The 288358-nt window shown below is 43.4% G+C and overlaps 5 protein-coding genes, 2 long non-coding RNA genes and 1 other non-coding gene across 23 annotated transcripts in view; 5 read left to right on the top strand and 3 right to left on the bottom strand.

Annotated features, from left to right (window-relative positions):
• Positions 1 to 2980, top strand: part of FSD2 (fibronectin type III and SPRY domain containing 2) — a 36377-nt gene extending 33397 nt beyond the window's left edge. For all 3 annotated transcript variants that reach the window (XM_031440650.2, XM_010986809.3, XM_064480635.1), the window contains 2 exons: positions 1 to 34; positions 2045 to 2980. The exon at positions 1 to 34 is cut by the window's left edge and continues 143 nt beyond it. In XM_031440650.2, the coding sequence (XP_031296510.2) occupies positions 1 to 34; positions 2045 to 2297 (287 nt within the window). In that variant the 3' untranslated portion in view covers positions 2298 to 2980. The remainder of the gene's footprint in view (positions 35 to 2044) is intronic.
• Positions 1923 to 7892, bottom strand: LOC105094722 (uncharacterized). 3 transcript variants are annotated; one of them, XR_010378294.1, is made up of 4 exons: positions 7725 to 7892; positions 6785 to 6933; positions 4518 to 4553; positions 1923 to 3399 (listed from the first exon to the last, which is right to left on the bottom strand). It is a non-coding gene; the product is annotated as an uncharacterized LOC105094722 (long non-coding RNA). The 3 variants fall into 3 exon arrangements; XR_837694.3 differs by having other exon boundaries at positions 1923 to 3252; XR_010378293.1 differs by lacking the exon at positions 1923 to 3399 and having other exon boundaries at positions 4156 to 4553.
• Positions 5505 to 5632, bottom strand: LOC116149448 (small Cajal body-specific RNA 15). The gene has a single exon (XR_004133059.1). It is a non-coding gene; the product is annotated as a small Cajal body-specific RNA 15 (non-coding RNA).
• A 19773-nt stretch (positions 7893 to 27665) lies between the features above and the next one.
• Positions 27666 to 59221, top strand: AP3B2 (adaptor related protein complex 3 subunit beta 2). Of its 2 annotated transcripts, none has more exons than XM_031440644.2 (26): positions 27666 to 27986; positions 35788 to 35863; positions 36008 to 36082; positions 36365 to 36460; positions 40957 to 41117; positions 41364 to 41430; positions 41528 to 41710; positions 41804 to 42087; positions 42341 to 42395; positions 42752 to 42823; positions 44130 to 44192; positions 44532 to 44664; positions 44939 to 45048; positions 45687 to 45863; positions 51048 to 51234; positions 52473 to 52591; positions 53086 to 53194; positions 53559 to 53682; positions 54015 to 54195; positions 54337 to 54397; positions 54727 to 54833; positions 55036 to 55264; positions 55659 to 55743; positions 55970 to 56067; positions 58561 to 58699; positions 58793 to 59221. In XM_031440644.2, exons 1-26 carry the CDS (start codon positions 27874 to 27876, stop codon positions 58941 to 58943), a joined length of 3255 nt encoding a protein of 1084 aa, XP_031296504.2. In that variant the 5' UTR covers positions 27666 to 27873; the 3' UTR covers positions 58944 to 59221. The 2 variants fall into 2 exon arrangements, with proteins under 2 accessions (XP_031296504.2, XP_064336701.1); XM_064480631.1 differs by having other exon boundaries at positions 42302 to 42395.
• Positions 59222 to 68472: 9251 nt separating this feature from the next.
• CPEB1 (cytoplasmic polyadenylation element binding protein 1) lies at positions 68473 to 135776 on the top strand. Of its 7 annotated transcripts, none has more exons than XM_064480629.1 (12): positions 68473 to 68838; positions 83780 to 83954; positions 110872 to 111060; positions 123014 to 123240; positions 124968 to 125220; positions 127533 to 127646; positions 127971 to 128060; positions 128950 to 129086; positions 130618 to 130816; positions 132084 to 132178; positions 132780 to 132860; positions 134296 to 135776. In XM_064480629.1, the coding sequence occupies exons 3-12, from the start codon at positions 110907 to 110909 to the stop codon at positions 134404 to 134406; spliced, it is 1461 nt and encodes a 486-aa protein (XP_064336699.1). In that variant the 5' UTR covers positions 68473 to 68838; positions 83780 to 83954; positions 110872 to 110906; the 3' UTR covers positions 134407 to 135776. The 7 variants fall into 7 exon arrangements, with proteins under 7 accessions (XP_064336699.1, XP_064336697.1, XP_064336695.1 ...); XM_064480627.1 differs by lacking the exon at positions 68473 to 68838 and adding an exon at positions 68868 to 68994; XM_064480625.1 differs by lacking the exon at positions 68473 to 68838 and adding an exon at positions 69309 to 69377.
• Positions 135777 to 137420: 1644 nt separating this feature from the next.
• Positions 137421 to 140864, top strand: RPS17 (ribosomal protein S17). The gene is made up of 5 exons (XM_010986801.3): positions 137421 to 137606; positions 137890 to 138041; positions 138638 to 138743; positions 139238 to 139303; positions 140738 to 140864. The coding sequence occupies exons 1-5, from the start codon at positions 137436 to 137438 to the stop codon at positions 140816 to 140818; spliced, it is 576 nt and encodes a 191-aa protein (XP_010985103.2). The 5' UTR covers positions 137421 to 137435; the 3' UTR covers positions 140819 to 140864.
• A 23625-nt stretch (positions 140865 to 164489) lies between these two features.
• PDE8A (phosphodiesterase 8A) lies at positions 164490 to 281627 on the bottom strand. Of its 3 annotated transcripts, none has more exons than XM_010986799.3 (22): positions 281502 to 281627; positions 218266 to 218322; positions 216574 to 216764; positions 209199 to 209255; positions 208421 to 208475; positions 202863 to 202951; positions 199013 to 199091; positions 197331 to 197468; positions 194951 to 195039; positions 193305 to 193356; positions 193175 to 193217; positions 187667 to 187744; positions 183623 to 183693; positions 183208 to 183372; positions 182370 to 182418; positions 181995 to 182130; positions 180149 to 180347; positions 176744 to 176961; positions 175195 to 175327; positions 172535 to 172702; positions 166861 to 166990; positions 164490 to 165793 (listed from the first exon to the last, which is right to left on the bottom strand). In XM_010986799.3, the coding sequence occupies exons 2-22, from the start codon at positions 218290 to 218292 to the stop codon at positions 165663 to 165665; spliced, it is 2298 nt and encodes a 765-aa protein (XP_010985101.3). In that variant the 5' UTR covers positions 218293 to 218322; positions 281502 to 281627; the 3' UTR covers positions 164490 to 165662. The 3 variants fall into 3 exon arrangements, with proteins under 3 accessions (XP_010985101.3, XP_031296490.2, XP_031296491.2); XM_031440630.2 differs by lacking the exon at positions 281502 to 281627 and adding an exon at positions 279761 to 280057; XM_031440631.2 differs by lacking the exons at positions 187667 to 187744; positions 281502 to 281627 and adding an exon at positions 279761 to 280057.
• Positions 279279 to 283976, top strand: LOC105094714 (uncharacterized). 3 transcript variants are annotated; one of them, XR_837692.3, is made up of 5 exons: positions 279279 to 279554; positions 282167 to 282445; positions 282569 to 282671; positions 282888 to 283008; positions 283224 to 283976. It is a non-coding gene; the product is annotated as an uncharacterized LOC105094714 (long non-coding RNA). The 3 variants fall into 3 exon arrangements; XR_010378290.1 differs by having other exon boundaries at positions 283211 to 283976; XR_004132955.2 differs by having other exon boundaries at positions 282888 to 283976.
• The last annotated feature ends 4382 nt before the right edge of the window (positions 283977 to 288358 follow it).

The following is a 288358-nucleotide window of genomic DNA, read 5'->3' as shown; positions in this document are numbered from 1 at the left end:
CCTGGTGCATGAGGCACACATTTGCATCAGCAAGGTAAGGTGAAATCTGGACGCCCAGGATTTAAGATTAAAATGTGCTTTGGAAAGAATAGAGCCAGAGGCTTTCACTAGTAATAACTAAGGCCCACATTATGTTTCGTAAAACATGTTAAGGTATTTCAGGACTTCTTTTTAGCCCCTTTCCATAAAGTCCAGATGGAAAGAGAAAGAGCAGCTCTGGGTACTTTTCTCTGATAAAATAGCTAAAATTCATGGAGAGCATGTTATGTGCCAAGCACTGTTCTACCCTCTTACACATGCTATATCATTTACTTCTCACAGCTGTATCATCCCATTTTAAAAATAAGGAAGCTATGCCTTACAGCAGTTCAGTAATCCACCCCACACAGATTCAGAGCTTGGATTCAAACCCAGGCAGTCTGGCTCCAAAGACAGCATTCTTCACCACTAAGTGATTGGTTTTTATGCTCAACTTCAGTTTTAGTAAAGACACAGTGTGATTTGAAGCCCCAGTTCCACCTTTCTTAGTAGATGTGGGCGGAGGCTAGATGGTTACAGCTAACTCTGGTTTGCAGCTGCTGCTAAGCACCCTGTCCGCTAATGCAGTTCCATGAAGCAGGGGTAGTCCCACGAGGCCCAGACCAACAGACATTTCAGACTTAGAAGGCCATGGATTACAACCTCCCTTCATCTCAAAAATGGCAAAAAAATTTCACCACACCACTTTCCCTGCACCGCGTGTACTATGGGGCCTCCGACCCTCAACTTGCTGAATCCTCTTAATGTTTTATCCAATGTTCTGTGCCCATGAGCCTCCCTTGTGGTTAGCTGAATGTTGTCAGGCCCAAGCATAAGTGGGAAGACCAGCTTTCCCCCTGTAAGATATTTAGTCTGTAATGGACTCTGCTAAACCTCAGACCCAGTTTGGGGGATGCAAGAAATACTATGCACTGAGCCAAATGCTCTTTCTGGAGATTCTACCTGAAGTTAAAACTAAAAATCCAAGTCTCCTCTCCTAGAAAGGTTAAGAACAAGGGGCAGAGAAAAACTGGGGGAACATAAAGGAAGAGTAGGCGTCTGTGTGGAGTAGGAGGGGTGAGGCCAGAAGACAGAAGAGGGGTGGGAACATGAGATAGAGTGAAAAAGGAAGGGTGGAGAGCTGAACGCTAGAGCAGAAGTCTGCAGCCCCACCTTGGAAAGATGTCCAAGTGTCGGGGTGTGTCTGTGTGTGAACAGTGGAGGACTCGTGTTTTTTGGTTCAGTCTTAGACTCTGTTGGTGGTGGGAGGGTAAACAGGAAGGAAGGACTTGTTTAGCTCCTGGCAGCTCAGTTAAGAGAAGATAAAGTGGATTAGGGTGGAGACAGGCTGGCTTGCTCTGACACATTTGGGTCATATTCTCAGTGTTCATCCCAGCCGTGTGAACCAGCACGCTGGCAAACAGGGCCCTTCAAACGCCTGTAAGTAGCAGTTAGGAAACTCCTATGGCTGGCTTTGGTTTCAAGCGTTTTTCAAAGCACACAGAGGCAACCTCCCTTCCCAGTGAAAACCTCCCCAGCACGAGAGGGTGCTGGTGCTACCCAACACTGAGCGGTGACAGGCCCTGCAGTGCCCTGCTCAGCTGGTGAATTTAGGAAAGGGATGACTCAGAGTCCTTGTGCCAGGTTATACCAAAAGGCCATCTTATTACATGAAAGATCATGAGATGCCCTGTTTCAAATGCCTTTATTACAGGGGATTTATGTATCTGAACCTTGAAATCAAAATTTTTTAACATGTTATTTCTAGGGAAATTTTGATGCAATATGAGTTTATGATGCTGTATGTAAGTTTCTTAGGTTAAGTGGTTGTTCAGAAACAAACTTTTAAAATATAAGTTCCTTACGACACATTCTAGAAAAGAAATACTTTTAGAAATGGCCTGTTACTTTGATCGTCTTTTAATAAAAGAAAATAGTTGTAAGAGTACTTGAAAATTGAAATGTTCTGTAACTGGCCCATCTACACAATTTCTGAAGCTTTGTAATATCAACATTTAATCTTCAGGCATAAGTATGAATTTCTACACAACAAGACGACTCCAGATATAAGAATAACGGTTTCCCCGAGGAAGATTGGCATTCTATTAGACTATGAAAATTCAAAACTGTCATTTTTCAACGTGGACATTTCTCAGCATCTGTACACTTTCAGTTGTCAGCTTCGTCAATTTGTGCATCCCTGTTTTTCTCTGGAAAAGCCTGGGTGTCTCAAGATACACAACGGCATTTCAATGCCAAAGCATGTCACCTTCTATTAGACTGTTCTGATGCCCAGCTTCCCGTCTCTCCTGTACCCAGCCACTCACACCTCAGCCGTCTGAACCTGGCATTCAAGCCCCACGCACGCAGCATCATTTATGGCTCCTGTTGTGACCTGGCAGGCTGGGGTGCTGGCACTCAGGTCACCTGACCTGGATCCTGAGAACTACCACCCATGTGATGCTGGGTCAGTCAGTTCCAGGCCCGGCTGTAAAATGAAGACTCAGACTGAACAAACTCAAAGGTCTTTCAGGCTATCAGATTGTACTGGTCTATTTGTGTATATGCAACATATCTGAGTCTCCAAGGCCTATGGCACGTGGGGAAGAAGGAGGGAGGAGATGTGTAAGTGTTAGTGGCTCCAGCCACCCCAGCACACTCGTGACATTTCACTAGTCAGCCAAGAACAGACCTGAGGAGGCCAGAGGCCACCCACCAGGCAGTCATGTGGCCTCTCCTGTTTTCTCAATAGTCATGGCACTCTAGTAAGGTTTTGCCCACTGAACACTCTTTCCACCCACCCGTTCTCTCCTTCACAGTACTTACTCCCTCTAATTTTGAAATGACCTTGACAAATTCCACGAAGGTAGGACAGTGTCTGTCTTGTTCATCACTCAGTCCCCAAGGGCTAACATGTGCCCCAAGGGCACACTAAGTGTTGAATAAACGCACATCTTCCTCATCCCACCACTGCTCTTCGGCCTCTCACTGCTCTCTGTGTGAGGGGTGGCAGGGCTCTTTCAAACTATAGCAAAAGACCTATGGCCAGGAGATGGAAAAACTTGGAGGGGAGGAGTACAAAGGAACAGGAGGGCATCTGTGGCTTGATGGCAAGATTAGGAAAAATGCAACACAACCTATGACTGCGTGCTTCCTGGTGTCACCCAGCAGCCCACACGCAAAGAATAATAAGGTGCTTCCACTGTGTGCATGCTTGGTCGGGGGGGGACAGATCTGAGGAAAAAAAGAAAACATTAGTTGCAACTGATTCTAGGAACTGTCCTGTAATGTAAAGAGAACCAGACTGGAAATCAGAATACCTGGGATCAATTGTTATTTTGCCTTATGACCCCAGAATTTATCTCCCTGTGCTCTGTCTCCCTTTAAACAAAGAGAAAAATAATAATCGTCTTATTGGATGGGAGATTTAATGATAAGCATGAGAATGCATAACAGTATATGACATATAACAAATGCACAACAATCTTTTACGAGAAAACATTAGTCCACCAAGTGCAAAGCCCTGGTAGGAGAGGTGGGTCTCTAGCCAGTGGCTTTGGGGCCTCCTGCCTCACTGCTCTCATGCCATTTTGTGACCTGGATGCCCAGCCCCCTTAGTTGCATTTCTGGTTCTCCAGTTTGTTTCCAGCTGCCACTTAAAGCTCTGCACACACAGCACTTCAAGCTTATGAATCAAGATGCAGAGTAAATGACTCCATTTGTGAAGCAATTCTCAGAGACTATTTAGTATCATGCCCCTTGGATGCTTCTCCAAACAGATACACCCCTGATCTCATCACTTAGGGTTTCGTGTTAACTGAACAATCTTTCACTTTATACACTCAGAAGTCTGACACAGGAACTCCTCTTATCTCCCATCTCAAAACTCTGCCTGTTGGTTTAAATGGAAATTCAGATTCTTGAACTCATGACTCAACTTGACAGTCTTAAAGCTCGTTAGACATCCTTGTCCAGCCAACCCCGATTACTACCCGAAAATAAGGTACAACCAACGTAAGCACAGAGGTGGTTCCAGTCACAAACAACTAAAATACACACATATATCTTAAAAAATGTTCTTAGCTACTGAAAAAAGATACTACCAAGGAGAAAGTAGCACATTACAGACAAGGCAAATTTGAATTTAGGGATCTAATAGGCTTTACTTCACACGTAATATAAATGTGGATAAAATGGATAAAAACTAGGTATCTATAAGGTTTCAATAAAATTTTACTTGATCAAGAAAAAATGGTCTAGAATGAGCTTCAACATTTAAAACCCACTTAATTTAAACAAGGCAGATGACCAACTTTAACCATCACAATTATTCAGCATAAAGAATCTTTGTTTAAACATGTTTCTCATCTTCTACAAGGAAAAATAAGTCTAGAACAGAACCAAAACAAAACTTTTGTTTTTTTTGTAAAATAGTCTAATTCCTTAAAGCACCAAGAACAATCTGTTGAAACTAAATTTCAACAAGGGGCAGGATTTACCTCAAGGCCATGTTCACCTGCAACCTGTTGATAAATCTGTTAAAAAAAAAAATAGAAAGAAAAAGATTAAAAAAAAAATCAGACCACTGTAGCCATAGTCCCTCATACTGATCACTTAAAACAAAAGTTATCAAAATCTGTTCTTTTCTCAGCTTTACCTGTGTCACTTTAGAATTCCTGAGCAAGCTATTAACACAAGCTTTGGCTTCCCCACCTTAACAAAAGGGGAAAGAGAAGATGTAAAACAACCACAGAATCCTGGTGTAAACTAACACAGGTTTAGTGATTCCAAATGGTACGAATTTAAGGCACCTTTATTAGATGAGATTAGAAAGTTGGTTAAAAACTTGGGATATAATGGGGGGAATGTACAGCTCAGCGGTAGAGTATGTGCCTAGCATGCACGAGGTCCTGGGTACCGCTATTAAAGTAAATAAAGAAATAGACCTAATTACCTCCCCCCTCAACTCCACAAAACAAAAAACAAAAAACAAACTTGGGATATGAAGTGACACTGGTTTCTGATAAAATTTAGTTTGCTTTTATTTGGAAAACTGTTTAATAACTGACTTCCTGCTGGTTCAAACAACAATATGCAATCACTTGGACACATCCAATCAAATATTTCTGAAGCATGTACTTGGTCATCAGTTTGCCCTTCTCACCCTCCAAAATTTGTTAAAATCATAATCTTACATGGCTCACACACTGGCAGCCATCCCCAGCACAATTCACCATGATGTGGCATTCTGTAAATAAGAATATGTTGGTCCCTAGCCAAGGTTTAGCTACCAGAAAACTTCTTGGACCCTAAGAAGACTGCACTACAGGAAATGACCTCTCCTCCACTTTCCTAACCAGCTTCTCCAATTTCTAGTCACATTTTTATCAATTAGTAGAATAAGATTCTCACGAGTTCACTATGTCTTTCTCTACCCTTACTCATCCATAAAGTTACTACTCCTGTGACAATGGAAAGGGTGTAATTGCTGTTGGTAGATAAGTAGGTCTTGAATTTATTTTGCAAACAAGACCTGTTCTATCTACCTTTTCATTTAGGAGGCTAAAAGCAGAGTCAGCTTGACTTCAAGGACTCTATTTTCTTAAGTCTCCAGAGGAACATGACCAAGTCCAGCTTTTAAAGCACTGTCCTCTAGCATGCCAAGATATTAAGGGAATGATCATTTATTACTTTTATAACTTCGAGCTTTAAGAGATTTGAACTCTTACATATGCTTGCTTCACTGCAATCAATGGTTAATGAATCTAAATGCAAGATAAAAGTTTGTGACTTGGAAGGAAGACTCTAGCCAGGCAGAATCTTTTCTGTCAGTTAGAATGTCTCCTGGAAGGAACATAACAATGAGCTGGGGCACAACAATGCCCCAAGTTTGCAAAATACCCCAAGCATTTGAACAGGTACTAGTTCATGTCTCACTACTGTACAGCATGTTTTCTGCTATCCTGCAATCCCAGAAAAAAAATTAAGCCCAACTCACTAACTGATGGCTTTTTCTTCATTTTGTCACATTTGAAAGAATCGGTTTTTCTACTCTATTTCCACCTCACTCAGATCCTGGTGGAATTAAATTATCATTTATTTGAATTATGCAAATTCAACTGAACAGCTTGCAGCTGATTAAAACGTGCAGTCACTCAGACATAGGTAATATAAATGTTTTTGTGGTATGAACTTGGGTTCTAATCTTGCTGTCTCTCCTGTGCTCATTCCTAAGCCTAAATGTGGGTCTCTTCATTGAAAGCAGCTTAAGAAATGTCCTTCTATTCAAATAGACTGAATTGAGACAAGAATTTAATCCACTCACTGGGAAAGCATCCAACCAACAAAATTGAGTTTTCCCAGCTGTGCATTTTAACAAAGCAGGAAATGAGTTTTTACAGATGAATTTACTGAGTATATACATTACTTTTTGGGAAAGCCATCCTATTATTATGCCACTCAAAAAGATTTCTCCCTTCTGACTTCCTTTCATATCCCAAATACCTATCCAATTATGGGGGGGGGAGTGAAAGACAAGGAAAACAAGAGAAGCATTATCCAAAAATGAGGATAGAGCTCGGGAAAAGACACCTGATAGTGTCCTTTGTACAAATTATAGTTCATAAACCAGCCAGATTCCTGGGCACCAGGAATGGACCTCCCCTTCCTGTCCACCTAAGTAATGCCTATATAGCTAAAAGCTACTTCTTAGAAGCATTCCCTAATTCCCTCCTCTCCCAGGCTGAGTGAAGTGCCACACACTCACCTCCTTTAGAATATTTAAGTGGCTGCCACCATTGACCTGTGTCTACTCCACTTGACTAAGCAAATCAAAGGCAGGAATTGTGCCTTCATAATCTCTGAAAGATCAGAACATGGAAACAACAGCGTTCTGCTTTGAAAGAACTCATACACCTGAAAAGAAAAAAAAGAGTCATCAAATTATCTTCCAAATTAAAGGAAAAGTCTCTATTAGAAAGCAGCTTTCAAATTTGTGTGTTTTTGCAGGAGCAAGGGAAGTTAAAAACAGACAAGTGATTTTCAACCTTCTGTCCCAATGCACCTGAGGGATCTAACACATAATCCCATTAGTAATAGTTTTCCATGGTGACTTCTAATCTGGGAAGGATGAGAGGGGGCTTAGAAGAATCTAGGGGGTAGGTAAGATGTGGTTTAGAAAGCTCCACCTCCATCACTTCAAGAGACTTTGACACATTTAATATTATAGTATTGACTATTCTTAAAAGAGCCCAAAGATCTACAGCATGTATATTTGAAATGCTCTGAAATATAAATTCGGTTCATATGCTCTGGAAGTTACCCCCTTGGCCCTGAATTTGACATACAATTTGACATTACAGGTTGTTTCCTAGACCTCAGGCTTGCCCACTTTCCTACAAGACATTTCCATCTAATAATATAAGAAAGATGATAAAGATAATGCACAGTGCTTTTAAACAGTACAAGCACTAGTACAAGTACTAGTCTGTATAGACCTTCACGTTACATACCTTTCACCTAGTGAATTTTTTTCTTAAACTTTATTCTGAGTGTAGATTTCTCCCTGCCACCTCTATCCCCACAACAGCTCTGTGAGATACCAGCCTCGTTTTTCAGAAGAGGTCGAGGAAGCTAAGCACAATGAACTAGGAACAAGACCTAGGTCGCTGGTGGCGCTGACCCGGACAGATACACCGACCCCTCACCTCTACTACGGTTCCCCGCCACATCCACTGAAGCCCGACACTCCAGCCAGCCTGCCTACAAGGACGCTGCAGTCACCTGCCCGGCATGGTGGCCAGAGATCGGCCTTACTCTACGCAACAAAAACAGCGAGCCCTCCGGTGTCCGATCTCGGCCGCAACTCCTTCCTCCTTCCGGCGGAAAAGAGCTCTTTCTGGTTTCCGGGGCGTCGAGGGGAAGTCCCGCCCCCACGTAACAGCGTGAGGTCCTGGGCCGCGACGAGGCGCCGCTCGTAGGCGCGATTAGGGTTAGGCGGCCGACCGTTCCGTGGAGGGATGCCAACCGCCCGGTGGGGTCGGCCGAAGGAACACCTGGACTGGGGGTTGTCGTTTCTGGGTCCACGGCCGCGGTCAGAGGCCCCGGAGCCGTTCAGCGGGTCTTGGGAGGGCGGCTTGGAGACTCCATTTCCTCAGACAACAATCCCCTTCTCCCACGGATGTCCTCTGGGAAATTAAGGCTCCCTACCGCCAGCTGCCCTTGTTTTTTGCTTTGCTCCACCTGCCCCGTTCTGTATTTAGTTTCTTACTGTCTGTCGTTTACCTGTGTAGTCCCATATCTTGCCGTAATAATAGTTACCGTTTGCTGAGCATTGGCGGTACGTCTCACAGTAGTAACTCATAAGCGGCTGACTGCTAGGACTGTTGGAAGCTCTGTACTTCCCTTACCATGGTTGCGATTGAGCCCCTACGTAGTCTTGAGCTAGACTGTGGATGTGGCACTTTCGGGCCTGAGAAGATAGAATTAAAATTACTGTTGTCTTAGTGTCCTAGGGCTGCCATAACGAAGTAACAAATTGCATGGCTTGAAACAACGGATATTTAATCCCTCACAGTTCTGGAGGCTGGACGTCCGAAATAAAGGAGTCAGCAGGATCATGCTTCCTCTGAAACTCTAGGTAAAACCCCTTATTGCCTCTTCCTAGTTTCTGTGGTGCCCAGCGATCCTTGGCCTTTTTTGGCTTGTAGCTGCACCACGCCAGCCTCTTAACTCTGTTCTCATAGGGTGTTCTGTCTGTATCTCTTCTGTTGGAAGAATCCCAGTCATCTTAAAGGGCCCACCCTACTCCATTATGACCTGATCTTAACTACTTACATCTGCAGTGACACTATTTCCAGATGAAACACATTCTAATGTCGGGGAAGGACATGAGTGTGTGTATGTGTGAAACCCTCCAACGGGATAGCTATCAAAGAGCTTGAGAAGTAGGCAAGCCAAACACCACTGACAATAGTTTACCTTTTTTTAAAAAAAAATCTTTTTTGTTTTGTGGGGGAATAGTTTACACACACACACACTTTTTTTTTTTTTCTAAATAGAGGTACTAGAGATTGAACCCAGGACCTCATGTATGCTAAGCAGGCCCTCTACCACTGAGCTATACCCTCCCCCCCAAATATTGACCATGAATGGCTGTACTACAAGTGAATTCAAACATAGTTCAGTAGGATCTCAGAAGTTTTCATGGACATTTGGGTTATACCCCTGATAGGTGGGTAGGATTTAGATGTGCCATCATAGACAGCATGCTAGACAGACATCACACATCGGGAAGCACAGGTTGACATGTAAAATAAGTTAGGTTAAAGCAGGAGGGATCTTGAATGTAGGCTGAAGAGTTTGGTGTCTGCTCTTTATATAAAATGAGTAGACTGAAGTGTTTCACAGTGGGGTTGTGCTTTGAAGATTAATTAGAAACTTGAGCCAAACTTCCTTTGTGTTACTTATTCCAGTTTTCTTAAGAAAAGTCTTAAATCCTAACCTCTGAGCATATCCTGTGTTTTTTCATCCTGGGGTGTCTGCTCATGCTGTCTGTCCCTTAAACCTGGAATGCTGCTTTCAAGCTGCATAATTTTTACTTGTTGAATTTTTTTCTTGGAAAACTGTGCTATGATATGAGGTGGGGGAGGAGAGTTGTTCAAATTATTTTATACTATTAGCATTCCCCTAATAGCAAAACCTGACCAAAAAAATAGCACAAGGGAACAAAACAAAACAAAACGAAGATCAGGCTCATTTGGTAAGCTTGATGCTCTAAACACCCAGCTAGCTCCTTTTAGATACATCTCTAAAAGGAAAAGGAGACATCAAGAAAAGTCTCAAGTGGAACAGCCAAATGAAACAAGCGGAATTGCTAACCAGTCAGCACTTCCCTGTGACTCCAACAGCTGCACATGAGTGCCCTCCAGTGCCAGGGAAGTGAGCAGAACTGCAGGAGCATAGGTGCTGCTGATGAAGTGACCTGGTATCTTTTTCTTCCTCTTCTTGATTGGCTGTTGCCTGCTATTAGCTCCCATAGTAACTAGTCAGCCCCTTGCATTCCATTCCTTTCCAACTGTCCATATAGATGGACACACCTAGACTCACAGATGCTATGACCCCTGAAGATAAAAATCTGGCTTTTTTTTTTTTAACTCCATACCCTCCATATCACCTAGCTTTGAAAAAGCCATCACCCAGACATTGTTTCCACATTTGAAGGGACAGAGTGTTGTATGAGGAAAACTTGTTGAAAGTTCTGAAAAACAAAAAGGAAGGCTTACATGAAGGAAAGGTGCATCAAGACCTTGAACATGAGGATTCAGTACTATAAAGATGTGATTTCTCTTGAAGATAATGCAATATTTTTTTTCTAGCAATTACTCTCTGATTTTCCCGGAGAACATTTCACACTTCCTCTCTTTCTCCAGAACTCTCCCCGCCTCCTCAATTTCTTATTGATAAAATAGAAGCAATCAGGAGATAATCTCACACTCTCAGTCCTCCCCCTGCCCCCATCTGCCCACCTTCCTGAATCTGTCCCACATAATTTCCCTCCCATTAGCATGGGTCAGTCTGGGCTCTTATTTACACCCAGTCCCTCCATCTGTGAACTAGACTCCATCTCCTCTCAACCACTCAAGGACTATGATCCTGCCATTCTTCGTCTCTTTTCTGAATTGCCAATTTTTCCCTCTACTGGATGATTCCCTTTAGTTTACAGATAGATTTTAATAACTGCTGTCATTTACGAAAATATCCCTCCCTAATATTCTATTGCAGCCCCTACTCCATTTCTCTGCTTTCATTTACAGCAATACGCCTTGAAATTATAGATTCATTGTCTTTATTTTCTCATCTTCTACTGTCTTTAACCCACTCCAATCTGACTTTCATCCCCACCACAGCAAACCATTCTTGTTATGTCTCCTAGAATCCCTTGATGTTGAAAAACTGCCACAGACAGTCCATGGGCCTCATCCTATTCCTTCCCCGAACAGCATTTCAATCAGCTCATCTCTCCCTACTTGATATTCTCTTCATTTGTTTCCAGGACAGCACACTCTCCTGGTTTTTCTCCTACCTTGCTGGCTGCCCTTTCTCAGTTTTCTTTGCTGTCTTCTCCTTTTCCTCCCAAGCTCTTATGTTAGAAAACTCCAGGATATGACCCTCTTTCCTGTCTACACTGATGTTCTAGTTGGTTTCCTCTAGTACAGTGACTTTAATCATCTCTATTTTGATGCGCTACAAATTGTCTCTTTAGTCTTGACAGTTCCTCTGAACTCTACACTTACACTTCCAAACATTAACTTCATATCTCCAATTTGATGTATAATATGTATCTCAAACTTAACATGTCTAAAACTAAGCTCTTGACTTCTGCCACCCTCAAACCTGTTCTGCCCATAGTATTCCTCATCTTATTAGGGTACCAGCAGTCACCCAGTCGCTGAGATCAGAAATCTTGGAGTCATCTTTGATGCCTCTTTTTCAAAAATATTCTTTATCCAACCTATTAGCAAATGAGTTCTACCTTTAAAATATATACTGTATCTGATCACTTTTTTCCCCCAGTACAATTACTAACACGGTCCTAGCCATCAGCATCTTTGCCTGGATTGCTGGCTGAGCATCCTTACTGGACTCCTTCCCTTGTCCCTCTATTTCACACAGAAGCCAGAGTAATCCTCTTAAATCACCAGTCACTCTCCCATGACAAAGTGCTCAATGACTTTTCATCATACTTTGAAAGAAAATCCTAAATCCCGACCATGGTCTTGTGGGGCCCTATGAGATCTCTGCCCCAGATGGCCTTTCTAGTCCATCTCCTACCACTATGCCTCTTGCTCTCAACACTTGAGCCAGTCTCTGGCTTTCTTATTCCTCAAACATGTCAACTGTGTTCTTACCTCACAGCCTTTGTATTTGCTACTCTCTCTGGAACCATCATCCCTAAAATATATGCCTGACTTGACCCCTCACTTCATTCTGGGATAGGGTTACCAGATACAATACAGGATGCTCAGTTACATTTGAACTTCAAATAAATAATGCATAGTTGTTTAGTATGTACATCTCAAATATTTGCCATTTATCTGAAATTCAAATTTAACCGGGTGTCCTGTATTTTTATTTGCTAAATCTGCCAATCCTTTTCTGAAGTTTTTATTGTTTTAGTTCACGGAAGGGGCTGCCCTTTCCTGGCTCTTGCCTCAGTTTCAGCTTTCCTGCTGGCACAAGCCTGTGCCTCAGGTATTAAAATCCAGTCCCTACAGCAGGTATTTGGTTGCGTTACTTTGTGGATCATGGGGCTTCAAGTCCCATTGTTGCAGGCTTTTTATTTAGGACACCTGAATATTCTCTCTCTCTCTCTCAATATATATGTATAAAATAGAGGCGAATATATATATATATATATATATATATATATATATATATATATATATATATATATATATATGTAACTGAGCAGGGTTCTATGGGGCCTTCCCAGGACAGACCCCCACCCCCACCCTGCAGTATACACCACCTGCCTTTTTTTTGTAGAAAAACGTTAGCCTCCTATGCCTTTCCCAAGTTCCAAAGAATAAATTTAATCAGAGAAATTAGACCAGTGAGAAAATGTAGAAGCAAAGGAAAACAGTCAAGAAAGACAAAATAATAATAGTCTAGTCATTAAACAAAGTCTAGGACTTTTGGATTTTCCCTCAAGGGCTATAGAAAATATTCTGAGCCAAACCCTTCAAGCTGTTTTGCAGATACTGAAACCCCCACAAGATGGAAGAAATTAACTGTATGCTGTCCACAAGTATGTTGACCCCAGATGGGTTGGAACCAAAAGGTTGATGTTGACTCCCAATTACCTCACCGCCAACCAGCCAGTCAGAAGAATGTCCATGAGCTGATCCTTTACCACAGTCCAGTGTAGTAGACTGGCTTTACTGCATGCAGATAAGGGGACCCAAGTTTGGTTTGGTTATATATATATTAGAAGCAATCAGGATATATTTATAGAGAGAGAATCTGCTATATATATTATATGTATATATTTTTAAAATAAATTTAAAACCTGTTGCTTTCAGGCTCAACTATGAGTTTAGGTTTCTCTTAAAGTATTACAGGTAACATTTTAGTATGTTTGAAAAGGGAGACTTCATTTCCACGCGAATTCATCCTGCTGTCTTGTCCCATAGTTGACAATTTATTGATAATAAATTTCCTCACAGCCACTTGTTCCCTGTCTATTTCTATGTCTAAAGTACGTCCTTCAAAGTTCATTGAACTTTGATGTGTGTCTTCTACCTCTCTCTTCTGCATAACCTTGTTAAGATTACATCTCCTGGGGGGAGGGTATAGCTCAGTTGTAGAGTGCATGCCTAGCATGCACAAGGTCCTAGGTTTAATCCCCAGTACCTCCATTAAACAAACAAACAAACCTAATTACCTCCACCCTGGAAAACAAAAACAAACAAAACCCCAAAAAATTTGTTTAAAAAAGATTACATCTACTGATTCATGACACCAAGGTTTAAATGTACAGCCAGCCCCTCACATCATGTTTATGATTTGTTTACCTTGGTAAAAACAGTTTCGCTTATAGCTGGAATTTTATTCTAAGAAATCACAAGGCCCTTTGCATGGCATCATGGGTTTGACTTTCCACTGGTAAAGAGTATGTTCCTTAAATATTTCAAGTGTCCCGGGAAGGGACTTTGTAGTGATGAAATAAAATCTCTATTTTATGGCAAGATGAGAAAAATTTAAACATAAAATTTTTCTTTGCCTATTTGGGCATCCTCCCTCCCCTTTAGTGTGTGTTGTGCACCCGCATTAACCAGACTTCCTTAGACAAGAACCTATTTAAGATTGAGGTGATAGTGGCTATGTGCTCTCTGTACCTGAGTGAGACGTCATTTGGCTAAGATGATGGGACATGAATACTGATATTTTACTCTGAATGGAAGAATGCTGGGTATTTTCTGTGGGGGCAACAAATTTATTTAGAGAATAGCTTTTCAGTGTTTCATGCGTATGTACGTGTTGGGAAGTTCTGAGTGTTCTCCATTTCTCCATCACACCCTCACCCTGTGGTAGATACTTAGCTGTAAGGTATGCTAAATGCTGGTAGGGAGGGACAACTATTTCATGTGTGAATCCTGCCCTATATCGCTCTCCTATACTCAGTGGGCCATGGTATTTCCTGGTTCTGCATCCATCTAGTGTTCTGTAGAGTGAATTGGTTTCTTGCTTGGCTGTATCTTTCACCCTCCAGTTCCTCCTACTTTTCCTCATCATTTATTGTTCCTTCATCAACTTTCTATCTTCCAGAATTTTTTTGAAATCTCTGATCCACTGATGGTTCTTTTCCTATTCTTTTATTTAGATTTTTATGTCTCTTTTTTTTTCTTAAGTATTATTTTAACGAGGTCTAAAGAGGGTGAGATGAAAAAAATCAACTGTTTTTTCTATCTCCCAAATATAACAAAAGACAATTCTATATCACTGCTTTCCAATTCTCACCATTAAAAACAACTAAATGTCAATCAAAAGTTAATTGATTAAGCTGTGGTCTATTCATGCAAGAAATACTAGGCATTCATTAAAAATGATGTGAATCTGTATTTTTGTCATCAATAACTAGGCAAGACGAATATGGGGAAAAAAGCAGGTTACAAAGCAATGAGTTATAAAACTATAAATTAGATACATGCATACATATGACTGAGGGGAGAAGGGAGACCAGTTACAATAATGGTTAAATCTGAGAGGTAATATCCAAAGTCCTTTGTTTTTATTTCTTTAGACATCTCTGTGTCTTCTGAACTTTTTAACTGTTAGTACATTTTTATTAACTAGAATATATATAAATCTATTTTTGAGGTAATATAATGACTATCTATATACATAGAATTTTGTGTACATCTTGACTTCCTTAAGCTAAATTCTTATATTTAAATTATTTGTTCAAAAAGTTATTTGTTCAAGAGAGTACATTATTTGAAGTTTTAAATCCATATTTCCAAATTTCCTCTCCAGGAAGAGTGCCACTATATATTTACCAGCAGTATTTGACAGTGCTACTTCCCTAGACCCTTACTAGGGCCAAGGAATGGTAAGTCATCACTCATTTTTCCCTTGTTAGCCAGTTTGATAGGTCATCACTTCTGGTGCTTTCTACAAGGCGTGTCTCATCTGAATTGCACTCAAGGGGTTATTCCTTTCAAACTGGTATTTGTACACCTTCCAAAGTTTTTCTTTGCTTTCAGCTCTTTCTATGTCAACATTTTTTTTTGTCTGTCTGGTTAATTTTCTTATGAGTAGTTATCAAAAGAACTGCTTTAATATTTGGAGCCCTTCTCTACCTAGTCTGTAAAAATGTGACAACAAAAACAATAAATTCCTGAACTCATTTCATCAGATTTCAAAATGATTTTTCCTCTGGTTGAGGCAGTATAGGGAGGGAATTAGGAATGTGGGACTTACAGTCAGACTGCCTGAGCTCAAACCCTAACTCTGCAACAGCTTACCATCTGTAACCTTAGTCTCATTAATGAACTAGACTCGGTTCCCTTATCTATGTAATAAGGACTATGTGGAACTATCCATATAAGCACACGACACAGTGCTGGTACATAAAATCTCTTAAATTACACTTATTACTACTATCAGCTACTGTTATAAGAAGAGATACTCCAGAATAGGTACAATGCTATAGGCTGAATTGTGCCCCCCCCAATTTATATATGAAGCCATAACCCCCACTGTGATGGTATTTGGAGATAATGTTGGGAGATGATTGAGTTTGGATGGGATCATGAAAGTGGGGCCCTCATGATGGGATTAGTGCCCTTATAAGACAAGAAACTAAAGATTTCTGCCCTCTCCCCCCTAATGTTAGGAAACGGCAAGGAGACACTCATCTAAAAGCCAGGAGGAGGGCCCTGGCAGACCTCCACCACGCTGGCACGCTGATCTCAGGCTTCCAGCCTCGAACTGCAGGAAAGAAACTTCTGTTACTTAAGCCACCTAGTCTGTAGTGTTTTGTTGTAGCAGCCTGAGCTGATTAAGACATACAGGACCTGGATTATCATTCAGCATGAGACCTAAGAGACCTGGGGAGAAATAAAGGAGGGGTAATGACGACAGACCATGAGAAAGTTAGGTATGCACAAGGTACAGGGTATACAGTGCCTGACACCAATGCTTCTCGTGTGTCTGTCTTCACCCTCGAGGCTGCTTTTCTGTCATTGGAGAATAGCTGCTGTGATCTGGTCACTGTTTTCCCAAGCAACAAGAACTTGACCCACCTGAATGTGAGTGCCAATTTTGTGGAAGATTATGAAATGAAGCTTATTTATGAGGCTTTGAGTCATTCTGACCATAAAATTCAGAATGTGGACTATGTGTTCTGCAGCTTTACCTTTATATGGTATTTACTATGTAGGGAGTCTCTTTGGATGAGAAAGTTGGAATTTGAATCTGTTTAGAAGAAGCTGAGTTCTAAGTAACTGATTTTTCTAGTGGAGTTCTCAGTAAGTCTTTTGTCTTCCTTATCCTCAACATAATACAGGTTTTTTTCCTCATCTTCCTATGAAGCTCCACTTTTTCCTAGAGTTTTCTTTTTGTGTAAAATAATGCTCTTTTGTTACTAAGTTAGCATTAGGATATTAGAATAGGAATTAGAAATTTTCTACCCACAACTTCATTAAATTAAACGACTACTTTAAGGTTCACTTGTTCATTCTATATGTGAACAATTTTGTACACTTATTTATTCATTTAATACTACAGTTGATGCTTGAACACGTAGGGGTTAGTGACATTGACCCTCCACATAGTCAAAATTCCATGTATAACCTTACAGTTGGCCCTCCACATCTGGGGTTCCACATCCACAGATTCAACCAACTGTGGATTGTTCCTATTTATTGAAAAAAAAATCTGCATGAGTGGACCTCCACAGTTCAAACCCATTTTGTTCAAGGGTCAGCTGTATTTCATTATTGCTCTCCACTTATAATATTTACATAATACTTTATAGATCCCCATTATCTCCAGCAGGGAGTTGGTGATACACAATATGTGTGGCTCATGGATGTCAGTCTGCCCACTCAAACCAGGGCCCAAGAGAGGAGATGGTTTGTCCACCAAAGTGTAAGTTTTAGCCTCCAGCATTTTTAGGCCAATAAGCTCAAGGTTTATAATATTTAGAGGGGATTTTGTTTTGAGAAATTGATTTGAGTTTAGCAGTTTGTCAAGAGAGGCACAAAATTTCTAGAATATAAATGAATGTTAATAGAAGGGAGAGGAGATTTAGAATATCTGATTATTCTAATTAAGTCATTTTCCTCTGGAAGGAAAACTTATGTGGAACTTTGCATAACTAGATGATCATTCACTTATAAAACAGGGAGATAAATGATTTTTATCATAGAACATAAAACTGCAACATATAAGCATACCTGTTTCAAAGACTGTTGATCAGAAACTTCGCTTGAGGTACCATCTCCACTGCTGCCTGAAATGGTCACCAGGGTTTTTGTTTGGTTTTGTTTTTGTTTATAGTATAATTGACATTATATTAGTTTCAGCTGTACAACATAATGATATGATATTTGTATACACTGTGAAATGATCACCACAATAAGTCTAGTCAACATCCGTTACCATACATGGTTACAATTTTTTCCTTGTGATGAGGATTTTTAAGAACTACTCTCTTAGCAAATCTCAGATATGCAACACAGTATCATTAGTTCTAGTCACCATGTTGGACTGGCCATTCCATCCCCATGCTTTGTTTATAGCTGAAAGTTTGTAATTTTTGACCCTCTTCACCCATTTTGCTCCCCACGCCAATCCCAGCAACCACCAATTTGTCCTCTGTATCTATTAACTTAGTTTTTGTTGTTGTTTGTTTTGTTTTTTAGACTCCATATATAAGTGAGATTGTACAGAGTTTGTCTTTCTCTGTCTGACTTATTTCACTTGGCATAATACCCTCAAGGTTGATCCATCTTATTGCAAATGGCAAAATTTCATTCTTTTTATGGCTGAATAGTATTCATTGTTTATATCTATATCTATATCTATATCTATATCTATATCTATATCTATATCTATATCTATGTATCACATCTTTTTTATCCATTCATCTGTTGTGAAGATTTAGGTTGTTTCCATGTCTTAGCTATTGCATCATTGGGGTGTACGTATCTTTTCAAATTAGTGTTTTTGTTTCCTTTAAATAAATACCCAGAAGTGGAATTGCTGGATCATATGGTAGTTCTATTTTTAATTTTTTGAGGAATCTCCATACTGTTTTTCATAGTGGCTGCAGCAATTTACAATGCTACTGAAAGTGAAAAAGTGTTCCTTTTCTCCACAGCCTTGCCAACACTTGTCTCTTGTCTTTTTGATAACCATTCCAGTGAGGTGATATCTTACTGTGGTTTTGATTTGTATTTTCCTGATGATTAGGCATGTTGAACATCTTTTCATGTGTCTATTGGTCATCTGTATGTCTTCTTTGGAAAAATGTCTATTCAGATTCTCTGCTCAGTTTTTAATTGGATATTTTTGCTATTGAATTGTATGAGTTCTTTATATATTTTGGATATTAACCCTTTATCAGATATATGATTTGCAGATATCTTCTCCCATTCAGTAGGTTGTCTTTTCATTTTGTTGATGATTTATTTTGCTGTGTGGAAGTGTTTTAGTTTGATGTAGTCCTACCTATTTGTTTTGCTTTTGTTGCCTTTGCTTTTGTAGTCAAATCCAAAAAATTGTCACCAAGACCAACATCATGGAGATTTACTGCCTGTTGTTTTCTTCTAGGAATTTTATGGTTACAGGTCTTACATTCAGTGTTTATTCCATTTTGAGTTAATTTTTATATATACTGTAAAATAGTCTAGTTTCATTTTTTTGCATGTGGTTGTCCAGTTTTCCCAACACTATTTATTGAAGAGACTATCTTTTCCAGATTGTATATTTTCATTCCTTTACCATAAATTAATTGACCATAGGTTTACTTCTGGGTTCTCTATGCTGTTCCATTGAATGTCTGTTTGTATGCCAATACTATACTGTTTTAAATACTATAGTTTGGTAATATAGTTTTAAATCAGGGAGCATGATGCCTCCAGTTTTGTTCTTCTTTCTCAAGATTGCTTTGGCTATTCAGGGTCTTTTGTGATTCCATACAAGTTTTAGTATTGTTTGTTCTGTTTCTATGAAAAATACCATTGGAATCTTGATAGGGATTGCATTGAATTTGTAGGTGGCTTTGGACACTTTAACAATATAAATTCTTCCAGTCTATGAGTACAGTATATCTTTTCATTTATTTTGCCTTCTTCGAATTCTTTCATCAATGTCTTATAGTTTTCAGTGTAAAGGTCTTTCATCTTCTTGGTTAAATTTATTCCTACATATTTTATTCCTTCTGATGCAATTGTAAATAGTATTGTTTTCTTAATTTCTCTTTCTCATAGTTGGTTGTTAATTTGTAGAAATGCAACTTATATATATATATATCCTACAACTTTACTGAATTCATTTATTAGCTCTAGCAGTTTTTTGGTGGACTCATTAGTGTTTTCTATATATAATGTCATCTGCAAATAGTGACTGTTTTACTTCTTCCTTTCCAATTTGGATGCCTTGTATTTCTTTTTCTTGCCTAGTTGCTCTGGCTAAGACTTCCGATACTCTGTTGAATAAAAGTGGCAAGAGAGGATATACTTGTCTTGTTCCTGATCTTAGAGAGAATGCTTCCAGCTTTTTATCGTTGAGTATAATGTTAGCTCTGAGATTGTCATATATGGACTTTATTATGTTAAGGTACATTTCCTCTATATGCACTTTGTTGAGAGTTTTTATCATAAATGGATATTGAATTTTGTCAAATGCTTTTTCTGCATCTATTAAGATGATCATATGATTTTTATTCTCAGTTTGTTAAAGTGGTGTGTCACGTGTGGATGTTGAACCATCCTTGCATCCATGGAATAAATCCCACTTGATCATGGTGTATGATTTTTTAATGTATTGTTGAATTTTGTTTGCTAAAATTTGTTGAGGATTTTTGCATCAATGTTCATCAGGGATATTGGCCTGTAATTTTATTTTCTTGTGGTATCCTTGTCTGTTTTTGGTATCAGTGTAGTGCTGGCTTTATAAAATGAGTTTGGAAGCATTCCTTCTTTTATGTTTTGGAAGAGTTTGAGAAGAATTGGTATTCTTCTTTGAATGGTAGAATCCACCTGTGAAGCCGTCTGGTCCTGGACTTTTGTTTGTTGGGAGATTTTTGATTACTGATTCAGTCTCCTTATCTCCTTACTAGTAATCAATCCATTCAGATTTTCTTTTGCTTCATGATTAAGTCTTGGAAGGTTATATGCTTTTTAAGATTGTATCCATTTGTTCTGGATTGTCCAATTTGTTGATGTATAATTGTTCATGATAGTCTCTTATGATCCTTTGTATTTCTTTAGTATCAGTTTTAATGTCTCCTCTGTCATTTCTGATTTTAACTATTTCAGTCCTCTAAATAGCAGGCAAAGAAAAACAGTGGAGAACAATAATACTGGAGAACAATAATTTGAGTTTGACTTTTCACTGGAAACTATAAAGGTCAGATGATAGTGGGGGAAAATCTTTAAAGTACTGAAAGAAAGACTGTTAATACAAAATTATACACCCAATAGGATGAAGATGAAATAAAGTTATTTTCAGATAAAATAATTCATCTAAGAGAACTCATCACCAGCAGATCTGCACCACAAGAAATACTGAAGGAAATTCTTCAGGCTAAAGGGAAATGATACCAGGGAAAAACTTAGGCCTTCAAGAATGAATGAAGAGGATCAGAAATGGTAAATATCTGAGTAAATATAAACGAGTATTTTTTTCTTCCTACTTTCTTTAAAATACAGGATAGTTTAAAGCAAAAATATTATCTTGTGGAGTTTATAATGTGTGTAGATATGACACGTATAACAAATATAGCATAAAGGGTGGGGCCGGGATGGTAGTAAAAGGACCTATTTGGTTACAAGGCTTCTACATTTTATGTGAAGTTGTACAATATTATCCCTAAGTAGATTGTGAACACTTAAGTAGTTACATTGTAATACTAGAAAAACTGCTAAAATATATGACAGAGAGGTAGAGCTATCAGTAGATAAAATGAAATTCTTAAAAAAAAATTGATATTGCCAAAAGAAGACAGGAATGGAAGAACAAAGAAACAAAAATCAGAAGGGAAAAAACAAATAGCAGGTCAAACTCCAACCATATCAATGATTACATTAAACATCTATGGACTAAACAGTCCAATTTAAAGGCAGAGATTGCCAAAAAAAGGAAGAATCCACTATATTTTGCCTACAAGAGATGCACTTTACATATAAAGACACAGACAGATCAAAAGTAGATGGATGGTAAAAGATATACCTGCAAATAGTGAGCATAATATCGGATAAAATAGACTTCAAAGCAAAAAGTATTAGCAGAGATAAGGAGTGACATCCATAACCATAAAAGATCAATTCATCAGAAAAAAATAACAATAATAAAATCCTTATATATCTAATAATAGAATTTCAAAATCCACAAAGCAAAGTTTGTCATAATTAAAGACAGAAATGGACAACCTCACAATCCTAGTTGCAAGTTTTAATGTCCCTCTATTAATTGATAGGAAAACTACATTTTAAAAAATCAGTAAAGATATAGACGATCTGACCAACATTATCAACCACCTTGATCTGATATTTATAGAATACTACACCCTAAATGTGCAAAATATACATTTTCAAGTGCACATAGTATATTCATCAATATAGACATATGTTAGTTGATAAAACAAGTCTCAATAAATACAAAGGAATTGAAATCATACAGAATTTGTTCTCTGACCACAATAGGGTGGGTATGGGGCACTTGGGTACCCTGGAGTAAGGGGAGAAGAGTGGGTTCAGAGAGCAGGCCCAAGTGGCAGTGCCAGCACAAGCAGGGACGGGGTAGGGGCTGAACACCAGGAGGAGGGGAGAGAGGTGGGTGAGGACACCAGTTACCCACCCCAGACCCGAGCCTTACAGTCTCTGGCTGCCCCCAGAGCTGTCAGAGGCAGGGACTGCTGCCATCAGATTGGCCCAGGAGGTGATGTTCAGAACAGGGCCCAAAGGCGTCCTGCTTGGCTCCTGTGTCTGAGGGGCAGACAGCTAGTCCTCCCTGCTCTGGCCACAGAAGGAGAGAACCTAGCAAGGTACAGAGCATGACTATTGCAAGGTGAGCTACTTGGGCTGGGGGCTAGGATTCAGGTGGGATCACTCTGGGCCAAGAGAGGAGATGGTGACCAAAAGCTTTGTAAGGGAAGAAAGCGCCAGCCCAAGGTTTGCTGGGGGCTCAAAGGAAAGGCCTGCTCTGCCCCACTGGAGAGCCTAAACCTTGTTCTGGCTGGAGGTGGCTGGCTGGGAGCGGTGACCCCAAAACCTTGCTTCCCACAGAGGAATTCTTTGTCCAGAGTTAGACTGAAGGGAGTCAGAAGTGGGTGGGAATTTCAGGCCAGACAGCAGCCACAAAGCCAAGGCCCCACAATGGCGCCACAAGCCCTGTGCTCAGTGATAGGGCCCCACTGGGTTGAGGTCTTCCAGGAATCTTTGGGGGAAGACCAGAGCCTGGGGCTCCAAAGCGACTGCCTGTCACCCCCACACTCAGTTGCAGGACCACCCTCACCATTGTTCCCCTGAAAGCCTCGGTCAGGGTGAGAGGGGAGAGAGCTCATGTCCCCAGCAAGGAGGCCCAGTGGGGTGGACGGCACTGTCAGGCCAGGTGCCCAGAAAGTGGGATGCTCTGTCCCCTGAGCTCTTGCTCACAGCTCCAGGACCTTGTTCCTTTTTCTTTCTTACAAAGAAAATAGCCGCGTGGCTCAGTGAAAGCCAAGGGTAAGGTCAGGAATTCCTGCTGGGGGGCGTCTGGGGGAGGGGGAGCTCGTGTGCCAGCAGCATGAGAAACAGTACTGTACAGAGATTAAGGTCATGGGCATTAGGACCAGACCATCTGGGCCTAATCCTGGTTCCTCCACTTACTAGTCTGTAACCTTGGCAACCTCTCCAAACCTCAGTTCCCTCATCTGTAAAGTGGGGGAAGAAAACAACAGTATCTATTTCATGACATTATTGTTAGGGCTAAATGGGGCTTCAGCACAGTTTCTGGCAATAAATGTTACTATTATTTTGGAGGAACCCCATGTGTGGGTCTAGATCCCCTATCTAAAGGGGCATCTCCTCATCCAGATTGTGACTCAAAGTCCAGGGGCCCAGCTGGCGGTGGCCAAAGTGCCTCATTACCCCCATCACCACTCGGGAACCTTTCAGAGGGAGAGTCAGGGGTGGGGCCCTGCTCTCCAGGGCCTTTCCAGCTGTGTGATTTCCTGAGAGCTCTGGGGCAGGGGTCACAGGGAGGCAGCCAGTCTCTAAGGGTCCATTGTTTTTCTCCTTTGAGCTGAGAAAGACACATTCTCCTTTGATGCTCAGTTCTGCATGCTCAGGCACAGACTGAAGATAACAAATCCTGCCCCTCTCTCCTTGTCTTGCTCACAAAGAGCTCTCAGTGCTTCACAATGGTCCTGTGATGCCCAGCCTTCCACGCTTATTGTCCCCAGTTGACAGATGCGGAAGTTGAGGCCCAGAGGGAGGAAGTGGCTTATTTGATGTCGCATATAGAGAAGTGGCATAGTCAGGACTCTGTCTCCCAGTCCTGTATCCTGCACTGCAACACAAACTCATGGGCATAAAGACTGATAGCCCTTCAAGCAGAGTGCACAGACTGAGCGGGGAGAGGGGAGAGGGGCTGTGGCTTGGATCCTCACGCCTCAGGAGCCAAGGGGTAACAGCTGTGTTGTGGGTTTTTGTTTTGTTTTGTTCCTCCTTAGATGAGCTTCACATCCCAGGTAACTAAGAGCAGCCCTCAACTTGTCTTATCTTTTTCCAGGTGGGGTCCTTCTGCCCCAACAGGAGCCAGGAGAGTCCACCCTCTCCCACAGCTATAACCACTGCTTGGCCCAATGGGTATGTGGAGAGTGGGAAGCAAGAGAGGCTACTGGTAGGTTGCAGGAAAGCATGACCAAAGTCCACATGGCTGTTCACATGACTAGGTCCTCCTGTGGTCTCCTGAGGTAAAGAGAGAGATAGGAGACAGGAGGACTGAGCCTAAGGTGACCAGCCGTCCAAATTTTGCTGGGTTCCTGGGATGTGAGGTTTCCAGTTTTACAAACCTGGAAGGCCCCAGGAAGACTGGGATGAGTTGGTCCCCTGAGTCTTTCACAGCTCCCAGTTTGGGAAAATGTGACTCACCCAGTAATAGGTAGAGAATACTATGGACTGAGGCCAGGAGGGAAGGAGAGGGTCAGGGGACAGAGAGCCACACACAGTGGTTGGCACTCTGCAGTGTGGCTTGGGCATCCCTGCTCCTCATTTGTATGTGGGTCCTTCCCACCAAGTCATATCTGCTGGAGTCAATCCCCTCCCTTCCAAAATAGATAAGAGACCTGGAGAGGGGTGAGCAGTGAATGGGCCACTTCCTTCTCCCAGCTCCTCTGCCAGCTCAAGATGGCTCAGTGTTCAACGGGCCCTACTTTTACCCCCTTTCTCAGGCTTTCTCTGAGACCAAAGCTCAGGCACAGCCCAGGAGGCCATCCTCCCAAGTCTCCAAAGCCCTCTGTTCCCAGTAAAGATAGAAGAAATCTGAACTAAATGCATTTCTCATTACTTTATAGAGGAAAGGGAGATAAGAGAGGTGACTTATGTTTAGTACAAAGGGCACAAGAAACAGTCACACAGGCATAGATTAAGCTGTGTGTACTCTGGCAATGTATAACTTCTGTGAACCTTGGTTTCTTTATCCTGAAAATGGGGATAGTGTACCCATCTTGTCAGATCATATTAAGCATCAAATGAGCAGTTGCTCAATAGATGATGGCAGCTGAGGCTGTTGGAGGAGTCTTCTGTCACTCAGACTTGGGAAAAGAAGCCTGTCCTGGATCTAGATCTCACCCAGGTTTCTCTCTTTCTTTAGGACTTCTGCTAATCTTAGGTATAAGCAGTCCCCAGTGTTGCCTCCAGAGAATGGCAAGATGGGAGAAGACTGGGGAAGGGGGATTCTAGAGGATGGGGAGGGGAAGAGGATGGAGAGGCTGGAATTTGAGATGAGAAGAAAATGTTGGATGAGGAGGTCCCAACTGCTGGAAACTGAAGGGTGGCTCAGGGCAGGATTTATACATGATGTCCAGGCCTCTGAAGTTCCTCAGCACAAGGAGGCAGGTGTGGGATAGTGAAGACATTCACCTCAGGCTTAACCCCCAGTCAGCACTCCCTGAGGCCTAGGTGGCCCATCTAACCCAATGACCAGTGAAAGGAACTGGGTTCTCCTTCATCCTGGCCTGCAAAAACCCAGCGGTCTGGTCCATTCCTCCTTCCAGGCTCCAACTGGGGAAGTCAGCACCATTAAGTTCTTCCTATCTGAGGTTTTCCTGGGTCAGCTCTTCGAGGCTGTGGAGTTGGAGGGCAGCCAACCTGAGCTTGGAGACCTCTTCCTGTTGAGGCTGATGTCCCCCACTGGACGCTGGTGCGGAGCCCATGTGGGCGTGTATTGTGGCCAAGGAGAGATCATCCACTTCCAGGGTGAGTGTCTCTGGCTGAAACAGGGCCCTTGTCTTGGAACAGAGTCTTCCCATCAAGCCCCACTCCATCAATGGGTGGGGCTTCATGGGATGAAGACTGTGGATCAGGGCAGATGGTACAGGTCTCTGAAGACAGGTGCTTGGGGACCCAGCGCATGTGGCTCAGGGCTACGGGCTCCTGGGAGATGGGGGTGTGAGATCTTAGGGCTGGAGTCACATGACCTAAGCTCAGCTCTGATTCACACTTGTCTGGTGATCCCCATAGGCAAGAATCCTGGTGGCCACAAGCTGCACACATTTTTGGGCTACTGTGAAGGTATTGTATCTAAACAGAGGCAGCGCCTGGTGCTGTGTGCCCGGTGCTGCGCTCCCACTGGCTTTGGCACATGCTGCGTAAATGCAGGGGGATTGACCACTCTGTGCTAGAGCGCTGTGTACATAAAGCCATGGATGCTGACCCACCTTCCTATCACCCAATGTGGAGCAACGGTGTGCACTTTGCACTACATCTGCTCAGCTTGGACCCCCTACAAGAAGACCCGAGTCCCACTAGCCCGGTGAGCACAGCTCAGCTACCCACCCAGGACCTCACCCCACCTCCAGAGCCGGTTAACAAATGCAGCTAACCAATCTGCTGCTGCAAAATTCATACCCTCCCTCCCCACCCAAGGTCACCTTCCTCAAACTCAAGATCTACTTTACTCTGGTAGACCCAAAGCCCCCAGAAGCAAACTAGGCCTGCTAACTCGTTAAGATTCTACTCTGAAACCCTTTTGGGGCCACTGCAGAAAGATCCCAGCTCACAGGTCCTGGGCATATCTATTTACTTCAGCCTACTTCAGCCATGCGCTGCCATGGTCCTGGTCAACCCTCATTCCCATTCCCCAGTGGAACCCATGTACAGAACCAAAGCTCCACCTTTCCAGTCCTCACCCATCTCCACCCAGGCCCACCAATTCTGATTCTGGAGATCAAGACTCAGCCCTGTGGATCCTTTTGCTCTCTGAATCCAGTCTTCCTCACCTCCTCCCCCAAGCCCAGCCAAGAGACCCCACCCAGCTTTTCAACCTATTGCCCTTAATTCAACTAGATCCCACTCCTTTCTCCAGCCCACTCACAACTTTCCCTCTAGACCCAGGCCGTGTTTCCTTGGGGTGCCTTGGGCTTTGGGAGATGAACTGGGGGCCTCACATGATCCAAGAATTTTGGCAATCATACCAGACCCTAACTCAGCCTCTTCCCTTTTCCTTCCTTCCTAGGTGTCAGTGGATGTGGACTTGACTATGGACTAGCCATGACCTCAGGCATGCCAAGGTGGGCGTGGGGGCTTCGGGAATGGTCATTAAACTATTTTCCAAAGCTGAATTCAGGGTTCACCGCCCCCGCTATTCTCTCCCCATCTCTCCACATCTGCATTTACATCTACAGCAGCCTGCTGTATGTAAGCTCCTCAGCCTTCCTTAAATAACATCATCTCCAGGGAAGTCCCTGGCTTCCTGGTGAGAAAATAGGACGCTGTCAGAGGGGCCCAGATTTTGTAGGAAAAATGGAGTGGGGAGAGGGACCGACCTTGGTCTCTGACCCAGTCTCAGGGTGCAGTGCCTCCTTCCTGCTGTAGGACCCTCAGTCTCAGTCTTGTGGCACAGCTTTTCTCTTAACCCCCCACCCCACCCCACCTTTTCTTTCATTGCGTGGGTGAGTATCCGTGCTTGAGTCTGGAATGAGCGGAGCTTCCTAGAAGCCATACCACTGAGACCTGGTGTTCTGGAGTGGGTTCGGCATCCTGGAAGGCTGTCCCATCATCAGTCCAGGAACTTCCACCTACCCCCAGACCTTTAAAGGGTCAGGAACCTTCCTTACGGGGTTGAGGCGGGGGCTGATTTCCGAGGGATTGGGGCGGGGCTAGACCCTGCTGCACCTCCCCTCCCGCTCCCCCCACGGACACGCCTTCCGCTCCGCAGGCGCTGGTGCCTTTAAGAACCTCAACGCCCTCCGCCCTGATTGATAAATCCGCGCGCTGCCTCCACCACAGTAGATTGCTGCCTCTGCAGAGCGCGGGCCGCGCCGCCGACCTCGCCTTCCCGGACTGCGTTCCCTTCCTCGACCCCAGCCGCATCCGGGCCGCGCCAACTCCTCTCCAGCGAAGCTCTCTCCTCTGCTGCCTCATGTCGGCCGCCCCAGCCTACAGCGACGACAAGGGAGGCTCTGCGGGCCCCGGGGAGCCCGAGTACGGCCACGACCCGGCGAGTGGCGGCATCTTCTCCTCCGACTACAAGCGGTGAGGGAGCCCGCCGAGAGGGTGGCTAGACCCGGCGCCGCAGCGGGAGACGCGCTCCGGTACCACGGACAGCGCCTGGGCCCGTCCGCTGCGGCCCAGCCCATGCCCCGCCCCGGAACCGCGGACCGGAAGCCCCCTCCCGCAGCGGGCACTGACCCTGGCAACCCTCGTACCCACGCCAGCACCCTGCTCGGAGGGGCCGGCCTGGAACCCGGGAAGGGGATTGGAGGCTGGTGGGGGATGGGCTAGCCAGCTCCGTTTCTGGAGGACCAACCCCAGGATTTCTCCTGTTTGTAGGTTTGGATCACAGGGTCCTCGCCTTTTTCCGCGCGTGACGAATTGACCCTGAAAGAACGTAGGGGAGGGGCCAGAATCGGCGAGCTTGAGCCGCGGGCCTGTCCGGGAAGGACAGTCCTGGATACATACTCAGAACCTCCCAGGCCTGGCCCCTCCTACAGTCCATTTTCCCTCATTCTGGTCCCCGTGTTCTCATCCCCATCTACACTCTGGCGCCCACACTCCTGCTCCCCACTTTGCCCCTATGCTTACCACTCTTCCCTTTTACCTTTGGCTCATTCGTTCGTTAATTCGTTTATTCGTGAGTTCTGAATCAAGCATTTTTAAGGACCTTGTCCTTGTCCTAGTCACTAAATGCAGCCGTGAGCATGATTCAGTTCTTGAGAATGTCCTCTAGTTGTCTAGAGGGGAACACAGGGAAGATTCTGTCAGTGACGATTCAGTGTAGTGGGGGCAGTCAGAGGGATGAGGTGTTGTTCCCTGGGCCTGGAGAGAAGGGAGAGGGGGAGAGCGAGGTATGTTTCAGGCAGAGGAAGAGGTGAAGGAGAGCCTGGTCACAGGTTTTGTAGGTGTTAGTACAATGTGGCCAGAATCTCTGAGCAAGCCCCCAGGAGTGACCAGATATATAGGTGAGGAGATGCCAAGGTTGGAGGTGGCTGTGGCCACGGAAGAGTTTTAAACAGGCAATAGCAGATTAGCATTTTAGAAGGATGCCAGGCTGGATTGTGGAGAAGGAATGTGCTGGACTGAGCAGGAGACAAGTGAGGGGATGTTGAAATTGGAGGAGGGGGGACATGATGGTGGCCTAAGTTTAAAAGGGTTTTAGGGCTGTTGAAGTGGTAGAAGCCGCAGACCTGATGATTACTTGCGAGGGGAGGGGAGGTGAGAGGAAGGGGCCAGGAGAAGATAAGGATAATACTCCAGTTACTAGTTCTTGCAGCGGATACATGGTGGTACCATACAGTGTAACTAGAAATAAAGTCATTACAAGCAAAGTTGTGGGAAATAATGTTGAGCCCAGCTTTTGACATGCCGAGATTGTAAACTCTGAGGTACATTCAAGTCTAGTCCTAGGGTGTTAGGATTTGGATTCCAGGAGAGATTATTAGTGTGTATGTATATATATATATATATATATATATATATATATACATGTGTGTGTGTGTGTGTATATATATATATATATATATATATATATATATATACATACATATGTCAATCAAAGCCACAAAACGAAGTGAAGATAACTTAGAGAGCCTGCAGTAAAATAAGTTCACAGGGCACGGGTGTGAACCCTGAAGACATGGACATTAAGGGTGACCAGAGAGCAGGGAGAGTGTCTCAAGGCAACTGAGAAAAAGTAAGCCAAGGATAGGAGGAAAAATAAAATGTAGTTTCAAGGAGAAGCAAGATATAAGCAGTGTCAATGCCCGTTGAGTTCAACTCAAATAAGGGAAGAAATTGTGACCACTGGTTTGACAAAGTGCAGGGCAACCCCTCCCTGCTCCAACCCCCACCTCCTGCCCTGGGAGACCAGTTCTGGCAAAGTTAGAAGAGAAGCTAGATTCCACCCCCACCCCCCACCGCCCACATTCTACTATGAACAATTTTAAACATAATACAATGAACAATTTTAAACATAATGTAATGAATATATGTATACCCTCCACCTAGATTCAAACATTTACATTGTGCCATATTTGCTTTGTTTAACCATCTAGCTATAAATATTTTTGCCTGAACCATGTAAGTTGCAAACATGGCCCCTCAGCCCTAATTTCTAATCAGCATATGAAGCCAGATTGAAGTGAATAGAGGAGTGAATAGGAATAGGAATTAAAAAAATAAACACAGGGAATAGGAATTTTTCTTTCAAGAAGTGTGATTGTAGAGGGAAGAGAGGGAGAGAGTTGCCAGAGGAGAACTTCAGTTCAAGATTTATTTATTTTATTTTTGTTATTATTTTTCTTTGTTTATTATAGGATGGGAGAGACTAGAGCAAGTTTAACTGCTGATGGGAAGGAGCCAATAGTGTAGGGGAGGCTGAAAGGAACTGAAGGAGGCAGAGATCCCTGAGTGATGGGAGGGAAGGCTTAAAGAGCTGGGTCGGAGGACTGGCATGGTTTTGAGGAGGACCAGCTCTGCTCTGAGGGAGGAGGGCAGGAGGAGAGGAGAGCATAGATGCAGGTGTTTGGCAGCTGCGGGGGATTTGATCTAAGGTCTTTATTTTCTGTGAGAAGCAATTAGTGAAGCTTGCAAGGACAAGGCTAGGGGTGAGAATTTGAGGAGTGTGGAGTGGGTTTGAAATACAGCCAATAAAGGCAACAGCTCCTGGCAGGGTAGGGATCAGTTGGAGGGGTTGACATGGGGGGCCTAGGCCAGGTATGAAGGAAATAGGTATAAGAGAGTGCTGATAGGAAGGGAAAAATCAAGGAACTGGCTCTGGAAAGACAGGTGAGGATCAGGAGGGCTAGGGTCAGAGGGAGCACAGGGTGTATAAGATTTCTGAGGAAGAGCAGTTCTGGGAGGCAGAGGTCCAGTTGTGGCATGAGAGTGGAGGTGAGGGAAGCCTCACTTCTGTCTGGATCAGCTCCCTAACCCCTCCTAGTCCCCTGCCTGGATATTGGGGGTTGGCTTTGTCCCCAGTCCCTGCCCTCCTCCCCCTGGTGAGTCCCTGTCTCTGAGCAGCGAAGAGGAAACCAGATCCTCCCTCCCCGCCAGTGTCTGGTTTCTGAGTTTCGGGGCGGGCTGTCTGGTGACAGTGACAGGCATCCCTGGCTCCCTGGTCAGCTCAGTCCCATTTTGGAGCAAGACTTGGTGTCCAATGCAGCGATTCCTGCAGCTCCCGGGGACCGTGGTGAGGCCAGGGGGCAGAGGGGCCTGTGGGGCTGATCAGGAGGCTGCCAGCCCTGTGCTGGCCCCTGAAGGTGGGCCGCCACCCTGGTACCAGGCCCTGCAGCCAGAGGAGCTTCGGTGGCTACAGGCTCCAGAGGAAGACACGAGCCCAGAAACATCCCTGGAAGGATCTTGCCCAGAGACTGACCAAGGCCAGAACCAGAGCCAGCCACTGCGGTACAGAGGAGCCCCCAGGGACCCTCACACAGACAGCCGGGAAGTCAAGGGATGGGAAGCTGCCACTCTGAGCCCAGACCCCTTTAAGTCCCAGTCCTCAGCAGGAGGACTGGGCGGCACTTAAGGTCTATGAGGGAGGGGATTGTCAGGGGCACTGTGCGGGGACTGAGAATTTGAGTCGGGGGAGACGAGCTTATCTCCCTGTAACCTCTGAAGGGAAGAGGATACTAAAATATTCGAGGGTGGAGCAAAATATTTGACCTTTTCCATCCCCCAGATCTTGGCTAAAGTGGGTTCTGGGTGAAGTTTGGGCACAGGATAAACACAGGATAAAATACTTGGCCACCTTCTCCCATCTAATGGGACTTGGGTGGGGAGAGGAGTGAGGAAGGTGTTTATCAGGTGAAGTGAATGTGCCATGTTTATCCCCGGCTGGCTCCAGTCACCCCCGGAGAGCCCCTCAGGCCAGGCCAGGCCAGAGGTCAGGTCACAGTGAGTGCAGTGTAAGGGGATCTGACTACATGAGATGAATCTTTCATGACCTCAGAGTGTTGCTGTGTATCTCTCCCTTCCTCTCCCTCTTGGGAACATGAACTGGTGGGAGCAAAGATGAGGGACCCAGGGTAGAGGGATCTGCTGTTGTGTTAGTGGGCATCTGACAATTCTGCCTCTGCTTGTCTGCTGTGACAGCCCCTCCCCTCCCCTCCCTCGAGTCCCCTTTGCCCAGGGCCTTGGAGCCTTCAGGAGCCTGGAGTGTGTGCACTAGGTTAGCTGGGTGGGGGCAGTCTGGGTACCCCAGCATATGTCCTGGGTATGTGGAAGGCATTTGACATGGGCCCGTGGCATCTGTCATGGTGGTTGGGACAGCCGGGTGTGAGGAAGTCTGCTTTAGGGAACAGCCAGCTTTAAAGAGGCCTGGACAAACTCTGACTGGTCCCAGTGAAGTCACCCCACACTGACCAATGAGGACACCCACATGACTCCTCAAGAGGAAGTCAGAGGATCTGTGACACTAGATTTGTTTGATCTTAGAAGCCTATATTTATCATGAAGAATCTCAAATCGGAGTCCACAGGCCATCTTGGTGAATAAGACTGGAGTGACCCAGTTTTGTCGAAAACGTGTGTGTGTGTGGTGTATGTGTGGTGTGTGTATCTATGGAGGGACTGTATGTAGGGTATGTGCATTGTGTGGGCTGTGCATGTCTAGTTCAGGGTTTGGGGGGTATGGAGAGGGCTTGTGGTGGTATGTGTCTATGGGTGTCTGTAGGGATTTGTGGGTGAGGTGTGTGTGTCCACAGGTATGTGGGTTTATGTGTTGAGAGTGTTTTTGTGGGAAGTGTCTGTATGTGTCTATGACTGTGTGTGTTTCTGTGGGGATTGGGGGGGTGTGTCTGAAAGGTTTTTTGTGTGGTGGGGGTTTATGAGTGGATTATATGTGTCTGGAGGGATGTAGGTGTGCTTTGGGGGTATGGTTATGTCTGGGGGTGTAGGTATGTCTGTGGGGGAGATATGGGAGTTTATTGGTGGCACCAGCGTTCAGCGGGGGTCTTGGTGTGTGTAGGTATCTGTGGGGGTGAGTTGGCTGGGGCATGTGTGGAAGATCCTGGGGGGGTGCAGTGGTGTGCGTTTTTTTACCAGGGAAGGTGACATCCAGCTCTGTCATTCTTCCCACACCTTCAGTGCTGCCCAGGTCCAGCTGAGTGGTCTGTACCTCTGTCCACAGCCACATGTCCTGAGCTCAACACGCCTAGGAATTGACCATCTGGTTTGTGTTTAGGACAGTGACAAGGTGATTATCTTCTGACCTTGGCATGGCCATAGGGAGTAGAAAATGTCCTCTGGTTTGGGGGACATCCCAAGTTTAGAGCAACATGAGTGGGTCTGGACATCTTCTGCCCTCATCTGACTACCAGCAAGTCTTCTGTGTTCTGGAAGGCATCAAAACTTTATTTTGCTTTCCATAATAAATTCTTCAGGAAAGACACTTTTTAAATCCTTGAACATCAATTTCTTAGCACTCCTCCTGTCTTTTCTGATTTTATCTCTTAAGCATTCACAGGTTTCTATAAAATGCAGCCCTGTGACTAGGTGTGTGTTAGATTCTTCTCTTCCTGTTAGTATTTGTCACTCATCCTGCAGCATCAGCACTGGTCACACTTGCCTCTTTGTGACTATTATCATGCTCTTCCCTCTCCTAATATTGCTACCTCCAATTTCTGATTTTCTACAGCTTCTAAATGTTTCACTTCTGTAACTAACTGTATACACTGCTTTTTTAATTCATACCATTGGTGATACCTCTCTTGGCTGGGTTCTCATCCCTAGGTCAAAGCTGTGGGTTATCCGAATATCATCTGGGGATTAGAGAATGTGCAGGTCTCCATACAGAGCTGCTCATCACATTGTGAAGTTGTCTGGGCAACATATGAGTACATCAGTGGTCACACAGCTCTATCAGCTGTGTCCAGACACATTTTTTCATGGGGTTATTCACACTTCTCTGTTCACTTCTTTGACCACCAGCCCCTGGACCTCTGGGTATGGTTGGGCAGGTTGTTCACTGCACAAGGGTACATGGCCAGGGAATACCAGACCATGCTGCAATCACTGAATGGGGAACAACAGCTCAGAGCTATGTCTGCCTGGAGGGGCAAGTGGATGGTAGATGGGCTTGAAGCAGCCCTGACAATGAATATTGAATTTAGACCCTAAATTTACATCAATACTTTACCTCTTTTGAATATTAAACTTTTATTCACTATATCCCAAATATTTTCCTTTCTGTTGCTGTTATGGGCTGAACTGTGTCTCCCTCAAATTCATATGTTGAAGTCCTAACCCCTAGTATCTCAGAATGTGACTAAGTGAAGGTTGAGGAGCCTTTAAAGGGTTCCCCCCACCCAAATTTAGTTTAAGTTAAAAATAAAGTTAACATTAAACCTAGCCATCTTATTACTGATGACTTTATAACCTTGAAAATTAAAAGTTCCCCTTTTATATATAAAACTATATATATAATATAACTGTTAAATAAATGTGGACTTCATTTTGGTGTGAGATATGTAAACAAGTTAAATTATTTGCTACATGGCAGTTGTCCCAACAGCATTTATTTAAGGGAAGGACACAAAGGTTCTTTCTCTCATTGGTGAGTTTTTTGTTCCTAATGTATCAACTTAGATCCATTTGTGAAATTTCCGCCTATGACCTTTGACTTTATATTTTTAACTTGGTACCAGAGGGCTTTTATAATTGTCATGTTGTTTTGTGTTTTGAATTCCAGTAGGGTGAGTTGTCTGTCACTGTTCCGTTGTTCTCTTCTCTCCCTCCTCCCCAAATTCTTTGGAATTCTTACCTATTGATTTTGTTTCCAGATGAAATCTGCAGTCACTTCAGAAAGTTTGACAAAGGCCTCCATTGAAATTCAATTTGTATGTTGCCTTGGGGACTACCTTTATTCCCCTCTGCCATGTGAAAGGGGTTATTTATTCAAATTGTCATTTATTTCTCACATTAGGGTTTTATAACTTCCTTGAATGACTGTTGAATGTTGAATGACACATCTGGTGTTTGTTATAAGGCCATCTCAATAGACTCTGGAGCACCTAGGACCTGTCCAGTCCTTGAAATCAGCTCAATCTGTGGGGTCAGGGCCTGGGAGTACCCTCAGCCAGGGCACGGGTATCTGGCTCTTGTTTTGACACCCATCGGGTCCTTCTCATCTATCCAACTGGCCATTTCCTAGGCTGGGTTCCTAAATTTCCCACCCCAAACCCATCCTCTTATCTCCTGGCTACATTCGTTTTCCAGGGCTGCTGTAACCACAAACTTGGGGGCTTAGAACAACAGAAATTTATTGTCTCACAGTTCTGGAAGCTAGAAGTCCAAAATCAAGGTGTTAGCAGGATTCCCTGTAGGGGAATCCTGCCTCGCCCTTCCCAGCTTCTGGTAGTTTCCTGGCAATCTTTGGTGTTCATTGACTTGTAGATGTGTCACTCCAATCCTCTGCCTTCACAAGGCATTCTCCCTGAGGCCATGACTTTATATTTTCAACCTGGTACCATGGGCCATCTTCTTATAAGAACACCAGACATATTGGATCAGGGACTCACCTTACTCTAATGTTACCTCATCCTAACTAATTACAACTGAAACAATTCTATTTCCAAATAAGGTCACATTCTGGGGTACTCAGGGTTAGGACTTCAACATCTGTTTTGAGGGGGATACAATTCAGCCCATAACATTGGCTGGCCCACATGTTTCTCCTGACCCCAAGTTCCCTGATCTGTCCTTTACCACCTCCCCTTCTGGTTGGGTCCTGCCTGAACCTTCCATGCCCATGTCCCTTCTTTCTGCCTGGATCCTACTGATTGACAGCGCCCTCACCACCCTTGTGCCCTCAGCTGATCTCTTGTGCCTCCTGCCAGGCATGATGACCTGAAGGAGATGCTGGACACCAACAAGGATTCCCTCAAGCTGGAGGCCATGAAGAGGATTGTGGCGGTGAGGGCGGAAGGAGGGGTCCTTCCTTGGGGCGGGGGCCTGGGAATCAAAGAACATATGTCATTGGCTCCTTGTGGACCTTCCCCTAATGAGTGCTGGCCTCCTCCCTTTTCCTTCTCCCCCTACCTTGATCCTACCACCCAGATGATCGCCCGGGGAAAGAATGCCTCAGACCTGTTTCCTGCTGTGGTGAAGAACGTGGCCTGTAAGAACATAGAGGTGAGCGCTACCCAATGAGGGGTCTCTCATGCCCACCTCCACCAGGAATAAACTGGAGCTGATTGGGGGTGAGGAAGGGAACCCTCCAGCCCCTGGGGGCCTGATCTGCTCAAAAATGTCCTTGGTCCAGGAAAAGGCACGGTCTACATGTCCCTGAACTAGATGTGCATTAGAGTGAAGGAGCCAGGGTTCACCCAGGATGCTCTCCCCATGGCCAGCTGGGGTGATGACATCTCACGAGTGAGGGTACCAATCCCTTCTGAGAAACCCGCTCTTCCCCAGGTGAAGAAGCTTGTCTACGTGTACCTGGTGCGCTACGCTGAGGAGCAGCAAGACCTAGCCCTGCTCTCCATCTCCACCTTCCAGCGTGGCCTAAAGGTCAGAGGGCTCAGCTTGCCTCCCTGGGGTCTGGGCCCCGTTGATGTTGTATTGCAGGAGTGAGCCCAGGAAGAGGTCTGAGCATGGGGGGCAGGCTCTGGAGGCCCTTTCCTAGCTGCCTAAAGTTGAGAGAGTCAGAGTTAGAAGAGCCTGTGCTTTGAGGCTGCCTCAGATATGAACCACCTGAGCTCCTGGTAATTGGCCCTCATCTCCACTGGTGTAAAGGAGTTGTGACCCACAGCCAGGCAGAAGTCAACCTGCTTAAGATAGGGTTCTGTGAGGTGCTGACCTGGATTCCTCACCTCTGGGTGACAAAGCCTTGGCACTGGCAGGGTCCCCTAGTCTAGGTCTCTGTGGAGAACGATGGCTTTGGAACTTTTTCACCTGGAACTTGGCAAGGAGGACAGAAGGGCTTACTGAAAACAAATGAGCTCCACCGAGAGGAAAATCACAAAGTTTACCAAGCAGGAGAGCAACACTAGATGTGGAAGTTAGGTCTGAGGGTCAGCACAGAGAACATAAAGATAGAACCAGTCCATTTTCAAGAAGGTCAGTACAGCCGATTGTTCCTGGAGAATTGGAACAAATTGATTATTCTGTTTAGCACCAGAAGAAGTAGTTTACTTGCCTTAGATGCCCCAATGTATGCAAAATATTTGCCTTTAAAGACCTGGATCACATTTGTTGTGGTGAAATGCTCTTTGAGGCAGGCAGAACTTGACATCACCTAAGGGAAGAAACAGTATTCTAGAACAAAGATTCAAGTATTCTAGAATGGAGTGGAGGCTGAATCCCCCCACACTATATAAACTGAATATTCTCACCTCTTGTTTTGTATATTAAATGCATGCATGACCCCCTCCACTGGGTGCTTTTCTGGTTAGTATAAGATAATCTCCAGGGTACAGAAGCCAGCATTCCCACCACTCTGTTCTCTCTCCAAATCAGACTCTTCAGCGCGGATTACAGCCATTAACGCCCCCTAGTCTTCCCACACATTTAGTTCAAATTCTTATGAGAGAGATTCAGAAAGGTCCAGCTAATCTTTTCATGTTCAGCTGATTCTGTAGGTTGCTGAGCAGCCTGAGAGTTGACTGCCCAAACCCAGGGCTCACGCCTGGTTTAGTCTGCTGTGTCTGGCAGGAGGGGAAGACAAAGTCTGCTTCTCCAAGCTGGGGAAGAAAGCATGGGCATGTGCATACGCTGTTCTTTAATTCAGCAAATACTTGGATATCTCTGTGCCACTCATTGTGCTAGGTTATTTGTGAAAGTCAAAATCATAGGATCTATCTGTCTCAGATTGATTTGAATCGGGGTTAAATCATTTTATAAGAACCATTCTGGTATTTGTGTACAGATTTTTACACTGACCTGAAGTTCCTATAGTCTGCCCTTGTTCCCTTTTTAGAAAACCAGAGCTCATTCAGTCCAACTCAATGCAATGATTTCTCTAGAACAGTGGTCAGCAAACTTTTTCTGTATACTGCCAGGAGATGGTAATTTAGACTGTTCAGGCCATCCAGTCTCAACCTTGCAACTGCTCCCCTTTGCTCTTGTAGTGTGAAAGTGGCCATAAATGAGTGGGCATGGCCATGTTCTAATACATTCTTATTTATAAAAAGCAGAAGACATATTCGGCCGGAGGACTGTAGTGTGCCAACCTTTGCCCTAGAACAAAGGATCATCTAGAGCAAATGATCTCTGACAGGTCACCTCCAGCGATAGAGCCCTCACTCCATCTTAAATTACAACTGTTTTTTCTTTTTGTTTTGATTGAAGTATAGTTGACTTACAATGTTATATTTGTCTCAGGTGTACAACCTAGTGATCCCATATTTGTATAGTAGCTTATGCTCCTTAAAGTTATTATAAAATATTGGCTGTATTCCCTGTGCCTTACGTTACATCTTTGTATCTTATTTATTTTATACCTACTAGTTTGTACCTCTTAATCCCCTTCCCTTGTCTTATTCCTACCCTTACCCCCTTCCCACTGGTAACTACTAGTTCTCTGTATCTGTGAGTCTGTTTCTGTTCTGCTCTATTAATTTGTTTGTTTCATTTTTTAGATTCCACAAATAATGAAAACATAGTATTTGTCTTTCTCTGACTTATTTCTCTCATAATACCCTCTGGGTCCATCCATGTTGTTGCAAATGGTAAAATTTCATTCTTTTTATGACTGAGTAATATTCCATTGTGTGTGTGTGTGTGTGTGTGTGTGTGTGTGTGTATTACATCTTCTTTATCCACTCATCTGTTGATGAACACCTATGTTGCTTCCATATCTGAGCAATAATGCTGAGATAGCAATAACCATATCTTGTAAATAAGGCTACTATGAACACTGGGGTCACATTCCTTTTCAAATTAGTGTTTTCATTTTCTTTGCATATGTGTCCAGGAGTGGAATTGCTGGGTCATATGGAAGTTCTGTTTTTAATTTTTTGAGGAATCTCCACACTCTTTCCCATGGTGGCTACACCAATTTACATTCCCACCAACAGTGCAAGAGAGTTCCCTCTTCTCCACATCCTCTCCAACATTATTATTTGTTATCTTTTTGACCATAGCCATTCTCACAGGTGTGAGAGGATTACAACTTTTTAAAAAAAAAAAAATTATATCATTTTGAAACTTCCATAGCTGTAGTTTTTAAAAATTTATTTCAGACCTGCAAAAGGCATAAAGAATAATGTAATGAAATATATACCCAGCATAGGAAATGAAAGATTTATCGAATAGCCAGAGCCCCCTATGTTCCTTCCTCTGTTTTTCATTCATATGCACGTTTTATTGTTTTACTATTTATTTAGATATTCCTAAATAATATATAACATTGTTTTGTAAACAGTACCTTATATGTATTCCTCTAAAACTCATTTTCTCTTTGTTATTGTTACTGTCTGGGGGGCTCTCCTACACTTCAGACTCAGCCTTTTCCATCAGCCTAGGCTGAGGCTATGTTTGCTTTCTTAGCAGCCCACTTATGTTGTTGGCTCAATTCAGACAAACTTCCAGTTGGCAAGCAGATAATCCAGGTCTTCCTACATCCTGTCTATGCAATTGGTCCCTTGAATTCCCTGTGAAATTCTGCTATATTTCATTTTACAGGTTTAGCACAGGATCCAAGCCAGGGTGATTCTGAATCTGAATTTTGTCCTGATTTTGTGTCTTCCTCCAAAATGTTGATAAGCTATTCAGACAAAGGCAACAAACGATGAGTCCCGTATATCATGTTTCTAGGTTGACACCGATCTGTTAGTAAAACTTACCCCAGTTACTACATTTTACCAAACTGTTGATCCACCTCACTGTGCAGTCAGCCAGCATCATCCTATCTTGTTAGGAAAGATCTTATTCAACAGCAAAATAATTTCTCAGTATCTTTCATGTGCAAAGGGCTGTGGTTATTCAGAGATAAAGTAGACGTGAATTCTGCTCTTAAAATGCTTACATGTTAAGTGAGACAGAAGACTGGCATCAAAAATGGCAATCCAGGAAATGCTGTGAGAGACTCTTACAAATGCTTTTTTTGCTGAAATCAAGGTACATAGTGTTTATATCTATCAGCCTAATTACCCTGTCAAAAAGGAAAATGGATTTGGGGGTGGATTAACTTCCTGTGAGTCCATAATTATTTTCAAGGAAAATGTTTTAAAAAAGAGGATAATAGGTTTTAGCAGTGAATGTGATATGATTTGACCTTAAGAAAATAGACTTCTGCTTTTTAATTAGGTGCTTCTAAACCATCTACTTAAAACTCAATTCCAGAATTTTGTCAGGGATTACCATCATTTTCACTTGTAATTTTGTGGATCTTCTCTTTCTCCCTTTTAGAAAATCAGGGTAGCTTCTATCCTTTAGTGTTCCAGCACCTCTCCCACTGTCCACCATCCTCCAAGATTAACAGTAATTTACAGCTTCTGCTGTTGCTATGCCATCCCATGATTACAGTACACTGTCTGAGGCTCTTCTCAGGTGTCTGTAGGAAGCAATAGGAGCAAAGAGGCGGGGCCTACACACCTATTCTCTTTTCAATACTGTGGAGAATGAGGAAGAAGGGCAGCTTTTGAGGGGCTGCTGGGAGAGAGGGCTGTAAGGATGAACTCTTTGGAAGGGAGACCAGTTTGCATTTGCTGGCAGTCACCTCCAGTGGAAACACAAAGACGTCCTCCCCCTTCACACACACCCCTCAGGAACAGGAGGTGTGTTTCAAGAACTTTGGGTATTTGGAAATATTGTCACTCTTCCTGAAAGCGAAGCAGCCCAGTGCCACATCAGTTCAGGTATTGGATTTCTGTAGCGAGGCCAAGAGTCGGTGCCCTCAGGCAGTGCCCCCAGGTACCCAGCACTAGCACATCATCCAGGCTCAAGACAGCAGTCAGGGAAGTAAGAGCTGGTGTTAACTAGGAACAGTGAGTTCCATAGGTGTGGCCTCTCCCATCGGGCCACCTGCTGCCCTCCCATGGCTCTGCCTCCACCTCTGTCCTTAGGATCCCAACCAGCTGATTCGTGCCAGTGCCCTCCGCGTCCTCTCTAGCATCCGTGTGCCCATCATAGTGCCCATCATGATGCTGGCCATCAAGGAAGCTGCCTCAGATATGTCACCCTACGTGAGGAAAACAGCTGCCCATGCCATCCCTAAGCTCTACAGGTATACCTCAAGCCCCCGGCCCTCACCTGGCCTCTCCCAAGTCTTGCAGGCTGCCATCTTAAAAAAAACTCTTCAGATGGTTTGAGATAGTTTGGGGGAACTGACAGATGGAGGACACTGGAGGCAGTGGCTCATACCTCTTTGTGAATAGGGTTGGGGTGAGGGAGGTGAACACAACTTGGGCAGATATTGGGAAGGCTGGAGATGGGGGGAGGGGCAAATTCTTCTCAACAATTTCTCCCTCAGTTTGGATTCTGACCAGAAGGACCAGCTGATAGAGGTTATTGAGAAGCTTCTGGCTGACAAGACCACGGTGCGTATATAGGCGTACAGGGTTGCGTGGAGGAAAGGTGCCAGGCAGAGGCCTTTCTGTCCCCGTTCATGCTTTTTTGCCTTTATCGGTTCCCCAGCTGGTGGCAGGCAGTGTGGTGATGGCCTTCGAGGAGGTGTGCCCGGAGCGCATTGACCTGATCCACAAGAACTACCGGAAGCTCTGTAACCTGCTTATCGACGTGGAGGAGTGGGGCCAGGTGGTCATCATCAGCATGCTCACCCGCTACGCCCGCACGCAGTTCCTGAGCCCCACTCAGAACGTGAGTGGGCGGGACCCCCACCCTCGCCCGGCAGTGTGGGTAGGAGGGTCGCCTGGAGGAGGTGCCCAGTGCCCCACCTGTCTCCCTCTCCAGGAGTCTCTGCTGGAGGAGAACCCTGAGAAGGCCTTCTACGGCTCCGAGGAGGATGAAGCCAAGGGCCCGGGATCGGAGGAGGCGACCGCCACTGCTCTGCCCGCCCGAAAGCCCTACGTCATGGACCCCGACCACCGGCTGCTGCTGCGCAACACGAAGCCGCTGCTGCAGAGCCGCAGCGCCGCGGTGGTCATGGCGGTGGCGCAGCTCTACTTCCACTTGGCGCCCAAGGCGGAGGTGGGCGTCATCGCCAAGGCCCTCGTGCGCCTGCTGCGCAGCCACAGGTGGGCGCCCGCCCCTCCCACACCCGGGGGCTGGGCCCGGGCCTGCCCCGCTTCTCCCGCACCATAAACGCATCACACCACGGGCCCTAGCCCACCAGCTCCCGCGCTGACCCCAGCCCTGCCCTCCTCCCACCGGTGCCCTCCTCACACTGCTCCTCTCCTCCCTCCTATTTGGCTCTCCTCCCTTCTCTCCACCTGCTGCCCCTCACCCCAGCCGAGGGGCCCAGGTACCTCTGACCCCTCCTCTCCACAGTGAGGTGCAGTACGTGGTGCTCCAGAACGTGGCCACCATGTCCATCAAGCGCCGGGTGAGCAAGTGACCAAGGTCTGCCCTGGCAGTCCCGGGGCTGGCTCCTGCGAGGCTGAGGGCACGGGGGTGGGCGGAGGCAGAATGGGAGAGTGCTTTGGCTGTGCAGAGCATGGGGAGGGGAGACCCCAAAAGCAAGTGGAGAAGCAGAGCGTGGATCCCGGGGCCGCTGAGGGAGGAAAGCCCGGTGAAGGAAGACCGGGTCAGGTGTGAGGAGGAGGGAAGAATGGAGGAGTGAAGGACAGTTAGGGGAAGAAGGGTACTGGGCCCTGGGGCAGGAGAGGAGTGGGGTGCCCTGGAGGAGAAGCAGGTCTACGGCTGCGGTGGAGCTCCCTGGGGCTGCCTCTCTTGTGCCAGGGTATGTTCGAGCCGTACTTGAAGAGCTTCTACATCAGGTCCACCGACCCCACCCAGATCAAGATCCTAAAGGTAAGTGATGGACAGAAGTGGATGTGGCCTTTCTGCCTCCACCCCCACCGACCCACTCAAATATCCACTTGGCCACCTTGGTGCCTGCCTAATTCTGGCACTGCTGTTCCAGTCACAAATGTTTGCCCAGGAAGCCAAGTGAATGAAAGCAGGGGGACAGGGCCAAAGGAGCCGCCCTTTGCCTGATACATGTTGTACACCTGCCACTTGTCACATATGAAGTAATTTAACTTTCATGAGAACCTCAGGAGGTGTACATTCTCTCCACTTTATAAAAATGTAGACTCGGGGAGGTGAGATAACTAGCCAAGTTCAGGTCTGCTGACTCCGAAATTCATACTTTCCCATTATAGTCTGTCTCCCACCCACTGTGTTATCACTCCCACACGCCTACCCCCTTAGGCTGTTGTGCAAACATACACCCACAGGAAAAGTGGCAGGAGCCCATACTCACCTTCTATTCCTGCTCTCCTCATTTTTGAGTGACTTCATTCAGCAGCAGTTAATCCTCCTAACCCTTCTGAACACCTACTGTGTGTCTTATGGTTAGACTGAGGGGTACAACAGACAGCAAACTAGTCAGGCACCCCGCCTTGTGGAGCTTACAGTCTGGCTGGGGTGAGGAGGAGACATTGAGCAGCTAATCACAAAACATAGGTAAAAATCCACTTGCAAAATATATGAAGGGAAAGTGCAGAGAGCTATATAGGAGCAGAAAGAGGAGGGCCTGATCTAGTCTCATGTCAGGGAAGTTTTCCTTCATGAGATGAGGCTTGAGCTGAGACCTGAGAAATGAACAGGAAGTCTCCAGGTAAATGCAGGGACAGGAATGGGAAGACGTGCTCCACACAGAGGAAACAGCATCTGCAAAGGCCATGAGGCAGGAGAGGTCTGACTGACAGTCTGTCTGCCTGGGGCAGGGAGGGTAAGGAGGGGAATGGTGGGACATCAGAGGTGGACAGCGGTCAGACCATTTGGGGACTTACAGGCTGTGGTAAGGACTTTGGTCTTTATCCTAAAAGCAATAGGAGGCTTTGCCTTTTTCTTGGAGGTAGAGAGGTGACATGATCATACTATAAGCACATTCTATCAGGGAGTCCATTAAAGATGTAAACTGGTCATGCTACATTTTGGACAAGTTTCATGATTTATCAGTTTCCTCACCAGTCTAAGGATGATGCAGGGCTGTCCTGCCTGAGGATCGTTTTCTTGTGAAGTGTGTTTGGAAGAAGTGTGTTTGGAATGAAGGGTTGTGAAAGCACAGAAAACCCACTAGCCATGCTGCCCATTTTCTGCCTCCCTGCAGCTCGAAGTGTTGACCAACCTGGCCAATGAGACCAACATCCCTACTGTCCTACGGGAATTCCAGGTATGGGTCAGGGGTCAGCTCACGGCCAGAGGGGCCTGGGAGAGTTGCCCTACAGCTCCTTGTGCTCAGTGAGAAATTGTCCTGGTGGGTCAGACCTCTTAGGGGCCCAAAGTGGAGAAACTGCTATCTTAGCTCCCCTCCCAATGCCTTCTGCTGGCTTTGGGTTAGGGAATCACTGAGTAATGGGAGAGGATGTCACTCCTTTTCATGGAGTTTATTCTCTGGCATGATGAGTCATTGAATGAGGGGTAACAGCTTTCTGGAAGGTCACCCTCAGGCCTGCAGTCACTGCCGAGTTAGGCCTGAGGAATGAGGGGTCACTGTTGTGGTGTCCCACAGACCTACATTCGCAGCATGGACAAGGACTTTGTGGCAGCCACGATCCAGGCCATTGGACGCTGTGCAACTAACATAGGCCGAGTCCGTGACACCTGCCTCAACGGCCTGGTGCAGCTGCTATCCAACCGTGATGGTCAGTGTTTGTGTCTGAGTGTCCAGCTTTAATGACTAGTGGGTGTCTGCCTGCATGTCTGACTCTGATGGCCAGTGTCTGTACAGGCAGTGTGTGTTCACCAGTCTGTCTGCCTCACTTGGTGTGTAAGTGCTCCTACACCTCTGAGGGAACCCGCAGAAGTACAGGAGGTTGACGAAAAGAGTCAAGGGCCTGGGGACATCACAAGTGCGTCTGCCTACCTGTGTGTGATCGTCTGACTCTCCTCTCCACACGCTCATTTCCTGTTCCACAGAGCTCGTGGTTGCAGAGTCAGTGGTTGTCATTAAGAAGCTGCTGCAGATGCAGCCAGCACAGCACGGAGAGATCATCAAACACTTGGCAAAGCTCACAGACAACATCCAGGTGAGGGAGTAACCCCATATTTCCCTCCCCCACACCAATATCCTCCCCATGATTTTAAGACCCTATAGTTAAACACTGGCCTTAATAAAAATAAGCTTCCAGATCTTCCATACTGGCTCTGAAAGGTCTTCAGGTGGAAGAAGGGGATAGATGAGCCATGTGACCCTGATTCGCCTTCCCTTTGGGAATCCCTTGCTGAACTCCATCCACGGTCTGGACCACCGCTCATGTTTTCTCCAAAGCTCTGGCCCAGGGTGGCCGATTGACAAATCATGTGTTTTTCTGTTAGACTGCCAAGTTGAAACATTCAAACAAGGAGTTCCTGAAGATTCAGGAAGAATAACTTGGCAGTTAAGCATTAAGGGTACAATGGATCCAGAAAATCAATCTTCTATATCAAACCATGACTGAACTGGGGGCTTGAAGGCTCTGCTCATGCTAACGAACCCTAGGGATGAAGGGGATGCTGCCCAGGAAATGCTTGCTGTATAATCTCTCTCCCACCACCTCCCACCCCCATTTCCAGAGAATCCCATGATACAATAGGTCAGCACAGATGGGAGGAGTGCCGGTTCCCTGGCAGGCCCTCCAACATTCTCACATTTACCCCAGTCCTAACTCCTCTCCCACACCCACAGGTGCCCATGGCCCGAGCCAGCATCCTGTGGCTCATTGGTGAATACTGTGAGCATGTCCCCAGGATTGCACCTGACGTCCTGAGAAAAATGGCCAAGTCCTTCACAGCAGAGGAGGATATTGTTAAGCTGCAGGTCATCAACCTGGCAGCCAAGCTCTACCTGACCAACTCTAAGCAGGTAAAGATTGCAAGATGCTTCCTCAAACATTCTGGGCCCCAGAAGTGGGGGGCCCTCACCAGGTAGGCATGAACTCTAGCACCTCTTTCTGAAGAGGGAGCTCAGGGCAGGTGGCTGGTCTGCCCAGGTAGCCAGTGTTTTCCCAGTGTCCACAGCTCCTCTGGGGACCCAAGGGCCTGGTGGGCGTGGTGCAAGAGGCTCTCTTTTGGGGTTGTAACTTCCAGTCTATCAGTGGGAGTGTCCCTACCTGCTGCCTTTGGAACACTGTGGCCAAGGGGAGGGGCCGGCAGGGACAGGCACTGATGGGAGACTCTGTGTCCCAGGAGATGTGGTCTGTACTTCCTCTGGAAGCTTGGTGATGCTTAGCTAGTCTGTGCCAGGGGTAAGAGGGCAAATTTGTGCTCAGCCTTGGGTGGTATTGGCAGCCATTGTCATTCCCAAGGTGAAAGGTTATAAGAGGCACTGTAGCCAAGGACATGGCTCAACTGAGCTGAAATACCAGGATATTAAGTCTCTTGAGTGTCTGACATCCTCTGAGATGGTCCCAGGAGATTCTGCCAAGAAAAAAGTATAATGTGCAGAGCTTTCCAAGGTACTGGGGACACCAAGCACTATGACAGTTCCCACAGTCACTGCCCCACTCAGTTAGTCAAGACCAGGGTTGGCAAACTACCGTCCATGGGCCCAATCTGGCCTGCTGACTGTTTTCGTAAATAAAATTTTATTAGGACACAGCCATGTTCATTCATTTGTTTATTGTCTGTGGATGTTGTAGTTGCAGCAGAGTCCACGTGGCCTGCAAAGCCTAAAATAGTTACTCGGCCCCTTGATAGAAAGAGTTTGCCAACCCTTGGAGCAAAGCATCTGGGCCACACCCTGGAGACTGTGACATCCCTGCTGGCCTGAAGGTGGCCTCTTTGTCATTCTATGGGATGCTTTGGATGGTGGCACTAGTGCTTCATCAGCGGCTCCTTTGATCCATGGTGGCCAGAGTGGGTCAAGCTGGGAGGCAGGGCTGTCACGTGCTGGGACTCTTGTCAGGTGGTGGAAATGACAGCCTCTGTCTGGAAGCAATGAGGGGCTGGGTCTGTGGGTGTCACTACCGTGGGAGAAGCAGATTGGAGACAGAAAAGTTAGAGGGAGCACCACGGGGAAGCCTTCAGTCATCGAACAAATACTTGTGTGTCTCCTTTATTCAAATGGGAGGAAGAAGCAGGTGGGAGGAACATTTGAATAGATGAAGCAGCCTGAGTGGGTGGCTGCCCAAGTAGGTGGGCATCTGACAGGCTCAGGACTGAGCCAGAGTCCTGAGCCTGAGAATGGTGATGTGGGCATATTTTCATAAGCCTGGGTGTGCCCACGTGGCATTTCCCCCGAGTTGTCACTGTCAGCCGCATGTGCATTTATTCACTGATTTAATTAACATGCATTTCCTGAGCACCTACTATGCCTGGCACTGAGCTATGTCCTGGGATAATGACAGTGAGTAAGACATGTTTACTGGCCCCCAAACACTCATAGCCAAGTCGAGGAAACAGCACCATATGCAGAGCAATAAAGGGTGCGGTCAGGATTAGCACAGAGAGCTGTGGGTATATGGCTGAACCCCTTTCCTGGGCAGGACACAGGGGACCCAGCCCTATCAGGGCACGGATTAGGCTGTTTAGGCAAGTGGACACTGACCTCCAGGCACCCTTCACCTGAAGGTTGGTCCTTCCAGGCACAGGCCCCTTAGAATGGTTCTTTGACTCAATATAGAGAGCTTTCCTCTAACCTCCTACCCTCCTCTCTCTTCTCCCCTCCCAGCCTGTTCTGGGAGTAGTGGAGGAAGGGGAATTCTTGGCATACTAAGAGGGAGGTAGTTTGGATGTGCGCATGGCTATCTTTGCAAAAAAGCAGAGATACTTCCCCCATCACAGTACCATGGGTAACATTCTGGACCTGCCACAGGGCTTCAACAATCCCAGCCATCTCCCTCTCTTACTGACCCCCACTGCACACCAGATCCTGGCCCAGGCTGTGGTCAAGGAGAAGACCAAGGAGCTCTGCCCTTCTGTTCCTTAGCAGATAATCAGATACTAGGCCAGAGGCCACAAAGGCTCTAATAATAGATGCACTGAGAGAGTGCTGGGGGTGGCAGTGATAGTGAGGGTGGTTCTTGCAGCCACTTGGGGCAACTGTCTGGAATGCTTTTGGCAGGTGAGTTTGCTTTTGTATGCCTGGTGAGATATGTGGGAGGGGGGTCTGCTTAGGGCATGATAGGAACCGAAATCTGGCCTCTACAGTGGATGGAAGATTCTGATAAGTTCGGCAGTACTTTTTAAAAAGTTTGTAACTTTTTTTAATATGTCCTAAAACTAATGCATGCTCATCATAGAACATTTGGGAAATCCAGAAAAATATTAATTAAAGGTTTAAATTAGCCATAGATCTACTACTTAGAAAAGATCACCATTAATTTTATATTTCCTCAGCTTTAAAAAAAAAATTGATGCCTATATATAGTCATGCAGAAGTTGTACATTTGTGTCTTGTTCAATACATTAGTCTTTTCATTTCTGTTTCCTGCCAATACCTTGTATTAGAAAGTTGTTTCCCCATTCACATATGAATTAAAATTTTCATCCATTAATTTCCTCCAGATTTTTTTCTATTTTCATGTTTTTTAATCCACTGTATTAATTTTCTGTTGCTGTGTAGTAAGTTACCATAAACTTAGTAGCTCAAAACAACAAGTTTGTTTTCTATTTCTATGGGTCAAGAGTTCTAGATATGGTTTAGTTGGGTCTTATGTAAGACTACAGTTGAGGTGCTGGTCAAGTTGGGATTCTCAACTGGGGGCTCTGCTGGGCAAGGGTTCACATCCAGTTTCACATGGTTGGTGGCAGGATTCAGTTCCTTGCAGTGGCAGGACTGAGGCCCTTGCTTCTTGCTGGTTGGCAGGTGGAGACCACCCTCAGTTCCTTGCCACATGGGTTCTCCCAGCATAGCTGCTTATTTCTTCAAAGCTACAGGGAAAAAAGTCTCTGGAACCAGGCTGCTAGCAAGGCTGGAGTCTTATATAATGAAACATAATCATAGGATTACATTTCACTTCCCGGTCACTTTTGCCATATTCTATTGGTCAGGTCTTGCCCACACTCAAGGGGTGGGGATCAAGGCATGAGCATCAGGAGGCAAGGATTGCGGGAGAGGACCTAGGCATCTGTCTGCCTCATATCTGGAGCTAATTTTTATGCAGTGTGTCAGATGAGAATGTCTTTTAATTCATTTTATTTTTTTGAATAGCTAGTTTCCCCAGGATGATTTAATAGGTGTTTGCAAGGTAGCAGTTACATTAGCATAGGTTCTTGAAAAAGTATCAGTGTTCCCAACTTAAAATTCTCCCCGGCAGCTGGAGCCCACTGGTCAGTGGGAGACTTGTTCCATTCTTGGTCCAATGAAGCATGTTTCATAGGCCCTCTTGAGCAGCCTATAATTCCTGCACTCCTAGGCTGAGGTGGGAGGTGGAGGGGTGGGCCTGGGGTGCTGCAGACTGGTTGTCATAATCCCTGGGAAATGGGTCCTTAGGAGGGAGCAGGGTAATGAATTTGCTATAGGCAAATCCTGCAGTGTGGAGGAGGGTGGTCCAGTCCCTCCTTATGTTGGTTGTTGACAGATGGACAGATGGATCCAAGTCCTGAACACTTCTTTCCAGAACTAGGCAAGGATTTCGGGGGAGGGAGAAAGTCTGATCAGCCAGCTGGGAAGTCTGTGGAGGAAGATCAGCAGCATCTTACTAATGGACCACATTGATAAGGGCGCCCATTAGCCTTGGCTGGTGAGATGGTGTCTGGCCAAGGGAGAGGCAGGTCTGTGATGAAGTCCATTTTGATGGTGGCATCCTAGGGTAGTATGTGGTTCCGAGTACTTACCTATAATGGAGCAGCGTTGTAGATGGTACTATGCTGGAAGGGACTGAGCTGAACATGAAGTCCCCGTGGGTCATGCTGTATGTAGGAGTGGAACAGATGATTTTGGTTCAGCATCTTGGGGCTCTGTGCCTCATGGACATCTTTCTGATGCCCCTGCCAGATCACCTAGGTCATCCATGTCCAAGGCTAGATGTAACACTATGTAACCGTAAACCTCAGGAGTTGGTTTGCTGGTCCCCATTGCTCAGAATCTCCCCACGTACTCTGGCTGTGGTGACACAGGATGTATGTACTTGGTGGGTTTTGACTGTCTTGATCCTGAGGGATGGAGACCTGGATGAGGGCAGCCATGGATGGTGAGCAGTAGGGAGAAGCAGATAGAGTAGACTCTGGTGGGTCCAGGCCTGGATGCAGCATTGACTGGCTCCTTAACCTGGGAAAGTGACTTAATGAGTCTGCTTCTGTGTAGATGGGGCAATAGCACCCACCCCTCAGAAGGGTTGTGGAAATTACATTAGATAGTGAAACATTTAGCACAGTACTTGGCACTAGAGGATACTCCATAAATGATGGCCAGCACCCTCATTTTGTAAAGACAGGTTAGACTAGTCAGATCAGAGCAGAAGTTGAGGTTTGGGGTCCTGGAATATGGCTGCCTTGACTCCAGACTATGAACCCTATGTGACTTCAGCAAACCCATAGGCAGCTGCAGTTTGCTCTGATCTCGTTAGAATCTTCCAGGGGAGGATTATGGCCTCTGAGACCCCTGGGCTGCTCAGAATCTGCTCTGTGGATCAGTGGGGCCTTGCTGAGGGCATTCCTGTGTCCCCCTTTCTCTTCTTGTTGTATAATTTCCCCTGGGTGATGGAGCCTGGAAGCTGTGAGGTCCAGCAGAATTTTCCAGACCTTCACTCACTGTGGCACCCCAGCCCAGAGTAGAGGGGTTGGCCCAGCCTGGACTAGGTGGGGTAGGAACTGGGCCTGGGGCAGCAGGGACCACAAACCTGAGGAAGAATGGCATCCAGGGCCAAGAGGGAGGATTCCAAAAGGGCAGCCTCTTTTGCTGACTCATGGCAGTTATCAAAGCTGGGGTCAGGAGTCAGGGCCGGTGAGGTGAGAAAAGATGCAGGGTCTGACACAGTGGCAGGGTGGGAGGGAAAACTGGGTGGAGGCGGCACTGCTTGGAGCTGTTGGCTTAAAGAATCTGGCTCAGAGAGCTCTTGTGTCCCCACCTTCTGTGATGGCTGATGCCCCACCTCTTGTCCCCCAGACCAAGCTGCTGACCCAGTATGTGCTGAGTCTGGCCAAATATGACCAGAACTACGATATCCGAGACCGAGCGCGCTTCACCCGGCAGCTCATCGTCCCTTCGGAGCAGGGTGGGGCCCTCAGCCGCCATGCCAAGAAGCTCTTCCTGGCACCCAAACCAGCCCCAGTCTTGGAGTCATCCTTCAAAGGTGGGAGCTGAAATCAAGAGTAGCCTTCCTGGAGGAAGAGGAAGATTGGCTGGCACCCCAGTCCCAGACCTCCCCGCTGAGAGCTCTGTTTTAGCCTGGTGCCAGGCTCTGATGGGCAGGACTTCTGGAGACATGCCAGCCCTGTCCCTGGGGCCCAGCTCTTTGCCCAGCGTGCAGCATCGAGGGCTTGCTCCTTCACCCACTCACAGCCACCGCCAGCATCACCTCACCTGGGTCTCTCCTCTCCGGATCCCCTTTCTAGCCACCTCCCTGAGCAGGCTCTATATATCCAGATCTTGCATACCACGGGCCCAGGAAGACAGGAAGTAAAACACCATACAAAGGAGAGGTGTGGGTTTGTAAGGATCCCATGAAAACAGTTGCCAGCACTTGGTGGGCTGTCACTGGCGTTCAGCCCAAACCCTGGGCCTCAGGCCCTCAGCCTTGCCTCTTTTCTTGGGCTGGTCTCCCATGTCAAAGGCTCTGAGAGAGGCGGGGAGTGGGAGGGTCCTCCAGCTGGCTCTCTGGACCCAGGAACCTACCCAGGAGGGCAGCCTCCTTCACCAAGTTCGGTTCTCCTGCAGATCTTTTTGTTCTGCTTTTTCTCCTCCCTGGACCTCAGGAATAGGGAGATTCTGAGGGATGGGGCAGATGTGAAAACCTCCCAGGAGGAAGGGGAATGGTCCTTTTCTTCTCTCTAACACCATTCCCACTTACAAGTTTCTGCGTTGCCCTCCTCGGCCCTGACTCCCTCCCACTCCCTTTCGGACTGCTCACCCCTCCCCATGAAGTCTGGAGCCTGACCAGACACACCTCCCTGCCCCTTGACCTCTTATTCACAATTGCTACCCTGGTCCCAAGTAGGCCTCCTTCCTGAGCTTGACTTACAACAGCACAGTCCCCACTGCCCTGGAAGAGAAGCCTCACTCACATTTCTGCATCCCCAGCAGGTAGACCTAGGAGGACAAGCCAGCAGCAGCTCTGAGCTGAGTCCCCTCCTGCCCTCCTCTGCTCCTGTCCTTCAGCCCTGCTCTAGCTGGGCCATACAACCTTTTTTCCAGCATATGGGCCTGAAGTTTCAGTCAGGGCAGAAGTACCATCAGGGGACACGACCACCCCTTTCTTCTGTCTAGCTAGGGGTTTCCAACCAGAATCACCACCCAGCCTCACCTAGGAAACAAGTCCCAGGGCAATTTCCTCACTGTCACCATTGGCTTGACCTCTTACCCTGTCCCCAGACCGGGACCACTTCCAGCTGGGCTCACTGTCCCACCTGCTCAACGCTAAGGCCACGGGCTACCAAGAGCTCCCAGACTGGCCAGAGGAAGCCCCAGATCCATCTGTGCGCAACGTGGAGGTCAGCAGGGGTGGAGGTCAGCAGGGGTGGAGGGTTGAGTTGTGTGTGCAGAGGGATAGACAGCAGGGAGCCCTGGGTGTGCCAGCCAGCCCTCCTGATACCCTCCCCATGCACAGGAAGAAGATCTCTCCCTTGTTGAGACCCACGTGGGCCTGTTGGGCGAATACACTGAGGTCCCCTGCCCCTGTGTGCTGTGTGCCCTCTGCTCCGTGTGCAGTGCTCTCTCCCACCCTGTGCTGCCCCCTCCCCTTCCCCTTGTGTGCTGCAGCCCTGTGCCTTCCCTATACCCTGTTTCTTCCTTGTTGGCAGTGCCCCTCTGTGAGCAGCATCCCCTTCCCTCTGTGGACAGTGCCCCTTCCCTCCCCTCCGTTATTCCCTCTTGGTGACAGGACCAGTTGGGGCCCCAAGAAGAGGCAGGGTGACAGATTAGAGGGCCTCATGCTTTCCCTCCCCCTCCCCACCCATCATTTAATGACCCCCTCCCCCATCTCCAGGTACCGGAATGGACCAAGTGCTCAAATCGGGAGAAGAGGAAGGAGAAGGAGAAACCCTTCTACTCAGACTCTGAGGGGGAGTCAGGCCCCACAGAGTCTGCAGACAGTGGTGAGGAGATGGCAGAGCTGGGGCCCTGTGCTCCTGCCCATGTGTGTGCCTTGTGGCTGGCTGACTGGAGCACGTGTGTGCTCATGTTTCATATGGTCATGTGTCCAACAGGGTGTGCACCTGCTTGAGTGCACCTGCACGTGTGTTTATGCACCTAAGGGATTGCATGTCCCAGATGCTTGTTCAGGTCTCTGTCCATCCAGGTCCATCTTTGTCCCAGGTGATCTAGTTGGCGTCTGGGACTGGGAGCAGGTTGAGGGTGTGGGAGGCTTACTGCTTCAGTGCTGAGTCTGAAGCTGGGCACCCAGGGAACCCTAGGAGTCCTGCACACAAGGGAGAGCAGCCTGAGATGGTCTATCCACAGACCCCGGGTCTGAGAGTGAATCGGACAGTAAGAGCAGCAGTGAGAGTGGCTCTGGGGAGTCCAGCAGTGAGTCTGACAATGAAGACCAGGAAGAGGACGAGGAGAAAGGGAGGAGTAGTGAGAGGTAAGATGACTGGGGGGCTTCCGGGGTCTCCCCAGGAAAAGAAGGGCTAATAGCCAGTTTCCTAAGAGCCCCTGAGCCTCCCCATGAGCTGATGGGCCTGCTGGTCTGCTCGCTGGAGGTCTCTGCGGCAGGCCTGCACCTTACGGGGGCAGCATGAAGAGCAGTCAGGACGGGGGCCTGAGCTGGCACAGGCCTAGGAGCTCAGGTGTGGACTCCACTGGCCCAGGCTCCCCACCCTCACCCCTGCTTTCCAAGGCTTTTCCTGCTCTTCTGTGAGGCATGGGGGAGCCATCCAGGCTGGGCCTGAGCCCCATTTGCCCCCTCTCCTCCAGTGAACAAAGTGAGGAGGAAGGTAAGAAGAAGATGAAGAAGAGGAAGAAGGTGTCAGAGGGACAAGGAGAAGGCTCGTCCTCAGACGAGGGCAGCGATTCCAGCAGCAGCTCATCAGAGTCTGAGATGACATCAGAGACTGAGGAGGAGCAGGTGGAACCTGCCTCCCGGAGAAAAAAAACAGTGAGAGCCTTGGGCAGAAAGGGGGTGGGCTCTTGGACCAGGGCCCTCCCCATCCTCTGGGCCAGGCCCAGGCATCTCCCCACAACCCAAACAGGCCAGGATAGTCCCTTTCCACACTCACATCCCACATTTCTCTTCCAGCCTCCCAGCAGCAAAAGTGCCCCTGCAGCCAAGGAGATCTCCCTGCTTGATCTAGAGGACTGTGAGTTTGGGTTGTAGAAGTCTTAGGGGAAGGATGCCTAGGTAATGTGACTTTGGAAGGTCCATGGGAGTTCTGAATTAGGTTTCTCAGAGCTTCAGGGTTGGGGGAGCAGACAGAACACATCTTCAGCCCTGAAAGGGCAGCAGGACAACCTCCCCAGGTGTGGGCTTGGGGTCAAGGGTGGGTATCCCTGCAGAGGCACCAGGCTGCCACGTACCTCGCTGTCCATGGTGCTGAACTGTCTGCTCCCTGAGCCTTGGGTTCCTGCTAGATCTGAGCCAATTCCACTTTGCCTCTCCCTCATCAGTCTTCCTCATATGTTCCCACAGTCACCCCTCCAAGTGTCCAGCCTGTGTCTCCTCCCATGGTTGTGTCCACCAGTCTGGCTACTGACCTGGAGGGCCTGACACTCACAGACTCTTCTCTGGTGCCCTCAGTGAGTGGGATGGGGAGGCACTGGGCTGAGGCAGGGACACATTTCTGTGCTGCATCCTATGGTATGGGTTTGTGTGAAGGGGGTGTGATGGATGGGACAGCTTTGAGTCCCTATTGCTGTGACCACAGGTGGGGACAAGGTTGGGACATGCTCTCTCCTTCTTGCTCATGTCTATACTTCCCCCACTCCTCCTCTCCTCTAGCTGCTGAGTCCAGTGTTGGGTGTTGGGAGGCAGGAGCTGCTGCACCGCGTAGCTGGCGAGGGGCTGGCTGTGGACTACACCTTCAGCCGCCAACCTTTCTCCGGGGACCCCCACATGGTGTCTGTGCACATCCACTTCTCCAACAGCTCTGATACCCCCATCAAGGGCCTGCATGTGGGCACCCCCAAACTGCCTGCTGGCATCAGCATCCAGGAATTTCCTGAAATCGGTGCGGAAGGTGGTGGAGAAAGAGGCTCCTGGGTGGAGTTGGTCTTTCTGTGGCTGTTGAGGCCCCCTCTGTGTCAGGCCAGGGTCTAAACTATAGGGGCATGGAGATGGCATCTAACACAGTCCATGCCCTGGTGGACAAGACAGACTAGAAAATGAGAAAGTCCATATCAGGGCAAGAGGTGCTTGAGGCTTGGTTGTTCCAGAACTGACTTAAATGGGGAAAGGTGTTTAGAATTTAGGAAAAAACCAAGAACAGTCTCCAAGGGCCCAGAAAGCCAGGATTCCATAGAGGGGTGGTCAGCTCTGGCAGTGGATGGGATAATGGGCCTGGGTTCCAGACCTGTCGTGATGGTGTCTCCTTCTCCCCCTTTCCCTGCCTCATACTGCTGCAGAGTCCCTGGCACCTGGAGAGTCTGCCACTGCTATCATGGGCATTAATTTCTGTGACTCGACCCAGGCGGCCAACTTCCAGCTGTGGTATGTGTCCAACTCATGGAAAGGGGTAGTAGGGTGGCTGGGGAGAGGTGGGGTGATAGTAGGTGGGGATACACCATGATCTGATGGGTCTGGAAGGCCTCCCAAGACCTCAGGTCTTACCTCCCTCTCCTGCTGCCTCTAAGCCCTGCCTCCAGGCAAAGTGGGAGGTGAGGGGAGAGATATTGGTCTCACTACCTCTCCCTCTGTCTCTTCCTACCCTTCCCAGCACCCAAACCCGACAGTTCTATGTCTCCATTCAGCCACCTGTTGGGGAGCTGATGGCCCCCGTGTTCATGAGTGAGAACGAGTTCAAGAAGGAACAGGGTGAGTGCTCCTGGGGGTGGGCAGGGAGAGCGTTCAGCACCACCCACTGGGGCTCATTCAGCTCCACCACACAGTCATGCTGAGGGAGCCCCAGCTCCTGCAGATCGAGGGAAGCCTCACAACTTGTGGCTCCAGGACGCTTCAGTGAGGCTTGGGAGAGAGTTGGGACTCAGCCAGGCAGAAGATTGTAGGCCAGCATTCCTACTGAGGGAAACATCATGAGTATGTGTTAGTGAAAGTTTAGAGGAAGAATGGAAGGGAGCAGTTTGCTTTGGGACATAGAAGTTCTTAGCATAGGGGAGTAGTGAGAACAAAGCTAAAAATATGTTTGGTCTAGTTTCTGGAAACCTTTAATGCTATGCTAAAGGGTTTCAGTCCAAAAATCCCAGAGCTGGAAGGGGTCACAGAAGGTCCAAGTCCATCGTTAGAGAGATAAGCACTATAGATTTCATTTTCCTAGCAGTGGAGGAGTCATTGAAGTTTTTTTGAGCAATGAGGGGGTCAGGTTCAGACCTCTGCTTCAAAAAGAGGAATTTGGTAACATTTACAGCTAAAACTGGAATTGAGAGAATCTGCAAGAGGAAAGTGGGAAGAAATATGGGGCTTCATGAATCCTGGCTTTAAGTTCTAAACTTGTCACTTGCTTGGTGTGTGGCCTTGGACTAAATTCTGTGACTAGTTATAAGGCTATTGCAGAAGATCAGATGAGAGATGATGAGGACCAGGATTAGAGCCATAGCAAAAAGAATGAAAGTCTGCAGTGGGGGAGAGAGAAGCCATTGGCATTTGCCCTAAGAAGGAGGAGAAGGAGACATATAAACTTACTCTAGAATGTCTGGCTTAGATGGTACGGAGAATGGCAGTGCTGTTCATCTAGACTAGGGGTCAGCCAACTCTTTCCTTAATGGACCATAAAACAAATGTTTTAGGTTTTCTGGGTCATGGTCTCTGTGGCAGTTCACTGTTGTAACACAGAAAGAGCCACAGGTAATATGTAAATGAATGTATGTGGCTGTACTCCAATAAAATTCTATTTGTGGACACTTACATTTGAATTTCATATAATTTTCACGTGTCATGAAATATCCATCTTTTGATTTTTTTCTCCAACACTTAAATATAAAAAAGAATCATGGGTCATGCAGGTGGTGGGTTGGATTTGACCTTGAGGCTGTAATTTGCCAAACTCCTGATCTGGAAGAAAGAATGGTAAGGGAGGGGGAAAGATCTTGGTTAGTTTTGGATAAGCTGCTTTTGAAATACATTTGGGAAGTTCAGGAGGAGGTGTTTAGTACACAGCTGAAAATGTGGGTCTGTGCCCAGAAAATACTCCTATGCCGGAGTCAGGAACACAGAGGTGATAATTGAAGCTGTGAATATGAGTGAGATCAGCCTGGGAGAGAGATGGGCTGGAAGATAAGAAGGCCAAGGACCTTCCTTGAGGAAAACCTGTGTTTTTCAGGAGAAAAAGGAGGGAAGGATAAGAGAAGGAACAGAGTAAGAGGTGGGAGAACCATGAGAGATGAGAAGGTAGAAGAGTGCCTAGAGGGTGTACAGGAGGATGACCAAAGACCTTCAGAGCCACAGATAGGAAGCTGCTGCCAGTATCAGAGAGAGCAGGTCATTGCAAAAGTGGACACAGAGGAAATGGAGTCCTCTTTGGAGGACCTTGGCCGTGAATGGTGGGGGAAGACACAGCATTAACATGATGAGGGATCTGGCTTCTGGAGAGGACTTCTGAGGAGCCAGGAGACTTAATCATGGAGAAGCTAAAAGAACAGGGGCAAGAAAATGTCACTAGTAAGGAATGGAGGGGGTGAAAGCAACCGGAGGGGCACGTCCATTCTCAAAAGGAGAAGAATGGGAGAAGCAGCAGGAGGAGGAGAGAGAGGCTGAAGAGGAGGGCAGATGGAGGAGCTCACATGCTGGCTAGCGCGTGTGAGCATAGAGGAGAGGTCAGTGGATTGAGGGTTTCTAGGGATGCTGTGGGTGCCCAAGGGCTTCAGGAATCCTGGGCAGGTTTGGAGCTATTGCCACAGGTGAAATAAGGGGTCCACCTGTGAGGGCTGCATGTGACTACTGGACTCTGGCCTGTCTGGTAGGGACCAGCAGCAGCCACCAGTGATCTCTTTGTGAAGACTCAACCTCTAGGAGCTGGGAGAGATCTGAACTTGGACTGGAGGGCCAACTAGGAAGGACTGACTGGCCACCAAGTCCACTGGTACTCCCAAGTGGCTGGTGGCCCAGACGTCTGACAGTGGGGAAACGCCAGCTCAGTCTTTGGTCAGCACTGTGGATAGAGCCCTGGGTGGGGTGAGGAGACAGAGGGTCCCTGAGGGAGGGCCAGGTTCAAGAGGGACGTGACCCCTCCACAAGACCAGTGAGGGAGATTCAGACCTGCCCAGCCTGAGTAGAACCTGGTGAGGGTGCTAAGTGGGCAGACGCAGGTGCACCCACCACGGCCTCTGCCCTCATCAAGACCTCTGTCCCCAGGAAAGCTGACGGGCATGAATGAGATCACAGAGAAGCTCACGCTGCCAGACACCTGTCGGAGTGACCACGTTGTGGTACAGAAAGTTACTGCCACTGCTAACCTGGGTCGTGTCCCTTGTGGGACATCTGATGAGTATAGGTACTGACCACCAGCAGAGGGGAAGAGATGGGTTGGTTTGAAGGAGGGGCCCCATGCCCCAGGGTTGAGCCCCTTCCTCTACTCCCACCCCAGGTTTGCAGGGAGGACACTGACCAGCGGGAGCCTGGTCCTGCTGACCCTGGACGCCCAGCCCACTGGAGCTGCCCAGCTGACAGTCAACAGTGAGAAGATGGTGATCGGCACTATGCTGGTGAAGGACGTGGTACAGGCTCTGACACAATGATCCCAAGTGCTGTGACCTATTTGGCCCTCACTTTTCCCTCCCTTGTGATACCTAGGCTGTTAGCCTCTCTCTCTTCCTCTCTCATATCAGACTCCTCATTCCAGATACCATCCAGGGGTCCTCTCTCTATGTAGTCATTGTCAGGCTCCCCCCAATTCCCCCTCCCCATGGGTTCCTAGGTAACCTGTGCAGAGGGAGACAGCAGCTGCTCCATTTAGTCCTCTCAGCTTTTGGTAGCTATCTATGTAGCAAAATCTCAATAAAACATCTTCTCCCTAGATTCTGGCTTACCTTTCCTTTCTTCTGGGTGCCTAAGGGGGTTGGCGGGGGTAGGGGAGAGCTCCTAAGAGTGACTGTGTTTGACCCTTGTGAATGATCACTACCAACCTTCTAGGGGAGGCTGTGACTGACTCTCAGAAGTGACTCTGGTTGGACCCCCAAGATGACCATCTTTGAGTCTCCAGGTCCTTCTGTGGAAGAGGCATCTGATCAGGGACGGGGCGGCCAAGCCGGAAGAACTCCATGGTCCTTTTTATGAGCCTCTGCAAAAATGAAGCCTTGTCGATGTCTGGCAGTCCATTTTGGTTCCCCTCATGGGCTCTTGGGAAGAAGAACTCATAATGTGGGGAATTCCTAAACAGAGGTACAAGGTTCAGACTATGTCAACTACATCCAGATACGGAGCCTAGGGCCCCCACCTAGCTGGGGAGATGACCCAACTGGCCATCTTGGAGGGGGAAGAACAGGAGATGTAGAACAGTGCTTCTCAAACTGCCGTTTATCAGATCCCCTGGGGGTTTTGCTAACATGCAGATTCAGATCAGTAGGTCTAGGGTGGGGCCTGAGGTTCTGCATTTCTAACAAGATCCCAGCAACCCAGTTGCTCCACAGACATACTTGAGTAGTGAGGATGTAGAGCCCTCCACACCTGGGCCAAGCCTTCTAGGGGTGGCAGTGAGAGCCAGGGCCCTCCCTGGTGCCCTTCCCGGTGAGGAGAGAGGCTGAGCAGGCAGTGGTTCCTAAAGGTGTAAAAGGTGTTCTATTAGCATGTGTTCTGCCAGAAAAAAAAAAAAGTGTAATCAAATATGTTTCGAAATCATGGACTGAAATGCAGTAAGTTTATTTCCCACAGGCTTTCTCAGAGCCTTTACTATGTTAATGCACATTGTAATCCCCCACCCCCTCCTTCCAAGAGGGGCTAGAGCTCAGTGTTACCGATACTTGGTTTTGACCTTGGGATGATTTGTCCCAAAACATCTTGATTGACTGTATTACAGGAAACACACTCAGTGATAGTTCGAGATGTGGTGCCTCAGCCCTGATCCTCCATGACCAAGATTCTAGTTCTTTGATCATCCCTCCCCAGGGCCCTGTCACTGAAGAGTCCCTGAGCAAGTCTGTCTGGGGAGAGACAGGGAAGCAGGTGTGGCCCTCTTCTCAGGGAAGAACAAAGGCAGTGCCAGGGGACAGCCTGCCTCTGGCTCTGGGGACTTGCTGGGCTCCGTGGCACTGGAGAGCAGCTGGGGCTGCTGCTTCTTTGAGAGCCTTGGGGCCCCAAAGTCTTCCTGGAATCACTGTTTTTATCACTGCAGGTTCTCAAATGGGACTGATCTACCAGACAAGGGCCACTTGAATGGTAGACTCGTTCTCACTCGTGTCTCTGAATCAGCACTGCCTGCAGCAGGAGAAAGAAGGTGGGGGCATTTTTTTAAGAATTAGAACAAGGACCATCAGAGAATTCCTTACCAACCTGGACGTTGCTGCAGAGTTGATTCGGTAGGAACCAGAAGCTTATATATAAAGCATGCTGAGGAGCTCACAGACCAGGCTCCCAGAACCTCTTGGAAAGTGCCCCAGGATCTCCAACCCTGATAGTCCAGAGCATGGGAACATTGGTCAAAGCCCTGTGTTGGTTTCTCTGGAATGTGTCCCAGGCTGTGGGATTAGCAGTAACAGCCCTTCTTAAGAAAATGGTTCTTGTGCGTGAGATTGTCTCAGGAGAGGCAGGAAGCAGGAGAGCGAGGTGTAAGCAGGGAGAGTCTGAGTCTGCAGCTGGTCAGGAGGAGGAGGAGACCAGCTGGGAAGGCTGGGACTGTGGAGGCAGGCAGAGTGGCGATCTTGAACCCAGGAAGGGGAGGGGGCCCGTTCTGTTCTAGGGAATGAGCTGTGGGGAGAAAACGTCAGTCAGAGGGGAAGGGAGCCCTCAGCCCAGCCCAGCCCAGCCCATCTCTTCCAAAACTCTAGGTCCATGGCTGAACCTCCGCAGCTCTGCCATGTCAACATCCTTGAGTGAGTCTCTGCAGAGATAAGGCAGGGCCTACCCAGCACACATTTTGGGATCAGATCAGACAGGTCCTGGACCTGGGGGTGGAGGCCTCACTTCTTCCCAGAACATTCTTCTTTCCAACCCATATCATACCCCGTATCTTGTCACTGATCCAAGTCTTGGCCACTGTGGTCATGGGCTTCCTGGATCTCATGTGTCCCGTGAACAGCACTGAAGGGGCAGCCAGGGCCCTGGACTACAGAGCAGACTTGGAAGGGCTCTTAGGCTGTGCTGGTGCAGAGGAAGGGGTGTGGGGAGGGGCCAGAAACGCACAGGGACTTCCACAGAGGCAGAAAGTGCCCCCTCCCTGCAAGGGCTGGGTAGAGCATTAGTGAGGACCCAGGAGGTCCATGTGTGGCCTGAGCCTGACTGCAGGCCTTGACAGGTCAGAGGACAGTGAACACAAGGAGGGGCTGGGAACGAGAGTCCAGTCCGGCATGGCTTCAAAGTGTTACTCTGGCAAGTGGGTAAGAGGAACGGCTTCAGCTTCCGCCAGGCTGCTCCAGCTGACCAGCTGCGATGATTGGGGAACAGACCCATCTAAAGACACTAAGGAAGCCGCGACAAGGACCCCAGAGTTGGGGCATTAGTTGTACCCATGCCTGAACCCCTAGTCAGTCAGCTGCAGGGCAAGCCTCTGTGCTCGTTTAGCACCTTCAGCGGGGAATCTTGAGGGTCACCTCCTAGCACAGCTTACAGATCAGAGGGATGGGTTGTTGTGTGTCAGTGTGTCAGTGTGAGGGGATTTTCCCTGGCCTGACTGGGCAAAGAAGGGGAAATAGGAAACTTCTGACTCCCCAGAATCTGGCTCCTGGACAACCAGGATCCTCACCAGCAATTTCTTCCCTGCCTCCCCAGCCACATTCATGTCCCTCTCAGTGGCTCCCATTTCTACCATGGCTCCACATGAGGTGGGTGGGGGAAAGGTCTGCCTTAGGTCCCTCCTTCCTCATCAAGCACTTACTGAGCAGCTAGGCACTGTGGTGGCAAAGGACCTATAGGTTGATGACCAAGCAGGACTGGGGTGTGAACCATGAGGGACTGCTCAGCCCAGTAGTTCCCGTCTCATTCCACCAGCCTGCAACTGGCTGCAGAGCTTGCAGGGTTGGGAGAGCCCCAGCTCAGGGGTGGGGCAGGAGAGCGGTGGGAAGGTGTGCATGGACCGGGGTCCTCAAGGAGGTGAGCTGGGTCCTCATTCTCTGATGGCCTGGTCAGTGTTGTCTCCCAGGGTCAAAAGAAGAACAGTGAACTGGTGCCTGGAAGGGTGAACCCCAAGAAGGAGTTTGGAGAACAGGGGATAATGTGGAGCATATCCAAAGGCAAAGCAGTGCGTAACTTCTTGGCTCTTCTGCTTCATGGTGCTGGCCTGACCCCGTTGTCTCTCCCCTGTCCCCCTTCCCCCTGACCTGTCCACTCAGAGAAAGCTCTGAGGGATGCACTGTTTGATCCTGACGGTTGGGAACACCCATCCTTATTCCTCCACTACTGCCCAGGATGCTTTGGGGTCACTGAGGCTTGGGACAGTGCTGAGGAGGGTGAGCAATGCTGGGGCTGCCCAGACCCCCTGAATGTCACTTCTTGTCTTGGTGCCAAGGGCCTTCTAACTTTAGCCCCTTTTCAGATCTGCCACCCAAGAGTCCACCTGAATGGGGCTTCCCCGTGGTGATGGAGAACAAAGGTTGCCAATGGCTCAGAAGAATGCTTCTGTCTGGGATCTTCCCAGACACATATGTCCCTGTCTTTGAGAATATATAAAATTTTTGAAGTATAATATTCATACAGAAAATTGTACAGATCACCAGAGTGCAATCTGATGAGCTGTCATAGAATGAATAACCTGCATGAACAGCATCCAGACCAAGGAGCAGAGCGCAGCAGCACGCCTCGCTCCCGCCTCCTTCTGGCTTGGGGCGGTGTTTTGTTTCACTCAGAGATCGATTGCAGAGCTCTGAGACGTTTCAACACCGACTGCAAATGGCATTGGGACCCCAGGAGGCCAGCACAGCCTTGTGTCTGGCAATGACAACACGGCGGTACATGCTGCACTCTGGGGCTCCTGGGGACGTGCTACCAACAACCCCTGTGGCAGAGGCGGGGTTTGTGGAAACAAGTGGGGTGGTCTTCTTGGTTTGACTGAGAGAGAATGTGAGGAAACAGCTCTGAGGAAAAAGGAACTCTTGAGCGCTTGGGCAAGGTAACTCTGATCTAGGCCTTGATGTGCTAGGACCCCAGCATCTGCACCTGCAGAGGGAAGGCAGGGAGAGGTGAGGCCAGGAGAGGGTGAGCATGGTCCTTGTCACTAGGACCAAGGCAGGACTGAGCCCCTGGGCTCCTGACAAGAGTGGCTGCACTCTCTAGTAAATCTGTAAACTTCTCAGTTTCCTTAGCTGCAAAACGAAGGGGACAGCCTCTCAGGTTCCCATGTCTCTCCTTGTGCTGTGTGTGACTCTAGGAGCCTCTAACCCTGTTGCAAGCATCTCAGGACAACTGGCACTCACCGTCAGCTGTGATTGGTGAGGAAGCCGACCTCCAGTGATCCCTGCTTCCTGGCATTCGCACCCTTGTGTCACCCCCTCCTACATTTTATCAGGGTTGGTGTGTGTAAACAATAGGATGTTGCAGAGGAATAGTGTGTCATTTCTGAGATGAGATTTTGATAGTCATTGTACCTCCATCCCTGTCTCTCTGGTCATTTGCTTTGGAGAAAGCCCACAGCCCTCCGGAGAGGTCCATGTGACAGGGAACTGAGTGAGCTTGAGGCTGAGCTTGGAAGCAGATCCTCCAGCTGCAGGCAAAGCTTCAGATGACTGCGGTTCTGCCTGACAGCTTGACTGCACCCTCAGGAGAGCCTGAGCCAGAACGGCCCAGCTAAGTCAACTTTGGATTCCCAATGCTCAGAAATTGTGTGAGATAGTAAATATTTGTTATTTTAACCTGCTTAGTTTTGGGGTGACTTAACAGCATAAATTAATACAGTCCAGCTGTCGACTCATCTCCCAGGGTGTTGGAAAAGTCCTCAGAGGGAGCCTAGACCACTGGCCTTGAGCTTCAGAGCAGTTTGCTCCCACGTTCAGTGTCAGTGGTGTGCTGGAGCTGGCTCGCACCGGCTCATGAGCACCGGCTGGCATCAAATTGGTAGTTTGAAATTGGCCATAGTAGGAGTATTTATGCCACAGAAAGAGATGAATACAAATCACTCCCCTCCCTGCAGCCAATTGCCAAACATTTACCAGCACACCCCTGCCCTTATCTCCATCTCTTAATCTCTTTAAACAATTATATTTTAAGTTTAAAGAATAAAATTACTGCTTGGGTACTGATCACCTGGTTTATGAACTAAAGCGCTCATCAGCTCCTCGTTTCATGAGCTCGTCTCTCCCCACCTGAAGTAAATGACTATTCTGCATTTTCTGCTTATCAGAACCATGCATGTTTTTGTACCTTTACTACACACGTGTTTCTAAACAATCTATCATATTGTACTTCGTGACAGTAATGTACTGCATATTTTCATATTTTATGTAAATGGCGTTGTAGAATATGTGTTCTCCTATGTCCTGCGTTTTTCACTCAATGTAGTTTGAGTCATCCATGTTGATATGATTAGCTTTATTTCATTTACTTTTGCTTATATACAGTATTCCATTGTATGACTAGACCACAATTTGTCAATCGACTCTCCTGTTGATGGGGATGTAAGGGATTTTATATTTTATTTTTGCAATTTTGAATCACACAGCTACTGGCATTTTTACTCCTGCCCATTTTAACACGTGGGAAAGTTCCTCTAACATGTTTCCCTGCGAGCAGGATTGCTGGGTCTTAGAGTATACTCACCTGCAACTTAACAACATTGCCAAATTGCTCACCAGAGTAGCTGGACTTCATATCAAGAACGTTCACTACACCTTCATTCATAATCCTCCGGTTCAAATTGCCAATCAATAGGAGAATGGAGAAACAAATTATGGTATATCCATATAACAGAATACTACTTAGCAATAAAAAGGACTGAACTACTGCTACCTGCAACAACATGGATGAATCTCACAGGTGCTGTGTTGAATGAAAAAGGCCAAAAGCTTATGTGAATGCTTAAAACAGAATGAATCTGTGAGGAAAGTAGTAATAATATTAGTTACTTCAAGGAGGAGGGGTAAACTAGGAAGAGCTTGTGATGAAACTCTGTGGGGTTCTGGAAGGATTCTATGCCTTGATGGGTGGTGGTTACGCAGGTAAAAAATCATCAAGCTGTACACCTAAGCTTATACGTTCTGTGCACTGTCTGTACGTGGTTTATCTCTTAATTCAAAACATGCAGAAAACAAAAGTCACAAAGTGGTTGAACCAGTTTACACCCTTCCTGGCGGTGAGCCTGCTGTTGGGATAGTGAGCCTTGTTCACTTTGTCTGGGAGGTGTGAAATGGTATCCCACTGCTTCATTTGCATCTCCCTGGTTATTGGTGAGGGTAGGCATCTGGTGATACAAACAAACATTGGACATTTGGGTTTTCACTCCTGTCAACTGCCTGTCCCCATCTTTACCCATTTTTCTATTTGTCTCATTCTAGAAGTTCTTATATATTCTGGAAACTAGTCCTTTATAGATCAAGTATTGCAAATGCCTTCTTCCAATCTATGGCTTGTTTTTTCAAGTTTTAAATATCTTTTGATAAACTAAGGTGTTAAGTTATGATGTGGTCAATGTCCCTTTATATCCTGTGCTTTTTGTCCCATATTTACAAAATTTGTCCTCATGCTGTGGTAATAAAAATATTCTAATATTTTCTTTTAAAAATTTTTCAAGTAATACTTTACATATTTCTATTTTAACCCATTTAAAATTTACATTTGTGGATGATGAAAGGTAGGGCTGATTCACTTTCTTTTGTCCCACTTAAAAGGGCACAAAAAAACCAAAAAACAAAGAACATGGTTTCTTCTGCACAGAGCCTGGCAGAAGTTGAGTAGACACCACGTGCCCACTTTACCTTGTGGTCTTGAGTTCCTAAATGAATTCCTCTTCTGATCTTTTTCAACCAGGGAAATTATTTTCTCCCTGCAGTCTCTTTTCTTCTTTTAGCTCTCTGCCTGCTGTGGAGGCACTGAACACCTGAGCATATAAAAGACTACAGGGTCACTCCTGTCTCCCCAGTGCATGCATTTAAAAGTCCAGCCAATTACTGTTACACTTAAAACCTGTATTCTAAATCTGGGGCTTGACTGCAGAGATGGTGCCAGGCATAGCTGGGCTCAAAGGCTGTTTGTTGACTGGGAGAATGGATAATGCTGCCTGTTTGTTCCTGTTACTTCTGCCAGTGACCAGCTGTGGGGACTTGACCAAGTCATTTAACATCTCCACCTCTGCCACTTTCCACACCCTGCCCTGTGGATCGTGGAGCACTTCTGGTCAGGGGTACTGTTCTTCCTGTAGAACCTGCAGCCCTGGCCAAGTCAGGCAGGGAGCAAGGATTCACCAAATACATGCCCGTCTGTGGATTCAGCCACCCCTTCCTTCATTGCCTACAGTAAGCTCTGGGTCCGTCAGTAGGTAGTGTACACATAGGGTGCTGGATGTTTTGTTCTTATCTGGTTAAGGCTTCAGGCTCTGAAGCTAGAAGACTGCCTAGGTTTGAGTCTCCACTCCACTTCTAGCTGGGAGTCTTTGAGCTAGTTCCTTGACTTCTTTGAGCTTCAGTTTCTTCATCTGCAAATGGGTTAACCCAGGTAAAACACTTAGAACTGTGCCAAGCACACAGTAAGTGCTCAGTGAAAGTCAGCTGTTATTATTACCTGCAACACAGAGTTCAGGAAGAGGAATTTTATGCAGCAGAAATTTCTGTTCCAAGTCACCTGAAAGATACTTTCATTTTCCTATGGCTGGGAGTTTTAAAATATGAAAGAGCTCCCAGATTCCTGTTCCCCTGGGCACAATTCCAGGTTTCAGATTCTTATCTTACTCAGGTTTGGGTCAGGGACGAGGAAGAAATGGAAAGGATCACAAATTAGCAGCCAATGAGCTGCATGAGGACCCTGGACATGCTGGCTGTGGCTCTTTAAATTTCAGTTACTGACCACATTTAAAATTAGATTTCACATTAAAAAACAAAACAAAACTGCATTTACAGCTTGTCTTGAAAGATCTGGCTGGGCTGGGACCTGCATGGTATCCATAAGCTAGTTGCCTTTTTAGATGTGCCTTGGGCCTTCTTGGTGCTCTCACCTATCCTCACTTGGCTCCTGGGCTGTAGGTATTTGGGTGTGGCACCCCTTGACAGGACAAGCAAGATACACCACTTTGCATGAGCTGTCCTCTGCTGTTTGTGGGCCAGGGTGAGACTTGTGGATGGGCTGCTTTGAGAGAAGGAAGAGCCCCAGGTAGGTCCTGGTGTGGGAGGGTTCCAGTGAAGCTAAACCAGAAGGTGTGGATTCCTGGGCAGCTGGAATGGGCCATTTTGAGGAGGGAGGGCAAGTGGCTAAGCAGCAAGTCTGAAGGAGAGAGAGGGTAGAGCAGTTTATAGCTAGGGGTATGCCCGGGCCCCCTCTTGTCCTGCCCTAGCAGCCAACACCCTCTCTGCTCATGATCTCAGCAACCCAAGAAGCTCCCACATGGGGATATTCTATGGATGGAGACCGGCCAACTCTCACTGTCACTCTGAGTCCTCCTGTGGACTTCTACTCCAGCACTGGTTCTTACCCTCACCTTCTCCCATTAATTCTCCTGCAACAGTAGACTAGACCTTGACTTCCTCTCCTTCCATTGCCCTGGACAGAAAACTACAGGTATCTGCCACCCTCCCCTTAGCATCAGATCCAGGCCAGCCTCACCAGCCTGCCAGGAAGGCAGGAGTTGCTTCTTCCCAACTGCCAGGAGGAACCTTAAGCATAGTAAGTGCTTTATAAAATTGTATTACGATGATGAGGTAACACAAGTTCAACACTTAGTAATGCTCAAAAAACCTTGGTCCCTTTCCTCCCCACTCCCTCGTTTCTCCCCTTTTCTGTCCAACCTTTGCTATATTTCCAGTAAAATCTTAAAAGAGATCTGATACTGCCATTCTTCTGTTTACAATTCTTAATAGTTCCCCGCTGTCTGTAAAATAACGGCCCTTCACAAACTGGGCCCAGGCTTCCCTCGCATTATCCTGCGCCCGGGTCATATGGAGCCGCTCTGTTCAGTCCTCCTTCCCAGCCTTTGCTTGATCTCCCCCTCCTGGCACGCCATCTCCGCCTCTGCGCTTGCCTGGAGCTTCCGGTCCGCCCCGCCCCGGCTACCCCAGGACGCCTTTCCCGACGACAGCCCGACCCACGGTGTCTCTCACCCCGGGACCCCCGCCCTGTCTCTTCTCCCCATTCGGAGAAGTTTCCTGTCGCAGTCCGGCAAGAACGTCGGAAGCGGTTTCCCCAGGGAACTGCGGTCCAAAGAGGCCCCCTGGTGTTTTTGGAACTTTCCGGGATCCCCGGACGCCGGCGCACCGCCCCCCGCCCCCGACCAGTTCCAACACACGGAACAGCCAGTCTAGAGTGAGCGCGCCTCCTGGAGCCCAAGGAGCGAAGGCTCGGACCGGGGTACGTAGGGTTGGCTTTCGCCGGGAGAGGTCCTTGGAAGGAACGGAGCGTGGACACTATAAAGAGGGCTTTACTGACAAAGCATATTGCCGCCCCGTCGCAGAGGCTTGTAAATCGCGTCCTATTTCATAAGGGGTAAACTGAGGCCCAGAGGAGGTAAGTGCCTTGACCAGGGTAACTAGGTGAGTGGCGTGCTTAACTTGGGCCCTTGGCCTCTCAAGGGGGCAGCTGTGGCCAGCAGCCTCCGCGGCGGCCGAGCCCGCCCGGGTCCAGGCGCCTGGCTCCGGGTGGGCGACTGAGCCCTCAGCGCAGCATGCTGGAAGGGGCGGGGCCCCGGGCGGGGCCGACACAGGTGCCTCGCATCCGGCCGGGGGGCGGCTCCGCGGGGCTTTATAAGCCGTCCAGAGTGCGGCGCTGTGCGCGGCTCGCTGCAAAAATAGTGCCCACGTGTCTGCGCGTCCCTCGCCGTGCCGGCCAGCCGCCCGCCGGCCGGTCTGTCCTTCCCGCAGGGCCACGCCAGCCCCATGGCGCTCCCGCTGGTAAGAGTTGCCTGCCGCCCGCCAGGGCGGGGCTGGGCGGGGCCGCGGTCCCGAGCGAGACTGCTAACGGTCCGCGCGCAGCCTCGGCCGGCTCCGCGGTACCCTCCCCCGCCCCCCGTGTACGCGAGTCCCGGGCGGGGCGCGGGTCACGTGCCCGCGGGCGTGGGGCCTCGTGGAGGGGTGTGTGGCGAGGGGGGGTAGGGAGCCTCCTCGTGACTCAGGGCCTTTGGGCTTAAAGGCGCCGCGGCCCTAAGGGGGCGGCCGGTGGGGCCTCCGAGTGGCGCTGCAGACTGCCGGTGGCCTCGAGTGTATGTCTAGACGGGAGCTGACCGGACGGAAGGGTGCACCCGCGTCCAGAACACTTCCTTCTCCCGCAGCCGTCGCATGTGAGACCCGAAGCCACCGGCACTGGGAGCTCACGCGCCTCGCAGCGTCCCCAACGAGTCGCGTTCGTACCCAGGGGGCGGTGGGGACGGGCGGCCTGGGTGGGGCGGGGCTGCTGGTGGCAGAGACCCCCCCGCGTTGGGCCTCCGGACACCTGAGATTGCCACGACGGCAGCGGGCGCGGCTCCTTTAAGGCGGAGGGATCAGGCCCCTCGTGCAGTCGGCACGCACTTCCTTGGCCCAGGAGGTCACGTGGCTTCACACGTTCGATTGGCGCAGGAGCTGGAATTCTGGGGGCTGCCTTGGCTAGGTAGGGTTGAGCGCTAGTGGGTGGCTCGCACGTGCAACGTGGCCTCGCTCTGGGGAAGCCTCGAGGCTCAGAGGTGGGTCCTGCGGCCATGGGCGGGGGTCATGCATGCCGCGGAGGTTCCTCAAGCGTGGAGCTGAGCTAGGCCGCACCAGCCTTGGTTTTCTCCCCCACGGGCTGCCTGGCCAGTGGAGAAGCGTGCGTGTGGCCATGGTTTTGTCATTCTCTCCTCAGTCCAGGGCTGGACCAGGTGCCCAGACGCCGGTGAGGGGTTGGGTGCCTGCTCGGCTCTGGTCTCAGGTTTGGTGGAGCAGTGGCTTGGGAAACAGCCTGGTTGGTTCTTAGGCTTGTGCCTGCCCCGGGGGGAAGAGGGGTCTCAGACCAGGAAAAGGTCACTCACCTTTGGTTGTCTCACTTGGCGTCATTCCCCCGGCTTTTTCCCTGCGTGGGTGTTCTCTACCGTCAGGTCGACCCTGACTTTCTTGCTGTGTTCCCAGAGGGCCCAGGCAAGGCCCGGCTCTTTGTAAGTGGCCTAGCGCCGCCCAAGAGACCGAGAAAGACCAGGTGGACACCTGGGCTCTGGAGCACATCCTCGTGTGCACGGGTTATTTTTTGGTGGCACTTTGTGCCTTGCAGGCCTTGCCCCTCTGCATGGTGCCCTGCTCCAGGTTGCACTTAAGGAGAGCTCTCAGAGGCGGGGTTGCTGGCCATGGCCCCCATCCCCCACCCCGCCCCGCGGCCTCGGCTCTGCTTAGCGCTGCATTTCGCTGGCAGCTGCCTCCTTTGGTCTCCGTGGCTACCGATCTGCCGCCTCGCTCTCTCCAGCACCTGAGCAAACCGCTGGTCTGCGTCATTTGCAGGGCGAGAGGGGCCAATGGGTCGGAGCTGGTTCTCTGGAAGCCATAGGTGGCCCTCTTGCCTCCCGTGTGCCCCTCAGGTGACAGAGCTGACATGTGCCAGCTGGAAGTGTGTGTCTCTTGAGGATAGTTTGCACTCTTAGGCTCTGGTTGTGTTTGAGCCCAGGGACACGTGCTGGGTTAAAAACAAAAATAAATGCAAACAGGCAGAAGGAAACCTTGGAAACCTCAGGCTGCTGGTGGTTTTCCTGGCGGGTTGGTTTTTATCGTAGGTAGAGGAGTGGAAGGAAGTGCTGCTTCTGGAGCTCCATGGAGTCTGGGCTGTCGGGAGCCCTTCAGGACAGGAGGGTTAGGGCTGACCACTGGTCTTGGAGCATCCTCACCGAGCATGCTTCGAGCTGAACTGTATTTACAGAGCACGTTGCTGTAGAGTTTGGCGTTTGTCACAGTGATGTAATTTAAACTTGAGGATTGACCTGGCAGTACATGCTCAGTTTATAGAGCTAGGATTTTGGAGTTGACTAGCCTCTATGTAACCCTGTCTGTAATGTAGAAACACTTGCTTTTCTCCCTCCCCAGGGTTGTCTTGCAGACATCTCTCTGGCGCAGGCTCCCTGTGAGGTTGGGGAGAGCTATGCCAGCCTCTACAGCAGGCAGAAGGTTAGAGAGCTGATGCATGGGCCCTGAGTTAGTTGATCTTTGTCTTCTCTCCTAGTAAAGCTGCCAATCTCTTTTTTTTTTAATGTAGCAATTAACAAATTATAAACACTACATGGATCAAAGTAACATGTCTCTAGAGATTGGATTTAACCTGAGGGCTAGTTTGGGATCTCTGTCTTAAAACATCCCTTTCTGGTATTCCCCCTATTTTGCAGATGATGAAAGGGGTTTAGAAATCAAGTCACAAGGCTATTAAGTGAAAAAACTGGTGTGTGAACCTAGGTCTTTCTGGTGCCATAGCTCAACCTGTGATATTACGGTATTCTGGTATGTCGGGGGTGGTCAGAGGGTTAATGATGATGTGAATTGTATAGAAAATGCGATGATCTATGGGCTGGTCACATTTATAGGCAAATTGAGCCTCAGCTGCATTGGAGGGAATTGGAGGTTGCTGTGGAAGTCAGTGTGGGTCTTCTGAGCATTAGTGCAGCAGTGTTGATGTCAGGAGGAATGTGCTGTGTCTATCATTCCATGATGTGTGTCAGAGCAGTTAGCTGACCCTGAGAGAGCCAGAGGTCTGGAGAAGTCAGGCTCCTCCCACTGTGGGGGTGACCCTCCCAATCCTCTGCACAAAAGACTTTCCTCTTTCAGGATGGTTAAATTTCAGCAACATTTTTCTTCTGAGACAAGGCAAATTTGAAATTATATAATTGTTTTAAGACCTGTAAAAGTAGAACAGGGCTTACTAAACCTCATTTTTTCTCTTTTAACTAAAATTCTCATAATTTATTTATATATATTTATATTGAAGTACAGTCAGTTTACAGTGTTGTATCAATTTCTGGTGTACAGCACAATATTTCAGTCATATAGTAACATACATATATTCATTATCATATTCTTTTTAAGCCATAAGTTACTACAAGATATTGAATATAGTTCCCTGTGCTGTACAGTATAAACTTGTTTATCAGATTTTGTGAGAATCCTGTATTTTGAAATGAGAGACACTGCCAGAGTTCAGTAGGTTTTCTGTGCGATTCAGTGGATTTGTATATGTAATTCTTGGTGTATTTGTGGGGGAGGGTAAGCTGTGAGTCTCTCTACTCCGCCATCTTGGCTTAGCCTAAAATTCCCATAATTTTGTCTCTTAGATTTCCAGGAAGAATAAATACGGGTTTTAGGAATACATGGTAAAATCTGGAGTAAGCTCCCGGGGCATAAAAGAGCCCTGCATCATGAATGAGGGGTTGGGGTTTCATTCTGGGCAAAACTCAGAATTCTAGCAGTGTACACAGCCACACTAGCAGATGTAAAGTGATAGGTACCTTTATTTCTGTATCTTATCCCCAAAGGATATAAAGCAGTAAAGAGCATATTCAGAGACTTTGCCAAAGAGATTTTTTAGTGAGAATGCAGACTCAAATACAAACCAGTGGAGTTTTTTTTTTTTAACCTGTTGTCTGAGAAGTTTTTGGAAAGATGGAAACTATGAAATGTTACCTGTCCCCGGCTGCTTCTTTAACTACGTTTACAGGCCAAGCACTAAGCTGTGAGTTCGATGTTTGTGAATTGGAGATGGAGGGGAAGGGTGAGATGACTAAAGAAGCTCTCTGCTGGTATTTTAGTGTTCGTATACTAGGTAGTATCTATGCAAAGTTTCTCGTTCATTGTTTTCAGCTGAATGACTGTTTTCTAACATTGATATGTGTTTGCTTAAAGGACAAATTCCAAACTCATTAGTGGGTAGTACTTCTGGGTTGAAGATTGAGATAAGAATGCATACTGAACCAGATATTAGTGTTTAGGCTGTTGCTTCAGTAGCTAGTGGTGGAGGCAGTAAAAGAATCACTGGATCAAATAGCAAATTATTTTCTCTTATATGGAAGAGCTGTGCTAATCCCATCCTGTTCTACAAATCTGCTTTTCCTAGGCAGTATCCAAGCTGTACTGACTTTGGGGAGAACTTGCCAGAAAACCTGGGGGTAGGGGAGGGGTAGGTTAGAAGGGGGTTGGGCTAGAGATTGGAGTGGAGGAAGTTATATAAGAATTTTTGCTTCTCTTTGAATTAAAACTAAAGCACCAATTGCACCCTTTCAGTGTTTGGATTCTGCTGACCACCTGGCCTCTGCCCCACACATTGCAGCTTTGGAAATGCATTTTGTTTTCTTTCCTCCAATTGTTGCAGCCTGATTTTTGTTACACCTGCTTATGCAAGCTTGTCATCGTCTATAAGCACAGATTGCAAATGCTGAAGGTTTTTGTGTTCAAGATAGGACCCTCGAAACAAGGCATTTCTCAAGTATAGTAAATTGACTGAAAACATTGAACTGAAAGTGTAAATATTTCATATTTTCATAGGAAAGTTATCTGACTTTCCGTAAAAAGTCAGTTTCCAAATTTGAGAGTGTTGCATTTACATTCTAGACATAATTTTCAGAGTTTTGTTACAGGGATTTAAAAAGACTCCTGTTAGGGATTACTTTGCCTTCTTAATATAATGTGAATGTTTTAAAAGAACAGATGTAGCAGGAACATTCCTAATATTCAACTAAATAGGGTTGAGCTTTGCTTTCAGTGGTGCTGAAGAACTCTTAGGCATGGATAGCCTTTGAATTCTATTTCACTTTTCAGTATTCCTGCATGGCTGGAGTACCCTTTCAGATTATAGTGAGTTAACACTCTGTTTTAATATTTAAGACATTTTGTCATGGCTTTCTTTGAGATAATTGGAGAATCCCCAGAGGACAGGTCTAAAGATTGATTTGTGTGCTAAAAATGGGTCATGGTTGCATGTAGCTGCTGATTCTGGGAGTAACTGGACTACAATAGTGTTACTGCTTTCTTTATTCCAGCCGGCACAATATGCTGACATGTACCATCCTGACAGGTCTAGTACTCTGGCCTGAAGTCTTCTTTGATAAAGACGTGGGAGTAGCTCTCCTCTTATTGAAGGAAAGCTGTTACCTTGAAGAGCAGATTGAGTTTTTTGTGTCTTTTGACAGAACGCTTAATCCTTACTACTTAACACCTGTGTTCTTTGCATTCTGGCTTTGTGCTCCTGGTTTCTGGCTCTGACACCATCTGTCTCCTGAGTCTGCACTTCCTCCTGAGACTTTTTTAAAGCTGTAATTTTGGAATTGTTTTCAAGCTCAAAAGGTGTTGGAGACCTGTCTGCCTCCCAGATAGAACTTGGAGTTGATAGCAAGCCCAGATTATAGTGTCTGACCATTTTCACAGACAAGGAGAATTAAGCGTAGAAGGAAAAGTGGTTGTTTATACAGTGAGAGGATGATAGAGCCAAACTGAAACGCAGGTCTTTTTATTTCCGGACTAGTGTTATTTCTAGAATTCCTGCACCTTGCCCTCTGCTATGCTGGTCTCTGATTATCTCATTGTATTTAAAATTTCCCAGTGGTTCATAAGACTCTATGGTTTCCTAGTTTTTCTTTGTCTGTCTGATAGATCTTTTCTTGTCCTGGCACTTACAGGCTTCCTCCTCCTCCCCCTGAGTGCCGTGTTCCCTCTGGTTCATTTTGTCGGCTCATCCTTGTTCCCTTATACAGAGGGCTTGTGTATTCCTCTAGCACCAGTTCTCCCTCTATGTGGTCAAGTTTTAGGTTGAGCGTTTTAGCCCTGGTTGTTCTCAAGACCCGTAGTTCTCATTAGCCTACTGAATAAATGTGTCTGTCTGAGGCATATTAAACCCAGCAGATCTCAAAACAACCAATTTCTTCTTTCTTCATCTCCTGAGGCTAATCTAATTCTATCCCCTCCACCCAATTACTAGTCTGTTTTTTTCTCTTGGGGGGAAAGAACTGTGTTTGGGTGTATTTTTTTGTTTTAAAAATTTTTTTAGCCACTAAATTCCCCAGTACAGAAGGATGCTAGGTAAATACATACTTGTAGCTTTCCTTTGGAAACCTCTTCCCAGTTTCTGTAACGATAGAACCTTGATGCTGTCTAGCTCTTTGTCTCCCTTGGCCACTGTATCCTTCCATTCCTTCTCCATTCCCATTGCTACCACAAATTCAGGTCTGCCTTGGATGAGTATTTTCAGTCTACTTGTTTCACCTTCCTTCTTAGTTATTCCTGCCTTTTCACGCCTGTGTCTCTGTGTGGAGCTCCGCCATACTAATGGTCTTACTGCTCCCCAGACAGATTCCCTCAGACCTTTGATCCTTGGGTCTTAATGGGTAATTGTATCTTCTAAGCTGAGTGGTGAGCACTAGGTGAGAGGGCCTTTTCCTGTATCTTTTCTAACACCCCTGCCCAGATCACCACCATAGGAGTAACTAGTGAGGTGTTACTGATTAAATATAGGAGTTTTAAAATGAAACTCAAACTTCCCTTGGGTTTTTGGACTTGAAGAGGCTGAATTTGCCTCTGCCAGTCAGGAGGTTATGCCAGCTCCACCTGCCACTTTTCCTTGTCATATTGCCCTGCCTCAGTTCGGGAGGACCTCTTAATGATAAAGCTTCCAAATGTTTCAGGTGAAGCACAAAGAACGGTATTTCCCTGCCCTTGTAAGAGACTCCCCAAACAGCTTCAGTCGCCACAGAGAAGTTCCCTGACCTGGTCTCACCTCCCCTCCTCTCCTGTTTCTCAGGCTGCCTTGATGCAGAAGGAAGAATAGGTTTGGAATCTGGGATCCTGATTTGAGTGCTAGTGCTCTATTAAGCTGATTGATTTGGAGAAAGATTTTCAGTTTTGCTAAGCATGTCTTTTTCTTTATATTGAGACAAGGTAATCTCATAAATTCTTGTGAGGAACAGACCAACTTGGACAGTTGGTCATATGGGCCCTATTCTTGCCCTCTCCAGTTGGACTTAGCTTCCACTACTATCCCTTTTCTGCAGTTGTTGAAGAGTGTCCTCCTCCCTACTCAAAGAGCAGTTTTGTGTCTTGGAGTCCATCTTTTCTCATACCCTCAGGACCTCTTGGTCAGTTATCTCTGCTAAACTTTCACCTCTGTCTGTAAACATGATCACCTCTCTTCCATGTTTAGACCTTTCCTAATACAACCACCCCCTCCAGCAACCAGCCTCCCTGGCTTTCCTTAGCTTCCCTGTCAAGCTTTTGTACAGAGTAACCCCTCTATCTTTACTGCCTCACCCTTTCCTCATCTGTTAAATCCTTGAGATCTGATATCATAAGATCCTCTTCCCTCTCACACTTTCTGTTCTGGAACTTTTTTTACCAAGTTCATTTTTCCCAATCAAATCTTACAGACGTTTCTTGAGCCTTTCAGGATGTTTGCATTCTTTCCTGGATATTCCTATAAGATCTTTGAAAAGTGCAAATTTGATTACCTAATCCATAAGTGGTGGTTCTCAAACACTTCCATCTCAGGATTTCTTTATACTCTTAAAATTTTGAGGCCATCAAGAGCTTTTGTGCATGTGGATCATATCCATCAATTTTTACCCATTAGAAATTAAAACTGAAAAAAGTAAATTTATTTATTAGTTACTAAAAAATGAATTCATGACATATTAATACAATTATATTTTCCAGAACAAACAAAAAAATGAGAAGAGTGAGCATTTTACATTTTTGCTGATCTCTTTAGTAGCTGATTTACTAGAAGAAAACTGGATTTTGTTGTCTGTTTTTGTATTTACTCTGTTGCCATGTGTTGTTTTGGTTGATGTATGTGAGGAAAATTTTGTTTCCCACAGATATGTAGTAGGGAGAGGAGGAGTATTTTAATAGCCTTTTCAGATAACTGTGACTATTCCTCTTTGGTACTACACCAAAACTCAAGTGGTAACTTTCTAAAGGTTAAAGTTTTCCCTCAGTATCCATGGGGGATTGGTTTCAGGACCCCCCCTCCCCCAATGGGTACCAAAATCCAGTCATGTTCCAGCTCCCTATATAAAATGACACCATATTTGCATATAACCTGTATCTTCCCATATACATTGTCATTTCTAGATTACTTACACTATGTAAATAGTTGTAAATACGCTGCAAGTGCCATTTAAAATAGTTGCCAGTGCATGGCAAAATCAACTTTTGATTTTTGGAACTTTCTGGAATTTTTCCCCTAACATTTTTACTCTGTGGTTGATTGAATCTGCAGATGAGGAACCTGGGGATACAGAGGGCCAGCTCTAATTGCAACAGGAAGTGTGAAGCCATGTACTCTTCGTGCACTGTTGTATTAATGCACTGGTCTGTCTTGCACTTTGGATGAGTTATCTACCTATGCCTGATCTTGTAACATATTTTAATCATTTGATAAATAGTTCATTGAGTTATGCAATATTGCAGATGTTGACCACTGGTTAATAGCATCACCGGTCTTATCAGAAAAGTCTTTTAAGGTGTTGAGGAAGGTGTCAGGTTCAAGTGGTGGCAGATAATGGTTTTTCCAGAATTCATATTTTTTCTGCAAAGCTCAAGTTTTTATCATTAGCAACAAGTACTGATATTTATTTGTTTTTTGAAGTGACTCGCTTACTTTGTTTTCAAGATAATGTTTGCAAAATACCCAAAGTTGATAATCATAGAATGTCAGTTGGTTTTTCAAGTAGAAAAGATGTTTCATTTGAAAAATAAAAAAAGAGGCTACTTCTTGAAACTCAAGCACATAAATACTTTTTATTGAGATCATCATTGTACTTTGGTATGAAGCAAATGGGCTTTACATGTAAACTATGTTCATTTGTCTCACAGAATATTAAAGGCATGTACTCAAAGGCTGAGATTTAATAAAATTTTTACTGCTTACCCGAGAAAACTTGTAAGTCTGGCTTTTTCTGGGAATTCATAGCGTAAAGAATACAGTAACTGCTGCTGCAGTTTACTGGCAGTGCCTTGATTGCCGCTTAGGTGTCAGTTTTACGCACTCCCATTGTTTTTGTACCATCAGTGCAAATGTCAACATAGTGAAAAAAGAAAGTGATATCTTAGAATTATGAAAACAGTTTTGACTTTGCGGACCTCTGAAAGGGCAGGTCCACAGCCTTCGCTTTGAGAACCCCTGCCACAGAGTAAGGCCAGACTCCTTAGTTAGCATTCAAGGCCCATCATGGTCTGACTTGAGCTTAGTGGCCAAGTTTAAGCCCTGCTGGTCTATTCCTTGAACTTTTTTAAAATTGAGGGATAACATACATGCAGTAAAAGGCAGTAGATATTAGTGTATAACTTGATCAATTTTTACATATTTATTATTTTTATACATCATGCAGATCAAGATACAGAACATTTCCAATACTCTGTAAGGTTCTGTTGTGCCCTTTCCACTTTGTATCCACCGCCCCCCACCCCAGAATTACCGACTCTTCTGCCATCTGTTGTCATCAGTTGGTTTTGCCTATTTTTGAACTCCTTGTGAATCATGTAGTGTGTACTCTTGCATTTGGCCTGTTGTTCACTTAATTTAGTATCTGAGGTTTCTATAAGTTGTAGTGTAGTACAGAAGGTGTTTTTTTTCTGTATAGTACTACATTAGAGATATGAATATCCATCTTACAGATGTTATAGATGTGAACAATTTATCCATACTTACGCTTATGGGTGTGCAAAAAAATGAGTTAACATAGCAAACCTAACTGCTGTCCTTTGACTGGTGTTTGGGAACTTGGATTTTGAGTTCCCACCATTCCCAGAACTGGTAAGAGTGACTTACTATACTTAAACTGCACAAACAGTATGGTTTATGCTAAACATTTGCTTTCCTCTTGGAGTCTGAAATTTTGGTATATTCCAGACAGAGGCTGCCTGTGTGACCAGCCCTCAGTAAAATCCCTGGGTGCCAAGCTTTCTTTGTGGGCAACATTTCACACATGTCACAGTTTGTTGCTGTGGGAATTAAGTATGTTGTGTGTGACTCCCCTGGGAGGAGGACCCTTGGAAACTTGCACCTGGTTTCCCCTAGGCATCTTTTCACCTTTGCTGGCTTTGCTCTGTATTTTCTGACTGTCATAAATCTTAGCCATATATGCTGAGTATACCTATATGCTGAGTTCTGTGAGTCATCCTAGTGAATCATGGAACCTGGGGGTGGTCTTGGGGACCACTAATACAGCAGGGATTCGTTTTTGTTTCTTTTCAGATTTTGAGTTATAATGAACTTGCCTGGAATGAACTAAGTTGAAAATGTACTTCTGAGTAACAGTGATGAAATTGGGGGACATTTGTCAGTAATAAGGTACTGAGCATATCCAGGCACTTTATAGAATTCTCATAACCACAAAGCCTACAAAGTAGGTGCTGTACTCCGTTTTGTACCTGAGGCATCCAGGGCTCAGAGAAGATACTAAGTGGTAAACTTGGTATTTGTACTCCAAAGCTTTTCTTTTTACTTTTCAAAACAATGAAGTTTTGGGGAGGATTCTTCCCTGTGGAAAAGGGAAATGCTTTTTTCAGATTGTAGTCCCCCCATGCCCTTTCCAGTTAAGGATTATTGCTATAGAACACCACTGTTTCATATTGGTGTCAATGCCTGTGAAAAAGCACAAAATTGTGATTTGCTATAAAATAGCCTATATTAACAGAAATTCCTAGTGAACCATTCTTTCTGATAATAAGTAGGTATACGTATAACTGGTTTCATCTTGAGGCCGTTTTTAGCTAGTAATAGTAAGAATTACTGTTTTTCTTTTCTAGCACTGCCAGGTAATTCTTCCTGTTGATCCATGATTTTCAATAGTACTGAGGTTTGTGTTCTCTTATATGTCTCTAATCTCTAAAGCCTACTTTCCTATCCATAGTGAAAGACCAAATAAAGGTCAAAAAAGCTGCACATGATCTCACTTTATAGCAAGATATGCCAGAAAATAACAGTGAAAGCTATAAGCAATAATAGCATAGCCAAGGAAAAAAACCTATTTTTTGTCATGGTGAAACATGAGTTCATAAAACTCAGGCCTATAAATTGATTGGAGTTAGAATATACAAAGTAATGGGGTAGATACAAAGTTTCTGTTTCAAAAATGAGAAACTATGCCTTTATCTAACTGGAGAATTTTTAAAAAGGTAACTATATTCTAGAGTAGATTCAGGTTTTAGGTAGTTTGATTTTTATCGTGTCTTTAGTCTTGTAATTGAGCTTTTTAAATGAAATGATTAGGAAGACTAGGCATGGAAGGGCCTGGGGTATTCAAAGGAATAGTTGGCATAGGTTTTTAGTTCATTTTTCTCCTTTAAAGAGCAAGTAGATTGTATTTCTTCAAGGATCCCTGTGGTGGTTTCTGACCCCTTGGTGTAATAGTAAAAATACTACCGATAGCCGACATTGATTTGTTCAGTACATGATTACGTACCAGGTACTCTGCAAGCACATGATGTGTATTCATTCACAAAAAGCCCTATGAAATAGTAGTATTACTTTTATCCCTATTGTCCACATAAGGAAAGTGGTAGATCTCGTCCCCATCAGACATTGCTGGCTTTGGTCTTTTTTTCTCCTTCTAAATTGGCTACTTGAGGCAAACTGTTGGTTCTTACTGATCTGATTAAGCAATTTGGGGTATTTACTTTTTTAAATTATATTTTTACTTTTTAAATTATATTTCTACTTTTATTAATTATATAAAGTCTTGTAGATCTCTCATTTGGTGTACTTAAAGGGATGGAGGGAGGCATTCCATGTGTCATTTCCCTCGAGTTTGGAGGTTTTGGTGTATGTTCCTTCTGGGAATGGGGCAGAGTTGGCCAGGCATATTCTTGTGTGCTTTATTTTTAAATTTTGTTTTGGTGGTGGGGAGGCAGTTAGGTTTATTTAGTATTTATTTATTCTTAGAGGAGGTACTGGGGATTGAACCCATGACCTCATGCATGCTAAGCATGTGCTCTACCACTTGAGCTATACCCTCCCCGTGCCAGGAGTATTCTTAGATGTTTTTTTCAGGCTGTTGAGATGGTAAGAATCTTAGACCTTCCGCTCTCCTGGTGGTGGTGGGGCCGGGGGCAGTGGGGAGCACGTTTCTCCCCGAAGGTCTTCAGATCTGCATCTTTCCTGTGGACTACTGTAACGCTTTCATTGGTTCTCCTGCCTCCTGTCTTTCATGTAATTGCTCATGGTTTCCTTCTAAGAGTCACATATGGTTACCATTTACTTGCCATTAAGTGTGGCCAGGATCTGGTAATCATAGTAAATAAAAATCAGGTTAATTTTTATATATTAAGAGGGGACTTTTAAAGTGCGGAGACTTTTGATGTAGAAGATAATTTTAACTCCTTAACCTGGCATATGAGGTCCTCTTTCCAGTCCACTTTCTTCTCCATACCTAATGCTCCACCACACTGGACCACTTTTGTTAATGTTGCTCTGTTCTCTGTTCTTCAGACCTCCCTCTTACCCTCACTTCCAGATACATTCTATTCCTCTGAGTCCCCTCGGCTTAGAGGACAGTGTTATGTTTACAGCACATTGTAGCTTGTGTTGTGGTTGTTCACGACATAATCAGGTTTAGTTCCCTTTCTAGACTTAAAATTTTTTTTAGCTAATCTGCCTACCTTTAGAATGCAGCTGTAGGTAGTGGGCAGTTGGTTAATGTTATTAGGCAGATTAGGCAGTGAACGAATGAAGCATGTCGCCTTAAGGTCTTCAGATTGATTGTGAATGCTTGTATTTTAGCCTTTGTGAAGTTGCCTTATTGAAGCTGAGAATCATCTTAGGAATCTACAGTTGTGAAAAGGGGCTTGTGTCAGTAGATTTATCCATTGTCAGTGGCATCTCTCTGGAAAGCTTGGGAAAACAACCTTGCAGGTCTTTGTATTCTGGTCATCCTCATAGCTTGCAGAGGATACCAGTCTTTTCAAGAGCTTGAAAATGATATGGGACTCAAGTTTGTCCCTTTAAGGCCATCCTGCAGAGTCTACAAAGTTATAGATGTTTCTGGTCATTCTCATGCTTATACCTAGATTTTAATAGTCTAAACGAAATAACACCAGGCTTTTTTGGGTTGTGTTTTGAGGTAGTCAGCTATGAGATCTTAGGTACTAGTTTCCTCCTTTTTTAATTTTCCCCAAGGTAATTGGGAATCACAGAACGGATGATTCAGACTCCCATTAGAAGATTCAGTCTGTCAGCCAGTGTTTCATTGCTTAGATGTCAGGCATTGGATGTGGTGATGAGGGAGACTGGAGAGTGAAGAATGATACCTAGGTTTCTTTCTAGGGTGCCTGGAGGAAGGTGGTTGTATTTACTGAGATGGAGAATACCAAAAGAATCAGTTGTGTGTGAGCGGGGGTTCAGTTCATGTTTATGTATCTGGGAGTGCTTTTTTCATTCAGTAATGTTTTACACGAATTGTGTGTGCTTTTAATGACCACATAGAGTTGTATAACTAAACAGTTCCCTTTGGGTGGTGATTGTACCACTCTTGGTCCTTACCGAGTCTTTTCCTGTAATTATATCTTCAGGTGTAAAAACTGGCAGCTCCTACATGCTAAATGCTGTATACACCTTATCACAAGGTTGGTGGGTACTCCTTTCCCATTTCACAGAGGCATAGAGGTTAATAACTGCTCATAAATGACAGAATCAAACTTTTTAAACAACTGTATTGAGATATACATAACCATAAAGTTCACGTTTCAGTGTACAGATCATTGATTTCTAGCATATTTGTAATTTTGTAATCATCACCGTAATCTTATTTTAGAATATTTTCACCATCTCAAAAAGAAACCTTGTACCCACTAGACACCAGCCTCTAGCCTCCTCCCCACCTCTCCAGCTGAAGGCAGTTAATCTGCTTTAGATTTCCCTATTCTGGACATTTCATATAAATGGGCTCATAAAATATGTGGTCTTTTATGACTGGCTTCTTTCACTTAGTGTTTTTAAGGTTTACCCATGTTGTAATATGTATCACTGCTTCATTCTTTTTTTATTGTGAAATAATCTATTGTATAGATAAACCCCAGGACTTGAACCGGGTATCAGGTATGTCTGGTTCTGAGGCTCATGCTGCTGCTCCCATGCCGTTCTTCCTGGACACGTCCCACTACGTTAGATGGTTCTTGAGGCAGCACCTTACATTTGGTGTTTTTCCCTCTTACAGTTCTCTCAGGGCATCTTGTTCACAGTGAGCACTCAAAGTATTTTAATATATAGGCAAGAAACCCAAGCCCTTGTTACTTTATCTAACTCATCGTGGTGGGTTAGAAGAAAGAAGGTGTGAAGTCTCTGTCATAAAGGAGAGTAGAAAACCTAAATACCTTTTTTCTGTGTCTAGGAAGAAGAGGCGGGAAGGATAAAAGATTGCTGGGACAACCAGGAAGCACCTGCGCTCTCCACATGTAGCAATGCCAATATCTTTCGAAGGATAAATGCCATATTGGATAATTCTCTGGATTTCAGTAGAGTCTGCACTACACCCATAAATCGAGGAATTCATGACCATTTGCCAGGTGATTTAGATTTGAAAACTTGGATGTACTAGGCATGCATATACAGAGCTGTTTCTAGGCAGCTTCCTTGTGAAGCCTCTGAAGAATGACCTTGAATCTCTGGCAACACTTGCCCCTTTTGTAGTTTGCCTGTGGATTGGGTCCCCTTCTGGGTGAAGACTGCCTTTGACTATAATACAGAGATCTATTTTATAATGATTTACAGGAAGATTGGATGAAAAAGGATAGGTCAAAAGTTTCAGGACTATTTATACGTACAGTTATAAAGAGAGTCACATTTAGCTACATTTAAAAAGTTTTAAAAAGTATAATATTTTATCTAACCCAATATATGCAAAATATTATGTCAATGTGTAATCAGTATAAAAATATTAATGAGATAGTCTTTTGTTAGTACTAAGACTTTAAGATCCAATGTCTGCTTTCACATTTATAGCACAGCTCAGTTTGAACTAGCTACGTTTCAGGTGCTCAGTAGCCACATGACTAGTGGCTACTGTACTGGATAATGCAACTCTTGAATATTTTAATTGCTTTTAGACATGAGTGTAAGTCAACAAGCATTCGGTTTTTATGATATTTAGGCTAGTCCGCAGAAGAATGGAGGGAGAAGGCAGCATCTCCTGAGGATGATACTTCACAAGGAGGCTTGGATGTCCTAACAGTGTTTCACAATCTTTTTGTGGGAGTCACACCATATTTTAAGAATGTTGATGGGATATTTTTTGTTTGCATTATTTTAGATGAAAGTGAACATGTTGTTAATTTTTTAAATGGACCTTGAAAATATTTGATAACAACAGAGATTCTCAGAAAAAGGAATGGTAATCGCTGTGTTTTAGTTATGGACTCTTTGATTATTTAGCCTGGCCTTGGAAATAATTCCCACAAAAATGCAGGAACATGTGAACATAAAGTAGCTAAGAGTTTAAGAGAAGGAGGGAGACTGACCTGTGGAATTGTCAAATTTGTTTATTAAATTGTGCTAGAGAGAAAATGAGAGAACGTGGTGGTGGGGGCTGCAGGTGGGTCTTGTCTCTTTTAACTTCCAAAAAAATATACATATAATTTATTTTCTGGTAATTTGAGTAAGCCATGAGCTAACCTTTATTCTTCTTTAGCTTATGCTGAACTAAAAACTCAGAGAACCTGTTTGGTTCTACATATGTGTTGTTTTTCTCTTTTGAGAAAATTGCATGAATTATATTCAAATAAGAATGACAAGCATCAATGACTTAAATCTCACTGGGTTGCTTCAGACATGCTGGAAACTTTTATGGTGTTTATTTTTCAGCTATGCTAGGTTGTTGACCTGAGTAAGGGAAAAGACCCATGGTCAGTAAGAGAGGAGCTTTGAGGAGTGTATGTTTAGAGTTGGCCAGGGAGCCCAGTGGCCTCACTGGTAAGATACCAGGCTCTTATGAAAGTGTTACCATTACACTCGCCCAGGTCAGTGACTAGCCAAACTACAAGGTACAGATTTCTTGGCTTCTTCAGAGCCTTCTCGGGCACACATTCAAAAGGTACAATAGGAAGAGTACCTTGAAGGAATAGGGGGACCTGGGTTCTAAGTTTAACCTTGGGTACTGATAAAGTTGGTAGTTTTTCCACCTGTAGGACAGAATGGTACATACCCCCAAATGCCTCTCAAGGTTCTTCTCCTGGGGCTCAGATGAGGAAGCAGTACTGAAGTTTGAAGGGACATCAAGGGATTGTAGGAGAGGTTCTGGTCAAGATGGCAGGTGTTCTGGGCCCTGTGCACATACCTAGCCCCCACTGTATGGTCAGCTGTCTCCCTGTCCCCACCTGAAATACTGGCTCAGGGCTATGGGCTCTTGGTCCCAAGTGGTAACGGAGCACTGTGTGGCCTACGGCAGAGAGCAGCTTTCCCAGGTCTCCCCAGCAAAAAAAAAACCCACCTTGTGGTTAATGAGGAAGTAAACCTGGGTATGTATTTTCCATGAAATAACCTGAATTTGTAGCTTCTGGTCAAAAGTAATTTTGTTACCTAAGAAGATAATCAGAATTATGAAAACTTAAGAACAAGATTGTTGCAGCATCATAACTAGGGACAATTTGGTGATAACAAAAGCTTAAGTAACCATACAGTGGAATGTTCTGCAGTTATTAAATGTGCTGTTTGTAGGAGACTACTTAATGACATAGACAATCACAGAAACCGAAATGAAAAAACAAAGTACAAAATAGTATATGGTCTTAGGTGTGTATAAATGCACAGAGAAAGACTGGAATAACAAGATGTAAATGTAACAGTGAAGGCATTAGAGATGATTTTTTTGGGGGGGTATTTTTCCCCACTAGTTCTTATTTTAAAAAAACAAAAACAAAACCCATGTTTTATAATAAGAACTTGTTAAAAATGGTGTATTTTGGCACAGTGTTTCACACTGCTGTTTGGATTTTGCATAGATGACAATTAATTTTAATTGCAAAACTTGTTTCATGTAGGTATACCTGACTTTGCAATAGTTACGTACCACTTATTTTTTCCATTTGAACAAATGTTTGAGTCAAGTCACTTGCAAGGCTGTTTGTTAACTGTGACAAAATTTCATTGCATATGGTTTTCAGTAAGAGTAGTAACAGAACTACACACTCAGTTAATAAGGTGTTATTGGAGAAGTGCTGTGACAAGGTCAAAGGAGGGAGAGGCTGTATTGGTTAGGGAACTAGGAAGCACTTTTTGGATAAAGCAGCATTTGAAATAGGCCTTTAAGAAGAGAAAGTTATTTCAGTGTAACTGGAGGTCGAGTAGATTTTTTTCTTGTTGCTTTAAAATTGGCTTTGGGGTCTAACCCTGAGAATGAAGAAGTGTGAAGTGACCGTGGTACAATGTCAGTCCCCAAAAGTGAGGGCTCACTGAGGACTTATCAAGAGGCCACAGAGCTGTTCTTGCTACCACAAACATGATCTCAGCCTTCCCCTGGTCTGTATAAGAAGGCTGCTTTTGGAGGGTAGCATTTGACGTGATTCCATCCCCACTCAGTGGAGCATGTAGGAGAGTAGGGTGGGATGCTGCTTCCTCTGTGAAGCTAGGCAAGGTCTTCTAGGAGAAGCATTTGTATAGACTGATGATGCTTCCAAGAAAGAAGGCAAGGTTGAGCCCCTTGTTAGACAGCAGACTTGCTCTCTGTCCTTGACTGAGTAGAGATGAAAGAGAAATTGGAAGGTGATGCCAGGCAGGGAGAGGAGGAGAGTAGCTGAAGCTGTCTTAATGCCTACCGGTTGACATTCAGGGAAGTTGTGACTTTCTGTGGTTCAGGGGAAGTCATATAAGGCCTGAGCTTTGGGGCTAGTATCCCACCAAGAAGGCCCTTGTTGTGTGTGGGGTGGTAGGTGTTGGGATGGTGCTGGAAGGTTAGGCCAGAGCTAGGTCCCTTTCCCAAGCAGCCGTGTGGAGAGGATGTACACAGTCTTCATGAGAGGGATGCCTGCCACCTAGAGGGCCCTTTCCACACTCCCTAATCCTTTAAGCCATAATCTGTTCAACTCTGTGAGGAAGGAAGGAAGGAAATCGGCTGTAAATGGAAATGTGATTAAAGCATAAATGAACTGAGTTTTTATTAAGTGTCTGTACAGTGTGAAAATTGGTAAGATGACCTTAAGGGAGGGATAGGTAGAGAGATTGAGTATATAATATGGCTAGGGGCAGTGACTGGAGGGAGACGTTTCATGTTAACTCAGAGATGAGACTTCTCCGTAACCATTTAAAATAGCTTGAAAGCTTATAAAAGGGATAGATTAGCCAAAGTAGTTCAAAGTAAGTAAGATGTGGGACTGAAATGCTGATTCAGATTTTTTTGTTTAAGTATAATAAACATACAGAAAAGTACGTAAGTAAAGAGCTCACACTTTGTCAAACTGAACACAAGCATGCACCCAGCACCCAGATCTAGGTGAACTGCTGACTTTTAATTTAGGACCAAAGAATTGTATAGTTGTAGCTTGATATATTGAATTTCTGACCGAGATGGTTTCCTTTTTTATTCTGGGGCATCATTAAACAGTATCATCACTAAATTATCTGAAAAGCTATTCTGAAATAAACTTTAATATATTCAGTCCCAGCTAACAGGAGACAGTTCAAATTACTCTTGGGAAGTCCTGTTTCCCACAAAATAAATTTTTGTGGAAGCTTAATATATGGCTTTAACAGTTAAGTGATTAAAAATTTAACTTTTTATCAAAGTGTAACATGCAGGAAAGTATGTAAGTGATAAATATGCAGATTCAATGAATTTTCACATTCTGAACACATTGTATATGTCCACTTAACTACAAAGGCAATAGACCAGAAGCCCCCTGGTGACCCTGCAGCCTCTTCACTAGTGAAGGGTACACCACCATGCTGATTTTTAAATGCATAAATTTTTTACCTGTTTTGGAGTTGCTATAAATAGAGTCATAAATGTGTACTCTTCAGCTATGAGATTCATCCATATTGCAGCCAGTGGTTGTAGATCATTTGTTCCCATTGCTGTACAGTATTCTGTTGTATGAATGTGCCGAGCTTATTCACTGCTGTTAATAGGCATTTGAGGCCATTATGAGTAGTGCTGCTATGAACATGTCTTTTGGTGAATTTATTTCTCTTGGGTGTACTCCTAGCAGAGAGAATATTGGCTTACAGGGTATGTGTGATTTCAGCATTAATAGATGCTGTCAGTTTTTCACAGGGATTGCACCAGTTTATACTTGTGACAGTGTCAGATGATTTGGGTTGTTCTACAGCCTCACCAATAATTGGTACTGTCTTTTCCACCTTGGCCATTTTGGTGAGTGTATGACGGCATCTCTATTGCGGTTTTAATTTTCATTTCCCTGATGTCTCAGGAAGTTGAGCACCTTTTCATGTTTGTTGACCTTTGGATATCCTATTTCCTGAAGTGCCTCTTTAGGTCTTACACTCATTTTCTTTAGGGTTATGATTTATTGCAGTTTTGATGTGTGTGTACATATTTAGACTTCAGTCACTTTCATTGGTTTTTTAGATTATCATTTTTGTTTCATTTTTGAACTGATTTTCTTGACTTTTCTAAATTAAGTGTAGCATACGTGTCCAGGAATTTGCTGAAATCACTGTACACTGTAAGTCATGGAGTAAACATCTATGTAACTACTACTTACATTACCAGTACCCCAAAAGTTCCCCATGTTTTCCCTAATGATCACATCTCCCTTTCCCCAGATTTAACCATTATCTTTCTGTGCTTTTCTATATATAGTTTATCCACATGCAAATATCCCTATATAACTATTTAAATTTTGAACTGGTGGATTATTTTCATTATGACTGTGGACTGTTGGTTTTCAAGGTTACTGCAGAGCTAGGGAGGAGGAGACAGGAAGAGTGCAAGATAAAGGCCACAAAGAATAGTTTTTTTGCCAGGATTCTGCTGTTTTGTCTTTGTGTTTTAAATAAATGTTCCTGATTACTGCAAGCCTTTAATTTCCGGAGGCCCAGAAAAATCTGTTCTGACACATTTTGCCAGTGTTCTCCCTGGTTTTATGGAGCAAAGAATTTTCACAGGTCCTTATTCTGCTGTTTCACTGATACCATCCTGATCATAAACTTTCAATCTTTCTAATACTTGCACCAAAGTCTACATGTTTCCTTCTTAGCATGGGTTTAAGTGCATTCTATGATTTGTGATAAATTTTTAATTATCATTCAGTTAAAAATATTTTCTAATTTCCATTGGATGCTGTGTTGACCCCTGAAGAAATAGGTGGTTTAACTTTAAAACATTTAGAACTTTTTTTCATCTTTTTATAGTGGAATTTTATCTAAATTCTCCTATGATCATAGAATATCTTCCATGTGATTTTAGTCTTTGAAAGTTGTTGAGACTTTCTTTATGCCCTACTTTGTCAAATGTTCTGTGTATACTTCTGAAGAAGGTGTGTTGAGCACATGTTGGATGGAGTATTCTGTTTATGTCAGTTAGGTCAAGTTTGTTAATTTTATGTTTCAGATCCTTTTTATTTTTATTTTATTTTTTTTAGTCTGTCAGTTAACCGAGAGAGAAATGTGTTAAAACCACTCGCTTTTGTTACAGTCTTGTCTATCTCTCCTTTTAGATGTGCTGATTTTTTTTTCTTTATAGATTTTTGTAGACTGTTAAATTTTAAGATTATGTCCTCTTGTGAATTGGTCCCTTTGTACTTATGAAATGCTCTTGTTTATCTCATGTTTTTGCCTTAACGTTATTTTGATATTTGTATAGTTACACCAGCTTTCCTTAATTATTTTTGGCATGGTGTATCTTTTCTTGTATTTTTCAACCTGTCAGCAACCTTGTATTTTTAAGACATGACTTTGGTAATCAGCATATAGTTAAGATTTTGATTTTAACTCATTCTGCCAGTATGTGTCTTAATTGCAGTTTTTTTTTTAAAGCATGTAGTTGAACTATTAACATACTTATGCTTAAATCTATCATCTTTATTAGGTCTTCTCTTAGTCCTTCATGTTCTGTCTCCTTTTGGATAAATCAAGTACTCTTTATTCAAAGTTACTCCTATTGTTCGGTTAAACATCCTTTTACTGTTCTTTTTGTGGCTATCCTAGAAATTACAACATATATCTTAGACTTACTACACAAATTAGTGCTTTTATCACTTCTGGAAAATGCAAGGACCTTACAGAACTCCAGTTACTCTGTCTCCACAGCTTTCATACTTGGCATTTTAACTGTATATTTTTAAATCCCAGGAGGAATTATTTTATATAAACATTATTTACTTAGTCTTGCTCACAGGTATCCTCTTTTTGTTGCTCTTCTTTGCTGAATTTCTGTGCTTCCATGTGAGTTCATTTTCCTTCTGCCTGAGGAACATTTTTAGTGTTTTCTTTAGTGTGAATGTAGTGGTAATGAATTCTTTAATTTTCCCTGAAGATGTTTTTATTTCACCTTTATTTCTTAGAATGTACTTGCTGGTTACAGAATTCTTGCTTGGCATTTATCATTCCACTCTATATATTGTTTATCTTCAGGGTCTCGAGGTTTTGTTGACAAATCAGTCTCTTTTTTGAAATTTCTTGTTGTCTGTCTCTTACTCTTTGTTTTAATTTTCCCTATTAGTATATTAGTCTTTTCTGCTGTTTCACTCTTAGTCTACACATGATATCTTTGTTGTTCTTGCTTGCGAGTTCTTGGGCTTCTTATATGTATAGATTTGTATCTGTTAGTACTCAGTTTACAGCCATTATCTCTTCATGTATTTCCTCTGCTTCATTTTTATCTCTTCTTATTCAGTGAGTCTATTTAAACATTTATTCTACTGTCTCATTCTGTCCTTCTCTCATCCTCTGTTTGGTATTTTCCTTTTGTTGTTGTTTTCTCCCCTTCATGTGGGATATTTTTATCCTATATTCTAGTTTACTTCTTTTCCTGTACTCTGCCTCATTTGATGCTAAACTCCACCTTTGAGATTTTAATTTCCAATATCTTGGCAGAGGTTTGGAGCCCTGGTTTCATTCTGGTTCATTTTCACCCTGAGGTACCACAGGGGTTGTAGGTCAGTAGATGCAGTGGCCTGTTAGACCCCCTGCTGGGCATGCTTTGAATCTCGACTTCCCTCCCTTTGCCTCTTCAGGCTTTAGAACCAAAACCCCAGATTGCTGACTGGCAGATACTTTCATAAGGTCCGTGACTTTGGTACTCTGGTATTTTGCTTTCTCTTCTGGGTGTTTGCTTTTTGTCAGAATCAGACTGGTAGGTCTTTCTTGTCTTCTGAGATCTAAGATGATGTCTCTCTTTTTTATTAATTGAAGATTTCTTATTTTGGGGGAAGCAGGTTAATCTGAATCACCTTGTCAGCCATTACTGGAAATGAAGCTTAAATGACTTAAAATTTTATTTAACCCTTATTTTAATTCTCCTCTAGGCTAGTACCTATTGTGAAGAGAAGTGAGATAGTACATGTGAAGAGCTTAGGAAGTGTCCAGTTGAGTGGTAGTGAGTAGTTTTTTCAATTTTACTTCATTTTTCAACATATTTTGTCCTCCTGCTTAGTATAATTCTGAAAAAACTACTTTGTCTTTTCACCTCAATGTGATGTTTTCTAGCTCTTTCTTTTCTACCATTCAGACCACATATTGGTTTTACTTACATAATCAAGTTTTAACTTTCAGTGTCCCCGGTTGATAGTCTGTTATCTTCCTAGGCATACAGTATTTATTTTAAAATCTTGTTCTTGGCTTTATTATCCTTTATTCCCTCAAGATTTTATGCTAAGACTGCTGCCTCATTGAATCTGTTGGTTTTCTGAAAATACTTGGTTAATACTGGTTGTAATTTGTATTTTTAAGTGACCTTTGTATTTGAGATTGCCTGAAAGCTTGTGTGCAGATACTAAATAAGTTTACTCCAGCCTGACTTCAGAATGAGAATACTTTGTAGGTCATATTGGATACTTCTATAGAGTGATCTTAGCAGCTATTGATGATCACTACCTAGATGCATTAATTTATTAGGGATTGCCAAATAGCAATTCTCTAATTCTCAAGCGTTCGTGTATTAACGGATACACTTTTACAAAAGTAAACTTACTTTCATCAGCTATTCGGTTAACCTGAAGAATAGAACACTTAGTAAAGGCAGATAAATGCATGATTATTTTTCTGTATTTTCTTTCATAGTGTTGAGCTTATTCTCCAGAATTCTTCAGAGCTGACCAGTAAATTGTTTTTCAGTGTCAGTGTGGATTCATGGGTTTAGTGTGTTTGATGTGTCTTGATCCATTGCAGTCATCCTCTTCTGTTCACGTTGTCTGATCTTCGAACAGTTGAGCCTCTTCACACCCAGTAGGATGGATTTGAGGGAAAAAAAACAGGCAGTAACAGTTGTTGAAAAACCAGAACTCTTACACATTGCTAATGTAAAATACAGCTGCTTTGAAAAACAGTTTGGCAGCTACTCAGAAGGTTAAATGTAGAGTTACTGTATGACCCACAGATTTGTTCCTAGGAGTACACCTAAGAGAAATGAAAGCAGTGTCCATGCAAGACTTGTGCATGAATGTTTATAACCACATTTTTTCATAGTACCCAAAATGTGGAAACAGTTCAGATGTCTGTCAGTTGATAAGTAGATAAACAAAATGTGCTATAGCCATACAGTGGAATAGTTGGCAGTAAAAAGGAATGAAGACCTGTTTCATGCTAAAACACGTTAAAACTATAAACAATATGCTAAAGTGAAAAAAGCTAGTTAAGGACAGCATATTACATCATTCCACTTATATGAGATGCCCAGAATAGGCAAGTCTGTAGGTACAGAAAGTAGATTAGTGGGTTGCTTAGGGCTGAGAGAGGTAGGAGGGAGTGGAGGTGACAGCTGAAGGGAATGGGTTTCTTTTTGAGGTGATGGAATGTTCTAAATTTAATTGTGATAATTGCACAACTCTGTGGAAGTACTAAAAACCATTGAATTGTATGCTTTTAATGGGTGGATAAGTGACCAAGGAGAAAAGATACTTGCAATACACAACAGAAGGTTAACTTTCTTAAATTACAGAGTATTCTTATGAATTAATGAAACTAACAACCCCATAAAAATGGTTAAAACATATATGAAGAGGCAGTTCTTTCAGTCAACATATTATAAACTGTTTTAGGTGCTGTGAATACAGATGTGAACAGATGTGCACCCATAAAAGAGCTATGAACTGTTACAGCAGAAGTATGGTGGGGAATAGGAACAAACAGTATGTCAGTTTACACGAAGTGGTAGGAAAGAATAAAACAAGGGGTCATGGTAGGGAATGACTCGGGTTGGGGCTTAGTGGTTACATAAATTGTTTCCCCACGTGCTGTTGAGGGAAGGCTTCTCTCTGAGGAAGCGACAGGCAGGCTGAAGACCTGAATGATGAGCCAGCCATGCAGAGAAACCACGATAAAATTGTTGTAAGCAGAGGAAACAGGAGGGCCTTGGGGTGGGTGGATGGACCTGAAGCTGGTATACTTAAGGAGTGGCAAGGCTTTGGGGGGTGGAGGGTAGGAAGTGTGTTAAGTGGTAAAGCAGAGAGTGATCAGGAGGCTGCTGCAGTAGTCCAGGTGAGGAGTGTGTGTTAGCTTGGGCTAGTATGATACTAATGGCGGCAAGGTAAATGGATAGATTTAATACACATTTCAGAAGTAGGTTTAACAAGACCTGCTGATAATGGGGCATGAAGGGGAATAGAATCAAATTTTGTCTAGCAAACAGGTGGATCCATTTTCTGAGATGGGAACTATTAGGAGGAAAAGGGGGACAGACAAATGAAAGAATGCTGAATCTTAAAAAAGTAAGTTAAGGAGATATGACAGACCCTTGTCATTCAGTCTCAGAATCTTATCAGAAACTAAAACAATGGGATTCTATTTTTTACCTGTCAGATTCATAAAAAGTAAGATTTGGGAAGAGTGTGGAGAAATAGTCCTTGTATAGTTAGGAATTTAAACTTCTGTGACTCCTGGGGCAATTTTGGCCAGCATCTGTCAGTTTAAAGCTGCTGGATCATGAAGTCTGTGCACTTAACAAGTATATTTGCCTGAGAAAGACAAAATAAAGTGGAGGGATGTTTATTGCCTTATTTGTAGAACTAGAAATACAACTACTAGGAATAAACCGAATGTCCATCAGTTGAGAAATAGTTAAATATGCTATGTTCATAAAATGGACTATGTTGTCACAAAAGAAGGAAGTTGATCTGTATGTGCACATATGGAAGGATCTCCAAAATATATCTGAAAAAAAGTGAAGTAGTAAATTTGTGTACATTTTTTAAAAAAACTGTGCATTTATATCCTTGTGTGTATGAAAGAATCTTTGAAAGACACCTCTTGGGCTGGGGAATTTGAGAAAGGAGATAATTCTCACTTTGTATTTTCCTTTCTTATCTGAAGTTGTACATGCTATGTTAATTAACTTTTAATATGGCAGTGAACTTCCCTGTAAGAAAGTCGTTGACTGTATCTTACTTTCCTAACAGAATCCTAGAAGTACTAGACTACTAACATTTGTATTGGATATAAACATAAAGAGACTCTAATACTAATGACCAAAGAATATCCCAGAAGTTTTAATACCAAGTTCTTTTTCTTAAAAGAAGACAGTTCATTTTTATTTAAATGTACTGTGTTTTTAAAATTATGAGTTCCTTTGTTAGAGAGCCATATTCAGATTTTAAATTCTTAAAGCCATTTTCTGAGTTCTTGTAATATATATTTGCTATAGACAATTTGGAAAATTCAGTACAAATTTATATATTGTGCTGACTGCAGTCTGCTTCATTTGCTTAGATTACTGGTAGTCTCTTTCTACATACTTCTGGATATTTTCGTGTAGCTATAATCATGATTTCTATGGTTTATTCTCCCTCTCTGACACTTAAGCATTCTCCTTTATCATGTGCTGATAAAGGAATTTTAATGGCTGAGTTCCTATTCCATTATGAAAGAAATAGTTTCTCGCCATTAATAGCTTTGTGACAACAATCTTTATAGGTAGATATTTCTCTGCATTTATGAGTATTTACTTAGGAAAGGTGGGGTTTTTTTTGCAATAAAATTGCTAGGTTGAACTATTTAAATAATTTTTAAACTCTTGATGATTTATGGAAATGCTATCGCTTTTTTATGGCCTCTCCAGCAGTTTGAGAGTGCTTTTCTCACCACATGTGTAGAGAAGAAAATTACCAAAATGACTGAATACCATTAATATTACATCTTTAATGTTTCCAGGTTGGTAACCAGCATTCTTATTTTAATTCCCATTTCTTTTAAAGTGGAATAGTTTAAAAAAAAAAACAGTATTAGTCTTTTATCTTTTCCCTATTGAACTTCCTGCTCACCTTTTTTTTTTCCCTCTATTGGGGTGGAAACTCCACCAGGCACTGAAAAATCAAACTATCTTAAAGACAGTTGTGATTCCTTCCTTTGTTAGGAAGTTAAAAGAAGATATGTAGCTTTTTAATTCTTTCTTATCTAGTTTCTATGAAAAAATCCCATGGGGAAATGCTTTAAAATAGGTTTAGACTGGCAAGTATTCCTTACAGGCAACTTTAACTCTTTGAAATGTTAATGATGGCTAGGAATAGTAATCATCTTGAATTCACACCCCTATGTGGTTCTAAACCCCTGTGTATAACGGTGTGTGTACAGATGAGAATCCAGATGTAGAATAGCTGTGAACCCCCAGCTTGAACCTATATCCTTAGATCCTTTGCTGATAAACAGGAAAGTATAAACTAAGTTGTAAGTGGCACTATTCATTCTTATGCAGATGAGTTGAGTTTTAGTTTTTACCAGCAATCTGGCTATCCTAGACAAAGTGTATCTTGAGTAACTTTGTTCTAACACCTGGAGAGGGAGAGATCAAATTTGTTTAATGTGCCCCTTAAAAAAAAAAAAGGAAAATAATATTTAAAATTAGAGGCCTCTGCAAAAAAGTGCCATAGTTTAAAGTACTTTAAATCTTACCAAGTACTTAGAAAAATGTAGTCAAATTATCTTTAGACTTTTCCCTTTTTTTTTTTTTTTTTAACCTTGCAGAGGACAATAATACCAGCTTACTAATGTAAAGGTAAGGGCATAGGGTAAGAACTTACCCTCAAAGAAAAGAGGGCGAAAGAACTGAAAATTGATAGTTTCTTGCTGTTCTCTATTTCTTCTGTTTGGGGAAAAAATGCTTCAACTGTCTAATAATCAGATGTAACTTAGTTTAGCAAGATATTTGAAAAGCATACTTAAGGAAATATTAACCAGCATTCCCCTGTTAGGCCAGGAACCCCCTTACATACTTTATATCATCATGTCTCTTTCCTTCCTGGCACTTCACTCACATTCTAGCTTATCACTTGTGTGAGTATTTGGATTATCTCCACTACTAGATTGTAAATCCATAAAGGCAAGAGCTATAGCTGTTTTTCCTCGCTTACCATATTCCTGTTGCCTAGCTAGTGCCTGACACATGAGAATCTCATGTAATAGGTACTTTAAAAAAAACTATTACATGGGCAGAACTTAAAGTTGGATAATATTAGTATTGGTAAAGTTGTTCACACATGCATCAAAAATAGTGTAAAAGGAATATAAAACTCTTTCATTTGGAGGAGACTGTAGGATTGAGGATGGAGGAGTGTTGAAAGAATGTGGAAGTGATCTTTTTTACTCTGTATTTATGTATTGTCTTGAGATGTTTACCTTATTTTGTTTGTTTTAGGGGTGGGAGGTGATTAGGTTGATTGATTGACTGAATGGAGCTACTGGTGATTGAACCCAGGACCTCTTGTATGCTAAGCATGCGCTCTGCCACTGAGCAGTGCCCTTCCCCCAGTTTTTTTACCTTTTTTAAGCACATGCAGTGTGAGTCTACAGAGTGCTAGCTGTGTCACCTTGGTTACCTTGCTCTACCTCCTTTGATCCTGGTGTCAGTACTTGTAAAATGGACTTAATGCCTTCTCCATATGGTGTTTTTTTAATTTTAATAATATATTTTATTTAATCCAAAATATTATTTAAACGTGGTTTATATGAAAGATTATTGAGGTATTTGTGATTTTCTTATACTAAGTCTTCAAAGTTTAGAAATTTAAAAAAAATTTATTGAGATATAATTGACATATAACATTGTATTAGTTTTAGGTATATAACAGTGGTTTGATATGTTTATTGTGAAATGATATGCAATTATTTTAATAACATGCATTAAATTTTATACTCACAGCCCATCTCAATTTGAACTATACATTTTCATCAGAGTTGATACGTATTTAGATGTCATAAAGTTAAAATGTAGATTCACATATTCAAGTTGTTTTAAACCATACTTAAGTTTTCCAGGAACAGACTTGAATTGCCAGTGTTTTAATTTAAATTTTAATCAGGTAAAATTAAAAATTTAATTTCCCCACTTGTAACAAGTACTTTTCAAGTACTCTGTGGCCTTATGTGGCTGGTGGGCTCTGAATTGGACATGTTGGATTGGCAGGACAGGGAGTGGCATCGATCCTCTTCTGTTCACCTAGGCCTCTTCCATCGGGGTTTGCTCATGTCTTCGGCTGAGAAAAATTCCCAGCTACCATATTTACTGTGGGCGTGTTGTGGGGATGACTTCCATTGCACCATACAGTGTCCATCAGGGTTGATTGGGAAGCAGACCCATGATGAGCATTATGGACTAAGGGATTTAATTATAGGACTTAGTCATTACACAGTTGAGGGAGGAGTCAGGGGCTTGAAAGATCAGGGAAGCTTTACTGACCAGCCCTTTGGAAGCATTGGCATAGATGGACAGTTGGGGCTCACAGGGCACTCTGGAAAGTCATGAACATCTGGCCGCTAGATGTGAAGGGGAGCTGATGGAGAATCTGTAGAATGGTGTTGCTGCTGCTCCTGGGGGTGGGCCTGGGCTTGCTTTTGTGTTCAGGGCTTGTTATAGGGAGAAGAGTTGGTTGTGGAGTGGAGAACGAGCACAGGCTGGAACCTGCCAGCGTCTCGGTGTTTGTCCCACACTGTGTTGAGCACTACCGACCTGATGCTCTTTTACACTCTCAGCCCAGTTCCAGGTAAGATCATGTGTAGAGAGTGGGCAGAACAGCACTTGGACTTGAGTGGAGAGGAGTACAAGTGTAGGTAGAAGAGCTGTGGTGGAAAAGGGGCCTTGGGGGCCAACTTTGAAACTCCAGTCTGTGAAAAGAAACACATCTTGTAAGGTTGCTCTGGAGCCTTTCCATAGACCCTGCTCTTTTTCTCGCTTTATGAAGTAGGGAATGTGATGTTTTATTTCTGAAAGTCTTGGTCTGCATGGTACCATCCCCATCTGCTGGAATGTCAGGGCTTTGCCACTGAAAGCTAAGGCTCATTGTGTCGTCGTCACAGGTAGGATTCCTCCCACTTTAGTGTTTGCATTTCAGTTTCTGAATGTGGATGTTTTACATCTTATTGACTGAAGAAGAAATGGCTACAGTTAATGGGGGAAGAGGGAAATGTGCAGAGGCCAAGGGTTAAGGCTTCTGGAATCAGTACAAGAGAGGGTGTTTCTGGTGTGAAATGAGGGGTTCGACTAAGTAGACGTCAAAGTCTCTTCTATTGTTAGTGTTCTGTGATGTATTGAATTACGCTAATTTTATATTGTCATTGAACTAATGTCAGATTTAAAATCTTTTAATATGGACTTTGTAAAAGTTTTTAATTTTTCAAATTTATTTGGGGGATGTTAAATCTGAGTTACCTTATCCTTCTTAAGAATATTATTCTTTTCATATTACAATAATGTGTTCACTGTAAAAAAAATTTTTTTTGAAGAAAACAGATACATTAGAAGAAAAAAATCATATGTAATTCCACTACTCAGAGATAACTACTGTTAACATTTTAGTGTATCTCTCCAGTCTTTGTCTAACATACATATTTATTAAGTGAAAGCTTTTCTGAACACACTAGTAGTTGGCCTTTCTCTTCCTTTTATCTTTCTGTCCTTAATTTTCTATGTCTTTTTCAAGGTTACATAGCATTTTACTATGTAGATAGATGTATTATGGGATTATTAATGGGGTCCATGGTAGAATTCAGCTAGTCTAATGTCTTGGGCAGATGAAAAGTTAGATCTTTATTTTTAGCAATGTTTAACTGAAATGTAGCATTTCTTTGATTGTAAATGTTTACAGCAAATCACAATAATATTAGCAGGACCTAGTACTTTGACAGTAATAATAGTCATCAGTAGGATGATCAGACATTTCCTGTCTGATTCCTTTACAGCCATTGCACAAACCTTGAAATGGTTATATTTATCACTACAAAATTATGATCACTATTTTATATATTTAACATTATCCTTAGAAAGTATTCATCCATAGGCTTTAGCATATTGCCAGATGGTTCATGGTACAAAAAGTTAAGAATTTCAAATTATTGGAGATAGTTTGCTTAAATAGGTGTCTATTTTAAATAGGTGTCTGTTTTAAACACTAGTAGAAGTACTTGAAGTTAAACTTTTGCCTATATCTGTGATTATTTGGACACAGGATAAATCTCTAAAAGCGTTTAGTGCACATGTCAGATTATTCTCTGGAAATACGTTGTAGCAGTTTACTGTCTAGTATATGAAAGCACCCAGTCTTTTAAAATCACTAGCTGTTGTATTCTCTAGGTCTGTCATCATTTGGCACGTTGGGTGTCTCCAATTTGGTGTAGTGTTTAAGAAACTTCTGAAAACCCCAATTTTGAACAGTATGGCATCAGATAAAGTAGCACTTCATTGTGTTTAGGTTATACTAGTTTCTTATACAACTTGGGGACACCACCTGGACAGCACATATTCCAGGACTCTGGACTGGAGTCTTCAAAACCTGCTTCAGAAACTCCTATACCAGCCATAGATCAGGTGGAACTGACTTGAATCAGCAGTCTTTTTTGTCCTCCATGAGGAAGAAATTAAATTGTCCTCTTCAAAAATAATAAATGCACGTGGAGGTAGCATCTTGGACGCACCAGAATGTGGAAGTTGACATTTTACTGAGTAAGTGGGAGATTGAGGGGAGGAGCTAGTACTAAGAATTGAACTCCTGGTAGCCTGGGATGGGTTTAGAACAAAGCTCCATGGGGGCCTAATGGAAATGAGGATCCATTAATAATTTACTGATAAAAACAAGTCTGAGATGGGAGGGAGAGAGACACACACACACACACACACACACACACACACACACACACACACACACACACACACACACACACACACATATATATATGTGTGTATATATATATATATACACACACCTGGGCCTGAGAAAGTGCCCCAGAGTAGAGGAGAGGCAGGAGAGCAGGTTGACCCCTGGTTTGGGGACCAAGAGATCTGGCTTTAGATCCCACCTCTGCCACTGAGTGGCTGTGTCACTTTGGCCCTCTCTGGGCCTTTTGTGCTCTCTAGTTTAAAAAAAGAAAAGAAAAAAAGGTTTAACCAGGTGGTCTGACTCTTATCTGGTGCCGGGGCACGAGGGGCTTTTGTCCCAGAGATTCTCATCCTGCCTAATTACTTGTTAGGTCGATCCTTGCTAAAGGGCCTGAACTACACAGAACAGTCTTATTTGCAAATGATCAAACAGCTAATTAGAACTTTAGCAAAATGTGGGATGTGTTGTAAGGCTGTTGGTATATAGTGCACAGATGAGGAAGAAATTGCTGAAAAACTAAGGACGCTGAATCCAGGGCCTCCAATTTTGTCAAAATTCTTGTCTCTTTGCTGCCTCTCTCCCAGTGTGAGTTTCATTTTCTCCTTTTGCACAATTGCCTGTTATCTGAAGAAGGGGCTACGTTTACATCCTCTGGCATCACAAAGGCAGGAAATGATTCTTTCTCCTCTATATCCAGTTGGAAAAATATCAAGGAAGGAGTCCCAATTACCTTGTTTTGAGTTGAGCTCATACTTGAACTGGCCTCTTTAGTCATAGAGATGGGTTATTCTGGCCCATGTTGGGCCAGATGCCCACCTACGGACCATCACTGTAGTCAGTGAGGCAGAATCTGGCAAGAAGATAGCATTTGCCTTTAGAACCACTTGCATAGTATAGGAAGAAAAACACAGTTAAACAAAAACCTAGTGTGGGGAGATTTTAAAAAACATGATCTTGGGGATTCATGGATTAGGCAGCAGCAATCTTTAAACATATGTTTGTATACATCCCAGTTTTTAAAAACCATGTACCCCACAGTGACATACCAGTTCACACCCATTGGGATGGTCATTGTCCATAAAAAAACCAAAACAGAAAATACTAAGTATTGATGAGGATGTAGAGAAATTAAAACACTTGCACATTGCAGAATGTAAGATGGTACAGCTGCTCTGGTAAACAATATGGTAAACAATTTATGTTAAAAAAAAATTAAACATAAATGATTTAGCAATTCTGTTTCTAAGTATGTATGAAAAAGAACTGAATGCAGGGATGGGAACACGTTTGTGCACTGATGTTTGCAGCAGTGCTATTCATAATGGCCAAAAGGTGGAAATAATCCAGATGTCCATGGACAGATGAATGGATAAACAAAATGTGGTATGTACATCCAATGGAATATTATTCAGCCTGAAAAAGGACAGAACTTCTGATCTATGCTGCCACATGTATGTACCTTGAAGATGTTATGCCAAGTGAAATAAGCAGACACAAAGGACAACAGTTGTATGACTCCACTTCTAGGAGGTACCTAGAATGGTTGAGTTCATTGAGACAGAAGATGGGTTACCAGGGCCTAGGGGAGGGGCTAGTGAGGAGTTAGTGTTTAATGGGTATAGAGTTTCAATTTGAGATGAAAAAGTTCTTGCAGTGGATAGTGGTGGTGGTGATAGTGCACAAAAATGTTGGTGAATTTAATGCCTCTGAATTGTACACTTAAAATGGTTAAATGGTAAATTTTTTGTGTTATGTATGTCTTACCACAGTAAAAAAAATTTTAAAAAAATACAATGTCCTTTCTCATTTAACTTCTTATCTAAATTTTAGTATACCTGGAAAATGAATACAGTGGAATCAAAATAGAGATTTGATACCTATTATCTATTTAAAAATATATAAATCCAGCTCTTTCACGGTGGGAAATTTTTCATTATTCCTTTTCTTCCTTTACTTGTATTTCTAGTTTACTTCTAGTTTACTAAAAAGTAGAATTTTATATTAATGTAATATTTTACACTTTAGTCATTTGTTGATCATGTTATATTTCTCTGCAACAAAAACAGTATATAAATTGAAATTTTAAATTATTTCCTGTAACTAAAACGCTGAAGAGTTCTGGGTTGTTGTGAACATTGACTGCTAGGACAATTGATTAAGACAATCTAAAAGTTAAAATTTTTCATAAAATTTTATTCTTTATTTAATAATTATTTATTTTCTTCACAAGATAAATGAGGCATTTTTATAACTCATGTAATTTTGGATGACTCATTTATTGCTAGAATGACTCAGGATTTTCAACACCAGATACATTCCTATTTTCTGTTTTTATAGATCTGTGCTTTTACTGAGTAAACTTGTTCACATAAATAAGTAGATGGGAAATAAAGGCATTGTTAGAGCAGTGCCGCTCAATTGTCTGAACTCCTTGAGTTCTGTGCAAAAAATTAGTCATCTGTCATTATTTTTAGTCATTTACTTGCCAGCAGTTCCATTCACTCCCTCATATTTGTAGAAAAGAAAGAATTGGAAACCATCTAATATGTGAAAAGATTTGTTACCTAAAGGCGTCAATCATTGAATTTCTCTGTTTTATGGAAGTATACCAAGAATGGTTTATGGAGATCAGATGACTAAATATGTCTGTTATTCTTTTACTTAGAGACCTTGTTTAACTCAATTTACCTACAGAATTGAGAAAATTAAAATATTGTTAATATTTAAGTATGCCTTTACAAATATAATATTTTAAATGCGTTTTATCCAATCACTTTAATTATGTTGTGTTAAAACCTTGTGTCTGTAGATTTTAACTTGCTCTGCTTATGGAAATTGTCAACCATAAATTCTAATTTAATGAAGATGGTTCTTATTTCAAACCAATTAGTTCAGTCAGACTTGCTTTTTGTCAGAAAAAGTCTACTAACTTCATTTTCCTCCAACATTTATTACAAACATTTTTAAGTATTCAGAATAGCTGAATGAGTTAAAAGGTGAATACCCATAATAGCTACCACCTAGATTCATTCTGCAATCAGCATTTTTTCTTATTTGGTTTATCACATATCCACTTATATCTCCCTAGCCATTTATCAATTCATCTTATTTTTATGACGCATTTATTTCAGAGTATTTGCAGAGATGGTTGTAATTCATTCCTAAATACTCTAGCAGGTGTATCATTAGCTAGTGGTCAGTATTTGTTTACAGTTTTTGGAGGTAAAATTAATACATGGTGAAGTGCACAAATCCTATGTGTATCAGATGCATTCTAACAAATGCATATACCTAACTTCCCACAAAATTCAGCTCCCACCACTGCCCCCTGGAGGCAACTGCCTGATTTCTTTTTACCATGTATTAGCCTTACCTGTTCTAGAACCTCAAATAAATGGAATCATGTATATCTGTACTCTCATGTAAGGTTTCTTTCACTCAGTGTAATTGAGATTCAGCCGCGTTGTTGCATGTATCAATACTTTGTTCCTTTTTATTGCTGAGTAATATTCCACTATGTGTATATACTACATTTTATTCTCCTGTTAATGGCCCCTTGGACTCTGTCCAGGTTTTCGTGATTATGAATAAAGCTGCTATCGCCACTCATGTACAGGTCTTTTTGTAGACGTACACTTTCATTGCTCTTAGATGAGTACTTAGGGGTAGAATTGCTGAGTCATGGGATAGTATATGTTTAATTGTGTAAGAAATTAGCATACCTTTTTCAAAGTGATTGTACCATCATACAATAATGTATGGAAATTATGATTGGAACACCAAATGTTGGCAAACTGGAGCAGTCTTTTTTATTTTAGCCATCTGTTGGGTATGTAGTGTGTCTCATTGTGGTTTGATTTGCATTCATTTGACTAATGATATTGAGCACCTTTTCAAGTACTTATTGTCCAGTTATATATCTTTGTGTAAAATGCCTTTTGAAGATTTTGTGCCCTTTCAAAAATTGTTTTTTCTTTTACTTTTGAGTTGTTAATATTCTTTTAAAGAGCATTTATTTTATTTTTTGTACAATTTTATTTATTTATTTATTTATTTATTTATTTATTTATTTATTTAGGAAGGGTAATTAGGTTTTATTTTTTAATGAAGGTACGGAGGATTGAACCCAGGACCTTATGCATGCTAAGCATGCGCTCTACCACTGAGCTGTACCCTCCCCGCCTTGAGTTGTTAATATTTCTTTTATACTCTAGATACAAGCCATTTGTCAGATATGGTTGCAGATATTGTCTACCATTTTTTAGCTTGTTTTATTTTCTCAATGATGTCTTAATGAGCAGAAGCTTTTAATTTTGATAAGTCCAGTTTAGCAAAACTTTCTGTAATAATCATTATTTTCTTTGTTTTCCATAAGAAACCTTTCTGTGCATTCCCCTACTCCAAGTCACAAAGACAGTCTTGTGTTTTCTTAGAGAAGCTTTTTAGAGTTAAAACTTTTACTTTGGGGTATCTCTGATCCTTATTAAATTAATGTTTGTATATGGTGTGAGGTAGACGGTCAAGGTTCATTTTTTTTTTTCCCGTATAGATATTTGGTTGTTTCAGCACCATTTGTTATAAAGTCTCTCTCACTGAATTGCTTGACAGCATATATATTATTGGGGTTGCATTGATCACTTTGGTGGAAATTAACTTTTTAATAATATTTAAATTTCCAGTGTGTGAACTTGGTATATGCCATTTTAAAATCTAAACATTGTTTTCAGAAATATTACAGAAATCACTTTGAAATAATTTACAGAATTCATTTGAAGATTATCAAAATGTTCAAAACTAAAATAAGCCAATGACCATATTTTTATGATGGGAAGTACTAATATTCTCTCATACCTTAATCTGTAATGTGATTTAACACATAGCTGAAATTGTAAGGAAGCTTTCCTTGAACATCCTCGGCATCATGCCTTCTCTCTCTCCTGAACTACTGTTGCACTTATTAACATAAAGATTAACAGTACATTGTTCTCTAGAGTGTGAACTTTAAGGAAGTTGTGATTGACTCGGGTTTAGCCTTTAAAGTTTGATGAATAGTGTGAGGGAAAGTTATTAAGTAGGCCAGGGCTTGAAGATTGGCGTTGTTTTGAGAGGCCGCAGAGAACTGTGCAAGGCACTTGTTTAGGAGAATGAACACCATGAGGAGGGAGTGTTGAGTAATAATGAGATGAATTACCTGGAAGAAAGAGTCTGGGGCAGAAAAACCATTTTAAACTCTTACTATTCAAGGTGTGGTCAGCAAACTAGTAGTGTGGACGTCACTTGGGAGGAGGTTAAGAATGCGGATTCTGAGACCTGACCCACACCCACGGAGTCATTCCATGTTTTAGGATTCCCAAGTCATACTTGTGCCCATGAAATTCTGAGAAATACTACTGTGGGGAAACGTGTGGCCTCCCTGGGTGAGTGGTGAAGGACCACAGTGCAGTCAGAGTGGTTGATGCAATCTTGACAGGTGTCTCACTTCTTGCATGTTGGCTCTTTCTCTTTAGGTTGCCAAAATGGATTTTCAAAATCATCATTTTTGTTTTCTTGATTTGAGGGGAGAAAATAGTCTTTTAAACAGTCTTTTTAGAAATACATTCTTAGAAATGCTATTTTGGGGCTTGTTAAAACTTGAAGAACCATAAATCACTGATTTAAGTAGCCTCAACTGACTGTAAAGTTAGTCATTTGAAAGAAATCTAATGGGGACAAGTGACTCGATGTCCTATCTCTGCTATTCCCGGGACTGGAATTTAGGGATGAAGTTGAGATTTTGTAAAGAGTTCAAGTGTGGTTGCTGTACAAGCTGTAATAGTGTACTTGTTAAAGTCTAAAGAGGAAAAAGAAAGGAAAGGACATCTTTTGTTATAATGTTTGTGCAATAACTGAAGGAAAATAAATTCAGTAGCAGCCTGCTACCTCAGACGTTAGCTGCTTGTATTTTTCTGTGTTCCTTTACCAACATCGTCTATCAACATACAAAATTTTCATAGTTATAATCATGATATAGATGCAATGTTGTAGTCTGCTTATGTCATTTGACATATATTTTCCCTGCTCCCCAGCTCCTTTTCCTTCCTTATCCAACTATTATTCTGCCTCTTCCTCCCTTTAATCCCTTACCTCCCTGACTGACCTCCCTAGCTCTGATCTCTGGTTCATCTTGGGCCCTCTACCACATTATTTCCCGTTTAAGAGTGTAAAGAGATTTCCCCCTGCACGCCTGAGCATCAGGAGTATTCCAGCTTCTGTTCTTTCTGGTGTGGCTTGCCCAAACACACCTTGTTTACCTTCTCCCCTGTTACCTCCTTAGAACTAGGTCCCTTTTTTTTCTAGGATCAGCTTGTGATGCGTCTGCTCTGTGAAGTCGACTCAGGTCTCCCTGGGGCCTCGACTGACTTCTTACAGTCCCCATTGGCATTTATACAATGGAACCTGCCTTAATGGTTTCACAAATGGGGGCCTAAAAGCACTGTCCTTTTGTTTCACTTCCCTACCTGCCAGATGCTCAAGAATGATCGTTACAGAGGACCCTGAACAATTTTGTGCTAAGTTTTGTTGGCAGAGGAGTCATCAGAGGGCAGACAGGTTCTTATACTGAGGATGGAGAGATTAGAATTGAGGCTATACTGCTCTGAGTCCTAGGGCCAAGGCCCCTGGGACACCTCTGCATTTTGAGTTTGCCAGGGATACTCTGTTTTAGACTGTGGCGAAATTTGAACCTTGGGTCAGTTTACTTCCCTGAGTTTAGTTGCTAGGAAATTTGGGATATTAACTATAAAGAAGGTTAACTGCTATTTTTGAAGGGAGATGATTTAAAAATTTCAAACCAAATTAAGAAACTTATATTGGAAACATTGTGTAGGTATTACTATTGATAAAAGAAACTTGTAGCTGAAGGAATTTAAGTTGAGATGTTCAGATAGATTGCCTTAGAGTGAGGATTCTCACTTCATCATGTGCTGGTTACCAGCTTTTAGAATCTTAAGAGTGCCTAGTTGCTGCAGCTAAAGATTATAAGGAACCTTCTCCAGTAAAAAGAGTCAAGGTTCCTGTCCAGCATCAGATGCAAGTTTGAGAAGCAAAGGTGAACTTTTACTCAAAAAAATCAACCTTTGCTTTTCAGACCTTTCAATTTACTGCATGTTAGCCTGTGTCTCAGACTTTATGTTAATATATATTGAAGAGCGAGAACAGAATGGGTGAGTTTGGGAGCAGGAAGCCTTTATTAGAAGAGGCTTTTTTGAGGGAAATGTTTCTGAACACAAGATGGCTGCAGATAAGAGTGATCATGCCACCAGTTCATCTGGGATAGTCTTTGTTTAAGCTTTCTGCCCTGATGTGATACTCATATTTGCCCCCTTCCTCTCTCAAAAGTGCCTTGGTTTGGATGATAAATTATATGGTCTAGACCCTACTAAAAACAAAATATTGGTGAAATACTTTGTGCTAGACACTGTGCCAAATGCTTTATATAATCCTCACAAACACCTGAAAGGTAGCTTCTGTTGCAACTTTACGGATGAAAAGATGCTCAGAAAGGCTTAGTAACTTGACTGAGGTCATATTGTTGCAGACCTGGTGAGTAAAAGCAAGAGCTATCAGACTTTTAAAGCTGCTTCATTTTTCCCAGCCTGCCACAATAAGGGTTTAACGGGTGATCTAGTGAAGGAATCCTACAATGGTAGTGAAAACGTTTAACTGGAGGAATCAGTGGAATGGAGAATGTCTGAACAAGGATAAAGGTGATCTCTTAGTGGAGTTGCTGGGGGTAAAGGGAGGGTTGTGCTATATTTAGATCTCCAAGCTCTTAGATGCTTGTAGCCATTTGTTGCTAAATGTCCTTAAATGAACCTGCTGCTCAGGCCTAGGGTCTTTCAGCTTGGGTTGGGAAGTTTGTGGTAGTGCATAGATCAGTCCTACTCAAAATTTTATGTGCATCAGTATCAACTGGGAATCTTGTTAAAATGTAGATCACTTCCATAGGTCTGTGGACCTATGGAAGCCTGAGATTCTGTGTTTATGACAAGCTCCTGGTGGTGCTGATACTGGCTTGTTCGGCCACACTGTACTTTGGGCAGCAAGAGTATAGCTGATGATTAGATTCTCTCTGCCTGGGGCATGGGGGGAGCCATATACACAAAGGCGCTGACTCTAGAGGGAAAGAGGAGGAACGATTAATTCTAAATGCCCTCACATATGGGTGGAAGGGGCTACGTAAGTTTAGGGGAGAATGGGTACTTAAATACGTTTTTTTTTTAAAGGAAGCATTGTGTTTTTATAATTAATACATATGGATTACTTTTGTAAAGTGTATCCTTAGCTTAGGGGAGGGTGAACATAGAAGCAGGAGAGAGTGGTCTGGGGTGGGAGCAACACCAGCAGGGGTGAGTTCTTGCTCAGCCTTTGCAGTGGTGAACAAGACTTCAGCAAACACAGGGAGCAAGCAGAGCATCTACAGCCAGACAAGAATAACGTGGATGGATGACACAGCAGCAAAGCTCTTTAAAAGAAAAAAAAACTCCAAGGGGAGGAGTCCCTCCCACAGACTGGCCGTTTTCCCCCTCTAGGCTATGCCTGAGTGCCTGTGGACAGAAGGGTATACTCAGGAGGCTCTGGCCAGCTGTCCCTGTGGCTAACAGCATTATCCCCTACTCTCCACCTTGGACCCTGCCCTGGGCAGTCCCAGGTGGGCATGCTTCCCGTATCTGGTTACTTCTTATAATGTGGAAGAACAAGTAGGGCAGAGTGCTGCTAGCCTGGTCTAGGTGTGAGCAGCCTGCCTGCTGAGGCTGGGACCTTTGCTTTACCCTCTTTTCTGAAGAAGAAGCCCTGTAGCTGGAGGTCATGATGGAAAAGGACATGCAGAAGAGCACATTGGTGAACAGGAAAGCAGAGGTTCCAGAAGCTCTGGGCGGAGCTGGACTTTGTTGCTGGACCTGTGAGTGGTTATAGAAATAGGGCCTTGGTCCTGGGCAGCACCCCTGAGAGAGGACCCGGGCAGCCAGAGCCATTCGTGATCCTCACAGCTGGCCAGCATCCTCTCAGTGCTCCTGGAAGGGCAAGAGAAACAGTATCGACAGAGCCAGGTGATGGGTGCTCTTGACACGGGGTTTCTGGTAGGGTGTGATACTGCTTCTGAGACTGTCTTGTTTTGGTCTGTCACACACTGTTTTGGGAGTGTTTCCTCAGTCTGTGCCTACAGTTGCAGGAGGCTGGATCTGGTCCTGATATATCTGCTCATTATTAATGCTCGTCCTTTTGGGGTGAGGGAACTTGGGAGCAGGGAGTAGCCTAGTCAGGACAGATCCTACTCTAGCGTGTGGATTGTAGGTTATGCCTAGAGTAGCCCAGCGATCTCCCCCCACCCCCGCCAAAGCTGACCGCCTTTCTCTGTGATAAGCTGCTCCTGACAAGCCTGGAGCACCAGGTGGTGTTCCCCAGGGTCCAAGTGTACAGTGTTTTTCTGAAGGTTGTCCCATCCTCAGTGGTAAACACTGCTGTGTCAGGGTGCTGCTCAGGGGCCACTTGGAGCACATAGATTTTTGCTAGCAGAATTGTGAAGCTTTGCATTGGGCTGCAAAACCAGGGCTTGAGCAAGCAGCTGGAGAGAGTCCAGGACTAGAGTGTTTTTGGGTTTGGGGGTGGAGAGCAGAGGGAGGGAAAGGGAGGGGCAGGAGGGCAGAGCTACACAAGCAGGCAGTCTGCTGCTTTGGCTTTGCTGTCAGCAGAGAGGACTTCAGTCGTGCCTGAGGGCCGCTTGGCCACCATTGCTGGAGACTGGAGGGCGCTGCTTCGCAACCCTGACTTACCGGCACTGCACCCGGACTGTTCCAAGTAGCTGTTGTGCTATCTTTTCCCTGGGAGGCAAGTCTCCTCCCTGTCGTCCCCTCCTGCTCCTCCCCCGTTCTGTGAGGGATGATGCCGCTCTCTATTGCACGGCTCAGCCGGCTGATGTCACTGGCAGCGGGAAGCATCAGCAGCCTGATCACATGCTGGCCCAGTCTGTAATGCAGACGGGATAGGGGTGTGTATGTGGGGAGGGGGGCTGGATGGCAACTGCTCTTGCTCTAACACCCCCAAAAGTGCAGAAGCAGCGGCTGCAGTATCCAGCCAGCTTGGATGTCTGGTCCTTGAGCCTGAGGAAACTATTATTAATAATATTTATTGTCGATAATACTGGGGAAAACAGCCCTTAACTCTGGGGTTTCTGCTGTCCTCCTGTCCAAAACAGACTTCCAGGACTCTGAAGAAACAGTTACAAGCAGGATGCTTTTCCCCACCTCTGCGCAAGATTCTTCCCGTGGCCTCCCAGATGCAAATGACTTGTGCCTTGGCCTGCAGTCCCTCAGTCTCACAGGCTGGGACCGACCCTGGAGCACCCAGGACTCAGATTCCTCAGCCCAGAGCAGCACACACTCGGGTGAGTGCCAGAAGATGAGTTGGCTGGGGGAGGGTGTGCATGGGGTGGTGAGGGAAGATAGCCACAGCAACAGTTGTTCTGTTCCCCTTTGCATCTCCCCCTCCCCATACAACATGGAGCTGTTTTGCAAAAGATGGAAATGCTGGCTGTGAGTGTGGCAGGACAGATGGTTGCTCGTAAAGGCAGACATGGCTTTTCCACTTACCCTGATAAATTCCCTGGAGTTGTTAGTCTGCACCTGAGGTGGCCCTGAAAAGGGTCCCCAAGGTGACAGTTTTATGCAGAAAAGATCCAGCTAACCCCCTAGTGCCCAGGCCTGTCTTGGAGATGATGAAGCAAAACACTTTTAGGCGGGGGAGGGGACTTAAGGGGCTGATTACTGGATGTCCAGATTCTATTTCTCAGTGGCTTTTAAAACTCGGGAGCTATGTGTGACGAATGGGTGGCCCCTGAATCATGGCAAGGGAAGAATTTTAACCATAAGTGAGGCTGGGTAATACTGGGATATTGGAATTGGCTTAACATAAGGTTAAGAGCATTGATCCTGAAAAGGGGTAGGCAGGGTAAGCGGGTGGAGTAACTCTCAGCCGTGGAGGCTTTTTTCTTCTTTGTGTCAAGGGTAACTAAGTGGATGAAGGAAGAGCCACTCCCCTTTAGGATCCCTTGTCATCCTGGAAGGATTCGATGGGGACAAATTGAAGGGGCTTCTAGGCAACCCCTTGAGATGTTTCTCCTCATACCTTCCCATTGACCATTTATTTCCCTCTTGTGGTTCAAGGAGGAGGGTTGGCCAGATACACATCTTGAAGTATTCAGGAAGAAATGTGAACTTAAGAAATACTATGGCTATACTTAAAAATCTACGTATTTTGCCTTATGTAAATTGTACCTTAATAAAAAGAATATTGGCAACAGATACTTTAAAAAGATGGAAAGTCAGGGGTGGGGGCAGCCATTTGCTGTTGGTGCTGACAGTGGGATTCACTGAGCCTGCCACCCTTCCCTTGCCTCCCCTGCTCCAGAAACTGGCAGTCATGGCAGCAAGGTACTGTCTTGTTGATTTCTCTGGCCTCCACCCTATTTGGCGCAGGTCTTTTTTTAGAATGCTTTGCGGAGACTGGGGCTGTTGTGTCTGTTGGCATTTTAATGCCCAATTGTTTTGGTAAATCCCATTTGATTGAGGGCAGAAGGTGGATTTTTTAAATTTGGTTGCGGGTGGGAAAGAGCTTCACCCTAAGTAACTGTGTCTGGGTTAAGGTAGAATTTCTTTGGAGTACTGGTCTTCAGCTGACTCAGGTTTTTCCAGAAAGGTTGATTACTGTCTTGTTCCCCTGGGCAAGGAAGTGTGGTGTCACTGTTTGGTGTCCTGTGCCTGGAGATCTTGACTTGGGGGCCGTGGCAGTGTCTTTTATGTGGTACCCTGAAGCTTACCTGGGGCCTGTGAAGCTGACCTTGTCCTTCCCCTCACTGCTTTATCTGAGCAAAAGACAGAGGAGCTCACACAGGAGACGGGCACCCGTCTGTGGTAGTCATTGTTGATCCACTGTCATTTACTGATACCATGTTGGGTGTGGCCCTTCTTTGGCTCTGGTTTCTCTTAGCTACAGGGGTCCTTCCGAAATATATTATAACACATAGAAATGCAGGGGAGTCCACCTTGGGACTTGGAGAGGTTGGCCTGAAAGTCATTCTGAAATTAGGCTGTGAAAATTAGCTTGGGTCGAGCCATAATTTCCTTTGCTTCCCCATCATCTGAGAGTCCTGTGCTTGTAGCTGTTTGTCTCCTAAGTAAAAATGGATTTACTTCTCCACCTTCCATCTCAAGCACTTTAGTGATAAATATTACATGATCCTGTAGATCAGGGAGGGCCTGCAGTCTGTGGTCCTAGTGTTCATAGGGACCCAGAGAGTTGCCCCAGTGATATGATTTGGCCATGGGCAGGGCTAGTGTGGGTATGTCTTCCTTTCCGAGGACAGAGGACACACCCATCCCTAATCCCTGTGATACCCTCGGATTTTGGAGCTGTGGTGATTGTCATCTCTCTTTCTCTGAGCCTTCGTGGAAAGCCCACATGAGGGTACCGCCTCCTGGAGTAGGATGCAGCCTTCCCACCAGCCAGCTGCACCCTTGCCAGCAATGCGGGAACATGCAGCCCACATTCCAGTGCCTACACTGCCTTCCCATCTGAAGACCAGCTAGTTCAGTTTCTTTAGGGAGGGAGGAGGTGTTTAACAGCTCTGGACAGTCTGAGAAGTCATCCTGGCAGACAGCCTGTTACCTTGCTGTGTCTGCATGGAGCACATGGTGCAAGCTTCTTCCTTGGGCTCTGGTTGGTGATATATTGCCCCATGTGCCTGTGGGTTCATGTCTAACCATTTCCTACAACTTTTAAGTTTTGAGCAACATGGGGATGGGGAGGAGGCAAGATTGGAGATAGCAGGGCTCTTGCCTGAAAAGTGTTGACTAGCTTCATTCAGCAAACATTGAGCACTGTGTTAGGCACTGAAAGTACATTGACAAATAAAATTGTTGCCCTTAAAAATCCCCTTGACTATCAAGGCAAAACAGATAAGAAGGTATACCAAACGCAGCAGGATAGTTGCTGTGATTGGGGCCTTCCATTTTCTCCCTTAAGGATTTTTTGCACTGGGGCAACCTTTTCATTGGATTCTCAGCGTGAGACTGGTACGTAGGGACCTTTCTTCAGTGGAAAGGGTCCTTCTGCTGTGGGGATTTCATTGGCCTTGGAGGCCTGCAGGAAGACCCTGTTTCTGAGAGTTGTTCCTGTAAGGCTGGCTTTGGTGTGGATGTAGTACTCTGGGGTCCCTCCCTTCTAGACTGTGCCTGCCCCTGAGGCTTCACCTCATGCTAAGAAGGAAGTCTTCCTTCCCATAAGGGCAAGCTGAATGTTAGAAGTGACCATGATGGCATATGTCCAGGGTTATCTTTGTTGTCCTTGCAGTGTCCCAAGTCCTGTAATGGAACAAGAGGGCTATGAAAGCCATCCTCAATATCCTGGGATGAGGGAGAAGGTTACTAATAATCACCATTTAGCAACTACTTCCTGTGCTAAGTATGTCATATGATTTTAATGCCTGCACAGTCCTGTGAAATGGATATTACTATTGTTCCTATCTGAAAGACAAGGGAATAATGCTCACGGGGGTCATCAAGTGCCAAAAGTGACACGACTACCAGAATTTGAACCCAGATCTCTTTGGTTCCAAATCTCTTCTGCTTTCTGTTACCTTTGTGTTCCTGTGGGCAGAACCCTAACATTCTGGGCAGGAGTATTTATGTTAAGGTATCTCTGATACAACTACAGGGCTGTTCAGCCAGAGGGTGATCTTGCTGAGGTCCCCCAAGGCCAGGGCACTGGATGGACAGTTCCGACTCCCTCTTCACACTGAGTCTCAGCTCATCATCCGTGCCATCCGACGGGTTTGTCTTCCTGGCTTCCCCCTGGTGACTCTTCTGCATGCAGCATTACTCAGCAGGAAGTAGGGTAACTGAGAATCTACTTTGGGAGACCTGGAAACAAGGACTCCTAATGAATACCTTGTACAGAAGCCCAGTGGGCAGACCAAATGCTTAGTCTAAGGATGCCAGAGGACATGTCCTGTTTCCTCCCACTCTCCTTTAGAAGTCCCTTTGGGATTAACCTGTTCACCCTCTCTGGTTTCTGCACTAACTACTGACCAGTGAATGGCACGCTCCCTGTGCCTTGCACTTGCAGGCTCCCCACAGGTCTGCAGGCTGAATCAGCCTGGAATGAGAGAGGAGGGTCTTCAGCATTTTGCTCCTGCTGCTGCTCTGCTTCCAAACAGCCTTTCTGAGGCAGCATTCAGAATAGGGGTGAGTTCCTCCTCTGTAGAACATGAACTTCCTGGGCCTAGCCAAGTTCTCCTGCAAATCTGCCTTGATTGTCCAGCTCTGCACTAATGTATTCCCAGTGTGTAGCACAGTTCCTGGCTCCTGTTTTTTTTTCTTTTTAAATAAGTGTTTATTGGATGAATGATAACTGTTGAGTTAATTCCAGGTAATTTTGAACTGTACAGTTCAGATAAGGTCTCTCCCACCTTTCTGTCTCCTACTTGCGCTGATGGTCTGGACGGACAGATTCTTAAGATCAGTATTGCTGAGCCCCCACAGCTTTTAGGGCATGATGATGCCTTTACTGAAAGTTTTTGTCATACGCTGGAGCGTGAATTCTGTCATGGAGTCAGGTAGTCTACTGAGGAATAGCTTTTAGTGTAGGGAGGAGGGAGGTCCTGTGAAGCAGTGTGACAATGGGGTACCTTGTAGGTGAGAAAGAAGTTGAGGTGGTTGGGTGCAGAGGCAGAGTGTGTGCTGACCTTACATGGAACTTGGGTATGTCGTTTCTTCAGGTAATGAAACTTGTCCAAAAATCGAGACTGGGGAGAAAGGCTGTGTTGGGTACCACCTTGGACCTGTGGGATGCAGAGTTGGTAGAGGGAGTTCAGACTCACAAGATCACCACCTGAGTTGGGGTGTGGTGTAGAGTTGCAGAGTTGAAGTCTTAGGGAAAGCATTCTGTTCATACCTGGAATGAGTGCTGCATCCCCCTTCCTCCTTCTATGCCTGCAGATAGATTTTGAGCAGGCAACCTAGAACCAAGGGTTGGGAATAGGGAAGATGGGTTCCAGGTGTGCAGCCTTGTATCTCAGGCTAAAAATAATGGCTCCTGGTCTGGGTTTTTCCCACGACCACTCCTGTTAGACAGCCGGCATCTGGCTATGATGTTTTGGGCCTGGTCTCCCCCTGAGCTGAGCTCAAGCTCAGTGTCTTGCAGTGCAGGCATCCAGTGCCAAGCTCCAGCTGCCATTGCTGCCGCCGCCATCAGACCCGGGCTGCCTTTGTACTCTTGGGGAAGGCTTCAGAAAATTCGAACAGTGACTCAGCTGTAAAACCCACAGGAGCTGGCACAGAAGGGTGAAAGTGGAGAAAGTTAACAATCCGTCTAAAAATATTATTGCTGATTTGGTCTCTTGTACCCTCTGAGGTAGCGCTAATGAGCTGGAACCCTCTGCCAGGTCCTCTCCTCCCCATGACTTCCCTTAGAGCTGTTGGTAGCTGATGCGGATTCTTGCCAGCATGTGAGTGGGAATGGGTGCCTCTGCTCCAGGAAGAGCACACTGTTTTTCTTAGTGACTCTTGGAAGATAAGGATTTACTATACATTTGGCCACCAGGGCTGCACCCTGTAAACCTCAGGCTTTCTATGATCCCTGAGTTGTAGAGGATCTATCAGGATACAAGCAGAGCAGAGGTCAGGGCCTTGGCCACCACTGAAAAGTGACTATGAGGCTTCTGTCCCACACTGCCCAGCCCCGTAGGCCATCTAGGTTAATTCCTGACATCTGACCGTGATGAAGTTTTGTGCTGTATGATGTGGCATGGAGTTTGAGATCAGTCACATAAGGGACCCTTCACTTCCACTGAACTTCAGGTTATATGGCTTGAAGAAAATGCCTTTCCAAATAGATATACTTCCTACTTCAAGTTAGGAAGAAGGGATTGCTCCTTCCATCCTGATTCCCAGCTGGTGGGACTCAATGCTGTTTACTCAGCAACCTTGCAATGGGGGAATTATAGTCTCATGGACTGAGCTAGGAGCAAGACAGGTTCCATGTCTTGAAATGAGGTCCCACCTTCCCTGGAAGCCCAGTGTCTGTGCTGCTTTCCTCACTTTGATTTGTAGGTACTCAAAGAACTACCCGGCCAGGTCCTTGGCGACGTTGGGTTATAGAGGGACAGTTAGGTCACTGTAGGGCATCTGACCATCTGAGTGACCATTTCCAGAAACTTGGCTCCTTCTGTGAGTTAAGGAAAATATCAAACCACTCAAAAAACTGTAAGCTTCTTGATAATTATTTTCTTGTCTTCCCTGTATCTTCTATCAAACGCTTGTATTCTTGGCTCCTTTCAATTTGATATTTGCAGGAAACTGATGCATGGAGATGCTGACGTGACTCAGGTCTGTTAATTCTGGTACAGCCCGATCTTAACATCTTTGCCTGATGCCATTGCCCCTTTCTGGGCCGTCAGTCCAAGCTGTTTCCCCTGTTTTCCTATGTGGTTGGTATAGTGTTCAGTTGGTGCTCTTCCCTGCTCCGTGTACTTCAGTGTAGACGTGTATTTCAATGGTTACGAGGAGCCCAACAGATTCTGGGGAGGATTGGTCAGGGGAAGATGACTCTCTTCACCTTGTATCTATATATATTTAGTTGTCTTTGAAGAAAGTATTTGAAACTAGTAGAAGGGGTATTGCCACAAATTTGATGTGAAGTAACTGTACTTTCAACTTCTGTTTTGGTGATAAGCTGGGTCAGGGTGAACTAAGGTGTTTTTTCTTGTAATTCTGAATTGCATCTGAGCAGCATTGTGTTCTTAAATTGAATAACCGTGATAGAAAGGGTATAGCCCCAACGAGCATACTGACTCCTAAGGATATGATAGTCCCTTTCTTTCAGTACTGTTCAGCAAGCATTGATCACCTGCTTTCCTCCAGGTGTTGAACTAATTACTCCTGGAGTGGGGTGGTAAGAATGGTTGGTGTGCATGATTGAGAAGGCAGAACTTTGTATACATGTGTGCCTGCAAATATCTATCCAAATGTTTTTGAGGCTTTTAAAAGCTTATTTAAGTGGAGGGAGGGTATAGCTCAGTGGTAGAGTGTGTGCTTAACATGCGCAGGGTCCTAGGTTCAATTCTCAGTACCTCCATTAAAAATAATAAATAAATAAATAAATAAATAAATAAATAAATAAATAAATAAATAAATAAATAAAGTTAATTACCTCCTCCCCCACAAAAGAAACGAAAATAAAAACCACATCACGTTAAAACATAATAAAAAAAACTTCTTTAAAAGATTATTTCTCTTATAAGCAGAGATTCCAAAGGTACTCAGTTACCGTCTTTTCCCTGGGGATTCTAGTCTTTATTAGTTGTGCTTGATTTCCCGTTTTCTGATCAGATCAGTTGCCTTGAAAAAGGCGAAGGAAGTCAAATGGGAACTGACTAGTTTTCCTTTCGGTCATTAAAAAAATTTTGTAAATAATTTCAGATTTACAGAAGTTATAAATATAAAATAAAAATTATACAAAGAATGTTTGTATTCCCTTTCTCCAGATTCTCCTGTTGTTTGACCTTTACCTCATTTGCTTTATCATTTGCCCATTCTCTCTCTATATATGCATGTATATATAATTTCTGAACCAGTAAGAATAGAGTGTTCTTACATACATCCATATACAGCAAAAGTTATAAACTTCAGTCAACTTAAAATTGAAATAATATTCTCGTTAAACTACTGTTCATAGTCCAGTTTTGTCCAGCGACTCAGTAGTGTTCTTAACAGCATTTTCTCTTCCTTGTTTCTTAGCATGTATCTGCCCCAAGCAGTACACTTGAGCTCTCTTTGTTTTTGCTCAGTAATGAGCTTCCAGAGTTCTTGTCCTGAGTGTTTTTCGGTGGGTGTTCAGCTTGTTTCTGGCCATCAGTTTTCCTGAAACTTATCACAATCCAAGCCAATCTTTTTTTATATATTCTTTATTTGTTCCTGGTTAGGTCTCTTTCCCTCTTTCCTTTCCCCCAACACCCCCTCCCTACCACGGGGGGGTTTTTTAGAGATCAAATTCTTTGGGAAATGTCCTATATAGCTACCTTGCTTCTTTTTTCCTCCTGGGTATTAGCTGCCATTGTGCTGTAAGACCTATATTTAAATAACCTACAGTTTTTTTTTTTAAGTCAAGGGAAATAATTACATATGAAAGGTTTTTTAGATGTGGTAAGGGGAACTGATTAGAAGCTTGAAGTAGCAAGCCTCAGGTTTTTCTAGATTAGTGCTTCTCAAACTTTAATGTGCACACACATCTCCTGGGGATCTTGTTAAAATGCAGGTTCTGATTCAGTAGGTCTGGAGTCAGGCCCAAGATACATTTTTAATGAATTCCTGCAGTGGCAAGGTCCTAGAGAAACTTTAAGACCTGGGTGATTTAGATCCTAAGGTACTGATTCTGGAATCTGAGCTAGCTTGAGTACTTGGTGGTCTTAAAAGAATTTGAGAATAAGAGAGGTGTCAAGAATATGAAGACAAGAAGATGTAAAGTCCTCATTGAAAAAAAAAGTGACTAATGAATGTTGCATTACAGAAGATAAAGCAACCTTTAATGGAAAAGAATATGAAAACGAATATATGTATATATATGCATGACTGGGACATTGTTCTGTACACCAGAAACTGACACACTGTAACTCACTATAGTTTAGTTTTTAAAAAGGAAGAGAAAAAAAAGATAAAGCTTGGAATCAGAAAGAATTGGGTTCTACTCTATCCCTCACTAGCTGATAAACACACTACAAACGCTTGCCCTTTGAGCCTTGGTTTCCTTTTGTTAGGACGGGGTAATAATACCCACTTCTTAAGATTCATTGAAGTTTACCTAAAGTGTGCCTAACAGTATCTGGCATATACTAGATGTGCAGTAAATGGAAGCTGCTGTTAGTGAGTGGTAGGAGTCTGACTGAACCTGGTCCAGATTGTAGAACAGATGATTAGCTGTGAACTCTGAGCACTTAAGGAAGTGGAGTTTGTTGGTGGCTATTGTGGGTTGTCATGCCACTTTCTTTTTAGACAGGTTTATTATCAGAGTAGAGGAGTGTTACAGACAGAATTTCAGTGTTACAGACAGACACAGGAATTTGACAAAGCCTCAAGATATCTTTGTGGGCATGGCAAAAAAAAGATTGTAGGTTTAGTTGAGGTAGATGGATTTGTGGCTGTTGGAACAGATGTATCAACACAGTAGTGAACATAGATTGAGGTGAATGAGAAGAGTGATCTACACGGGCACCCTCCTGTATTTGACTCCTTCAAATACATTTTTTTTTAACCTTGGGTGAGGACATAGTTAGGATTTATCATCCTTGATGCCCCCAGACAGGAGCCCCTTGGGCCAGCTGTCATACAGCTTGAGCATTTTCCTGCATCCTGCTTTATGCTGTTTCCCTTGATAACTCTTGGAGCGCTCTACTGTGCTGCCCTTTTCTAGGATCAACAAACGTCCTTTATCTTATTTGTCCCTGGTGAGTGCCCCCTCCAACTTCTGCCTCCACTGAAGGGTTTTTCTTCAGGATGCTATTTTGTCAGATGGAGGCTGCATGTTCTCCCAAGCCTCATCTACCTCAGGGTCATTCTTTTTGTTCTTCCTTAACAATTTTCAAGTCTTTTCCCTTTTCTGAGGATTTCAATATCTGTGTTTTGTTTGTTTTAACCCAAGGCCCACTTGTCACTGTGGGTACCTTGAATGTCCATATGGATGACCTGTCTGGTATTGTAGACTGTACACAGTCCACCTCAGTCACCTCTGGGTGCACACCCTGGACCATGCAGTCCTCGCACGCACTGTCCGCCCTCCTCCTCCGTCCTGTCTGCCCCTTCAGTCCTCTGGTAGCTGTCAGCACATGGCCACTGCTGATCTTCCACTCACTTCGAGTCTATTGACTCCCTTCTGTCTTTCACTTTAATACATGACCTGTTTTCATCTCCTCTTTCGCTGGTACCATCAACTCTGTTGACTTATTTCCTTCTTCGCACCCTCTTTGGAAAAAACCCACAGCCCTGTATGGATCCAGTGTCTATCCTGGTTCCTGACACTGCTGAAGAGAGTCACCCAAGTCTGAGAATACTGTCTCTCAGCTGGGCTCTGGGTACCAGTGCAGTCTTCCCTTGTTTCCCCGGTCAGCCTCCTTGGCTGGCCCCACAACAGCTGTCCAGTGTCTCCCACTTACCTTCACGATAAAATTTAAACACCCTGACTTGGTTTTCAGAGGTCTTTATGATTTGGTTGTTACTTCATCATTCACCACCCTAAACATTTTTGTGTAAAATGTGAAGAAAAATGAGGCCCTCTAGGGCAGTGGTACCACTTTTAAGACTAATACATATGATCTGTTAGTTTTCACAGTGCTTTTTTTTGCCACATTTTGCAGCACCTGGAGGAGGAGCCTGGAATAAATCTTCACACCTCCTGCTCTCTCAGGGCGTGAGTTCCAGGGGCTTTGACTTTGTGTCTCATTGAGGCAGGGGTTTGTCAGGAATATCTGAGAAATTTTTCAGGGATTATTTCCTACGGGTGTCAGAATTCAAGCATTGAGAGACAGTTTTGGCATAAGTTAAGTGCTTGTGCTTAGGGAAACTGCTTTGAAAGACCTAGTTAAAAGAATGTTTCCTTAAAAAATAAAGTAAAAAACTAAGTAATAAAACTTGCTGAATATGGTACAACATCCACCTCCTCAACACACATACTCATTAGACTGGCTAGAATTTAAAAGATCTGCTATATTGAGTATTGGCCAGCACACGTGGAGGAACTGAAACTCATCAGTGCTGGTGGGAATATAAAATGGTACGTCTACTTGGGAGAACAGGATAGTTTCTTTAAAAATTAAGGACAAATAAACACAGTAAAATAAATAATCACATTCACACCATCCCCTGCTTTCAAAAAAAGAAAAAAAGAGTTCAGAGCACCCCTACCTTATCTTGATCTGAGAGGGACGTCATTGGCCAAAGGAGAGCGGGCTGGTCTGATCTTGCACGTAAGCTGTGTCATGAATGGCACACCTGAAAACAGGCTTTCACTTTGATTTCATTCTTGGAGAGGTTTATTCCTGTCTCCTGAGACTCACCACAGCCCTAGGCAGACATGCAGACTGACTTGGACCCTGAGAGGAAACCAGCTCTGGTGGCCTATGTTCCACTCAGTTACTAGTGAGTAATTGTGATGTGTAGCCAGTCACAGCCACCGTTTATTGAACACTTTCACACATGAACACATTATTTTGGTTTCATCTCTCAGCCCTTTTGAGGTGGGTGTTTTCCCCTTTCTGCAGATGGAAAAAAAAATCAGATTAATAAGGCTTCTTACCTAGCCTTGGTGCTACCGTAGCTCCGTGGCCAAAGCCCTCTTACACCGCTTCCTCATGGATAAAAGCGTGTTTTGCTTTGCTTTGAATTCCTTATTTTCCCAAGGCCAGTGTGGTAAAATGCTGCTCTTTTCTGCTGTCCACTTTACCTCCCTTATCTTTCCTGGCCTCTGCTTCACTCTTTTTTGATGTTTAATATTTAAATATTTATTGTGTGCTGGGCAGTGCTATGCTGAGCACTTTCTTTCTGCTGTCTTAGTTACTGAACCCTCCTGACCGTGTTATGAAGTAGTTGGTATTCCATTCAAGATGCCGTGAGAAAATGGAGACTGAAGAAAGCTTCCCTGAGCACACAGCCATGTAAAGGTGGTGTCAGACCCAGGGTTTCATCCCAAGTTTGTCTTAAGCCAGAGCAGGTTTAACCACAACGTCATTCTGCTTCCATCCTAAATGTTAGGACCCTAAAGTCCAGGGATGCAAAGAAAAGAATCTGAATTTGCTTGACTTATAGACTTCTAGGGGTGGCGTGAGATTCTGTATTTTAGCTACCTAGTGCTAGAAAGGTGGGAGTTCCAACAAAGCTGTTGACAGTCAGTAAGAGGGAGTAAGTTTGGGCTTCCTAATTGTGCTGAAGACATCTCCTATGGCAACATGGGCATGTGTTTTCAGACATTAATAGTAGCTGTGACCAGGGTGGCAGAGTTTCCCAAATGCACTGACCCTTAAGCCTGGGTAGCAGAGAGCAGGAGTTTTGCTGCTACTGGTAGAACTCTGGTCTTCAGAAAGCCATCCTGTACCTGCTTCTAATGGGCTCTGGGTGGTCAGTATCAGTACTGGATGTATACCTGCTTATTATACTTTTAACTGTGGTTCTGTCATGCTTTCAGTGGTCATGCTTTGGTGTATTTTGTTGGGTGGCTTTGGGCAAAAAGGGAAGGGCTCTTGGCTGGAAAGAAAACCAAGAGGTCATGAGACTTGCTTTTTTCCCCCCTCTTCCTAGTACTGAGCATGCTCCACAACCCACTGGGCAATGTCCTGGGGAAGCCTCCCTTGAGCTTCCTGCCTCTGGACCCCCTTGGATCTGACTTGGTGGACAAGTTTCCAGCACCCTCAGTTAGAGGATCCCGCCTGGACACCCGGCCCATCTTGGACTCCCGTTCTAGCAGCCCCTCTGACTCAGACACCAGTGGCTTCAGCTCTGGATCAGATCATCTCTCAGATTTGATTGTATGTGACTTATTGAGGAATGGGGGGTGGGGAGGGCAAGCGAGCTTGAGGTGGGATGCATATCCACTAGAATGCTGACAGGGGGTGGAATGATGGGAGGGGTGGAGGCCATTGTGGACACGTATAGAACTTTCCATCCTCAACAGAGTAGAGGATGCCTTGTATACCCGTTCAGCAGTACATTTCAGGACCTGAGCTGAGGACTCTACGGGTTACTCCAAGAGCTGCTGGGAACCAGTTAATTTCAAAAGTAAATGCAAGTCCTGGCAGTGTTCTGTTTCTTGACTTACAGGGGTGTTTTCTTTAGCCTTTAAACAATACCATTTATGTACCTTTACATGTGATATCTCAAAATTTCTAAGTGATGATTTTATAAATCACATGTTAGTAATCAGCAGGGCTAGGATTTTAATCCAGATCTGACTGACTCTAGCTCCTACATTCTTTTCACTGACCCATGCCAGCTCTGAGACCATGATGAATCTATAAAATACTGCCTCAGAGTTAATTTATGCATCTGTTTCTCCGTATCTACAGCCATGCGTGATGTGTGTGGCACTTATGCTAAATGCAGTTGGCAAATGGATTAGAATAGATGAGGAATGGGGGTAGTAGGAGGAAATACATAGGGATGGCAGTGAGAATAATCCTAAACTAAAATACAGTTTCAGATGGCTTCTGAGCCTGAGCTGACTGTTGAGTGAGTAGAATGGCTTATTTTCCTGCCCTCTTCTCTTCCACGTCCAAGATTGGCAACATTGGTTGTTGCCATGTCCCATTCATAGCATGACCTCTTAGGACTCACCTTGCGTCCCCTCAACCTGTCCTGAAATATGAAAGCTGGCATTGGTGTCCCCACTACGCACTGGTTTTGTGTTCAGACTTCAGGCTGTGTTTCCAAGAGGGTAACCACAAGTAGGTCCCTTTGATTCTCTGGGCTGCAGTTTATTCCCCTGTTAAATGGGGTTAGATGAGGTGCTTCTAATTCTGTTTATGTTACTTTAGATGGGGCTCAGTCTTGGAAATTTACCTCATAACCAGCTTTAATATTTTTGAATTTCATTAAAAGAACTGTCTCAGATACCCCACCCCAAAGTTAATTGATGAAGGGGATATGGACCAACAACTCACAGAAAAGGAAATAGAAGCAGTATTTGAACTTAGGAAATATTCTATTGAGTAATTATTTTAGTTTATTTTTTGATGAAGTAGTATCATTTTTACTCAGATTAGTAGAATTTAAAGCCTTGACACAAGCTTGTAGTGAAACTCGTGTTCACATACATTTCTGATAGAACACAATCCTCATAGAAAGCATTTTGGCATCCTGCGTCTAGGAATCTGACCAGAGAACACACAAAATATGAAGAAGCTACACCTTAAAGTTTTTATGTATAATCCTGAAAACTTGGAAAGTATCTAAATGTTTAAATAACAATAGGGGAATAGATCAGGAAGTGTAGCTTGTTCCCTAAATAGAGTATCACAAGTTAATTAAAAATGATTATAAAGACTGGCAATGTAGGGGGAAAAAACTGAATTGGAAAGAGAAGAATTTGTTTAAATTATGGTGTAAGAACAACTAATCTTAAAAATAAATAGGAAGAAAGTCTGAAAGAAAATATATCAAATGCTAAATGGTATTTTTCTTAGTTGTATAGTGTGATTATTACTTTTATAACAAAACTGTCCTTTAAAAACCTGTATCTTCCTTTTTCCTTCCCTAGTCAAGCCTCCGCATTTCCCCTCCCCTGCCCTTTTTGTCTCTTACTGGGGGTGGTCCCAGAGACCCTTTAAAGATGGGAGTTGGGTCCCGGATGGACCAAGAGCAAGCTGCTCTGGCTGCAGTCACTCCCTCCCCAACCAGTGCATCAAAGAGATGGCCAGGAGCTTCTGTGTGGCCATCCTGGGACCTCCTCGAAGCTCCTAAAGACCCCTTCAGCATAGAGAGAGAAGCCAGGCTGCACAGGCAAGCTGCAGGTGAGTGTGGCTACGGGCATGTGGGGGGTCTGAGGCCTCATTCTCCGGACAGAGAGTAAGTGACCTCAGTTCACAGAAGGTGGACTGTCCAGAAGAGGACTTGATTGCATGGTGAAGTCTCTGCATCTGCAAAGAATGGTGTGCTCTGAGGAGTGAGCGCTAATGGGGACAAACTCGGGAACTTGTGAGGCTGAGCAGAGAGGAGAAGGAGATAATCTGGTACCCAGGGTCATGCCCAGTAGGGGCTGGAACCATCTCTCACTTGTGCTCTTTCATGGAGATTGTGCACTGTTGTTGCTTTTGATTCTTTTCACGGTGGAGGTCTTAAAGAGAAGCCTTGGAAACTGTACCTAGAATTTTGTCTCCCTCCTCCCTTTTCTAATTCAAAGACACATCAAGCACAACCCCAGGGCTTTCTGATTGGTGTACACAGGGTGCATTGGGGGTCTATTGTCAGCATCCAAGGTACAGGTGTCCCAACTCTACTGGTCTCTCAGGAATCCTTAGGTTCTGTCATTTAAATTATCTTAACTACATGTTAAATCTACTCTTCATCTTATACCAGTACTTGGAAGCAGATGAGCTATGTAAGTCACTGTTTACTAGTGCTTCAGGGAGGTGCTCACTGACCACTATTCTGAAGTTCTAGAGTTGATGACTGAATGAATGTTCAGGTTATCCATTGCATTTGTTTCCACAGGCTTTAGTATGTCTGTCTTCCTACTCACAGAACTAGACCAGATCTCAGTGTCCCCTAGTAGTGTTGCTGTCCTGTTCACTTAATGGCTTTGGCAACCTGTCTTTGTACTTTCTCTAGTGCCATTGTTTTCCTATAAAATGACATTACCATGCTTTTGGATGAGGCCATTATATCGACTTCTTTTTTTGTTTGCAAAATATTGCTGATGATGCCTAATTTCTTGCTGTAGCAACACATTGGATCCATGCCTTTTAGAGAATGGCCTTCCATGTCATTGTCCTGAATGAAAATGATGGTTCATTTCATTGGCTGTCTGCTCTAGAGCTGAAGGAGGAGAGTAAATAGGCAAGGACTAGCCAGTCCCCACTAAGGTCAGTTTCTGATCTGAAGGGGACAGACTGAGTGGGGACAGGATTAAAGACTGATGTGATAGAAGGCTGGATTGGTCACCAAGAACAATGAGGCCCGTAGAAGTCAAGGCAGGCCAAATAGAAGATAGTTTCCACTCTGTACAGCAGCAGGGGTTTCTTAACAAGGTGTCTGAGTCAGAGTCAGAGAAACTTCACAGTGGGTTTGGACAGACTTCTGTTTGGTATAAACAGGAAGCTGAGGAGTTGGGAGAAAATCCATTATCTTCCAGTGTTGGCATCAGGGAAGGCCCAGTGTCTGTTTAGGTATCATAAAGATAGCTCTGCAAATGATGGGGCATGGTTCTGACTTGGAACAGTTGTGACACTCTTGTGGGGTTGCTAGTGGTGGATTTTATTGGCAGTGTCCTAACTTCCATGAGTGATGAGTTCAGGGCAAAGAGGGAAACGGAGTAGAATGTTCCTTATTTGAACATTTGGGGAGAAGGTACAGTTGGAGCAGGAAGCCTTTAGGATGTTGTATACAAAACTTTTCTGTTTACTTTCAAGTATAAGCCTACCTTGATATACTGAGCTTCACTTTCCTATACTTCACAGCTACCACACATTTTTTTTTTTAACAAATTGAAGGTTTGTGGCAGCCTTGTGTTGTCAAATGATGGCTAGCATTTTTTTAGCAATAAAGTATTTTTTAACTAAGGTAGTTTTTTTTTTTTTTTAGAGATAATGCTGTTGAATGCTTAACAGACTACAGTATAGTGTAAATGTAACTTTTATATGCACTGGAAATCAGAAACTTTGTGTGACTAGCTTTATTGGAATACTCAGTTTATTGTGGTGCTTTGGAATGGAACTCTGAAATATCTCTGAGGTATGCCTGTAATTATAAATTTAAATTAACTAGTGTTGTAAGCAATGAGTATGTGAAACTGCCTTCTGGTTAGCATTATCAGTTATATGTTTGAAAATAGTTTGGGTTGTGATCATTTTTACCCTACACATCTGGTTTGCTGTTCTTCTCAGTTTTAGTGGAGACAGAACTAGCGAATTAGGATTAGTTATCATTCTGGGCTGACTGGTTTGGTGAGGTGTAAGGTTTCTTGCCTTTCAGAATAGTCATGATTGTTCTCCCAGGCAGCTGGACTAGGTCTGTGGCCTGTCTCCTTCCCTGACAAGTTCACCCCACTGAAAGGCAGTGACTGTGTTGATTTTTCTGACCCCTGTTTCTCTGTCTTCTACCAAAGCTGTGAATGAAGCCACCTGTACCTGGAGTGGCCAGCTTCCTCCCCGGAACTACAAGAACCCCATCTACTCTTGCAAGGTGTTCCTAGGAGGTGTTCCTTGGGATATTACGGAAGGTGAGCTCTGAGACCTCCTGCTTCAAGTATAGGAGGTGGGGCATCTCTTTCAGGAGCATGAAACTTGGACTTTTGAGGCCAGGGACTGAACCTCTGCCTGAGCACAGGGCATTACAGGAGCACCTATGAAGGGAGAGGTGCATTGCATAGACTCCTACAGTGCTTCTGTGTCTGGTGCTTACACTTGTCACCTGAGACCAAAGGTCACTTCTGAGCTGTTTGTCAGGGAGGACGAGCCTGGGAGAACACTGGTGGCCCTGTGCTTGTGCCTTCCTGGGGAGGATGGTGCCTCAGTTTCTGCCGTTCTTTTCTATCTCTTTGCAGCTGGATTGGTTAACACCTTCCGTGTTTTTGGCTCTTTGAGTGTGGAGTGGCCTGGTAAGGATGGCAAGCACCCCCGGTGTCCTCCCAAAGGTAATATGCCTAAAGGTAATAAAGACATGGTAGGAACTTTTTTTACCCCTCGCTAGTACGTGATTGCACTGAGGGATGCTGGGATGTCACAGCTGCATGCTGGTAACATGGTTTGGGCACTCTAGAGCACAGAACTTTCAGCTGTCAGCACTCTTCTTCAACCAGGCACATCCCTGTTTCTTCTGAGCTAATGCTCTATCTGTCCAAACTCTCACTGCGGTTGGAGCTGCTTATGAAACTGTCTTGTGCACTTCCTCCAAACCTGAACCCCAGCAGTTCCTTTCCTCTCAAAATGAGGTGTTTGAAAAGCTTTCCTTTACCTGCCTTTCCTGCCCAGTTACATTGTTGCCTGACCTAATTCTGAGATCCCTTTGGAGTTAGCAAGAATGAGGACCAAGCATCTGATTCCTCACTGGTCTGAAATGAGATCCCTTCCCTGTAGAAAGGAGCAGGTGCTATTTTCACGCTGCCCCATCTTCACCAAAATGTTTCAGTGAACTGAACCAGTGGTCTAAGTAGACTTTTAAAGGAATACCTCCAGCCCCTGGCCACAGCCTGTCATTGCTCTTGCCCCCAGGAAGGCCAGGCTTGCTGGCCTGAACATGCTCTGTGTGGTGGGATGAAGAGCTGTGTGGTAAAGTTGGGACCCCCTGTCCTACCTTGCCAGTCCCTTCCCTTACAGGGTGGGAGATGCTGTGCTTCTCCCTCCCTTGGCCTGGGTCTCCAGCATGGAAAGTGCTCCCATTCAACAAGACTTACAAGGAGTAGGACAAGAATGTATCTTACACACAAGCCATCTTTCTCGGAAGAAACTCCCTACTGCAAAGTCAAGGCTGAGGAGTAGCCACCTGATGGGTGTTAATGCAGTTTCTCTTTCCATTGGGAATAGGGTATGTATATCTGGTCTTCGAACTAGAGAAGTCTGTCCGGGCCTTGCTTCAGGCTTGCTCCCATGACCCACTGAGCCCAGATGGCCTGAGTGAATATTACTTCAAGATGTCCAGCCGGAGGATGCGCTGCAAGGAGGTGAGTTGGCACAGCGTCCTTCTGGATCAGGTAATTGGCACATGAGGCAGTGGATTTCATGGGGTGGGTGGTGCGCAGGCTGCAGGTGAATATTCCTGCTGAGGCAAGAGGGCTGCTCTTCCCACCCCACAGTAAATACAACAAAACTCTCAATTACATTAAACAGCCACCACTGCCACCTTTGGGCCTTAATGTGGTGTGTGTGCTCCTCCTGCCTGTAGAGATCAAACTTATCTCCAGCTCTTATCCTCCTCTTCTTAATTCTAGCCAACACTTCTGTCCCAAACCTCTTGTCTTAGAAACGAAGCTGAAGATAGAAGCTTTCTCTCCTTGGACCTAACTAATAATGTACAGTTGTTTCTCTTGCCTTTTGTACCTTCTGACTTCCCAGTCTCTGGTGGGTAAATCCTATTTAGCTCACGCCCATCCGTGGATCACGTCTTCACTCCCATTCAGGGATTTATTAGTGTGTAGTTTTCTCCATGTGATTCGCTTCCCTTATGCTTTTTCTGTTACCAGCCTTGTGTGCCCTTAGCATTGTGAGTCTCTAGCATAGAGTCATCCTACTGGGGAACCTCACTACACATTCTTGGACCTTTGTCAGACTCTCTAAGTCTGGGTGGAGCTCAAGAATCTCCACGTTACCCAGGTTCCTTAAGTGGTCCAGCTGGATGGATGGTGTTTGAGAACTACTTGTCAGAGGAAGTTTTGACCTCAAGAATCAGCGTTGTTTTTAAAAATCTGGTTCCAGAGCACAGTACTTTTGTGATATTGGATTAGATAATTAATATCTCTGAAACTTCTTTTCTTCATCTAGAAAATGGGAAATTGAGATGCGTGTTTTAGTAAAAAGATGAACAGTTGCCAGGAGTTATAGGGGGAGGGATCAATAAGCAGAGCACAGAGATCTTGAGGGTGGTGAAGATACTCTATGAAATTATAATGATGGATACATGGCATTATACATTTGTTAAAAACCCACAGAGCTGCAATGGTATAACAGACACCGAAGGTGAACCCTAACTTTGGATGATAGTGATGTGTCAGTGTAGGTTCCCTGATTGTAACAAATGTACCACTCAGTGAGGAATGTTGAGAGTGGGGGAGGCAGGGGGTGGTGGAGGGGAGGAGGTATATAGCAACTCTACGTTTTCAGCTCTGTTTTGCTGTGAACCTAAAGCTGCTCTAGACAGTAAAGTCTATTAAAATCTGTAGGATGAGGGATCTAGGTTCCTGGGTATGACAGTTTGGTACTATTTTGCTTACTCTCCAGGATGAGTGACTGCAGTTCTACATTTTCTTTCCCCCATTTTGAACACATGGGCTCAGTAGAATTTAACTCTAGTTGTGCTGGGGTAAGGGTGGCTTGCTGAGTGCCTGTGTGCCTGGGCCTGGGTGAGAACACCTTTTCACCCACTGTGTGGGTCTCAGCAGCCCCAGCCTAGCATCTCCAGAGCACGTGCCTCCCCGTATGAGAGCTCTCTCCCTCTGGCTCCCTGCCAGGGCTTATATACCTCTGGGTGGTTTTCAGGTACAAGTGATCCCCTGGGTCTTGGCCGACAGCAACTTTGTTCGGAGCCCATCTCAGAGACTTGATCCCAGTAGGACGGTGTTTGTTGGTGCTCTGCATGGGATGCTCAATGCTGAGGCCCTGGCAGCCATTCTGAACGACCTATTTGGTGGCGTGGTGTATGCTGGGATTGACACAGATAAGCACAAGTATCCCATTGGTAAGTGTCCCACTTCTGTGTGGGAAAGCTTGGTGGCCTCTGGGGTGTAGACCAAGATTGTGACATTCCCCATGGGAGTGGAGGGGCAGGCCTGACCCAGGTCTGCAGATCAGCATATACCAGCAGCATAACATCTTTTTCTAGATAAGCCACCAGTACTGACCCCTCTGCACCCACCCCTCTCCCCTCACCTCCCTTGAAGGGGAAAAGATTGATAGGAGCACCATAGTGGGTGATAGGAGGTGAAAAATGAAACAGGAACTCTGGTTGGACGCTCAGAGTTCACAGCCAGACCAGTCTGGGACAGACAACAGGTAATGAATATTTCATTAAAAGGCCAGGACTTTCCTAAACTTGCCTGGCTTCCTTTATTAAGCGTTCTTGAAAAGTGGCCTTGTCAAGGGTCAGAGACCAGGTCAGGCTGAAGGAGGACTCTGGGTGACTTGTGCAACGGAGTCTGGTCATGGCCTTAGCTGTCCTAGTGTAGGGGAGTCTGGGGGCCTTAACCACTGGGTTTTTGGTCAGCCTCGCTGGGAAAGGATGGCCCATCGTGGCAGAGTAATCTCAGTGGTGGGGTTTGGAGGTGGAGCAGAGCCTGAACTTCCTGATCAACACATGGCTAACCCACCTCCCCGACACTTAGTCTACCCACCCACACTGAATCTGGTCAGGAAGGAGCACCGTGTGCTCATCAGTGCCGCACCACAGACTGGGAACAGGGGCTTCAGAGGCTGCAGGGGCAGACACAACACGTGGCAGGATAAGGCTGCTTCCAGCTCCCCCGCTAGGTCTCTGGAGTACTGCTGGGCCTGCCTTCAGAGATGTATTCTGTCTGTATCTTGTTGTCCGCTCTGAACCCTTTTAAACATACTTGTGCATCCTCCTACACAGAGGAGTCTCTTCCCCTCTCCCTTGTGGTCAGCCAGTCCTTTTCCCGTTCCTGAGTGGGTTGTGCCATCGTGGTCTACATGAATACAATGCCACCAGCTAAATGTGACTCTGAGTGCTTGAAATGTGCCTAGTGCCACATGTTGAAATGATAGTATTTTGGATGTATTGGGTTAAAGAAAATATACTACTAAAATTAATTCCACTTTATTCATTTAACTTAAATGTGGCTACTAGAGAACTTAGAATTACATAAGTGGCCCACATTATATTTCTGTTGGGCTACACAGCACTAATCTAGGAACAGGGTTTCCTGAGTGTTGACAGGTGGCATTGGAGAGAACATGGCTAGAAGGTAAGCTTTTCTGTTTTTTCCTAGGGTCTGGTCGTGTGACTTTCAATAACCAACGTAGCTACCTGAAAGCAGTCAGTGCTGCTTTTGTGGAGATAAAAACCACCAAGTTCACCAAGAAGGTGAGTGAGTGGGCTGCTCTTTGCCCTCACTGTGGGCCACCTGAGAGGGATCTGGGCCAACTACTTCCCAGGGCAGGCCTGAGACAGAAGCTGTCCCTGTGCAGCATCTGCTCTGAGGAGCGAGCCAAGCTGCTTGAGGTTTGGGTTTGGGAGTGGGCCTGGTCTTGACTGACTCAGGAGGATGGGAGGATGATTGACTCAGGAGGACTGAGCTTCCTCGGCATGTGGGATGTCTTCCCTCGCTTTGGTGTTTGGCCAGCATTTCAGCATAGCCTGACTTCCCATTTTCCATCCTGACCTGCGTCCTCCAATTGTTTACCTATTGCTGGTGATACAGTGCCAGAGTCCAGTTTGCTGAGAAGACCAGGCAGCAGTGTGTGTGGTTGCACACACCTTGCGGAGCCAGGCCAGCAGCCTCTGCAGTCTGCCCATCTGCTGTCTAGGATCTCAGTCTCTCTGCCTGTGATTCTCTCTAGGCCCTCTTTAAAACAGGGAACGCCCTTTATTCATGTGGATAGCCCATAACATGCCCTTCTCTTCTGGCCCATTCGGCCCTCTGGTGAGAAGAAGCCACTTCGCTATCCTATTCTCCTTTTTACAGGTTCAGATTGACCCTTACCTGGAAGACTCTCTGTGTCATATCTGCAGTTCTCAGCCTGGTCCTTTCTTCTGCCGAGATCAGGTAAGTCCCCTGGGCCCTTGGGTATCTATGAAGTCCCTGCCCTCAATTAGAGATTGTCCTGTCACGTTTGTCATGTGGAATGTTGGAGTTCTTAAGTACCTTGTGATGGTCTAAAAGCATAGAGGAGGCAGTAGTATGTTTGCTGATGATCAGACCAGAGACACACTTGACCCAAAACTGTTGGGAAAGCTTGTTGAGTTGAGTCTTGATACTTTGGCCTTCTCCTTGCCTGGGATGTTGCTGTGCAGTTGGCACTATCACTCAATGGTGGTTTGGGGGATGACAGGATCCTGGGTGGGTGAGGTCAGCAGTACCTATGAGCCTGCACAGTTTTTCTAACTCTAATGCCTTCTAGATTGATTTTCCCCTATGCAAGGAAGCCTTCTTTATTTGATTCTGAAGCTCTGGACTGTTTTGATATTTGTACCTGGTTTGTACCCACAGTTGTCAGAAGCAGGCAGAAAGCAGCACAACAGTTTTTGTTGAATGTTTCTGAGTGGTGGAACACAGATCTGAATGTATTTGGGCAGTGCTTCTCATGCTCTAATGTATGTATACTTATCACCTGTGGATCTTGTATAGATGCAGATTCTGATTCAGTGGGTTTGGAATACGGCCTGAGATTCTCTGTTTCTGACAAGTTTCCAAGCGGTACCAGTGTTGCTGATCTGTGTCATACTTTGACAAGTGTTTGGAGAAATTTGGGGTCTGTTCAGACACTAGCAGTGTATCCACTTTTTTTTTTTGGCAGTGGTGCTGTATCACTTAGGTTTGGAGTCTCTGGGTAGATAGTAAACTGAGGCTCCAAAATGAGGGTGTGAAGTAAGTTTGGGTTGCTGGATAAAGCCTGAGAACAAGTATCTCTGACAGCCTCTCCTTGTAGGCTTTTGTGTGTCAGTATCTTTCTCAGATGACCCCCGTTTTCAGATAACTGCTCCGAGGTTAGTGGCTTGCCCAAGGTTACACAGCCAGCAAGTGTGTGGGGCTGAGACTGACATGTCACCTCTGCTCACTTAGTGTGAAGAGGAAGTCCTGTTGCCTGGCGTTAGGATATGGAGTCACTGTCTTTTAATGTTCTCCCATACTAGCAGCCATGTGATACCCCTGCTTCATGGGAGGTGGGAAGGGCAGGGGACTGGAAGAGCAGCAGTGGTGCCAGGAGGAGGCGGGGAAGCCAGTGCAGTCGCCATGCACAATAGGAGCCCAGCATGTTTAAGTCCAGGCACCCGTAGAAACAGACAGTGGATTTCCCATGGTTGGTCAGGCCTCTGTGTGTTGCAGATGAGGGGGATCCCCAGGACCATCTCTTCTAACCCCACAAAGGCCATCAGGAATCCCCCACCCCCTCTTGAGCAGAGCAGGACACTCACGCAGCTGCCCCTCTGGCTGGTACTGACACAGGCCTGGCTTCTTTCCCTTTTTCTACCCTACCCAGGTGTGCTTCAAGTACTTCTGCCGGAGCTGCTGGCACTGGCGGCACAGCATGGAGGGCCTGCGCCACCACAGCCCCCTGATGCGGAACCAGAAGAACCGAGATTCCAGCTAGAGGAGCTGGCCTTGCCCAGTGGCCTGTGACGCCGAAGGCAGGCAGGTCAGGCAGCAGCCTGTACCATCCTGCCGCTGGCGACCAGGGAGCTGGCTTCCCGAGGACAAGGGAAAATCGTAGTCACCTTTGCACTTGCTGAATCTGTCTTTGTTTCTGCACTAATTAATGCACAATGAGTTTTGTCGGGTTTTGTTTTCAGGGGGTGCGCCAGGGCAAGGACCCTCTGGCTCACCCTCCAAGCGACTCTGTAGTTTTCCCAGATTTTAGTTTCTCATTTTGCCGATGAAAAGCAAAAAAGAAATACGTGTCCAGAAGGTAATGACACGATGCCTACATCTAGGTTTATTTATTAAAAGCGCTTTTTTACATTCCTTGCAATACTGATGGTGATGATGCGCAGGTCTCATTGGTTTCATTCTTGCAGTTGCCATACAGTGCCTTTCCATTTATTTAACCCCCACCTGAACGGCATAAACTGAGTGTTCAGCTGGTGTTTTTTACTGTAAACAACAAGGAGACTTTGCTCTTCATTTAAACCAAAATCATATTTCATATTTTACGCTCGAGGGTTTTTACCGGTTCCTTTTTACACTCCTTAAAACAGTTTTTAAGTCGTTTGGAACAAGAGATTTTTTTTTTTTTCTTTCCTGGCAGCTTTTAACATTATAGCAAATTTGTGTCTGGGGGACTGCTGGTCACTGTTTCTCACAGTTGCAAATCAAGGCATTTGCAAACAAGAAAAAAAATTTTTTTGGATTTGAAACTGGACCGGATAAACGATGTTTGAACGGCTGCTGTATATAGTTTTAAATGGTTTATTGCACCTTCTTAAGTTGCACTTATGTGGGGGGGAGGGTTGATAGAAGTTTTTAATCACAAAGTCACAGGACTTTTTTCTTTTGTAACTGAGCTAAAAAGGGCTGCTTTTTGGTGGGGGCAGATGAAGGCTCACAGGAGCCCTTTCTCTCAGAGGGGACAAGTACCCTTCCCTTAATTCTTTCATTTGAGAAATGTGTGAAGCAACAGTTTCAGTTTCAGTTTCAGTTGACTGAGATGCTACTGGAATTTGAAAACTTGACTTTTCCTTTCTTTCTTTCTTTTTTTTTTTTTTTTTAAAAAACAAAACAAAACTACTTGCCCCTCTTTGGGAAGCTGTGTGCCAAAGAACCAGTGTCATAACCCCCCCCCCCCCCCCGCTGAGCTGACGTTGCATTGTTGCATATCCCAGCTACTCTGTGGGTTTTGTGAAGCTGTGTGTGAAGTCTCTACCTCATTGTAGTATATGCAGGCAAGACTGCACTCTCCTACAGATGTGTGGAGTAAGCTGTGGTGTAGTTTTTTTTGGCACATAATAAACACGTTGCAGCAGAGTTCTGGTTTTGTCTCTGTGTCTGAGGTATGGGAACAAGCGGGCAGTGGGGTAATAAGATTCCAGAGTTAAAACCTGTGGTTTCCTTGGATTTTCTATGATGGGATTCCAGGCCAGGTTGATGGTGAGGCCATGTGGGAGACTTGCCCCTGTAAGTCTTTCTTGGTCACTTCCGTGGTCAAATGTACCTTCTCTGGTGGGCGGATACCTCTAGTCCAACTGTGGATAAAGCCCTCACAATTAAATTTCTTGGGGCTCCTCTTCTCATAATCCCAGACCTAGCTTGGAGAAACTGGAGGCACAGCTCCTCAGGGGTTGGCATGAACCACTTTTCTCAGCTTCTCTAAGCTTCAGAGCTGATTCTTCTTGGGAGGCTTCCTGTCTCTTGCAGTCACCTGTGCTGACCCATTTCCTTCCTGAGAGAGAGTAAAGTTTTGCTGTTCTTCAGAGAGCCCTAGCATCTGGACTCTTTCTCACAGGCTCCCAGGATTTGTGAGAGGAGCTACTGATGGTTTGTTCAGGCAGGCTGTGCCTGGTTTCAGCTGCTGGAGTGACCCTTGGGAGGATTCCATTTTAGTCTGAGGAGTAGGGAGCCCTGCAACCTGGAGTATCTGTTCTGTGAGAGCTTCAAGCACTATCATGGGGAGTGGGGAGTCCCTCAGCCAAGAATGAGAGGCCTCATCTTTCACTTGAGGCCTGGCTGGACGCAGCTGAATTTGAAGTTTGTTGGTAAACTCATGCAACTCTTCTTGGAGGAGAGTCTGACCCTCCCTTTTGGTACCCTACCCCACACTACCCATGTCATCTCTTCTCCCCTTTTGTCCTTGTCTAGGAGCAACATTCAGGGCAAGGGCTTCCTGTCTTTCAGCGTTCAATTCCCAGTCAGTTCAGTCTGACTGGACTGTCCAGGGTGACCAGGAGATGAGGGATGAGGCACAGCCCGGTGTCCCATAACTCATCCAACCTGGGCAGCCCATTCTTCCCTTAAGTCAACTATGGGCCTAGGACCTATTCAACAAAATTGGAAAGAGGGAGCAGGGTACTCCCCGGGTTAATGGGGCTACCAGGTGTAGCCTGTGCTGTGGGCTTCAGAAGGGCCTGGTTTGGAATGGATATGTCAGAAACAGCCTGAAGGCAGTGGTTGGAGAAGGTGCCTCCGTTGGGAGCACAACAGGTGAACTGGCCCCTTCAGTTAAATATTTGAGAGCTTGCTTTGTGCTGGGCACTGTTCAAGGCAAAACGATAAGGGAAATCACCCCTAGCCGAGAAACTAAGACAAGTCACTATGACATGTGCTAAGAAATACTAGAGCACTTTTAAAAGGATAGCGATGCTCCTTTGTGAGAGAATCCTCTCCGAGTTGTACCTGTGTCTCCACCAGGCTAGACAAGTCTCTGACCCACGGACTGGGTGGGGGTCCTGCGGGGGCACCATGCCCTACTTCCTCACTATTCCGCTCTCCCGCCTTCCCAAGGGCTCTTAAGTGTGAAAGAGATGCGCCCCTCTAGTCAAGAGCACTTCAAACGGGCAAACTAATCACTGACAAAAAAGGGGCTTAAAACGCAGGCCTAAGACAACCCTAGGTGGAGCTGGGTTGGGGCGGGGCGGGACCTAGGCCGGGCCATTGCGGGGCGGGCCAAGCACTCGCTCCGCCCTCTGGATGGCGGCCGACCATACACTTCCGTTCCGTCCCTCCCGGCCAGGGGTCGCTGTGTTGCGCTGGAGTCGGCTCAGCGCGTCCCAGGCTAGGCGGAAGCGACTTTCTGGCCCGCACTTTATAGGCCTCTCTTGTGCTTCCTGTTTCCTCTTTTACGAAGGACCAGCCAACATGGTAGGTGTTATGGCTCGAAGCTGCTGTCCCCTACAATCGTCCTCCATCCGCCGCTCTCCCCGGCCCCTAGCTCTCAAGGAGGGGTGCAAGGCCCTGTGAGGCCGAAGCCTCCGCGTGCCGCTTGCTTCCACGATGACCTCGAGCTCCAACACTGCCCGGCTGGCCCTCCCCTTTCCTGGGCTCAGCCCCAGCCCACAAACCCCTCTCCAGCCGGGCTTTACGCCGCGTCGTTGCCGGGAGGGGTGTCCTGGCTCGCGAGTGACCCTGTCTTCTCCACCCGCAGGGCCGCGTTCGCACCAAAACCGTGAAGAAGGCGGCCCGGGTCATCATTGAGAAGTACTACACACGCCTCGGCAACGACTTCCACACCAACAAGCGCGTGTGCGAGGAGATCGCCATTATTCCCAGCAAGAAGCTCCGCAACAAGATAGCAGGGTGAGTGAGTCTGCACTCGGCCTCCGGGGTTCCGCTGGGAGGTGGAGCGCCGTGGCCCGCGGTCGGTTATGGGGTCCGCGGTGGTGGGACCCGGACGAGGCTGCGCCGCGGAGAGCGCTGCAGGTGTGCGTTTGGAGGCATTCTTGTTCCCCGTGTCTTGCGTTCGCGTTATATTTGGCGGTTTGATTGGCGGGGGCACTTGGACGAGGTTAGCCACAGTCGAACTCGGGAAGACTTACATTAAGTACAGTACAAGCCAGCGTGATTAAATGCTAAGTTACGTAAATTGGAACTCGGAGAAAATAAAATGAAGGCCGGGAGGAATCGTGAAAGTTTGAGAGGAGGATCTGATAGCTTTGACAGCGCGTTTGAATAGAGAGGATGTGAGACACCAGCGGGACGGGCTTGCTTGGCAAGCGGAGCTGCTTGTAGCGGTTCTGTGTAGGTAGGAGGTTCAGAGTCAGGGCTTCTAAAATGGTGAACCCTCTCCCTTCTCACTGGAATAAGGACAAAAACTACGTATTCATCCAGATGTTCTGTGTACCTGTTGGGAGCCAGCGTGTGTTTCAGTGGTGTTGGGCATTTGTACCTCGTAGCTATGTCACACATCTGATGAAGCGGATTCAGAGAGGCCCAGTGAGAGGCATCTCCATCAAGCTGCAGGAGGAGGAGAGAGAAAGGAGAGACAATTACGTGCCTGAGGTAAACTTTCTGGGTCTTTCTCTGGGCCTCTGGTTCACCCTGAAAGATACAGCAGGTTCCTGAGAACCATTTCATGTATCTGGTTTTCAAAGGGACCTCAGCTGAGTCTGGGTCCTTTATCTTGTACCCCTGAACCAGCTGTAGGTTATGGCCCATAATTACCTGCCTATATATTAGCTTCTGTCCTGCCTTGTTGGGACCATGTGAGTCTATTCTGTTTTACACATGAGAGCCCTTTAATGATGTTTGTTTGGTGATTTATCATGTCTTCTGGTTTGATTATATGCCCTAGCATAATATTCCAGAGGTATAAACCCAGTCTTAAGGTTTATAACCCAGTCTAAATACTGAGCCTGTGGAATCCTGTTCTGTCCCCTCTGTGCCACCCCACCCCCATCCACCCTTTTCTTTCTCCCTCATTTAAAAATCTTGGAGAACAAGGAGGGAAGGTGAAGTAACTCATTGCTATTTGGGGCCTGCCTTGTTCCTTCTAGGTCTCAGCCCTGGATCAGGAAATCATTGAAGTAGATCCTGACACTAAGGAAATGCTGAAGCTCTTGGTAAGTGTTTGCTGAATTCCTAAAGTAGAGCTTCCCTGGACATCAACAGTAGCATTCTGCTCTCTGTATTACTATTGGGTAACACTGAGTCCTTAAAACCTATCAGCTGTTCTTAACATTTTCTTTGCATTGTTTTCCTTTTCCTCACTGTATCCCATCCTGTTACTTTGATATATGAAGAAACGGTAACTCCAAGATTAGTAGGTGCAGGAATGGGAATTCCATCCACACTTTTAACTACTAAACTAGACTGTCTCCTAAATGGGTTTAGCTGGTTATTGAAGGTTGAGTTTGCGCGCCACAAGAAGGTAACTCCCAAATTCAGTGGCTGTTCTCCAAGGACTTCCAGGACACCCCTTCCCTCAGTTCCTTCCGTTCTGGATTCTGCAGCTGGCTCCTCAGATTTGCCCCCTTGGTTGCTGCCCTAGTTCTCTTTTCATTCTGTCTGCTTTCCTTCTGTGCCTGTATGCTAACCACTCAGATGAGCTGTGGTCTCATTGCCAGTTGCTTACGAGGCGCTACTTGGATGTTCAGCTATCTTCAATACAATTTGATACGTGTCTCTTCTGTGGCTTTTCTTAGTATTTTGCAGTTTGGTGAAAGTAGCGTGAGCTTCAAAGTCCATGTGCCAGTTCGTGATTTAGAGCTGCTTCATTTTTCCCTTTGTATGATCAGGAAATGTTGAAGATACTCAAAAAGATAATTCATAGAATGAACTCCCATGTATCTACCACCTAGCTTCAGAAAAGCATTACGAGTACAGCTAAAGCCTGCTATTGATCATTGTCTCCTGAAATAACCACTATCCTGAATGGAATTTTTTAGTTTCCACTGTAAAATTGGTTTCGGGGGATAAAATGGGAAATTAAGTTCTGGGTATGTGTGGACCCTTGGGTTCTCTGCGCCATTCACTTTGAGTTTAACGGCAAGCCCTGCCTGACCTTCTCCTACCACTAGTGTTCCTGACCCCTTCCCAAATGTTGATTGCATTAAGTGATGCCTCCTACCTGAGGTCCTGGAAATGAAGTGTTGTATATGCCTTAAAGCAGTGGTTCTCAAAGGGACATATTTTGTACTCCTTGCCCCCAGGGGGTATTTGGTAATATCTGGACACATTCTTGGTTGTCACAGCTAGGGGACACTAGCAGACATTAGTGGATAGAGGCCAGAGATGCTGTTAACATCCTGCAATGCACAGGACAGCTTCCTAAGGGCTGGCTGTTGGAGTGTAGATTCCTTCAGAACTTGTAGAGCATCTTGTGAGTTTATTGCTCAGGGGTGGGGTTTCAAAGGCACTCTTGGTTTCTGCAGGATCCCACCAACCTGACCCCCAGCTGGTGGAGGCTGACAAAACCATGGCCTAATGGTGGTGCTGGGGCTCTGACTACAGATCTCACCAGTGCAGACACACTAAGTTCATTTTTGTTGTTCCAGGACTTTGGCAGTCTGTCCAACCTGCAGGTCACTCAGCCTACAGTTGGGATGAATTTCAAAACACCACGTGGAGCTGTTTGAAACTTTCTGCTGTGCTTTAATATTTTCAATAAACCTCGGACAACAACCTTGCCTGTGTCATCTGTGGGGTTGGGTACTGGTGGAGCTGAGGGCAGGGATTCTTTCTCAAGGGAGAAGTGTCCTGAAGAAGAGTGGTCTGCAGTGTGAGCACCTGTAAGTGACCTCTGGGCAGTGCCCATACAGATGATGGGTGTGTTCAGAGGCCTGAGCCTGAAAAAATGCATCACTGCTTCACTTGCCAGCTCCACACTGCCTGATCCTGGCAGGCCCTGAGCACTCAACTCTGGCTTCAGCAAAAGTCAGGAGATACCTTCCCTTTCTCACTCTACATGTCTGGTGTTTGCACCTCAGCCTTTCCTGGGTACACGCAATTTGGGTTAATGAACCTGCCTATCTTGAAAGTGTAACATTTCTCACAAGTATGAGTGTTGGGTTTTCTGTGAGTGGGAGATGGGCTGAGTGGTGGTGGTCTTTGTGTCTTACCTATTGTGGAGCCCAGTACCGGGAGCATAGGAGATTGAAGAGTGAATGAATGCATGTGTGTGGGAGGATCAAAGAAACAACGGGGTGTGTCAGTTTAAGGGAGGCAGAGCTCACTGGGTGGATCCCCAGTAGACCTGAGCTCAGGGATCTGAGGCTGTGGGTCCAGTGGGAAGAGGGCTAGATAGGGCTGGTGTCTATTAGTCGGGAGGAGCAGCTGTTAAGTTGCAGCACCAATTTTTCTTTTTCAGGCTGGGACTAAGCTGGGCATGTGCAAGTCAAGATCTCTCTAAGGTAGTATCGGGGTCTTAGGTCAGTCTGGCTCTCCATTGATCCTGTCAGGCAGACATAGAGCAAACATTCTAGAAATGTAACTACATAAAATTGTAACAATTTTTTAATCTAATTTCAAACTTGAAAAGTTGCAAGATACAGTACGAAGAACTTATAAATACTTCACCCAGATCTACCAGTTCACGTTTTGCCCTGCTGTCTCTATACGTTTTTTTCTGCTCCATTGAGATTAAATCAGAGATGTGCCCTTTTGTTTCAAATATTTTAATGTCTATTTTCTAAGAACAAAGACATTCTTTAACCACAGATGGATTACCAAAATCAGGAAATATAATTGATAAAATACTGTTACCTAATCCATTATCAGATTTTTTTTAAGTTTTCCCAATAATGTCTTTACTAGTTTTTCCTCCCTGGTCCAGGATCCAACCCAGAATTGCTGCATCTAGTTTTCTTGTCCTTTAGCCTCCTTTATATGTCTTTCATGGTATTTTTTAAAAGTATTGGCTGATTTTTTGTAAAATGTCTTTTAATTTGGGTTGGTTTGATATTGCCTCACAATTGGAGTTAACAGCCGTTTCTGTAGGGATACAAATTGTTTCTGACTTGAAATGGTTCAGTTTAAGATTTTTCGACTTCAGGGTGGTGTGAAGGTGATATGCATTCAGTAGAAACTATATTTTGAATTTTGATCTTTTCCTGTCTAGTATGGTATAACATGCTGCTGGGCAATGGCAGTGAGCCATAGACTCCAGTCAGCGGTGTGGATCCAAAGTAAACAACCAACACTTAACATCTATTCAATATCCATATAATCACTGTTTCACTTTATGTACATGTTCAGCATACTTACGAGATACTTAACACTTTATTATAAAACGGGCTTTGTGTTTTATGATTTTACCCAACTGTAGGCCAATGTGTGAGGACATTTAAGCCTAGGCTAAGCTATGGTGTTCAGTAGGTCAAGTCTATTAAATACAGTTTTTGACTTAGGGTATTTTCAATTTACGATGGGTTTATTGCAACATAACCCCATCATAAGTGAAGGAAGATCTGTAGTGCAGAAGTGATATACTGTGTGCTTGATGCATCATATTGAGAGGCACAGAACTATCAGTTTGTCACATTTTTAGTGATGTTTGAGCACTTGGGATTAAGGTGCATCTGTCAAATTTCTCCACTCTTAAGTTGTAAAGAGATATTTGAAAGTTAAATACCCTTCATCAACTTTTCACTCACTGGTTTTAGCATCTAGATGACATTTTAACTCCATTATTACCTTTATATTTATTACTATTGTACAATAAGGAAGTTTTCTCTTATTTACCACAAACTACATTTTTTGGTGTGGGGTCAGGCATTTTCAGCGAATACTCTTGCCTTCTAAATATAGCTCTGTATAAAGAAGCCTCCCCTTTTTTTGGATTTTGGTGTTGGTGGTGAGGAAAGTGTTGGGATTTCTGTAGGGGGGAGGAATTAGAGCTGGGTTAAAATTACCAATGGGTAATGAAATTAACAAAATAGGAAACCAGCTACGAGGCTGTTTGCTGTGATGGTTGCCACACTCCCCCCACTAGGAGGCAGTGTCGTTGGTATTTTACAGCTGCCCGGCTGGTCCACCTCTAAGGCCCCGTGCTCTAGGTAACTTAGATAAGGGGTGGGAAGGGTGAAGGGAGGTGGAGGGAGCACACCTTGCGCGGCGTGAAGAAGCTGTTTTATTCTTTTGAGGAACTTCTATAGGCCTCAGCGCTTTCACCTGTAAAATAACACCTGTGCCCTTTAGAACTTCACGTGGAGCTTGTTAAGAGCCGATGGCCAGGCCCTGCCCCCGGGGGCTGTGATTTGTGCTTGAGGAGGTGGGCGGGGCCGGCGCAGGTGTTCCACGTGCGCCGCGGCAGCAAGTTGCGCTGCCCAGAAAGCCGCCGGACTTGGCTGGTCCTTGGTGCTGCGTCTCCCTTGTTTGGCCCGGATTATGCTCTTGGCATAAAATAGACTGGATATTCTTCTGCCTTCTGTGTCAGAGACTCTGCTCCTTAAAGATTTGAGAGCGCCCCAGGAAGTTTTGGAGGTAATTTTTTCCTTTTTTTTTTTTTTTTGTATCGTCCTTAGTTGTGTTAAAGTATAATTTTCAACGAAGTGAAGTGACTCTCATACAGATAGATACGAAATGAAGACGTGTTAAGCGTTTTTTTAAAGCTCAATGAGAGAACTGAGATGTTGAGTCAGTTCAAAGGAGGACGACAAATTTGGAGTTAAAGGAATGTTGAAATAAATTTATAAATGGACGCAAAACTGACTTCTTCCACAGGAGGGAAGTCAGCTGAACCTCTGCCCAACAGAATATTTATTTGCGTTTGTCTGTAGATAAGAATTGTTTGCATTATCAGGTATCCACAACTTACACAGTTGTAAAATAGCTCCAGAGCAGTGAAAGGTGCAGAGCCTTGTAGAATCGAAATCAAAACCCAGGTTATTGTTCTTAACAATTGAAGCACAAATATTCCCATCTGTATGTAACTTTGTATTTTCCCTATTGCCTATGTCATTAAGACTTTCAATTTTATTAGTATACTTACAGTTTTTCTCATAATTAGGAAAACTCCCTGTTACTGTGTATCATTTTAAATATTATGTTTGTTTTCAAATTAAATTTGTCAGATTTTTTTTATTGATAGTTTCAAAGAACCAGCACTTGGAGTTTTACCCTTTCTACTTTACTTGAGGTTGCTGCTTTTCCTCATTAGATACTGAAAAAAGCAAAACAAGTGGATTCAATTGTGAGAAATGTGAATAAAGCTCATTTTTCTCTTTTTCAACTGCAGGGGTCAGCAAACTATGGCCAGCTGCCTGTTTGTGGATAAACCATAAACTAATGATGGTTTTCACATTTCTAAATGTTTTAAAACAACAGCAACAAAAAGAGGAGAATAATGTGGCCTATGAAAAGTATACGAAAATCAAATCAGTGTCTATATTTAGAGTTTTATTGGGTGGCAGCCATGTTCATTTGTTTATACACTGTAGGAGGTTGTTTTCCTCATATAATGGCTGAATTAAATAGTTGCCACAGAAACAGTACGTGGCACTGTCATCACTTCACACTATGGGTTGAAGTTACACATTTATAACTCAGTAGTGTTTTGCAGGCCATATCCATTACTATATAATGACTATTTAAAAATTATTAGTGCAAACTTAATGTGAAAAAAAAGAAAACTGAGCTTTGGATGTTGTGTTTTTAAGGTATAAGTAGCTCATTCGTTAGCTAGGCAAGGGAAGCTGTTAATAACCAATGGTGAGTTAACTTCTAAGGCTGTTAGCCTTTGGGTGAGAATGGTTGCTTGAAGAGTTGAGAACATTGGGAGAAATATCAGCAATCAGTTAAAAACAAGGCAGATGGTTTTGAATGGTTTTCCTTGGCTCTTGATGAGTCAAAAACGTTACCAATACTGCTCAGTTGTTTATGCAAGAGTCAGTGCCAAGTTTCGAGAGAGCAAAGAATTAACCTCTAGAAAAATCTGCATAGAACAACTACAGGTGAGAATATTTTTAAAGATGAGAAACCACTGATTCAATATAACCTGAAATGGGAATTGGCTGAGCTAATGTTACAGCTGGTGGTGATAGAAATACGTGCGGAGCAGAAAGGGCTCAATGTTTGGACATGTTTCAAAGCTTGCAAAAATGTAAAGTGTTTAAAATCTATGCTATTATGTTACTCATTGGTGGGTATTCTATAGAAAATATTTAGATCTGTCATTTATTGAACCAGTACTGTTAACAGTGAATTTAACTCTCTGTAGACTTAACCATATCACCTCCGTGAATTTTGATATAGTTTTTTCAACTGCAGTAACATAGCATAATATTTATTATTTTAACCATTCATAAGTGTAAAAATCAGAAGCATTAAGTATGTTTACAGTGTTATGGTAACCATTGTCACTACAGCCAAATTTTTTCATCACCCACAACAAAAACTCTGTACTCATTAGACAATAACTCCTCATTTCCCCTTCTCCCCCCAACACCTTGTAACCTCTGTTTTGCCTTCTATCTTTATGAATTTGCTTATCCTAGGTGCCTCATGTAAGTGGAATTATATAGCATTTGTCCTTTTTGCGACTGGCTTATTTCACTAATAAGCATGATATTTTCAAGGTCCATCCATGTTGTGGCATATATCAAACTATTTTCCTTCTTATGGCTAAATAATATTCTATAACATTTATATATATGCACACACACATACATATACATACATACAGACATTGATACATACCACATTGTGTTTATTCTTTTTTTGGTTAACATTTTGGTTGCTTCCACTTTTTGGTTGTTGTGAATAATGCTGCTATGAACATGGGTATACAACTATCTATTCCTGCTTTCAGTTATTTTGAGTAATACCAAGAAGTGAAATTGATAGATCATATGGTAAATCTGTTTAATTTTTTGAGGAAATGCCATACTATTTTCCACAGCAGCTGCACTGTTTTAGATTCCTGCCAGCAATGAACAAGAGTTCCAATTTCGCCAAATCTTTGGCAACACTTGTTACCTTCTGGGTTTGTTTGTTTTTGGTTGTTATTTATTTATTAATAATAGCCGTTCTGATGAGTGTGAAGTTCTGATGGTGTCTCATTGTAGTTTTGATTTGCATTTCCCTAACAATTAGTGATGCTGAACATCTTTTTATGTGTTTATTGGCCATTTGTATATCTTCTTTAGAGAAATGTCTATTAAGGTTCTTTGCCCATTTTCAAATTGGTTTTTTTGTTGTTACTGAATTGTCAGAGTTCTTTGTATATTCTGGATATTAATCTTTTATCATATATGATTTGCAAATATTTTCTCGCATACTGTGGGTTGTCTTTTCTCTCTGTTGATAGTGTCCTTTGATCCACCAAAGTTTTAAATTTTGATGAAGTTCAGTCATTTTTTTTCCTTGTATTGCCTATGCTTTTGGTGTCATATCTAAGAATCCTTTGCCAAATCCATGGCCAAATCCCTATTTTCTCTCAAGAGTTTTATGGCTTTAGCTCTTATATTTAAGTCTGATACATTTTGTGTTTATTTTTGTATGTGATTTGAAGTAGGGGTCGAACTTCATTCTTTTGCATATGGAAGTGCAATTGTCCTGGCATAATTTGCTAAAGAGACTATTCTTTTTCCATTGAATGCACTTGGAACCCTTGACAAAAATAAATTAGCCATAAATGTATGGGTTTATTTCTGAACTCTCAGTTCTATTCCATTGGTCTATATGTCTGTCCTTATGTCAGTAGCACAGTGTTTTGATTACTGCAGCTTTGTAGTGAGCTATGAAATGTGAGTCTTCCAAATTATTTTTCAAGGTTTTTGGTCTTTTTTGGGTGGAGTAGTTGGGGTTTTTTGTTTGTTTTTTTTGTTTTTTACTTGGACTGTTTAAATTTGCTAGGCTGCCATAACAAAATACCACAGACTGGGTGTCTTAAACAGAGATTTATTTTCTTACAGTTCTGAAGGCTAGAAGTCCAACATCAAGATGTAAGCAGGTTTGGTTTCTCCTGAGGCCTGTCTTCTTAGCTTGCAGATTCCTGTCTTCTCGCTGTGTCCTCACATGGTCTTTTCTCTGTGCACCTGCATCCCTAATCTCTCTCCGTGTGTCCAAATTTCTTCTTATAAAGACACCAGTCAGATTAGACTAGGGTCCACCCTAATGGAGTCACTGTAACATAATCACCTCTTTAAAGGCCCTGTCTCCAAATACAGTCACATTCTGAGGTACTGGGGGTTAAGGCTTCCACATAGGAATTTTGGAGAACACAATTCTACCTATAACATGGACTCCTGCAGTGAATTTGAGGATGAGCTTTTCCATTTCTGCAAAAAAGGCCATTGGAATTTTAACAGGCGTTGCACTGAATTTTCTAGATGACTTTGGGTAGTATTGACGTCTTGACAATATTAAGTCATCCAATCCATGAGTATGGAATGCGTTTTTACTTATTTAGGTCTTCTTTAATTTCTTAGAGGAATGTTTTGTAATTTTCAGGGAACAAGTCTTTCAATCCTTGCTTAAGTTTATTCCCAGGCATTTTATTCTTTTAGATTATGGTGTCGTGATATAATAAGAAATATATATTTGGTTTTTCTCCCCAGTTCTTGGCACAATCTTCTAAAATCCTTAGAATTTCCTGAGTGTTAGGGATGAAAGGACCATCTTTTGTTATTCATAATAAGCCCCTTTCAACCATACTTGAGTTTATGCTAATGAGGTGACTCTTAGTGGGCTATAGTTAAATTCAGGATGTGGGCTGGTTGCTAGAGGAACCAGCCATGTGATTAGAGATCAGAACATCTAGCCCCACCCCCTGACCTCTGTGGAGGGGAAAAGGGCTGGAGATTGAGTTAATCACCAATAGCCAATGATTTAATCCAACATGTCTACATAATTTAACTTCCATTTAAAGCTCTAGTGATGGGGTTTGGAGAGCTTCCAGGTTGGTGAATGTGTGCTGGGAGGGTGACAGATCTTAAACTCCTTGGGGACAGAAAATCCTATGCTCAAGATCCTTCCAGACCTCACCCTATGTATCTCTTCATCTGGCTGTTCATTTATATCCTTTATAACAAACTATTAATAGTAAAGTTTTACCCTGAGTTCTGTGAACTGTTACAGCAAATTACTGAACCTGAGACAGGGTCATGGGAGTCCACAGTTTGTAGCTAAATCAGACAGAAATGCTGATAACCTAGCGACTCGCTACTTGTGACTGATATCTGAACTAGGGGGCAGTCTTGTGGGACTGAGATTTTAATCTGTGGGGTCTGTGCTAACTCTGGCTGATGAGTGTCAAAACTGAATTAAATTGAAGGATACCTAGTTGATGTCTAAAGAGAATTGGAGAATTGCTTGATGTGGAAAACCCACACATAGATGTTATTGTAAATGGAATTGGTTTCTCAAATTTCCTTTTCTAATTATTCATTACTGGTGTAGAAATGCAACTGATATTTGCAATTTTGCTGAATTTGTTGATTAGCTCTAATAACTTTCTTGTACATTCCTTGGGATTTTCTATGTATTGGATAATGTCACCTGCAAATTAATAGAGTTTTACTTCTTCATTCCAATTTGGATGACTTATTTCTTGTTCTTGTCTAATTGTTCTGGATAGAATTTCTAGTACAGTGTTAAATAGCAAGGTGAAAGTAGGCGTTGTTGTCCCATTTGTGAAATTAAAAGTAAAGCTTTCAATCTTTCATCGTGGGGCATAATGTTAGCTGTGGGTTTTTCATAAATGCCCTTTATCATGTTGAGGAATCTTCCCTCTATTCCTAGTTTTCTGTGAGTTTTCTTTAATCATGAAAGAGTGTTGGCTTTTGTAAATGCTTTTTTTGTATCAGTTGAGATGATAGTATGGTTTCCCCCCATTTCTTCTACTCCTGTGATGTAGTACACTGATTTTTTTTCTTATGTTGAACCTTACATTTATGTTATAAATTCCACTTTGTCATGGTGTATACTCCTTTTAATGTGCTGAATTTGGTTTGCTAGTATTTTGCTGAGGATCTCTGCATTGATATTCATAAGGGATACTGATTTATATTTTTCTTTTTTGTGGTGGTCTTACTATGGCTTTGGTGTCAGGAAATGCTGAACTCAGAGTGAAGTGGAAAGTGTTCTCTTCTATTTTATTTCCTTGAAGAGTCTAAGAAGGTTTGGTGTTAATTTTTCTTTAAATTTTTGGTAGAATTCACCAATGAATCCATGTGGTCCTAAACTTCTTTTTGGAGAAGTTTTTGATTACTGATTCAATGTTTTTACTTGTTATAGGTCTAGTGAGATTTTTTGTTTCTTGAGTCAATTTAAGTCATTTGTGTATTTTTAGAAATTTGTCCATTTCATCTAGGCTATCCAGTTTTTGGTGTACAGGTGTTCACAGAATTCTCTTAATTATTTTTGTTTTTGTTTGTTTGGTGGTAATAGGCACAGTGTTTTGCATTGCATTTAGGTAACAGGAATCCAGTTGACAGATATTGTCAGTGAACAGTTACAGTGAAAGTATATTCTCCCCCAGGTGTTAGAAGGAGCTTTTTATAGCTGTGGAAAACATCAGGTCCAACAAAGGAAACCAAGGAGCCTACTACTGAATCTGTTCACTCAGTGATACTATTTGTGATCTCACCTTCATTTTCATGCTTGCCAGAGTTTTTGGTATTTTTGTAATTCTCTATGACAAGCTTTCACAAACCTTGAAACTAAAGCATAAAGGGTCACAATATATACATAAGAATATATAAAAAAAACAACTTTCAGAGCCCAAAGAGGGATTTCAGTTTTTTCTTTTGGAATGTTTTCCAAAGTGGCTGCACTATTTTACATTCTGACCAGTAACGTATGGAGGTTCCAGTTCCTTCACGTCCTCACCAAAACTTGTTTGTAACTGCGTTTCTTGATGACACCTTACTAGTGTGTGTGAACTGGTATCTTACTGTGGTTTTACTTTGCATTTCCCTGATGATTAATGATATTATTCATGTGCTTGTTGACCATTTGTATATATTCTTTGAGGAAATGTCTATTCAAATCCTTGCTCATTTTAAAATTGGATTATTTATTTTTTTATTGTTGAGTTGTAAGTGTTCTTTATATATTCTGATTACTAGAACCCCATCAATAATTTGAAAATATTTTCTCCCATTCTGTCAATTTTCTTTTCACATTCCTGATAGTGTCCTTTGAAGCACAGAGTTCTAAGTTTTGGTGAAATCCAGTTTTTGTATTTTTTTTCTTTGGTTGCTTGTGCTTTAAGTGTCATATCTAATAAATTATTGGCTAACCCAAGGTCACTGTGATTTGCGCCTATGTTTTCATCTAAAAGTTTTGTAGTTTTCACTCTCACGTTTAGGTCCTTGATCTGATTTGTGTTAATTTTTGTATGTGATGTGAGGTAGGGATCAAACTTCATTCTTTTGCATGTGGATATCCAGTTATCCCAGCCCCACTTGTTGAAACGACTGTTCCCCATTGAAAGGTCTTGGCATCATGTAGGAAATCAGTTAATCATAAATGTAAGGGTTTATTTCTGGACTCAATTCTATTCCATTAACCTATATGCCTATCCTTATGACAGTGTCACAGTCTTGATTTCTGTGTCTTTATAGAAAGTTTTAAAACCATGAAGTGTGAGTCTTTCAACTTTGCTGGGGTTTTTTTTTTTTCTCCCAAAATTGTTTTGGCTATTCAGGGCCCATAATATTCCCATATGAATTTTTAGGATCAGCTTGTCAATTAATGCAAAAAAGGTAGTTGGGCCTCTATAGGGATTGCACTGTATCCATAGATCAATTTGTGGACTTTATTAAATAGTTTCCTAGGGCTGCCAGAGTAAGGAACCACAAACTGAGTGGCTTAAAACAATAGAAATGTGTTGTCTCATGTTTCTGGAGGTTAGAAGTCTGAAATCAAGGTGTCTTCAGGGCCATGCTTCCTCTGAAACCTATAGGTGAATCCTTCCTTGCCTCTTCTCAGCTTCTGGTGGTTTTCCAGCAATCTTTGGTGTTCATTGGCTTGTAGATGCATCACTCCAAACCTGTCGTCACATGGCATCTTTTCATAAGGACATCAATCATATTGAGTTGAGGGGGCCTGTCCTATTGCAGGATGACTTCATCTTAACTAATTACATGACCCTATTCCAAATAAGGACACATTCTGAGGTGCTAGGGTTAAGACTTCAACATATCTTTTTTGGGAGGACACAGTTCAACCCTTAACAAGGACTGTTGTCTACCTAACAATGTGAAGTCTTCCAGTGCATGAACATGGGATATTTTTCAGGTTGTTTAATTTCTTTCAGTGATGTTTTCAATGCAGTTTTCAGTGCACAAGCCCTGTACTTAATTATTCCTAACTATTTTTATTCTTTTTGATGCTATTATAAATGGAGTTATTTTCCCAATTTCATTTTTTGGTTGATCGTTAGTAGTGTATGGCAATAGACTTAATTTTTATATATTGAAATTATATCCTGTAACCTTGCTACTGTTGAGGAGGAAGACATTTCCCCCCTACCCATCTTGAGTTCTTTTGGCTGGTCTAATAATTAAATTGACACAAAACAGATTAACAGGAGGAAAAAAAAATTATTTTTTTATACACGGAGGTCTGCTAGAAATGGGACTCCTCCAAAGTGACCAAAGCAGGCTGTTTATATATCATTTTTAAACAAACTATTATTTGTGAAAATTTAACAAAGGAGCTTGTGTTTGGGGTTTCAGACTAATAAAGAAGCAAAATTTGTTTAGACAGCTTTCTTAGCCTTGAATTCCCTAACTCTGGTGATAGGGGTGCTTTCTATCTTCCTGATATAAGGAGGGCACTTATACATGGGAGATTTATTTCCTTTCAGTGGAAATAGGAAGGTCAGAGTATTTTTAATATCATTTTTTTCCCACTAGCCACTTCTCAAGTAACTTTACTTCAAAATCATCAATATGCCATTGTGGCATATCTTGGGACAGCCTGCTCTGAGCCCCAACACTAGCTCCAATGGGTTTTTGTGTGTGTGTGTGTTCCTTAGGATTTTCTGTATACAAGATCATATTACCTGCAAATAGACATAATTAAAATTTTTCCTTTCCAATCTGGAGGCTCTTTCTTTCTTTCTTTCTCTTTCTTCTTGGATGCTTTTTTTCTTCCTCCCTTCCTTCCCATCTTTCCCTCCCTTTCTTCTTTCTTTCTTTCCCTCCCTCCCTCCCTTTCTTCCTTCCTTCCTTCATTGTCCTGGTGAGTACCTCTAGCACATTGCCTCAGTACAGTGTTGAATAGAAGTAGTAAGAGCAGATATCTTTGTCTTGCTTCTGATCTTAGAACTAAGTTTCCAGTCCATCCACCATTAAGCATGATGTCAGCTGTGGATTTTTTGTGATGCCCTTTTTCATTCTGAGGAAGTTCCCTTCTATTCCTAGTTTATTAGTGTTTTTAACAAGAGAGTGTTGAATTTTGTCAAATGCTTTTTCTGTGCTTAATTGAGATAATCATATAATTTTATTCTGTCAATAAAATGTTACAGTGATTTTCCTACATCGGACCAATCTTGCATTCCTGGGATAAATCCATCTTTTTATATATTGCTGCATTGAGTTTGCTAGTATTTTGTGGAGGATTTTTGCATCTGTATTCATAAATGGTACTGGTTTATAGCTTTCTTGTGATATCTTTGATTTTGGTATCAGGGTAATACTGACCTCACAAAATGAGTTGAAATTGCTCCTTCCTTTTGTTTCTAGAAAGAGTTTAGGAAGGATTGATGTTAATTCTTTTGTAGATGTTTGGTAGAATTCACTGGTGAAGCCATCTGTTCCTGGGTTTTTTTCTTTGCGGAAAATTTTTTGGTTAATAATTCTATCCCTGTTTGTTGTAGGTCTTATTCAAGTTTTTTATTTCTTACTGAGTCAGTTTCATTAATTTGTGTCTTTCTAGGAATTTATACATTTCACCTAGTTATCTAATGTGTTATATAGTTATTCATAGTATTCTATTATAACTTTTTATTTTTGGAAGGTTGCTAGTGATGTACCTCCATCCTTCATTCATGATTTTAGCACTTTAAGTCTTTTTGTAAAATTTGTCAGTCTAGCCCAAAGTTTTACAATTTGTTCATCTTTCAAAGAATCAACTTCTGGTCTCATCAATTTTACTCTATAGTTTTCCTATATTTATTGCATTTACTTCTGCTATAATTTTTATCATTTCTTTCCTAATGTTTGCTTTGGTTTAGTTTACACTTCTTTCATTAACTTATTAAGGTAGGAAGTTACTAATTTGAGTTGTGTTCTTTTTAATATATAATTTACAGCTATAAATTTTTCTGTAAGCACTGGTTTCCCTCCATTCCACAAATTTTGGCCTCATGTTTTTATTTTCATTCATTTGAAAGTATTTTCTAATTTCTCTTTCTTTTCTCTACTTATTCATTGATTTATTGGTAATTTAGGATTATGTTGTTAAATTTCCACATATTTGTGAATTTCCAAATTTTTCCTATTATTTCTTGTTCCATTTTGGTCAGAAAATATACTTTGTATGAGTTCTGTTCTTTTAAACATATTGAGACTTGTATCATGGCCTGTGATATAGTCTATCCTGGAGAATGTTCCATGTATAATAGGAATTTTTTTGTATACATTGATGTTGGATATAATGTTCTATAGATGCCTTATAAGTGGTTGCCTTATAGTATTGTTCAGATCTTCTATTTCCTTGTTGATCTTCTGTCTACTTACTTTATCCATAATTAAAAGTGGGATTTTGAAGACTCTAACAATTATTGTTAAATTGTCTAACTCTCACTTCAGTTCTGTCAGTTTTTGCTTCATGTATTTTGGTGCTCTGTTATCAGGTACATATGTTTATAATTACTGTATCTTCTTGATAGATTGTCCTTTTTATCATGATAAAATGTCCTTCTTTCTCCATAGTAACAATTTTTCTTTTAAAGTGTATTTTTGTCTGATATTAGTATAGCCATTTCAGTTCTCTTTCAGTTATTGTCTGAATGGTATATTGTTTTCTGTCCTTTTAGTTTCAACCTATTTGTATCTGAACTTAAAGTGTGTCTCTTGTAGATAGTGTATAGTTTGATTGTTTTTTTAAAAATCCCATATGACAATCTCCAGCTTTAATTGTAGTGTTTAATTCACTTACGTTGAGTGTACTTTCTGATAATGTAGAATTTACGCCTTCCTTTTGGCTACTTGTTTCCTATATGTCTTAATGTCTTTTTTTGTTCCTCTGTTGCTCCATGACTGCCTTCTTTGTGTTAAATAGATATTCTCTAGTGGAGCATTTTAATTACCTTGTTATTTCTTTTATTACATATCTTTTGAGTTATTTTCTTAGTGGCTGTTCTGGATATCTTAATTTATAATAATCTAGTTGAGATTAATGCCAGCTTTATTTCAATAATATACAAAATTTTGTTCCTGTGTAGCTCTGTTTCTCCCTTCCTTTGTGTTGTTATCATCCACATTAAACCTTTATATATGAATGCCCATCTACATCCCACTGCCATGTTCTGTCACTGCTTTCTGGCCTTAATGATGAGAAATCAGCTGCTAATATTATTAAGGATGCCTTGTACATGATATGTGATAAGTCACTTCTCTCATGTGGCCTTTAAGGTTCTCTTTTTGTCTCTGGCTTTCAGCAGTTTATGATGTGCCTCTCTTTGAGTTTATCCTTGGAGTTCATTGAGCTTCTTGGGTGTGTAGACAAATGTTTTTCATCAAATTTGGGGAATTTTCTGCGATTATTCCGTCGAATATTCTTTTTGCCATTTCTCTTTCTCCTCTCCTTCTGGGATTCCCATATGCATGTGTTAGTACACTTGTTGCTGTCCCAGAGGTCTCTGAGGCTTTGTTCAGTTTTCTTCATTCTTTTTTCTTTTCCTCAAGACTGGTAAGCCCAGTTTACCTATCTTCAAGATAACTGATTCCTTTTCTACCTGCTGAAATCTGCTGTTGAACACCTCTAGTGAATTTTTCATTTTAGTCATTATACTTTCCAACTCTAGAATTTTTGTATGGTTCTTCTTTATCATTTCTATTTCTTTATTGAGATTTTCTCTTTGAGATTTTCTCATTATTTTCATACTTCCCTTTAGTTGTTCAGATATTATTTCCTTTAGTTCTTTGAACGTATTTTAAATAGCTGATTTAAAGCGTTTGGTCTTGTCTTCCTCAGGAACCATTTCTAGTGATAGCTTCCCCACCCACCCCCTGTATATGGATCACACATTTTTATTTCTTTGCATATCTTATAATAATTTATAATTGAAAACTGAAAACTGGACATTTAAATTAATATAATGTGGCAACTCTGGAAATCAGACTCTTCCTTCATCCTTAAAGGCTTTTGTAGTTGCTGGGGTTGTTCAGTGACTTTCATGAACTATTTTTGTAAGGTCTGTCTTACACTGAAGTCTTTGCTTGGTTAGATTAGTGGTCAGCTAATGATTGGTCAAAGATTGCCTTAATGCCTGGAACCAGTAAATCACCCAGTCATTGCCAAGTGGTTCTGTATGCTTATTGTGGCATGCCTTCAGCACTCAGCCAGACACTTGACAGCTCTGCCTTGGACTTCACTTTCTGCTTGTAAAGAGCCTCAGTGTCAGCTGGAGGTGAGAGGGCCTTATCACCTCTTTTCTGAGCATGCACACAATCCTACACACCCCTTAGCCTTCTAGATTCTGAGGAATATGTGAAAATATGGGATTTTCAAAGCCCTTAGGGACATCTCCTTTCCTAGATTTTACTTTTAAGCTTCTTGGGTAGCCTATTGTTTGCCCCAGTTGTCACCCACTGCCTGTAGGAGCCACAAAGTCAAACAATTACATCAAAATGTTTTTACCAACACCCCCAGGGAAAAGACTTTTCACACCGGACAAGCTCCAGGTCTAGTCAATAAAGACAGCCTTGCAAGTAGAGTCTTTCAGGAGCTACCAGGCAACTCATATAATGACAATTTTATGGGAATGAGGCTTTTCAGAAGCTCTGACCCTGATTTACCTCCTATTGTCTGCCAGGCTGCTATTTTTCACTGTGATTTGGGCTGTTTGTTTTCAAGGCTATCACAGAGCTGGAGAGAGGGGGATGGAAATCGGATAAGTTAAATTGCCACAAAGCTCACTGTTCACATTGAGACTTAGCCGTTTTTCTTGATTAAAGCTCCCCAGATTGCTTCAATCTTTTGGTTCTGACAGTTTTTGTCAGTTTTCTTATTGTCTTTATGGCGGTTGGAAATTTTGGAGGATCTTACTCTGTTTTCACTGATGTCACTCTTTGACCAACATCTTAACTATAGCCCCATGAGAGACACTAAACCAGAACCACCCCAGTAAGCCACTCCCAAACTTCTGACCCACAGAAACTGAGATGATAAAGTTTGCTCTTGTAAGTTGCTAAGTATTTGAGTAATTTATGTAGCAACTAACTGGTACTAATACCAGTTGCAAAAAATACGCGTATTTCTTTCCTTTTAAATATATATTAAAGCACAGTATACACAGTGCTCTACACTTTTTTCACTTAGTGAATATTGGTTTCTTTCCCTTTCCTTTTTTATGGATGAGATTCCACTGTGCATGCATTTGACCAATAGCTGACGATGGTTATGTGTCTCCCCTCACTTAGTGATGTATATTAAGATTTTTTAAATTTTTAAATTAAATTAATTTTTTAAATAAAAAAATTATTGTGTGTGTGTGTATATATATATATAATTGGTATATTAAGATTGTATACAGTCTTTTCTTTTTGTGTGGGGGGGGGCAATTAGGTTTGTTTTTATTTATTTTTAGAGGAGGTACCAGGGATTGAACCCAGGGCCTCATGCATGCTAAGCATGCATTCTACTGCTTGAGCTATACCCTCCCCCTTCTAGTCTTCTGCTGGGATGAATAATCTTGATTTATGTAGTATTTCTCCTGTGTGTAGAAAACTCCCATTTCTAATTTTGTATTTTCCCTCTAAAAATTGGGCAATTACATTTTGTTTCCATAGACATGTAAACCCTGAATGAATCTAGTGGAAACCATAAGGATAGGCTATTATCTCACCAAACAGAAAGGCCAGAGTTCTGAGGGTTCCGAGGCTGGTGATAACACTGAACACCCAGGTTTCTTCCATCCATCCTTCAGCACTGCCACTGCTGGAGGTGGCTTCATCCTTTGGCTGGTAGCACTATGGCTGCAGCAGTCCCAGGAGTCACATCTGGACCCAACCCACCTAGAGAGAGAGACTGTCTCTTCCCGTGGCTCTTTCGTGGGAGTGAGAACTTGATTCTGAATCATCCTCGCAGACTTCTCTTTGTGGCTTATTGGGCAGAATAGGGTTACCCATCCATTCATGGCTGGAGCAGTCACTGGTAGATACAGGGCAATCTTCTGGTGGGAGGCAACCTCAGTGGCAGTGAAGCGGAGATGGTGGCCTTCCTGTAGGCGGTGAGGGTCAGCATTAAACCTGACCTTGGAGCTTTGTTCTCAGGTCTTGATATCACAAGTACAGAATTTAGTTAAAAGTACTGGAACTGCCTTACAGAGTGTCCCACAGGAGAAATTTTCTCAAATCTCTGCTAAGAAAAGACCTCTAGATACCTGCTTATTTCATTGTTACCAATTTTGAACTGATCTTGTTCTGTTTCCACTTTGGTTGCAAGGAAACTCCAAGCAAAATTGGCTGCTACTTGTAGTGACATTGTAGCATGTTTTATCCTTTCATCAGCTTGATTTGTCTTCATTTTTAATCTTGTGTGAAATTCTGGAAAGTATATGTTCTTGGAATGGAGCATATTAAAAATAGTATTTTTTAGTTTTTAATTTTTAAAAGTTAATCTTACGAGAGACTTGAGCCTTTACTCTTCATAAAATCATTTGGAAGGTACATCTTTTTTTTTTTTTTTCCTTCTGAAGTCATTCTCTTTTAGGGAGTTCTGCCCCACCTACAGGCAGTGGCCTTAAACTAGGTCTGTGGCCAAATCACTGGGATAAATTGAGCTGAAAATTGGAGTAAGAAAGCGATGCCTCATGTGAGGCCAATCTCTCTGTCTGGAAGGAACCTTGCTTTTAATATCTGAAAATGCTCAGATACATTCTTAAACCACTCCTTCTATTTTAAGAAACATGGCACAGTTCACCCTCCTTGGGTGTAATTTGCACTTGAGCCTCCTTTCTCTCTCAGTGACCAGAACCACCAGGCTAAGCTGCCTTGATCCTCCCCCGGCCGCCTCCTGCATTGTTCTCAGTCTGCAGTGTTGTTTTTGGCCCCTAAGTGAATGCTATTGCTTCCTGACGGCTGAGTGTGTTTCCTCCTTTTCTAGATTAAACAGGACCTAGTCTATGGGACAAAAATGGGGCCTTTCAGCTGGAGTTTGAGGCGTTGGTGAAATGGGGGTGAGAGGAAATGGGAAGGGGGGCTTGTGAAAACACCTCATTGTAGGGCCCTTCACTTTGCAGTGAGAGCGTCTGTCCAACCAGCTTCTTGAACATCAGTGTGCGCAGGCGCGGGGAGGGCGCCTGCCCAAGCGCACGCTCTGGGCAGCAGGTCTGCGGGCCCGGGGGCAGAAGGTCCAGCCGCTGCGGGCGGCGCCCACGCTGCGGGTGCGCCGACCCCACGCGGAGAGGTGAGGGGCAGCGGCCCCGCTTCCTTGCGCACAGGCCTTGGGAAGGGGCGGAGAGGTACCTCTTTCTCTCGTGGCGCGAGGCTGTGTCAGTGGAGTGAAAGGGCGTGTAACAGCAGACACGTGATGGGTCTTTATGAAATTTCCTCTTTTTATAGCAGGATGAGACAAATTGTTCAAAGTTTATTCAGCTTCTTCCTGAGCTTGTTGTGAGCTGATGGTTTTAATAATTCCTTTTCCCATTGTTTCTGACCCCAGTCCTTGGGGAAAAGGTTTCCTTGTGACTCAGAAACCGGGTCTTCCACATCCAATTTTTTCTTTGAAGAAAATGGGGAAGCAAAAGTGCTTCCGACGTTTCTTGGACCTTTTTTTTTTTTTTTTTTTCCCTCTCCTTTATAGAAAGGTTCAGCTCAAATGAGGTGGGCGGACAAACTTAGGTCCTCTCCCGGTTAGGAACTCGTGCTTCACTGCTGGGCCCTCTCCGCTCCCGGGGACACATGACCAGCGCCCTCTCACCCCTGTCCTTCCCAGCCGGGCAGCCAGAGTCCTCTGTGAGGTTGCTCAAGCAGGAGGTGAAAAGTCCAGAACGCTGTCACTGCTCTGCTCCCCTCCAGCCTCGGGAGGCCCTGAGGCCCTGGGCCTTGTCCACACCTGCTCTGTAGGCCCCAGGAGCAGGTGTCATAGCTGTGCCCTTAGCTGTCCTCTCCCCGCCCCCTTGACAGCTTGTGTCACGTCCATGGAGCTAAACACGGCTTAGCCTTCTCTACAGAGTCTAGGGTCCACCTCTAGCTGGCTCCCTTGTTGGGGTCCACAGGCCCCCAGACAGGTTACGTCCAAGTCTGGATGGGCTGTGTCTCCTTGCGAGTCCTCTGTCTCCACATTCCCTACTGATGTGGCCCACACCACCTTCCCAGTCATTCAGATTTCAAACCTTAGGACCTTCTAACTGCATATGTAATCAATCACATGTATTAAGTTTGGGGAAACCCAGAAAAGCACAAGGCAGGCAATGAAGCCCTGTCAGCCCAGCCTCCAGAGGCCCCTGCAAACGTGCTGGTGCATTTCCTTCCGGTCTTTTTGTCTAATATAATATTCTATATTTAGTAGAATATTTAATATTCTACTAAACTGCAGTATGTGTTTTGGTGTATTTCTCGCTCTCTTCAGTTCCATTTACTCATCTGAACAGGGTCAGTGTCTCTGTTTTAATCATGGCAACTTCATGTTTTCATGTCCTGGGCTAGTCCTCTCCCTTTACTCTTCATTTTCAGAATTTTTCTGACTTTCCTTCACATAATACATGAACATTAGAATGACTTAACTAGATTAAAAAGTTGTGTCTTTTTTTTTTCAGTTGGGAATCATGCTAAATTCATAGGATAATTTAGGAAGAAATTGACATTTTTACAAAATTAACTCATCCTGAAAATAGGGTTTGCCTTTTCATTTATTCACTTCTTCTGTATTCCTCAGGAGCACTGTTCAAAATCCAAAAGGTACAAATGGACACACAGTGAATTGTCTCTCCTGAGCTCTTATCTCCGGCCACCCAGGCAACCTCTGTCACTCATGTCTGTGTGTACATCCAGAGATTTTAAACAAATGCTACCATGTATGTCTGTTGTTTTGTGTTATGCTTTCCCCCCACCTAATAATATATCTTGGCAGTCTCTTCATATCAACACACAAAGAACCTTTTCATTCTTTTTTATTCCTAAAAAAGCATCATACTCTATTGTAGCGGCATGCCATCATTTATTTACTTACTCTTTTAAATGATCGACATTTAAGTTGCTTCCAGTCTTTTACTGTTCCAAGCAGGGCTGTCATAAATAATTCTGTATACATACCATTTCCCACATGTGTTGAGTATATCTTTAGTAAGCTATTTCTGGAACTTGAATTCTGGAAGGAGAACCGCTAGGCCACACTGCACACGTATTTGTGATCCGGATGGATCTGGCAACGTTGCCCTCCGTAGAGGTTGTACGGATTTACACTCACCTGCCAGGTATGAGAGTGCCTGTTTCCACACAGCTTCTTCAACACTGTTACCAAACTTTTTGTTCTTTACTAATCTTAAAGGTGAAAACTATCTCAAATTGGTTCTAATTTGCATTTCAATTACTATCAGTGTGATTTAGCATAATCTTTAGTTTAAAAACCTTTTATACTTTTTTTCTGTGAACTTTCTGTTCATATCATTTTCCTATTTTTTCCCAGCTGAATACTTTATTAGAAGTTTCCTAAAATCAGTTATTGTGGAAGTAAGCTTTTTGTAAAATGATTTACAAACATTTCCCTGTTTCTTTTGATTCATTGCAGTTGGTATTTAGAATATTTTTATTTTTATAGTTGAGTTCGTTATTGTTTTTTCATATGGCTTCCCTGTTTTGTATACTAGTCAGACCTTCTCTGCTTAAAGAGAAAATATTCTTCTAGCTGTCTTTACACCAGGCATGAGCTCCACATTTTAAAAAAAGGATTATGATACATTTCACATATAGAAAAACCTAGTGATATATTTTTTAAAAACTGATATGCCCATCACCAGAATTAATAAATGTTAATATTTTGCTTTATCTTCTTTAAATTCTTTCCCATTGAAAACAAAATGTACAGGTAGTTCCCTTTGAATGTCTCCCCAGTACCAGTCCCTCCCCTGCCCCTGAGGTAACAGCCTTCATGAAGTTGGAATGTGTCCTCCTGGTTGTGATCAGGGGCCTTAATTTTGAGACTGGGGAGCCCCCTCTAGCTAATGGAAGCGGAAGTGATTTGTCAGTGGAAGAAACAGACTCTGAACTGAGTTTCCTGGAAAGTCTCCTTAAGCCACACTTCAGGGATGGGCCGCCAGGGCAGCTGCTGGTGGAGGATGCGCTGAATCGATGCCTCTGCCTGCTTCTCCCGACCTGTGACGCAACTCCAGATCAGAGCCTTGCTCCTCCACACCTGATGGGTGAACCCCAGTGAGATGCAGAAGCTGAGGTGTTTGGCAGGAAAGCTCTGTTTTCTAGTGTGCACACCAGGAGCTTAGTGTCACACAAGCCAGTTCTCGGTATTTGTAAACTTCCTGGACATTTTAATGCTCCTACTATTCATTTTTCCATGGACAATAATGTATTGTTTTGGGTATTCAAAAAATTGATGCAAAGATGTGTGCAAGATGGAGTATCACCGTGTGTAACGGGCTGAATAGTGACCCCCAAAATTCAGATCCCCAGGAATCTCAGAACGTGACCTTATTTTGGAAATAAGGTCTTTGCAGACGTAGTCAGTTAAGAATTGTGAGATGAATCTATCTGATTCAGAATGGGCCCTAAATGATTAGTGTCCTTTTAAAAGAAGAGCTTTCATGGCTGCATCTCGGAAGTGGCAATCCATCTTGCTTTGCCTTATTCTGTTGGTTAGAAGTGAGCCATTAGGTCCAGAGAATGCTGTGAATACCAACAGGCAGGAGCCGCTGGGAGCCACTTTAGAAACTGCTTCCACAGCATACGTATTCTGAGGATAATAGTGCTGCAGTCTGTGTCCCTCCTCCTCCTGAGGACACCTAGAGTATTTCTGCTTTCCCACCATGACAGAACCTAGTGTGAGGATTCTTGAATGTGTCTTCTTGACATTTGCAGATTTCTCTAGTCTAGAAGTAAAGCTGCTGAATTGAGGAACTTTAGTAGGTATTTCCAAATTGCTTTCCAGTGTGGTACCAATCTTACCCTCCTTATCATTGAGGTTGGAGAGTTCACATTTTCTCATACCCTCATCAACAGTTGGTATTGTCAGGTTTTAAAAAACGTATGTTAACCTGAAGGGTGTAAAATAACTTGCTTTTTGTCCTTTTCTTACTGATCTGTAGGCATTCTTCTATATAGTCTGGATAGTAATTTGTTGCTTCTATAGGTCATTCCTAAATCTGTAGCATATTTTGTCAGCAGAGTTTATGTATTTTGTAGAATTTGTAACTTTTGTAGATAATTCCTTATATGCTTTCTAAAGCTTTTGGTGTCATTTTAAGAATGTTTCCCCCATTCCAATGTCAAAAATATTTCTTTTTACATATGGATCTTTAATCTAGAATTGATTTTGCATGAGTTGTGATCTTATATTTGTACTTATTTCTTTCTTTTCCAATTCATACTTTCTTTTTCCATTTATCTCTTAGTGATTGCATTAAGTATATATTTTCTTCTCTTAGCTTTCCTTTTAGTAATTTTAGGGGTTTTCGTGGGGGGAGGTAGTTAGGTTTATTTAATTATTTTCTTAATAGAGGTGCTGGGGATTGAACCTAGGACCTCACGCATGCTAAGCATGCGCTCTACTGCTTAAGCTATATACCCTCCCTACTCCTTTTAGTGATTTTAAATTCCACATCCTTTTATTCCTTTGCCAAATTCCCTTAACTTTTAATAATCTTGAAGGTCTAATCTAAAATAAATACCTCTTCTGTCCTGAACATGTAGCTTATTCTGTTTTGTACACTGTGCTTCTCCTAATCCTGATTGTATGTCACTGTCACTGGTTTCCCCACTCAGATACACCTGTTTGGTTCTGTCCAGGTGTTTCCCATCGCTTTTCATCTCCCACCTCTCCTTTCTGAACTCATGTTAAAGAAGCATATCTTTCAGCATTTTTTTCCACAATGGTCTGTTTATGATTAACATGTGCATGTCTGGAATTATCTTTATTTTACTTTCACTCTTGAAAGAGTTTAGTTTGTATGTAATTCTCAGCTGACCATTTCCTTCAATATTTTGAAACATCATTCCTTTGTCTTCTGGTTGTTGCAAATGAGAAGTCTGAAGGCAGCCTAACACTAGTCCCTCTGTAAGCCATCTGTCTTTTCTCACAGCTTCTGGGTTCTTCTCTTTGAGCTCAAAGCTCTGCAGTTTCACTGTGTTGTGTATAGTGTGCATCCTACTTGGGATTTCTGTGCCCTGTAAATACGAGGACTTGGTTCTGTCAAATCCTGAGGGACTCTCGGGCTTTCTCTGGGTAGTGCTTCTCCCCATTCTCCTTTCTGGACCACCTCTTTAGACGCATTTTGAAGCATTTCATTCTACCCTCCGTATTTTAACCTTGCTTTCATATTTTCTATTTTTAACCTCTGTGCTGCACGCTGAGGCATTTCCTTACGTCTTCCAATTTAGTAATTCTCTCTTTATGTCTGGTCATGTTAAACCTGTACAGAAGTTTTCCATTTGTTTTGATGATTATATTCTTCATATCTAGAATGTCCTTGGTTCTTTTTAAATTCTATTTTTCCCCCCCAAACTACCTTGGCTTACCCTATGGTTTCTGTTGCTTCTTACCGCTTCAGACATGTTAGGCACACTCATCTTAAAGTCTCTGATTATTCCTTCTCTACCTTATGATGGCTGAGTTCCTTGTGGGGGTCATTTCTTTCCTGGCACCTAGAGAAGGGGAGAGGGCTTCCTTCCCATGTTAGTCCACAATGTCAAGGCTACGTGTCTTCACACAGGAAAGGGGGGCCTTTGTTTCTTTAGACAGAGACCCCTGAAGGGCTGGCCTTGTCAGACCCTCCAGAGCGCCCTGACATCTCTGAATGGGTGCCAAGTGGTGAATTAAAGGTAGTTCTGAGAATTTTCCCACATCTTCATCTGGCCCTTTGTGACCCTGAAAAAGACATTTAACTACGCATCTTCTTTATTTAGAGGGAAAGAAAGGTAAAGCATTTTAAGAATAAAATTTCAAAGAAAAGGTGACACAGGATTTCTTAAAAACAAATAGTTCAATTTCATTTTTATCTGGAAAACATACGAGTTTAAAATGAAACAAGAGCTTTGACATGTCATCATGTGTCATTTTTTGTGGTACTAGTTCAAAATGTGAAGATACAGAACCTTTATAAATTCCTAGAATCAAAGATTCCCAATACAGATGAAAACAGATTGGTTATAAAATGTCAATTCACTAAATACTCCGTTTTTGCTTTGTTTTTATCGGGAATATTTTATAGAAATACTGTATAAAATAAGGCAGATTTTTGGAAACTCAATTATAAAATTTTAGGAAAAAAGTGTGAAGTCCTAGTTTCTTTTCACTTTGGGGAGTTGCCTGCAGAGCTGAGGCCACGTGAGCAGGTCCGAGCACTGGCCCCCCCACAGGAGCCCTTCTCACTCGGCTCTCCTAGAATCAGACCCACCGACAAAACAGCTTTTCCCAATTAGCATCAGTCAGAAAAGTTTAACATACACAAATATTTCTATAGTGCAGTGAAAATGTGTCATTTTGTATTTTAAATTTGCATTATGAAAATAAGTCTGTACACTAAGCGATACATAATGAATATGAATCATGTAAATTTGGTCATAGCATTTAAAGTTGGCTTTGGCTTTGAAGTATTTTTAAATTCATAGAAAATATTGAACTTCTAATAAAATAAATAACACATTTTAATAATTGATATTAATAATCAACTTCAAAATTTCTTTGTCCTTTGCTGTTCAATTTTAGAAGTCACTTTCAGTAGTGTCCCAGGGTGAGCGCGTGCACCTTCTGTGATGTGAGGAAAAGATCTGATTGCCATTAGCTGTTCTTAAGTGCTCAGCATAACTGAGAGAAATTGCAACAAGACATTCTCTGTCACTGGCAGGAAGTCCGTCAGTAGCCTTTGCAGGGGCGGTCCCGAGCTCGTGTTCTAACCAAAGCTACTGCCAACTGTGGTTCTCACGGGACTGTCCGACGAGCCCCGCAGCAGGCCCAGGTACAGAGGACTGTGTCTCCCTTCATGGCAGTGGCATCAGATGATGGCTACAGAAGGTCACTGGTGTCCCCACGTGTCCTTACAGGCTCTGCAGACCTGGGGACGGCTTTGCCTAACACTGAAAGGACCAAGGAACCCTGGCAGCCCTCAGGAATTACAAGCGACCGAGGGGCGGAGCGTCAGGGCCCCGGGCAGGGCTGCGCACGATGCGGGGGTGGGCGCAGGGTCCGCAGCTTCAGTTCGTCCAGTCCTTTCCAGTACTTAAAGTTGTTGTCAAGATGCTGCATTAACTCAGGCAGGTCTACAAAGGCTGGAGAGAAAGATGGGAATGTGACGTCCGTTCACAGCCTCAGCCTAGGCTTTCTAAGGAGAGCGCATGTGAGGAGGAGGCACGGAAGGGGGAGACGGGCGCCTAATGCTCACGAACACGGCAAACACACGGTCTGACGACTGAATTAATCAAGCCCTGTACTCAGCGCCAGCAGCTCGTCCGTGACCACAGCTGCACTGAGCTCTGGTAGGTGAAGCAGCAGAGTGCTGGCCTGCTTAGTCACCATTTAATCAGCCTGGGGTGTCAGGGACAAAGTGTAGGGAGCCCCTGACCTTACACCAGTGCCAGGTGCTGACTGGCTCTCCTGCATGTCCTCCTGCAGGGTGGGGGGACAGCCCCTCCCATCTGCAGCACATCCCTGAGGGCAGGAGTGGGGGAGCAAGTCATTTACACAAGAGAACGGGGGCCTAGAGAGGCCACGCTTCTGCTCTCAGTCCCAGAAGCACTAAGCTGGGAGCTGACCACCTGGCCCTGGGGCCACAGCCTGGCCTCCAAGCACCCAGAGAGGAGGCCTGGCTCCTGCTGACCAGGTCTGGATGTGTGTCTGTCACAGCGCAGCTGCCCAGGGAGTATCCGTGGGGCCTCAGCCCTGAGAATCCTCTACCTGACAGGCCCCTCTGCCTGTGCTGAAGGTTAAAGAGGGGCATGGGTCTCCGCCAGAGACCAGCCTGCCCCGGGTCTGCTGCAGAGCCAGGTGGGAGAAGCTGGGGGAGCAGATGGCAGGAGGGTTCCCGCAGGAACAGTGTGGGAACTGGAGTTGACATAAGTGGTTTTGAATCCTAGGTTCTCTACCACTGGCTGTGCAGCCCCAAGTTCACTTCTGTCATCTACAAAACGGGCAGTACCCCGGCCAGCCCTGGGGGCCGGCCAGTGAGGAGGAGGCGCCCACCCCGCCCTCAGGTTCCCTGGTGACAGCTCATTGCTTCTCCTCAGACCTTCGTGAAAGTCTGAGCCCCCTAACATGTTCTAAAGTCAAAAACGACGCTATTTGCTACCTAACAGGCAGTTCCCCGCTATTTAGGGAGATATGCTCTAAGCGTTCTCACCGTCCCAAGCGTCGAACATGTCTGTGATGAAGTAGTCAATGAAAGAGATTTGGGATTTGGGGATGCTGCAGGTATTTCTGTCGAAAACTGGCATCACCACAGGCAAGTCTTGTTGCTTCTCTTCATCTGTCTGCAAAGCAGAAAATGCTGGAATTACAAGACTCCAGGATCCGGGTCCACTGGAGACTCTCCTGGCCTCCCAGGGAGCATGTGGGGATGCCAGCCCGAGCCGACAAAGCAGACCCGCCGCTGCATACCAAGTTGTCCCCAGAGTGAGGACTGCTCTGTGCCAGGGGGCCTGAGGACACCCCAACCCAGCCCAACCCACATTTTCAACACCCAGAAGCCTCTTGCTGAAGCTCCTCAGGTAAGATCCCAAATGGTATCTGTGGTGCATGAACCGTTGTTAGCCACCTCCTTGCTGCTCCCAGCCCAGCCCTCTCTCCTATCAGGTGTTTCAAGGGCCTGACCCAAGAGCTGAAGGGGGAGCGAGGAACAGCCCCCCTCCCAGAGGAGGGACTAGTGGCTGCCTCTCATCTCAGACCAGATTTTTATTTGAAAACGTTCTGAATGTCCTTGAGATCCTTGAGATAAAGAAGCTCTGTGGAGAGTTTCATGTGCTTTAGTCAGATTCTCCCAGAACATCTTTAGGATTCCAGAGGGGTTTGTTTAAAAAAAAATATATATATATAAGATATATTTGAAATGAAATGAAAAAAATATATATATATAATTAAGATCCTGGAGGAAAAGGCAAATTTGTCTTAAAACATAAAAGGGAGTTTCTTGTTCTTTTTTTTTTTTTTTAATGAAGTCTCACTTTCATCAAAGGGGCCTGGAGAAAAGGATGAGGGGCACCCAGAGGGGGACGATGAGGCAGAGGGGCTTCCTGGAACGAGGTGGGAACTCAGAGGGTTTGCGCAGGTGATTAGAATCACCGAGAGGTCCCTGCCGGAGCCAGGGCTGAGAATGAAGTTGGACAGTCACGCAAGGGGCAGGATGATGGGGGTGCTGAGTGTGGGACCAGCATTAAAGGAGATGGGGCGTGCCTGGCTAGAAGGGGCAGAGCCATCCTCTGGCTCCGGAAGGCACAGCTGTCCTCAGGGGCTCCCCGGATCCCTATTCCTGATTGTCAGGGCAGACGGCCCCTGGTGGACCGGCTGCGGTAGGGAGATGGCCAAAGGGGCAGCTCTACACAGAAGACAGGCAGTAGAGTTAGTAACTTCAGGAAACCCAGTGTGGGTGCGGGTGGTGCCATAGGGCGTTCAGCAGAGGTAGAGAGTCAGGGACGAGAGAACTTTCTGACCTAGCACGGACTTCTCTGCAGGGCCTGTCAGTGACGCAAGGGCTGAGGACGGAAGGTGTGCAGTGCACTCGGCCTCTGCCCGGCTCTGGGGGCCACATGGGGCTGTAGAAGTGCTGTTCTGAGAGTGGAGTACATTTCTTGAGTGGCCAACACTGGGACAAGAATTCTGGTGTTCAGCAGGACCAAAAGAAAACGTCCTCTTGGGGCTGGGGGCCTGTCCCTCCCAATTCTTACCCCTGGAACTGTTTCCACAGAGCTAACTAGGGCCGGTGCCTCCCGGTCCACCCACACCCCCAGTACTGTTCTTGACAACTGTCCAGGAGCTGCTTGCCAAGTCACTGGAAGAACTGGGCTCCACAGCTAAAGGCAGATGACTTTCCCTGGTAGTGACAGTGACTCACCACAGCTCTCAACATGCGATCTCTACTTGAGGGTAGCAGGTAACCTTTGGAGGTTTCCTGGGAGGGACTGTACCAAGCGTCCTGCAGAGATGCACTTATACTGGCTGGGTGCTGACAGTGCTGGGGCAGGTGCCAAGAAAGAGGCCTGTGCTAGACTATGGGACAGGCCAGGACAGAGACCCTCTACACCTGTTGCTGGGCCAGGAGCAGACTCCAGGAGGTGTGGGAGGTAGGATCAGGGTGCTCTGGGAAGAGAAGCAGCAGGGAACACTGACAAGTCTTGGCTTCTGCTGGCAGGCCACAGGCTGGCAGCCCCGTCCCCATTGCTGTCTCAGAAAACTGCAGGGTTAGCTCCACATGGGTCTCTGCCATGGGCGGGGAGCGAGGGAGGGTGCAGGAAGAGCCTCGGGTTCACCGCCCGCTGGCCTGTCTGGCTCAGAGAGCAGGGCCCCAGGCAGGTGCCCTCCTGACACTCCCCCTCCCGAGGGGGAGCAGAGGCTCGGCTCAGTGGTCATTCGTGGCTCCAGAGGCTTTTCTACGGCAGGCCTGCCCTCCCCATCCACATGGAATCAGCTGACTTGTTGAAGGTCAGTGAAAGCCCTCATGCTCTGTTTCTTCGCTTTGGCTCTGCAATCTGTGTTCATACGGATGATGGACTGTAATTTCTCCTGATGTTCTCTTTGTCAAGTTACATAGCAGGGTAATTAATAAGGGCTTCATAAATGATTTGCAAAGTGTTCTCCCCTCTATTTTCTGGTATAATGTGTAAGACTAGCATTATTTCTTAAACGTTTCATAGAATTCCTCAATGAAATCATTTGGAGTTTTCTTTGTTAAAAGCCTTTCAATGAAACATTTTGACAAATGTCTTTAATATGGGGCTTCTAAGGTTATTGTTTAATCTTGTCAGTTTTGGTAAATTGTAGTTTTCAAGGAATTTGACCATTTCATTTGTCAGTTATTGCAACAATACTTTCATTCTTGATATTGGTAATCTGTGTTCTCTTTTTCTTGATTATTCCAGCTAGGTATTCACAGATTTTGTTAATTCTGGCAAAGAATCAACTTTTGGCTTTGTAATTTTTTTTTTTTTTTACTGTTTCTTTTCTATTTCTTTATTCTTTCTTTCCTACTTTGTGTTTACATTGTCTTTTTCTAGTTTAGGTGAAATCTAAGTCATTAACTTTAGTGCTTTCTCTAATTATAAATGTCTCTCTAATCACTGTCTTAGTTGCATCTCAATTTTAATATATTTTCATTTAATTTCTATATATTTTCTAATCTCCTTTGTTATCTGACCCATGGTTTATTTAGAAATGTGCTGTCAATTTCCAAACATCTGGTGTTTACATAGGTACCTTATTGTTACTGATTTAACACCACTGTGGCTAGAGAATATATTCCATATGATTTCAGTTATTTTAAATTTACTGAATCTTTTCTTTGGCTCCAGCATATGGTATGTTGGTGAACATATCGTGCACTTAATACTTCTAAAACACTACACTGTAAGTCTGCTGCAGAATATACATTAACTAAGGTAAGGTGACTGATAGTGTTGTTTGGATTATCTGTTTACTGATATTTTAATCCAGTTGTTCTAGCATTGCTGAAAATGAGTATTAAAATCTATGATTCCACTTGTCCCTGTGCTTCTGTCAAGAAGTTCTGTTATTAAATAAATGCATAGACATTTATGATTAGTATGTCTGCCTATATAGAACTTTAAATCATTCTGAAATGTCCCACTTTATCTCTGGTATTATTTTGTGTCTTGACTATTTTGTCTAAGATCTATCCATCCCAGGCTTTTCATATTAAGAATTTGCATGCTATATCTTTTTCCATCCATTTACTTTGCACCTACCCTTTACATTTTAAGTGTCTTTTGTAGACTGCATGCAGTTGGTATTATTTTTTCAAAATCCAGCCTGATGATCTTTTAATTGGAGTGTTTAGTCCACTAACATTTAATGTAGAAGTATTGATATGATTAGAGTTATAGAACTACCATTTTACTTTTTTCAGTTTATTCCTCTCTTTGTTCCTCTATTTCTCCTTTCCTGTTGCCTTTGTATAATTTAATAAATTTTAGAATTGTGTTATATCTATTAGCTTTTAAGCTACACTGCTCTAGGGATTACTAAATGTATTATTAGCTCAGTAGAATGAAAAGTGAAGGATATAACCAACACTTCAGGTAAAAAATGTAGGAATCTTGGATTTGTGTAGGTCCATTTTACTTTCCCTCATCCTTTATGTTATAATATATGTAGCCATAAGATAGGGCAACTGTATCTTCTACAATGCATGCTATAACTCATGCTTAAAATAGTCCTACGTATTTAGAGAAATTACAAGGAAAAAATCTTTTATAGTTACCCAGCTTTCTATCATTTTAAAAAATATTTTATCTTTTTCTTTTTATTGAGGTATAACTGATATACAGTACTATATTAGTTTCAGGTATACAACATAATGATTCAATATTTGCATATGCTGAAATGATCACCACAATCATCTGTCACCAAACATAGTTACAGAATTTCTCTTCTTACAATTATAACTTTTAACATCTACTCTCTTAGCAACCTTCAAATATGCAGTATAGTATTATTAACTAGAATCACCAAGTTGTACATTACCTCCCCAGGACTTATTTTATAACTGGAAGTTTGTACCTTTTGACTCCCTTCATCAATTCTGCACCCTCACCCACTCATCTGACAACCACAAATCTGTTCTCTAAGATTCCACATATAAGTAACATCATACGGTATTTGTCTTTCCCTGACTTATTTTGCTTAACATAAAGCCTTTAAAAATGGCAAGAGTTCATTCCTTCTTAAAAATAATATTCCACTGTGTGTGTATACACAGACCTCCCCACACCCACATCATCTTACCCACTCACCTGCCAACAGATGTGTAGGTTGTTTCGGTATCTTGGCTATTGTAAGTAATGCTGCAATGAACGTGGGAGTGCGTATCTCTTTTTGGGTTAGTGTAGAATTGCTGAATCATATGGTAGTTCCTTTTTTTCCTTTAATGGAGGGAACTGGGGATAGAACCCAGGACCTCATGCCTGCTCAACTCAGCCTACCACTGGGCTACTACACGGCCCCTTCCATTTTTAATTTTTTTGAAGAATCTCCATACTGTTTTCCATCATGGCTGCACTAATTTACATTCCCAACAAGAGTGCACAACGGCTCTCTTTTCCCCACATTCTCGACAACACTTACTTCTTAATCGTTTTGGTAAGAGCCGTTCTAACAGGTGTGAGGTGATATCTCACTGTGGTTTTTATTACTTACCATTATTGGTGCTTTTCATTCCTTCCTAAAGATCCAACTTTGTATCTAGTGTCATTCCCTTTCAGCCTTAAGAACTTCCTTTAGCATTTCTTTTGCCTTCATTCTTTAAGGATATTTTCACTGGATATAAAATTCTAGGGTGACAGCATTTTAAAAATGTTGTTCCAGTGTCTTCTGGCCTTCATAGTTTCTGACATGAAGGCATAAAATTTCAAAAATTTTTATCTTATAGCTGCTTGCCTATGACGTGCCTCGGTATGGGTTAGGAGTTGCTGGGTGTCCTAAATCTATATGTGTATATATATCTTCTACTTAGCCATTATATTTTCTAATTTTTTCTATCTCACAAGAATTTTTTCCTACCCAGAGAGAATATGAAGGGGAGACAACAGTATAATCATACCTTTAAGGTGCTGTTAGGTGAAAATGTCAAACATCCAGTGAAAATATCTTGCAAGAAATGAAGGCAAAACAGAACACATTTTCAGATGAGGGGGAACTAACAGAACTCATTACTCAGTAAGCCTGTAATACAAGCAGTGTTCTTCAAGGACAGAATTCCATTTAGAACTCTGCTTCCTAGTTTTAATTACTTCTTAGGGTGTTTCTCTCTCTCTCTTACTTAGGAAACTTAGGAGGCTGCATCTTACCTGAGAAAAATACTCTTCTGAGATCCGTGCGGCCCACTCAATGCACTGCTCCAGGGGTCGGCAGGGGTTGGACACATCAGCACACTTAATCAGCATTCGTTTGATCAGAGTTCGGTTCTCTGGAGTCCTAAGCATAGTGTTTATGGCTTCTTGATCTTTATCAGTTTCCTAAAACATAAGTGGAATTCAAAGCAATCAAAATGTGTCCCCCTGTACCCACAGTAAGGCACTGTCCAGGATTTACAAATTCAGTGTCTTACAAAACAGTGCTGAGGATACCCTGAGCTTTGAGCTCGGTCCCTCACTTTACAAAGCAGAAAACCAAGGCCCAGGGGGACTCCCGCAGGACCCAGGAGCAGAGGGTAGCACTGGAGGCTGGAAGATCTGCCCTCCCCCCTCTTCTTGGCTCTTTGTCTCACTCTATTTATTTCTCACAGTTGCCTTTTCTTTCTGTTCTGTCATTTCTATCGCTCTTCCTTGGTAACAACTCAATATTCACTGAAAAAATAAGTTTTCTCTACCCTCATGACAAAAAGAGTCTCATGGTCCAGCAAGGGCTCTGTTCTCACAACCCAATCCCCAGCCCAGCCCTGTCCCAGGTATGATCTTGAGGATGAGCTGTCAGGATGCCAAGACTGTGTCTGATACCGTGATACCTCCCACACACTGCCCTAACATTTTATGGGGTACAGAGGATTTAGTCATTCTCTTTTGATCTGCACTCACAAGAAGGTCTTGTGGTAAACATAAAAAATAGTATTATTTACTATTACATTTTACTGATGAGGACACTGGGCCTCCAAGAAGTGAAAAGACTGGTCCAAAGCTACCCAGCTGAGCCAGGATAAGAACCGAAGTTCTACCTTTTGTTTTGAATTCTGTCCACTCACGGTACCACATGCTGTCTGACTTACAAGGAACCCCTCCAGATGTGGATTCTCAATCCATGGTGTAATGGACCCTCTGAAGCAAATTCAGGTTGGAAGAGAGTACTGGGGCAAAGAACACAGTCAAAGACACAAGCAAGCCTCTCCTCATTCTGATTTTCTGCCCATCAAGCAACTTTCCAAAGGAGTCAGTCATGTGATTTCAATGAGTAGTCACAGTGGTCTAAGAAGGCCTGATGGTCCCATGTCAGTGGGGACAGATCTACCATCAAGATGGGTAGGTGGCAGCCTGAATGGAGGCTGCCCAGTCCCTGCAGCGTGCCAGAATGGACAAGGGGAGTGTCCTCACTACTTCTCCTTGTTTCCTACGCCAACCAGCTTTGAGCTGACCTGTCTCTCTTCAGATTTTTCTTTCATGATACTTTGTCCCTGCTCTGACCCACTGGATATTGATTCATCTCTCAGGTAACCCCAAGAACTGACAAGAGATGAAGTGGAACAGAGGACTCAGCTGAGTCTCGGAACTGCCCAGACTAGATGGAGGAAACCAAGTCTATGAGGTATGTGGTGTCTTTCTGTTGGGCGTAGGGTCAGCCAGGAGCAGTGGCCCAGGCAGTAACCTGCCCTCTCCAGGATGGAGAGGCTGGTGTGGGTGCCTCTGCACTGAAAGTCCTTGGAAAGGAAGTGAAGTGAAAGGCAGGCTGCAAAACTGGAGAAGAGGAAAGGGTGAAGGGAGCAGAGTTCTCAACAGGTTTCAGATCAGGTTAAACAGGAACAAGTGTGAAGGGGTAATAAGCTTGAAAGCCAGGGGCAGACAAAGGCCAGGGCCAAACAAGTGAGTTGCAGAAGTAAAGCAGAGTTAGAATTCAAGGAATTGTGATCCTAGTCTGAATGGGTAAGTCACCCCTGTGCATGGCAAAGACTCGCAACGTGGTGACAGGAGTAGGGGAGGAGGAATGTGGAAAAGGCTGAGAGCTGGAGCCGGGATGTAAAGCGCAACCCCGTAGGTGGTAGGGCAGACGTGTGGGACTCAAAGGACAAGGGTTCATGAAAAAGCATGCTCTCTACGTGCTGCTCTCACAGCGAACCTGGATCTAAGCATCCCTGATGACGTGCCTGCCTTGCGCCCTGCCCTTCAGTCCTGGGCCTTGAGCTCTGTTACGCTCACTCTACAAGGAAAGGGAAAGGAGAAGTAGGGAGGAAACTCAGATCGGTCTGCTTCCTCAGCTGTGGGCTCCTGCCTGCCGAGAGGCTTAATGTTCTCCTTGCCAGGAAGTTGTTCTGACTCACGCTTCAAGTCCAGAAATGCGGGGTGACAGTAATATCATCCCTGTGGTCGAAAATACAGAATCCTTCCCCACCCCCACCCTCCTGTGACACAGACCAACAGGACAGCTGCTGCTACCGCAGAATGTGCACAGTGGGAGCAGCTGATGAGAGCTGTCTCAGGCTCCAGCTGACCCCAGAATGCTCCAGAAGAGGGGAAGGGGACAACTGTTGAGAAAGGACTAAAGGAATGGTCCACCCATCCAAAGTTAGTTTATCTAAAACTTGACCCTCTCTTCAGAGTTTTCATATCTATTTTTGTATGTCCTATATTTCTTTGCCAAGTTTTTGTACTTTAAATAATTGTTTTAACCAGTGGAAATTAAATTCAGTGAGCCCGATGCGGGGAACCCTTCCACACTCAGGATACCCTAAGCCCATGTTTTCCCACAACACAAAGGGATAAGGGCCCCAAACATAGGCTCCCTTTGCAATCAGTTCCCTTACCCTGTTTTCCTCTAATGCTGCCAAGGGCTTGTTGATGCTGTTGACAAATTTGTTGACGTGCTCGAAGTGCTTTGTCATTTCTGTGGCTAAGACCATGTCGATAATACCCTGGCGCAGGGTCCGGTAGTCATTCCTGTTTCAGAGGACAAACGAGAGGCTGCTGCAGGTGACTGATCCAGACCGGAGACGTGCTCCTGAAAACAAGCTGTTAACCTAGGATACGTGTCCACTGCGGCTAAAATTCTGACGCACCGGTAGTCAGCAGCAGGGCAAGCTTTAAAAGAACGTGGAAGTTGTAGGCTACTGCCTCGATCGCCTTTAGCAAGCAGAACCCAAACAAAAGTTAAAACCAGAAGGTTATGGGCAAGACTGCACAGAGACAGTGTTCATGTGGCTGTCATTCTGTAGCATAAGGCACAAAGTTCTTAGATAAAATAAGACGGGACACAGGAGGGGTGAACAAAGCCAGCTCTTAATGAAGACAGACCTGTGGTTATGAATTACCTACTCCACCCAGAGGGTCCCTGAGATCCAACAATTTTAGTGCCCAGACAACAGAGGGCAGACCTTCTGAAAGCTGAGATACCTCTTCCTCCAGCCTTTGTTTTTACTGCATTATTATAAAATTTTGATTTTTTGAGGATGCAAACCCCCAAATTAAAAAAGTACAGAGAGTACAAACTGAACTCTCTATTTGGCTCCAGCTACCCTATTCTTTTCCCTGGAGACAACCAGAGTTACCAGGGTCCTGTGGATTTTTCCAGAGATAACTGGTGTATATACAAGCAACTAAGAACAAAGCCTACTTTAACTCCACCTATAATATTCTGAAACATGGCAAAGGAGTTTAAAACTTTCCTTAAAATTCCCCGTCAGTATTCCTCATGACAGAACTCTGCCATCTAATACTTGTTAAGTCCCTGCCATGAGCCTGGAACCACACTAGACACCAAGGGCACAGTGGTGAACAAAACACACACGGCACTGATCTTACAGAGCTTAAGAATCGAGCCAGACATTAGACAAATGGTGGAAGTGATTAGTTTAAAATGTGGTAAGTGCTGTGAAAGAACTTGGGACTGAATAATTAGCGATGAGAAGTCTGCTGGGCACCGTGGAGTCTTGCAGGCAGAGACGTAAGATGACGTCTCCCCTGAATCTCTAAGGGCTCACGGTGTCAGTCTGACACTTCGCTGTCTGGAAACGTCAAGACACAAAGGAGCTGAACCTTGAAAACACGCTAAGTGAAAGAAGCCAGTCACAAAACACCACATACTGGGGATGCTTCCATTTATACAAAATGCCCAGAACTGGCAAATCTACAGGAAGTAGATCCGTGACTGCCTGCCTAGAGCTGGTAGGGGAGTGGGGAGGGACTGCCATTGAGTTGGAGGTTCTTCTGTGGGAGGTGATGGTTGCACACCTCTGAATATAGTGAAAACCACTGTACATGTTAACTGGGTGAAATGTATAGTATGAATTATATCTTAATAAAATTGTTTTAAAGAGAGAGACAGAGGAAACATACTTTCCTAGTCGTTGTTCTTACCTCTCCATGTTTTTAAAGATATTGCATTTGTCATCTCCATTGGTCAGCTGGAAGGCCAAGGCCGCGTGGTGGCTCTCCAGCACCGCAGTGTCGTTGTACAGGATGGCCAGCTCGCTGCCAGCATTACACAGGAAGGAGTTGGTTCTCCCAGGGTGGTCCACGTCGTGAATGGTGGCTGCAATGAGGGCAGCGGCCTCATCAAGTGGATCTAAAGTTTGCTGAAAACCAGAGATTTTTAAAAAAACTGGGGCATGGCATTGAAAGCAAGGAAGCCTCTTGTATAGTTTTCTTTCTGCCCTACTATTAAGGTAAGAATATTTAGGATTTCTGAGAAAAGCATATTGTTGAGCAAATCTAGTTGTCCTGTCTCCACTCAGAAACAGTGACATCTTTATGCACATTTATTAGGAAACATTATCTGGTTCTCAGTCTCACACAAGGTAAGGACTTACCACGATACAGGGGGTCCTCAACAGACAGGAGTCACCTCCTCAGCCAGTCTGTCTCTAGACCCATCACAAAAAAAGGTCCTTAGTCTGAAATACTGACTTAGACCAACATAAACTAGAATTACTAAATAAAAGAGAAATAATTGTTTAAGGTGTGCATCACTTACATTAACTGGGGATTGGTCTCTAGTTTTCTGTCCCCTTCCGGTGCTATCTGTTGATGTCAGGGTTTTGAGTTTGGTAAAATGATCTGGAAGTTTGCCACCTTTTTCAAGGCTCTGAAAAGGTTTATGTAACATGGAAAAATTCCTTAAAGGGCTAAAGAACTCACCTGTCCATCTGGGTCAGGAGCCAAGTTTTGAAGAAATTAGTTGATAGTTTAAAAACTCCTTCCATGGTATTGACCTCTTTTGGTTTTCTACCTCTAGCATTACTTTGATTTAAAGCTTTTTCTTCCTTCCTTCCTTCCCTTTTTCTAAGGAACCATCATTTTAAGGCTTCTAAGTTAGTACTGAAGTGTACGGTACTTTCTTCTGTCATTCTCCATTTCACATGTGTGTATTTCTGTACTTCTTGATTAGTTTGAAATAACCAAGAAAATTAAATTCTAGCCAAAGAACCATCTGGGATTTTTGCTCGTCTCATTCTATAGGTTTTGTTATATAGATTTCTCATTTTGTTTTCTAAATAGTCTGTTACTTGGGGGTTTATTTCCTTGTTTATACCCAAATTTTTCAAAATATTTTCTTATTTGTAGCAGCTGACATTTTAAATTTAACCTTTAGTTATTCTAGCTTTTGTTGTAGTTAGAAAATTTTGAAATTCTGAAGTTTATCAAGACATTCATTATGTCCTAGTATAAGATCATTTTTGGAAATACTTTGCAGACACTTGAAAAGAAGGTGTATATCTTATAAATCAGTCTTATATTTAAACTGAAATTCAGTAGTTTTAACTTTGGGTGAATTTTATCTCAATAAATGCTATTAAAAATTAAGATAGCTTTCTGAATATGTATTTGTATGTTATCTATAGAGTAGTTCAAAAGCAAGTAAATTACAGCAGAAATCAGGTTGTCTTCATCTGCTGAACCACATTGACCCAGATGTCTTCCCCTGCCATTTGTTTTCATAGTTGATAAAAACAGTCCTCTCTCTGGACCCTTATTCTATCCATAGTCTTAGTCATGATCTTTCTTCAAACAACAACAAAACTAGAGGGAGCAGAGAAAGGGCAAGAGAGTCCCAGCTCTGAGCAGGCTGCTTTCAGGGTGAGGAGTGAACAACATCCGCCCAGCATCCGTGAGCCAGAAACATCCTTTCACATTGTTCTCCTCCACACACCAATCCCAGGCCACAGATGGGGAAGTGGGACCGGGAGGCAGTCCCCCCGCTCTGCCTGACTGCCAGGGCTGGGCTTGGCCACCATGTGGCTGCCCCAGATGCCAGGACATCAGGCAATGATGCCTCGCTGTCTCTCTCATTACTCACAAGGCCCTGTTTTCTTAGATACAAACCGAGTGGTTCGGTTTTCTGCTCCCACATATACTTCTAAACGTGAAATGGCCGTGACCTAGAGCTCCCTGGACCCGCTCTGCTATTTTATGACAGATGTTGAAGGAAATAACACAAACGTTTTGGCAAATCGGTACAAGTCTAGTTGCTGCTTTGAAATTTTCCCTAATGAAATAATTTACAATATGGAAAGCTTTCTTAGGAAGCTTGGTTTGGGAGTGGGCAGCGAGCAACATGCCTTGAATGGGCCCTTTCTTCTGTGAAGCTCTCCTGACTGTGACCTACTCCCATCTCTTTGCTCCTGAGGCCTCAAAGCTGGAGCTAAGGCTGCTAAATGGCCCCCAGGTAGACCCTGAGCCAGTTCTGACTGGCCATTGTAGCTGCCAGTGGCCACTGCTCCTGATACTAGGAGCCTCAGGAAGCCAATGAGCCAGTGGTCCTCACCCTTCCTTTGCTGCAACGACGCAATGGAGCGGGACAGGCACTGGGGATACTGTCCAAGTGGAGTGGACAGCAGGCCTTCTAATACAGCAAAATCAGGAGGATGCCCAGGAGGGTGTGAGAGTACAGAGGAAGGGCACCCAAGTCAGGACTGGGGGTGGAGGGGAGTCCAGGGACGGCTGACGTGGATCCCTGAAGGACAGGGCGGGATGTGAGGGAAGCCAGCCAGCAAGGGGAGCAGCATGTCAAGGGCAGGAGCTTCAGACCCTAAAGGGGTTTAGCACGGCCCAAACATGGCCTGTGTGGCAGGGAGCTGTGCACGCCATCCTCCGGGGTTTCAAGTTTAAGTCCTGTAGGAGATGGGAAGCTGCTCCTGGGAACAACATGGTCAGACTGAGTTCCCTAGGAGGCAGAGGACTCAGGGGTTCTTGTTTGGCACTATCTAGATGACAAATGATGGGACCTTCCCTGGGACAGCAGCGGGGGCATTATGCAGAGGAGATGATTCTGAGAACACTCAAGGGTTGCAGTAGGCAAGGTCAGATGATCTCCAGATGAAGAATGAACTGAAGATGACTCCAGGTTTCTGACCTGCGTATCTGCCTGGAACTCTGGACCGGGAAGGCAACCCTGGATGAGAGTGCTGGGCAAAGATAATGAACTTGGTCTCAAATCCCGCTGACTTTGAGGGATGGGTGGGGGCATATCCAACAGTGAGGGACTGAACTGAACTTGTCTGTAGGTTCAGAAGGAGACCCCCAAAGACAGCTCTATCCTGTTCTTTCTGGCTTTCATCCCAGGGACCAAATGCTGCTCCTTAATCTTCCACTGAAGAGCTGGGGTCATGTCATGAATTAACATGCCAACCCCCCAGAGCCACGGCACAGCCCCTGCCCCACTTCTCATGTGGCCACGCCCTTCCTGGGCCAGGCTACACACACGTGGGGACATTCCTGAGCAGTCGCACTGCCTGTTAAGCATGGAGCACAAACACAGCTCACCTTTATCCTCTCCTTGCAGAGAAAATAGGCAGTGGCATGCAGCACGTCGGCAGAATGCGTGGAGTTGTGGTAGGGGTTAGAAGAGTGGTAATTGGCTTCGATAATTTGTAGCCACGATCTCAGTGTTGTCTCGGAGCAGTTTAAGAATTCACAGACTCCAAAGCGAGAAAACATTTTGAGACCAAGATAAATCAAAGGCCTACAGAGAAAAACACCCACAGCATTAGAACAAAGCAAAGAAACAGGCAAAGTGTTGGATCTGAACAGATTAAGCAAGCAAACCCAAGCCAGACTCCAGAGTGTGTGCAGGGCAGCCCCGTGGGACCTGTGCAGGTGGTGCTCTGCAGCTCTTTCTCCTGGTCACCCGTGCCAACCCTGGGTGGAGCCCAGCTCCAACCTCGGAGCACTCATGTGATACTCCCCACTGGCTGGGGTGAGTGCTCACGCTGCCCTTCCTGATTCAGACTCCTGCTTGCACTGGTGGTGTCCCCCCATCACCTGCAAATCAACATGATGCCAGGCTAAACTTGTACCACCTTGAGCCCTATCCTCTCCTTTGGACTTGCTGGACCTATGTCATTGGCCAGATGTCCAGCCTAGGAGAAAATAACAGGTCCTGATAACCACATGTGAGCCAGATGCTGTCACATGTCATGTGATGGAGCTGACAATCTGGAGGCGGGTGTTACAGTATGAGGAGGTTTCCCCAGAGGTGACCAGCTGGCCACCAAATCAGGCCCTTCTTTGAGAAGTCATCTTCACCCAGCATCTGGCCTCCGCTTGGAAGGTCAAGAAACTTGTCTCTGCTGAGGCAGTCTCCAGAGGTGGTGGGCTCACAGGACTGGAACTGACCTGCCTTGGCCAGTTCACATGAATGTCACTAGTATGTAAACCAGGGGCCCGAAGATTTGTTTACCATGGGAATACACTTTTCTGCTGTCCTTGCCCGTGTAGGGTACATGGATGCAGAATGTTTCAAAAGATTGACTTACTGTGAGCGTGAGCAAAGGGCAAGGGCTGTCTTGGGGACTGTCACTCAGACTGGGATAGGACCTGACAAGTTATCCCACGGCTGGCAGAGCATATCTCTCTTGCGGCTGCCTTCTGTCTGCCAGGGTCTGGATCTCGCCCTCCTGCAGGGCAGCACTGGCTCACATCAGGTCTGGACACCCTTTCCTGTGCGCCAAGCCAGCCACACCCCTTTGGTTGACTGCTCTTTTCCAGCACAGTACAGAGCGGAAGTTAAAACCCCAATCCCACCTGTGACGACACCCAGATCAGGATGATGGGAGTTTGGGATGTCCCCATGCCTGTCAACAACACAGAGACTCAGATCTGGGGACAGCTCTTATCAAATGTGTTTATTTCTTTCATGGGGGGGATTAGCTTTATTTATTTATTTTTTAAATGGAGGTACTAGGGATTGAACCCAAGACCTCATGCATGCTAAGCATGCACTCTACCACTGAGCTATACCCTCCTCCCACAAAATGTTTTTTTCTCATTTTTTGTTCTAGGCTCTAAATGGGGCTCTCTGTCACTATCTCAACATACCATCATCTATAGGAGAAATTAATACCCGTATTTTATAGGAAAAAAAACTCTGCTATCTGGAGAGGTTGAGACATTTGCTCAATTTCATGCTTGCTCTCTCCATGGAAATCGTGACCAGGTGGACTCCCTTTGGCTTCTCACTGATCCCCTCCTTGAGGCCTAGGCCCTGGCTACTCCTTCCTGAGCCTGACCAAGGAGTGGCTCTGGGCAGAATCCATACTCCTTGGGTGGCTTTCTCCACATCAGCCTTTGGAATCAAGCTCTCTGTCTGCTGAGTGCCCCCTGAACTCACCTTTTATGAGTGGCAGCCTCCAACTCAAAAATATCAAAGTCCCAGTATTCCTCATTTTCCATGGCCCGAGTTATCCGCGGTGGGATGTCATGAAGGGAGATGGGGGTGATTATAGTGCTGGACATCTGTTGAAGGTCTGCAAAGTGATGTAATTTGGAGAACAAAATTAACAGGCTTTCTGGCATTGACTGGTCCGTAGGGAGAACAGTGCTGCTTCAGGGGACAGTTGCTTTGTTTCTCAGGTTTCATGATGTAACAACTTCTTACTGATGAGAAAAATTATCTGAAAACTTTTATCTGGAAAATTTATTTTCATCATTTAAGTTTGGCTATAATATTCATAGTGATCCAAAAAATTTAAAAGGAAAAACTTACTTTTTGTTGAAAGAACATACTCATTCCCAGATAGTCTTCGCAAACCATCCTGATAAAAATCAAAGGAACAAGAGAAAGGGAAGTCACAACTATTTTCTCTCTCTCTCTCTTTTTTTCTTTTTCACAACTATTCTTTATGTCTTGAAAACCCCAGGTCAGCGGGTCCCAGAGGACAGCTAAGGGCAACCATCTCCAGCGCACCCCAAGTCTCCCCTGTGATCATCACTGTGGTCAATCGTGCACTTGGCCATTCACCCCAGAGCACACAGCCTGCCGCTGGGAAGGAGAGCAAAACTCAGGGGTGGGGGCAGCATCAGGGAGGCGGGCTTGAGAGACGCCCCAAAGCCCAGCGTTCCTGCTGGCGCTCAGACCAGTTTGCTTCCTTAGGGACAACGCCCCTCTGCTCTCAAGCCTTTCCCACCATTGCCTTGCCACCCTCCTCACACTCATGGACACTAGGCTTCTAGAAAACCAGAGTCCTCCTTGATCTCTAAGCACCCCCACTCCGCCCTGCTGCCTCTCAGGGTGAGAGCTGCTCCCAGACCACTGCCCCAGTCCCTCTGGGCCCCTCTCCCCATCTCATCTTTCCTCTCCCCTCACCCCTGGGGCATGGCCCTAGCCCGTCCCTCATTCTCCCTTTGCCTACCGGCTGCAGGAGCCTCTGTCTCAAATAGGCAAGACCACAGCTAGACATTTTCATCCCTGGGAACCGCTCTACCCTTCAGATTACTGAGCCCCATGCACAAAGAGCTCTGTGCAGGCCAGCCCATAAACAGATCACCTCTGAGAAAGCAAACAACAGCAGGATCAAGCCAGCAGCCTGGTCAAGTATACTTACAGACACTAAGCCCCCAACGAGGTCGTTGGCATGAGGATCATCATCCTTAGCACCGAATTGCGGCGAATATAATTCAGTGGTTCTTAGAATTTCCAGCACACGGTCTAAGGCTTCTGTCACAGGCATGGGACTGCTCTCCTGTGCAGCATTGATAATATTGATTACCTACAGAACGGAAAGAAAAGACCTGAGTTTCATAAGCCATCCAGAGTCAGGCTGGCGACAGTGCTCACTGCTGCCTAGTTAAAGGGCTAGTTAAAATGTTCATGTCACACATCCTCTCCTCAGGAGGCAGCTCCATATAACTAGGGGAGTAGTAGTGTTGTTGGGGGCCCCTGTTTCTTCTTGCTGAAAATAGTCAACAGGGAGAACAAGGGACTTCCGCGCCCAGTGGAGACAGACCACAAACTTTCACCTTGGTGATGGGTGCCTCGATCGTCATGGAATGTATCCGAGCCATGGAGGAGTGTCGTCTCTGGCTGGAAACTGTGGAAAGATCACGTGACGCAGAAATCAGAGCATGCACAGCCTCGGGCACCTGTCCCGCTCCCTCCCTCCCCCAGGCCCCATGTGTTCAGCTGCATTATGAAGAACTACAGATACACACGGTCAGTGAGCTTCCTTCCCATCCTCACAAGCCTGGGATTCTGGCTTAACCAACTGCTTCCTTCAGTTCTAGGCACTAGGACGCACGTGTCCCCACAGACTGAACCTCTGAGGTCACAGGTCGGAGAGAAAACAGAGGAAACAATCTAGCAAGTCAAGGCCAAACAGTTAGCCTCTTTTTGTGTTGATAACAATAAGGCTTTATAACTATTCAGTTTGCTGGATCCAGGAGTAAAAACGTCCTGAAGACAATGCCACACAGGCTCTTTGTTTCATGTACAGCAGCAGCAGTAAACACAACTCACCATTAACTGAAATACAGGAATTTCCTGTTCAGTTTTTCAAGGCATCTTTTGGTGCTTCTACTGCTATGGTTAATCTAGATTGATTAGGTAAAAACCTTAAGTGAGGTGGGCAACAAATCTTAGGTTTTAAAGTCTGTTAAGTTTTTGTTGTTCCTGTCAAGATCCAGTTTCTTTGGGGTGGGGAGAAGCCTGGGCAGTGTTCAGGCAGGCAGAAAACACGCACAGTGTTCTCTGTGTCGCCCTGAAAGCCCCACTGTCAGGACAAGTGCTGTTTACCAAAGACCTTTGAGGACCACAGACTGTTCCACAGCCTGATGCGTCAGATCTTATTTTACCAAACTGAGGCCCAAGGAGAAACACGGTGCAAGATTAACCAACTCAGAGGCTCTCAAGTGCTTTAAATTTCAGAGACCAACAAAACTCCTTAAATCTAATTTTAGTGACCAGCACATGGTTGCCAACTTTCCATTTTACCCAACAAGGTAATTAGACCAAAAATAAAAACCACTATTCTATCACTATGTCATAAAAGGACTTGTTCTCATTTAAAAATGTAATGAAAGTGACAGGTACTTATAAAAACCAAGCAACACTGTAAATGCAGTAAATTAAGAAAAAAGAAATAAAAGGTACAGAAATTGTCACGACCGTGTGTGTGTAAAGTCTGAAAGAATCTACAAACACTACCCTTACAATCAAGGAGTAAGTTTATCAAGGTTACTGGGTATAAGGCCAATACACAAAAGTCAACTGTATGTCTATATACTAGCAACTAACAATTGGAAATTGAAATAAAAAATAGAATTACGATAGCATCAAAAATCATTATTTAGGAATAACTCTAATGGGAAGATGTACAAGATTTATACACTGAAAATGTGAAAAACTGCTGAGAAAAAATAAAGACAACCTAAATAAAGACAAAGAGCACACTCATGTTTTGAAAAACTCAGTGTTACTGAGATTTCAATGTTCTCCAAATTGAGCTATAGATTTAAGACACTCCCAACTAAGAATTCCAGGAGGCTGCACATGTGTGTGTAAACTAACAAGCTGATTCTAAACGTTATATGGAAATGCAAAGGACCCAGAATAGCCAAGGTACTCCTGAAGAAGAACTTCACACTACTCGGTATCAAGACGTACCATATGCCTGTAGCATTCGATGGGTAATGGTGCAAGCATGGACTAAAAGAACAGTTAAATAGAATAGAGTCCAGAAACAGACCATCTATATAGCCACCTGGATTACAGTAACGGTGCTACTGCCAAAAATGGCTTTTCAATACGGTGATGGGCCAACTGGGCTTCCCCTGCAGGGGGACAATCCATCCTTGATCCCTACTCTCACTGGATATAAAAATTAATCTGAAATGTATCACAGACTGAAAGTGTAAACCAATAAAGCTTCTAGAAGAAAACACGGGAGAACATTCTTCATGACCCTGGGGTAGAGAAAGATTTCTTAAACAGGACGTAAAAAAGCACTTGCTATGATAGAAAACACAACAAAATGAACTTCATTAAAATTAAGAACCTCTGTTCATTAAAAGACCATTAGAAGAGTGAAAAGGCAAGCCACAGACTAAGAAAAATATATTTGGAATACCTGTATCTACATCTAGAATATTAAAAAAAAATTACTACAAACCAACGAGAAAAAGATAAATGATAAGACCCAATGATAAAAATGGGCAAGATATTTGAACAGCACTTCACAAAAAATGATATTCAAATAGCCAGTAAGCATACAAAAGAGGTGCTCAACCTCATTAGTCATCAGGAAAATTAAAATCAAAACCACATCCAGCAGAATGGCTAAAGTTTAAAACACTGGCATAAGCAAGTGTGGGGAGGACATGAGCAAATAGAACCCTTGCAGATTAGTGATGGAGTTAACATAGTACAACCCACGCGGGAGAGCTGTTTGCAGCTGCCCAAGGCCCAGCAATTCCACTCCTAGGTAGGAGAAGAACACATATGTCCACAACAAAAGACTTGTATAAAAATATTCACAGCAGCCTTCTTTACTGCCACAAAGTGGAAAGATGAACACTAAGGGCTGTTAATAAGAGAACGGATAAAAGAACTGCGGCATATGCATACAATGGAGTACTATCACACAGTAAAAGAGTGCGACACATTCACCTAACAACATGGAAGAATCTCAGAAACACTAAAAGGAGTGAAAGAAGCCAGACACACAGAGTGGATCCTGTCCGATGCCATTTCTATGAAGCACAAGAGGCCAAACTCCCCTACGGTGCAGGCGATCAATGGTTGTCCCTGTGTGGTGGAACAGGAGCACGAGCGGGTGCCCGTGTGTACGCATTTTCTGTATCTATTTTGCGTGGTTACAGTTTCTACAGTTCGATGTACAGAAGTGTCAAAATGTATTGAACTGAACACTTAATATCTGAATCTTATTGTAAGTCAATTGAAAAGAACTGATTAAAAACCAAAAACATTAAAAGAAAAATGTTCAACTCTTAAAAATCCAGAAATGGACAAAGTAATCTAAACGATGAACAGAAGTAAGTGTAGTGGTGAAGGCGAGCATGGGCCCCTGCTCTGCTCGGCTCTGCCCCAGGGCTGTACCAGTGAGGGCCACAGTGAGGATGAGCGCCCAGCCACATACTCGTGTAATCCCCACATAATCCTCTGTGGATGCAAAATTATCCCCATTTTAGGACGAGGAAATGGAAGCTCAGAAGTCTACCCCCACAGTTGCCCAGAAAGCAGATGAAGCTGGGGCTTGAATCAAGGTCATTCTGAGGCCATGGGCCACTCTCATCCCTGCGACAGCACTCTGCTTCCCTGCCCTTGCAGCACAGGTGGGATCTGAACCGTCTTTCCAGTGCAAGGACGTCTTCCGGTCCTCACAACAAACGCACAAGACGTGAGGGCAGGCACTGGATCTCCGCTGTAAAACCTTCAAAGTTCTGGCTTTTTATCTAGTAACTACCAACTGCATATGCTTCCCAATTCACCTCTGAGTCAAAGAACATACACAGCTAGCAGTAATATTTGCCTCCATACCATAAATAATTTTCATTACGTTTTTAAAATTACGAGATCATTCATGCCACATATCTACCTAACCTTTAAAAATTATTTGCTTAATAAAAGTCTTTCACATTCCAAAATGCAGGTCACTTCCCCACCAAAAGGTAAGCTTCCACAGCAAACTGCAGCCCATAATGGTAAGAATCTCCAAATGCATTACTCGTAGGATTACAGCAGATAAACTGACATCTGCTGTTACAGTTTAGAAAATGAACTATAGAATTGGTGGTAAAATGTATCTTTTTCTTTATTCCCCAACTCCAACAAAAGGATCAGAATGGAATCCACTAGCCAGGAGTGGATTCAGGGGAGGATTCAGTGGAGTCAGGGGAGGAAGACGTGGACACAGACTGCTAGAGGGTCCCCTCCTTGCTGAACTAGGTCCGGGCAGTGACCCGGGGAGAAGACGGGAAGGAGCGTCAGACATCCTCATGTGTTCAACACGGACAGGAGAACGTTTTCTCCTTGTCTCTGTGACCCACCTTCGCTTGCTCGAGAGCCAACAGTTCTGACATCTAGGGAGCTTTTTCTCCTGTCTTTATGTTTGCCCAACTGATTATCTGTGGAAACAATTAAATGATAAATTACCTCTGCAAAGGGATTTTTTTTTTAACATATTAGGAAAATTACCAATCTAAAAGTTTTAAAAAACAAAATTTAAGAATCAAAATACCATTTAGGATGCCACAAAAATCAACACAGTGCACAGAAATGAAGACTACGAACAATTAGGTTTTAAGGGAAGCTGACTTTCTTAAAGTGTCCGACCTGGTTCAGTCATAACCAAGTGCTTTACAGTCTCCAGGTTACATAATTACAGAGCCCCATGATGCAAAAACTAGCAGAATAGGAGACTCTCCCCTATTATACTTCTATACAACTGAACACAAAGGTGGGGAATTTTTTATCCCCATCCATCCTTCCCTCAAAGGATAAAAAATCTTTTTATGCAAGTTTCAAAACGTCCCAGGGAAGAGTGTGCCCCTCTTTTCGAGGGTGGTACAGGGAACACTGGTTTCTCTGACCCCACATCCCGGGGATGGCACCACTGCTCCTCGAGGCTCCAAGCAGGGCTTGTCTTTGACTCCTCTCTCCCCCTGACTCCACACCAATCAAGGACAAGGCAAAGCTGACCTTCCTCCCTGTACCCGCCTCTGCACCTGCTGGTAGCCTCACCACCCTGTCCCCATTTCACAGACGAGGAAACTGGGAGCCGCTGCACAGACGAGTGATCACACAGCCAGCGCTCGGCTCAGGTCTCCCCACCACAGCTCTGTCTTCTCTGCCTCCTCACCTGGAATCCTGCTCACAACCAGGACCCAGATGCAGGCCCTTGGTATTCCTCCCCACCATTGAGAAGCTTCTCTACTTGCTACATCCTCCTTTGTGTGGGCACAGGCAGTGACCTCGTCAAGGTTACTGATGGCCTCTCGCTGCTACATCTGAAGGACACAATTCAGTTCTTACCTGACTTGACTGACCTGTGGTTCTAGACAACTGATCACTCTTTCTGGAAACTCCTGGTTTGCACAAGTCCATGTTGGCTTTCCTTGCATTTCTTACTATTCCTTCCTAGTTTCTGTCATGATTCCCCCTTCCTCAGCACCCCTGGTTTCCCAAAGGTTCAGTCCTTAGCCTTCCTTCTCTCCTCAGACAACACATTCCTCCCCACAGCTGTAGCTAATTTCTGTGTCACGTCTTATCCCAGGCCTGTCTCCTGAGCTCGACTTAGATCTGAACTGGCCACCCCTCAGGCACTTCAAATGAACTCATTATCTTCACCAAAGCCACTCCCCAAATCCACTCTTTATCCCAGGTCACTGAACAGCATCTACCTTTTTGCTGAAGTTGGAGACAAGTCGTCTATGACTCCCACCCCATCCCCGGTTCTCTCCCTAAAACGGTCAGATAAATCTCCAGATTCAGTCTCCTAAATACCTCTTTAATCTGTCCCTGCTCTGTCCCCATCCTGGCTCAGACACTTGTCATCTCTGGATTATAACAACAGCCTCCCTCATTGGTCCCACAGGCCCCAACCTTGCCCCCTTCAATCCATACTCTAAAGGCAACCACGTGACCCTTCCAGAACCAAAATCTGACCAGATCACTCCCCCAAGTCAAACATTTTAATGGTTCATTATTGTTTTGGGGATAAGACTTAAATTCTCCAGTGTGGCACCCAGAGTCCTGTGGTACCTGGGCCTCCTCTCTCCCAGGTACCTATTTATGAGGTGCTGGTTCACCTCCCAAACCTCTACGCCTTGGTACAAACTGCTTACCTCCACTGAGCAACGCACCTCTCCGTGCCGCCGCCTTTACCTGGTTAACTCTCGATCCTCTTTGAAGATGCAGTTAAGATGCAGTTCAGGTATCATCACTTTTGGGAAATCTGCCCCTAATGCCTCTCCACCCCATCCCAACACTGAGTAACCACCGGCTTTACTGTCAGTCTTCCTCACCAGCTGGGAATGATGTGAGGGCAGAAATAATCTCCATCTCCCTTTCCTAGGTGACCGGCACAGCCAGCACGTAGCAGATCCTCAACAGACATTTCTGCCTCTCCAAACACCTGCATATGCCTGTGCACAAATCAAAGTACCACTAATACAACCACTGAGTGCATGGCTCCCTTACTCGAAACCCTTCAGCACCTCAGAGATAAAGAGGAACTTGCTGGCGGTCAAGGACAGGAACAGTCCGCTTGCAACAGCCTGCCTGTCATCTCTCGCTTCCCTGACCACGCGTGGGCTGTGTCAGCACAGCCGCTCCCCACTGTCTCAGCAACAGCCTTGACATCTGCTGCATCTGCCTCCGACACATGGCACTGTGCCCTCCCCAAACGCCCATCCTTCCAGTCACACCTCCTCTCACCCACAGGCAGACCCCAGTGTGTCTCCTTCCTCTGAGCTTCGTGGAGGGCAGTGTCCACACAGCTGGCTGATAAGACTGCACTGCGAACTTCTTGTTCCTTCACCTTTCTCCCTTTTCGCCACTCAACAAACATACACTGGGCACCTACCGTGTGGCAGGCTCTAAGTCAGGCGTTAGGGACGGGAAAGTGAGTAAGGTACGGTTCCCATCCTCGAAGAGGGTGGTCCAGAGGGGAACAGAGGCGGGTGAAGTAAGAATGACAGTAATGATTTCCAAGCGCAGAAGGAGCCCCGAGGAGGAAGCAGCGGAGTCTCCTCTGAGAGAGGAGCTGAGCGATGCTCTGCAGATATAACCCAGAAGAGGAGGAAGGCACCCCCAGGAGGAGGCAACTGCTTGTCCGATAGAGCAGAGTGTGGCCGGAGAGCGAGGAGCGGCGCGTGTACCGAGGCCGGGGCTGCGGCCAGTGTGGAGGGAGACGAAGCAAGCCTTCATTTCTACTCCACATTTTACAGTGACTTTCCCTCTTTGTAAATACGAGCTCTTCTTGCTCCCGACAGCCCTGACAAGAAGGCTATGCCCCAAGTCCCTATAGCACTTTGTTCTTAAACAACTTTCTCCTGCTCCTGCAGGGAGTGCCCAGCTCTCGGCAGGGACTCGGGATGGCCGCCGAGGGGGCGTGCGGGAGGGGGAGCCGGACGTCTCACAGGCCGCAGGCCCTGAGGCAGCAGCTCGCTCAGGCCCTCCTGCCTCGGGAGTGCTGCACAACCACCGACGGGCGGGAGGATGCTAAAGAGGCCTGCGCAGACCTGGGCTTGTTCAGCACTGCCTGCAACTTCATGTCTCTGCTCTTGGCCTCCTGTTCTGTAAAATTTGACCCCTCCACACTGCCCATCTTTTTAGTAGAGGGAAGTCAGCAACATTTCCTTGGCCTGTGGGGTAAGTCCAGGAAGCCCTAGAGAAGCCCTGAGAGCAAAGCCATGCAGCCGTGCTCATGAACAGCCGCCTCCATCCCGACACTAACGCTGTGGTCCGCCAGGACCGGCTCCACCTGGGGTGCCAGGAAGCTGAGAACCAGGCTTCTTATGTGACTTGCCCAAAAGTCACTCTGCTGGGAGCAGTCTTTCAGAGAGCTTTCTCAGAGATTCTCAACCGTTCAAGGGCTTATGGAGTGCCTCCTCTGCACCGGGACGAGACCTTCTCAGGGTCTCACCCACCGACCACCAAACTGCCAAGTCTGCAGCGCTTGTCAGCCCTGGGCTCGCGGCAGTCTCACAATGGTAACTGCCTCCTCCTCCTGAGAAAGCGCCCTTTCTCCAGATGCAGAGCAACACTCCTTTTAGGTCTGTGAGGCTGCTATCAGTGGCCCCAACCCCGGCGGCACATGAGAAACCTGCAAAATATGCTGAAGCCTCTTCTCCATAGCACCTTGTCATGTTACTGGCAAGGCCTTTCCTGACCATCTCCTTGTCCCCTGCACCCCCACCCCCACCCTGAGAGGAAACGCAGAAAGCAGGTTTTCACAAGCAGAGACATTCACCTGGCCTGGCACCTGAGGCCTGTGCAATGAGTTTTGGTTGAATTCTGCCCTGGCCTGTTTTTTCTCCTCTACACGACGGCAATCTTGGTATTCTTGTCTCTGGTCCCTGCTTCCACGTAGTCTCCTACATACAGGCTCCAAAAAGCTTCTTCAAGCTCAGATGTCAATACGTTACTCCCTGCTCGAAAATTCCCACTGCCTTCAGATGAAAACCCTAATTTCCTACCTAGCATCTAAGGATCCTTCATGATCCCAACTCCTTTCCACACTGACCTTTTATACCAGTCAGAATTTAATCCTGCTCTTTCTGGAACACACTCTGTACTTTCCTTCTCTGGTGCCTGTTTTTACTTCTGGAATGCTTTTCCTCCCACAGCCCTCTTCTTACTCACATTCGCTTCTCCCCTGTCGAGAACTTTTCCTTCTTCTTCTGAGTCACCACGGCACCACGAATCCTTCCTCACCCATTACTGACCACTTCTTGTCACCTGCTATGTGTCCCCTGGTAGCAATGTCTTTCTTGTTTTCACATCAAAGCCTGATTGCTCTTGGCATGCCCACAAGAACTGTCCCAACGCGTGCTTCAAAGCCTCTGGAGTTGACCATTTGGATTAGAAGGCCAGCTCTACCACATCCTAGATGGACATCCTTGGCAAACCATGAAGTCTTTCAGTTCTCTTATCTGTAAAAAGGGAACTTCATCTATAAAGGGTCTACCCCATTGGGTTATTACCAGGCTTCAGTTAAATGCCCTCTAAGTTAAGCACTCAGCACTGTGCCTTGTACACAGTCAACGCTCAGAAAACCACACAGGAAACATGCCCAGAATGAATGAACGAGCTGCTCCGGCCCTGCTGAAGGCACATCACCAGCAGCTGAAGGGATGCAGACAGTCTCCTCCTCGGGCAACCAGAGCACGGCCTGGGCAGGGCAGGGCGCTGCACCGCGTCCACACGGGCTTGCAGGAGAACCTCTGGTGTGGAGCTGGCGTGGAGCTGCACCGTCCCAGCCTGGCCCCTCGTCCGTGAGGGCCAGAGCAGGAAGGCGGCCTGCTGAAACCATGACTTCTGCTAGAAGGAAACAGGTGACTTCAGGCCAGGGGAAAACACTCCCAGTATCACAGATCTGGGAGGACCGGATCTTGTCCAAGGCACAGGTCCTCACGAGCCAGACATGAGGTGAGGCAAGTCTGACAGGGTCCACCTACCGCCCTGAAGTCTGGTGGCGGGAGTGTCCCTGCTGAAGCTCTGTAGTGACAGCCAGCACTGCTGCCTCTTAAAGCACAGATCAGGCCAACAAAGCACACTCCACTCAACACATCTTCACAGAAGTCCATGCATTTGAAGTGACCAGTTCTCTCCCCACAGGCTGAGACCCGTCCCAGGACACCTGTCAGAACTCCCACCAGTGCTCAGGTCCTTTGACTCATAAACCAGCCTGGGAATCAGGGAGAGAGATGCTGCCACGGGGCCAGGAAAACACAGTCCCACCTACGCACCAGGCAACCTTGTCAGAGGGAGGGTCGGGTATGATTTTTTTCAAAAGCTCAGTGAACCCTAGGAATGAATAGGGGGCATCATACCTGTATGGGTGTCAGACTGAACACATTCAGTTATTTTCTCAGCCTAAAAATGAATTTTAGAAGCCATTAGTTCTGAGCCTAGCTGTGCAGTGGGGGAAATCTTGCCGGGCCGCGGGCTCTCCTTACATACCTTATTGCTGCCATTGCACACTCTGATAATGGACACATAGTGTCTAATTTTTCTGCAAGTAGAAAACAAGGCATTATTTCTCTCCTGGCTCCCTATTCTGATGGATATGTAGCCATCTTTTCATTATGAAAAGAGCTCTCTCTTTCACAATACATACAATGCTTTGAAGAGAGCATTTCTATTGTTTGTGGCCAAGGCCATCAATAAACGAACAAGAGTCTACAAACACCCTCTGGCGTCTGTGTAGAAAAGAGGCTGACTCGAGTTAAGACAACAAAATCCTTCCAAGTCTTCACAACATACAATAAAAAAATACCTATGTTTTAAAAAATGTACTCATGTTAACCAACCAAAAGCCTTTAATTCCCTGACACGTTTTCATTTTCACAACCATTTATATTGATGCTCTTCTTCAAGTTCCAACAGGCAGCCTGCTCCCAGCCGTTCATGGAAACAGCCGAAGGCCACACTGGGGGGCGTTCACATTTAACTCGTTTAGCTGCGTTTAGCTGCAAGTCTTAACACAAAGCGACTGGGGCTCAGCTCAGAAGCTGCTGACTCTTCTCACATAATTATTTATTGCCCCTTTGGTTTGTTTCAGTTTTTCTCCTTGGCAATCAAATCCCTACATACTTCTCCCAAAATTATTTGAAAAGGACATAAAAAGGCAAAGAATCAGAACAGAGAGCCCACACAGACCCGTCTCCCCGAGGCCATCGCCAGCTGGGAGCAAAGCCTGGTGACCAAGCACGTGAGCTGTGCAGTCAGCGCAGAGCCCTGTGGCCGGGCCGCGGACCTGGGCCGGAAGCCTCGCCTCTCCAAGCCTCAGCTTCCTCATCTGTGGAATGGAGATGATCACAGGGCTGACATCACAGGGCTGCAGTCAGGGTTAAATGAAGGGACGTCTACCAGGCACTGAGAGCCCAACCCAGGGGGAAGGGCAGCTGTTAGAACCACCACTGCCTCACCTCCTCCTCTTCTTTTTTTCCTTTTTTCATTTTCATGACTGAGATCATACACCAGGTATGATTTTATATTTTGACTTTTGCAATTATCAAACATTTTTCCTCGTAATTTAATTTTCTGATAATTTCTAATGGTTGCATATTTGATTGCTGGGTGTTCTACAATTCATATTCATAATTTTCCACTGTTCATATTATTTAAGGTAGATTCTGAGACAGACCATATGAAATTTTTAGGCTCCTGATATACACTGCCTTCCAATCTGTGGTCACATCTGCTTTATATGAGTTTCCATAAGTGATAATATTTAAAATACTTTTATCTAATTTGATAGTTCTGTGCAGAAATTAACACAGGCTATCGAGTCAGATGGAAATCGTTTACATACAGGGAGTCCACCCGTTAGTGTTCTTAGCACACAGCTTAGAAGAGTGACATTCAGATCTAGATACTTTAGTCTCCTACTCAAGTTAAGTCTGGTGGCTCTGGGTTGCCAGCTGGAGGGTCAGGCTGTAACCACAAGAAACTACCCTGGAAGGCTGCTGTTTGATAATACCTGACCTTGTTACAAGTCTTTCTTATAAATTTCTGCATGCAGTTTTTAACTTAAGCATTTAAAGCAAATTTTGCAATAAGCCAAACATGGTATGTTGACTCGAGTACTTGTTTTTTCCACTTACCCTCCCTGTCCAGTGACAGGTATTATCTTCACATTTTGTTGTATATTATCTCCGTTTTTCTTTTTGGCATAGTAAATTCCTTGCCACTCCTATAAATGGAATGTAAGCTTCATTATACACTGCGTTCCAAAGCTAAACCCAAGAACATTTTTCACCTCAAGTTCCAATTCATTTACCATTGCTACTAAAGCAATTAGGATAAAAAAAATCATCCCAACCCCAAATGCAATTTTGGATAATCTGACAATTCTCTCTCAACCTTCTGAGAAAGGCTGAGAAACAACAGGCAGACGAGGTTTATGGAGAGGCATATTGGCATTATTCTCCGTCTGAACATCATCAGAATTTCTCCACTGCCCCTAAAAAATTCCAGTTGATTGGATACCAAGAATCTGACACTCCAAAGCCCCTGCCCCCCTTATCTGCCCAATTCTGAGTCTCCACTTTGGTTCCCAGTGCAATCTGGACTCTCTCCACTGACCATGGTACCACTGTTCGCCCGGGGCCAGCTGATTCTCAGCAACACCTTCTGCCCAGGAAGACCCAATTAGAAAAGCCATATATTCTTTCACTTCAAAAAATTGCCCAGCTAAGCAGTCTGTCCTGCTTCAGTGTTGCCAGCGAACCAGCTGGTTACTAACAAAGGACAAACGGCAGCTCTTACATTCTCCCCCAGAACTTGGGAACATGCAAAACAAATGACCAGGTCCCTTTTTGAAATAAAGCAGTATGGAGGCAGATAATGCGGTCATCTTTCAAATTCTCTGCTCATAGCAGAGATAGATTTTAGAGAACAGGTTTCCTGCTGTTTGAATTTGAGGCCCTTTGTACCTGGAGCCCGACAGCATAACTCATGAGGCAAGACACTGTTCACCTGGATCTGGGTAGATGCCAGGGCCGACAGCTAATTCAGCTCCATCTCGACTTGCTCTCCCCAGTGAGGGAGATGGGCCGCTTCTCTGTAAGTGCTGTTGCCAGGTCAAGGAGCACGAGAGCCATCATCCCTGGCTCCCACCCCACGGAACCTCCCAACGAAACCCCTGGCTGACCCAGAGACATGGGGCCTAACCGCCAGACAGGGGAGGCCCTGGCAAATCCCTTCAAAGGCTGCTGGGGTCTGGGATGGCTGCTGTTCTGGCTGCCACGTGTGAGGGCCCCTCTCCTGGCCAAGGGAGGGAACTGGGCCTAACCTGCGCAGTGTGCCTGAGATTCTGTGGGTCTCTTCATCCATCTCAGCCTTCATCTCTCTTTCCAGAGGACCTGCCTCTGTCTCTAGTAAGAAAATCATCATTCTCAACAGAAAAGCTGAAGGCAAAATAGGATTCGAGCAGTGCCCATTTTTTGTTACCACCCTGAGGGCACTACTGGGCCCTCACAGCTGGCCTGCTCTTTCCCTGTTCTCACTGTAAGGCCATCTTGTGTGCTCAGAGCCATGGCAAAGCAAAGGACACAGGCCCATTCACAGTGTTTTCAAGGGGCCCAAGCCAAGTGGGAGTAAATGCTTTGTAGAGCCCCCTCTGCCCTCTATGCAGGCTGCCTTTTCGTGCTACAGGACAGGAACAGGCCAAATGCCACAAGGGAAGGGCATCACTTCCACTGGGGCCTCCGGACAGTGGGCAGGACATCAGGTCACCAATTTTTCAAATGTTCTGAATAATCAGATTAACAGTCACAACCCAACTTCCAAAAGTTAAATAGAGCCCAGCAGAAAAGCCTAAGAATAACTAAGAAAAGCAGTAGCCTCTTCCTCCTCATCATATTTTAAAACCTTATGAGGTGCTGTCAGAAGCCACTGTTCAGAGAGAGAAATGACCTTTCAGACTGAGCCTGCCTTTGTCTACTCCTTCAGCACCATGATTATGTGACTTCTCACACGACTGTGGAATGACTCTTTTATCTGTTTTGCACCAGGAATAGGAGTGCTCCAAGAAATCTTTATTGTGCTCTTCTTTCTATACCAGGATCTAGCACAGTGCCTGGCATTCAAAACATGCTGAATGAATGAACGAGGCTTAGAGAATGATGGGCTCAGGTGTGTTCAGAGAAAGTGTCAGCTCACTAGCAATCCTTTACCCAGGACTACTTGCCAACATCTATTACCACTTAGAAGATCGATGATTAGAAAGATCAACTTACTTATTACTAAAGTGAAAACAATGATTTTCAGTGTCAAAGTTACTCTGCTTATTGGCTGATTAGGTTATATACTTTCTTGGCCTCAGTTTCCTCATCTGAAAAATGGGCATAACAGGTGTACACTTCCCCAAGCTTCTGGGAAGAGTGAGCCTGAGATTACCTGCCCGAGCAATGCTTAGTGCTAAATCGGCTTCCTTCCCTCTCTGTTATGTGAACGTAACAAGGGTACTGACCTCTTACTTACCTTGCCTATCCTGATGCATGAATTTATAGTATCGAGCAAATCAGCCTTTTTTTCATTTATAGGCACTTCTGCTAACTCCTTCCCTATTAATTCACCTGACTGATAGCCCATTGTTGTTTCAAATGCCGGGTTTGCATACTGGGGAGAGACAAAAGAAAAAAAGTCAAGTGAATTTAAAAAAATTTTGAAGAGTGGTGTTTAACCTAAACCATCATATTTTTCCTCAGAAAGCTCAGAAGCCTGACACTCACTATGATGGTTCTAAAGCCACAAGGGCACAAGCCCAGAAAAACCCTGGTGTCTGGAGAAGGCTTTGCTCTGGCGACACCAGGCTCGGCTCGCTGCCGTGTTCTCCTGAGGCTCCAGGGAGGGTGACACTGGCAGAGAGAAGCCGCATGGAGACAGACCCCGGGCTGCTACAAAAGGGCTGTTTAGATTATGATACAGTGGAATAAAGCACCAGACTGGGAGTCTGAAATGCCCAGGCTCTACTCCCACTAGTCACTTAACCCCTCCAAGTCTCAGTCTACATATCTGTTTAATGGGAATGAATCATTTATTTTGTCTCTTTCATATGATACAAATGAATAATGTTTTTGGAAAGCAGGCTATGAACTAGGAAGTGTTTGCAAATGTAAGGTTAAATTTCAAATAGGACTGTAAGGCTAGAAGAAAATGGATGAGAAAGCTGTGTGTGTGCTGATAACAAATAATGACGATGATATAACAATAATCATACTGTTTAGGGCCTGTTTTCCTTGCCAGGCACTACAGTAAGCAAACTCATTTAGTCCTCAGAACAGCCTTATAAAATGCAGGCTGTTGATAGTGTTAATATTATTCCCATTGGTACAGATGAGAGAGCAGATTCAGATAGATTAAGTAAACTGCCTGAAGGCACTCAGCTAGAAAGGGGCCGAGGCTGATTGGAACCCAGGCCTGACCTGACACCAAGCCCGTGCCCTCAACCACCGGCCCACGGTACCTCTCAGGGCACAACTCCTGAATGTCCGCATCATCAGGTCTTAGAAATTACTAGTTAGAGCAAAGTGAAGAACTGGAGTGCTCAGAGTTAAAATCAAAGTGGAGCTAGTTCTCAAACAAAAGGAACATTTCTCTGGCACAACTCCCTCCCTGTTATCTAAAAGTACAAGCCATGTTATCTCAAGTCACTTACACGAACCCACTTCACTAATAATGCGTAATCTGTTCAGTAATTACTAGTTTATTTTTTAAATTCTGAGTAGTTTCTTACAAATTTCTGTAGGTGTAAACTCTCTTCAGAAACGGGGAAAGGTGAGCGTGTGTAATCCTTATGGTCAGAGCCTCTCCTTGTTGAAATAGTCCCTCCCCCACCCCACCCTAGAAATAACCCTCTGGACAAAAGTCCCTCCTTGCTAAATAAATAAACAAGCAAAAAAAATAATAACAATAATTGCAAATGCCATTATTTCTACAGACTATTTTCTAGTATATTGAGTAATTATTAGAATCTTTTCGTACCCATAGGGAATTTATTTTAAATTGCGTATTTTATAGATTTTATTCTGACAATCTTCTAAGGAAAAAATTAGTCCCTTGAACTTCAGGAAAAGAAAACAACATATTAGAGGAGTTCAAGCCTAAAAATGCAAACAAATATAACCAGAAATCCAGACGTACAAACTTCCAAAATAACAAACCTGTATAATGTGGTCTTCACTTGTAATTTCAATTGCTTCTTGACTTTTCTCTAATGCAGTGAATATTGAGTTACAAGCCCTTTAGGGTTTGGAAAGAAAAAGAACTGATTAATGTAAGTACTTCAGAATATAATACAGTCTTGGGATATTACATTAATTTATTTAAATGTGTTATTTGATTATAAGGGTAACAAATGCTAATTTAATAAAAAGAAGAGGCGAAATACCATAAAGCAAGAAGCACACACCTCCTGCAAAGCCACTACTTGGAATCATGACTATGCACAATTTGGTGCCTTTCCTGCCAATCTAAGGACAAGCTGATCAGGTGCAACACATGCCAGGGTTCAAATCACAGCCCTTCACTGGCTGTGGGACGTGACTGAACCTCCTTGGTTCTCCCTTCTCACCATCTGAAGGGTCCTCATGAGGAATTGTGAGAAAATGGAGTCAAGAACTCCACACAAAGCCTGGGAGAAAGGAGGCAGCCAACCGTCTGCAGCTATCGTTTTCAACAAATTCTTTCCATAAAATTGGGATCATCGAGATCACTATCTTTGTTCCCTGCTTCCACTTAGCCTTGTATTCTGAGCACTGTCCCATGTTCTCAGTGTTTGAAAACACTTTTTAATTGCACAGGTAACTATTTTTTAAAATTAGAAAATAAAAATAAATGAGATACTACATCATACGCACTAGGATAGCTATAATCAAAAAGACAGATAAAAACAAGTGTTGGTGAGAAACCCTCATACTCTGCTAGTGGGAGTGTAAGATGGTGCAGCTTCTTTGGAAAACAGTCTGGCAGTTCCTCAAGCTGTTAAACGGAGAGTTGCCATATGACCCAGCAATTTTACTTCTAGGTAGACATCCAACAGAAATGAAAACATACGTCCATGCAAACATTTATAGCCAAAAAGTGGAAACAACCCAAACGTCCCATCAACTGACAGATGGATAAAATGTGGTATATCCATACAAAGGGATATTATGCAGACATAAAAGAAAGTCCTGATACATGCCATAATATGGATAAACCTTGGAAAACATTATGCTAACTTAGAAGAAGCCAGTCACAAAGGACCACATATTGTATGATTCTATTTTATATGCAATGTCCAGAACAGGCAAATCTATAGAGAGAGAAATTAGGTTAGTGGTTATCTAGGGCTGAGGGTAATGAAAACATTCTAAAATTGTGGCAATGGCTGCACAACTCTGTGAATACACTTAAAGCCACTGACCTGTGCACTTTAAAAAGGTGAATTGTATAGCATGTGAATTTTATCTCAACAAATCTGTTTTAAAAGAAATGAGATCAAATCATCTGAAATTCCAACATCTACACGTATCAGTTGGTGCTGTAGGCAATTACTTGTGTAAATACACATGTAATATATATATTTATAAGATCACACTCTCCAGTTTCATAATCTGCTTGTCCCGAACAATATACATTAATATCTTTCCATGTCAGTAATTAGTTCCTTATGATCATTTTAATAACGATATAACATTCTATTATAAAGTTATGCCATAATTTATTCAACAAACTCCCCGTGACTAGACATTTAGGTTGCTTACAGTTTTTTTCCTTGCATATGCTTCAGAAGATGAAAAAAAGAAAGCAACTACCTACTTGTTCATGAAGTACGGAGATTACATTAAGAAAACTAACAATTACAATGCTTTCACATTATTCCTGGTATTACCGAACTGTCTAGCTAATAAGACAAAGCAGCTTAGCCAATAAGCTTATTTCTTGGCATACAAAAATCAAGAGATAGTATGTGAATTATACCTCAATAAGGTTGTTATTTTAAAAAAAAAAAAAGCAAGAATCAAAAAACAATGAGAAGTAAGTTCCCACCTCTGATATAACAAGCTTAGATGGATCTGTGAGAAGCCCTACTGCGTTTTCTCACTCTTTTAAAATTTTTGCAGATCTGGTAAATAAAAAATGGTATATCATTTTCATTTCTTTACCAGTGAAGCTAAACATCTTTTCATGTTTACTGGCTGTTAATCTCTCCTATAAACTGCCTGTTTACAACACATCTTTTTTAATTTTTTCTACTGCTTCCATTTTTAAACTGTTTCATCAAAGCTCTTTACATATTTAGGATATTAACTTGTCTGTCCTGTGTGTTATGAATGTATTTTTCCCAGTTTGTTATTTGTCTAAATTTTAACATTATTTAAGGCACTTTTACTGAGACAAGTTTAACATTTTTATGTTGCCTAATCTGACTCTCTTCCTTTATGAAGTCTGGCTTTTACATTATGCTGAGTTTAAAAAGACTTCATCATTCAATTACATATGTTCAATTATATTTTCATTACTTATGTGGCCCTACTTTTTAACATTATTCACTGGGAGTTTATTTTGGGACTGGGTGTGAGATTGAAATATAACTTAATTTTCTTTCCAAGTAGTTAACAAGTTGTCACAATTCTATTCACTGAAAAGTCCATTCTTTTCTGTGTGGATTTAAATTGCCACGTTGAACACATATGCTATGTTCTTAATTCTTAAATATACTTATGTTTCTTTCTAGACTTTACACTCTAGTTCACTGATCTGGCAGCAACACAAAGTTGCTTGTTATAGTTTTTAGTGCATTTTAATATCTGGCAGAACAAGTTTCTCTCTATTGCTCCCAATTCTCTAGCCCCACACTTCCCCCTTCCCTTCATGTTTGCTTATCTCCCTTTAGAGCGGATACCTCCTGGCACACAGAGAACAAAGCAGAACATGAGGACAGACAACGATTATGGTTTTTAAAATGTGGGTTACAACCTAAAGGACTACGTTGCCATTTGCTGTTTGTGAGATCTTGGATATAAGTCAGTTAACCTCCCTGGTCTGTTTCTGCATCATGATTCAACAAAATAAGCACTAACATCACCTCCTGCTCCCTCTAACATGCACCTAACTCCGCTCTCCTCTGAGAGAGGGCGGTAGCCCAGTTTGCTGTGGGAGTGCCACAGCCAGGCTGCAGAAGACTCCGGAGAGAGGACAAGGCAGGCCCGAGGGCAACCACCCATCTCAAGTTTCCCTGCAGTTTGGCAACAGAAAGGAGCTCTTCTGTAGACCTTGCCCAGAAACACCTCTGCTCAGCAGCACTTCTCTGCCTCCTCACACTTCATTTCACTTGGGCTACGAAGTATTTCCTTCCCTGCATGTGGAACCCTGTGCTGGTCCCCACTAATCTCAATACTCCAAATTCTGGTCCCCTTCTCTCAGCCCTGGACACATGCAAACTGAATGATTTTGATCCTGGTAAAGGAAATGTTAAAGAGCAGCAGACCATCCAAGGAAGAGACCTAGGATGACAGAGCTATTGGCCTTTTTTCCCTTCACTTCTGTCGACTTCATAATTTTGCTAATTTTTCTGCTTTTTTCACTCTGCAAAGAACTAGGTTTCCACTCATTTCACTTAAAAAAAATGTTTAGCAAGAGCAAATTACAAAATGCTTATTGTAGAGAAGAAAACATGTCACCCACCAGAGAGAATGCTAACGGGCTGGGTGTATATGTACGTTTAAGTAATTTTTTTAATCAAAAAACAGATTAATTCAGTATATATACTTCTGCATCCTGCTTTTTCATTTGCTATTTATTTGGAGCTCCATCTTTAACTCTGAGTCTCCAATCACTAACGTGACCACCTGTTAGGCATTCAGGCAGACTCCAGAAGTCTGTGTGAGGAGAGATGCCTTCCCACCACCCCATCCCATTTCAGTAGGAGGTCAGTTACAGCCAAAATGTAGCTGCCCACAGCCGAAGTCCTCTCCTGCAGTGGTGCCCTGTGTGATGTGATGGGCTTCCCAGAAGCAGCAGAATTACCTGAGTTTTAGCTGTGATCGCACCTCTCCAAACTCCAGCTGGAGCAGTTCATTGTAACAGGCCATGGGGCTGGGGTTTTCTACATACCTCTACAAACAGAAAGGGGATTTTGTGGATAAACAAATGTGCACCTTTAAATTATTATAATATATATATAAATCATTCTTTTCAACAGACTTCTCCAACTTGGTAGCTGAAATCTAAAAAATAATTTATCTTTAGTGATGAACCAGAAATGAGAGATGAAAACATACTAGTATCAAATTTGCTTTTAAAAAACAGCACTTGCACAGATCTGAGAATATATTTAAAAAACCACTGAGTTGCACACTTTAAATGGCTGATTTGATCAACTATACCTCAATAAAGAAAAAAAGAGACAAGACAGACAGACAGAAAGAAAAACAGGCAAGGCATTTGCTGGAAAGAGAAAAAAATTAAATTAAAAAATTAATTTAAAAACTATAGAATAACCATTTAATGGAACAGCACACAGCTGTTAAAAAGAATGTGAATATGTACTTACATTGAATGATGTATGAGATATATTGTCACATGAAATGAAGTAGAAATGGAGAACTGTATTATAATTATTTTATATATATCTTTTATAAAAGTAATATTACATCAAGTTTAAAATAAATAGCTGAATTGCATGGTATGTGAATGGTATCTCAATAAAGTAGTAAATAAATGGAATTAGAAAAAAAATAGGGCTTAAGAATACTTTTCTTTTAGTGCCTTGAAGAGGATTTTTTGGTGTCTGTGTGTCACTGGCAGAGGCTAGAACATGCAGAAGGAAGAAATTTAATAACTAAAGTTCTATTTATATTAACTTTCAGAATTTATTCACTTATTCAAGGATAGCATATGTCCTCTTTCAAGTTGTGCAAGCTCACAGTAAGCAAAAATACGCTTATACATATCTGCGCAGCTGCATCTCCCAGAGGTAACTCCCACTCAGGCAACATTTTCCTATATTAACTTCAAAGGGCAGCTCAACTAAGCTGACAGAGGATTACCCTCCACAGCAGAGGTCCTGGCGGAGCCATGGCTTTGCCCAGTCTGTCTTATTGCTGTGGAATAACCTTTACATAATGGAAACATCCCAACAAAGCAAATAACATATTATGAGAAGCCTGAACCCATTCTACCACCAAATTATATATTTCACAAAGACATCTTAGAAGTCACTGTGCTCTGTCATATAGTTCCATTCAGATGTAAAAAAGACAAGACCTCTGCAGGCCACTACTATAAGCCAAAGCTAGGCCAATCTGGGACATGGGGCATGGGGCCCTTGTGGAGCTCCTTCTGTCACCAGTGAAGCTATCCCCCTGTCTGAACAGTGATCAGGGTCTTGTCTGTGTGTCAAGCAACCTGAAAAGCTAGCTCCGGGTTTATGCCTTAAAAGCTACATAATTCTCATCGAGGCCCTTAACCTTCCCGAGCCTGCTTCCTCACCTGCAAAACAAGACAATACTGCTCCCACCCACCCACCTTAGATGACCATTGCAACTCTAACTACAAACTGCTGCACAGACATAAAGCACGGCAACTGCCGTCCCCTGGAGGAAAGGCAAGGCCTGCTGGCCATGGGCACGATGGGCCCCTGCAGGGCAAAGCACAGTCCTTCTCACCCACAGAAGTCTGAGAGGTGACATGCCTACTAGTTCCCATCAATGGAGGGGAGGAGAGTGCTCCCTGCCATTCACTCCTCAGTCAGCTGTGACCCCACAGGAACACCCAAGAACACTGCCCATCTGCCCGGGCGCCCCCTGCTGACCCGGCAGGAATAGGGAGAAGAGGTTTCTGGGCAGTGTGTGCCCACTGCCAGCAGACAAGGGGTGAGGGACTTGAGATAGACGGGTCCCCAGTGTCCAAGGGCTTGCTTGGACTAACGTGCTCTGCAGGCAAGATCTTGGGACACGAAGACATGCATTATGTATAATGGCTCCCACACATGCAACCAGTTTTCACGGGGTGTGAATGTACATATTCAAACTTTTTTATCCCAAAGGTGGACATCAAGGTTAAAATGAGCACATGTGACTACAAGTACAGCATCTTGCTCCTGCTGTCTACCCCTCCCCGTCACTACCTCTGCTTTGTTCTTTACGTCTAAATATCCTATCTTTCCTGCCCTTCTCCAACTTTCACTCATGTCCCAAGGATTTCACAAGTCCAGAGATCTTCAGGAATCAGGCTGCCATTCCCTCTGCTTAAACAGCAGCTGGTCTCCTCTCTCCAGCCTATCAACCCATCCCACACAAGGGGTTGGGGCCACAAATTCTGCACACTCCTGAGCTGACTCAACCTCACTTTATCCACAGCACATTACACCCACCGACCTTGCTGGGCCCCACCTAGTGGTTCTTAACCCTTGGCTGCATATTAGAATTCTCTGCAACCTTAAAAAATAATACCAGTGGTGCAGGCCCCTCCCCACACCAAATGAAACAGGATCTCCACCAAAGCTTTACAGGGGGCTCTAATGCACAACCAGTATTGAGAGATACTAAACCTGAACCTTTGAGATTTTAGTTGGCAGATGCTCCAGTGCCAAAGAGGCAAGCAGGTCTCCATCCACTCTGAAAACCTGGGCAATGGCCAATCCATAAAATAGCGGACTGCTCCCTGAATCCCAAAGATCTCCCTGCAGTGATGGCTTTCAGCTCGAGGGCTGGGCTCAAGCCTGGGCGCCACTGTCTATCAGCCATGAGACTGGGGAGAATCACCTTCCCCCTAGGTCAGGATGCTCTGCTCTGTCACTATGCCCTCTGTCAACTCAGTATCCTTCTGTAACATGAAGGTGTGGGACTCTGCATGAGAAGATCAGTTAGCACGCATGGTCTCTGAGGACTGGTCACCCACATACAAAGTGGTGAGCCTGCTGCTACCTCCGTATTCCCTAAGTCATGGACCTCTAAAATTTTAAAGCTTCTGTGCTCCATAGGAAAATGTACCGAAACACAGTTCCAGCAAAGGCTTCAGGGGACATCTTGATTAAGTGGTACAGGTGAGAGGGGTGGGAGTGTGTGTGTGATGGTTATTTTTCAACTTTCAAGTTAGCTTCCTGATAACTCAATTATACTAAGAAAATACAAGGGCCATGGTTAACTAGACTTTCTACCAGGATACGCTTTCCAGTCCTTGCAGCTTGCTGATGGAATTTTTTGTGCAGAATTTCAAACACACAAATTTCCAACACTACGTCTACAAACCCCTACAAATAAAAAGCTTAATGACTTCCAAGGGCTGTAAGTAAGCAAACAACCCAAGGCAAGATGAATAATCTAGGCCCCAAGCTTCATTAGTTTCACTAGAAAGTAGAAGCATCTAAAGCCCTGGTTAAAAAGAACAGACAGTTTTGCAGCCTAAGAGTAATAATATAACGATCCTCCAAGTTACCTGGGGAAGTTTTTTTCCTCATGAGGATGCTTTCCCCAACAGCTTAGGGAGGGATGATCTAAAGATCCACTGGGAATAGGTGATCTACAGTTTCCAACCTGGGATTCTTAAAGGAATGCTCACCTCCATGCCGGCTGACTTGGTTGTTCCCACGCAAGTTAACATGGATGACTGGAGGTCAAGGAATGGGGACAGGAGCTGATACGTGTGTATGTTGTGGGGGGCGCCGGAAAAGGAGACCCACAAAGCTATATGTAATAATAAAAATCTAATGTGTGCTTTTATATAAAATTACGTGTGTATAAAACAAAATCCTAATCCACTTTATCTAATGTTGATATTGGAATTTCTGTGTTCCTTTCGTCTGCATGTACTGGCTACCTCTTTGTTCCTTTATTTATTATTATTTTTTTGTTCCTTTATCATTAGCCTTGTTTTATCACTGTCTTACAAAGTCATATAACTGAACTTCTGTAACCCAATCTAAATGGCTTATCCTTTTAATGGGAGAATTCAGCCCATTCCCATGCCCTTGATTTTACTCCTATCTTAGTGTTTATGACGGATTTCACACTGTTATTTCCTATTCCTTGGGTCTTCCTCCCCATAAACCTTGAAGACACCTGGGGTTTGCTCAGTCTAGAATTTAAACACTGAGCTGTCACTGGATGTTATATAATGTTATATAAGTATATACGAAGATAAGTATTCTACATTATATGCACGTATGCACACCTGGGTATGGACATACACCCTCATTTTTGAAAGTATTTATGCTAGGTATAACAGTTAAGGTTATTTTAACACACTGAAAATATTATTTCACTGTTTTCTATTTTCCATTTATTGCTGCTGAGAAGCCAGCTGTTAGTCTGCCATTCTTCTGAAAATAATTTTTTTCTCTGAGTTTAAGGTCTTCTCTTTGTTTTGTTTTTCCACTATGATGTGTCCTCTTTGTATTTACTCTAGTTTGGTATTTTGGAATCTGTGGACTATAGTCTTTCTTCAGTTCTGGAAAATTCTCTTCAAATATACTGCCTTTTTCTCTCTCCTGTCCTTCTGAAACTCCAGTTACATAAATGCTAACCCTACACACTGTATCCTCCACATTTCTAAACCTCTCTATTTTCTATTTTTGTATCCTTGTATCTTTGATAATTTCTTCTGATCTACTAAGTTTTTAAATTTTCAGTTATTATATGTGTATTTCTCAAAATTTAATTATGTTCTGCTTAAAATTTGCTGTGTCACTTTTTATAGTTTTCTATTCCTTGCAGATATTTCCAAGCTTGCCTTGTCTTTTATTTCTTGACATGTAATAAGTGTATTTGTTTTATAACTCAGACCTGAAAATTCTAATTTCTGAGGGGTGTGTGAGTCTGTTTCTGCTGTCTTCTTCCCCTCCTGCCAGTTCTTAGTTGCAAAGCCTTGCCTCCTATGGATTGGTTAATGCTGACTGAGTGCTACCTGCTGCCCTTGAAAGATTATTTGCAGAGTTTCTCTGAGGCCAAAGAAAGTGTCTTCCTCTGGCGAGAATTTGTATTTGCTTCCGTCAGATACCTGGGAGTGCTACCATCCAGAACTGCTGTAAACTAAACTCAAGGCTTGAGGTTTCTGGTCTACCTCATTGATACTAATTTGGGCTATAAATCTGCCCAACAATCTGCCGCATGTAAGCTCTTTCTATCATGATTCCCAAGGCTCACTGGTAACCAGCTGACCAAAGCCTTCAGGAGCCCTTTGGCTTAAGAGAAACCAACGGATTGGAACCAGGGGTGGAGAGAAAGGGAGCCATCTCAGGCTGGCCTTATTTCCAGAATCCTTGAACTGGCTTTAAGATGCATGTATACATATAAGCATTATGACAACACATCCTACTATGGTATAACTTTTAATGAGTAAGCCATTAAAGGAGATTTTACTACATTTAGATGACTTTAGTAGGCATAGTTTTGAGAGACTAAGAAAGCAAAAGTATTGTGGATTATTAGATTACCAGATTACAAAGTTAAGCCAAACTATAACACAGCACGAGGACAACAATTTTTCCCTTCAAATTAATTCAAAGCAACTACTGGGCTCTAAACTAAGATAAGGTCATTTCTCACGCTGAATTATACTTGCATAACAAAGATGTGGGTACATACCCTTGTAAAGCCAGCAGCAAGGAGGGACATTACGGATGATTCTTCTCTATCAGCCCTTCAAAAGAACACGATGAATGGTTAGAATAAGTTTTTATCAATTACATCTCACCTCTTTAACTATTCACTAATTTACATAATATCATTTGTCATACAATTGAGTACTTTTAGATGAGTTAGATTAATATACAAATCAAAAGTATAAAGTTGAAAATAGTTTTCTGCTTTAGTTTCATATTTGGCTTTTTGGTAGTATATATTAATGCTTGAAATACAGAGATTACACCAACAGTCAGAATGTAGTAGTGACAATATACCTATTTGAGGTGTAAAAATTTTAATTTAAACTAAATTATTTTTATTCTTTCCTTACCTCCAATTTTAAAATGAAATGTAAGTTTCCCCTAATTATGTTTAATTCAAATCCTCAGATATTTGAAGTTAGAAGTCCCTAAGAAATATGCCTGAAAAATAGTCATCCTTTAGGAATGAAATTCTCTCGTAGTCTGCCTATTTCTAAAGTGAAAGTCAGTCCAAAATCATAAAACCTAGTATGAGAGTAGAAACTCCTGCCATGAATTTAACTGGCAAAGTAAAAGAAAATAAGAAAAGAAATGAAAGCTTAAAGGAAAAAAGAAAAGCCAAACTAAATAAAAAGGGTGATACCTGTCACAGCCTGCAAGCTGTTATTCAGGCTTGTTAAGAGCAAGCATTACACTGACACTTGAATCTCAACATAAAAAAAGAAGAGGAAGAAGAAAGAAAGAAAAAGAAATCTTACCTGCGAACTACACCAATAATAACTGTGTTTTCTGAGAGTTTTGATGATCTGATAGACCTTTAAAAAAGAGTTTTTAAAATAAATTTAAAGCAATTCTTAAAAAAAATAAATACACAAAAAATTTTCGTAGAACAATTAAAGGTGGGGGAGGGGTAGAAGGGGGCGCAAAAGATCCCTTCATACTCTGGAGTCACCCTCTTGGCTACGTGATGTTTCTCTCTTCGGGGGACAAACTCCTAACCAGCATCCTTGGTAACCCTAACAACTACGGGGTGCGAAGACAACAGCTAGCCCAGGTGATGTGTCTTCCCATGGCTCTGGCCTTTGTTAACCTAAGCTGTTTCAGGTGGAGAATTTTCCCTACCTGGGGTTTATGTGAGAGGGGTTATTTGTCCCGTCCCACCAAAGGACAATGCAAGTTTACGTGTATTACACAAGCTATGGCTGCCATTATGGTGGGAGTGAAGAAGCCCAAGGGTCAGCTCTCCATTGCATTCTAAGCAGCACAAAGAAGAGTTTCTAGGTAGAATGCACATAAAAACAGTTACAATAAATATTCAAGCTAGGAAACGCAAGATAATCTTATCAGTTAGGAAGAGGAGGATCAATGCCTGACAGGAAAAATGAAGAATGAAAGACAGGTGGAGAAGAGTAGAAGACATTGCTCCACTGAAATTACCCAAGGACTACAGGGCTCCCCACAGGGAATGAATTCAATCCTCCCGGAGAAGCAGCTTCCCAGGAAGCCATGCGGAATGAAAATCCAGCCAAGAGATCAGAGATAAATGTGACAGGAGTGGAAAGAAAAGGAACTACTCCACTGGAGATATGCAACGGCTTCGACCCGTCCTGCTCTGGGGAAGAAAGCAGGACCTGCGGAGAAGGAGGACCAGGCCGCAGGAAGAGGGAGGAACTTGGCCCCTGGACTGAAAGGAAGAGGACTCACATGGGAGGGTGACTTCAGAAGGAGGAGAATGGAGTGGACCAGGCCCAGGCTGCCCCAGCCAAGTCAGAAGCACGCTGGCCTCCTGGAGACCGTGTCCAGGATGGGACAGAGAAGAGCTGAGACTGACTGCATGACTTCAGTTCTGTTAGTTCAAGAATCACTTGTGTCACTTCTGAATCACAGAACACAGAAAATGATTTGAGTGACTATTTCTCAATTCTCCCAAGGATGGTGCATAACATAACTGTTTCAGATGCATAAGAGAGAAGTCAATTCATCATCTACAATGGATGCGTCAGCTTTGGCAAAATTGCTCTGTAAAGGGCCAGACAGTAAATATTTCAGGCTCTTCAGGCCATACAGACTCTGTCACAACTACTCAATTCTGCCACTGTGGCCTGAAAGCAGCCAGAGACAATACATAAATGAATGGGCCTGACTGTGTTCCCCTTTGCCTACCCCTGCCTTAGGGCACTGGGGCCTAATTTTCTCATGGAACTCAGCTTGAGAAAGGCTTAGAGTCCAAAGGTAGACTAGATCTGGGGTAGGGAAGTAGCTCAGGGATGGAAAAGTAGCCCTCGGGACCAACCAGTCTCATGGGACAAGCGGCTCCCACCTCTCTCTCCCCCAACATATCCACCTCTCCCAGTGTCCACTCTACTCCTCCAGCTTCCATCTGCTTCTCCAGAGGGAGCCAACCTGAAGGGCACTCTGCATGGCTGTACTGGAGGAGCCCTCTCGACAGGCCGCTGCAGGGCTTGCTGACCATGTACCAATCCCTTGTCCAACCACAGTCTCCCTGCCTGAAGAGTAGCCATGCTCACCTTCCTGGAGGAGGAGCCACACAGGAAGGGCTGTTTAAGCTCGGTAGGGTGACTGACATGGCAGACACTCACACAGACAAGGCCAGTTCACTTTCCAAACCTGTTGGTTAGTACTCACCCTAGCACTAATCTTAGCTAAGGAAGGAAAGGCGTGGACTCACAAATGGTTATTCCCACGACTTCTCAGGACACTGTATTTGTTCTTATGTTTATATTTCTATCATATCACCAAGGTTTAGAGGGAGAAAAGGCAATTTAAGTGTGCAGCCAACCATCTCAAACCAGCTCTCATCTGTTTACAAGAAAAATAGAGATCTAAGTGGAATAATAGCAAGTGAGAAATCAGCAGATGATCTCAGTAATAGTTTTGGATACAGGGATGGGGGCACTGGGCTAAGGACAAAGTTTGGAAGGAAAGACCAGATTTCCTGGAGACAAGCTGATCCCTGCAAAGGAGGTCTAATGCTATATGAAAAGGCAAAGGTGTATTCTTAACTTTTTCCGATCTGCAAGAAGGCAGAACTGGCTAGGAAATAGTAAAGTCAGGAGTCTGGGTTGAAAAATAACACTCTTTACTTTAGAATTCATGAAAACTAAGAAAGAAGTGATACATCATCATCAAAATGCATACCCAGACACTAGGAAGGAAGATTCCAAGAGGTCAGAAAACAAGATGGGGCATGAGCCACAGCATGAGGTTCTGAAAGGCTGCACAAGCATGCTGGGAAGCTCTCAGAACCATGCTACGTGGGGTAATATTTGGATTTGACCTGATTATGCATAACAGAAAACTCCACAGAATAGTGGCTTAAATAGGACTTGTCACCCACATAAAAGAGGTGCAGAGGCAGGCAGCCCAAGGCTGCAAGGGCACTCCACAGCATCAGAGCCTGGCTCCTTCCATCCTATGGTTCTCTATTATGGTCTGTACGTGGTTTCTTCCTCATGGTCCAAGATAGGTGCTGAGCTCTAGCCATAATATCCACATTCCAGACAGCAAGAAGAGGGGTATGCACTCTCCCTTCAAGGACACTTTCCAGAAGACGCACATGTCACTTCCATCGGCCAGTTGCAAGAAAAGCTAGGGAATGCAGTATATTTTCTAGGTGGTGGTATTTGTAGCTAAACACCAGGAATTCTATTGTTAGAAAAAAGAGTAGAAATAGGTATTAGGGGGCAACTACCAGTCTCAAGATACACTAGGCAACTACAAATAATTCTGATGGTCTTCACCTACAACTGGAAAAAAGGCCACATTATGGAGGCTTACTTGTTCTTACAAGAACATAATAAAGCCCTTTAATGAGTTAAATTTTACAGGGGAGGGTATAGGTCAGTGGTAGAGTGTGTGTTTAGCGTGCACGAGGTCCTGGGTTCAATCCCCAGTACCTCCATTAAAAAAAAAAAGAACCTAATTACCTCTCCACTACAAAGAAATTAACACAACACTGTAAACCAACAGTACTTCAATTTAAAATTTCATTTAAAAAAATGAGTTAAATTTTACAAGAGCGCAACTCCATTACTTGTACTTTGCCACTGTTCCCTCTGCCATGTGGGATAAGTTTCAGGCTGAAAAGAATGGAATTTGCAACAGTAAAAAGGATCTGCAGACCAAGGTAAATTCAGATATTGTATGAAAGCATCCGGCACTCTGAGTTCAATCTTGCTTCTGCATTCAATATAGATTTTAATCCTGTTAATGCATTTTGGGTTTCTGTGAAGTGCTTTGTTTCCTCCATCTCCCTTTACAAAACGTTTCCTTTCATTCCAGAGCTCTGCTCCTGTTGCACAGAGAAATACATCTTCATTTCTTCTGAGTACACTAAGCACATGTCTTCTAAAAGGGTCTTCAGTTTCCTATAGAGAATAATTTTCTTCATCCGTAAGGCTGTTTTTCCCTCCTCCCATAATTTGGCAGCTTTTTACACGTCTCCATCTCTATGCTGTTTGCCCATCCTTCAACGGCAGTGACGTCAACCTGGCAAAGAGTCCTCAGCAGAGAGCGTCCAGGGAGTCTCCCTTGCACCCTTTTGCTAGATGGTCGGCATTAGCAGCCGTCCTCCTCTCAGGTCTGGGCTTGCAGGTCAGGTCAACAGGTGCAAGTTCATGCTCAGAGAGCACTGCCAGCAGGCATGCACAGGTCTGCTTCACAGAGCAGATTCCTGGTCTGCTCTCTCCCATTCTCTAGCTAAACCTGAGAACTGGTCCTGTCTGCTGTTTTGAAATTGCAATATGTGAAGGACTATTCTCAGGCTCCTATGCCTCTGCCTCTTCTTACAACACGGTAGGAAAAGCACATCTTCGTCCATCTCCGTCTGCTCCCTGTCTTGGGTTTCCTGGTAGATGTAGGAAGTAAGAGAAGGGGCAGCAGGGACAGCACGGGCTGGAGGCAGGCCCCTGGCCAGTGCACAGAAGTGCTGGTGCTGGGGTCTGGTCAGTGCAGCTCCAGCAAACTCGGCTCAGCAGGACACAGTGGGAGTGAAACAAAGCCTCTTCCTACTTCCTTCCTTCAGGGCTGCTGGTATTTCAGTTTCAGAGGCTGAAGTATGCAGAGGATGTCCCAGGAACAGGCTTCTTTGTAAGTCCCCACAGCACAAGAGGTACAGTGGGTATTCCTGTCCTTTTCGGTCTCCCAGCTTCTGACGTATCTACCATCTTATCTTTGGTTTATTAATTGCTGTGGTCAGTTTTTGTCTCTTTTATAACCTTCATGGGTTGTTTGATAGGAAGTTGGGAGGAGGCACTGATACCAGGTACCGCACAAGATGGCCCACAACAACCTCACAGCTGGCTGACTTGCTTGAGTACTTCTGTCTTCTGCTCCACTCTCCGGCTGGCAGCCAGAGGGATCTCCCATTACGCTCTGGATGCTCCCCTGCATAGAATACACCAAGGTCTCAAATGCCTACTGGGCAAAATCCGAAGCCTTTGGCTCAGCACACAATGCTTTTATGATCAGGCTCACGTCGGCTGCTCCAGCCCCACCCTGAGTCATGGCCCATACCTGCCTGATCCAGCAAGCCACTGACCACCAGGCAGAGGAGCCCTGGACACCTGCCTGTTGCTACACATGCTGCTTCCTCTACTCGGAATGTTTTCTCCACCTTCCTTCCTTTCAAAACTCCCACTCCTCCTTTGGGGCTCAACTTAAATATCCCCTGTGAAGCCCTCCTTGACATGGGCACCGGCAGTGCTTTGTATGTATCTCCTCTGTCGGCATTTATGACACTGGACTGAAATCGTTTGCTTGCCCTGTGAAGGTATTCCAAAAGGAAGATGAAGGGACAGAGCTCTGCCAGGGCTAAGGTCTCGTGAGCTAAGTGGAGAGCAGGCTCAGGAGGAAGAGCCTGGAAAGATTCCTTAAAAGGACAGTCCAGAGTGGGCAGGCACCTGTAAAGGGATGCTTTTAAGGGAGATAAACCAGGTAAGGGTGAGAATCAAGTTGAAACTGATGTAGGGAAAATAAATTAGGGTCCTCTCTTGCCTCTAGAAAACTCGCCACAAATGGCACAAGGACCTCCCAATCCCCCCAAATCCTCAGCTGACTAAGATAATGTGGTAGAACACAGCTAGTGAGAAAGACTTCAGATTCTTGGCCAGGACTGGGACACAGCCATCAGGAAAGGAGGATGGTGGGGAGTTGTGGTTATAGAGATCTGCTTTTGGCTGGCACAGGGGAGATGACTGCTCTGCTCACTCCTCACTCGTCCACCAAACTTATGCTTACAAGAGCTCCTGAATGAAAGAAGGCACTTAGAGCAGCCCCCTCGATGGGCTGGAATATGACACCACACTTTGTGAGGAGCCACCGACAGCAGTGAGGATGTGCTCCATCCTGAAAAGACCACTCCTGTCCTCAACTTTAGAAACCCGGGGGAGGGGATAAGAACGTTCTAGTGACCTGTGGGCCAAATACAACAAGGTTGGGCTCAACATGAAGAACTTCTGAAACTCAGAGCTTTCCCCTGGGAAACCCTAACCCCCAGCAGAGGCTGGACGGAAGGCGGTGGGGAAGAGGACATGCATACGTGACAGTATATGCTTCTCTAAAACTACATATTAAGCAACTCAGGTCACATTCCCTATTTTACAGTTGTATAAATTTTTAATTGACGTATCAATAAAATTTGGCTGAATGAATTAACCCTATTTGTTTAGAATATTCCCAAAATGTGTAACAATAGTACATTTTCCTCCCTCAAAAAGTGGAGCATAATTGTATGTTATGTGTATTTTACCACACACACAAAAAGTAGAGCATAACTACCATAACTTAACCTTTCTTTTATAACACAGGGTGATCTAGCAGCATCAGCTCTATAAGAATTGATTTCCATTGTCCAGCACATACCTGTGGCTAGGTTTGTACCTGGACAAGAAGCCAAGTTTTCCCCAGCACAGCATTTCACCCTCACTTCACCTTTTCTATCTGCGCTCTCTTTGGCGCTCCTTAGACACGTCTCCTGCCTCGCAACAGCGAACCAAGACTACAAGCACCACATAACTAAGATATTTTCTTCCCTTCCTCTGAGTGCTATCCATCAGATGTGAGAGATAGAAAGGATCTTGGAAACCAAGTGTTCCAAATTTACAGCTGAGAGAACACATCCTCAGAGAAAGCAGAGTTACCCAAAGGCAAGCAGCTGAGGCTCCTCTCCACCTGGGTCAGAGCTCTCTCCACATCTCTTGGGCCATGATCCCTCATGGACGTGCTGTCAGATAACACGTCAAACACATCCGGGCTGCAGTGACAATGGCTAACTACCACTAACCAGACAGGTATAGGAGAGGAACACACGCAGCATGGGAGGTGCTAGCTCAAGGCCGGGGGAAGCTCCACTGAAGGTGGCTCACACCCACATGAAAGCTACCTCGTTTGACTGCCTGAAAGGGGAACTCTCACTGCCAAGGAAACAAGCGCATGGAAGTAACCATGCACCTGCAAACAACCTCTTGACAGGATGTCATGTTCCTGTCAGCTCAGTTTATAACCCTTGTTTGGTTTTTAATCTTTTCTATCTCCTAAAAATCAAGATTTAAATGTCCCTAAAATTAATACATTATAAGATTTTATATTAAAATTATGATTTGTCTTTTCCAAAAGTTTTCTACTAGATATAGTTACTGTTTCATTTTGCCTTGCTTCCATCAGCAGCAAATGATTTTCTTTAAAAAATACTTTTCTTAGATTTATGTCTGCTACCCAGAATTCTCTCACAATATTGATAGCCTTCAAGTATTATAAACAAGGAATATTCACCTAACATTAGAAGACAATTTTAAAACTTTTTATAACTTTAAAAACATCTGGGAAATTACAATAATTCTTGTTGCAGTAATATACAGTGATAGTGTATTTAATTACATATTGGGTTTCATCCTTAATAATGGTCTTCATTCATATTTTCTTACTGTTTTAAGCAAAGCAAACAAAACAGAAGAGATAAGAAACACTCCTTGAAATAATGATATTCTAAATGTCTTGCTTATTTTACATGCATGGAAAGCAACTTAAGACTCTGAACTTGACTTAATGTATATCTGGGCTGCATTTATGTCATAAATGCCCATGGGACTGTTGAGGCCTGAGTCTCAGGCTTACCTGCATAGCGCCTCTGCATCCAGCTGCCGGGGATTTCTGTGGTCTATGATAATGATGTCATGATGTTTGTCCAGGAAACAGCCAAGGACAGTCTGAGCCTCCTTGGTAACTGTACACTTAAACCCTGCTTTTTCACATGCCCTACAGAATCCATTACACTGGTTATCTTCTTTGGTAAACACTAAAAGTACCTGAATGAAAAAAGCACGAACACTTTTTTAAAAAAAAAGATGTTGTTAGAATTATTTCTTAACAAGAAAACTCCCAAGTGTTTTCCAGGCACGTACACAGATGTGAACATTACAATCTGCTGAATAAATCCTTTTCCCACACATAACTCAGGGCCGTTAGCACTCAGCTCCCTGAAGTGCTATTTTATCTATTCTTCATGTGGGAGTCAAAGTGCATGGATCATATATTTACTTCAATAAGCCCACTTAAATAACTCACCAGAGACTTGACTAAGGATTTTATCTTAAAACTAAATCATTTAAAACATACAAATATTTATCTTAGTTAGCAGTAAGTTAACTAGGTACTTCCTAAGATGGCAAACACTAATATTCCAATCAAACTCCTATAATACTGAATACTTTAAATAATGCATTTAAATGTTCTGACTCAAGACTTTACGTAATTCCTCCAAGTTAAAAAAAATTACTTTGATTATAAGAGATTTATTTTTTAAACTGTTTTATTTATTTTCTTGGGGGGGAGGTAATTAAGTTTGCATATTTGGTTTTGAAAGGGGTACTGGGGATTGAACCCAGGACCTTGTGTATGCCAAGCACGCACTCTACCACTTGAGCTACACACTCCCACAAGAGAGATTTAAAGTACACCAAAATGTTATACTTCAAAACCTGCCCGTTAAGTGCCTGGCCCCGATAAAGTGGGTCCCGAATCTGCCGCCTCTCCCCTCCCAGCCAGGCCCCCCACACCTAATCTGGTTCAGGAGTGCACCCGCTCCATCTCTTCAGACCCAGACTGACTAACAGGGGCAACAGTGGTACTGTCCAGGTGGGAGACTACAAAGCTGACGGAAACCATTTCTCCAAGACTCAGTTCCTTTAAGCTTACCCAGGGGCACGGACAACACAAATGCAAAAATCTAAGAGAACGCATTTCTGCCAGTCCTCTTCACACTTTTTAAAATGTAATAGCCAGCGTGCATTTGTGTAAAGGAAGCATCAAATAACTTTGGAGCTAAATTTCAATTGGTTACTTTGTCTAATATTTTGGATTACACAATTCATAGATATTTTCTCTCTGCTAGAGCTGATTCAGTAACATACAGCGCTTTTACTTTTTATATTGAAAATTTCAAACCTACAGAAAAGTTGTGAATGTGAATGAACGCTAGTATACTCTGCCGGTTTCATTAATTGTTAACATTTTGCCACCTTTGCTTTCTCTTTCTACACACACACACACACACACAAATTATACATGTTATCTTAATGCTGAACCTTTTGAAGTAGGTTGCAGACATTTCTTCATCTTTAACTATCTCAATGTGTATTTCTAAGAGAAGCATATTCTCTCATAACTATAGTACTGTTATCAAGCTCAGGAAATTGAACATTGATCCAATATTCTACCTAAAAGATTATTTTCAGTGTGTAACTTTAGAGATTCTCCCTTCCTCTCTTTCAAGAAAACCAACATGAAAATTACAGCATGGTATATTACCTGGAGTTGATCTGGATGAAATCTCATGGGGCCAAATTGCACGCCAGCTACTGATACCTGTAAGAAAAAGATCTGCTTAAAAATAAGAAGAAAAAAAAAGAGATAAACTTGCCTAGATTTTTCTCTCTCTACTCAGTGCCACAGATGAAAGTAAAATTTCTACTTCAGAGAAAAATGACAAACACTTAGTAGACAGAGGAATCCCAGGCATCCCCTTATAAACCCCAAGAAAGGTGGAGAGCAGGGAAGGAAAAATAAAATTAGTCTGATCCCAGCTTTTCTTTTCCTAGTTGTGTGTGACTTTAAGTGAATTACTCAACTTCTCTCAGCCTCAATTTCTCATTTGTTACAAAGATCAAATGAAATTACAATAATAAAGACCCTCCAAAGATTAGACACTGAATGAACATTGGTTCCTTCCACATTTACTCCCATCTTTCCCCTGACGGACAATGAAATCTTACATCTAAAATGCACATAAATAATGAAATCCAGCAATCAGAATCATGGGATGTCAGAGCCAAAGAAACCTTACTGAGAAACAGTTGACACTTTCATTTTATAGAGGAGCACAGTGCTTATTCAAAAATGCTCATCTATTTGAGAACGTAACACCAAGACACAAAGATAAATACAATGTCATAACCAAACCCCAATGAGTAATAAGCATCATAGCACCAATGGAGAGCTTAGCATATACTGGGCTGAACATACGTAATCTCACTGAATCTTCACAACAGCGTGAGAGTTTACAGTTGGAAACCTGAGGTTCCAAGTACGTTAAGGCCACACAGCAGCAAGCGGCAGCTGGGATTCCACCGACCTGTCTGTTTAGTTCTATAACCTGTGCTGCAAACCCAGGGCCACTGGAAGATTTGGGCAGTCTGTGCACTGCACAAAGGAGCACAAGGGAGGGAGAAGGTAGGGCTGAAATCCAGCCGTGAACTCTGGCCCTGGGTTGCTATCCCGAAGAAAAGACACGTTTTTTGCAAATTTTCCAGAAACACTGTATGAAGGGACCCCTCCCCTACTCCAGGCCTCTGGGTGATGGTATGAGTCCATACCTCGGACACAGCAGCAGCAGAACCCATAAGATACCTCCTGGCTGCCCACCTCCCATCTCTCCCTCAAGCAGTGCTCTCTCCTACAGTAAATACATGTAACAAAACCCGCTTAGAGATGGAGGAAGTCCAGGTATATTTTTAACTGCTAAACTGATGTCCACTAATAATGGGACACCGGCTCAGTTTCTGATTTGCTTTGTAGTAATTTCATCTCTCCAAAGGTGTAAGAATGAGGGTCGCTACCACTCTAGACCTAAGACTGGGGAGGAGGACTCTGTGGCGGGGCGGCGGGGTGGGTAGACAGACACCCCACGGCACCATCCAGCCTCCTGACCTGGTAGCTGCAGGCCAGCCTCATGTCAATAGGCACAGCTGGATGCCAAAGCCGGAATTTCTGAGAGAAGATGATCCAGGAGGGCCAGGAGAGTCTTAAAAGAGAAAGATCTGCTCTATATAATCACCCCCCACAGCTCAGAGAGAAGGCAAGCAAGAGGCACCGAGAGAGACCAATCTGAACAATGAGTTTTTTGTTGGTTTTTATGAACAAAGTTTAAAGAAATGAATGAATAAAAGAACAAGAAACGATATAGGCCTACTGCCTGGAGAAGTCAGAACTACTCAGAAAAAAGAAAGAAAAGGAAGAAAATGACAGGAAAAAGAAAAAGAAGGAAAATTATTTTGCTGATTTTCTAGAGTACTGGGGGTAGAGGGGGTGCTTTCATAAGAGAAAGCAAAAACCCATCAACAGGAGGGATGTGCCGCTGCTCAGGATAAAGTGGTATAGACAGCGGTCCTCTGTGTGAACCGGGATCTGCAGCCTCTCAGAGGGCGCTCATGAAATTTGCTACAAAGGATCAGTTAGAACATAAAAAAATAAAGTCTGAAAAGAGAGAAAGAAAATATTCACAAATAGCATAAAAACATACGATATACTAGGTCACAGAGAAAACCTTAAAACATATTCCTACAAATAAGACTTGGACAGTTTTCATTTTCAACCGTAATGCAATCAAACCAAAATTTAGAACATGCGTTAACAATACTCCCTTACCCGGAAAATTTTAAAATATTAACTCATGTAATTTCTGAATCAGAGAGGGAAATGTAAACTACACCTACAGATTACTTGGAAAATAATAGAAATGAGAAAATAATGTAATAAACCCTGCAGGATACTAGTAAATTTTACTTAGGGGTAAAATTCAGTCTTAAATCTTTTTTGTCGTGAAAGAAGAATTAAGTAAACAGATTAAGCTTTCAAATCCCTAAATTTGCGAAAGTAAACAGTACAAACTTAAGGAAACCAGGAGAAGAAAAATAAGTTAAAGGTAATAATTAATAAAATTTTAAAATGTTAATAACTGGCTTGATTTTTAAAAATACATTTATGTATTCATAGTGTTGGTCATAAGCTGAGGGACAAGATGAAGGCATGGGTAGCTAAGGGCAGGAGTCTCATCCCTCTGGGGAAAACAAGACCGAGCACATGTTGCACACCAAAGGTGGGTGAAGTAACTTTTACAAAGGACAGCATAACTTTTTATGATCTCAACTTATAAAAATAATTCACCACTACATTGATTTTAAGAAATAAAAGAAGCTATAGATTAATTTTTTTAAAGATCATGGATTTTGCCTCAATATAATTTTAGCAGTATCATATAAAAACCCTAATGTTTCAGCAATTCTATTTTACCACTGAACACCTACTTTATTTACTTAACTAGATTGCATTTTAACCTTACATCCTGTCTACGGGGTATATCCGGCTCTCAGGACCTCTGTCGAGCAGTGTCCCAGCAGAGCCGGACAACTACTTACCACTGCCCCCCCAAAATAACCACCACCAGGAAATCTGATGACATTACTCAGTGAGCAGACGTCAGCAGTGGGCCCTCAAAGAGTAAACAACTTCCCAACTGCTCTGGATAAGGGCATCGGAACTTCTAGAATTCTTATATTCGCCCTTTTTGTGTGTGTGAAAATCAGAATCAAGCTGATCTAATGCTTCAGGCCATAGCCGTTTTGATAATTATTTATTTTTCACATTAATATTTAAGAAAGGAATAGTCATTTTCAAATCAATTTTAGTAACACAGCTTTCAGCTTCAAAAGCAATAGATATTTCTAGGTAATATAGAAACAACAGTATATTTTTGAGCTGATGGTAGTAACTATACAAGTTGTTGAGTCTTTTGGTTTTTTAAATATTTACATATTTATTAAGACTTACTGTTAAAAAAAGATTGTTATATTGGGATATCAGATAAGGATGATCTCTGTTTGTATTTTAATATTTTAAAGTATTTTTATAAATATGGCTGGTAGAAATATGAAATAAATTATTATTCGACACTTGGATGAACCACCTATCAGATTTCTCTCGTTTGCCTAACTGACAAACATCATGACACTAGAGGGCAAAGTTACTATGCCATAAATCTTGATCACCGGTGGAGGTAGGAGAGGAAAGATAAATAACCTGTCTAAAAATTCTACTCTCCTGAACATCCCTCTATCCCTTGCCTGCTTTTTTTTCTGTAGCTTTAGTCATCATTGCCACATGACTTATTTTATTATTTATTTTATTAATTAAGGAGTGTCTCTCCCACAAGAATGTTCTATGAAGACAGGGATTTATCTGCTCTATTCACTCTTGTATTTCCAATACAACTATGCCTGGCACATGGTAGACATTCAAAAAATCTTTCTGAATGAATGTTTACTCAACAGCTAACCTTTCTGAACCAATCATTTACCTAGAAATCATACTCATACCAACTTGTACATATTCATGTGCATGTAATACAGCACTTTGTTTTCAGAGTATTTTCATATATATTTTATTTTATAAAGGAACACAAAAGAAGGAAGGAATCTTAGGAAAAGCCGAAGCCTCAGGAACCACAAAAGAATCATGTGATCTAGCTCTCTTTCCCACATCCCCTTTATTAGAAACATAAAGTTATGCTGGGATCATTTTATATTAATTGTTTACAAGCCTAGGAACTATAGTAAAGACATAAATCAGATTTTGTCCACACCACCCCTCCAGGCTTCCCCTGCACAGCCAGTGGCCATCTTGTCTCTCTGGAAAAAGAGTGACAAGAGTCAGGAGACACCAGTTCTTAGGTGGGAAGAGTCAAAATTAATCCGGACATTTGTGGACCACCTACTTACTATGCTATAAGCCAAGCACAGAGCTAGGTACTAGGAGTGCAAAGACCAAATGCCTACCCTGTCCTTGAGTAGTAGAAGGGGAAGATATAAATGATGACAACATGGTTCAGTTATAATAGAGAAAGAAGGTGTCTACTATGTACTAAATACTTTGCTTCCAATCCTATTTAAATCCAATTTAGTCCTTACCTTATGAATAAGGTAAGTTCATTAACCCCATTTTTTGATGACCAAACTGAAGCTCAGAGCAGGATGGTTAAACAGCTGGTAAGTGGCAAAGGTGGGAGCTGGACTCAATTCATGGGAACTTAATTCCCATGGTCTTTTCATGCTACATTGGGAAAGGCCTAAAATCACCTGACCCTAACCTGTAGCTAGCTGAAATAAGACCAAGAACCTGAAAGCCTCATTCATCCATTTGACAAATCTTTGTTGAACACCCACTATGTGTTAAATGGTTTCCTAGGTACTGAGCATTCATGAGAACAAGAAAGAAAATATCTCGACATAACAGGGAAGGATTTGGTGGCGAGTAACCTGGGTTGCTATTCTGAATCAGAGTCAAGGAAGGCCCCTCCAAGGTGGCATTTCAGAAGGCAAGATCCGAATGACAAGGAGCCAGCCATGCCAGGAATGGAGGAGGAAGCAGAAGGAAGGCTGGTGCCCAGGACCCAGGGTGGGAACAGGGGAAAACTTAAGGAAAGGAAGGGGAAGAGTGTAGAGATGAGCTCATGGCTAGGCAGGAGCTGTAAGATGCAGAGCTTTCTGAGCCAGGACAAGAAACTTCGGTTTTATTCTAAATTTCATGAAAAGCCACTAGAGAGTTCTACACAAGAGAATGGTAAGATCTGTTTTTTTATTTTTTAGAAAGATCCCTTTGGCTACCTGTGGAGAATAGATAGTGGAGGGGTGAGTGTGGAGGCCGAGGCAGTAAGGAAGCTTCTGTAGTAGTCCAAGTGGGAGGGGATGGTAGCTTGGCCTAGCAGTTGCCATGGAGATGAGTAGATGAATCTGGGTGTGTGCTTTGGAGATAGAGTGATCAGGACTTGCTGATGTATAGGGCACAATCAAATTCACTGATTCCAAGACCAGAGTTCTGATGTCTGACCTGCAGTTTCATATCAGTGTTGTGTGGAAATTTGGGGTTCTGCAAGGCATCCTGATAGAAGCTGATGTGGGTCTGCTTGGTCCTTTCCAGATCTACCCACAAGATGGCACCAAGATCTACCCCGAGGCAAAGCTCCTTCCCCTGGTCTTCCCAGAGCAAACATCCTACAACCAGTATTCCTGAGATGGGACAGATAAATAGAGGTTTGAATTATGACCCCTTTCCCCTAAAAACCTGAGTAACGAGTAACAGATATGCAGCTCTTTGCATGGTGCCTGGCACACAAATCAAGTCTAGCCATTACCACAAGTGAAAGGCGACACATAAGTGTTCACAATGCCCCTGGTTTGGTTCTAGAGCAACGAAGAAATCCTGACTAGGTGTGGGAGCTAAACACGTAGGTTTGGCAGAAAGTGGGTTTCCATTCTGAAAGCTATTTCAAAAAGTCAGCCACAAAAAGTCAAACTACTCATTCCAACCTCCTTTCTGTGTTAAACCATCAGACCTTCCAAATGCAGTCCTCAACCTGATGTGCTACTGTTTAAACCATCTCTCAGTCCTCTCTTAAGAGGGCTACGCAAGGATTCTCAGTAATTGGACTACACTGCTTTTTAAATAAGTAATGCTGGTTTCTTTAAAGTTTCTCTTTGGAATATTTTTTCACTACTAACAATGTCTAAGTCTAAACTTCAAATAACCAGCTCAGAAAAATCAAGGAGGAAGTCATTTTCTTGTGTCCCAAAGAAAACTTAAGGTTTCAGAGGAGAAACCACAGGGAAGGGATGGAAGTAACAAAATCAACAGAGTGTGAAGAACCCCTGGGGCAGATGAAGGCCTTAGGTCAAGGATCGGGGGGTTAGGGATGAGGGGACAGAAGGGAGAATGGCTGGAGCCCTGGCCCCAAGCCTCGGACGCTGCAGCTGGATACTGCTACCCTGCTTCCCCTTCATTACAAATAGCAGCAACAGCCCAGGCCACAAGTTTCTTTCCCAGGGAGACTGTCTTCTCCCAGGACCGCTTTTTCCTAAGGGTTTCGAGGTAAAATCTTGACCAGACGCTGTCTGATATTTACAGAGAAAAAAAAATGTACATTTATGACTTCCAAACTAAATACATTTTACGACTTTTTTTTTTCAGAATAGTTTTAGGTTTACAACAAAATTGGGAGGGAGGTACAGAGATTTCCCTTATAACCCCACGCCCCACACATGCACAGCCTCCCCGTCATTAACATCACTCACCAGAATAGTACATTTTTTACCAAATGACACATCATAATCACCCCAAATTAGTATTTTATTTTACAATTCACTCTTGGTGTTATACATTCTATGAGTCTGGACAAATGTATAGTGATGTATATCCGTCATTATAATATCATATAGAGTATTTTCATTGCTCTACAAATCCTCTGTACTCTGCCTATTCATCTCTCCCCACTCCCACCACTGGCAACTATTTATCGTTTTATTGCTGTCACAGTTTTACCTTTTCTAGACTGTCATATAGTTGGAATCACACATGTATGCAGCCTTTTCAGATTGCCTTCTTTCACTTAGTAATATGCATCTGAGGCTCCTCCATGTCTTTTTTGTGGCATATCTCATTTCTTTTTAGTGCTGAATAATATTCCATTGTCTAGATGTACCATAATTTATCCATTCACCTACTGAGGGACATCTTGGTTGCTTCTAAGTTTTGACACTTATGAAGATGCTATAAACATCCTTGTGCAGGTTTTTGTGTGGATATAAGTTTGCAACTCCTTTGGGTAAATGCCAAGGAGACCAATTGCTAGATCATATGGTAAGAGTATGTGTAGTTTAGTAAGAAACTGCCAAACTGTCCTCAAAGTGGCTATGCCACTCTACATGTCCCCTGCCATTGTTTGCATATCCCCCTGTTGCTCCACATCCTCTCCAGCATTTGGTGGTGTCAGTGTTCCAGATTTTTGTCATTTAAATAGGTGTGAAGTAGAAACTTACTGTTATTCTAATTTGCATGTCCCTGATGATATATGGTATGGAGCATATTTTCATATGCTTTTCTGCCATCTGTATGTCTTCTTTGGTGAAGTGTCTGTTAAGGTCTTTGGTCCATTTTTAAATCAGATTGTTTTCTAATTGTTGAGTTTTTAAGAGTTCTTTATATATTTTGGACAACAGTTATTTATAGGATGTGTCTTTCGCAAATATTTTCTCCTAGTCTATGGTGTGTCTTCTAATTCTTTTGATAGTGTCTTTCACAGAGCAGAAGTTTTTAATTTTAATGAAGTCCAGCTTATCAATTATTTCTTTCATGGATTACATCTTTGGTGTTGTATCTAAAAAAGAATCACATGGAAATGTTAGCTATCTTAATCCAGCACCTTAGATCGCTTGTCCACACTACCACTTCTGAAATGTTAGCTACCTTGACTGTGGTTGTGGTTTCATTGGTGTACATACATCTGTCAAAATTCAACAAATTGTACATTTGATATATGTGTAGTTTACTGTACAGGAATCATACCACAATAAAGGTATTAAAAATAAAATAAAATAAAATAAAATAAAATAAAATAAAATAAAATAAAATAAAATAAAATAAAATAAAATAAAATAAAAAAGCATCATTATAACCAAGGTCATCTAGGTCTTCTCCTGTGTTATCTTCTAGGAGTTTTACAGTTTTGCATTTTCTTTGAGGCCCTCTGATCTACCATGAGTTAATTTTGGTGTGACATCTGTATCTAAATTCATTATTCTGCATGTGGATGTCCAGTTGTTCCAGCACCATTTGTTGAAGAGACTATCTTTGCTCCATTGTATTGCCTTTGCTCCTCTGTCAAAGATCAGTTGACTATTTGTGGATGTCTATTTCTGGGCTTCCAACTTTGTTCTTTAATATTGGTTAGCTATTCTGGGGTTTTTTGGCTCTCTATGTAAATGTTAGAAACTTGCTGGGATTTTAATTGGGATTGCATTGAATCTATAGGTCAAGTTGGGAAAAACTGACTTCTTGACAATATTGAGCCTTCCTACCCATAAACACGGAATCTCTCTCCATTTACTTGGTGGTTCTTTGATTTTGTTCAGAGTTTTGTAGTTTTCCTCATATAAATCTTGTATATATTTCGTGAGATTTATATCTAAGTTTTCATTTGTTTTTTTCGGGGGGGTGCTAATGTAAATGGTACTGTGTTTTTAATTTCAAATTTCACTTGTTCATTGTTAGTATATAGGAAAGAAATTGACTTTTGTATAATAACTTTGTATCCTGCAACCTTGCTATAATCACTTATTAGTTCCAGGAGTTTTCCTGTCTAATGTTTTGGATTTTCTACATAGACAATCATGTCATCTGTGAACAAAGACTGTTTTAAGTTTTCCTGACCAAACTATAAAACTTTTATTTCCTTTTCTTGCCTTCCTGAATTAGCAAGGACTTCCAGTATGATGCTGAAAAGGAATGGTAAGAGGGGACATCATTACCCTGTACCTGATCTTAATAGGAAAGCTTCAAGTTTCTCACCATTAAGTGTGATGTTAGCTGTAGGTCTTCTGTAAATACTCTTTATCAAGTTGAGGAAGTTTTCCTCTATTCCTAGTTTACTAAGCATTTTTATCATGAATGGGTTTTGGGTTTTGGATTTTGTCAAATGTTTTTTCTCCATCTACTGATATGATCATTAATTTTTCTTTTTTAATCTGTTGATGTGATGGATTACAATAATTGATTTTCTGATATAGAATTAGCCTTGCTTACCTGGGTTTTTACACCTTTTATATTTGAATTGCTAATATTTTGTTGAACATTTTTGCATCTCTGTTCATGAGAGATATTGGTCTATAGTTTTCTTGTAATGTCTTTGTCTGGTTTTGGCATTAAGGAGATGCTGGCTTCAGAGAATGAGTTATCTTCTGGAAGAGATTGTAGAGGATTGGTATAATTTCTTCTGTAAATGTTTAGTAGAATTCACCAGTGAAACCACATGGGTGCTTTCTATTTTGGATGGTTATGAATTACTGACTCAATTTCTTCAATAGATATAGGCCTATTCAGATCATCTATTTCTTCTCATGAGAGTTTTGGCAGATACTGTCTTTCAAGGAATTGGTCCTTTCCATCTATGTTATCTGATTTGTGGGCATAGAGCTGTTCACAGTATTCTTTTGATTTCCATGGGATCTGCAGTGATGTCTCCTCTTTAATTTCTGATATTAGTAATTTGTGTCTTCTCTCTTTTTTAGTTAGTCTTCCATAGAGGTGTCTAGAGTCTATTAATCTTTTCAAAGAACTAGCTTTTGGCTTCATGGACTTTCCTTACTGATTTCCTATTGTCAATTTCATTGATTTCTGCTCTAATTATTATTTCATTTCTTCTGCTTACTTTGGATTTAATTTTTTCTTCAAGTTTCCTAAATTGAAAACTTAGATGCTGATTTTAGATCTTTCTCTATCCATTTTAATTTTAATGTATATGTGTCTTTATATTTAAAGTAGATTTGTTGTAGACATTTTTTTCCCCTGCTATTTACTGTGGGATTTTGGTCAAACTCCTGAAGTTAAATCTCACAATGTTGTGCCATCCCTTCTCTCCTCCCCGATACCAATGCAACAGTTTCTCTGGAGATTTTAACTCTGAGTTGTCTGCCAGCAATTCATCAGTCACAGTTCAGGTTTTCCTACCCAGGCACTGGTTGGGAACCAATTGCTAAGGTTAAACCAAAGCTGCCTATACTTGCATACTATACGACTCAGAAGTGAGAATTCTGAGTCTATTCACAAAGATCTTTGTCCAGGGTTATGTGTAGCAGCAGGGAGCTGCAAACAATATGGATATATCTAGCTGAGGACTATAATATGGTAGATCTTGAAAGTATATGCTAAGTGAAAAAAAAATTAGAATAAGATCTGTAATACAATACCATTTATGTAAATTAAAATACATAAGTACATAACAATAAATACTTTATAAGAACACATAAAAACAAAATGACATACATTAAACACATTAGAATGGTTACCTGTGGTAGGTAGTGAGGGAGTGGAGAATCAGATAAAAATCAACCAAACAATGAAAAAAGAGAGGAATCTTGGGACATAGGCAAGGATTTTTATTTATTTATTTATTTATTTATTTATTTATTTAATTATTTATTTGCACAGAAAGCATTAACCATAAAGTTAAGGACTGATTTAAAAAAAGATTTTAAAATTAAGAACTTTTGTTCATCAAAAGACTCTAGTTAGACACTGAAGAGGTAAGTCACAGAATGGGAGAAGGTATTTGCAAAACATATAACCAACAAAGAACACATAACCCCAGAAAACAAAAAACACTCATACCCATAATATATAAAGATGCCTGAAAATCAGTGAGACAAAACTAGACAACCCAACTTGCGAGAGACTTGCACGGATAGATGATGTTAATATGTTAAGAATTGAGAAGGATAATTCAATCCTCTGCATCGGAATTTCAACCGGGAAAAGAAAGTGAGCTCATCAACAATTTTTAAGTTTTAACAATTTTATAAGAATGTATGTAAGCAGGAAATCTGAACAGATATTTTAAACTTTATAAAACATATAAACAAATGCCACTGGCTAAAGTCTCTTCTATTTTAAGAGAGTTCTTGAGAGAAAAAACAGCATCTGCATCTAGAATTTGTGTATCTACAAGGGGAAATGAGTTACTTATGTAATTACTACACAGTAGAAAGCTTTGTTTCCATAGAGATTATGACACAACTGATTTAGGCCTTAAATTAGAATATTCCGATTTGAATTGAGAAATGATCTTTTTGTCTAAATGAATAGTGTATTCAGTGCGAATAAGAGCTCCGCACATCTGCTGATATCATTTCCTCCTTACTTCAATAATTAATAATGAGAATACATCCACACAAGTCCTAAAAAGGAATTCATATCCCCCAAATTTCATAAGTGCCTGAAAATACATAGGGAATGACATATTTCTACAGGATGTACAAAAATACATAGAGAACATAAAATATCTCAAAATATCTTTCTGCTCATTCATTTCACATCTATGACACTTAAACATTCTCTTGTACTAACTGTGTGAACAGCAAGACAAAAAAAGTTAGCTCTACCTTCCTTCTGTCATCGCTATCGGAACTCAACAGATGAGCTGTACACTGCACTGCAGGGGGGCTGGGGGTGGGAATGCATATTAATCCAAAGCACAAAAACACCAGAATGTTAAGTTTCAAAATCAGTGATATATATGATCCGCAAACACAGTAAGTATGAAACCCTTCAGGGGCTCCACATTGCCCGAGATAAAGCCTGGACTCTGACAGGGCATTTAAGGCCCCCGTAGTGCTTGAAGCTTAAGCTTCAACTGCCCCACCCACTTAGAACTCCTTGAAAGCTCATGTCTCTTGCCGTGGCCACATGGCTCACTCAGCATGGCACACTCCTGCTTTCTTCCTCTTCCCCACTAACTCTATCTCATCTTTCTAGACTCAGTCAGGGGAAACTCGACCTAGGCTTCTGGCCCCGACCTCCATCTGCATGAAGTGCCACACTGTGTTCCCAAGGAACCCTGGGTTTATATTCATCACAGTGAGATTATACTCACTTTTTTTCCCCTACCAGACCGAGCCTCTGAGTTCTATCCACCTTTATAAAACTGGAAGCTAAAAAAAAATACAGTGCTCAGTAACTGCTGAATAAATTACTAAATTCTGAATTCAATTACTAAATAACTGAAATCCCCAACATTTCCCCATGTTTTCATAATAAATGCTCCTAAAGGAAATATCTAAGGAAAAAAAAAGGGATAAACAATCCCAGTTGTTAGAGTAAAATCAAGGCAGGCCAGGTTTCCTGATAGGCTTAATGATTCTCTTATTTTTCTAATTTCACTGTGAAATCTTTCCAGCTGAATGGATATTCTATCTCTCAAAGGTCTCCAAAGAAATGATCCAATCTTTAATTTGGTTACAGTTCAGTATATTCTCAATTAGCCAAATATTCAAAGTTCTGTATGATTAGATTTTTATCTTGTTGCTACTCTGGGCATTCTGGCACCCCAGGTAAATTGCTACTGTCAACTACGTTTTGTTTAGATATCATAGAAAGTACCTGACCTCCCTTTGAAAATTGTTTTCTATTAAACTATATTTAAGTAAAAAACAGCATTGGTTCTGAGCACACTTAACTGAATCTCAAAAGAAAGCATTATATAAAAAACAGGAAGTGAGCCTTCTCTGATTCAATCAAAGACACAATTTTCATATAGAAATACTAGGATATGACCATGTGACTATAGAAAAAATTACTTGTAAGACCAATAACAAAAGCAAAAATATTTTGGAAATTAACAATAATTTTTTAACATTTTTTATTGATTTATAATCATTTTACAATGTTGTGTCAAATTCCAGTGTAGAGCACAATTTTTCAGTTATACATGAACATATATATATATATATTCATTGTCACATTTTTTTCTGTGAGCTACCATAAGATCTTGTATATATTTCCCTGTGCTATACAGTATAATCTTGTTTATCTATTCTACAATTTTGAAATCCCAGTCTATCCCTTCCCACCCTCCACTCCCTTGGCAACCACAAGTTTGTATTCTATGTCTATGAGTCTGTTTCTGTTTTGTACTTATGCTTTGTTCGTTCGTTTGTTTGTTTTTTAGATTCCACATATGAGCGATCTCATACGGTATTTTTCTTCCTCTTCCTGGCTTTCTTCACTTAGAATGACATTCTCCAGGAGCATCCATGTTGTTCCAAATGGCGTTATGTTGTCAGTTTTAATGGCTGAGTAGTATTTCATTGTATAAATATACCACATCTTCTTTTACCAGTCATCTGTTGATGGACATTTAGGCTGTTTCCATGTCTTGGCTATTGTAAATAGTGCTGCAACAATAAATTTTTATTGTATATCTCTAGATATACTCAAAATATCTTTACGTATCAAGCTAAATGAAACTTGAATTTTATCATGTGATTTAATGGTGTGTGAAAATTTTTCCAATAAAAAGTTATCAGAAAAAGTATCAAAGTAGCAAACATACATAGCAATGACAAGGAATAAATCTGAAACATGAAGTTATAATTACCCTCAGAAAGTGAAATTAGGTCAAACCACTTCTGTAAGTAGCTGGTTTCACTTACTATAGATCAATTTTTCCTAAACAATTTTCAGTAAACAGGTGGCTGAAGGGCCTGGGGAAACACAGATTCTTAGCACACTGAAGACTTCTGAGGAGAATGACACTGTGGGGCAAGTCCACAGGGCTGGCTTCATCCACCATCCCAGAGGTGGTCTGAAGAAAGACTGTTAACAGGAGAGAGGAAGTTTGAATACGTGGTTTTGTTTTTATGACCTTTTAACTGTGATTGACTGTACACACTGCAAGCAGAGCAATCACCTGGGGACACCTGAACTGCAGTGGGCCTACGGACAGGGCTCCACGAGGAACCACTGAAGGGCCTCTCACAGATCCCACCTGCAGAGGTGACTGTGCTTGAGGACACGTGACTCAAAAAAAGAGCTCGGTAGTGAACGAAATGCATGAAATAAATCTGGAGATGGTTTTATCTCCACTGCCCTTCTGGCAGGTGAACGAACATCTGAGAGGCTGACAACCCAGTGAGCATACAGTTTGCTTCTGAAATTGGTACACTGAATATACAGGGCTCTTGCAGGGTCACCAAAAGTGATCGTAAGTCATCTTCCCACTTTAAACCTGTTTAATGGAAATAGCGCTTCCTCCACTCCTAAAACTGGGACAAGGCTCACAAAGTTTCTGCCCTCTCTTTCGTAATATTAAGTCCTAGAGTTGCATTTTATTAGTCTCCTAGGGCTGTTGTAACAAATTACCACAAAATAGGTGGCTCAAAACAACTGAAATTTATTCTCTTACAGGACAGGAGACCTGAAGTCCAAAATCAAGGTGTAGGCAGGGTTGGTTCCTTCCACAGAATCTGAGGAAGAAGCTATTCCACGCCTCTCTCCTAGCTTCTGGTGGCTGCTGGGAATCCCTGGCTTTCCTTGGTTGTAGCTGTGTCATTCCAATCTCTGCCTCTGCCGCGGCACAGACCTCTTAGAAGGACAACAGCCCTTGAATTTAGGGCCCACCCTAATTCAGGATGACCTTATCTTAACTAATTACCCCTGCAAAGACTACTTCCAAATGGGTCACATTCTGAGGTTCCAGTGGACATTAATTTTGAGAGGACACTATTCAATGAGTATACTCATTATATCACAAATACAGCCCCAATTCAGTAATTAAAAATGGTCCGTCCATGTCATTTACATAAAGTTCAAATCAGGCAAAACTAATCTATAGTATATTTTCTAGGGGTAGTGGGTGACTGAGAGAGAATACCAGGGAGCCTTATAGGTTCCTGGAATGTTCTAGTTTTGATCTGGGTGCTGATACATTTACGAAAATTAATCAAGTTGTACACTTATGAGTTACGCATTAACTGCATTAACTTTCAAAAAAGAGTTTAGGCACTTTAAAAAGAAAACCATCAGTCCAATATCTTAACAGGCTTCAGTTTTCATTTGAAGAAGATTCTCTCTCCACCAGCAGGGCCAGTTGCAGGGCAGCACTACCTTCAGGAAAGGGGGTGCCGCTTCTCTCTCCCTCACATCCTCCCCTCACGTCCCCCTCCAACTGCTAGCTGCTGCTTCTGAGGCAGGGAGCAAGGCCCAGAGAGGTGGTCTCACTGGAGGAGCACTACCAGACGATTTCTCACTCTTAGAGCTTTTTCTCTTACGGAGGGAGCATCTCTGTGGTTTCTCTGGGGAGTCTCCTGTGTCCCACCCACAGAAGGGCAGTGCCTCTGCTGTCAGGGAACCGTATTAGTGGAGGATGTGATCTGACTTCCTGTGACCCAGCTGGTGACCTCCAACTCCCATCTATACTTACTGATATGACGGACAGTGGCCTTATCAGTCATCTTTGTTTTCCTTCATAGAGACCGTTTTCCTTTCTATGTATTCTGGTATTTAAGATGGTTTATTTTTTATCTAGTGGTCACTGTGGTTAATATCTGAAAACCTTTATTTCTTTAGACAGTATCTACTTAATTCTCTATGAGAAATAATGAAATTAAGATATTTTCTTCTCCTGCACCATTTCTCCATTATCTTATTTGAGTCCATCATACTATATCCTGTCTAACTTTGTGCTCTTAAACATACCTACACTTCTATTAGTTTGACTGTAAGCTTTAAATGATATCCTTTGAACCCTACCTATTAAACACAGGGGGAAAATATTCTGAATTTACCACCATCTTTGTTCCCCTTTTCCTCTCAAATTTGGTTAGTTACATAATTTCATATTGTCAGGTCATATAACCTTTACATTCTGTTCTATTGCACTAATCTCCAAATTTGTTTTAACCTACAGTTAAACAGACTCAATGCTCAAAACAGTTCTTTTGCTGGAATTTTTCCACTTATTTCTTGGTAGACTGAAGTATGTCTTTGACTAGATGCCTTAAGAAGAGTTCATGGGAATATTCTGCCTCAATTTTCTTATACTAAAAATAAAAACAATTTCAATGAATATAAAATCCTTGGGTCAAACACTCTTCTTAAGGATTTTGTCAGTGTTTTTCAATGTTGAGTAATAAGGTGCAGTGAAAATTTCCCCTTTTATATGTGAGGTGATCTTCTGGCGTGGCTGTTGGTCCAAATAATTCTTTACAGTTGAAGTCCAATAACTTTACTGGGATTACACTGCAAGGCTGGCCGTTTTATGTTAATTTTTCCTGGGTACAATGCATCATTTCAAACTGTAGATTCAAGCTCTCCTTTCTGTAAAGTTTTGTTGATTTAGATCTTTAAATTTTTATTCTATTATTTTCCCTTCTTCAGGGAATTTTTGTACTTTTCATTCACATCTCTAATCTTTTTTAACTATTTCTATTTCACTTTGCTCACTTATTTCATTCCTATTTTTTATACATTATCTTGTGTCACTTTTAACTTTGCCTTCATTTTTTTTTTGGATGGTTTTCATTTTTCCCTTCACTTTCTTGAACTTAGGTTTCTTTGCCTATTGACTTGCCTGAACTCCTGTATTTCTGATTTGTGCTCCAGCTCTTTATAGAGGTGGGCTTTTTCTTTAATATGTGAAATACTTGGTTAACATTTTCATTTGTTCTGTGTCAGCATTTTTTCGAGTGAGTGTTTCTCTTTATCGTTTTGTTTTTTCATGTTTCTTCATCATTTTTTAGTAATTATGTTTGACTAGATCCCGAACTGGTCCATTTTTTGATTACTCATTTTTGAAGGCAGTTTTTCCTGGACCAGTTTTCTGGGAGGAGAGCCAGAGTCATGCTGAGGGGAGCAGAGAATGCTCTTCCTGTTGCCGGCAGGCCCGTGCAAGTGTACACACATGCGGGGGAAGGTTCTTCAGCTTCTCGCTCTCCATCCAGAGAGGCAGGCAGCTGGGAGTGCTGCTGCCAGTGCAGAGTCCTCTCCCTCCTGCCGCCACCACTCCTGCTCCCTACAACTGTTACCGATGTGAGTCCGCGTTCAGTCCAGCCTCCTCTGCATCTTGGAATCAGACTGGATCCAGTGAAGCTCCTGCCACCAGCCTGTGCACTCATTTCCACTATTTCAAACCAAGCATTTTGCTTTTGAACCCCAGGGTGTATCCCTCACCTTGGAAAGTGTTGCTTGCTAGTTGAATTTTCTTTTCCTGAGGTCTGCAGCTGCAAGTGTCTTCTGTCTACTTTCTCTTATACTCCTGGTCCAATCTTTCAAAATCCTTTTCCACTTATTTTGTGGTTTGGGGTTTCAGACATCTCCTAATTTCTTCAAAGATAGAGTTTTCATTTTTTTTTTATTGTTGTTTTATTCCCTCTTAGTTGCTTGGGATAATTCTCCAGGGAAGGATGAAGAAAGGCTAACTTTACCACATTCAAATCTTTTAAGTTTTACTTTTTTCCTCCAAAAAGAAAATGCTTTTATGATTTCTTTGAATCTAAAGTTACTCCAAAACCCAGACAATATAGAAAGGATGCAGAGGGAAAAAGTAAAAAGCTATCATCTGAAATCTATATCATTAACCTAAAGTAGTAATCCCTGTTAACAAATGAGCACATATCCTGATGCACATGAACTGACCTTTTCCCATGCTTTTTTTTCCACTGAAAATTGAGCATTTTCTTGCAAATACAGATTTAAATTATAACTTTTAATAGCTACATGATATTCACAAGAACTTTCCTTTAACTAAGAGTATCTTGAGACACTGAAATGTTTAAACTTTAAAGTAAACAATCCCATAAAACCAGAAGTCATGCCTCTTAAAGATCAAATTTTCCACATTTCAGTTTGCTTGTAAATGAGAGAAAATGAGGGGTTTATTCCACAGGCTTTTAGAAATAAAACAAGCAGGCCTATGCTAGGTAACTAAGGGTTCGTTTTACAAGTTACTGTTTCCACGACCTTTGTTCCCTGTATAATGAATACACTGTATTTTCCTGGTTTCTCATTTACAAGAGGGAGAAACTCCGAACAAAATTATCCAAGTGTTATACCAACGACAGATAATCTCTACAGGTTATTAATCAAGAAGAGTGTCAAGAGAATTACAAGCTGCTCCTTTTACAACTCGAGGTGAGCTTGTACTATGGTGTCAAACAAGGGAATGTGTGCAAATTGCCTGCAGTCTGTGAGTTTTCATTAAACTGTCTTTTCTAATCCATTTCCTTAATTATTAGAGACTTAGAGCTACATAAACACCGAACCTCAGAGCTATGGCTGTGAAGTAAAGAGAGAAAACATTCTGTTCTTTCTCTCAGCAGACCACAGAGGCAATTTTTTTTTCACTGAAACATCCCCTACACAAATGAGCAAACCTCCAGATGGCAAAGCACTGGCATGAGCCAAGGAACAACAATTCTAAGTGAGTGTTATTCACAAAACTACTCCAGTAAGTGCTTGAGTGTAGACTGTAGGTTAGGATATGCCGCTTATGAAACTGGGTAATCCTTGATTCAGCAGTAAAGTCAGGCCCAAGAATTGCAGCTAGAGAAGTCCAGTAACCAGCCTCAGTGATTTACTATAATCAAGTCACCACCAACAATAACAGCCTGTAACATTTGGGTGTTTACTATGTACCAAGGAGTTCCTAATTTAACCCTCACATCAACCTGATAAAGTAGGAACTGTTATTATTACTTCTAATTACCAATTGGAAGCAGAGACGCAACAAGGTTAATCTACTTGCCAGTCATACAGCTAGTAAGTGGGGATGTGGAACCTGGACCCAGGGCTGTGTGACCCCCAAGGCCCACACCTGTCACTGCACTATACAGCTTCATGCACTTAACAGTGATGGGAACTCAGAAGAGGGGTAAGTGGTTTTGATCAAGGCAGGCAGAAGAGACAGCAATCAGGCTGGGCCTGGAAAGGCAGACAGAGAGGCAGAGAAAGGTCAAAGTCCATGTAAGGAAAAGCACACAGGAAAGGAAAGCAGAGGCGGAGTTTTTGACAGCCAGGTGGATGATGCTAACTAAGTACCACCTCCCTGTCCCCCATCTATCGGGTAAGATGCTGTTCTAGACACTGGAAGACAAGATATGTGAGAGACAAAGATAGAAGCTAGTCCCAGCTCTGCCTCTCATCATTATGTGGCCTTAGGTTAGTCACTTACCACTCTGGGCCTCAGCCTAGTCTGCCAGATAAGAAATGTAATGGGCTATCAAGTTCTGGTTTAGGTAACATAACAATATCTCATGTATTTTGTATTTTATAATCTTTTTAGAAATAGACTTCCTATTGTAAGGATATGAAATAGCTATTCAATCAGGTTTGGATGTGAAATTGTCATTCATTCACTTCAACAAATATTTATAGAGCACTTTTTATGCACTAAATCTTACTGAGTGCTAAAGTTATAAAAATATGGATCTTATCATCCAAAAGCCAAATATAGAAGGGTAGAATAATATAAACAAATAATTACAACACTTTGTGAATGTTTAACAACAAAAGCTTGTACAGAGTGTGACTGCGAAGTGACTGATTAACTCTGTCCAGGGTGGGGGTGGGGGGGAGGGCGCAGGTAGGGAGGGCAAAAATCACAAGTTTTCAGAAGAGTGATGCCCGCAAGGTAAATCTTGAAGAAAATGTAGGGCTGAGCTAGGCAAGAAGGGGGAAAAGAGCATTCCAGAAAGAGAAAATACTATGTGCAAACGCAGATGTAAACCCACATAGCATGTTCAGGAATATCAAAGAGCTAAAGCGGTTGAGATGGAAGATTCCACAGTAGATGAGGCTGAAGAAGGGGCTGGGTCAGATGACAGAGAGCCTAGCTCACTGGCAGGTCTCCGCAATTAACAATGCTGCAGTCCGGGAAGTAAACAAGTGCCCGGCACAAGTACCAGGTAAGAACAATAAAACGGACTCCAAACCCCAGCAGCTAGCAGGTTAGAGCTGCTCCCACATCTCCCACTCTGATCACAGCCAGAAGTGGGGTGACTAAGTGCACAGGAGAAGAAAATCAGTGTGGCTGGGGGACTAGGGAGGCAGTGGCTGGAAGATCAACCCAAACTGGGGCGGGTTCAGTGGAGGCTACTGAGGTTTAAGGAACTGAAGATGTTCCACAAACAGGAGACGAAAACTCAGGAAGAGTCGTAACGGCCACTGTTAAACATCTCGAGGACTTCACGTGAGGAAAGAAGAACTAAAACAGTTGTGGGGGCTCCAGGGAGTAGCACTGGCCCAGGAGAAACAAGAGGTTTGAGCTCAGGTAAGAGAGGACCACACCTGTTAACAGCCTCTGTAGGATGCATTCTCAACAGCATCTCCCTTCTCGCCCTTTCCCCTGGCAGCACCAGCAGAGACCACAAGATGCTCACGGCTGCAGCCTTTTCTGAAGCAGAGCAAGGGCCAGTAGAGCCCCTGGCCAATGAGACCTGAGGGGCAGCCTGCTGATGGCGGGGGGTGGGGGGGTGTCTTACAGAAAACTTCTTCCTTCCGGTGAAAAGAGTGTCTCTTCCTGCCTAAGACCAGGTCGTGTGAGTACGTGTTGCTGTAGACACAGCTGCTCCCTTGCACGTCAAGGCAGACAAGCTGCCTAGGGCTACTGAATTAGCGATTTCAGAACCTCTCTGCCAGACTTCTTGTTATGCAAAAAAAGTAAGTAGCTTTTAAGCTGTGAATGCTGTTAGCTGCAGCTGATACAGGTCAAGGCTCAGAGGTGAACAAAGACTGAATGTGCAGCTTCAAAGAAAGGTCCTGACAAAGGCTTCGCAGAATACTGTAAAGCAGAGTCAGGTACCAGAAAATGTTTCTATCCCAAGGTTTGACAGACTGTTTTACCACTGTACCTTCTCATGATTTTATTCAGCCTCACCAAAAAAAATTTCAGTACGGAAAAAAGGAATACATGATATAAAATGCTGTGTATCTGGGAAGAAGATGAAGAATAGAAGAAGGCAAAGGTAATGGATGTTATAAGTAAAGAGCCCTGGTTTAAAAAAAAAATTGTCTCTGCAAATTTGTGAATGATGCTCCAAAGTTTAAAGTTTAAAAAAGAAAAAGACCCATGAGGACAGAATAGAGTTGAAGGAGTCTGAAGCAAATACAAGGTGTGGAGGAAAAGGAAAAGCAGCAAAAATAAGAAAGAAGTGTAAGTTTCTACCTGTAGCCAACACTGATTTATTGAGAAAATAACTTTCAATGGAAAGTTGGGTTATTAAAAAAAAAAAATCCTGGCAAGAGAGGATCCTACTACCTAAGGTTAAGATAAGACACCTGACAAAATATGTCAGTTATTAACAAAGCATTTCAAGGCTGGCTGCCTAAATGAAACATCAGAATTACATCCTCTCCAGAGAGCTCCGCATAGTCTTAGGTTTGATGAACACTTGAGTCCTTACCTCTCTCTCCTGAGAGGCTACTTTCTGCTGTCATCAGTCCTTTTTGGTAGACTCCAATTTAACTCAGTGTTTATTCTAAACATCCACATTGAAAAGTGCTGCATGCAAGATTTAAAAAATAAGGAAGACAGTGCCTAATGCTCTCAAGAAAACTACAGTTGACTGGAAAGGACAAGACAAATCCATTAGACAGAGCAGAAGGAAAGTCTTAGCTGTGCCGGGAGGGGTCAGGCAGGAGGTGGGATCTGAGATGAGCCTTGAAGGACAGGCAGGATTTTGAGAGGCAAAAAGGGCGAAGAGGAGGCTACAACCCAAATAAATCACACAATTAAGCAGGCAAGAAATGAGTTTTTCCCCCCAACTGTCAAATGCTCGAACAGATAACACTTTTGGTAGGTAGGAGTAAACTGGTACATTTGTAAAAGACAGTTTAACAGTACAAAGTGTTTTAAATGTTCACCACTCTATAATTTAGCAGTTCAAGTTTTATATATATATATGTATGTGTGTGTGTGTGTGTGTGTGTATATATATACACACACCTCCTAAAGAGAAATCATGGTATTTTATACCATGTGCATATATTATTTGCTCAAAAAAAAATTAAGACTAATTATAGTGTGGGGAAAAAAGATTTAATTATATGGAGGTTCACCATAACATTGTCTATTAGTGCCAAATGTTGTCAGCCAGAAATGTGGTTAAATACTACCTCTATACAATGTAATGGTATAAAGTGTTTATAATAACAGAAGTATATTAATTGACATAGAATGTGTTAATGTAAGTTTTAAAAGCAGGTTTCAGAACAAGGTACTGCAAGAGCCCATCATTTATTTTATATGTGTGTGTGTGTGTATATATATATGTATGTATGTATATACATATATATATATATATATATATATATATATATCTCCACAGAAAAATGACAGGAAAGGTATGCAACAACAAAAAACATCAGTGATTTTCTCTCAGACATAAAATAACAGATGATTTTTATTTTTGCTTATTTGTGTTTTCTCATTTGCTAAAGTAAACATGTATCATTTACACATTGAGAAATAAAAACATAGGATTATGTAAATTTTCTAAGATATATGGGTAATATTTAGTCCTTTTATGGCACTATTCCACACATACAGTACGATACCATGTTTTGTAAGATGACAGTGAATGTCACTGCTCAGTCAATTTATGCATTTCCTTGAAAGGATAGAAGTACCTACAGGGAGGAGGGAGAGGAAAGCAGATTGTTTCAACAGACCCCGATCTCTGTTTCCTTGTGGTCTGAACACTGATGATGGGACATGTCTCCTGAAACCATTTTACTTCAAACACCACCTTCCTCAGAGAGGGTAGCTTTCTCTCTATTTTATGGGTCATTCTTAAGCCTCCAGACCCTTAAATATTTTTTAATCATCTACAAAGAGAAGTATGCACTCTTCATTTCACATCTGTTTGCAACTCTTTTTAGGAACCTGACTGGCAAAGCTTAGATTAAAATTCTAGGGAAGTTCTAGCTGCCAGTCCAGACCACAGCCCATTGGGAAGTGTGGTGACTCTCTAATGGGGTCTCAAGGGTCTCCTGGTGGGTGATAACAATGGATCCAAAAAGGAAAGGCCTTACAGGCAAATGACAATCAATTCCTCAGGGTTTCATCTTTATGAGTGACTAAGAACTACATCGTAGTAACCTCTTAACTGAGGTATTAAGAGATAAAATGCGGTGTTCATAAACCAAATTAGATATTATTACAGTCAAGCAGTGTTTTAAAAAAAAAAATGTAGCCCACAGTAAGAAAAACGTTACATCATGAACCAGGCATACAGACACACATAACCAAAGCACAGGTTTCACAACAGTACTTCTTGCTACATGAGGCACTTTATTTTATATTTCAGGTCAATTTAAAATAATCTCTAGTAGTTTTTAAGATAGCCGCACATGTTTTCACCCTGTCTGCTCCCCTTGAATATGGGCAGGCTCAAGACTGCTTCAGCCAATAGAGAACACTTGCCCTCTAGATACTTCTTTTAGGAACCCACTTTCTTGGAAAACCATCCACTATGCTGTGAGAAGTCCAAACCACACAGAGAGGCTACATATAGGTGCTCTGGTCAACAGCCCCAGCTTATCCCACCGCCTTCAAGGCATCCCAGCCCAGGGACCAGACACTAGTTGTGAAGGAGCCTCCAAATGGTTCTCTCACCCCCAGCCACTGGAAACACTCCCTGCCATCTGAGGCCCCAGGTATCCTGGAACAGAGACAAGTCACTCCCTACCATGCCCCATCCAAATTCCTGGTCCAGAATCCATGAGCATAATAAAACGGTTGCAGTTTAACGCCACTAAGTTTGGGGTGGTTGGTTGCACAGCAATAATAACTAGAACAGCAGTCCTCAGCATAATCTGCAAAACTGATGTCATGATCCATTAGGGCAGTTCGACAGACACTGGTTCAGAGGACACTGATTCAGTATCTGAAGCCTGGCATTCAAACCTACCAAGTTCCCGCTGAGTCTCTGCACACCCAGACAGGTTCAAACTGTTGTCACTGGGAATGGATGGAATGGGTGGGATGGGGTAAGGGAGACAGTAGGGTGTTTGGCCCCATATAGATGTGTCAGCATCAAAAAGGCTTAATTAAGACTGGGGCCAAGCTCTGAAGCGCAAAGGTGGATAACGTTGTTCTGGCCAGAGTCTAAAGGTGTTCCTAGCTTCCGAAAGATGGTCCAACGTCCCTGCATAACCATCTGCCAAAACAGATACTTAAGGTCTCCACAAAAACCTTCTGGTCTAAAAGCTCCCTACTTACTTCTATCCACTTTCAGTGCTTTCAGCCCTATCTATAGTTTCAGACTTTTCTGTTAATGGATAACTTTCATCTAAATATAAACTCAGATTAATCTGTTAAGGATTAGCAGATTCTTTAAAGAAAAAAAAAGGGAGGGGGGAGTAAGAAGCATTTCTGGTGAATGGAGAGTGTCCAGCAGGTCTGGGGCCAGAGAATTTAACTGTAATTGGTTAATCCAGCTTTTCTTTCTTAAATATCACTAGTTATACTAATGTTGTAATACTGGCCTTGAGGAAAAAAACAGGAAATTCATGACTAGGATAGGACTCCCAGGAAGGACAGCCTGGGAATGGGAGCTCTGAGGAAACCCCCCAAGGGGAGGGAAGCTCTATAAGTGCTCCCTCCTGGTGGAAGTGGGTCCTCTCTCAGAACTGGCCTCAAAGAAGTGCCCCTTGAAAGGAAAGGTCCAGATCAGAGAGGGTGGGAGTAGGGGCGGGGGAACCCTCAAGTCAGAGTTCAGGTGACTTCAAGGAGAACAGGTCTGATCCAGGACTTACCGGTGGCCTTGGGATATGAAGAGCATGTCTGCAGTACATTGTTGGTGACCACGAAAGCAAGGACAAACACCTCTGAGCTTGAGACAGTCAGTAAAAGACCAACCAGAAAGGAGAACTGGAAAGCACTGAAAAAGCCTAACTAACTTAACTGATTTACACATGTCTTCCCCTATTCTATAATAGAAAATACTGTACTGCTACCTCAGATAAATTTGGTTTGAGTTTTCTGTTTGTTTTTAATCTAGATGTACTGCGGTTCGATGCATTCTTTAACGTGTAATGCACACAGGTCATTAGGTATCTGAAAAACTGTGTCTGGGGCAACTGGTAAACTAAAGCCACATTCAAAAGGGCAACTCACCACCATTTGACAGTGGCACCAGGCCTACTGACACATTTAAGCCAGTGAGCACCAGCATAAGACTCATAGGAAATACAGAAAAAGTCCTGATTTCTCCTTGGCATGTAGGTACTCAGTGAGAATCAATGGGAAAATGAATGCATAGACAAACAGGTTGGGAAATTTGGGGTAACTGGGGAAGTGTAAGTATTAATTAGTTTCTTTTTGTCTCTTCTACTATAATAAGTAGAGGAGAGCAAAAGTGAGGTTAATGAAACAAAAACAAAAGCCTAAGCAGGATGAAGAGATGGACTGTGGCCCTCTCAGAAATTAGTTGGTCACTAAGAAACAGCCCATTCATCTGCATGGAACTTGGCTAAGGCCAAACTAAGAAAGGGTCATGTGACTTCAAAAAAGATTCAAAATGAGCTGACAAAGAAAAGTGACCCATTAGGGAGAGAAATAAACTGGACTAAATTCACTTACTAAACAGCCATTTCAAACATTCAACTGAACACATGCCAGGCACTGCACCAGGGATACAAAGACACAGGCCCTCCCTCCATCACAGAGATACAGTCTATAGAGGAAAGAACAACAGACCATACAGTGCGCCACCTGCTAAGTTAGAACTAAGCATGGACCAGAGGGTTCAACAAAGATTCTTGAAAGATGTGATCTCAAACCTCATTCATCAAGGGCAAGCAGGAGTTAGCCAGGTAGGGAAGGGGTCTACAGGAAGAAGAAATAATATAAGCAAAGATTCAGTGACCAACTTTTGGAAATGCATCTTTAGAGGCCTGCAGACGCTAGTCCCAGCATACCTTCAGATCCAACCATCTCTGATCCCTTGGCAGACAAAATCCCACCTTCCCTTAAGGTTGTCGACGCTATTCTACTATCATGCTTCATTCCTGCTCAGCTCTCCCTCCTTCCCTGAACACCTGGAACAGAGTCACCCTCCCTACCTCCACCATTGTCATGCATTACTTGGAAGTGTCAACATCCATGTAAATAACCCATCCGGCAACTTCAACAAGTTCCCTTATGACCCCGTGTTCTTTACCTCCACCCTGCTCTATGCCAGCCCGTCAACAGCCAGAACTGTCCCACATTGGAAATGCTAAACTCCAATATCCTACCTCTCTGACCAATACGCCTAAACTGCCAGCTCTCTAGAACCCGTATTCCTCCTCTTCTAATTCTCTGACTTCCAATCCTCTCACTCTTCTTTCTTCCCAATTCACCACCAATCCCATCCTATACAGACCACACAATCCATTACTTAAACTACCTCTCCGAAGTTCTACCCTCCCATCCTACCTTCCACTCTCCTACCTCCTCTTGCCTTTCTAACACAATCAGTGGCAAAGCCACATGCTCCAATCAATGCAACTGTTCATTTCCTGTATTTCTATACCTGGGCTCCTGTGTGCTGTTGGAGATCATCACACAGCCTTACAAATTGAGGGTACCCAAAATTCATGGTCTCTACCACCAGCTGCTTGGAAGTCTTTCTATGAACCCAGGTAGCTCTTATTCCTCACAACTCTCTCCCTATTCTGTGATGTCCTCAAGGTCTAAACCCTCTGACTCTTAGGATAGGACCTCTTCACTCTCCAAATATGACCTGACTCCTATTTCATAAAGAAAAATGAGGCAATCAGGCAATAACTCCTTAATATTTGTGCCTACTCCTAACCTACAAAAACAATGGTGTTCACTTCCATGCTCACGTCCTTCCTTCCAAAGCCTTCCTAAAAGAAGTGTCCATCCTCTTGCCCAGACCTAATTCTACCACCCTAGGCCTCCCTCTTCAAGGATCCCAATAATAGTCCCCTCTGTCCTAATCATTAATCTCTCCTCTACTGACTCATCCCCTTTAGCATGTTAACATGCTCATATAGCTTCCATTTTAACAAAATGAACACATCTTCCCTTGACCCCACCAGACATAAATCCATGACGTGCTACCATGCCATACAGTCTTCTGAAAAAAAGCACCCTCTGCTAGTTTATTCTAGTTGATAAAATCCGTGTCATGTCTGTGTCACAAATCATATCAACCAGACACAGCTCCCAGTATCCAGACATAGCTGCCCTGACCGTGGACTGGTACTGGAGCTAAGAGGACAGCAGACAGGCATAGGCAGCTTGGTGCCCAACCATGCAGCAGGGCTAAGAACCGGACCCAACCAGTCCTCTCTAAGGAGGTATAACAGAACTGCCATTCCCATGTGCCTGGACCACTGCTGAGCTCTAATCTCAACTAAAAAGAGCTGAGACAGACCTCAAGTGGCTGAAAAACAAAAGGTCAAAACATGGTACCCAGCATTTACACTTACCATTTGGTAACTATCATGGTAATAAATGTTTCAGGCAAAAATCATTAATGGATAATAAAACTAGATGGTGAAAGTTTAATTTAAAAAAAAAGGATATTTACATAGTTTCAAAATATCTGCCCACAAGATATTCAAAGGGAAAATCAGGGAACCCAGCAGATAACATCTGAATCAAGGAATCACAGTGAATAGTACCAGTAATGGAACAAAGGGACATAATGTGCCTTCTGATATGATGCAGTCAGAATACCACAAATACCACTTTTGTGGTATTCCTGCCAAAAATGCATAACCTGCATCTATCGTAAGAAAACATCAGACAAACCTAAAATAAGGAAGACTCTACAAGATAATTTACTGTACTCTTCAAAAAAGTCTAGATCCCAACAGACAAATACCAAGGAACTATCTCAGATTGAAAACTAAAGAGACAAGATAACTAAATGTGTGATCATGGGTTGGATCCTAGATCAGAAAATATAACAACAACTTTTTCTTTGGCTATAAAGGAAATTAGTGAGGCAACTGATGAAATTTGAATAACGTCTATGGATTGGATAACAGTACTGTACCAATGTTAATTTCAGGATTTCACTAACTACTGATGATAGAAAATGTCCTTGTTTTTAGGAAATACACACTAAAGTATTTAGGAGTAAAAAGGCATCTACAACTTACTTTCAAGTGGTTCTGGAAATAATAATAATAATGGATAAAGGGAATAAATGATAAAGGCACACACTAAAATGTTAACATTTGGGGAATCTGGGTGAAGAGTATGCAGGAATTCTTTGTAAAATATATATTTTTACAACCTTTTTGTTAGTCTGAAATAAACCAAAATTTTAAAAATCAGTTTTTTTAAAAGCCCAGAATTGTGAGAAATACAAGGAGAAATTGGCCAAAACCACAACTTCAGTGAAGGACTTCACTCTCATTTGGCAGATTAGGCACTTACAAAATAAACAGAGACATGCAGACATTTAAATAAAAGGCAATAATGAGCCTCCTTCTTTGATTCATTGCTGACTTAAATGGAGAGTCCACTTGTGGTATGGATCTACACATCACCTACAGAGTGCGGGGAGAAAGGGGTTAAAAACAGAATCCTAGACACTCCAAAGAAAAATTCCCAAAAGGCTTGCAAAGACCCAAGAAGCGCCTTTTGAAAATTTTTCCTTATGAAAATTTTCAAACATACACAAAAATAAAGAATGGTATAGTGAACTTCCATATGCCCACCACTCAGATTCATTAATTATCATAATTTGGACATACTTGCTACATCTATCCCTTTTCTGCTATGTGTTTTAAAGCAAATCTCTGACATTTTTCACCCCTGAACACTTGTGTGTGCTTGTGTGTGTGTTTATACCCAAAAACAATTCCATTATTACATCTAACAAAATTAAAAATGATCTCTTAATATCTATCACCCATTCACATTTCCCAGACACAGGAACTTTTAACTCCCAAATTCCTCACACCAAAGCCTTCACCCCAACATGGTGGATCAGCAGTGATTTTGCTGCCTCAGAGGGCAGCCTCCTTAGACAAGGACTCAGAGAGCCTTGACCACACTCCACTCAAGTAACCATGCTGCTGACACTGTTAAATAGAACCTCTCTCTAGGACACAAAAAATGAAAGTCTCTTTCTAAAATGGAGAAAAATATTTTCATTATAGGGTCAAAGAGCAAACATCCTTAACATAAAGGGTATTTATATCCCAAAATAAAAATGATCAAAGAACATAAATTATTAGCAGAGAAGGAAATATCAATCACCAAAAAAACATGGAAAACATTCAGTCTTACTAGTAATCAACTGAATACGTATTCAAATAATGACTTGCTATGTGTCATCTAATTAGCAAAAATTTCTTGAAAAAACTCAGTGATGGCAAAAACATGGCTCTGTAAGTGGGTACAACCTTTCCGGAGAAAAATTTGTCAACATATTTCAAAACCCTTATTCTATTTCCAGGAATTATGCTAAAGAAATCATAAGAAATAAATACCTAATTATATAAACAAGAATTTAAAGCACTGTTACTTATTTCTAATAAGTAAAAAAGATGTGGAGGAGAGGTGCTAAACCATCTAAATGTCCAACAGTAAGAGACTGGTTAGGTAAATTGTGGCATTAAGAAAAAAATGCTAGAGATTGGTGCTGCTCAAAGTGTGGTCCATGGATCCACTTGTACTAGCCCACAGTGAAATAAAGACTTTAAGCCAGAATGACTCAACCACAAAAAATTTAACAGCAAGATATTCTCGATGAAGAAATTAGTGTGTTGATTTACACCTGGAACAAACTCCTTACCTTGCCCTGAAACTGTTGGAAACAGTCTGCCTACCTGACTATTGAATAACCCCACTACAGATTCTACCTCCCCAAATAATATATCACGTTTGCCCACATCCCTCTACATCTACTGCTGCCACCAAACCCAAACTACCTCTTTGACTGGATAGCTGCAGAAGTCCTCTGCTTAGTTAGCCCACCACTACTGTTGTGCCCCTATAATTCATTTCCCACCCAGCAGCCAAAGTGATTGGAGCTTTTCCCCTAGCTTTACTGAGATATAATCAAAATAATCATTTTGAAACACCCAGCAAACCATGCTTAAGATAATATATGTTGCAAATATATTTTAAAATCTTGATAAAATCAACAATTTTCTAGAAACAAACTGAAATTTATAAAAGTAGATAAAATCAGAACAGTTCAATACCATAGGAGAAACGGAAAACATTAAAGAATTAGCACCAAAAAAGGTTCTAGACTGTGGCAGGGATTTATAATGCTTACCCATATCTGGTTCTCTTTCTTGGCACACAGGAGGATTGCCCTTCCCACCCCTTGCAGTTAAGCCATGAGACTAGTTCTACCCAGAAGACTGTAAGCTGAAGTGACATGTGTCAGTGGAGCATTTACTCGATGGTGTGGAAGGCCTCCAATGCCTTTTGCACCTACCATAACAAAACCTGAAACTAGGGGTTGAGAGGGTAATGACGTAAGATGGTAAAGCCTCTGGGGTTTCATTTTTTAAACACTCATTCATCTTTTTTTTTTTTAATGCGATTGTTTTCAAAATTAGAATTATATAGTAACAGTTTTCTACTACTTTTAAATCACTTATATATTAAATATTTTCCTTGTCATCAAATAGTTGAAAATAACCACTGAAATTTTATCAACTATTGAGAAAATGATTAAGATATTATACTATAAAGTTGAGAGCAGAGATGATCATATTTACTACCACCATCCTTGAGTATATCTCACCCACACTTTGAAAAGAAGCAAAAAAAACAAAACACCCCCCCCAACTCTCTCCATGTAATTTCCTTCCACTGCACCTTTTCTCAACATAAAAGTCTGCTAAATCTTAATGGAGAAAAAGGAGAAAAATTAGAAATTTCCTGACACACTAGAAATACAACACTATTTTATGTTGAAAGCAAAACACTATCTTCTCCACTTTTTAAACACTGTACTGGAGATACTATCTAACGCAGTTAGATAAGAGACTGCAATCAGTAATCTAAGAATTCAGGGGGAAAAAGAGATAAAATAGTATTTACAAATAATATAATGGTGTATCTGGAAAACTCAAAAGAATTGATGGAAAAAATACTACAGATCAGAAAATTAAGCAGGTTATACAATAAACATATCCAAAACCAATAGGCTTCATTTATAACAAGGGAAATTCAGTTATAAAATATAATTAAAGAGACAACGCTACTTAGAAAAGCAAAAAAAAAAAAAAAAAACCCCAAATACCTAAACATAAGCTTAATAAGGAGGACCTCTATAAGGAGAAATATAAAAGCACCCCTGAAAAACACAAGACTTCAACAAGTGGAAAGACATACCATGTTCTTGGACAGAAAATACAATATCATAAAGATGTCAGTTCTTCCTGTACTAATTTATAAATTTAACACAGCACCAATAAAAATACCTTCAAGTTTTTTTTCCAGGGGTAGAAAAGCTGATTATAAAGTTCATCAATAAAAACAAATAAGCAAGAATAACCAAGAGACCCCTGAAAAGGAAGAAATGAGGGACAGCCATTCTTACCAGATATTACAACACATCATAGTAACCTATAATGGAATACAATCAGAAAAAATAACCGAATCACTATGCTGTATATCTGAAACTAACATAATATTGTAAATCAACTATACTTTAATTAAAAAAAATTATAACCTTTATAATTAAAAGAGTCTAGTAATGGCACACAATTAGAAATACAAACTAATGGAAGAGACTAGAAAATCCAGAAATGGGATCTGGAAAACTCAAAAGAATTGATGGAAAAATATTATAAATCAGAAAATCAAGAGGTTATACAATAAACATATTGTGGATGGAATTTAATTTATCACAATGGTAGTCTCTCAAGTCAGTGGGGGAAAACAGACTTATTACATTAATAAATGATGCTGGGAATAATTTGATAGCTATATGGGGAAAAAAGATAAAATTGGACCAATTCTTCACACAATAAACCAGGATTATGTACATGGGTAAATATTTTATAATCTTGGAGTGAGGGAAACATTCCCACTATCACTCAAACTCCAGAAGCAATAAGGAAAAATACTGTTAAAAATTAATGGCATAAAACTTTTACAATTTGCATGACAAGTCACCTTAAGCAAGGTAAAAAGGGGAATGAAGAAATGGGAAAAAGAAAAATCTGCAATGCAGAAAAGGCATCCAAAATGGAGAAAAAGATAAACCCTTTGGCAAAATGGTCTAGAGAGATAGGAACAGATAATTCACATTAAAGGGAATGCAAATGGCCTTTAAACATATGAAAAGACAGATCTTCAATGAATTTCAATCATTCTATGAGAAATGTAAGTAAAATGTCAATTAAGACTATAGTGAACTATCACAAAATTCTACTCTGGGGCAAAGCAGTAGGGAAAGATACTTTCTGATACACTGCTGGAGAAAAGGCAAAATGGTACAACCCTTATAGAGGGGAATTCAGCAATACCTAGCAAAATTACATATGCATTTATCCTTTAACCCAGCAATCCTACAAATTGGAATCTATCCCAAAGATACAGTGGCAAAAAAAAAAAAAAAAAAAAAAAAAAAGACAATACACAAGGTCATTTTATAACAAATCTAGAAACAACCCAAATGTTCAACGGTACAGTCTGGTTGACTAAGGTATGGTAGATCAAGCCAGTGGAGTAGTATGCCACTAAAAAAAATGAGAAACTGATTCAAATTCAACATGGATGAACCTTGAAAACATTATGCTAGTGAAAGAAGCTCGACACAGCAAAGGCCAGAAAGTATTGATTCCATTAAAATAAAACGTCTAGAATGGGTAAATCCAAAGAGACAAAGTAGATTAGTGTTTGCCAGGGGCTTGGGAGGTTCCAGTGGGAGTGATGAAGAGACAAGAGGGAACAGGGAGTGACTATTAATGGGTACAGGGTTTCTTCAATCATAACATTCTAGAATTAGATTGTAGTAATGGATGCACAACTTTGTGAATATACTCTAAAAAGCCCACTTAATTGTACACTTTAAAAGGGTGAGTGTACAAATTATACCTCAGTTTTCAAAGAAAAAATGAACTCCTCCACATACAACTATGGGGTGATCTTAAGAATATGGTAAGTGAAAAAAGTAAAATAAAGAGTAGTATGTATGGTAAAGGGGTGAGGCAGTGGGAGATACAAACTACTGGGTATAAGAGAGGCTCAAGGATGTATTGTACAACACTGGAAATAAAGCCATTATTTTGTAATAACTATAAATGGAAAGTAACCTTTAAAAATTGTATAAATATTTTTAATTAAAAAAAGAATAGCATGTATATGTGCTACCATTTACCTAAAAGGGATGTAATATGTGGACCACAAAATAGATAACAAGTACAAAAGATTGAAACATATCAAATATATTAAGATCCTTGAGTTCATAATGATTCTCAAAAAAAATTAAATAAAATTTAACTGGTCCCCTTGGAAGGGTGCTAAAGGAATCAAGTTATTATTCTGAAAACTGATAAAAGGAGGGCAAGAGACAAGCATCTATCCTACCTGTGCTGTTCAACCTTTATCACATAGCTAATGAGAGGAAATTTCTCTAAGGAGTATTTCAGTATTAAATGAAAAGAGAATGATAAGATTAAAATATTACCATTTGCAACCATTAATAAATTAAAGATGTGATGATCTTCGCAAGATTTTGTGTGGTCTCCTCCTTCAGTGAATCAGAGCTGATCTAGGTAACCAATAAAATATGGCAGAACTGATCATATACAAGTTCCCAGACTTGGTCATAAAGCACTGTAGCTTCTGTCTTGGCCTATTAGATTGCTTTCTTGGGAAGCTAGACACCATGTCCTGAGGATACTTGAGCAGCCCAGTGAAGACTGCCCACATGGAGAGGAAATGAGCCCCCATCCCAACATATCCAGCACTAACTTGGTCGGCCTTGTGTGTGAATCACCTTGGAAGCAAATCCTCTGGCCTAGTCAAGCCCTTGGATGACTGCTGCCCCAGCCATCACCTGGCTGCAACCTCACAAGAGACTGTGAACCAGAACTACCAAGCCAGGCTGCTCTCAAATTCCTGGCTCACAGAATTTCAGGGTAGTTTGTTATGCAACAAATTTAACACTATTCTCTCTACTTCTGTAAATTCTCCACAATAAAATATTTCGAAGTTAAAAGTCAGCTAATTACAGAGAATCCTCTAAACAAAATTCCTTTATGCTTGCCAGAGTAGACAACAGATTAAATTAAAGGAGAGGAAGAAAGAGCTAATAAAACCTCACTCCTTCACACACTTCTCACTGTCTCTTAGGAAAAGATTACCATATGTTATCTTGGTGAATTTCCTCAAAAAATTCTATAAGGTAGAATTTATTATTCCTTTTTTGCAAATAAAAAGCAAGAAAATTGACTTGTTCAAGTTGCACAGCAGGACAGGCAGGATACAGAAAGCCTGTTCTTTCTACCACATCTCGAAGCCCTCTGAACTTACAATTTCTCATCCAGCCCTTTAGGACCAAAGTTTCTAAGGTCCAAACCTATAAATTTGATGTGTAAATACCATCTCTATCCCTTGAAAAACATCTCTCTGCCTCCCTTATCCTCAACAGCAAATGCAGCGTCATTTAGTGTAGCCCTTAACCCTAAGCAGCCAGAAATTGCTGAATGAAGGGAAAAAATGACAAGAGCTCAAAGTTCTAATTCACATCCCAGATTTCTGTGCAACTCTGGTAGGACTATTCTTCAGGAAATGATTATTAGAGTTGACAGTAGATCAGACTCTGCAAAATTCTCTATTACTCTTTTGTTTTCCAAGTTAAGAATGAGGGGTGGGGGTGGATATTATACAAACCAATATAATGATGCTGTGTTTCCTTCCTTATTCCCAAGGGTAAATTGTATAATTAAGTATCATGTAATCATTTAGAAGTCATCAAAATTAATTTACAAATACATTCTTAAAAAGAAAGCCCACATCTACTTTTTAGCATCTAATAGATACTATATATTAAAACCATTCTTTTTCTAACACAAAGTTGAATCTTCCATTTTAGGTAACTACTGTCTATTGAGTGTTTATAAGTTTTAGGCAGTGAACAGACTGTTTTATATTCACCATGTAATCAAATCTTGATGACTATCCCCATTTAACACGAAGAAAGCTTGGGCCCAGGGAGGCTATGTGGCCTGCCAGAGGTCAACAGGCAGGGAGTGGCAGGGCTAGGATTTGGACGACTGGCATCATCTGGCTCCAACACCCATCTTCTGACCACTTTACACCAGAAGGGAAAAAACCTACAAAAATCATCCAACAAATGAAGCCTAAATGTAAATGTACTGTCTTAAACCCTTTTCTTTCTGGGTCAATCTGAACACAGCCTCTGGCTTAATTCTGTGGGTTAGAATGGTAAAGGAGAACATGCCATTTTCCCACGTCTAGTTGAAAAAGAACTGAAGCTCACAACAAATCAACATAGAAGATATTTACATTGCTTTCAGAGTTGTTTCTGAGAACAGTTCAGGAGGGAGGGGATAGGGAGGACAGCCAAGATTTCGATACTAAGGAAAGAAAAAGGAAATAGGGACTCTGGAACTAACTTCCAGGACATATTTCTCAGGCTTAAAATAGGCTTGACCTTAGGATTGTCATGAGAAAAGCCAGAACAAATGAAGTCATCATATATAAACTGTTTGTTCTCAAGAAGATGACTAGTGGGCACAGAATACAGAACTGGGTTAAGGGACACTGATTGATTAGCCAACACAGCTTTATTCTTTCAGCTGAGAAGTCTTCCTACAGGTCACACTATAAGGTTATTAAAGTCACCGTAATCTCAAAATGTTCCACGCAACTTCACAGGGACTTTAATCCTGTGGCTCCTTCAAGCTCGCACTTCCCCTAACTAAAAGTTGAAAAGGGTGGAGAGAAGAAAGGCTGCTGCCTTTAAAGTCAGTCCATTCTGTTCATTCATTTGACAACTACCAATGGATGTGGGCACTGGGGCAGCCCTGGAGACAATGGCTGGCACAGATAGGCCCAGCCTCTGCCCTCCTGGAGCTTACAGATCAGGAGAAGAGGCGAGCAAATACCCACAGAGACGCAGAATCAGAGCTAGGCTTCAGGACACGGTGCCGACAGAGCATACAATAGGAAAACTGGAGCCTGTGTGTTTGGGGAAGAGAAGAAGACAGCTTATCAGGAAGATTCAAAGGAAGAAAACAAAATCGAGTGAAGAGGGAGTAAAAGACTAGTTTAGATTGAGGCAAAAGCACATGCCAGGCAAGTCCTAGAGACCAGAAGGGACATATACATTCATGAAAACTCTGAATTAAGTATAATACTGAGGTTTTTTAATACAAATTTTTATTGAAGGTTAACATATTTACTGAAAATAATATAAATCCTAAGTGTGCAGCTTGCTAAATTATCACAAAATGAACTCATCCTTAGAACTACCATCCAGGCAAAGAAACAGAACATTACAACACTCAGAAGCCTTCCTGTCCTTTTCCAAGTCACTACCTCTCCCTCTTCCCCAAAAGGTCAGCACTATCTTGACTCCCAACACCAGAACTCAGACTGACTGTGAACTTTGCAGAAGTCAAATCATACAGTGTGCAATCTTTTTTGTCTGGATGCTTTCACTCAACACTTTGCTTATGAAATTCATCCATGCTGTTAAATGGAACACAGTTCTTTAATTTCCATTGTGACAGAGTATTTCCTTATATGCTTACACCACAATTTATTCTCCTTTTGATGGACTTTGGGATTATTTCTAGTTTTTAGCTATTATGAATAATGCCACGAACATTCTAGTATATGACTTCTGGTGAACATACGTAACATCTCTGTGGAGTTCATATTTAGGAGTAGAACTGATGGGTGAGGGACTGTGCATATGTTCATCTTTAGTAAACACTGCCAAATAGTTTCCCAGTATTATATCAAAAGGTAGAGAGAAGAGAGACAGAATAAAGGTAGAGAGAAGAGAGACAGAACGTTTCCAGGTTGATTTTTTGGTCTGTTTTTTGTTTTTGGGTTGGGGAGTTAATTAGATTTGTTTATTTTTGATGGAGGTACTGGGGATTGAACCCAGGACCTCATGCATGCTAAGCAGGTGCTCTACCACTGAGCTATACCCTACCACGCCTCTCCAGGTTGACTTTTTAAAAGACTTCCTTTGCCTACTCACAAAGTAGAAGTTACTCTTCAACTCTCCCACCCTTCTCCACTTTGAATATCCCTGCCCCCAAACAACAAAACATCACACACACACACTGCACCCCAGGAAGAATGAGGAAAAGTGGGCAGAAGTTGTGTGAAGGACACTTCCTTCCTTTTTTCAGGACTCAAAACCTGTCCCTCCCATGTGCCCATTGTCAGAACGGGAGCCCCAAAGACAAAGGACAGGCTGGCCTGGGAGGAGGCAGCTGGGCAGCCTCACAGACACACTAAGGTGGAGTAGGTGCCTGGCTACTCAGACAGCGGGAGAGGGAGGCTCCCTCGGTCAGGAAGAGCACTGTATCCCCAGCAAACAATGCTGGCAGACACTGCTTTAGAGAATCAGCGAAAGGTGGATGGCTCGCTCAGCAAGCAGGGCAGGATGGGGTGGGGTGGGGAGAAGGTGGGAGTAAAGGCTTCAGGCAGACAGGCAGCGAGGTTCGGGGTAGGACCTCATCCTTGGAGCCTGACGTCAGAAAAGGGGGATGGCCAAATGCAAAGGTAGCCTCAGCTGTGAGGAAGCCAGGGCACCAGCAGTGAGCCAAGATAGAATACAAGAGCAAGGCCCACACCTGGCAGCGGAATCTGAGATTAGAGTGCGTCTGCAGCAACAAGGGCCAGTTACTAGAAATGGGACTGAGTCCCAGAGTGTGGAACTAGAATGACTTTAGTTTCCTCCAACTGAACTGGGGGTGGGGGGTGGGGGTGAGCTACACAGTGAGGAGGAAAAGTCTGATGGGGCAAAAACCAATCTAGCCAAGGCTCGAGTTGAAAGGCAGTGACAGAGAGCCAGGCAGACCAGTACAGGTATCAGGAGACTGAGAGAAGAATTCTGAAAATACACTGAGACAGATGTAATTAACCTATATTTCACTGTCACAACACAGCAAATGTCACCTGGCTCCTGACACCCCCCTGGGCCACCAACTGTGCAACACAGAGACTCCTGGGAACGCCCTGGAATAAGACTCCACAAAGGCCACAGCTGCCCTCCTCCAGACCACTCTACCAGAAGGAGGCTGCTCCTGGCCCCTGCCCAGGCATTCCCAGACAGCCCTCCCGCTCTGAGCCTCACATCGCCGTGCGATGCCATGGGCCACCCACGTTCATTCATTAAGGGCTTTGACGACTCGAGATCAGTCTTCTCCACCTCAAGCCCTAGGCAACATCAGGGTTCATATGGTGACACCATCACACCCCAGTTCCCTCCACTGAATTCTGACTGTGACCCACAGTCCACCCCACCCCATCCCAGGCACAACTGCACGGTCACACCCAGGACGTCATTTGACAGAATTTCCACCAGCTTCCTCTGACCACAACTGCCCAGTTCATCAGTTCTCGCTCACACCTCTTCCCTTTATAATAATAACCATTATTAACAATAACTAATAGGGAATGTTTACTATGTGGCAGGCACTATTCAGAGTGCTTGACATGGATGGATCACTTAATCCTCACAGCACTCCTAGAGTAAGTGCTATTATTATTCTCATTCTACATGACTTGAAATCTGAGACACAGAGAGGTTAAATAATTTTCCCAAGGTCCCACAGCTATAAAGTGGCAGGTTTGAAAACAGGTGATCTGGCACCAAAGTGTGCACTCACTCTCTTTCACTTCTTTACATTTTATTGAACACAGAGAAAAGTGCCTATATCATAAGCGTACTAAGATGAATTTTCACAACCTGAACACACCTGTATAACCAGCACCTGGATCAAGAAGCAACACCACCAGCGCACTAGAGGCCCCTCAGTCTGCCCTTCCGGCACCACTGTGACTTCCAGCAGCAGAATTAGTTTTACTTGTCTTTGTGCTTGTGTGGCCTGCTTCTTCTGCAGTCCTTACTGCCACTGCCACTGCCACTGCCACCGCCCGCTGCTGTGACAGTTAATGGTGCTGAGCAGTTCTACACCTCAGATGCTGTGCTCAGGACTAACCTCTTGTACCTTTACCTGAGACTACCAGGCCTTATCTCAGCTGTCCTCCTAGACTCCAAGGCCTCTTCTTGTGTCTGCTACTTCTGTCAAACCCAAACTCTTGCTCCCTTGTCTGCCTTGTCAATAGCTAGGGGACATTCTGAGAAAAGCAAAACTTCAATTCCAGATCAACCCAACTGTCCAGCTCATGCCCACACACACAAAAGCAGCCTAACACTGCTGCAGAGTCACACAACCTTGCAGAGTGGCAGATAAACGCATGTCATCAAACAGCAGCGGGGTGCCAAGTGCTGCCCAGGGCGCTTTCCATGACCACTCCTTCTCCCTTCCTGGTAGGGACTATTCCAGATGGTCCCCTCCTCAAGCCAGCTTCCCTAACCCCATGCTCCCACTCCCAGCATAATCGCTTGTCCCGTTCCAATAAGCAATCCAGAAAGGTTTATCATAAGCAATTTAAAAGGCAAATTAGGGTCAAAAAGTTATTTACCATAAATGACAAATGGACTAACAACATTCTTAATTTTTTTAAATTCCATACAAATAAAAAAACCCCTCCAGTTCTCTAATAGGAAATGGTCAAAGTAACAAACAATATACGAAAGAGAAATTACAAATGGTTGATAAGAATTTGGAAAAAGATTGGTCTTCACTTCTAATCAAATAAATGTAAATAAAATTAGCCAAGATTTAAAACTGGTAATGTATCATTCTCCCAGACTAAATTTTAACTCCTAAATCAAATTATCAGGGTGCCTGGGCCCACTTACTTTGGCCTGACTTGGATTCCACATCCAGCACTGTGACCTCAGCTTGCACTAAGGGACACTCACCACCACATTTACTGTGGGAACATTGTTGAGAGCCTTGTTCCTTTAGAAGTGCCCAGGAGACTGATTTCTTTAGGCCTGGGCTCAGAAGCTACACTTCTACTGAGTCATTAGCTTCTGTTAAATCTCAGGAATTCTGGAACTATTTTCCTATTTGTGGACGCTGTGGAAGCTCAGAGCCAAATGTGTGACCCAGCTCCCTGGCAACCATGCAAGTCCCTGTGGCAAGCATTATCACATATGACCTGACACCTGACTCAAGTGATGAGTCTACCCCTGTGTTCCCGTGGGCCCAATTCTCTTATCTGTTCGCTTTTTTAATCCTACAGTAAGTATTTTTCACCTCAAATCTTTTTTGAAACAAGCAATGGAGGGCAGTTCTACTGATGAGGTTGTCCACCCTCCACTGTTCCCCACACTCTGAGAGGAATGAGTCAGGGTGGGCCTTCAGGGTTTACATTTGTCACCACAGCAGCATGAGGTGTCTGTGTGCTGAGCTAACAGCTTCTGGCTGTGCAAATTAGTTTCTTGAACTTTAAGTATTTAGTATTCCTAAATACTTAAAGGTTATTTCCAATTGCTTTACTGAATACCACATAATTCTCTCAAACGTTCCTTCAGGAACACCATGTGGCATTTTTTTTCCCAAGATGGAGGTGCTATTAAAAAAATCAGTAAATTTGACAAACTGTTCAAATTCCAAAAGGGTTTGGAACATTCCAACTCAAGAAATAAAGGAAGCCTGTGTAATATAGAGATAATATCCAGCTATAAACCAAATGTATCCTGCAATTTGTATGATATATTTATTCTGTATACTTTCTTGATGGAAAGGCAAACTTCAGAGAAGTTGCTAAAATGAAGCATGGGAAAAGAAAGGATATGAACTATGTCCACTCACTTTGGTAGAAGACAAACAAAACGTCCTAATTTATTCTTCAATGAAACATTCAATCCAGAAAGAAACCACTGTCTCAAGCTAGAAAAAAGAAGAATGTGAAAAGACTTAGTTATCTCAGCTGTAATTCCAGGAAACTGGGAAGTCAAACAAGGGTACTATCTATTCAGACCCTGCTTGAGTGTTCAGGTTTCTGAAGAAACATCACAGACATGGTATCAACAAACCAAAGCAGAACTTAGAGATCCAGGCTCTATCCTTTCTCTTCTTCTGCTCCCCTTCCATTTCCTAAGTTCTATCACAGTCAGGATGCTTCTGGCTGCAAGGAAAATTAACCTCAAATTATTGTGTGAGAAAATGAATTTATCAACTCATGCAAATGCGAAGTCCAGGGTGAGATGTTTTGAGCTTCAGGAGAAGCTCAGTAGGACTCCGGCTCCATGACTCTGCAATTCTCTGAGCTTGTTCTCGCCCAGGAGCGGGCTTTGTCTTCACTGGGGGTTTGGGGTGGGGGCACACATCTACCCCCAACCATTTCACAGTCTAACTGAGACAGTTTATATCACATGTGTGCCTCTGAACTGGTCATTGGGACCAGGGGACTTTATGTCCTGCCTGACTTAGGCCTGGGTTATGTAGCTACTACTGAATGCTTAAGTATGGCAATAAAGACATGAGGGACCACCCTGGAGCCAGGGGTGGGCTCAATCCCACCCAAACTGCACAACTGCTATGCATGGGAGAGGGGAAAAAGGAAGACTTACAAAGTTACCAAAGAGGTATCGCAGAGACTGGCTGGCTGCTCAAACCCAGTTCTTCTCCCTCCTGGGCATGAACAGGTATAGGCAGATCATACTTCCCAGCCTCCAGTGAAGCTACGGGTGCCCAAGTGGCCAATGGAACAAACTGACATGGACTATGTCCAGGTCTGGTCCCTAAAAACCTCTCACCTTCATGCTCTTTCCCCTTCTGCAAGCTTGTCTGTATAGACATGCAAGGTGACTTTGGGAACCACATGTTGAAGATGGCAGAGCCACAAGATGGAAGGAGCCTTGGTCCCTGCACCACCACTTAGAGAAGAGTCCTCCATGGATCGAGAACACCTATTTAAACTTTACATGACTGAGCAACTTCTACCAAGGTTGATAATTTTGTGTATTTTGGGGTTTGTTACAATAGTCGGCCCATCCTAACAGGTGAAGAAATTAAGGCACACAAGGTTGGATGACTTGTCAAAGATACAGTTAGCTGACCAAACAGAAACACGAAAAACATAGGATGCAAAGATCTTACCACTGGAATGAAAAAACAGAATTGAAAGCAAGTAATAACTGTGAAAGCACTGGATAAAAAAAGAGAAGTAATGAGCAATATAGTGTCACTAAGCATCTTTTAGGCAGGATGCACAAGTAAGGAAAAACGTCAACTGGGAAGCCCTTCCCACAAGCTATTATCCACTTTCCTAGCAAAAAGGATTATTGGAAAGTTTCTCTGATAACTGAGAACGCAAACTGCCTCAGAGTCAGAATTAGGAACAATAATCCTCATTACAATAAAAGTGGTATTAATTCTTAAGCTGAGAAACACTTGGGGGCTAGGGGTGAACCCCAGTGCAGGGGCAGCTATTGTTCTGTCTGACCAACACCCTCCCTTCCTCTGAAAGCTGCTCCTCCCCATCCAACTGCCCTCTTCTGTGATGGTTGTTGCTCGTCACAGAAGCCACCACCGGCCACCAGGTAGGCAGGTGTTCCAAGCCAGGCCCGTCTTAGTCCTTCCCAAGGACTTTTGAGTTGGAATTAAAGGAACAGGATAGTCCCTCTCCAATGATGAAGCTATGAAATGTGAGACCAGGAGACATGGTGGGCACTGTTTCTTGCTGAGCAGAAAAAAGCAGCCCAAGAAAATGGAGATGACACCATGTGAGAGGGAAAGATGGAGAAGAGTCCTGGTTTCATTTGGCCCAGAGGCTGGCATATCCTTGTCCTTCCCATGGTCTGGTTCTGTAAACCAGGCTATAGTGGCCCACAAATTTCACTTTTGGCCCCAGCTAGTTTAGATTGGTTTAGATTGTCACTTGTAATCAAAAGAATCCTGACCAATATAATCAGGAAAACTGTCCCAAAAAAGACAAATGAAAAAACTAGTAACATCTCATAAATCTCCAAAAGTAAAATGAAAAATACAGAAGTAGGAAAGTCCAGTATGGACTCAGAAACCAGGGTACTGGGTTTGAATCCAAAGGCTGCTGGTTGCTCACTTGGAAATCTTGGGGAAGTTGGTAAACCTCCCACTTGCCTCAGTTTTCTTACTCTTAAAGGTGAGCCTTTAGGGTAACACCAAGCCCACTGGGTTTTCTTAAGGAATAATTAGTAAATACATGTAAAGTACTTTGACCAGTGCCTGGTATGTAAACATTCATTACATGATGGTTTTATTGTTACATTTTGTTAATCTTAGTTGATGTCCAGGTTTCAGCAAGTCAAGGTGGAACAAGCCAGGTGAAACTGGTGCCAAGATGACCACAGAAAAGCATGTTTGTCCCACACAACCTGACGCTCAGCAGGGCACCATCAAACCCAGATGCTCTTTCATTTGTAACGAAGGGACGACTTATTCAGGTGCCCACCAAGGAGAGACCACTTCAACAGCCTCAGACCCCTTCGGGAGGTGAGCAAGGAGAAGCTGTATCAGCCACAAGCATGCTCCTTTGGTCCCTAGGATATCTATTCTCTCCAACCTCCTTCAACTCCTTGGGTCCTCAGGGCCACAGCGAAACAGCCAGGAGGGTACACACGTCCCAGAGCAGCCTATAAGGATCTCTCCATCTTCTGAGCAGGTATGATCTTGACAGTTTGAACCCTTCATCCTAGCTTAGTCTTGCCTCCTTTTTTTCTTTTCTTTTTTTTTTTTTTTTTTTTTGGTAATGGAATTTCACAAACAAAAATCTGAGGGGATTTGTTCCAGACGTAAGATACTTCCTCTAGCAATTACCTACTTCATTCTTACAGATCTACCTTCACCAAAGTTCTTTTGCTATTTCTGCTGAAGTTGGGAAGAAATTCTCAGCAGAGTGCTTGCATGGAAACTGCAGAGGCAAAAGCCCAGAGGTCTTTAAGGTACTGGCAGTAGAAGTACCTGAAGCATTTGGTGTGTAAGGCAAGAGGTGAAGACAGAGAAGGGGGCAGGAGCCGCATCAGGCTGGGCTGTGAGGCCATGGAAAGGAGTCTGAACCTGGCAATGGGGAGCCACAGAGTGTCTGAAGCAGGGAATGGTGTAATCAGGTCTGCATTTGATCACTCTGAGCCTCCTCTGAACCTCTGTTTGTAAGGCAGCAGATCTCCTGGACGTCTGCACGTGGGTTCTGCTTATCTGGGAACTAGAGAAATAAGGTCTGAAGACAATGTTTCTCCTTGTGAGGTAGAAGTAATAAGAAGGCAGATAATTTTAGTAACCTGACTCTACAGTAGCAGAGAAGGCTGAGCACACTGGGAGAGGGGCAAAGCCCTCAGGCCACCAGTGAGAAAGCTGCTGACTCCAAAGCAGCCCAGCGGGGCAGAGCCAGGGCCCTGCGTGATGCCGCGTTCACAGGGCCTTCCAGAGCCTGGCGACGGGGCAGGCACGCCGCTCCAGCTGGCCAGTGCCTGCTCACTGGAAGAACGAGTTCAGTTCCCACCAGCCCTGGCCAGAGCCCACCTCCAGTCGGCCTACATTATTTTACTCCAGCAGAAACTGAGCACAGTACACAAACTTGACATGGTAGCAAAGCTAGCCTTACAAACAAGTGAACCTAAACCAAAATTGTGTGATTACCCAAGAGATCCATGTGGGATCTGAAGCTGTCCTACATTGCAGAAATATTCTTGGCCTCTCAAGACAAACACAGCTTTTGGCACTGAACACTGTTTTTAGTTTACAGGCCAGAAAACCACTGAACCCCTGTTTATTTTTCCATTATCAGTATATTCAGCAGCAAGGAAAGGATTGTAATAGAGCTTCCTTCTCTCCTAACCCACTGGTGAGAAAACACAATTCTGATCAATAAGCAAAGAGAAACAAGAAAAGTCTGTCATGTCTATGGTGCATGACAGGTATCGTTCCACGGCTTCTCTCATTTGCTCAATTTACATACAAGGAACTGTGGCTCACAATTAAGTAAGTATCACAGCCAGAATTCAACCCCAAGTCTGATTCCAATTCCCCTGCCCTCTTTGACTACATCACAGCAACGGCATGCTCAGACTTCTGAACAAGCACTGGAGACTAAGGGTCAGGGAGACACATACAATTAGAGGCAAGCCTATTCCCTAGTGAATGTATCATCTACAAGGGGAGGCTACCTCTTACTCATCTCACATTACCTGCAAATGCCTAGTGCAGCTGTGATCCAATATTTCGTTGTCCAGTAAAGAATAAGTGGGGGCGGGTACAGCTGAGCGGTAGAGTGCGTGCTTAGCATGCACGAAGTTCTGGGTTCGATGCCCAGTACCTCCGTTAAAAAAGAATCACTGACCTCTCTATCACACAATCTTACCAAACCAGAGTCCTGTGTGTAGATAGAAGATGACGAGGGAATTCCTACAATGGGGGCGAAGTGAGACTAGAAGGGCTCTAAAACCCTTTCCAACACAGTCTCTGAAAACTAATCTCACTGTAGAGATTAGGATCTAATAGAAGTACCGATTTTTGTCAGTATTAAAACCAAGCGTATGTCTGCTCGTATTGTCAACTATCAGTTATCCCCACGAGGGTGTTCTGAGCCTTTGCTGGACTGCAGTGCCAGGCAGACCTCGTGCTTCATCCCAGGTGAAGCTTCACTGCAGCTCACCTCACTTGGGAGTCTGGCTTTTCAAGACCCTGCTTAACACTAGAATAACAAAAGACATGGAATAAAGGCTTGGGGAGGAAAAAGCAACAGGACTTCCTGCTTTTATCTAAAAATGTTAGGGCAGCTAAGGAAGCTGGTCAAATATTTAGTGAATGACTACATAAATAATAAAGGTTCACTGAATGCCAACTCCAACTCTAAATGTATGGGTTACACAAACTGAGAAGAAAAAAACAGGTATCTGTACATGGCTTTAAAATGAAAACAGAACCATTTAGCAGTAACCAAGCAACCCCACTAATGATATCCAAATTCTGATACCTAAGTGATATCTCAAATTCCAAGTGTTCAATTTCTTTATTGCTTCTGATACAATAAAACCGCTAGACAAGAGTATACTTTGCAATTTTCTCCTCTGTAAAATGAGGAAGTTGGATATGGTAAAGTTAAAGGTCCCATTAAGGAATAAAATTCTAAGAAAATGAAATATTTCAGTAAGTAAATGTAACTTATCTAAGCCAAGTTCATAAATAAAGTTTAAATAAAATATAATGCTTTTCATTATAGACTGCCCAAAATGTTAGAAAACTTGTCCTAACAGAATTGTTTGTAAAACAAGCCTTAAAAATAGATTCTTTCTAAGAATAAATTCTATGAAAATGATCACAGCTATGCATAAAGGCTTAGGTAAGAAGATGTACATGACAGCATTAGTACTGTCATATAAATTATGTTTTGAAGAAAGTTTAAGGACATTGGAAAATACAGTTGGCTCTCTGTATCCCCGGATGCAGAACCCACACATATGGAGGGCCCACCGTACTACAGCATTTTATGTAAAGGACTGGAGCATCCACAGATTTTGGTGTTCGCTGGGGTTCCTGGAACCAATTTCCCATGGATACCAAGGAAGGACTCTAGTTGCAATCTATTATTAAATTTAAAAGTCAGGATATAAAACTATACAAAGTATCTGTTTAAAATTTACATTTAAAATTTTTTACTTAAAATTTCCTACACATGCATAAGAAAAAAGAATGCAAACAATTACTAATTATATTATATACAAATTAATATAAAATATTAAAAGTTTATGGCTAGGGTATGAAACTGTAGATGATTTTGCTCTCAACTCATGAATATAGAAAAGAAAACTGTATTTCAAATTATTATAAACTGAATTCAATAGTATATTTAAAAATTTTTTTTTAAATCCTATCAAGCAAGCAGAACTTATTTTAGAAATGGAAACTTTTTTAAATATCAAAAATCAAACTAGTCCATGTCACATCAATAATTCCAAGAAAAAGCATGTGATTATCTCTTTAGATGTTTCCAAAAGAGTGGGGTGTAATAAAATCTGACATTTGAGATTTCAAAAGACACACAGAAAACAGGAACCTAGAAAGCTATTTCCTTAATATAATAAAGCATATCAAAGCATACTGTCTTTTTTTTTTTTGGTTTTTGTGGAGGGGTTAATTAGGTTTGTGTGTTTTTTGTTTGTTTTTTTTTTTTAACAGAGGTAATGGGGATTAAACCCAGGACCTTACATGCTTAACCCCGCACTCCACCTCTGAGCTATGCTCTTCCCCTTCAAAGGACATTGTCTTAAAACCAACAGCCAGTAACACACTTCAGGGTGAAGAACTGAACACATTACTATTAAAATCAGGATAAAACAAAGATGCACACTAACACTATTATTATTTAACAATGTTCTCAAACTCCAAAGCAATTCAATAAGAAAACAGAGATTAAACGTATTACTTTTGGAAAGGAAAACTCAAAACCATCACTCAGCTAATAATGAAAACATTTCTCTCAAAAATACAAGACATTACACATTTAAGATTTATCTATTTCACAATAATGAAAAGACAATGAACTGAGAAACTATAACAATGTTTATTGAATTCAGTAACATCAACATATTTTGTCTAATTGAAATAATTAGTTAAAAGATTTAACAACAACAAAAAAGATTCTGGCTACAAGAGAATTATACTGAAAAGAAAAGAGACCCATATGAAAAACATATAAAATAAAATATATGAAGAATAAACTCACATTCATGGATGGAAGAATCCTATAAAGCTATCACTTCTTCCAAATAACAGGGGATTTAACTTCAATACAATCAAAATGTCCCCAAAATCTGAAGGTAGGAAAGAATAATTCTAAAACTGACATAGAAGAATAGACAAGAATGGATTCAGGAAGTTTTTTTTTTTTTTAATGGGGCATAATGAGGAAAAAGATTAACCTTATCAGACACTATGAAAACATAGAAAGCTGTAAAAATGAAATCAGTGTAGTAACAGTACAAGCAAGAATAGATAACCAAAAATAGACAACACAAAGATATGATAAAGGTGAAAGTATAAACCAGTAGGAAATAAAAAGAATTATTCACCTAAAAGATGGAATAATAACTAGCTTTGGAGAGTAAGATCTTTACCTCACACCATATAACCAAAATAAATACCAAATTTTAAAAGCCAGATGTTGAAATTAAATAAACAAAACAAAAAATTCAAAAACATATGAATGAATACTTTATTATATATCTAGATGGATAGGACATAAGCTTAAAATACCGGAAGAAAAATAAAAATTATCACTGTTAGAGAAGAAGGATACAATTATAAGAAACAAATTAAAACACTGAATTACTAAATCTAAGTTAAAAATACATCTGAATTGCAAAGTTTGGGGTTTTTTAATGTATACATTTTCTAGGTCTATCCATCAAAATGGCTCCAAAACAATGTAATTCCTGGAATAATGAGTACTCCTAGAACCTAGGTTATAGTTTCCAACACCATTTCCCACTAAGAGGACCAGCACGCCTTGGAGAAAAGGCTTATTGCTGGTCTGGGACAAGGAAGGTACAAGCTGAGCCTGGGACAACTGGTTGTTCTTTCAAAGATTAAAAGAATCATGTCAAAAGGATACAGGAGTCACACTTTGTAGGAGTCCCCACTGGCCAAAGGTATTATAATTTCAGTCAAGAAAGAAAGGAAGGAAGAAAAAGACTATAACAGATCCAAACACATGTAACCAATGAAGACCCATATATCCACGATTACAGTTTAAAAAGTGATATTAAGAAACCCAACACATTCATTACCATTTGAGGCAACAACTCCTTAGCATAAAAACTGCTAAAGGGGGAAATTAATCACTTATAACTGCCTTTCCAGTAGGAACTATATTTCATAGTAATCAAAAAGCTCTAGGCCCAAATGATGAAGGAAACTTCCACTGTACAGAAGAATGCAAACTATTGCATGTAGAAAAGTAAACTGAATTAGGAAACATCATTCATTAACTTTAATCAAAACTATCACTTTAGATAATAATTATCAATTGGTTCTAAAAAAAAAGAGAGAGAGAGAAAGAAAAAAAAAAAAGAAAGAGAAAGAGAAAGCCTTAGATGAACAGCCTATGGTGAATTAAACATCTGTATAGGGCCCAAAGTGCCACAGGGTCCTTTCCAGTCATGAGGAGAACCTAATGGTTCTAGTGGAAGGATCAGACTCTCATCATCCCAGCCTAGTGGTCAATCTGAGCTGGGATGCTGTAATGCTGGGTCAATCAGATATCGTGTGTCTTCTGATTTGATTCGTGAATCACCAATGATGTTTTCTAAACCAAAACATTTAACTTCAATCTATTTTGGATACAACTTTTAGTTTATAGGAAATACAGCAGATAGAGGGAAAGCTAAATGACACCCCAAGGAAGCAGTAAGATGAAGTCAGAAATTGGGACAAAATATGTGGTCAGGTCTCTTAAACAAGTCAGTGTAATTTAAAAAAAGGAGAGGGGATGTACTAGGTTAAAAGCAAGGCAAGGGTCGTAACAAGCGGATGCAATGTAGGGGTCATTTCTAGGATCACGGGATATTGGTATGGTATGATACAGGTATTAGAGAAGATAAAACAAATCACTGAAATGGAAATGTGTAGATTATTGGCTAAAAAAAGCCCATTGCAAAACACTATGTACTTATGGGTGGTTCCTCAAAAAATTGACAACAGAATTACCATGTGATCCACTGATTCCACTTCTGGGTGTATATATATCCAAAAGGACTGAAAGCAGGGGTTCAAAGAGGTATGTACACCCATGTTGTATGTAGCATTATTCACAATAACCCAGAGGTAGAAGCAACCCAAGTGTCGATCAATAAATAAAAAAAGGAAGAGTGCTAGATTGGATTTCATAAAATATAAAATGTCTACAATTTAAAAATACATCCAATTATTATTTTTTACATCCAATTAAAAAAAGAGACTAGAGAGGATTTGCAATAAGCTTGAGATATCAAAACTTAATTCCCGAACATATTAAAAAGCTCTTATAAATGAAATTTAACTCTAAAACCCAAACAGAGAAATAGGCAACATACATAAGCAATAATCACTGAAGAGAAAGTTCAAGTTTCCAAAACACATTTGGAAAAGAAAAAGGCAACAAAAATGAAAATAAATTATAATTAATAGACCAATAAAACACGACTTTCACAATCAGATTGTCAGAAGCATAACAAGCACTTTCATACGCTCCTGTAATCTTAAAATTTGACCACATCTTTCTGGAAGGCAATTTAACAAGACACATCATGAGCTTTTAAAAGTTAACAGTCATCATACTAGGAACTACTCATATATGAAACATAGATGAATCTCAAAAACTTAATATTGAGTGCAAAAAGTGTTACATAAAAGAGTATATACAAGGGGAGGGTATAGCTCAGTGGTAGAGTGCGTGCTTAGCATGCAGGAGGTCCTGAGTTCAGTCCCTAGTACTTCCAATGAATAAATAAGTAAAACCTAATTACCATCCCCCCCCAAAAAAACCCCAAAATAAATAAATAAAAGAGTATATAGTATATAATTCCACTTTCATGAAGTTCTAAAACAGACAAAGCAAATCTATGATGGGAAAAAATTAGAAGATAGTTGCTGGGATACCTGGGAAGGAGCATAAGGGAACTTTCTGGAATGCTGATAATGTTCTATACCTTGATAGAGGTTTGGATTATACAGGTAAATTGTGTATTTGTCAAAATTCAGCCTTTGTACAATAAATATTTGTGCATTTCATTGCATGTAAATTCTACCTCAAAAAAAAAAAAACTAAATATTGAACTCTAGTGATATGCATGCTACAATATTTTAGGTGAAGTGTGCTGATGTCTGCAATTACTTTAAAATGAAAAGAAAAAGGAGATGGCCAGAACAATAGACAGATATACAGTTGTCCCTTGGTATCTGCAGGGCTTTGGTTCCAAGACTCCCTCAGATACCAAAATCCGAGGATGCTCAAGTTACTTATATAAAATGGCATATCATTTGCATATAACCTAAGCACATCCTCCTGTATACTTCAAATCATCTCTAGATTACTTATAGTACCTAATACAATGTAAATGTTATGTAAATTGCTGTAAATACAATGTAAATGCCATGTAAATATATGCCATCACATTGCAAATTCAAGGTTTGCTTTTTGGAACTTTCTGGATCCCTCCCCCACCCCCATTGGTTGAATCCCCGGATGTAGAATCCTTGGATACAGAGGGCTGACTGTATGTGATAAAGCAAGTACGGTAAAATGCTACTATAAAATACAAGAGTTTGGGTGTACAAGGGTTCACTGCAAAATTCCTTCAAGAATGCTGTATAGAGGGGTGGGATGTAGCTCAAATGGTAGAGTGCATGCTTAGCATGCACAAGGTCCTGGGTTCAATCCCCAATACCTCCTCTAAAAATAAATAAACCTAATTACCTCCCCAACCCTGCCAAAATAAAATAATTAAATAATGCAATAAAATATTTTTTAAAAACCCCATAAATTGGCAATTTTTAAAAAGAATGCTGTATATTTAAGATTTTTCACAATAAAAGGTTAAAAATACTTAAAAAAAAAAAGTCAACAGCCACAAGGCAGTCTTCTGGAGTGCTGGAAGTATTCTGTCTTGATATGGGTGGTCGTTATATGCAGCAAATATGGGTAAAATTTTATCAAGCTGTAAACATTAAGATTACATATACTTTTCTAACTGTATTTATACCTCAAAAAAAAGTTTTAAATAAACAGCAATCAGAATAGGACTTTAAAGTGCATATGATTAATATCCTCAAAAAGGTAAGGAAGTATGCTACACCAAACAAAAAAACCATGAATAAGCAAGTTACAAAGAGAACACATCATAAATCTTGAACACAGAAACCATCCAGTTTTAAAACTCAATGGGCTAGACAGCTAAGTAGACCCTGAGGAATGAATCAGTGAGCTAAGAGTATAGATTAAAGAACCCTCCCAGACAGAGATAGCACAATCTCTGGAAAATAAAAGAAACACAATCTCTGGGAAGTAAAAGAAAAGTGAAGAGATACAGAGGACAGATCAAGATGTACCTAAATCCTATCACTTGGAAAAAGCTGCAGAAGGGAAGTGAGGAAATGGAAGCGGGGACAACATTTGAAGAAATAACACCTAAATGTTTCCTAGAACTTAAAGAATAAAACTATTTTAAAAATAGTTTTTAATAACAGCTATTTAAAGTAATCTACATGGATGGAAGGAAACATACCATTATTTTGAGACACTATCTCCTGATTGTGCAATTTAAGTGATCCTTGTCCTTTTCTGTATTTTTCAAGTTTTCTAAAATGAACATTACTTTTGTAATGAGGAAAAAGTAATAAAAGTTTGTTTTTACAAAATAAATCCAGAACCAAGAGAAAGGCTTTTTTAAAAAAAAAACTCCCTAACCTCTCTTTCCTCTGGCTTCTATCCTATGCTATTATACTGAACCTGCTTCTGAAAGTGGTCACCATACACTTGGGCAAGTCATTTGATCTCTTTAAATGTCTGCTTCATTTAGGTCTTCAACAGGGAAAATAAAATCCTTCCTACCTCACAGCAGTTTGGGGAACATCAAATGAGATGATGTATAAAAATAGCAGTTGGTCAACTCTAAAGCACTGTACAAATTGTGGCATGTTATCACAGTCCTTCTAAGCTGGTAAACCCCAACCTCTGAGTCATCCTCCACTTCCCTCATCCCTCACTCCCCAAATCCACTCTGTTCCCTAGCCTGTCAGCTTTTCCTTTGCTCATTCCCTCCTCTCCCAAACCACTGCACTAAGTAGTTATTATACCTGGTCATACCTGGTGCCTGAACCACAATAGCCCCCTAGGTAGTGCCCCACCTCTAACTTTTCCTCACCCCACCCACTGCAATTTCCTCCTAAAACTTAATTTTCATAAAATATGTTTATCCTGTAACTACCCTGCTGAAAATGAAAGTTCTCTGAGGTTTACAGGACGGACTTCAAACTCCTCAACCTGGCTTTCAGGCCTTGCCCCCTATCCCTGGTCAACTTGCTCACAGTCTGCGGAACAAGCCAGTACCCCCGCCCCACATACATCCCCCATTCTCTACCTCTCTAGGCCTCATCTTAGCCCAGGCCAAACCCCTCCCTCCCTTCCTCTCTCTGCACCTTACAATCAATCCAGACCAAGCTCCTGCCTATTCTCTGAACACCCACACCATCCCTCAGGCATTAGCCTCTCATTCAGGTCCAGGTCAGAGGCCGGCCCCACCTTTCCAGAGAGGACTATTTGTGCCCTGAGGGCAGGGCCTGCTCCTATTGCTCCTATATCCTCTGTACTAGGCACTCAACATTAGCTTGCTAATCATTTCAGTCTGTAAAATAAATCTTCTCTGTCCAACTGAATTTTATAGTGATTATTTCTTTGGTTTTGTTTATAGTTTTAATATCTATGTGTATGTGTAGATTACATATATTCCCACAAGTTTGTTGTTTAGCTATTAAACTTTAAGTTTAAAAAATTACATGTTATGGATTCTTCTATAACTTCTTTCTCTCAACATTGTTTTTGAGACTGATCAATATTGATATTTATAGCTATAAACCATTCAGTTTCAAAGCTGAAAAGCATTATTCTGCTTGTCACACTTATTCATCCATTATGTTGCTAAGGAATATTTGAGTTTTATCAAAAAATTGCTATTAAAAGCAATGCTCCTATGAACATTCTTGCACATGTTTTCAATACACATGTGTTTCTAGGATTGAAACTATCAGGTCACTGGGTCACATGTCTAACTCTACTTGGTAATGACAATGGTTGTCCAAGTAGTTGAACCAATTTGCACTTTTACTTACAGTGTTGAAGAGTTCCTCAAAGCATTGTTAGGCTTTTAAACACTTGCCAATTTGGTGGATATAAAGTTATTTCACTGTGGTTTTATTATGTTATTTCACTGTGGTTTTATTTTGTTATTTCCTCAGTGAGAATGACATCTTTTCATACATTTATTGGCCATTTGGTTTCCTCTTTAATGACCTGTCTGTCCAAGTCTTTGCCTATTTTTCAACTGGACTGTCTTTTTCTTACTGACTGGTCGGAGTTCTGTATCTGTTCTGAGTACTAGTTCTTTATTGGTATTATATGTTGCAAATATCTTCTTTCAGTTTATGGTTTCCTTTCTTTTCTTTTGATGAGAAGTTCCTTATTTTAACTTGGTTGAATTTATCAACTCTTTCCTTTATGGTAAATGCTTTGTATAACTTGTTTCATAAGTCCTTCCCTACCCAGAGATCATGACAATATTTATATTTCCTTTTCATAAAAAAGTGTTAAAAACTTCAAAAAGGAAGTTATATAAATGACCAATAGAAACATGAAAACATACTCAAAATTATTAGCCATCAAGGAAATGTAAATCAAAACCACAGGGAGATACCACTACACATCCACCAGAATGACTGATAACACCAAACTGTGGCAAGGATATGGACCAACCGAACTTTTATTGTACACTGTTGGCAGGAATGTGGAACTGTGTAACCTTGGGAAAAGGTCAGTTTCTTAAAAAGCTAAACATAATAGCTATCCTATGACCCAACAACTCCACTTCTTGGTATTTACCCAAGAGAAATAAAAGCATATGTGCACAAAATAATTTATACTAGAATATTCATAGCATATTCTTAATAGTCCAAAATCAGAAGCAGCCCTACTCTCCATCAACAACAGAATGAATAAGTGAATTGTGATCTAGTCACACAACAGGATACAACTCAGAAAAAAAAAAAAACAACCTACTGATTCGTGCAACATAGATGAATCTCAAAAATACTGTGCTGAGTGAAAGCCTTACACAAAAGAATACACTCTTTAAAATTCTATTTATAGGAAGCCTCAAATAGGCAAAAATAAATTTATAATGGGGAAGAAAAACAGAACCATGGTTGTCGGCAGGTGGGGTTAGGAATGGAGAAGGAGCACAGAGAACCTTCTGGGGTGATGGTAATATTCTGTATCCTGACAAAGATTTGTATTACATGGGTATACAGATTTGTCCCTGCCCCCTCAAAAAAGGAAACAAATCTTGAACTCTAGTAAGTGATATGCATACTGAAATGTTTAGGAGTTAAATATACTGAGGTGTAGAACCTACTTTGAAATTAATCCAAAAATAAAACGGACTTCTGGGTGGATAAAGTGATGGAGACATGAGGTAAAGCCAATACAGGAAAACGTTAACTGGAGAATCTATATGGTAGGTATGCATGTGATAATTCTTTTAACTTTGCTGTATGTTTGAAACTTTTCACAATACAGTATTAGAGAAAAGACAAAAACACATTTTAAAAAGGAAGAGATTTGTTTTAAAAAAAAAATAAGCAGATTTGAGCAACGTTTGCCTTTGAAAAAGGTAATCAAAAGAAGAAGAACAATCCTTACATGTGCTAGCACTCTGGAGTTCACAAAATGCTTTCACACAGATTAGCTTAAGTGATCCTCAGTAAAACCCAGGTATTTGAGTCTCATTTTATGCTTGAGGAAACGTAGGATCAAAACTTGCCAAATATCACACAGGCAGTACCTCGTGGTGCTGAACTTAAAATGACCACCTCTGGCTCTCCTCCTATATTCTTTCAAACACACCTCACTGGGCAGCTGCTGTCAACTGCAAACATTTGAAGACCACAGGGAAAGTGCTGAGGGGCCACCAGCCCTCTGGCTGTCCCACGAGCAGAGTGAGCTGCTGAAGCGGCTGCCCGACTCACTAGCAGGACATGGAAGGGAGACTCACAGACAGCAAATGAGCATGAATTCAACAGACTGAAGGTGTGTTCCAGCCCACACAGAATAAAAGCAGTGGCAAGTCGCCCTCACTGAGTTCTCTGAGGCCATCCTCAAGTTCGGGGAAATCTGTGACATCCTTCCTGCCTGTGTAGATGGGCACACTGTGTATGAGGCCGGCAGCTAAGAAACTGCAATATATAACTTATCAAAACAGCTCTCTGACAAGATACTCTGCAGCTCTTCTCACAGAGCAGAACAAAAGTAGAACAGGAGGAGGGGACCCAGGAACATTGCTCAACCCTAACATGGCCAAAATGAGAGGCAAAAGCTTTACTAATCACCCTACAGATTAATCACTGGCTTCAGGGTATTCTGCCTTTTTGTTAAAACTCATACAGCATACCCCAATAATTTTTGTTAAACTTAAACAGGAGAGATAGATCCATGAAATATGAATAAAAGAAAGCCCTTTCAGCCTTAGAGACTGGTATATTTATCCAAACACTTACTTAGTGTGCCAACCACTTTGGGAACTGTAATGAAACTAGGACCCAGTCTGGCAATGGCCTATAATCTGGCAGGAGGCTTGAGACAGAAATCCCAGCCCACAAGGGCTGCAGGGGAAGGTCCCAAGAGCAGGGAAGAGAGAGTGCAAGTACAGCCAGGGGCTCAAGAAAGATATCTGGACCCAACCCTGGGAGGATGTGTGTGCAGAACTGGGGGGCAGAAGGGGACAGGGGTGTTGCACTTGGGTGAAGGCTGAAGGGAAGAACTGGCTCCTAGGGAGCTCCTGGCCCAGCCAGGATACCTGCACCCTGAGGAGGAGGAGAAAGTACTCCTTCAGAGAAAAAAGAGGACAGATTTGAGGGCCCCACAAGATGCCTGACTTCAGGAAATAACTGGGACAGGGCCACATACGGCTGCGACGTCCACAAACATGGAAGCCCAAGGTAGGGCTGGAATCAGGTTCCCCAGTAAGTCAAGACTTAACAAAATCTTAGTAACATAGATTTTGGATGCCTGCTTAAAACCCAGGTGGACCTGCGACATTCATATCCTAGCCAAAAGCTAGAGAATAGAGACGGGGTTAAGAGAGCAACAACCTGGGGGATGAGCACCAGGAACAATGGGTTTGAATCCCAGTTTAATTGTATGCACTCATGTGAGTTTCTAACCTCTGGTGCCTTATCTGCAAAAGGGAAATGACAGTAGCCACCTCACAGGGTTGAAATGAGATAACATCTGTAAGGCACCCAGCACAGTGCCTTCAGCATAGAAGGCATTCAAGGAACGGGGGCTATTACTAGTACAAACAGTCTGCACTCTAAGAGCTTCAGAGACCATAGCTTTCTACTGCCTTGCTGGAGTGAGAAACCAGGCTACAGCCACTGACTTTGGACAAGACCAGGAGCTTACTCATTTCCTAAGCAACTTCTCCCTCTGTTCTTTGATTTTTTATTTTAATTTTTAAAAATATTCTGTTCTCTAAGGCATTTTAGGTTATTCTGAGATGTCTGCCTCACCCTGCGGCCTCACATCATGAACCTTCCCCTACTGAAGAACCCAATCCAAACGGGCAAGCCGTCCAAGGGAAAACCAGTGTCATAAACCACTTCACAAGGAACATTTGTGCCCCAAGTTACCACAGGCCCCAACCCAACACTCACTTCAGCGAGGAGTGGGTCAAGGCCAGCCCAGGGCAGGTTTGTGACATTCACAACACCCCTCTTAAGAATCACAAGTTGTGGTGGTAATGATATTAAGTGCTAAAAAACATATAATACAAAGTAATTTATGCGTATAATAGGAATGGAAAAAGATATAAAGCAGTATCTTTATAGCTAGACCTGGCAAGATGATGAGATTTTACACACCAAAAAGCATAGGAACAGAAAGATAAGAGAACTCACAGCCCATGAGCTCCAGAGATAAATTATAGTCACTTATTTCAGGAACAGAAAGTTGGGTCTTAACTACAGCTTTGGAGGGAAACTTTCAGTAATTCCACATAACCCACCAAGGGTATGGGGAGGGAGAGGGGAATCAGTCAGGTCACACACAAAGAGAAATTTGCTTCTGTTTAGGGAAATATAAAAATTTGGTTAATGCACTCTGTACATTAAAACCAGGCAAAAAAAAAAAGTTTATTCCATAATTAGGAAACACTAAGAAGTCACTAAACTTTGGATGACTAGGGTGGTTAACTTCACCAGTTTTGTAGAAGATGGTGGGCTGGTAGGAAAAAGGAGGGAGGAAGACTAGGAAGAAGGGAAAGGTGGTGGAAAGTAAGAGAAACTGGGTGGAGGAAGAGAAGGTGACAGAAGCAAAGGAACTAACGGAGAGTTGGCCTGAGAGAATTTCGAGCCCTGAAGGCAGTGGCCCCAGGTTAAAGGTTAGTATGTGGCCACGCTAATATCTGTCACCTGTTGTGTGCGGCCCACCCAGCTGCACTAATCCTTAAATCTTTATAGGGAAATCTACTCTGCTCACCAGGGTGGAAACATATGCAAATGCTCTGAAATAAAATTGCTCTGAAAGAGCAATATCAGAGACTTCCAAAAAATCCAATCTAAATTCTACAGTCTCCACTCTAGTTTAAACTGGTTTCTATTTCTCCTTTATCTGGGCCGGCTGGATTTTCCACTTCTACAGCCTGGCTCACACAATTCTCCAATTCAGCCAATGTCTATGGAAGGCCTACTTTGTGGGGGGACACAGCTGTGAACAAAACAGACCTGACTGCCCTCTCACAGAGCTGATTAGTGACACATGGTGGGGAGGGCGTCCATCACTGCAGCCACTGGGCGTTTGCAGAAAGGGAGGGAGGTGAGCACAGGGTCTCCTCTGACACTCCTGCCCCCACACTCAAATCTTTCAAGGGCAACTCAAGTCCTAGCTAAGGAAAGGGAAAACGGAGTAAATCTAAAGACTGACAAGAAAATATTAAATGTTACAGTTAAAGTACACCCTGATTAAAAACAAAACAAAACTGTAAGTGTTCAAACCGAACACAGCATTCATTATCTGTAACCACATAGACCATAACTCCTGAAATGAATAAACAGTCAGAGTATTTTTAGTAGTACTTAAATAAGTTCATAAAGATGACCCAGCCTAATGTAGTACAAAATCCTAAAGTACCTTTGGAATCATTAAGCAGCAAATTACGTTTATTGAGTTTTATTGTTAAGTATATTTCTTGTACTTTGAATATTGGTATCTCACGTTAGGAATCATGTCTTAACATGTGGCCTGCCTAAGATATACTTCAGTAAACGGACTCCATAATCAAACAAGTTTTGGGAATGTTGCACACTCCAACCACCCCTTGGAGATTCACAGTGTATTTTAGGAAATTAAATTTTCTGACAAATTTTATATGAAAGAGATCTGCCAAACTTAGTCTGAGCCAGTATTTCCCAAACTAATTTGACCATGGACCCTTTTTCATTTAATACCCGTTAACAGTCCACAAATTGCTTCATGGAACACACATGGGATACACTACAGTGCAGGGGGTGTACTGCTTAATTAATCAGAAAATACAATTCATCGCCAACCTCCCAAGCATTCTGATGAACTGGTGTTTACTCTGTGCTATAGATACAAAAGTTTCCCCAACGGATTCCTGATTGGAATTCACTTTGATAAGCTAACTTACTATATTTTTAAGAAGAAACATTTTTTAATGAACTAAAATTGGATCTTGCCATGTTAATATAAAGGAGCTCAAATTCATTATATAATAATTTGATTTTGCTAAATTGCTGAAAGCTTATCTTCTCTAAACATGGATTTTTAAATTTCCGGAGTATATTAAATATCTTAATTTCAAAAGCTTCATTCCCTTAAAGAAAAAATATTGAACTAAAAAAAATGCTGGTATTTACCTCTGCCTATTACCTGATATGTCTAATTACAAATATCTGTAACTGAGATGTGGTACCAACATGTATAGCTCGTGCATAACAAGCATGGGGCTATTGTTTCTGTGACTGTGGTGTTACTTATAATTTGACTCCTCCTCCTGAGAAAGTAACCTTAAAGCCTATATTCAAGGTTATAAGGCATCAAATTCCAGTGACTGAAAAAGTTTTATCGTTCCGTTAACAAAAATCAAACTCAACAAACATTTATTTAGTACCTACTGTACGCATGCCACTGGATTAAGCACTGTAAATGCTTAATGTATTTTTCTGGGCCCCAGCTCAAGACAATGGGACAGAATACAGGAGACTTAGAAACTCAGGGGACCCACAGGCAGTGTGGATAGCAGAAGAGCAAGTTGGGGCACTGGGAATGCTTACCTGGGGGAATTTAGGACACCCACGCTGCCACAAAAAGGCCAATAAGACACAAGGGCCTCTTTCTGAAAGAGCTCCTTCAGTGAACCAAAAGTTGAATACTAAAATTAATGCAAGATAACCAATATTAGATTGGGGTCAAAAACCTGAAAGCTGTTAAAGCTTCCATATTCAACTTTACCTGCGTAACACTTTTTTAAAAAGCCAATTAGGTAGCTTACTATACAAGCATTACAAGGATATTAAGATCAGCTTGGGTTAATAGTTTAAAACTACCACAGGTTTTTTCAAAGACTGTAGGAGAAGGAATCCAAATCCTGATAATCAGAATGAAGTTGAATTTTCAGACAGGGTATGAGAGGGGGAGAAATCACTTCACTATGTTACGCAACACTGAAAAAGACTTTTCAAATTTCACATAGAAAAGATATAATGACTTAAGGAATTTAAGACAGAGTAAACCAATTTCTCTCAAATTTGGGAGATTTAGCAGTCCTCAGTAAGCAAAATCAAGACAATTTTGCAAATGACTCTTTCAAAACACAGCAACAGTGAAAGGGATGATCTTCAATATGTGGCCATGTTGACAGAAATTTTTTCCCCCTAGTGTAATAACACTTAAACAAAAGCATGAATTCCAGCTCTAAAATTTCAAATCAGAGAGCCGGAGAGCTACTGCAGTTTGTCTTCATGAATCTTTTTTTTTTTTTTTAAGTATTTTTCCTTTAGAAAACTTTAGCAAAGACTAAGCGCAGCAACTTTGACAAAACACCGCCAAAGGAACGGGCGCTGGAGAAGACACGCGATTAAAAAAATAAATTGTCTCAGTAAGATTGCTTAATGAAAAATTAACTTTGTTCTGCTGAATGCTTCAAAAACCGCGTTGCTCTGATAGTATTTTCTAATTACATACGCTTTAAGTACATGTATGCTAATAAACGTGAACCTCAAATACGTGTGCAATGAAGCAAAGCTGATGTTCCAGATTATGTTTTAATAGTCCCGAAGAAAACAGAAAACTGCAACTGCATGCTTGTGCAAACCTGAAAGAGGGAAAACACGACAGGGTGATAGGGTCCAGTACCCCGGCTTCACAGAGCCAGCCGCCCTTCCCTTTCCACCACGAGAACCAAAAGAACAAAGTTCGCACTGATTTCACGTTCAGAGGCGCGCCAGAATATCCTGCGGGTTACCCAGTACCCGCTGTTTGGTGGGGAATTGATTCAAGCGCCTCAGTCAAGTTCACAGCGGTCCCTAGTGCTCGAGACGTCGGATGCGTCCCAGGAACCGACACCAAGGTTCGGAAAGAGTCCTAACCACAACTCGACTACGCAGAGTCCCCAGGACCCGGGTCGGTCCTCCACCGGTCGCTGCCCCGGCAAGACGGTCTGCTGGCGTCCGTCAAAGTCAGCCAAAACCGGGCGAGAGGGCACCGAGGCCCGAGAGGGAGCCCCGCCTGTCACCGCGGACCGCAGCCCCGAAGCCCCCGCCCGGCGCCCCTTACCTTACTGCCGCTGCAGCCGCGAGGCTCAGACTCCGCGAGGCTGGCGCCGCGGGACCCGGCCGCGGCGGCCGTCTTCTGGCCGGGTGGGAGGCGCGGCCCGCCGGGCGGCAGCGGCGGCGCCGCGGGGCCCGGCGCGTCCTCGGCCTCCTTGCCGCCGTGGTACACAGCCCGGCTTTCGGAAATGTGGATGCTCGGGGCGCAGCCCATGCTGGCGGCGGCGCCGCGGACACGCTGGCGGGCAGCCGCGATCCGGTCAGCAAACGGCCCGCCCGGCGCCTCGGGGCCGCCGCGGGCGCCGTGTCATCGCCGCCTGGGCGGGCGGCGGCGAGCACGGGTCTCGCGTCAGGAAGTGCGGCCGCCCCTTTTATCGCGGTGCGGGCGCGGCGGCGGCGGCGGCGGCGGTGGTGGGGAGGGGGCGCTGGGGCGGGCGGCGCGCCACGGCCGCCCCTCCGAACATGCCCTTCCTGAGGCGGGAGCCGCCGGCCGCCTCCCTCACATCGCCGCGCTCGCCTCGGCCGCGCCGCGCTTCCGGGGAATTTCAGGGGAGGAGATTTGCACTCTCCCGACCCGAGAGCGGGCGAGTCCGCGCCGCGCGAGCGACGCCGCCCTCGCCGTGGGGCGGTGCGCCCCCCGGGGGAGGTGAGCTCCCCGCCGCGCTCGCTCCAGCTCCGCCGCGCTGCCGCCGCCTCCCCAGGCCCGGGCACCCACGCCGCTCCGTCTGCCGCCCGGCGAATAAACGCCCCTGGTCCGAGCGCCGGTGGCGCAGAAAGCTAGCCTAGACTCTCTAGCCGTTGAGGGGTGGGGTCTGGAGCAAGCCCGTCGGGGCAGCGAGGCCGCGTCGGCCTCAGCCGGACCTGGGGCCGCGCCGTCGAGAAGCGCTGAAGCGGCGGCGCTCACCCGGGAGCTGCGCGGGTAGCGCGGCTGCGGCTACGGCTGCGGCTCCGGCTCCGGCTCCACGTTCCCGGCCCGGTCTTGCCGGCAGCACGCCGCGCCCAGCCCCCAGCGGTGACCTCCAGCGGGTGCTGGCGTCAATGCAAAGCAGCTGGGGCGCCCGCCGCCTCCTCCCGGCGCCGCCAGCTACTGAGCATGCGCGGCCACGACGGGAGGGGCTCTTGGCCCGGCTGCCTGCCTGAGAAAAGCGACTTACCCAAGGGCACACACAGCCACTCTGGGCCGGTGGGCTCTGACCTCGGGGTTTGGGCTACCAAAATACAGACCACTGGGTTCGAATCCTGACTCCATAACTTAGCAGCTGCATTAGTTCTGTCAGCTCCCTATCTCTAAGCCTTAGAGCTCTCTCATTTATTAAAGAGGCCGGTGGAAGGGCCTTCGTTTGGGGCGGTGGTGACAGGGCAATGAGGCGCCCACACTCTGGACCCCAGGCAGGTGGAGGCTGGGCGTTATTGTCCGGGGTCACAGTCCTGTGCGCTCCCTCGTGCGCCAAGACCCGGAGCACCACGCCCGCCTGCACTGGCGACTGGGAGGCTGCGATGCTGGGATACTGAAAAGCTACATTTCGTAACAGGTTGGGGGCGCCGTCCTACTCTCATCTTGACCAAAGGACGGGGCTCCCAAGACCCCAAAGGCTGCTTGCTTGCGGGGGCTGAACCAGGCGTCTGCCGTGCAGGGCGAGGCCTGTGATTACCCCCAGAAGTGCTGTCAGAACTGCACCCCGCACACACACACACACCGCCGCCAGCCCGCTGTGTGACCTTGGACGAATCACTTAGCCTCTCTGTACCTGGATCTCCTCCCCTCGTCAGCTGGAGGGTGGCGCCCCTGGGTGTCCATCACGTACCCTGGAGCGGCCCACCTCGGACCCGCCCGCACTCCTGCCCTCCCTGCGGCTCCCTGTCCGCCGAGACACCGGTGCGGCGGGTCCCTTTCCTCTCCCGCCGTCCACACCTTTCCTAGCGCGGCCCTGGAGCGACCCTTAGATGCCGCCGCTCCCCACTCGGGCCCGGCTACTATAAAGACCCGGAGGCATGCTCCGGGCTGGAGTCCCTACTGTGGCGCTGGAACTGCCGCACAGGCTCAGGCTCCGGGTTCCCTGCGGCGACTCGGGCTTCAAGGCACCGAGGAACCTAAGATCCACAGCCCAAGCGCCCCTTGAGCCGCGATGTGTACCCCGGGTGCGCACCGGGCAGTTTCCCAAGGGCGGCGGAGCAGAAAGCCCAGGTAACGCTAGAGCAGCTTTGTGCTATTGGCCCTCTTTACTAGCCGACCTGGCCCAAACCACTGGCACGTGATTTACATGATCCAAGTTTAAGCACATTTAACAATAATCATATTTATGCCCCGCTGCCTTATAAAAGTACCAACAGTTCAATGACGATGTCTTGAAAGATTTTAACTATCACCCGTTATTCTATCTAAATTTTAGTGTTTTCTGCATTTGTTCTGCAGGTTTTAGAAGGTAATTTTTCCAGGCAGAATCTGGACCCTTCTAAATGAAGAGTAATTCATGAAGAAAATACTCTGAACCATCGGAGTGCTTGAAAGTCTATCTCACGCGCTCTGTCCTCCCCTCTCCGCTCACTGAGAAGTCGGCCTTGATGACTCCCTAGCAGTGACCTTGCCTTCTTCTGGGGCTCCAGGCTGCCCTCTTGGCACCCCACCTTCGCAGTCAGGACCTCGGTGTCCTGGCTTCTCCTTGGAAATCCTTGAGCCCTGCTCTAATTAGGAGTGAGGATCCTGATTCCTCCCCCCCCCCCCCCCGCCGCCCTCCACCCCCTTCCCCGCGCCTCGCTGGCCTCATGGCACTGCCTAGTGTCATCCTGAGCTGGTGCCTTACTTCTCTATTCCCAGAGAACTGCTGGATTGCAGCGTTGACTGATTTCCAGCTCTGCAATTTGGGGACCCTAGACTTAGAGACCTAAGTCTAAGAACACAGCAAAAGCAGATAGGAAAGGTAGGAGTCCTCTGCCTGCTTCTGGGGTCACAAAGAGCAACTCCCTCAACTTGCTTTTGTCTATACTCTGGAGCTCAGCTTGGGACACCCCAGGAAGTTGCAGCCCCTCCCCCATCTCAGCTTCAACTACCTAACATTAGTTCCACCCCACCCTCCTTTCCTGATCATAACCTGCAACTTGAGGTCCCTGAACACTTCTCTACCCTGTTTCCCCAGACCTCAGTGACAGGGGCACAAAAGGGATCACAATGACAGAAGTAACCCAAACCTCACTGGCGTGCTACCCACTGGCTCACCCAGGACTCCTGAGTCCCAAGAAGAACCCAATCATGTGGAGGTGTGTTGGGAGCTCATGAACAATCCCACTCCGGTTGCAGGAGGGGCACCCCCTGAGCCATATGGGCATCTTGAAGTTCTGTGACATGCAGTAGAACTCACTCCCCTACCACCCCCAATCCATTCCCCTGGGTGCAGGGACCCCCAAGCAGAGCTGCCTGACCCCCACTGGGCTCAGGGTTGTAGTTAAATGTCGACTTCAGTTCTTACTCCTAGGACTCCGGCATGAAGTCAGTGGGGCTGGAAAGGAGTCAGCCAAGGAACAGACGCCAGCTTGGGTGCAGTCCCGCACTAACACGGGCCATTTCCAGGAGACTCCTCAGTCCTCATAAACCCCCTCTCCAGTTCATTAGAGACAAGAAGATGCTGGGCCCCACACAGCTTTATTCATCTAAAACCCAAACCGACTCTGTTTCCACACCTCTTACACCTAAGCTGATCCTTGATACAATAGATGCTCCCTCCTGCCTTTACTTCCTCCTCCACCTGGGGGCCAGCATTCAAAGACTGCTGTTGGCTCGGCTTTCTACTCCTCTCCCTGCCTTCCCCATTGAACTGCGCTAGAAGCAGCCACAAGTGGGAGAGTTCTTGCACCCTGAGGTCTGAATCCCAGCCCTGCCATATGTCCCCTCTCCAAGCTGCTTTCCTCCACTGAAATCTAGGATTAAAGATATCTACCTCACAGGGATTAAACAGGCTAAGTGATGTCAAATGCCTGGAATAATTACTGGGTGCCTGCATCTGAGCTCAGTACATTCTCCTGGGTGCTTTCAACACCACTATTCTCCATGCCTGCCCAGAGACTGCTGAAAACTGCTGGAGGAAATGAAATCACTATGAGGATCAATACTCTGACAAATCTGCAGCATCACACTTTACCAGGTTCATTTCTCTAACTTTCAAAATTTTGCACAACATGATTTTTTAAAAATTGTTTTTCAATTAAACATTCTATAATTTACACATGAATATGTGCTGGAGAAAATAATTTTTTAAAAATCAAACTAAGCAGAAGTGTATAAAGTGTGCAGAGGCAAAGGAAAGTCTCTCTTCCTTCCCCACTCCCTTCCTTCCGTAGAGGTAACTATTGTTAACAGTTTGGACTATATGCTTCCAGACCTGTTTCTATGTTAAATATATTACACACACACACACACACACACACACACACACACACACACACACACACACTCATTCACTCACAGCTATTAGAATATCACAAACAGGACTGCAGCGAACATCCTTGAATGTATCTTTTTCTGTAAGATGGACTCTAAAAAGTTGAGTTGCTTGGTGGAAAGGTATGTACCCACTTGCTCAGCCCAGCTCCAGAAGGGATGAGAGGAAATGAAAACAGAGCCCAGCTGAGGCTGAGGGACTGAGAAGGGGAACTCTTTGGACACCCTCTCTGCTCCTGGATAAGGAGGATCCAGCCACCCCCAGATGCAAGGCCCCTGTTGATCACCCTCTCCACACCTTCTTATCTTGATTTCTCTTGGTACTCCCAAGCCTTTAGTCAAGTGTTTGAATGTTCCAGGCTTTCTCAGATAAGGGAGGGACTGAGTGGCCCGCCCCTAGGCCAGAACTGTAAGGAGGGAGCTGCACTTCCTATAGGGGAGAACAGTGGAGGGAAGGCCCCCAGGGTACTGTGCTCTAACTCCAGAATTCAGGTGTGCGCCTGCATTGCTCTACTGGAGAAAGGCCCCAATTCTTACCAGTGCTATATTTGGTTTTAAATGTCAGAAGCCCCACTCTACTAGTTTAGCCAGGGTGGGTACTTATTGCTTCATTTCCCCAGAATACAGGAGAGGGAAGCAGGGCTCAGCATCAGGGACCCAGATGGACGAGGGCTCACTCGGACTGTCTTGCCATCCTGACACTTTGACTCTCCAGACAAGGTTTGCTGTGATGCTGAAACCATGGCCTTCGGGAGCCCCAGGCTCCACCTCATAGCCCCACGACTACACTGTTGGTTTCTACCTCGGGGGAGTTCCTTGTCCCAAGTCCCTGATTTGGAGTATCCCTACTCCCAGGGCCCCGTCACAGAAGGGCCCCTGCTTAGAAAGGCCCCACTCTTGGTTTAATGCTTGGCTGTGACCATCTTGAAATTCTTAATAAGTGCTGAGCAAGGCATATTTTCATTTTGCACCGGGCCCCACAAATTCTGGAGCTGGCTCTGCCTACCTCCTTTGAAAAGCGCACTCAGGTGTGTGCAGAGGAGAGCAGGGTCAGGGGTTGGGGGGAGGAATTTGGGAGAAATTCACAGGGTCTGCTGTCCTGCCTGTCATGTTGTTATTTAGTAACCACAGTCCTTCCTCCATCTGCCCCGGACCCAGCGCCCCTCCCCTGGCTCAGTCCCGGGCCTCACTCTACCGCCCTGGTGAGTGGGACCGGCCTCAGATCTCCTCAGGAAGCAGCCACAGGGAGTCAAGCGACACGCTGAGGTCACACAGCTGGATGGGACAGAGTCAGGCCCTCCAAGGTCCTCCAGCTCTTGTGCTTACCCTGGGGCTCATCCCAACCCACCCCGCCTCCCATACGTTCAGCCTGTGGCTCTCAGCCAAATTCCACCTGAAAAGAGCATTTGGCTTCTGGGGGCCTGGATCACTGTTGGCTGTCCTTCCTTGAGGGCAGGAGCAGGGGAGCCACACAGGGTCTCCTGGCCTGGAGGAGGAGAGCAGTGTGTCAGGACGGCCCCAAGATGGGACCTGTGTCAGCGATGACACCTGCCAGCTTGACTATATTAGGCCCTCCACTAAGCCCTTCATGGGTGTAAGCTCACTTATTCCTCATAATAGCCCCATGAAGTGGTTACTGTTTCCCCTCCCACTCCCCTACCCCTGCCCCCATTTTACAAAGACACTGAGGTTTTTCAGAAGCAGGGCTGATGCAGGTCTAATGAAAACCCAATGTCCATCCTTCATAAAGGCTCTTAAAAACAGAAGGATGCTTCTTTAATACAATGAAGTGTATTTCTTTCCAGCTAAGGGCTTTCCAGACGTTTAATAGTGAAGCACTAGAACACTTCCCAGGACTGGGACTCAGCAGGTCTACTTCAAAGAGTATCCCAAGACCAAGAAGCACTTGACTAGAGCATAATTAGTGGATACAGAAATAAAACAATGGGCAACAACCATCGCTGCTATCATCCAATGTTGTCTAGATGGTCTGAGAAGTGCTGTGGGACGTGGTTTAGAAATCAGAGCACAGATGTTGGAACTGGAGACAAATGTATCATTAAGGGCAGGTGATATAGCTTTGTATCCCAGATACTTAGAAATCAACTCCAGAGTTATTAAGATGAAAGATTTCTCTAAAGTGACCAGATTCAAAGTTAAAAAGTAGCACTCTGGACTGTCAATGACCAATTAGAAAATACGATGACAAAAATCACACTAAGTGCCAGGTTCTGGGCTGGCCTTTACATGGAACCCAAGTTTCCCCAGGCCTCATTGGACCACCGTGGTAGTCATAACCCACATTTTGGTGGCTCTTTCCCCCTCTACTAATGCAGGCCTCCAGCCTCCTGCAACACGTCACCCAGTGACTTCTGGGAGTGCCTGAGGGTGGGTCTGAGGTGAGGTGGTGTGCTCACCCCCCATTTTCTCTGTCCCTGGCACCCGTGACCATGTTAATGGCTGGGCCCCTTGCGCTGACTCCTGGTGCCATGAAAGCTGGGGCCCTGGCGTCAGGATGCTCATGCCCTGCTGGGCTCCAGCACAAGTTGGGGGAAAGGCCTACTTCCAGGGTCACCCACCATGTCTCACTTTGCCTAAGACTCTCCTGGTTTTAACAGAGAAAGTCCTGTATCCTGGGAAACCCTCTGTCCCAGACCAACCAGGCTGGTTGGTCACCCTACACTTCCTACAAACACACACACACACACACACTGTCCCCAGTGTCTCACATTGTCTCCTAGGCCCTGAAGCCACACTGCCCTGCGTCTTGCAGAGTTCATATCTGGGCAAAGAGCCCTTCTGAATTCTGTCCACAGACTTTCTCTTGGGGACCTAGACTCGCACCCAGCCCTGGGTAGAGAAGTGAGATCCCAGAGCCCTGTGGCTTCCCCATCTCCTCCCTCACATGATACACATGCACCTTCCCAGCCCTTCCGCCAACCCGCCACAGCTTTGGCTAAACCTGAAGATCGCAATGCCGAAGACATCCCCATCTAAATCTCTCCAAAGCCCTGCGAGGCTGATGTTATTATCCTTACTTTATTGGAGAGAAAATGGAGGCTCAGGGAGGTTAAGTAACTTGTCCTAGGTCACACAGAGAGCAGATGGCAGAACCGGGCTGCAGACCATGCCCCATCTGACACCAGAGCCCAGTCTGACTCTACCAGGCAAGCGCTTCCATGAAAATAGGCTTTGGTGATAAGTTACACACGAGAAACTGAGGAGCCAAACATCACTGATGCTTGAGAAGCAGAAAGTGAAATACGATATATCCCAGAGCAACTGCTTCATTCCCAGGATAAATGGGAGGCAAAATGCAAAGCGGCACACTATTTACCAAAAGTATTTGGGGCTTTTTAAATGTCAGCCGCAATGATCATGAATCACTCCTCTTAAAGCTCTTAATCCAAAGTAACCCTCCTTTTTCCGCTGGCTCCTCTCCTGATTCATCAAGTTGCTTCTGCTGATCTGAATCACCCACCCAGAGTTCTGGGTCTCAGGCCTCCCAGGTCCCATGGGAAAATTGTCATTCTCTTCTCTGGGGAAGTGTGTCCTGTGCAAGTGTCCCCAGGGCTGCTTGCAGGGGAGAGAAGATTTCGGAGGGGAAGACTCTGGCTTAAGAGGCAGTGCAGCTAGCAAAAGTCAAGGTAACAGGTAGGGCCTCATCATAACCAGAGTCCCAGGTTCACCCCGTCATGTACAGACTCTACTGGGTATCTAGCATGTGTCCCACTGGGCGGGACACTGAGGATATCATGATGACAAAATAGCCTCTGCCTTCTCCAAGCTCATAATCCAGGGTGAGAGGCAGCCATCATTCAACTTCATGAGAGTGTAATTATAAGCTGATGAGGGCTGTGACGTATAAGGAGCTGAGTGTGCATCACAGTAGGAAATGACTTAACTTTGGACAGGGGAGAGTGAGCCCCAGGAAGTCCTCCAAGCTCAAACATGAGTGGAGAGCTGTTTTTCATGCTCACTTCAGGCACTCATTCATCCTTTCTTATAACTATATCTAATTTTCCTCTGGGAAACCACAACCACCCCTAGGATCAGCTCAAATTATTTGAGTGGAATGTTTAGTGTGTCCTGTATCCCTGGCCCCAGAAATCGATTTAGAGGTGGGCACATGAGCCAATCCAGAGTTAATGAATGTTGATGTTATTGGCTGAG

Source organism: Camelus dromedarius, chromosome 29 (genome assembly GCF_036321535.1).
Source record: "Camelus dromedarius isolate mCamDro1 chromosome 29, mCamDro1.pat, whole genome shotgun sequence".
NCBI classification, from domain to species: domain Eukaryota; kingdom Metazoa; phylum Chordata; class Mammalia; order Artiodactyla; family Camelidae; genus Camelus; species Camelus dromedarius.
This window is presented reverse-complemented; position numbering and strand designations above follow the sequence as displayed.

Excerpts from the sequence above, each read along its gene's own strand:
- RPS17 (XM_010986801.3), top strand. The coding sequence starts at position 137,436 with ATGGCGGCCGACCATACACTTCCGTTCCGTCCCTCCCGGCCAGGGGTC. Across the intron at positions 138,042-138,637 it reads CTCCGCAACAAGATAGCAGG|CTATGTCACACATCTGATGA; the intron begins GTGAGTGAGTCT and ends TGTACCTCGTAG. Across the intron at positions 139,304-140,737 it reads AGGAAATGCTGAAGCTCTTG|GACTTTGGCAGTCTGTCCAA; the intron begins GTAAGTGTTTGC and ends TTGTTGTTCCAG.
- PDE8A (XM_031440630.2), bottom strand. The coding sequence starts at position 279,967 with ATGGGCTGCGCCCCGAGCATCCACATTTCCGAAAGCCGGGCTGTGTAC. Across the intron at positions 216,765-218,265 it reads TTCATCCAGATCAACTCCAG|GTACTTTTAGTGTTTACCAA; the intron begins GTAATATACCAT and ends TTTTTCATTCAG. Across the intron at positions 176,962-180,148 it reads TCTGCAAGGAGAGGATAAAG|CAAACTTTAGATCCACTTGA; the intron begins GTGAGCTGTGTT and ends TCTGGTTTTCAG.
- AP3B2 (XM_064480631.1), top strand. The coding sequence starts at position 27,874 with ATGTCGGCCGCCCCAGCCTACAGCGACGACAAGGGAGGCTCTGCGGGC. Across the intron at positions 44,193-44,531 it reads CTGTCCTACGGGAATTCCAG|ACCTACATTCGCAGCATGGA; the intron begins GTATGGGTCAGG and ends GGTGTCCCACAG. Across the intron at positions 54,834-55,035 it reads ACTCTTCTCTGGTGCCCTCA|CTGCTGAGTCCAGTGTTGGG; the intron begins GTGAGTGGGATG and ends CCTCTCCTCTAG.
- CPEB1 (XM_010986802.3), top strand. The coding sequence starts at position 69,688 with ATGTCTAGACGGGAGCTGACCGGACGGAAGGGTGCACCCGCGTCCAGA. Across the intron at positions 69,826-83,779 it reads CAGCGTCCCCAACGAGTCGC|GAAGAAGAGGCGGGAAGGAT; the intron begins GTTCGTACCCAG and ends TTCTGTGTCTAG. Across the intron at positions 111,061-123,013 it reads CCAGAGCAGCACACACTCGG|TACTGAGCATGCTCCACAAC; the intron begins GTGAGTGCCAGA and ends CCCTCTTCCTAG.